At 39.3% G+C, this 288,358-nt stretch overlaps 1 protein-coding gene across 2 annotated transcripts; it reads right to left on the bottom strand.

Annotated features, from left to right (window-relative positions):
- Window positions 1-103,904: 103,904 nt before the first annotated feature.
- Window positions 103,905-241,957, bottom strand: PCDH19 (protocadherin 19). 2 transcript variants are annotated; one of them, XM_077890365.1, is made up of 5 exons: window positions 239,736-241,957; window positions 235,746-236,073; window positions 164,680-164,738; window positions 154,711-154,883; window positions 103,905-109,658 (listed from the first exon to the last, which is right to left on the bottom strand). In XM_077890365.1, exons 1-5 carry the CDS (start codon window positions 241,880-241,882, stop codon window positions 109,069-109,071), a joined length of 3,297 nt encoding a protein of 1,098 aa, XP_077746491.1. In that variant the 5' UTR covers window positions 241,883-241,957; the 3' UTR covers window positions 103,905-109,068. The 2 variants fall into 2 exon arrangements, with proteins under 2 accessions (XP_077746491.1, XP_077746492.1); XM_077890366.1 differs by having other exon boundaries at window positions 154,711-154,880.
- Window positions 241,958-288,358: the final 46,401 nt, after the last annotated feature.

The following is a 288,358-nucleotide window of genomic DNA, read 5'->3' as shown; positions in this document are numbered from 1 at the left end:
CATCTTACCATCAGCAACAGAGTTCAAAAAAAAAATGAAGCCCAATGTCACTGGACAGTAACAAATATACTCAGCCTATCCATAGAACATTCTATGTGGATGTCAACATACTCTGCTATCCCATAATGACCTCTAATGAGGCCTTTTCATGAGATTGTCAACCTGTCATAAGGGTTAAAAATTAGAGTATAACAAGTAAATTTCTGCACAGATGACCTTTTTTATGTATTATCACCATTATTAATATAGTAACTACATCTGGCTTATTCTTTAGACATTCAAAACAGGGTGTTTCAAAAAAAGATGAGTTTAAAATAAAGACTGTGAGGTGCCTGGGTGGCTCACTCAGTTAAGTGGCTGACTCGATTTCAACTCAGCTTATGATCTCAGGGTCATGGGATTGAGGCTGGGGTCAGGCTCTGCGCTCAGTGGGGAGTGTGTTTCAGGATTCTCCCTTGCCTATTCACTCATTCTCTCTCTAAAACAAATAAATAAATCTTTAAATAAAATAAAATGAGGAGTGCATGTACACTGTTGGTGGAAATGCAAACTTGTGCAACCATTCTGGAAAATAATATGGAAGTTCCTCAAAAAGTCAAAAATACAACTATCAAAAAAAAATACAACTATCCCACAATCCAGCAATTGAACTACTGGGTATTTACCCAAATAATACAAGAACATGAATTCAAAGTGATACACTCACCCCCATGTTTATAGCAGCATTATTTACAATGGCCAAATTATGGAAGCAACCCAAGTGTCCATCAATTGATGAATGAATTAAGATGTGATATAGATATATAGATAGATGTAATATATATATATGCAATTGAATATTATTCAGCCATGAAAAAATGAAATATTGCCATTTGCAATGATATGGATGGAGCTAGAGAATATAATGCTCAGCAAAATAAGCCAATCAGAGAAAGACAAATACCATATGATTACACTGATATGTGAAGTTTAAGAAACAAAACAAACAAGCAAAGGGAAAAAATAAGAGAGAGACAAATCAAGAAACAGACTTAATTATAAAGAACAAACTGATGGTTACCATAGGGGAGGTAGATGGCAAGATGGGTGAAATATGTGATGGGGATTAAGGAATGCACTTGTGATGAACAAGTGTACGGAAATGTTGAATCACTATATTGTACACCTGAAACTAACACTGTATGTTAACTAACTAGAATTAAAATAAAATATAAAAAATAAACAAAAAAGAGTAGTTTTATTAAAATTATTTTCGTAAAATATTTGAAGATAGTTTTAAATTAAGACATGTTTGCTCTACTGAAATGGAGAATAAAACTTAAATTAGATAGCACTTGAGATAATAAATTCACACACCTTTTTCAGAAACATTTTAGACATCACAACAGACCAGACGCCATATTTATATTCTCAGTCTTCTTCACTGAGGTCAATGATTGTTTGTTGAATAATAATTTAATCTAACAGAACATCAAGCAATCATCCTTTCATTGTATCATAATATTTCAAAACTAATACAGAACCTTTCAAAAATATTTTTTTCGCTGAGGTTTTTAAGAAAGTCATCCTGTAGCAGATATCACCTCTGTACCAAAAATTAGTAGAAACTATTAAAAAAAATCCAGGTATTTATTGCTTGATGGTTTGTTTTATTTTGTTTTACTTTAAACAATAGTCACCAGTTCAGAAAGTCTAGAAATATGCTCCCCCTGGCTTGATTTATTCTCAACTATTACATTGATTGTTAGTGGAAAATAAATTAAAGCTCACTGATCTTTTCCACAGCATGAATAAATAGGAAGAGTAAGAATTCTAGGTTAAATAACAGTTTCTCTTTTGCATCTGGCTAAAAATGTTTGGGTTTGTTTATTAAAACATTTCACAGAAGTAAAACAATTCAAATTTTAAACTGTCCATGCTTATTTTGAAAAATAATAATATAAATGTATTACTAAAGAAAAATATCCAGGACAATATGTCTTCTTGCATTGGCTAAATAAAAAAAAAATGTAAGTACCTGTGATATTCAATGATGGTGGCTGTCTTAAAAGTCTATGAAAACCAAAAAAAATATTATCCAAATATGCATGATTCACTGCCTGAATTGGAGATGTTTCACTTCCAGAGAGCTTCACAAATAAGTATAATTATTAGTTTGATAAATACAATATCATCTCTAGTTTTCTTACAAAGTTGCTAATTTAGTCTCAGAAAGTATCACATGAATCACTTTGAAAATATACAGCATATATCTTCTAAAAATGAAGTGTTACTAACTGTACATATTATATGTTTGTAAAATATGCACAGTTATCTCCAGTGCTGTCATCTTTTGGTCATGCCCATCTAAAATATAAGGGTTCTTTTTTAATAAAATAAGGAACTATGTCTTTGGTGACAATAAAACATGTTTGAAGTGCTTCGACACTCTTCTCATTAAAAGATGGAATTTAAGGTCCCTCTGCTTTAAACCTGGGTGGGCCTCTGTGACCACCTCAACAAACAATACAGAATAACTGACATCTGAGGCTAGGTTTCTGCTGCTTTCTCCTGGGATGTTCACTCTGAGATCCGTTAGCTACCATGTAAGAAATTCAGCTACATGGAGAAATTACACAGAAATAGTGATGTCTGGGGCACTCTAGGTATTCCAAACTCTAGCTGTATTGTCTTGCCAGCACAGCACAAGACACAGTAAGGAAGTAGTTGAAATAACTCCATCTTCAACCACCATCTGATTATAACCATATCTCTAGTACAACCAGAGACCTGGAAAGACCTGCCTAGCTGAGTCCAGTTAAACCTCATATTTATGAGCAAAATGAATAACTGTTATGGTTTTAAGTCATTGTTTTGGGGATGGTTTTTATATAATATCCTTCTTTTATGTCCTCAATGATGCTTAGTATAAGCTGAGTAGTTGTAGACATGTAATAGGTTGATCATTAATTTAATCAAGTAAGTTAAGTAAATCAAGATTTTAGCTAAATATTTAAAAGAATACCATCCAAATTAAAAATACTTAACTCTTTTAAACTACTATTTATCATCATCTACTAAATACATTTAAAATCCTCAGACATCATTGGATTCTGAGAGGATATGCTAGTCTATATTAATATATCTACTCAACAAGATCAATACTGGGTTAAGTACCCTGGGAGTCTCACCCAACTTGGCCCTTGCACTGAATACATAATATTCATGTGGCACAGTAAGGAGTGATATATCAAGTTGATCTTCTGTCCTCAAACTTTCTCTGTCTCAACTTTCCAAATAAGGGAAAATAATATAGTATCCACCTTTCTCACAAAGATGCCATAACTGCCTCTCCCAAATTTGACCTTTCTTCCCCATACTATTCTATTTTTTTAAAAGATTTTATTCATTTATTCATGAGAGACACAGAGAGAGACAAGCAGAAACATAGGCAGAGGGAGAAGCAGGCTCCATGCAGGGAGCCTGATGCAGGACTTGATTCCAGGACCCTGGGATCAAAACCTGAGCCAAAGGCAGACACTCAACAGCTGACCCACCCAGGCGTCCCTCCCAACATTATTCTAGTTCAAGTTTCAATCATTTCCCTCTTATTCTACTCAAGTATTTTCTTAAATGATCTGTTTTCTGCCTCCTACACATTCTCTACAGAACAGACTGAATTTATTAAAACATAAATCATGTTGCTCCTTACTTAAAGTACTTCGATGTCTTCTCTTTGAATTTAGGATAAAATTTACATTTTGACATTTACAAGAACCCACATAGCCCTATGTGATCTGGTCATTGCCTATCTTTCTAGCCTTTTTATAAAACCTCATTCACTTGATCCAGTCATAGTGGCTTCCTTTCAGGTCCTAGACCATAACAAGCTTTTCCCATCTCACATGCTTCACACATATTTCCTCTGCCTAGGATATCCCTAGCTCTGTCTTCCTTTTGTTTTAACAGACTACTTTGTAGCATATCTAAGCTGAAATATTACTTCCCCAAAATAGGCTTTCCTGCTCAAACTGTCTAAAGTGGTACCACAACCTTCATCATTACTCATTCAGAGCATACTCGTCCTTCAAAGTGCTGACCATAGTTTGTAATTATGCATTTATTTGTGAGTTAATTTTCTAAATATATATCCCTGTTATTAGATTTTAAGCTTCCACAGGGCAGAGATAATACCTATTCAATTCCCTTTATATTCAGTTCCTAGAGCATTGCCTGCTTTACATTAGACCATGGATAAATATGAGTTGAGAACAAATGAATAACCACAGATACATTTTGAAATTCTATAATAAAATTTATTAAATGGTTGACAATAAAAGAGAATCATGAATTATACAGGATTCTTAGCCCAGTACCTTTTTATCTAGCAATGATAGTGAAAAAAACTAGGACACAAAAGAAAATACCACCTAGGATACTCTCAGGTGATAGAGTGGAGGTACTGTCCATAGATTCACACTGGGCTATCCTACACATAGTACATCTCCCTAAAGACCTAAGTTCTTTTCTAAAGCTTGGTCTCAAGGGGCACACTTACCTACTGTGATGGTTAAACTTATGTGTCAATTTAACTGGGCAAAGGGATGGCCAGAAAGCTGGTTAAACATTATTTCTGAGTGTCTGTGAGAGTGTTTCTGGAAGAGATTAATGTTCAATTAGATAGACTGAGTAAAGAGATTGGCCCTCACCAATGTGGGTGGACATCATTCAATTATTTAAGGGCCTAAATGGAACAAAAATGCAAAGGAAAAGCAAATTCTTACTCTGTCTTCTGGAGCAGGGATGCCCATCTTTTCCTGACCTCAGACATCAGAACTCCTGGTTCTCAGGACTTCCGCTTCAAATTGAAAGTTACACCACTAGCTCCCCTGGTTCTCAGGCTTTGGGACTCAGATTGAATTGTATCACTAGCTTTCCTGGTTCTCCAGTTTACAGATGTAAGATTGGGGGACTTCTAGCCATCTATAACCATATAAGCCAATTCCTATAGTAAATCTCCCTCTTTTTTTATCTATATGCATCCTATTGGCTCAATTTCTCTGGAGGACCCTGAATAATACCTCTACTTCTTGTTTTCTTCATCTCTATCTTATGAGGTTGACTTGGTATTTTTTCAAAATCCAGAACATCCAAATCAAGTTGATCTAAGAAAGACAAGTATAATTATGTTGACCATGAAGAAGGAAAACCTTGTTCATATTTAAGACCAAAAATTAGGCATATAGGTATATAGATTTAAACTTACAACATAGAAGGACAATTTTCATTTGGCCCTTAGCATATGACTTTGTATTGTCATTGTTTTAGCCCTCTGGATCCAGGTTTTTCTTACATGCTAGGGCTTCTTCACCTTTGCCTTACTAACTGCACCTAACACAGTTCCTTATATATAACACTACACAAAAAATGTTTAAGTAAAAATGATATTCTTTTTTAAAAAAATTGTATTTATTTATTCATGAGAGACACAGAGAGAGGCAGAGACATAGGCAGAGGGAGAAGCAGGCTCCCTGCAGGGAGCTCGATGCAGGACTCGATCGATCCTGGATAACCACCTGAGCCAAAAGCAGACACTCAACCACTGAGCCACACAGGTCCCCATAAAAATGATCTCCTTCTTCTTCTTCTTCTTCTTCTTCTTCTTCTTCTTCTTCTTCTTCTTCTTCTTCTTCATTTCTTCTTCTTCTCCTCCTCCTCCTCCTCCTCTTCCTCCTCCTCCTCCTTCTCCTTCTCCTCCTTCTTCTCCTTCACAAAACTTTTATACACTTTCTAGGCTTTACCTTTTTTATTGTTTTCTCTTATACTTGGAACAACAGATACAATTGAATATTTTATCAGTGTCACAGGACAAACATCTCACTGATACTCAAAACATAGTGACCAATTGCTTTTGGGTATATAGAAACCCATTTCATGGGATGGAGAGGCTTACTCTTGGTTCTGTGAACTAACATTCTCTACCTTGTAGTATTATAATCAGCCTTAGTAAAACCTTAAAGTCTTAAACAGGATGAATCAGTGTAAAACAAATGCTAATAGACAAAAATTCCATCCCAAAGCTCTAATATACTATACCACCATCTTTCTTTTAGACTAGCTCTGTTGTAGGGTATAATGTAGAAGTTAAATATCCCTTCCCTTTTATTCCACTTGGAGTCCCAAAACAAACTCAAACACAACAGAAGCCAGTTTTTGTAAATAAAGATTTTATTATGTAAGTCTAGTTTCTTCATTTATTTTTAAGGAAATAGTTTTTTAGTAAAACATTGAGTACTCAATGTGCTAGCTTAGTTGAGGGTAAGAATTTTTGGAAGCATAAACAATTTAATTTGCCTCCAGTTCAGAAAGCAAGAAAAGGAAGGGTTTCTAAATGACCCTATTGTAGAGAAGCACATTAAAAGATATAAACATTGAGGTGAAGTTAACCAAATTTTGTCTTCCCATTAGGACTATAAGCTCCTTAAGGACAAATTCTGTGCTTTACACATCTCTCCATTAACCAGCCTATAAAAATGGTTGTAATACATTGCCTCAAATATACTAAAGCACTGAATATTCATTTGGTTATTTCTACATCCCTCCCTTGACAATATTTCATCCTGGATTTTCTAGGAGGTCATAAGATTACAAACACTCATGCAGCTAATATTTACCAGGAATTTCCTATATGCAAGCCACAATTTGGGTTTGGGGCAGGGGAATATAGGCTACAAAATATATAAAATGTAACAACTGTTCTCAGAAAATTTACAATCTAATTGAGAAGATAAAACATATATACAAATAACTAGAATACAATGTAAGAAGCAATAAGAGCCACAAAAATCTTTTAGATAAAATGTTAGCTAAGTTGAAGAATTGTAAAGATGTTTGAGATAAAGACTTCCTAAGGAAGATGGTAATTAAATTGGAACTGCAGTGATTAAGTAGGTATATCCTGAATATTTGGAGATAAGGAGAAGGAACATTTCTATTGCATACCATGTTTCACTGTGCTGGACACATAATGAGTACTATATTGGTTACCCATATCTGTTATAATAATCTGCCACAAACATACTGTTTTAAAACAATGCAAATGTAATATCTTACAGTTCTGGAGGTTCAGAAGTCTATAATAGGTCTCACTAGGCTAAATCAAGGTATCAACAGTCCTGCATTCCCTCTGGAGGATCTAGGAGAAAATGTTTCCTTGCCTTTTTCAGCTTCTAAAGGCCACCCACACTCCAGCTTTTTGTCCTCATATCACCTAGTACTCATTCTCATCTCCTGCCTCCCTCTTACAATCATCCTTGTGATTATCTCAGGCCTAATCCAGGATAATCTCCTCATTTCAAGATCTTAAACTTAATCACATTTGCAAAACTATTTTTCTTGTGTAAGGTAACATATTCACAGAATCCAGGAATTTGGATGGGGACATCTTTGGGAGGCCATTATTTAGCCTACCACAAGTACATAATTCAGTATTTGCTTATTGATTTTCATGCCTTTAAATACTTCATGTTACTGCCACAGAATTAGGGATTTGGGAGGGTTTTTTAGTTTTATTGATGCATATTTGAAAAAACTGATATTTATAAAGTACCAGAGTGCCCAATACGGTGATATAGGAAGATTCTGAACTCCTCTCCTCCATGAAAACACTAAATCTATACCTATTCATAGAGCAGTTCCTCCTGAAGAACTGAGGGCTGACTAAATAGCTTCTGCATAACAAAAGATAGACTAGAGAGATAGACACTCTCTAAAGGAACCTTCACACCCAATGCTGCAAAGTATAATGAGGAGGGATAGTGCTGACGGACCAGGAACAGATTTGTCTGCTCTGGGGCACAGGAAAAAAGCTACAGTTTAAAAGGACAACTAGAAAATAAAGGAACCAGCCCTAAAACCATACCAAATGGTAGAGGAACGCCTGGAACACTCTTCCAGGTTGGAGGGGCTCAGGAGCACCATGGTTTATTTTCCCTGTCTGCCTTGGTAGCACAGATGGGAGCAAGGTCCAGGTGCCATAGCTGGCCTGCTGCCTCTGTGAGCCCTGAGAATGCTATATCATACCAGTTCCAGATGCCTGGGGCACAGAACAAATTTCATGGTTTAAAAGGGAAACTAGAATATAAAGTATCCAGCCCTAAAACTCTGCCAAATGGTGGGACAGCTGCTGACACTCTTTGGGTCAAAGGACCTGGTGAACATCATGGTTTACACTTTGCTTCCACCTTGATAGTATGGCTGGGAGTAGGGTCCAGGATGCTAGCTGGCCTACTGCCTCAGGGATCCCTGTGCCCCTACCTCACCTTAGCTCCAGTCATTCCACCAAGGCAACCCCAGAGTGATGTACACCAGTGTAGACACCCCCAGTCAGCACTCACTACAGCTCCAGCTAGATACTGTGCTGGGTGCTAAAAAGACAATGGAGGACAAAACATACAGGATCCCTTGCCCTCATATGACTTAAATACTAGTGAGTGAGAAAGATGATGAACCAATAAATAGACATATAATACAGTATCAGATAATTTTAAGTGCTATAAGAAATATATCTCTTGGGGAATCCCTGGGTGGCTCAGCGGTTTAGCGCCTGCCTTTGGCCCAGGGCGTGATCCTGGAGTCCCGGGATGGAGTCCCACATTGGGCTCCCTTCATGGAGCCTGCTTCTCCCTCTGCCTATATCTCTGCCTCTCTCTCTCTCTCTCTCTCTCTCTCTCTCTCTCTGTGTGTGTGTCTCATAAATAAATAAATAAAATCTTTTTTTTAAAAAAAGATATCTCTCATAGGCAATAATAGGGAAACCTATATTAGATTGGATAATCACCATTTTGTCATTGACAAATCACAATCCACATATATTCCAGAATACTTTGTTATCATTGCAGAAAGCACCAGTATCATGGGTATACAGGATACTAAGAAAATAATTATTCTCCAGGATCAAACACATAGTCAGGCTAGTTATATAAAGTATTTGGTTTCTGGGACCAATGCTATTGTGAAACCAGGTGATTGATTCCAGCATTCCAAAAGAACCACACAGCCCTATCAATACACTTAGTGCTTCTAATTTCCAGTTACACCCATGGGTGGAGTATTATTCCCAACTTTTAACTCATGGGTACATAGCAATTTTATCTTCCTAAAACTAGTATTGGAGTGGGGCTTTTACTAACATAAATGTGGGCTTTTATTCTCATTGCCAGTGCTATTTAAAGCACTCACACAAATTATTTCACAAGCTTTCCAAATATTTTAGAAAAATAAGGCATGTTAGGCTTGGAAGACAATTCAATATCAACTTTTTATTGAAAAAACACAGCATGAATGTATTTTTTTAAACTCTTCATTGAGACTCTATGTTAAACAATGCAAAGACATTAAGGTAGTACGGCTCCCAGATATCATGTAGTAGCTAAAGAGGCTTTTGTATAAAGCAAAATATTGTTGCACGTAAGTTTTTTCCCCTATCCCTCACTCCCAGGTTGTTGCTGATAGCTATTCAGTGGCCAATCAATAATATGGAAAACCATTGTTTAATTCACTTTTTAGTGAGCTGTCATGAAGGAAAAAAAAAAGCATGTTTTCACAGAGCATGGAATTAGGCAGTTAAAAGGAGTTCAGTTAGTTATATGACAGATTGGGTTTTATTTTTCAAACATGCAAAAAGCCATCAAACAGTGAGAGGAACTGCAGCTTTCCTCTCATGCTGAAGTCACCAATGTCTCCATGGCTCCCTGCCAGCCTTGTGGGCTCAGCTCGGCTTGCTTCTCTTGTCTCCATGTCCACTTCTCAAAACCCTTCTCAATACCTAGATGTAATAAGGGAAATATAACCCGGCCTAGGGTCAAGGTAGGGGTTAAGAATGCAAGGAGGGACTTTTTTGAGGTACTTAAAAATGTAAACAATCACAAAAGAATACCAGGTCTTTCTGACCTGAAAGTCTCCATGTTAATAGTCACACCCTTTTCCACCCTCAGAGCAAATAAAACCTATTCACCAAAGCTCAAAGGAAAGTTCACAAAAAGGGCATTTTGCAACAATAGGCAACTCATCCAGGCCCAGCCTTCAAGGAATTTATCATCAAAATACATTACTACGGTTAACAATGACACAGACACATAAACAGCATCATATTAAAAAACAAAATAGAAACAGTTGGCAATTATTATTATTAAGCTTTCACTGTGTTCTATACACTGTTAACAGATTACTATGCATTATTTATTTTAATCCTTATAACAATACACTATGAGGTAAAAACTACCGATGTTCTCATTTTACAGATTGGGAAAATGAGGCCCAAAATAGAATTTGTCCAAGGTCACGCAGCTAGTCAATGACAAAAGTAGGGTTTGATCTAAGGAACTATACTTCTAGATCCCACGCTCTTCTCCCCTCTTCACACTCCACATCTGTACGATGGTATAGTGCCTTACTACGTATCCACAGAAGCATTAAGACAATATAGCACATATACTAATAAGGAAACTTATACCATCTCTTCCACTTAAATTGAGGAAAATTTAATGTTTTACTTCTACTCCTCTTTTCTCCTCCCAGAGGATACTTTTCTTTTATCAGTTTTGTTCTGTCATCTTGACTCCCTATCTTCTGACAAGAGCTTCTTTCTGCTTTCTGTCCCCAAACTCAAATTCTTATGTTGACCTTTCTTGAGGTCTTAATGCCCTGATGGTATCAGTGTGTTTTATAAAACTTGATCCATGTTTCATGTGTGTTTTTATAGGTTTCCTAAGATGAGTTTACCTCCTTGCCCTTCATATTTCTTCTTGCTACCTGGTACCACAGAATTTTTCTTACAAATGAACCCATGAACATATTATCCATGTTTTTCTTCCACTTTCAGCCATGCAAGTCCAATGACAATCTCTCACAGGGCTCTGAAATAGGCACTTGTGTACTCGAGCATTTGTTTTAGGCGTCTAAATATAAACGTTAGCACTTCATACTCTGCTACATCTCAGCTTGTATAGAGCACTTAATCAACAAGAGTCATAGTGCACCGGATTTTTCCCTTAGTGATTGGTGACTATGATTATAAAGCTATGGAGGGAATTCCTTAACTGAATTACTTTAGTTTCAAGCCAAAAGTTAAATCCACATGTTTGTACAGCTGAATAATTCCTATCTGGGCAGGAAGGTAGAAGTGATGATGAAAGGTTCTTCTGCTTAAAATTTATATTTGTAAGTTCCATTTATGAACCTGTTCCTGAGACCTACTTCTAGGCATTGGCTTCCCAGGACATATAAAATCCATGCTATCATAGTAGTGAGGGGCACAAGCTTTGGCAATGAATTTTGATTTTAATACCTATTCCACCATGCATTGACTATGACCTTAGACAAGTCACTTTACCTCCCTAAACCTCATGTTCTCATCTATATATGGATATAGTATCTATCCCATAGGTTCACTGTGAGCTTTAAATGAGATGTTATATAAAGTATTCATGCAATAGTAAGCAGCCAATAAATAGTATTTATTATCCACCTTCTAGTCTGCCAATTCTACATAAGTATTCTACTTTGAAGATTCAGGAAAAGGGGTATATAGATAGGGCAGAGGGCAAGTCTTAAGCCAGGAGTCGCTCCAACAACAATATTAGGAATCTCCTAAGGTAAAGGAAGAAACTGAGGCCACTATGTTTGTCATGTGGTCCAGTCCCTGTCAGGTTGATGTCAGAATAGGTAGGCTCACCTTTTTGGCATTTGGAATAAAGAGCAGGAGGAGGAAATTACAAGAGAGTGAGCATGCACAACAAATGTTCTTAGTTTTCTTTGTAATGAAACAGAATGAAAGTAGATCATTAAAATCTTTCATTGGGAAATCAAGTAACTCTCATATTAACACAGGCAAAACAATGACAATTTTGGCATGATTTTAGAATGAGAATGTGAGTGGCAAAATGCAAATGCCAAGGGGAAAATCAGTTGCCTTATTTTTTCATTATTAATGTCTTTCTTTTGTCTACTGCATTCTGGAGTTATTTTATTTAAATTCAATGTTTGTATGTAATCTTCCCTGTGCTTGGCGTTCTTCAATAAAAATGGTTCAGCAGAACAAAAACAAAATCTAGTAATTATGGCTGTAGCTACAATGTTTGTTAAGACTGGAAAGGAGACAATAGAAATGGTCGTTTAATCATCGAAATTCAAAGAACAAAAACATTTCCCCATTACCCTTTTATTGAACCTGGCCCAGTGAAAGAGAATTACAGCTGAATGAACTAATGCAGATGTGTGTCTCTTTTAAAACTATTTCTGAAGATGCAAAACAGATTGTCCAAAACAAGTTTGGTGCTGAGTTTCTTCATTGGTAAGTATTCTCTACCAGCCTTCAGTTGCCAACAGATGAGACAGGTGAAAATATGATTGTAAGAGGTGTGATGACAGTTCCCTCACTATACGTTATTAATTCTAAGATGCACTTGTACAGGTGTTAAGTACTTTTTTGTGCCTCTTGCTAAAACATTTCAGGATATTTTGAGCAGGTGCACCTAAAAGGTGATAAATATGGCTGTGTTTTACTGCAATGTAATACAATGGCAGTCTTGTGCCACCATGGGTAGTGGTCACTCAATCATTTATTCACATTTTCAGTAAATACTTATTGAGAGCCTACTATGTGCTGGGGAATCAGCAGTGGATCTCAGGGCTATGATCCATAAGTCATAGAGCTTTTAATCTAGTAAACATGGACAGTTAACAAGTAAACAACATAGTAATTCCAAGTTGTGGATAATACTATAGAAGAAAATAAAGCAGGGGCCCACTGTTACAAGTTCCTAAGGGAGATGAAATATTCCTAGAGAGGACGGAGTCCACTGGGGAAATTGTTTGGTTTGACCACTTCAAGGATGAATTGACCACCCTGAGGATAGAATAATGGCCCTGGTAAGTTTAGCCCAGCTACTGTACCTGCTCATGGCATTCAATTTACCTAAGAAAAGCCTACCAAAAGGAAAATAATATGTTGACATGCTATGTTAAATAAATGTAACATAAATGTAATGGATGTTCTCATTTATTTTACATGACACATGGAAAAAGATAGACTTTGAGCTTTTTTTTTCATAATGGTTACTGTTTAACCTCACAAAACATTCTCTTATTCCCATAACATAGGAATGTGTAAATAAAGGTGCCACTCTGCCATCCTTCTATTGTTACTCGTGTTTACACATGACTCGCCCGTATTCTCCTTTCTTTTCAAAATGGAAACAGTCTAGAGTGTTCCCTCTTCCAGATACTTCTCATTTTCATTATAATTTCTATTGTTGGACTTTTTAAAAATATATTCTCTTTCTTTTGAAAGGATGCTGAACATGAAATAAAGCATTTCATTTTGTTACCTCATTTTCTGCAGCAGAGGAGTCTTCCTTGCCCTGTTGACAATATTCCATGAAAATGTTAAAGTTTAACCATTTATGTCATTAGCCAGTCCCAGATCTTCTCAGAATAGCACAAAAGAACATAGGAAGATTGGGGTAGGTAATGTATCTGTTTGACTGCTAGAAGGAGTGGAGTTGCCAAAAAACCTTGCCCTCCTTGCACCTGTTTACATTGTCAAGAACATCTCTGCTTTCAAAAGGACTGTTCATTGTGATAGTGGTTTGCTTGATTCTTAGAGCAGCAAAATGATCAAATTTTTACAAATCCATAATGTTATATAAAACCATGGTAATTCATCAACTCGGGGCACATTTTCTGAAACTCACACAGGGTCACTACCCTGGTCTGATCTCCTTTGAACTCTGTCAAAAAACAGGGAACATATTGTTTATTACTATCACTCCAGGAAAGTGTAGCTTTCCCTCAGTCCCCCCTCCCAAACCTATCCCAAACTAGTTTGTTGCTTCTATCCTTTATATGATACCAAATCAATAGCTTCTTATTGGAGGAGGCTGCAGTGACCTGTGAAGAATGCCAGGAAAATTGTGGTATAAAAAAGAGCAAAATTATGGTTCCTCCACTAACTCTTGGGGTACAGAAAAGGGCATGCAACCAAGGGGAAACCAAGAAATGTGATTATCAATGCACTCTCTTCCCTGCCCCTTTTCAAAATTATTTGAAAAGTATAATCACAATAATGTCAGTTTTCACACAGATGAAGTTCTAAACTCTTAACTTTGGTGTTGTTTTTGTGGAAATATTTTTAGTTGGCTGTTGTACGTATTTGAAACATAAGGATACACTTACTAAAAATGTGTCCAGCTACAAATCTGTTTCTCTGAGTAATGGAACAGGTACAAAAGAAAAGGATTTATTCAGTGGGATTTCTCAACTGCAAAGCAAGTTCTTGCATTTCAACAAGGAGCTATTAAGATCCAACTGTGTACTCAACAAATTGGCCTTTTAATAATGTGATCTTTTTTTAATATTTTATTTATCTATTCATGAGAGACACACAGAGAGAGGTAGAGACAAAGGAAGAGGGAGGAGAAGCAGGCTCCATGCAGACAGCCAGAATCAGGACTCGATCCCGGGACTCCGGGATCACACCCTGAGCCAAAGGCAGATGCTCAACTGCCAAGCCACCCAGGCATCCCTAATAATGTGATCTTAAGAACTTTCTTCAATCTTGTTCCTTCACCCACATAAGAGAGGGGGGGATATCCCAAGTTCCATTACCCAGCAATGTACCAACTTCCTATACAAGTGATTGGTACTGAAGGCAAGTTGAAATCATGACTCTCACACAAACCATTCACTGGGACTTGTGTATAAATAAGGTTCTTCAAAAAAAAAAAAGATTCTGCGACTCTTCATTAACAGTATCATTGGTTACAGAGAGCACTGTTTTTAATATACTTGTAAATGGTTCTATTTTCTTAGATCTATTTTCTTCTTGTAACATTGGTATTACAAATAATTATAAGCATCTGTCCTAGCAAGCAAGGTAATTGGACAGCAGTTCTCTTTGTGTAATCAGGTCTTTTTGAATGTGTCTTAAGAATCCGTGAAAGAAAGACATATTTCTCATTTTAATTCACATAATTTTCATCAAATTCTGGAGTTGGTGATGTAAGGAAAACCTGCACATGGGCACGGAAGAGTTTCCTTTTTAGGCTTTCCAAAATGTGTGTGTGTGTGTGTGTGTGTGTGTGTGTGTGTTTAAAGATTTTATTTATTCATGAGAGACACACAGAGGCAGAGACATAGTTAGAGGGAGAAGCAGGCTCCCCATGGGGAGCCCAATGTGGGATTCAATCTCAGGACCCTGGGATCACGACCTGACCAAAAGGCAGATGCTCAACCACTGAGCCCACCCAGGGGCACCCAAAATGTGTGTACTTTTACGAAAGTTTAACAGGAGGCCAGCCTAAGAATCAAAGAAACAGGGAGGCTCTAAATGATCTTTTGAAAACGGGTCCTTTCCACCAAAAAGCCAAAATTGATGAGAAAGGGGAATAGAGAGACATACATGCATACTCAGTAGGGTGTTAACACAATCACTTTACAAAGAGTAGTAGTATCAGGTTTCACAGGAAGCAGAAGTCAAGGGATTAAAAACCTTGTCCATCCACACATGGAGCTATAATACAAAGCAAGTTCTAGCAAACTAATTAAGGTTTGAGGATGCCCATGATATCACCAAAGAAATGGGTTGGGCAAGTCATTCCCCAAGGCACTCCAAATAAAATTAGAAAAAAATAAGAAGAAAATCTCATATCATTTGAATGAAAATGCCTTTAGAAGACTTGGGAATTTTTAAAACTGATATACATACAATCTAAATAAAAAGAGTATACTGCTAAACACAGCTTTAAGGCAAGACTTCTAGACCCACAACCAATTGCTCCTTAGCAATTCCTATAGAGAAATTTTGGAGCCCCACAGAGGTTGAGAGCTAGAAGGTGGGGGTAGGCTTAGGGATAAGGTTTCACTAAAGTTACTAGGGTTTGATAAACCTGGTTTGCATAAAATTAGATGAATGGCAGCCACAAGAGAGATCTAAACCAAATTTTAAGCATGACCTTTAACTTTGTCCCTGATGCCTCATTGAATTTGCTATCCTGAGGCCTCAACTTACTAAGATAGAATGGGAGGATGCTAGGTACAGTTTCAAAGTGGCCATTTATTTCTTGTGAACCTCAACATTCAATGAATTTTGAATTGTCTAAAATATCAAGGTATTTTACATCAGATAATACTAGAGAATAAAAAGAAATACTAGAGAATACACTTTGAAAGTGAAAAATTATTAGACAAAGCTAAAGGTTTATTTTTACAACTTTACATATAGCTTTGCCATAAACAGTATTTTAAGGAGTCCACACAATTTTATTGCATATTAGCATTGATGGTCAAAAGATGCATTTGAGTGCTTCTTTAGACAACCCTTGGCAAAATAAAGTGGGCTATGCATCCAAAGCTTAATAATCTACCACTCCCAACCACTCTGCAGTATAATATATCAGTGATCTCCAAATGGCCAAAGTGGGAGACCGCCTCTGCAGAATGTTAATGTTTAATTATCAAACTCCCGTTAGACTAAAGAAGCTGTTCTAGGAAGATGCTATGCAGTTGCACTGTTAGTGACTTTAGTGACTATTTAATATTAAATTGGGCCTCAAATGGGCTTTTTAGTACAAAAGTCACCTTTGTGAGTGACAGTCCAGCTGGCCAAGGTTTACCCTTAAAGACTCATTTAGGATTTTATTTTTCCACTGTGTGCAATGTATTAAATTCATGAGTATCCTAGTTGACATGAAATTCACTGAGTTTAGATTCATAAAAATAATCATTCCCTTGCATTTAAACATTCTTTCCAAACAAATCTCCCCAAACTGATGTCATGAAGCTGATTGAAGGTTATATCAAGTACTGAAAATTAGTATTAGTGCATTTCTACAAAATTGGTAGGATTAGTGAACTCTAATTCAGAGATTCCTTATGTTCCTTAGTATGGAGAATTTCCTTCAGGCACTTGAAGGTCAAACCTACAAACGATCAGTTAACGTAATTTGACTGATCAAATCAAATACAGTAGTGTTTAAGGTATAAGATGTATCTCTCAAGTAGCCTGGGAAACAAAATTAAAAAAATATATATGTATTTTCAAAGTTACTCAAACTCTAAAAGTTCTAGGGTTTGAGTTCCCGCAGGAGCATATCTTGAGATAAAATTCAAATACAATAAGTTTTTTGGAGAGCTGACCACAAAAAACAGCCATAGAAGAATGGAGAAGTGAGGCAGGGAAGGGAACAAAGAGCATAAAGGATGGCAATAGGAGCTCAATCTTGGTGTGAAACTCTGAAGAAATTTATTCTGACTGAGAGACAAGGAAACTGGAATATTTATCCACAAAAATTCCCATCAGACTTTGGTTAAGGATTGCTTCCAGGACCATTAATTTTCTGGCATTTCAGTCTTTCCCTGCATACAAATAAGTGATCCCACACACAAAACAACAACAGCAACAACTGAAAACCCTCAGAGAGTCAAAGGTATTAGTAGTAAGCAATTTCCAATGCATAGAAGTGAGTGTCAAGAAACACGGATGGGTCACCAGCAAGCTCTTTTACATCCTTACTGACCAAAGTGTTGCCCATTGAGGACAACATCAGAATAAACTGGGTTCTTTTGAGAAATGCAGAATCTGAGACCCCACTTCAGATCTACGCATATTAAAGTTTGAGAACCATGATGGTACAACACATGTGGGCAGGGGGAGAGAAAAACAGAGAGAGAGAGAGAGAGAGAGAGAGAGAGATTGAGAAAAGATAGTTGCAAACCTCTCAAAATAAAATCAAGGGTATCAAAGTACAATTTTTAGCCAAAAGAAACAAAAGTCCTCTGGAATTCTTTTTTTTAAAAGATTTTATTTATTTATTCATGAGAGACACACACACACACACACAGAGAGAGAGAGAGAGAGGCAGAGACACAGGCAGAGGGAGAAGCAGGCTCCATGCAGAGAGCCCCATGTGGGACTCCATCCCAGGTCTCCAGGATCAGGCCCTGGGCTGAAAGTGGTGCTAAACCGCTGAGCCACCCGGGCTGCCCAGTCCTCTGGAATTCTAACTAAGAAATCCCTTCTCTGTTGTCCACTAACACCCTTTGTCAAATCAACAAATCTAAAATTTCATAGACAAACTTCAACAGGAAAAAAGTGCCCCTCCCAACAGAGGTACTCGTAAGATAAGACTCCTGTGGCTTTATTATTTTTTTTATTGGAGTTCAATTTGCTAAAATATAGCATATCACCCAGTGCTCATCCTGTCAAGTGCCTCCCTCAGTGTCCGTCACCCAGTCACCCGCACCCCCCGCCCACCTCCCTTTCCACTACCCCTTGTTCATTTCCCAGAGTTAGGAGTCTCTCATGTTCTGTCACCCTCACTGATATTTCCCACTCATTTTCTCTCCTTCCCCTTTATTCCCCTTCACTATTTTTTATATTCACCAAATGAATGAGACCATATAATGTTTATCTTTCTCCGATTGACTTATTTCACTCAGCATAATACCCTCCAGTTCCATCCACATCGAAACAAATGGTGGGTATTTGTCATTTCTAATGGCTGAGTAATATTCCATTGTATATATAGACCACAGCTTCTTTATCCATTCATCTTTCGATGGGCACTGAGGCTCCTTCCACAGTTTGGTTCCTGTGGCTTTAATATGTTAAGGGTATAGGGTCATTGCTTAAAAGCTGCCTAGAGCTTTAGCACTCAAGACTATCCAAACAGAGAGTTAGTGAAGACCATAATAAGTGTTTCTTCAATACACCATTTCCACGGTGATGGTTATTCTGATCCAAATCTGATTAAAGATGTTAGACAATGCATCATAATGAGAAAATGTCTATTGGACTACAAAATCAGAAGCAGTGATGAATATTAAGCTCTTTAGTCCCCCTAAAGCAACCCCTTGAAGGACCATGCTGCAGACCATCCAGAAATAATTGTCAATGTTAGGCCTTGCACATATATACAAGGAAGGTGGGGGTGGAGAGAAGGTTCTTCTCACCCTAAAATGTTAACAGAGTCTAAGAGAGATTAAGGGTTGGAAATTTGCATCTAGAAACCATATTGAGTTAACAAGCCCAAGATCATAAAGTAAGAAGTATCAGGTGGAAAAAATCTGTTACACAGGCAACCAGCCATCCGAGAATTTTATTATCACGTTCACAAGAAAGACACATTCTACTGAAATCTGAATTGTAATTTCAATTACAAATTTCAGCACATTTTAATTGCATTATAATGTATTATTACCTCCATGAGGAATCTATAAAATTATCAGAAACATGATATCTAAAATGTATCAAGTATATATGTGCCACACATAGGCATTTATATATTTTCACCCATATAACTCTCAACCCTGTAAAATTAAATACTATAATTAATTTCCATTTTACAGATTGGCAAGCTGACTAAGAGAAGATGGTTAACTCACTTACACAAGGCTGCATACCTAGAAAGTTGCTGAGTTCAGATTTGAATGTAGACCTATGGTAACTTAGAAATCCACACTCTTATCCCCAAGGCTCTTCTATTTTATTATGAGATACTCTATCCCTTATTGTCTAGCCAGACATATTAAGAAACCAACCCCTCTGAAGTAAAAACATGTTTAAAAATCACTAGACTATCAATTAGATTAGAACTAGAGGATTTTCTTTTCTGCTCATTACGTTTATTTTTTAATATTGAAAGCAGATGATATCTCTTCAGTGCACACTTACCTCTGGATACATAAAATATTATCCATAACAAAATTCATATTATAAAATGTAGAAGGTTGGTGGGTACTTCTGTTTAGAGGCTGATGATTCCCTTAAGGCTAAAGTCCTTTGAAATCTAGCCCTGCGTTTAGTTGAAAAAAGTCTAGATTTTCATGGCAATCCAGGGGAAAATATTGAAAAGATAAATAAAGCATAAAATTCTTGGAATTATTAGGTTTGGTGTACTATTAAAGGTCACCTGTTAAACTGCAGGAAAAGAAAGAAAGAAAGAAATGAAGAGAAGACACATGAGGGCTCTGAGGAGAGAGCAGTGGTGCAATCAACATTTCACCATGGAAAAAAAAAAAAACATTTCACCATGGAGAAGGTGTCAAAATAAGAAAAATACCAAGGAAACCACCAATGTAAAATAACAGACATTTAGAAAGAATAATAAAAAATTCTGGATAGAGAAACATTACTGGAACAATGCAGGTAAAAGACATGCATTTATCTTTAGCTTTACAACTTTGCTGACTCAGAACCTGGTCAAGCAAATTTAATCTTTTCACAACAAAGAGAATCAGAAAAAATGTGGAAAAGATCCAGCTGAAAACTTATAAGAAAGGGAGAGTAGGGGGTAGGAAGAGGGGAAAGTAAGAGAGCAAAGGGGGAAATGAGTCAAAACCAAAAAAAAGGTAGAGAGAAAAGAGTACATTCAATTTTATAACTTTTAATAAGGTTGTCCAACCTACAATTTAGCAATGTATTTGAGCACAACATCAATTTGTCAAAGCAAATATTTTTGTTTAAAATTATCATTACGTTTAAAGTGTATTTTTTTACATCAAGAAGAGTAAATTGAGGGAAAAAATGTTTAAAGGTGTTGCAGGAGAAAAGTGAAACTCCTTGGACACCTGATGAAATGGGGATATATGTGGTTATGGGCACAGGTCTTAGAACAGGATAAAGACCTAGCAAACAAAACAGTAAATAGCTATCTCTGAAAGGTCAAAAGGCACAGAAGGCAATATTATAGAAACTTGACCTAGAAGTGCAAGTTGATTCAAATTGATATTTAATGGTCAAATTCAGCATAGAGCACATGACATTGCCTGCATTTGTTCTGATGTTGGTAAAGGGTCCAAGCTACCAATCCAAATACAAGCCCATTAAGTCTCATGATCATGACAGGACTGAATGTAAGAAGCAAACACTGATCCAGCCCATCAGTCCCTAAGGCCCCTAGCACACCTAGACATTTCACTATGTCTCTTAGCCTCTCTGAAGGGAACTTTGTAACAAAAGCTCCATCCTATCCGTTTGTTTTTCTTATCTAAAGGACAATAGAAGGAAGAAAAAAAAGGGAAAGAAAAGAATTCTTGGAAACAGATAAAAACAAGTTTCCCTCTTAGAGAAGAAGAAAAAACTTTATCTATAGCTGGCTACATAGAAACCCCTAGAGTAGACACTCCATTCCAGCATTCCCTATACATATGTCAGTATCGCAACTATATTGCCTTACTAATTGTCCAGGATACTATTCTTCCAAAATAGCTTGATCCTGACAGTGCCCAAAACCATCACTGACTGTAAAGTCCAAATTGAACTCTGGAAATGAATTTTTTTCTTTTAAAGCATAAGCCAATGTTGATAATTCAACAAAGGGAGGAATATGATACTTTCGAAGGTGATAAATAGATAAACACAGAAGGGATAACACCATCTTATATATACCAAATATAAATGTTTATCATCCAGGCATCTCAATGCATAGTATCCTTAGATATGAATAAGCATAGAACCAAATACAAACAATATGTTAATTGAGCTTTAGTGATCAAAATGACTGATAATGCAAATATTTCAATGTCCTTAATTGGAAGTACTAGAAAAAGGCCCATGTAACAGTCCTATAGAGTTAGCCTAGTGGTTGCCCTTAGCCAATAAACAAGGTTATTCAAGTTATCACTTACCACTACTGTGCAGCCTGGATTCCTGCAAATTCTCTTGGGAGTTTTGAGTGGCCTGTACATCATCAGCCAATTAGAAAGTGATAGCCAATTAAAGGGAGCTCAATCAATAACTTTGTTTTAAGCCTCACCACAGAACCATTGTCTATTCCTTCCTTTGCAAATAGGAATAATTGAACTCCCTTATCCCACGGGACCAGCATGAAGAATCATTGCAAATTACTGTTACATTCTACATTAATAGTTGCAAGGATAATGATTGTATTGCTTTATAGTGTGAACATCAAACCTAGTGTTTTTCCAAGGATGCTCTCACAAGCCACCAAATCATTTCCCTATCTCACAATTACTTAATTTAAAAGGTGATGGGCACTGAGGGGGGCACTTGACGGGATGAGCACTGGGTGATATGCTATATGTTGCAAATTGAACTCCAATAAAAAAATAATTTAAAAAATCAGAAGTTTCTGTTCTGGCCCTTAAAGTAGCTAAAATATTTTAACAATTAATTACCCTAACCTCACGGGGCTGGCTTTCCACTCTTTTACAGAAGACCTTCCTTTCTGTGGGATAAGGATATATATTTTTCCATGTTTCTTCATCACTTTCTTCTCTTACCCCCTAGGCCACTCACCCACATTCTCCAAGGTCTTTGGCACAACACTCTCAGTTTGTCTATTTCCACTCCAGTCATTAACCCGTGTGTCTTAATCATGGTGCAAACCCGCATTGCTGCCCGAGGTTCTTTGACTTCTTTTACTACAAGGACTTTCTCCTCCATTCCATTTTAAAAACCTGCTCCCAGAGCCAAACATTAGACTTCATCTCCCACCAGAACTTCTCCATTTCATAACTCTTAAATGCCAATAGCTCTTTCTTTGAGCACTATCTCATGATTGTTAAATTCACTCTGTTACTCCCACTTCCTTTGTTCTTCATTTTCATTGAGTTCTCCATTTCTGTGCCTTCCATTCTCATCAGTCTATTGGTCCATTTCTGGCTTCACTTTCTTCCTTCCCCAGCTTCAAGTTTGTGATCTAATCTGAAACACTCTTTAACCAATACCTTCAAATCCATTATCTCCTTAGGCAATTCTACCAAAATTGTCTGGAAAATCTTTAGCCTTTAATTAACCCATCCATTTACCTTCTCTGTTCCTACATCCAGGCCATTGACCACAATTGGATTTTTTTTTCACTATGCAGATTTTACTTTATTTGCTTCAGTTTTTTTCAAATAAACAAAAAGCTCTGGATAAGTTTTAAGTACTACCTTTGTATCAGCCACAAGCATATACTCACTAACCTTTCATTTAATTTTTCCTTAACCTCTTCTTTCCGGCTTACCTCCTAACTCAGGCAAATGAAACCTGAAGCCAAACATCAGGTGATGGCTACCGCCCTGACATGACCTCTAGTTGACACAGAACACCCAGACTGGTTGAGCTAAACCCCTGAATCACGCCTATGCAGATGGATGATGGAGTGACCCCTGGAATGACTGGCAATTGCCTTTACCTCATTATGCTACTAAACTCTCCACCCAAGGAGGAGCATCAGCCTCATTTACAAAACATGCAATGTATGTATAGGCATTTTTCCTTAAGGTGCATGTATGACTTTATGCCTATCAGGACAAGGCTTCATTATTTAAATATTAATCCTAACCCTTTTTTTAAAAATAAATTTATTTTTTATTGGAGTTCAATTTACCAACATACAGAATAACTCCCAGTGCTCATCCTGTCAAGTGCCCCCCTCAGCGCCCGTCACCCATTCACCCCCACCCCCGGCCCACCTCCCCTTCCACAACCCTTAGTTCATTTCCCAGAATTAGGAGTCTATGTTCTGTCTCCCTTTCTGATATTTCCCACACATTTCTTCTCCCTTCCCTTATATTCCCTTTCACTATTATTTATATTCCCCAAATGAATGAGAACATACACTGTTTGTCCTTCTCCGATTGACTTACTTCACTCAGCATAATACCCTCCAGTTCCATCCACGTTGAAGCAAATGGTGGGTATTTGTCGTTTCTAATGGCTGAGAAATATTCCATTGTATACATAAACCACATCTTCTTTATCCATTCATCTTTCGATGGACACTGAGGCTCCTTCCACAGTTTAGCTATTGTGGACATTGCTGCTATAAACATCGGGGTGCAGGTGTCCCGGTGTTTCATTGCATCTGTATCTTTGGGGTAAATCCCCAAGAGTGCAATTGCTGGGTCATAGGGCAGGTCTATTTTTAACTCTTTGAGGAACCTCCACACAGTTTTCCAGAGTGGCTGCACCAGTTCACATTCCCACCAACAGTGTAAGAGGGTTCCCTTTTCTCCGCATCCTCTCCAACATTTGCGGTTACCTGCTGTGTTAATTTTCCCGATCCTCACTGGTGTGAGGTGGTATCTCATTGTGGTTTTGATTTGTATTTCCCTGATGGCAAGTGATGCAGAGCATTTTCTCATGTGCATGTTGGCCATGTCTATGTCTTCCTCTGTGAGATTTCTCTTCGTGTCTTTTGCCCATTTCATGATTGGATTGTTTGTTTCTTTGGTGTGGAGTTTAAGAAGTTCTTTATAGATCTTGGAAACTAGCCCTTTATCTGATAGGTCATTTGCAAATATCTTCTCCCATTCTGTAGGTTGTCTTTTAGTTTTGTTGACTGTATCCTTTGCTGTGCAAAAGCTGCTTATCTTGATGAAGTCCCAATAGTTCATTTTTGCTTTTGTTTCTTTTGCCTTCCTGGATGTATCTTGCAAGAAGTTACTGTGGCTGAATTCAAAAAGGGTGTTGCCTGTGTTCTCCTCTAGGATTTTGATGGAATCTTGTCTCACATTTAGATCTTTCATCCATTTTGAGTTTATCTTTGTGTATGGTGCAAGAGAGTGGTCTAGTTTCATTCTTCTGCATGTGGATGCCCAATTTTCTCAGCACCATTTATTGAAGAGACTGTCTTTTTTTCCAGTGGATAGTCTTTCCTGCTTTGTCGAATATTAGTTGCCCATAAAGTTGAGGGTCCACTTCTGGATTCTCCATTCTGTTCCATTGATCTATGTGTCTGTTTTTGTGCCAGTACCACACTGTCTTGATGACCACAGCTTTGTAGTACAACCTGAAATCTCGCATTGTGATGTCCCCAGATATGGTTTTCTTATTTAAAATTCCCCTAGCTATTCGGGGGTCTATTCTGATTCCACACAAATCTTAAAATAATTAGTTCGAACTCTCTGAAGAAAGCCCATGGTATTTTGATAGGGATTGCATTAAACGTGTAAATTCCCCTGGGTAACATTGACATGTTCACAATATTAATTCTCCAATCCATGAGCATGGAATAATTTTCCATCTCTTTGTGTCTTCCTCAATTTCATTCAGAAGTGTTCTATAGTTTTTAGGGTATAGATCCTTTACCTCTTTGGTTAGGTTTATTCCTAGGTATCTTATGCTTTTGGGTGCAATTGTAAATGGGATTGACTCTTTAATTTCAATTTCTTCAGTCTCATTGTTAGTGTATAGAAATGCCACTGATTTCTGGGCTTTGATTTTGTATCCTGCCACACTGCGAAATTGCTGTATGAGTTCTAGCAATCTTGGCGTGGAGGCTTTTGGGTTCTCTATGTAGAGTATCATGTCATCGGCGAAGACGGAGAGTTTGACTTCTTCTTTGCCAATTTGAATGCCTTTAACGTCTTTTTGTTGTCTGATTGCTGAGGCTAGGACTTCCAGTACTATGTTGAATAGCAGTGGTGAGAGTGGACATCCCTGTCTTGTTCCTGATCTTAGGGGAAAAGCTCCCAGTGCTTCCCCATTGAGAATGATATTTGCTGTGGGCTTTTCATAGATGGCTTTTAAGGTGTTGAGGAATGTTCCCTCTATCCCTACACTCTGAAGAGGTTTGATCAGGAATGGATGCTGTATTTTGTCGAATGCTTTCTCTGCATCTAATGAGAGGATCATATGGTTCTTGGTTTTTCTCTTGCTGATATGATGAATCACATTGATTGTTTTATGAGTGTTGAACCAGCCTTGTGTCCCGGGGATAAATCCTACTTGTCATGGTGAATAATATTCTTAATGTGCTGTTGGATCCTATTGCCTAGTATGTTGTTGAGAATTTTTGCAACCATGTTCATCAGGGATATTGGTCTGTAATTCTCCTTTTTGGTGGGATCTTTGTCTGGTTTTGGAATTAAGGTGATGCTGGCCTCATAGAACGAATTTGGAAGTACTCCATCGCTTTCCATCTTTCCAAACAGCTTTAGTAGAATAGGTATGGTTTCTTCTTTAAACGTTTGATAGAATTCCCCTGGGAAGCCATCTGGCCCTGGACTCTTGTGTCTTGGGAGGTTTTTGATGACTGCTTCAATTTCCTCCCTGGTGATTGGCCTGTTCAGGTTTTCTATTTCTTCCTGTTCCAGTTTTGGTAGTTTGTGGCTTTCCAGAAATATATCCATTTCTTCTAGATTGCCTAATTTATTGGCGTATAGCTGTTCATAATATGTTTTTAAAATCGTTTGTATTTCCTTGGTTTTGGTAGTGATCTCTCCTTTCTCATTCATGATTTTATTAATTTGAGAGTTCGCTCTCTTCTTTTTAATAAGGCTGCCTAATGCTTTATCTATCATATTAATTCTTTCAAAGAACCATCTCCTGGTTTTGTTGATCTGTTCCACAGTTCTTCTGGTCTCGATTTCGATGAGTTCTGCTCGAATCTTAATTAACTCTCTTCTTCTGCTGGGTGTAGGGTCCATCTGCTGTTTTCTCTCTAGCTCCTTTAGGTGTAAGGTTAGCTTTTGTATTTGAGTTCTTTCCAGTTTTTGAATCAATGCTTGTATTGCGATGTATTTCCCCCTTAGGACTGCTTTTGCTGCATCCCAAAGATTTTGAATGGTTGTATCTTCATTCTCATTAGTTTCCATGAATCTTTTTAATTCTTCCTTAATTTCCTGGTTGACCCTTTCATCTTTTAGCAGGATGGTCCTTAACCTCCACGTGTTTGAGGTCCTTCCAAACTTCTTGTTGTGATTTAGTTCTAATTTCAAGGCATTATGGTCTGAGAATATGCAGGGGACGATCCCAATCTTTTGGTATCAGTTCAGACCCAATTTGTGACCCAGTATGTGGTCTCTTCCGGAGAAAGTTCCATGTGCCCTTGAGAAGAATGTGTATTCAATTGAGTTTGGATGTAAAGTTCTGTAGATATCTGTGAAATTCATCTGGTCCTTATCATTTAAAGCTCTTGTTTCTTTGGAGATTTGTGCTTAGAAGACCAATCGAGGGTAGAAAGAGCTAGATTGAAGTCACCAAGTATAAGTGTATTATTATCTAAGTATTTCTTCACTTTGGTTATTAATTGGTTTAAATATTTGGCAGCTCCCACATTCGGGGCATATATATTGAGGATTGTTAAGTCCTCTTGTTGGATAGATCCTTTAAGTATGAGATAGTGTCCCTCTTCATCTCTCACTACAGTCTTCGGGGTAAATTTTAGTTTATCTGATATAAGGATGGCTACCCCTGCTTTCCTTTGAGGACCATTTGAATGGTAAATGGTTCTCCAACCTTTTATTTTCAGGTTGTAGGTGTCCTTCTGTCTAAAATGAGTCTCTTGTAGACAGCAAATAGATGGGTCCTGCTTTTTTATCCAGTCTGAAACCCTGTGCCTTTTGATGGGGTCATTAAGCCCGTTCACATTCAGAGTTACTATTGACAGATATGAGTTTAGTGTCATCATGATATCTATTCAGTCCTTGTTTTTGTGGATTGTTCCACTGAACTTCTTCTTAAAGGGGAATTTTAAGAGTCCCCCTTAAAATTTCTTGCAGAGCTGGTTTGGAGGTCACATATTCTTTCAGTTCCTGCCTGTCTTGGAAGCTCTTTATCTCTCCTTGCATTTTGCATGAGAGCCTTGCTGGATAAAGTATTCTTGGCTGCATGTTCTTCTCATTTAGGACCCTGAATATATCCTGCCAGCCCTTTCTGGCCTGCCAGGTCTCTGTGGAGAGGTCTGCTGTTACCCTAATACTCCTCCCCATAAAAGTCAGGGATTTCTTGTCTCTTGCTGCTTTAAGGATCTTCTCTTTATCTTTGGAATTTGCAACCTTCACTATTAAATGTCGAGGTGTTGAACGGTTTTTATTGATTTTCGGGGGGGGGGGGGGTCTCTGTATTTCCTGGATCTGAATGCCTGTTTCCTTCCCAGATTAGGAAAGTTTTCAGCTAGGATTTGTTCAAATACATATTCTGGCCCTCTGGCCCTTTCGGCGCCCTCGGGAACCCCAATTAAACGTAGGTTTTTCTTCCTCAGGCTGTCGTTTATTTACCTTAATCTGTCTTCATGGTCTTTTAATTGTTTGTCTTTTTTCCTCAGTTTCCCTCTTTGCCATCAACTTGTGTTCTATGTCACTCACTCGTTCTTCCACCTCGTTAACCCTCGTCGTTAGGACTTCTAGTTTGGATTGCATCTCATTCAATTGATTTTTAATTTCTGCCTGATTGGATCTAAATTCTGCTGTCATGAAGTTACTTGAGTCCTTTATGCTTTTTCCTAGAGCCACCAGTAGCTGTATAATAGTGCTTGTGAATTGGCTTTCTGACATTGAATTGTTATCCAGATTTTGTAACTCTGTGGGAGAGAGGACTGTTTCTGATTCTTTCTTTTGAGGTGAGGTTTTCCTTCTAGTCATTTTGCTCAGTGCAGAGTGGCCAAAACAAGTTGTATTGGGAAAAGGAGAAAAAGAGAGAGAGAGAAGGAAATAAAAGAGGAAAAGAAAAAAGGAAGAATAAAGGAAAAAAGAGAAGAGAAAGAGAAAGAAAGGGGAAAAAAGGGTGGGGGAAGCAATCAGAAATAAAAAAACAAAACAAAACAAAACAAAAACAAAAACACGGGGAGTATCTTCTGATTCTGTATACTTTAAGTCCCTTGACTTACCCTGGAACTTGTCCGTCTAGCTGGTCTTCAGTGGGAGGGGCCTGTTGTGCCGATTTTCAGGTGTTAGCACTTGGGGGAGTTGCTCTGCCCCCTGCCTGGTGAAGGGCTCAGTGGGGGTGTTTACCCCGTGAGGCCCCTGGAGGAACAACCCCAGTGGCGGCGGCAGCTCTGGAAACCTGGATTCAGCCCCCGCAGGAACTCCGGAGCTCTCCATCTGCAGGGCCTGGAGGCTCCGGGCTGGGCCGCTGATCTGCTCAGCTCGGGGCAGGAGCGTCCTTGCTGTCCTGGGCCCTCCCGGCCTCTGCCTGTCCCGGGGGGAGGCCGGATCCTGGGCTGTGTCCGGTCGCCCAGTGCTCCCGGGGCCTGCGCTGTTTGATTCGTGCTCCCGGCCGCGCAGCCCCCTCCGCGGAGCCGCCGCCCGAGCCCCACCGAGCTGCTCCGGGTCCCGCCGTGCGCGCTGCAGCCCTTAGGGAGCTCAGCGCACTCTCCCGGGGCGCAGGTGTCTGTTAGTGTCCCAGGGAGCCTGAGGGCATCCCCTCCCTCCTGGGGTCCTGTTCTAACTCCCTGCGGGCGCCTTTCCGTCCGGGAAGGTTGGTGCAGCTCCTGCTTCTCCGGGACGGGGCTCTCCTGTCCTGGGGACACTCGCCCAGGCCTTAGCCCTGCTCTTCGCGGGGCCCCTCCCCCTTGGATGCCTTTTTTTCTTTATTTCTTTTTCCCCGTCTTCCTACCTTGATAGAAGCACGAACTCTTCTCACTGTAGCATTCCAGCTGGTCTCTCTTTAAATCTCAGGCCGAATTCGTAGATTTTCAGGATGATTTGAAGGTTATCTAGGTAATTTGGTGGGGACAGGTGATTTGGGGACCCTACTCTTCGGCCATGTTGCCCCTCCTCTCCATAATTCGATTTTTTAAAAAATCAAATGCATGTGTCTTGTGTTCTGAAAAACCATAGTCTCCAAAAGAAAGCCGTAATAGATATGCCTGCAGGTACAAAACAATCCTCCCAAATGTCCCTTGTCTACAATTTCACCTCTTTAAAAAGTAGACAACAGTTACCATCTCTACTTTTTCACCTCCTGTACAACCCTTCATCTTGCCACAATCTCACTTTCGTCCCCAGAAACAGCTTCTGTTTTGCTCATGATACTTGAAAGCAAGAACCAAAATTTCTTTGTCCTTCAGAGTATAGCATAATAGTATCAGTGGACCTCACTGACATTTTATCAAATAGTGAATGGAGACCAAGAGAAGAGATGTGACTTTCTCAGAGTATGTGAACTTTTCATGAGCTTCAGCAAATATGTCAATGTTTTGGGACAACAGATGGAGAACAAAACAATGGAAAGGGCCTTATATTTCTTAGTTTGTGCTCCCAACACCTAGTGGGAGTGACCAGAGCCAGATTAAAAGAATACAATTATGGCATGAGTTCTGAGTCCTAATCAATCAGAGAAAATTAGTCTTATCTGCTTGGAAATGCATTTTGCTTCACTTAGCCATGTTACCAAGATCTCAGTAAAGCAACAAAATCTCCAGATTTCCCTTGATCGTTTTGTTACAATAGAATTATCTTACTTCATCCGCTCATTGACCAATAATAATGGGAAAGTATCCTGGAATAACTTACATGAAAGTTTACTTGCTTTCTGTCATGTCAGTCTAGAGCATTCTGAAGTTCTAACAGCATCTATTACATATGTAAATTATTAAAACTCCAATAATCAGGAAATCATGCCTGAGAAGGATATGGAATAAGTCTCTCCAGATCTACATCAAATCAGCTGTTAACTGCATCTCAGAGAATGTAGTTAAATGTAGTAAAATGTAGGAATACATTTTGTTTGCAAAGCCAGTTGGAACTCTCCCCCTTTGCTCTTAAAGAATTTTTTATTTGGAATCCCACTGTTCAGCACACCATCCAAAGGCACAGGTACACTTCCTTTAAGCAGGGTAAATCAAGTCCATTTATAAGCTCTTGAGCCAATGAACTTTCCCAGTAGGTTGCCACAGAGTCATTTAGCTCAAGCCTGTGTAATTGTGATACATTGAGACAATTTTCTACTGGAACACTGGGGTTCACTACAAAGTGCATGCCGGCACAGGTGCTGATGTAAGATTTGAAGGACTGGATGGCGTTTAAGTGAAATTTCTCCACAGGAAAATGTTTCTCTAAAGCTTGGAGTCATCCAAAGTTGGGAGAGTTTCAAAGGATGAGGAGTAAAGAATAACAGAGTTAATTAGGAGGGCTATTACCACTGGAAGCTTTAGGCAGGCAGAAACCTCAGTTAAACAGACTCCCAGACATAAATCATCAGCTCTTACCAGCTACATCGGCAATCTGCCAGGCTTTACAAAAGACACGGTTGGCTCCCCAAGTCACACCTCTTGAGACTCAGGAATAGAGGAAAATGAGGCACAGTAGCAGCTGAGATAGCCAAACTACTAGAGCAAAGGCTCCCAGGAGACTCAGTTATGCAGAGGAGGAAGCAAATAGCAGTTAAATCATTCTCCAATGGGGGTTTGTGCTGCACTATGTAGTGCACTTAAAATTGTACATATTTTTACAAATTTTCAATTAAGCAACTGGTTTCTTTGCTTCCCAATTTGGTACTCTTCAAGTGCTAGTTTCTCCTCTGGAAATTCTTCTGCCATATGTCTGTCAGTAGGGGCCATGACTATAGGAGCCACCTGGAGGTAGATAGGACTGCTGTAAGCAGGTTTAGGATTCTAGGCACACCCTTGTAGGAGATTACTTTGAGATTCGTTTACTACTTTCCTCAGATTTATTCCTCTTGGGAAGTTGTAGGCTGCCTCCTGCCCCCAGGGCCTTCTTGTGACTGGGCTGTAGGACAGGCTTCTTTGAGCAGGCCTGCACTTGCTTTCATGTCACTAATAGCAGGATTGAATTTCTTCATGCTCTGTAAGAGTAAGAGTCTTCTAGAAGGACAAATGCTTGGCCCTCCCTCCTAGGCCCCTAAACACACACTACCCTTCCTTCTTTATCCTAGCTTCCTACACATATTCTTTTTTTCATTATTCTTTTTCAACCTCAAGTATTACAACCATAATGAAGCCTTGAGCTCACATAGACATCTCCCCCTCTCTTGAGCAGCTATGGCACTTAGGGGAGCAATGTGGCATAGTGAGAAAAAAAGTTTAGAGTCAACAAGCTCATACATGAATGCCAGATTCAGAATTTACTACCCAGGTAACTTTGGAAAAGTCATTTAATCTCTTTGAAGCTCACGTCCCTCATCTGTAAAGTGAACATAACCACAGTCCCTACTTCATAAAGATTTAAAAGTATTAACAAAAATAGTAACAACTATCACTTATATTTGACTTACAATGTGCCAAACTCTTTTATAAATATGTTGCATGTATTAACTCACTTACTTCTGAGGCACAGAGAGGTTAAGATCACATAGCTGATGGGTGGAGAGAAGAGTTGAATCTAGGAAGTCCACAACCTTAACCTCTACATATAATGATATGCTATATGTACAAGACTTAACAAGGAGTCTAGCAAATAATGTGTGATAGAGAGGGATAAAGGGGCCCCACTGTGTTTGACCACAGGAAAAAGTATAATACATACCATAGAAGAATATAGAATTTGGAGCAGAAAGCAAAATCCCACATATGTCAGTTACTACCTATGTGACTAGGACAGAATTACTCTACTGCTCTGAACTTCAGTTTACTCGTCATTAAAGGGAAATAATGATAGCACTAACCTCTTATGATTGTTATGAGGAATCAGTGGCATGTAGTAAATGCTCAGAAAACACTGGTTTACTTCCTCATTGTTTGCATCCATCATTTGACATTACGTACACTGCCTCATATTGCTGCTTCTCTCTTCATCTCTGGGTCCTATCTCACCCAGTTTACAACAAGCGAAAGCTTATTGTAAGGACTAAGACTATACAGTAAACTTCTCTATAACCCTTTAGAACAATGCTATGCCAATACAAAGTTCTCATTTAATTAGATTTTTAACGTTCATTGAGTGTGTGCTTGGCCGGGCACTATGCTGGGTACTCAAATGCATTATCCCCTTGAAGTCTCATAACTATTTCTTGTTTGTTGATGGATTTTATGCTTCCTGGCATATAATTCTACTGAAAAATGGAACATGTCCTGTTTGTTGAGACTAATTTCAATAGCTGAGGATAATTTCAGAATTTCCCAAGTTCTTTTGTTGGCTGGTAGAAATGAACCTTTCCTCAGCCTCCTTTCTAAATATCCTTGATTGGTGACATTTTCCAAACAATTGTCAGTGTTTGTGCAGGTGGGAGCCAGGTTCTTCCTCTGAGGCTCAGCTGTATGAATCACCTTGAGGTTCTTTTTCCTGGAAACTTCTACCTTCAGTTTTTTCTCACCCTTTTGTTTTATTCATCATATTCAAACCTCAGAGGACATTGAAAGCAGGGCTGCGTGACAATACTGACTCTTAGCATACATGGGGCCAAAGAGGACAAATTGCAAACTACATGTAAAGATATTAACCCTAGAGCTTTATTTGAATCAGCAGAAAAGCTGTAATGCAGACATGTTGAACCATGTATCTGTGCTCATTATTTTCATAATTGTAGCCTCATAATTGCTTCAGATAAAAAGCAGGGAGATAAAAATTCAACCATTGAATCATAAATAACCAACAAACACTGACTGTGTGGGAAATGCACTATACTAAGGATTTACTTTCCCAGACAAAAGAGTGAAAAGTGGCTTTGCTGCTACTGAATTCAAAGAAATTGAATTCAGCTTTTTCTGTAGTTCAGATTCCCAGCAAATAATTTACAGTGTAAATGCAGCAGAGATTTTTGCTGAAAAAATGGTTGTGTATTATGAATGGGGTATAAATTAAAAATACTCTGCTTTTTCTGAACCTACAAATAACTTCTTATCATGTCTCCCTCTGCAGTACAGTTTCATTTCCATGTATGGAAAGTGTTGCTTTGAAACAAAGCCATGGAAACTGGCATCTATTTGAGTGGTGTGAAATCACAAATGGGTGAAGGAGTGCAGCAATGCAATATGGTGCTTTAATTGAGTTTAGGCTAATACCACAACTTAGGAATATCAAATTCTATTACTTACATTAAGACTAATCTATTGGATGTAGCAGTTAGAGGAAGGAGAGATTAGAAGCCACACATTGAACTGGACCTGCATAAAGAGCTACCTACAGTTGCTGTCTTTATCCCCTTGGCTCCAGATGAAGATGTTAAGTACCTATCACCAGAATATCTGACAACTCAATAATCTAATTGGACCACTTCTAATTACTGAAACAGCAACCAATATTGGGTACCTATGATCCAACAGACACTATGTTACACATTTTGCTTTTTTTATTGCATTTAATCCTCACAACAGCCTTGCAAAGTAGATATTATGACCTTTACTTTATAGATTTGGCAACTGACAGGGAAGTTAAGTCACTTATTTATGATCACATGGCTTTAAATTGTACAGCAAGGATTGGACCAGGTCTGTGTGAATATAAAACCTATGCCCTTTCCAATGTCCAGTGCTGCCTCTCAGCTGTGTGAGAGGTAGAGACAGGAAGTGACAACTTTCAGCAATACTGCTGACCTATAGACTAAAAGAAGGTTCCACACCATCTCAAGAATCCCTTCCTCTGGGATGAAAGGGTGGTGAAAGGACAACATAATGATTACCTACATGAGCTCAGCTTTGGAAACACCTGGAAAAGCCCCACTTCTATCACTGCTAGTTGTGGGATCTTGGATAACGTACTTATCTCTGGGTCTTTGGTTTTCTCACCTGTAAAATGAGGGCAATAAAGTTAGTAAATACCTCATAAAATTATAGTATGAACTAAAAGAGATCATACATGTAAATTATCTGACATAGTGTTTGGTATATACCAAGTGCTCAATAGATCTTTGCTGGGATCCCTGGGTGGTACAGCAGTTTAGCGCCTGCCTTTGGCCCAGGGTGTGATCCTGGAGACCCGGGATCGAATCCCACGTCGGGCTCCCGGTGCATGGAGCCTGCTTCTCCCTCTGCCTATGTCTCTGCCTCTCTCTCTCTGTGTGTGTGACTATCATAAATAAAAATAAAAATTAAAAAAACATCTCAATAGATCTTTGCTATCATTATTAGCATATTATTTAATATTTTCACATATAAAGTAAAGAAATTCTCTATCCTCCATTTAGAGGTAAGCATGACTTGCACTCTAGCAAAAATGCAGCTGTGGCCTTTACCCATAGCACACCACGAGCTATGTTCCAACTATAAGACACAAGCTGTAGTCACAAGCTATATGCCAGGTATAAGGCTTACCAGAGGTAATAAGCCTCAGATTCTAAAAGATCTTCAAATGTGCCATGCCAGGGGAGAAAAACAAGTCTCAGATTTTTTAACTGAACATAAGATTTTTCTCCCAAAATAACCAAATTCACCTCATCAGCCCTTCAATTCATCTGCTTTAGGCATGTACTTAAATTCCAGAATCCTTTACTTTAGCCATGGTCCCTGAGAACCTCTTCATTTGGTCATACCTAAAATGGGTTTTTAAAGTCCCCTTCACATTAGCCTTTTTTGTTTTTATGAAACTCTGTTCCATTTCAAACACTTTGCAAATAATCAAATGGTTAGATAACTTACCTCATATTGTATGAACACCCAAGTTTCTCGCCCCCACACTGAAATATTTAGTGTGCATGTACTGCACAGTCATACTTATCATTTATTTTTAATCACAATAGGCTTATTTTTGCCATAAAGCAATTGTAGCTTTTATTTCAATAAGGTAAGCAGAAGCAGTGCTTATAAAGAATTAATTCCATCCCCAGGGTCAAACAGCTTAGCAAGATAGAGTCAAATGGCCAATTTATGTTTAAAAAATATGTTTTAAAAATATCCCACATGTTAAAGGAAACATAAGAAGAAATGTAAAGTACTTGGAAAAGTGAAGGATTTCTCTAATTTTATTACAGCTGGAACCAGACATTAAGTCTTTAGGAAAGGGGAAGTCATTTTATGATACCACCCCTTCAAAGCTGTAGAACCATTTAAGTAGTGATCTGTTTTCCATAGCAGCTCCCTAGAAATAAAGAGGGGGCGTCATATGACACTTTGGTACCCTAAAAGTGGTAGGCAAACCAAATTTACTTAATGGGAATCCCCACAACCTCACTCTCTGGCCCAGCCCAAAGAACATCTTTCAGTTGTTCCAATGTTCTGTACTCTTTTATTCATCCAAGACTTCACATTAGCTATTCCCTCTGCCTACAATATTCTTATCCTGCTATTTCATTTGTTTTACTCTTTATCATCTTTCTCACCTAAAATGTCATTCTGTCAAAAAGCTTTCCCTGACTGCCCCCTCTCCATAAATCTTGGTTGTTTGATACTGCTATATGTGATTAGAAAACCATCCCTGAAAAAAAAAAAAAGAAAACCATCCCTGTCAAAGAACATATCATATTACACTGATAATAATTGTTTATTTGCTTGCTTAATCATTTGTATTAAACTATAAGCTCAATACAATAGAGACAATGTGTTTCTTTTTCACCATTGTATCTCAGTACCTAGCACAATGCCTAGTAAATAAGTATTTATTGAATCAAATTGAAAATAATTGTTTTTGAACTTCCATAGATACAAAAATAGTAAACTTATGATTTGGAAATTTAGCCTTCTCTGGCTATATAATGTTGCAGTTATGAGCTAGATTGTAGAGTTAGCCAACTACACTATAAGTTTTCTAAGAGCAGTTACCATGACTTTCATATACCCAGCAAATTAGTGTTGAAGACACAATGGGAGCTCAGTAAATATTTAATCAATGAACGAATGAAAGAATGAACAAATAGCTCTCATTTTAGACTTTCTCCCAATCAGGAAAATCTCATGTCCTTTGTGTGTAAGATAATCTCCACTAGGATCCTAACACAAAAAATTTACTTCCTCCATTAACCCTCCTTTAATCCCCACTATGCCCTTAAACAGAAAGCTTAATCCCAACCCAAATGAATACAGAAGGCAAACCTATAAAATGTGAGTACTACATGAAGTTTAGAAGGAATAGTCAATAGGATAGGCAACCAAATCAGGATTCAAAATGATCTCAACAAACCAGATAAAATGTCTAAACCAGAAAGACTCAATTGAACTGAAATATGTATTAAATCCAGATTTAGATTCAAAATAACAATTTCACAAGTATAGGATAGAGAGAGACTGGTCCCAACAAATATACCTGGGGATTTTAGTTGGCCTCAGGATCAATATGAGCCAGCAGTGGGATGTGACTGCTAAAGATGCAAGCGCAATCTAAAGGTACACTAAGTATTTTGTCCAGTTCACAAAAAACAATGGTCCCATCCTACCTTGTTCCAGTACAACCACATCTGTGGTATTATTTTTCAACATTTTAAGAGAAACATGTACAAACAAGAATAAGTTCAGAATAAATTAACTAGAGTGGTGAAAGAGTACAGAAAACACAGTATATGATAGGTAGGTGAAGGACCTGGGGACATTTGCACTGAGAACAGAAAATATGGGATCAAGGAATGTAGAAACTCTGGGCAGAAGGATAGGAACAAGAGGTAAGGAGTGGGGAGGGGATATATAATTTCAATAAGTCCCACAAATGAATCTAATACACACACAGTCTACCATGCCCATCCCCTATAAATAGTTGAATCCCCTGCTCAACCCCCTACTGCATCACTGGAAAAATTTAAACAGAAACTGGACACCCACTGTCAAGAATGTTAAAAACCAAAGTAATTTTTAGAATCAGATGTTGGAGATGTCCTGAATAATGCCTCCAGGTTGTGAAGATACTATGATTTTATGTTCTTCGCTGAGTTCCTAAATCATCTAGCTTATCCTATTCCTCTGGCAATTACTATTCATTTCCCTAGACAGTATTTATATAAGAACTTTGTGAGAGTGGATTCTATGCATACAATTTGAAGCAAAGTATGTTGTCAAATATTTACTGAGTAAATGAATCCTTCAATTGTAAAAAATATTAAGGCTTCAGAAAATCAAATGTTAAAAACATTTACTGGGAAAATACAGGATTTGGATTAAGAATGCCTGGATTCGGGGATCCCTGGGTGGCTCAGTGGTTTAGTGCCTGCCTTTGGCCCAGGGCGTGATCCTGGAGACCCGAGATGGAATCCCACGTCGGGCTCCCGGTGCATGGAGCCTGCTCCTCCCTCTGCCTCTCTCTCTCTCTCTCTCTCTCTCTCTCTCTCTCTCTCTGTGTGTGTGACTATCATAAACAAATAAAAAAAAAAAAAAAAAAAAAAAAGAATGCCTGGATTCTAGACCTAGTTCAATCATATATTAGCCTTTTGTCCTTGGGAAAGTCATTTAAGAAATTAAGTAATATCTGTTTTTTCATCTGTAGAATAATAATAATAATGACTACCTTAGCTATCACATGAAGTAATAATTAAATGAAGCAGAATATGATAAACTGTAAGGTGTAGAAGTATTTCAAAAACTAAGAACCAGGCACCATTTAACCCACTGGCCTATGAATAAATGGTTAACTACCTCTTTCAGATTTCATTGATATCAATACCAAAATTGATACCTTTTTAAAATATGTATATTTTTTATTGGAGTTCGATTTGCCAACATATAGTATAACACCCAGTGTTCAAACCATCAAGTTCCCCCCTCAGTGCCCGTCACCCAGGCACCCCATCTCTGTACCCGCCTCCTCTTCCACCACCCCTTGTTCATTTCCCAGAGTTAGGAGTCTCTCATGTTCTGTCACCCTTGCTGATTTTTCCCACTCATTTTCTCTCCTTTCCCCTATAATCCCTTTCACTATTTTTTATATTCCCTGTATGAGTGAAACCATATAATGCTGGTCTTTCTCCGACTGACTTACTTCACTCAGCATAATACCCTCCAGTTCCATCCATGTTAAAGCAAATGGTGGGTATTTGTCATTTCTAATGGCTGAGTAATATTCCATTGTATACATAAACCACATCTTCTTTATCCATTCATCTTTCGGTGGACACCGAGGCTCCTTCCACAGTCTGGCTATTGTGGACATTGTTACTATAAAAACTGGGGTGCAGTTATCTTGTTTTTTTCACTGCACCTGTATCTTTGGTGTAAATCCCCAGTAGTGCAATTGCTGGGTCATAGGGTAGCTCTATTTTTAACTCTTTGAGGAACCCCCACACAGTTTTCCAGAGTGGCTGTGCCAGTTTACATTCCTACCAGCAGTGCAAGAGGATTCCCCTTTTTCCACATCCTCTCCAACATTTGTTGTTTCGTGTCTTGTTAATTTTCCCCATTCTCACTGGCATGAGGTGGTATCTCATTGTGGTTTTGATTTGTACTTCCCTGATGGTAAGGGATGCGGGCATCTTCTTATGTGTGTGTTGGCCATATGTGTCTTCTTTGGAGAAATTTCTGTTTATGTCTTTTACCCATTTCACGATTGTATTGTTTATTTCTGCGGTGTTGAGTTTAATAACTTCTTTATAGATCTTGGATGCTAGATCTTTGTCTGATGTGTCATTTACAAAACTCTTCTCCCATTCTGGAGGTTGGCTTTGAGTTTTGTTGACTGTTTCTTTTACTGGGCAGAAGATTTTTATCTTGATTAAGTCCCAATAGTTCATTTTGGCTTTTGTTTCCCTATCCTTCATAGATGTATCTTGCAAGAAGTTGATATGGCCAAGTTGAAAAACGGTGTTGCCTGTGTTTTCCACTAGGATTTTAATGGATTCTTGTCTCACATTTAGATCTTTCATCCATTTTGAGTTTATCTTTGTGTATGCTGTAAGAGAATGGTCTAGTTTCATTCTTCAGCACGTGGCTGTCCAATTTTCCCAGCACCATTTTTTGAAGAGACTGTCCTTTTTCCAGTGGATAGTCTTTCCTGCTTTGTCGAATATCAGTTGACCATAGAGTTGAGGACCCATTTCTGGATTCTCTATTCTCTTCCATTGATCTTTGTGTCTGTTTTTGTACCAGTACCACACTGTCTTGATGATCATAGCATTATAGTACAACTTGAAATCTGGCATTGTGATGCCCCTGGCTCTGGTTTTCTTTTTCAATATTCCCCTGGCTATTCAGGGTATTTTTTGATTCGACACAAATCTTAACATTATTTTTTCCAACTGTGTGAAGAAAGTCCATGGTATTTTGATAGGGATTGCATTAAACGTGTAAATTGCCCTGGGTAACATTGACATTTTCACAATATTAATTCTGCCATTCCATGAGCATGGAATATTTTTCCATCTCTTTGTGTCTTCCTCAATTTCTTTCAGAAGTGTTCTGAAGTTTTTAGGGTATAGATCCTTTACCTATTTGCTTAGGTTTATTCCTAAGTATCTTATGCTTTTGGGTGCAATTGTAAATGGGATTGACTCCTTAATTTCAATTTCTTCAGTATCATTGTTAGTGTATAGAAATGCCACTGATTTCTAGGCATTGCTTTTGTATCCTGCCACATTGCCGAATTGTTGAATGAGTTCTAGCAATCTTGGGTTGGAGTCTTTTGGGTTTTCTATGCACAGTATCATGTCATCTGTGAAGAGGGAGAGTTTGACTTCTTTGCCTGTTTGAATGCCTTTTATTTCTTTTTGTTGTCTGATTGCTGAGGCTAGGACTTCTAGTACTATGTTGAATAGCAGTGGTGAGAGTGGATATCCCTGTCTTGTTCCTGATCTTAGGGGAAAGGCTCTCAGTGTTTCCCCATTGAGAATGATATTTGCTGTGGGCTTTTGGTAGATGGCTTTTAAGATGCTGAGGAATGTGCCTTCTGTCCCTACACTCTGAAGAGTTTTGATCAGGAATGGATGCTGTATTTTGTCAAATGCTTTCTCTGCATCTATTGAGAAGATCATATGGTTCTTGTTTTTTCTCTTGTTGACGTGATCTATCACATCAATTGTTTTAAGAGTGTTGAACCAGCCTTGCATCCCAGGGATAAATCCCACTTGGTCATGCTGAATAATCTTCTTAATGTATTGTTGGATCCTATTAGCTAGTATCTTGTTGAGAATTTTTGCACCTGTGTTCATCAAGATATTGGCCTATAAGTCCCTTTTTTGGGGGTCTTTGTCTGGATTTGGAATTAAGGTGATGCTGGCCTCATAAAACAAGTTTGAAAGTATTCCGACCCATTCTATCCTTTGGAACAGCTTTAGTAGAATAGGTGTTATTTTTCTTTAAGCATTTGATAGAATTCCCCTGGGAAGCCATCTGTCCCTAGACTTTTGTGCCTTGGGAGGTTTTTGATGACTGCTTCAATTTCCTCCCTGGTTATTGGCCTGTTCAGGTTTTCTATTTCGTCCTGTTCCAGTTTTAGTAATTTATGGTTTTCCAGAAATGCATCCATTTCATCTAGATGCCTAAGTTATTGGTGTATAGCTCTCATAATACATTTTTAAAATTGTTTGTATTTCCTTGGTACTCATTGTGATAGCTTCTCTTTCATCCATGTTTTTCTTTTCTTTTTTTTTTTTTCATCCATGTTTTTCTTAATTTGAGTCTTTTTTGTTTTTAATAAGGCTGGCTGGGGGTTTATCTATCTTATAAATTCTTTCTAAAAACCAACTTCTGGTTTTGTTGATCTATTCTACAACTCTTCTGGTCTCTATTTCATTGAGCTCTGCTCAAATATTTACTGTCTCTTCTTCTGTTTGGTGTAGGTTTTATTTGCTATTATTTCTCCAGTTCCTCTAGGTCTCAGGTTGGTTTGTGTATTTGAGTTTTTCCCAATTTTTTGAGGAAAGCTTGTATTGTGAAGTATTTCCCTCTTAGGACTGGTTTTGCTGTATCCCAAAAATTTTGAATGGTTGTATCTTCATTTTCCTTAGTTTCCATGAATCTTTTTAATTTTCTCTAATTTCCTGGTTGACCCATTCATCTTTTAGTAGGATGATCTTTAACCTCCACGTGTTTGAGTTTCTTTGAAATTTCTTCTTGTGATTGAATTCAAGTTTCAAAACATTGTGGTCTGAAAATATGCAGGGGACAATCACAATCTTTTGGTATCAGTTGAGGTCTGATTTGTGACCCAGTATGTGGTCTATTCTGGAGAAAGTTCCAATGTGTGTTCATTGCATTCAGATGGAAAGTTCTGTATATATCTGTGAAATCTATCTGGTCCAGTGTATCATTTAAAGCCCTTGTTTCTTTGGTGATGTTGTGCTTAGAAGATCTGTCATTTGCAGAAAGTGCTGTGTTGAAGACTCCCAGTATAAGTGTTTATTATTATCTAAGTATGTCTTTACTTTGGTTATTAATAGATTGATATAATTGGCAGATCCCACATTAGGGGAATAAATAGACATGATTGTTAGATCTTCTTGTTGGATAGACCCTTTAAGTGTGATATAGTGTCCCCTTCATCTCTTACTACAGTCTTTGGGATAAACTTCAATTTATCTGATATAAGGATGGCTACCCCTGCTTTCTTTTGAGGACCATTTGAATACTAAATGGTTCCCCAACCTTTCATTTTGAGGCTACAGGTGTCCTTAGGTTCTAAAATGAGTCTCTTGTAGACAGCAAAGAGATGCGTCTTGGTTTTTATCCAGTCTGAAACCCTGCATCTTTTGATGGGATCATTTAGCCCATTCATGTTCAGAGTTACTATTGAAAGATATGAATTTAATGTCATCATGATACCTATTCAGTCTCTGTTTTGTGGGATTATTTCTTTGGGATTCCTCTTTCTTTTATAGGGTCTCCCTTAATAATTCTTGCAGAGCTGGTTTGGTGGTCACATATTCTTTCCGTTTCTGCCTATCTTGGAAGCTGTTTATCTCTCCTTCTGTTTTGAATGAGAGCCTTGCTGGATAGAGTATTCTTGGATGCATGTTCTTCTCATTTAGTACCCTGAATATATCATGCCATCCCTTTCTGGCCTGCCAGGTCTCTGTGGAGCGGTTTTCCGTTAACCTGATATTTCTCCCCGTATAAGTTAAGAATCTCTTATCTCTCACTGGTTTAAGGATTTTCTCTTTATTTTTGGAATTTGCAAGTTTCATTATTAAATATTAAGATGTTGAATGGTTTTTATTGATTTTGGGGAGGAGACCTCTCTATCTCCTGGATCTGCATGCCTGTTTCCCTCCCCAAATTAGGGAAGTTCTCAGTTATGATTTGTTCAAATAATCCTTCTGGCCCTCTGGCCCTCTCGGCATTTTCTGGAACTCACATTATACGTATTATGATTTCTCTCTTTTTTTTTTTCCTCAGCTTCCTTCCTTGCCATCAACTTGTCTTCTATGTTGCTCACTCTTTCTTCTACCTCATTAACCCTCATTGTTAGGACCTCCAATTTGGATTGCATCTCATTTCATTGATTTTTAGTTTTGGCCTGATTAGATCTAAATTCTGCAGTCATGAAGTTTATTGAATCCTGTATGCTTTTTTCCAGAGCCACCAGTAGCTCTATAATTTGCTTCTGAATTGACTTCCTGACATTGAGTTGTAATCCATATTCTGTAACTCTGTGGCAGAGAGTACTGCTTCTGCTTTTTTTTGTGGTGAATTCCTCCTTCTAGTCATTTTTGTCAGTGCAGAGTGGCTGTATAAGTTGGCTGAGTCAAGAAAATCAACCATGACCTAAGTAAATTTCACCCTATGTGATTCTGATGAGGGCAGAGACCAAATAATGAAAACAAAGATCAGAACAAAATAAAACACAAGGACCACTAAAGTGAAAAACGTATTTTAAAACAAAGTAGTAAAAAATAAAAGTCCAAGAATCCCAAAGATGAAGAAAAAAAGTAGGAAAGAAGAGAAAAAAGCAAAAGGCAAAAGGCAAAAAGAAAAAAGACGAAAAAAGAAAAAGAGGGGACAGATTTGTGGGTGGTGGTGGTGTAGAAGTTGTAGTGGAGGGAGAATGTAGTCTACCTCAGGGGTCCTAGAGGGTGATCCTCTTGGTTCTGAGTGTATGACTTCTGTATGTTAGATGCTCAGTCCCAACTTTATATAAACCAGCAATACTTGTAGAAAGGCCCACCATTGACCACCAAAACATAAAAGAGATCAAAGAGGGGGGCAGAATGGGAATGAAGAGAGAATATAATCTCACAGAATGAACCAGCACGGTATACCACTTGTTTCTGGGTGCATGCTGGTCATGTTTTAGAAGGTATTAACTTCCGCCATTGTAGAACAAAATGAGGCAGAGAAAACAAAAACAAAACAAAACAAAACAGATTTCATATATCTCCCAAAATTAAATCAAGTATGTTGAAGGAAATCTAGAAGTGGAGAATATATGTAAGACATGTAAATATAGAAATATGAAAGTCAAAAAGGAAGAAACTTAAAAATGAAGATGTGGTAAAATATTGTAGTTAAGGTGGGAAAAGAGAAAAAATATTAGAAATTTTAAGTCTAATATAAAAATGAGTTGTAATGGAAAAAGGAAAAAGAAAGTGGGGGTACCCTTTAGTTCTACATACTATAAATCCCTCAAGTTCCCCTGGAGCTTTCCAGTGCTGTTTGGTCAAGAACTCGCTCTTCCCCTGTCCTTCCAGCTGGTCATCTGGGGGAGGGGCCTGCTGTGCTGATTCTCAGGTATATGTGCCTGGACAGAGCTGCCCCACCCCTGCCGGGTGCCAGGCTCAGTGAGTGCTGTTGACCCCGTGAGGCCCCTGTTCCCTGGAGGCCCTGCCTCTCCCAGGCACAGGGTGAAACAAGGAGAAAGAACAACAAAGATGGCGGCCAGGTCTCCAGCTCTGGAGTCGGCTCCCACAGCAACTACCGCAGTCTCCCAGTCCGCACTGGCCTAGATGCTTCCGGGCGGCGGGTGCGCTGATCTGCACAGCTCCGGGGTGCCCCGCGGCAGGGGAGTCTTCACTGTCCTGTGCCCTCCAGGCCTCCGCCTGTCAGCGGTGGGGAGCGCAGGATCAGGGGCTGCGTCCCCTCGGTGCCCTGGGATCCCGGGCCTGTGCTGCTGGAATCGCGCTCCCGGGCCACCGTTCCCGAAGGCAGCAGGGCGCAGCCCCCTCGGTCCAGAGCCGCCCACTGACCAACCGGCTTCTCCCGGTGCCCCGCCTGGGGCGCGCTCCAGCCCTTGACCGAGATCGGCCCAAGGAGTGCAGCGCGCTCTCCTCCGGGGCAGCACTTCCTCTATTAGTAACTCCGGGAGACTGGAGGCTCCTCTGCCCCTCCTGTGGTTCTGCCCGGTTTCCCTGCTGAGCGCCTTTTCATCCGGGAAGAATCCGGTGCGGATTTTTTAAAGTTCCCGCTTCTCCGGGGCTGGGCTTTCCTGTCCCAGAGGCTTTCACCACCCGCCCATAGCCCGGCTCCTCGCAGGGCCCCTCCCCCACTTAATTCTTTTTTATTTTTATTTTTTTCTGCCTCCTACCTTGCTAGAAGCGAAAACTATTCTCTCTGTAGTGTTCCAGCTGTTCTCTCTTCAAATCTCAGGTCAAATTCGTGGTTTTCAGGATGGTTTGAAAGTGATCTAGGTAAGCTGGTGGGGATAGGTGACTTGGGGACCCTACTCCTCCACCATCTTGCCGCACCCTCTCAACATAACTCCTTATACCGCCCACCTCCCACCCTCATTCCAAGAGTACATAACCCTTTCTGATGCCATTTGGACCTTCCTATGAGGCCCTATTCTCCCTGCTTGTAAATATGAGCACAAGGAAACTCTTAACAGTGTTTTGAGATAATAGAAACCATTTGGTAATGGAAGATGGCTGGTACCTATGTAACCTTTGTAGCCTTTTAAGAACTCCTTCCTACCTTCCTACCCTCTTAACTCCTAGCCAAGGTCCCAAATTTCTTCCTCCTACCTCTATGGTAATGAGGACAGCCATTACAACATCCCACAACTTTCCTCTCTCAAACAGCCCCCTTGAGCCTCACTCCCCTTCCTCTTTATTTCAGTAATTTACTTTTTTTCAGCTGGCTTCTGAACAACTATTGCCCTAAAATTCTGTGAACAAAATCTGGACTAAAGTGCTAAAAGTTGATTCTGTGTCTCTTCCCCTTCCTTCCCTGGGAGAGAAGATAAGAAACAAACACCTTATTATCTCAAAGGAATGAATTTCTGGGGTATAAAATTACCATTATTTGGGGATACTGAACCCTTTATGGAATCCTTCACATATTTTCACTTAGGCAACAGACTATTCTGAAAAGAAATGCCTCCTCCAGCCCATCTCTGCTCTGTGAGCCAGTCACCTTTTAATCTGTGATTAGGTGTACATAGTTGGCCACGTAATTCAGTCTTGCACTTGAAAAAGTAGGTAGCTGATAGCACTGAGTTCCCAGGGATCTGTAGGTTGTGGTGTGAACACTGATAATAAAGTGAGGATGTGTGCCCCTTCAATTCCTCCTCTTCATGATTTTCCTAGGTAAAGGTGGCACATATTGAGTCATTTGTTATGCAATGTAAATTTGTGCATTTGAGGCTCCACATAGTAACTGGATTCTCTGACTGACTCTAACTCAACAAAAATATTTAAAGTGATGTGAAGAGGCAACCTCTTCACAAAAATTTTGTGCTAAAAAAATTAAAAATTAAAAACTGTGCTAAAGCCCCTGGCAAGGTTTCATATTTAGACACTAATACAATTTAAACAATTTTCACAACCATTTGACTTAGGAAATCATTCTTTGTATTTAACTTCTCCCTCCACTTATTCTTTTTTTTTTTTAATTTTTATTTATTTTATGATAGTCACACAGAGAGAGAGAAAGAGAGAGAGGCAGAGACACAGGCAGAGGGAGAAGCAGGCTCCACCCACCAGGAGCCCGATGTGGGATTCGATCCCGGGTCTCCAGGATCACGCCCTGGGCCAAAGGCAGGCGCCAAACCGCTGCGCCACCCAGGGATCCCGCCACTTATTCTTTTAAAGTCAAATAGATAATGGAAGAATAAATTAAATCAATGCAACCAGTCATATACCTCAAATCACATTCATCTCTTTATATAGACAGGCACAGCCCTAAACTTACATAAGTTGTTCCAGACAAATTTATTAAGCTAGAGTTTGCAGTAGCATCTGCTATGAGAAAAAAAAATCATGTTTCATTTAAAATTTTGCCATAAATCATATTTTAAAGTCTTGTCATAATATATGGACTGTGATATAAAAAAGTCCTTCTCATTTCATGTTCTATGGTAGGACTGTAGGGAATCATGAACCAAACTTACAAGATCCCTATTCTAGCTTCACCTCTATCACAAACCAGTTGCAGGTCCCAAAGCAAATTATTTTCCCTCTCTGGGCCCCCATTTATTTATTCAACTGTAAAATGAATATAGTTGGATTAAATCAACTGTTCCCAAGTAGCAGTCCATAGACAGGTACCAGTCAGTGATGGAATATTTACCAGTCATTCCTGAGCAAAAATGAGATAAAGACAACGAAGTAAGTTTTTCATTAAGATAAATTTATTCAGTTTTTAAAATTCTGAACTTAAGCATTTATTGGTATAGGACCACATAAGGCCATTATTTTTTTTACCTGGTGATAATAGAAATGGTAATATTTTTCTTTAATAATGTCTCTAGTTGGAAAAATTCAAAGTTAGCAAAACTTCTTAGTTCTCATGTTTTGATTTTTTAATATTGTTGGTATATTACAATAAAAAATTGTATGGTATCTAAAATTCCTTCAAGCTCTAAAATTCCTAGGATTATGCTTCCTATAATCCTTTCTTGCCCAAACTTTGCCATCTCTTTAGAGCCACATTCAAGTTTTGTCTTAGGATCCACACTATTGAGTACCCATTTCAGAAGTATTTCTAAGAGATATTAGAGGAATTTGTTAAAACCTGGTGGATCTTGTTTACTACCTCAGGCCAAATCCCAATGAACTTCAATCTATAATATCCAAATGTTGGTCACTTTCAATATTTGAGGATCCAACTGTGGTTAATGTTATTTTGAGAGAGGGAGAAAGAAAGTGAAAGGAGAGGAAGAAAGCGGGAGAGAGAGATGGAGAGGGAGAGAAGACAAACAAATTCACATTCCATCTATCCAAGAGATTTTGGGATGCCAGGCATCCCTCCCTGCAACATGAAGCTTTGCCTTTCTTGGTACCAATCTAAAAAGTTTACCCAAGCTACCCTCACTGCTGTCATCACAGATCCCTTTTAATCCACAGTGATGCCACTACCGCATGTAGATGCAAAGGTTTGTGATTTTCAGAAACCTTTTCTAGACTTCATCTATTTAGAGCTATTCTATATAAGCTGAGATTACTACCTGAGGAAGACAGATCATTGGCATCAAATATATTGCATAAAATCAAAAAATAGTAACTACTAACACAGAAAGAGTCTATATTATCCTGATTTAAAGTAGTCTTTATAAAAATGCCCAAGATAATGAGTTTTTATTGTGGTTTTTTTTGTGTGTGTATTTGTTTGGTTCATGTGTGTTTGCATGTGTGTGTATGTATGTGTGACATGGCACATTTTTTAAAAACATAGTTCCTGGTCAAGATTTTCCTGGCTGTATTGGTGACAAATTAAGCCTGAATGTTTTTTGTTTTTGAGAATACTTCTCCCAAAGAGAATTTCTAGAAAGTTGGAGAACATTAGGCTCATGGATGGGCCAAGGAGTTTAAAAAAAAAAAAAGAAAGAAAAGAAACCTGAAATGAGGTAATACTGGGAGTGAAATTGGCAGAAAAAGGGGCTCTTTGATGTCATGTTTCAAAGACATTTGAAACGATCAGGAGTCTCCTTAATGCAGAGCCTTTGAAACCAAAATTGCACTTCAGGTTGGAAGCAATATTATAAAAGAAAGAGCTTCCATGAATTACCCTGTTCTGAGGCAGTGAAGATTATCTTAAAAGCTAGTGAATAGTAGAGTTTCTTGCCAGTGACTGCAACCTGTCAGCTTTTCATTCTTTGCTCCCTTCTGCCATACAGTGAAGGAAAGAATAACCAGAATCAACAGGGTATTTTGTTACAAGGTGGCCCTATAGAATATCAGCCAGCACAGTATTAACTGTCCCCACGCAAACTAGCATGTCTGATCACTGTAGCTAATTCAGAAAGTGAATTTAATTTCAGACATTGGTGACTAAATAAAGGCTATAACAGTCTATAGATAGAGTGCAGTCAGGTTGGGGGCTACTGCTTGACTCAGAAGTCAGGTTATTGTTCAGAGATAGCCAGTGTTCTCCAAAGAGAGCTCAAGTATGTCTGATTGTGTCTCCAATTTAAGGCTTATAATGTTTTTAATTATGCAAAACTACTGATTAAGAAAGACAACTGTCGCAGCAAAGAATAAAAAGCATGTTAACAGGGATCCCTGGGTGGCGCAGCGGTTTGGCGCCTGCCTTTGGCCCAGGGCGCGATCCTGGAGACCCGGGATCGAATCCCACGTCAGGCTCCCGGTGCATGGAGCCTGCTTCTCCCTCTGACTGTGTCTCTGCCTCTCTCTCTCTCTCTGTGACTATCATAAATAAATAAAAATTAAAAAAAAAAAAGCATGTTAACAACTTGACTGTATTATCATATTACCAGGAGTATATAACAGACAAAAAAACTTTCCATTGAAGATCCAGTGATCTCAAGAGAACAAGAGAATTGTTTCTCCCACAAGAACCCTGCCAAACAGATCAATCCACTGCCCATAAGCTAACTTATAACAAAATGTAAGTGGTTCTTATTGAATATCCATGAATCAAGTTTTCAGGCCCAACCTGATTGCTCAAGTTGAAGGATGGGTCCTTCCAGCCCTTCTTATAAGAAACTGAAAAGTGCAATGGACCCATAATACAGCTTTTATAACATCTGACCCTCTTTCAGGATATATCCTATAAAAATCTTTCTGAGTTAAGAGTCTACCATCCAGTCATGAAATAGAGATTTTTCTTAAGTAATCTTTTCAGCTTCCTCAGAAAAGAAACTTGTCAGTCAGGTTGATCAAAGTATCTACTATGCCAGCAAAGTCCACTTTACCATCAAGCAGCCACTTGGCAACATTTCAAGGCTTGTTCCAGAATAGCTGGAAGCAATACTACTCTTGGATTATAAAATCAGAGAATACTTACAGTTCCAATGAAACTGGAGTTGGCTATCCCAGATCCCTTAAGGAGAAGAAATTACCATTTATTAACGTCAATGAATCATGTTGTTCAAACAACTCTGAGGACATAGAAAAATGCACCTACATCTGTACACCCAGAAAACGTCTTCAACTCTATGCTGTAAAAAAAGATTATTGGTAAAGAAAATACTTAAATTACCCCTATAGCATCTCAGCAAAACACCAAATGGCTAAACTAATGGAAACTAAAACATTTCAATGACTAAACTAATGGAAAAAAAGATATATCAATATGTGGTCATGAGATATGTATTGAGCTAATTATTATAACCCCTCTCACCAACACTTTTATCATATATTGAGCAACTATCAAAGTACCAAAAAAAAAAAAGAAAACACCCAGAAGGTAAGCAGCAAAACAAGGTGTGGTCTGGCTAGTCAGAAGTCTGGGTGGTTATTCCCAAGTAATTAAAAGCTGGCTTAAACATTCATAGATTATAACTTTACATGTAAGGCCAGCTCCTGACTAACTTTAACTAGCTTTTTAATTCTCTTCTTCTAGCCAGACTCTCACCCAGTCACTTGATGCTATGATAAAGATGCTAAAGACTTTTTCATTTCTGATTAACTAAATGCTAATATACTACCTCTCTACTTCTGCATATTTTGAAATATTTTGAAAGAGGATTTTAGTGGACAACTTACCTTCAAAGATAAGCACACCAACAGTGGGATAGGAGATAGCCTAGTTTAAGTAAATGTCTCTAAAAATGAACCAAAAATTTAGCTTTATCTGCAACTCACTGATGTACCTTGAGAAAGTTACTTTTCTCTCATATTTTCTTCTCAATGGAAGCAATGGAAGTTTTGAACTAAATGACTTATAACTACACTTCCAGTATAGACAGTCTATATTAACTTTGGTCAGAAGAGACTAGGAGTTAAGATGGTAGTGAAGTAGGGAGACGCTAAACTTGCATAATCCCTCAAATACAGCTAGATAAATATTAAATCATTCTGAACACCCAAGAAATAAATCTGAGGACTAAGAGAACAAACTTCACATCTACAGGTAAAAAAACAAAACAAAACAAAAACAAAAAACAGCCACATGATGGAAGGTAGGAGCTGTGAAGAGTTGCTTTGAGGGTACAAAGGGAGAAAATATGAGAAAGAAAAAGTGAAAGCAGCATGCAAGGGATTGCACTAGAAAACGCTTCCCCAAAACCATTGGCTGGGAAAAGGAAAGAGGCTTTAAAAAAAACTTTTTTAAAAAAAAACTTGTGGTTTTTATAAGCAACAGAGCTCAAAGTCTGAAGTTTAGAAATCTGCGTCATCACTGGGTACATGCCTGGTGGGTTTAGCGGTGCTCCAGTGGGGAAGGAGTGCAGAGGCCTGGGAGTGGGCAGTATGGTCTGAGGATCCCCTGGGTCACATAGGGAGAAACAGTTCCCCTGCTTGGAATGCATCTGGGAGAGGTGGCACAGCCTCTCCAGGAACAAAAAAACTGGTGGTGCCAATGTGCTGCCCTGTTGACTAGCATAGGATCAAAGACACTGGCTGAGGGCAGCAAACATTGGTGCTAGCTTTCTGTTGTGGCTTACCATAAACTCTGAACCACTGTGGGACATGCAACCACTTTTCTGGGACAAATCAGACCCAGCCACAGCACAAGACCCTTCCACAAGAGGATCAGCACAGGTCCCTAAAATCTGAAGTTTTGAAACCCAGTCACGCACCTAAGAAAAAACAAAGGAGTACTATGCCACCTGGCAGGCAGATAGCTCAGACGCAGGGTGAAGGCAGGGACATGACAGAAGCTTGGGACAAGCAGGATGATTGCCTGCTCTTCTGTGAGGGCTTCATGAAGAGTAGCAGGCACAAACTCCCCACTCCCAGGACAAGAGAGCAGGGTGGCACCATTTCCTTCCTCCACCCATATGCACTGACCAAATTCAGTGAACAACACAGCACCTCCCAGTGGAGGCTGGAGAGGCTCACACCAAGTCTTGCCCCACTGTGCCCTGCAGGTGTATCTCTATTAAGGCAAGTCTGCCTGAGAATCCGTGTAGCAGTCCCCTCCCTCAGAAGATCAGCACAAACCCCTCACATGCACCAAGACTACTAATCATAGAGTGCTACAGAGCTTCAGCTCTAGGGGGAATAGGATCTAGATTCTTTGGGTTTTGTTTTGTTTTGTTTTTTGGAGAGATCTGGCTTCTTTAAACAAACAGACACAGCTAGTTAAAACTTGCCACATGGTGGACAAGGTCTGAACAACCCCCACTGCGGGTAAAGAGAATCTCTGCAAAGGTTTGACCTGACAGAAGGAGCAGCCAAAACACAAAAGCAGAGTGCACATTCTGAAAATCTGAAAAACCTCCTGAAGCACCAGGCCCAAGACTGGTATAGGTATTCTTCTTAATACAAGCATTAATCTCAGGAGCAGGAATATAGCAGACTGTCCTAACAAGCGCACGCACGCGCACGCACACACACACACACACAGATACCTAGACAAAATGACAAGATGGAGGAATTCACCCCAAAAGAAAGAACAGAAAGAAGTAAATGCCAGGGATTTAATCAATACAGATATAAGTAAGATGTCTAAACCAGAACTTAAAACAACAATCATAAGGATACTAGCTGGGCTTGAGAAAAGCATAGAAGACATTAGAGAATCCCTTACTGCAAAGATAGAAGAACTCAAAACTAGTCATGCAAAAATAAACAATTGATAAGTGAGTTTCAAAGCTGACTAGATGCAATAACAATGAGGATGGACAAATCAGAGGAATGAATCAGTGATATGGAAGGTAAAATTATAGAAAACAATGAAACTGAAAAGAATAGAGAAAGAAAGGTATTGGATTGTGAATGTAGACTCAGTAACTCCTTAAAGTGTAATAACATCTGAATCATAGAAGCCCCAGAAGAGGAAAAAAAAGGGGGCGGGGGGCAAAAGGTTTATTTGAGCAAATGATAGCTGAAAACTTACCTAAGGTGGGAAAGGAAACAGACATCAAAATCCAAGAAGCATAGAGAACTCCCGTCAAATTCAACAAAAATCAGCCAACACCAAGACATACTGGACTCAAATTCACAAAATACACACACAAGGAAAGAATCCTGAAAACAGCAAGGTGAGGGGGAGTCCTTAACCTACAAGAGAAGACAGATGAAATTTACAGCAGATCTGTCCACAGAAACTTGGCAGTGCCATGATATATTCAACATGCTGAATGGGGAAAATATGCAGCCAAGAATACTTTATCCAGCAAGGCTGTCATTCAGGATAGAAGGAGAGATAGAATTTCCCAGACAAATAAAAACTAAAGAATTTTGTAACCACTAAACCAGCCCTGCAAGAAATATTAAAGAGGACTCTTTTGGGGGGTGGGAAACACCAAAAGCAACAAAAACTAGACAGGAGCAGAGAACATCACCAGAAACACCAACTTTACAGGTAATATAATGGGACTAAATTCATATCTATCAACAATCACTCTGAATGTATATGGACTAAATACTCCAATCAAAAGACATAGGGTATCAGAACAGATAAAAAACAAAACCCACCAATATGTTGCTTACAAGAGACTCGTTTTATTTTTTATTTTTATTTTTTTTGCTTTTTTTTTTTCAAGAGACTCATTTTAAACCTAAAGACATCTGCAGATTGAAAGTGAGGGGATAGAGGGACACCTAGGTGTCACAGATGGTTAAGTGTCTGCCTTTGACTCAGCCCTGTGTCTGGCTCCCTGCTCAATGGAGAGTCTGAGTCTCTCTCCCTCTTCCCCCCCTCCCTACATGTTCACACACTCTCTCTCACATGTTCTCAAATAAATAAATATTTAAAACCTTTAAGAAAATGAGGGGATGGAAAACCATCTATCATGCATTACAATGTATATCAAAAAAGCTGGAGTAGCCATACTTATATCAGACAAACTAGATTTTATTTCATTTTTTAAATATATATTTATATATTTGAGAGAGAAGAGAGAGTGAGCGAGAGAGCACATGAGCTGAAGGGGCAGAGAGAGAGGGAGAAAGAATCTCAGCCAGACTCCACACTGAATGCAGAGCCCAACACAGGGTTTGATCTCAGGATCCTGAGATCACAGCCGGAGCAGAAACCAAGAGTCAGAGGGTTAACTTGCTAACCGCCCAGGCACCCAGGACAAACTATATTTTAAACTAGACTGTAACAAGATATGAAGAAGGGCATTATATCATAATTAAGGAGTCTATTCATCAAGAAGATCTAACAATTGTAAATATTTATGCCCCCAACATGGGAGCACCCAAATATATAATCCAATTAATAGGAAACATAAAAAAAACCTCATTAATAACAATACAATAACAATAGGGGACGTTAACACCACAGTTATAGCAATAGAAAGATAATCTAAGCAGAAAATCAGAAAGGAAACAATGGCTTTGAATGACATACTGGCCCAGATGGACTTCACAGATATATATTCAGGGCACTTCATTCCAAAGCAGCAGAATACACATTTATTTTGAATGTACTAGGACAATTTCCAGAACAGATCACATACTGGGTCACAAATTGGCCCTCAACAAGTACAAAAAGATAATGATTATACCATGCATATTTTCAGACCACAATGCTATGAAACTATAAGTCAATCACAAGAAAAAATTTGGAAAGACCACAAATACAAAGAGATGAAAGACCATCATATTAAGGAGTGAGTGGCATAACCAGGAATTTTAGAAGAAATTTTTAAAAATACATGGAAGCAAATGAAAATGAAAACACAACAGTCCAAAAATTTGGGGATACAGCAAAGGCAGTCCTAAGAGGGAAGTATATTGCAATACAGGCCTACTCAGGAAGCAAGAAAAGTCTTCAATACACAACCCAAACTTACACCTAAAGAAGCCAGAATATGAACATCAAATATAGCCTAAAGCCAGCAGAAGAAGGGAATTAATAAAGATTAGAGCAGAAATAAGCAATATAGAAACAAAAAAACAATAGAACAGATAAAAAACAAACAGCTGGTTCTTTCAAAGAATTAATAAAAATGATAACCACTAGCCAAACCTATAAAAAAGAAAAGAGAAAGGACCCAAATAAATAAAATCACAAATAAGAGAGGGGAGATCACAACCAGCATCACATAAGCACAAACAATTATAAGAGAATATTATGAAAAATTATATGCCAACAAACTGGGCAATCTGGAAGAAATGGATAAATTCCTAGAAGCATACAAACTACCAAAACTGAAACAAGAAGAAATAGAAAATTTGAATAGATCCATAACCAGCAAAGAAATTGAATCGGTAATCAAAAATCTCCAAATAAGGAAAAGTCCAGGGTCAGAAGGCTTCCCAGAGGGAATTCTACCAGACATTTAAAGAAAGGTTGATATCTATTCTTCTCAAACTGTTCCAAAAAAACAGAAATGGAAGGAAAACTTTAAAACTCATTCTACAAGTCCAGCATTATCTTGATTCCAAAACCAGACAAAGACCCCACTAAAAGGGAGAATTACAGGCCAATATCCCCAATGAACATAAATATAAACATTCTCAACAAGATACTAGCAAATTGACTCCAACAGTACATTAAAGAAATTATTCACCATGATCAAGTGAGATTTATTCCTGGGCTGCAGGGGTGATTCAATATTTACAAATTGATCAAATTGATACACCACATTAATAAAAGAAAGGATAAGAGCCATATGATCCTCTCAACAGATGCAAAAGAAACATTTGATAAAGTACAGCATCCATTCTTAATAAAACCCTCAACAAAGTAGGTATAGATGGAACATTTGTCAACATCATAAAGGCCATATATGAATGACCCACAGTTAATATCATCTTCAATGGGGAAAAACTGAGAGCTTTTCCTCTACATTCAGGAACAAGATACAGATGTTCACTCTCACCATTACTATTTAACACTGTACTGGAAGTCCTAGCCTCAACAATCAGACAACAAAAAGAAGTAAAAGGCTTCCAAATTGGCAAGGAAGAAGTCAAACTTTAACTATGTGCAGAAGATGTAATATACTAATGCAGAAAAAAAAAATATACTAATGCAGAAAACTGTAATGACTCCACTGACAAATTGCTAGAATGAATGGATGAATTCAGCAAAGTTATAGGATACAAAATCAAAGCACAGAAATCGGTTGCATTTCCATACCCCAATAATAAAGCAACAGAAAAAGAAATCAAGTAATTGATCCTATTTACAACTGCACCAAATACAGTAAGATACCTGGGAATACACCTAACTAAAGAGGAAAAAGGTCTATATTCTGAAAAGTATAGAATATGTATGAAAGAAGTTGAGGAGGACACAAAGAAATAGAAAAACATTCCATCCTCATGGATTTGAATAATAAATATTATTAAAATGTCATACTAACCAAAGTAATCTACACATTCAATGCAATCTTTATCAAAATGCCACCAGTATTTGTCACAGAGCTCAAACAAACAATCCTAAAATTTGTATGGAACAAAAACACCCCAAAGAGCCAAAGCAATCCTGAAAAAGAAAGTCAAAACTGGAATCATTACAATTCCAGACTACAAGCTATATTACAAAGCTGTAGTCATCAAGACAGTATGGTACTGGCTCAAAAACAGACACATAGATCAATGAAACAGAATCGAAAACCCAGAGATGGGCCCACAACTATATGGTTTACTAGTCTTTGATAAAGCAGGAAAGAATATCCAGTGGGAAAAAGACAGTCTCTTTGACAAATGGTGTTGGAAAAACTGGACAGCAACATGCAGAAGTATGAAACTGGACCACTTTTTTACACCATACATTGAAAGAAATTCAAAATGGTTGAAAGACCTAAATGTGAGACAGGAAACCATCAAAATCCTAGAGGAGAACACAGAGAGTAACCTCTTTGACCACAGCCATAGCAAATTCTTACTAGACCTATCACCAGATGCAGGGGAAACAAAAGCAAAAATGAACTATTCAGACTTCATCAAGATAAAAATCTTCTGTACAACAAAGGAGTCAATAAAACTAAAAGATGGCCTATAGAATAGAAGAAGATATTTGCAAATGACATTATCTGATAAAGGGTTAGTATCCAGAATATATAAACAACTTATACAACTCAATACCCAGTAAACAAATAATCCAGGTAAGAATTGGGCAGAAGACATGAATAGATATTTTCCAAAGAAGACATCCAGATGGCTAACAGACACATGAAAAGATATTCAACATCACTCATCATCAGGGAAATAAATCAAAACCACGATGAGATACCACCTTGCACCTGTCAGAAAGGCTAAAATTAACAACACAGGAAACAGCAAATGTTGGTAAGGATTTGGAGAAAGGGAAACCCTCTTACACTGTTGGTGGGAATGCTGAATGGTACAGCCACTCTGGGAACAGAATGGAGGTTCCTCAACAAGTTAAAAATACAACTACTGTATGATCCAGCAGTTATACTATCAGGTATTTACCCAAATGATACAAAAATACGGATTCAAAAGGACACCTCCACCCTGATGTTTATATCATAAAGGAGCTGTGGAGTGTGTGTCTATAATGGAATATTACTCAGCCTGAGAAAAGAATGAAATCTTGCCATTTTCAATGACATGGATTGAGCTAAGTGAAATAAGTCAAAGACAAATACCATATGATTTCACTCATATGTGTAATTTAAGAAACAAAACAGATGAACATAAGGGAAGGAGAAAGAGAGAGGTAAGAAAACCATGAAAGACTCTTCATGATAGAGAACAAACTGGGGGTTTATGGAGGGAGGTAGGTGGGGGATTGGCTAAATGGGTGTTGAGTATTAAGGAGGATACTTGTTTTTTGTTTGTTTGGGTTTTCTTTGTTTTGATTTGTTTTTTAGGAGGGGTATGATTGAGCACTGGGTATTATATGTCAGTGGTGAATCACTAAATACTACTTCTGAAACAATGTGTTAACTAACTAGAATTTAAATAAAAATTTGAAAAGAAATAAAAACTTTGATCAGAAGAAACTTCATCTACCAAGAAGGCTGACCTTATTTACAAATTTTATTTGTTTGGACATTAGGACCACCCTGGCCCACATACACTCAAATCCAGATACTTGGGTTATAACTTCAGTCATGTCACTGGATTATTTTGGGTAAATCATTTAACTTTTCTGCGTCTTTATTATTCTCTTTAAAAGTAAAGAAATGAAATATACCAGTAATTTTCCCTTTTTTAAGATTATATTTATTTATTAATGAGAGACACTGAGAGAGAAAAGTAGAGACATAGGCAGAGGAAGAAGCAGGCTCCCTGAGGGGGGCCTGTTGCAGGACTTGATCCCAGGACCCTGGGATCATGACCACAGCCAAAGGCAGACACTCAACCACTGAACCACCCAGGTGCACCTGTACCAGTAATTTTCAAATGACATTCCATGGAGGCCTTAGATTTCATATGCCTATAGAGCTATGAATTCCTTAAGAAATGCCAAGAGAGAAGGCAAAAGGAAAGACCAACAGGAAAGCCAGTCATGTAAGAATCTTGGACACCTGTCCCTATCATGACACCGATCAGAGAAGTTCTGCTTTTATCTATATTATAGTTGGGGTTAGGTAATATTTCACTCAAAAAGGGGGTTCAACAAATGAAAGAAAATTTGAAAATCATAGAACCAAGTTGTTCCCTGAGTATTGTCTGATAAAGAATAAGTACCTATTTGTTAGATGACTGATTCTGTAGTTCTAAAACAAGTACCAGCAAACTTTTTCTAGGAAAGGTCAGAGTGTAAATATTTTAGGATTTGTATGCCATTCAGTCTCTGTCACTAACACTCAACTCTGCCATTATGGCATTAAAGTAGCCTCATTGGATGACATATAAATGAATGGTCATGGATGGCCGTGTTTCAATAAAAATTTATCTATGGACCCTAAAATTTGAATTTTATGAAATTTTTATGTGTCACAGATAGTATTCTTTTGTTTTTATCCAATCATTTTTAAATGCAAAAACCATTTTTAGGTTGCAGGTCAAATAAAACAGGTGGTGGGCCAAATTTAGCCAATATACTGTAGTTTGCTCAGTCTTGTTCTAGATCATATGATACAAAAGAGAAAATCAGATGGAAACAATCACATTATTAAAGGTTATGATCAGTAAATGAACTTAAAATACTTACAACTAAACAATTTCTCTTTGCTGTTATTTATAATGTAGTCTGTAAAAATGAGAGCTCTAGAGTTAAACAGATAGTGTGCAAAACCACATCTACTATTTACTAGCTTTATGACCTTGAGCAGTTTACTTAACCTCTCTAAGCCTTAATTTCTCCATCTGTCATATAGAAGTAAAGGCCTTTTACACTCTGTTGGAGGAAATGTAATACAAAGTATTTGGAGACAATTTAGCAAAATCCATCAAAATTGTAACTGTTCCTACTCAGCAATTCCACTGCTAGAAATTTAACCTAAGGCAATATTCACAAAAGTACGCCAAGAGAAATGTATATGATTGTTCACTGAAGTATTATTTATACTAGCACAAAACTGGAACAGTTCAAATGTCCTTTAATAGGGAACTGATTAAATAAATGATATATCTACCTAATCATCTGCCATACAATCATTAAAAGAAAGAGGTAGATCTATATGAAATGCTAAGAATCCATCTCCAAGGAAGATTATTAAACAGAATAAAAGGTACAAAAATATGGTAATTTTATTTGTTAAAAATTGTTTAATGGTGATAATTGTTCTACTTCATAGAGTTGTTAAAAAGATTAAATGAGATAATGCATATAAAGAAGAATGATTTAACTTCTTAAAAGGAAGGGATTTTTTTCCTTGCATTCCCTGCAGCAATCTGCAGCTCTATGTCTGACACGTAGAAGTCCTAAATAAAGATGTGAGAGGAAGTGTCTCATAGTAGATTGAGGGCATAGCATTTTGTGTTAGACAGACTTGGGTTTGAATCCTAGTTTTACCATATAATTATGCTACCTTAGATATTAACCTTTCTGAGCATCACATCTCTCATCTGTAAAATAAGGAGGGGGTGGATAAAATGTAACTCAAAGGCTATTATAAAGCTTATGTCTGCTAACATTCATAAAATGTCTGATATATAGGATTTGGTGGATATTTTCTATTTATGCTTCCATATTCATTCTCCTCTCTGTGCTCCACTCTGGGTCTTAAGAGGAAAAATTCTATTGACTATGTTGGCTGGGTGCCTTTTCCCTTGGGCTTTCAATTGAGTCCACCTAATGAGCAGTACTGGCAAGAAATAAGATAGGAGAGAAAGCTCAGATTATTTATTCCACCCACTCCCCTCTCTGTCAGGTTGTGACTTGGCAGTTCCCTTCATGTGGCTCTCTCATTATGGATCCCCTTTCCAGTTTATAGTAGCATCATTTTCTCCCTTTTGTCCCTTAAAGTCTAGGATGGTGATCACCTTCTACTGTTACTAGTCTCAGGATACTTCATCATCCCTTGTTGGTTCCCATAATCCTGTTCACACCTTTGTAAATGTTCCCTTCATCAGTGTCTTTTCAGTGGTCCTTTGAGTGTGTAATCTGTTTCCTACTAGAACCCTGACTATCATGTAAGTGCTAAGTAAATATTCATTACATTACTCCATCCTTCTGGATACACATTTCTTAATATGCTGCTTTCATTTTTTTTAATGCAGGAATAACCATTCTAAAATATAATATAGGTCCAGATCAGTTTTTTAAGCAGAAAGCTTTCTTTGCCCAAACCTGAATGATCCTTCATTGAAGAACTGTCAAATATAACAAACCTCATAAAGTCCTACCTTTACATTTGCAAATATCTTGCCGTTTGTTGAAACAAAGAAAGAAGTGGGAAATCTGTCTAGTAGATTTAATAGGAAGTTCTTGGTGTAAATTGGTTGACTTCTCCAAAGTAAAAAAAAAAAAAAAACTATTTCCCTTCATCTTTGGGAGTTGTCTTTCTGCTCTAATGAATCTACGGACCAGCCCAATGACAACACATAGTTGCAAAACTCTTGAGCAAATTTCTAAAAATAGCTGTTGATAAAAGAAAGAATGGAGGTACGACATACAAAACTAATGAGGATTTTTGTTTGTTTTTGAATAGTATAATGTGTTGGTAAAGGGATGGGGAAATGGATATGCTCATTGAAATTGGTGAGAATACATATTGGTAAATACTTTCAAGAAAGTCTCTTAAAAATAAGTTATTAGCATTCAAGATGAGTGAGACATATGACAGATTTGTCCAAGTAATTTCAGAAGAAATAATGAGATACCCAAAGATATATGCAAAAAGATATTCTTGCAGAACTACTTCTTAAAATACTAGTGTTAAAATAAGGGAATTAATTGAACAAAATATTATAATCCATGTAATTAAGTACTATGTAGTCATTAAAAAGTATGTTTTCAAGTATATTTGAAATCATAAAAAAAGTTCATGACCTATCATTAAAAGTAAAGAAATGTTTATGTATATATAAATGTGTGGATAGATAGATATAGATACATAGAGAAGTATGGATGTATTGTGGCAGGCACAATAATGGCCTTCCAAAATGTCCACCTAAATGCTAGAACCTGTGAATATATTTATGTGACAAAAGGAATTTTGTACATGTGATTAAAACATGTGATCAAGCAACATAACATGGGGAGATTATCCTGGATTATTCGGATAAGTCCAATCAAATCACAAGTCCTCATGTAGGCATGACTATAGAAGAATTGTCGGAGGGATGTGACCTTGCAGTCTTGAAAGATGGAGGAAGGGGATCATGAGCAGCCTCTAAAAGCAAGGAAACGGATTCTTCCTGAGAGTCTCTAGATAGGAACACAGTCCTGCTGTTACCTTGACCTTAGTCCAATGAGACTCATTTCAGACTTCTGACCTACAGAACTTTTAACATAATAGGTTGGTATTAAGTCACAACTAAACATAATAGGTTTGTATTAAGTCACTAAGTCACCAAATGCATGGCAGTTTCTTACTGCTGCTACACACACGCATGTGCAAACACGTGTGCACACACACACACACACACACCAATTAGCCCTGCCACAGATTCTGAGAGCCTCTTTCTACTAGTCCAAATTACCATCTTTGTTCTAGTAGCCCCAGGTTTCTAGAGTATGCCAGGTCCTTGTCAACCCTCTGAGACAGGCAAGGCAGAAATTTATTTCTTGGAAAACTCCTGAAAAAGCTGGAACTTTGGACATGTGTTCCAACTTTTTCAATTCTCCAGGAGAATCTGGGATCTGGACATTTTTCACCCACTTATTCTGTGCTGATCAGGAGGAGGGGCAATGGCAAATGATTTCATGTACTCATTCAAACTACCGTCTTTGTTCTCACTGGCCTCCAAGGGTTTAGGAGTGTGCCAGGTCCTGTCCATGCTTTCAGGTGAAACAGAAGACAGTCCCATGGTCACCCTTGGAAAATTGGAATGTTAGACATGTGGTCTAATTCTTTCCCTCTCCAGAGAAATGCTGGGGGCTGTTAATTTCCCTCCAATCATATAGTGCTGTTTCAGTGATAGGGATTATAATGAAAGAATGCCTTGAATATACCTACTGGCTTCAATGTGGCTGGTTTTGCATTCACCTGGGGTACAGAAGCCCTTTAACTAGTTTCTGGATTTCTCACATAGGGAATTTGTTCAAGTATTAATGTTGATTTGGTGTGTTGAGGGAGAGGAGGGTGTAAGGCCTTTTATTCTGCCTTATTGCTGATATCATCCCTGCTGTCTCCTTCTCGATAGATAGATATAGATAGATATAGATGATAGATAGATGATAGATGATGATAGATAGATAATAGAGGGCTTTTTTCTGATATATTGTTGTTTGACATATAGTTCTAGAGTATTCGTTTTCTTTTTTAAGATTTATTTATTCATGAGAGACACACACAGAGAGAGAGAGAGGTAGAGAGAGGTAGAGGGAGGCAGAGACACAGGCAGAGGGAGAAGGAGGCTCCATGCAGGGAGCCTGACGTGGGTCTAAATCCTGGGACTCCAGGATCATGCCCTGGGCCCAAGGCAGGCACCAAACCGCTGAGCCACCCAGGGATCCCGAGTATTCAGTTTCAATGAAGTTTTAGTTTTTGGTTCTGACCACACTACACTATTGTGTCATTTTATCAGAATGTATTTAACTATTCTCTTGTTCATGTATATTTAGGATGTTTCTAATATTTGACTATTAAAACAATGCTTCAGTGAGCAAACTTACAAAGATCTCTCTGTGTTTATCTAAAGAGGTTTATGATATATACCTAAATGTGGACTTGCTGTGTTATAGAGCATGTGAATCTTTACTACTTACTGCCAAATTGCGTTCTACAGTATTTGTACCAATTTACATTTATATAAAATGAATTGCATTTGATATACTTTTTATATCTTGCATCTTTCACTCAATGTTGCTGTAAAATCCTCTATTCATTTTTTGTTTAGCTATAACACATTTATTTTTACAGCATTCTTAATTTTCCATTATGTGAATATACCACACTTCATTATCCCTTTATCAGTAGACGGATACTTGGATGGTTTCTAGTTTTGAGTATTGAGAACACTACTGGCCTGAACATTCTTTTATATATATCCTGATGTTCTTATGCACAAGTACCTTTATGGTATATATCTAGGATTGAAATTGACCTACACTCTGCTATCCATATAACCAACTTTGCTACATAGTGCAAACAATTTTATTAAAAGATTGTACCAAAAAAAAAAAAAGATGGTACCAATTTATGTTCTCACCAGCCCTGAGAATTCCTGTTGCACTGTTCCTTGTCAACAATAGTTAATGTAAAATTTTAATTTGGTCCATTTTTGTAGTATCTCATTAAGGCTTAATTTTTCTCCCTTATTTCCAATGTGGTTGGTCATTTAGATTTTCTCTTTAGTGGTATGTGCATGCAGATCTTTTGACCTTTTTCTTTCTTTTTTCAATTTTTATTTATTTTTTTATTTGAGTATAGTTGACACACAATGTTACATTAGTTTTAAGTGTACAACTTACTGATCTGACAAGTTTATACATTATTCTAAGTTTACAAGTGTAGCTACCATCTGTTCTGTTACATCAGTATTACAATATCATTGATTGGATTCTCTATGCTGTGACTTTTACTCCTGTAACTTACTCATTACATAACTGGAAGACTGCATCTCTCTCTCCCCTTCACCCATTTTGCCTAGTGCCTCCTCCTCTCCATGGCAACCATCAGTTTGTTCTGTGTAGTTACAGGATTGTTCTGATTTTTGTTTGTTCATTCACTCATTTCTCTTTTTCTTTTAGATTCCAGTAATGAATGGAATCATATGGTACTTATTTTTCTTAGTCTGACTCATTTCATTCATCTTAATACCATCTAGATTCATCCATGTTGTCGCAAATGGCATGGTCTCATCCTTTTTATGGCTAATATTTTATTCTGTATATATACCACATCTTCCTTATCCATTTGTCTACTGATGAACACTTAGGTTGCTTCCATATCTCGACCATTGTAAAAAATGCTGCAACAAACAGGAGCACGTATATCTTTTAGAATCAGTTTTTTTTTCTTGTTGTTTTCTATGTATCAATGTCCAGTAGTGGAATTATTGGATCATCTGATATTTCTATTTTTAATTTTCTGAGAAACCTTCATATTGTTTTCCACAGTGGCTGTACCAATTTACATTCCCACCAACAGTGCATGAGGGTTACCTTTTTCCCTTTTTCTTTTTTTTTTTAGAATTTAGATATTAGTCTTTTATTAGACACATTATTTGTAAATATTTCTCCCATTTGTTAGATTGTTTTTTTTTTATTTCATGGTTATTTCTATTGCTGTGCAGAGCTTTTTTTAATTTATTTTAGTTTGATGAAGTCCCATTTATTAATTTTCCTTTTGTTGCTTATGCTTTTGGCATTATATCCAAAAATCATTGCCAAGACTGACGTAAATGAGCTTTTCCCCTATATTTTCTCCCAAGAAGTTTTATGATTTCAGTTCTTAAGTCTTTAGTCCATTTTGAGTTAATTTTGTTAGTGATGTAAGATAAGGGTCCAATTTTGTACTTTTGCATGTGGTTATCTAGTTTTCCCAGCACCATTTCCTGAAGAGACTATCCTTTCCCCTTTGGGTATTCTTGATGTCCTTGTCAAATATCACTTGACCATATGTGAGGGTTTATTTCTGGACTCTTGGTTCTTTTCAATGGTCATCTATGTGTCTTTTATGCAAGAGGCATACTAGTTTGATTACTATAGCTTTGTAGATGGTTTGAAATCACAGTGTGCTGCCTCCAACTTTATTCTTCCTTCTTGAGGTAGTTTTGGCTATTCAGCATCTTTTGTGGGTCCACACAAATCTTTTTTCTATTTCTGTGAGAAATGCCGTTGGAATTTTGTTGGGGATTGCTTTGAATTTGGAGAATTTAGTACATTTACATTTAGAGTGATTATTGATATTTAAAGAGTTATTTATGCCATCTGATTAACTGTATGGGCCAAAACTTTAAAGAGGAGGAAACTTATTTTATGAGACCAGCATTATCGTGATATTAAAATAAGGAAAAGAATATAAAAAAGAAAACTAGAGAATATCCTCAATGAATATGCTAAAATTCTCAACAATAAAATGTAAGCAAATTTGAAGGGCTTATTTCCCAATAAAATGTTTTATGACTTTTTGAGTATAGATTTAGAACACACATACACCAATACCCACAAATGGATTCACCACATACAGCATTTTCTAGGATATTTTGAAGTTTATTACTGTCAATGTAGTACTGTATATAGAGATTGACTATTATTGATCATCTTTTTTTTGTTTCCACATTAAATACAATTATTAATTATGCACAAAAACATAGAAAAAGAAAAAACAGTGAAAGATGAGAATTTATATACTATTTTTTTTGGTTTCTAATTCTTTTTTTTTAATTTTTATTTATTTCTGATAGTCACAGAGAGAGAGAGAGAGAGAGGCAGAGACACAGGCAGAGGGAGAAGCAGGCTCCATGCACCGGGAGCCCGACGTGGGATTCGATCCCGGGTCTCCAGGATCGCGCCCTGGGCCAAAGGCAGGCGCCAAACCGCTGCACCACCCAGGGATCCCTAATTCTTTTTTGAAAAAAATAAATTTACTTTTTATTGGTGTTCAATTTACCAACATACAGAATAACACCCAGTGCTCATGCCGTCAAGTGCCCCCCCCCAGTGCCCGTCACGCATTCACCCCCACCCCCCACCCTCCTCCCCTTACACCAACCCTAGTTCGTTTCCCAGAGTTAGGAGTCTTCATGTTCTGTCTCCCTTTCTGATATTTCCCACACATTTCTTCTCCCTTCCCTTATATTCAATTATACAATTATTTATATTCCCCAAATGAAAGAGAACATATACTGTTTGTCCTTCTCCAATTGACTTACTTCACTCAGCATAATACCCTCCAGTTCCATCCACGTTGAAGCAAATGGTGGGTATTTGTCATTTCTAATGGCTGAGTAATATTCCATTGTATACATAAACCACATCTTCTTTATCCATTCATCTTTCAATGGACACTGAGGCTCCTTCCACAGTTTGGCTATTGTGGGCATTGCTGCTATAAACATCGGGGTGCAGGTGTCCTGGCATTTCATTGCATCTGTATCTTTGGGGTAAATCCCCACCAGAGCAATTGCTGGGTTGTAGGGCAGGTCTATTTTTAACACTTGGAGGAACCTCCATACAGTTTTCCAGAGTGGCTGCACCAGTTCACATTCCCACCAACAGTGCAAGAGGGTTCCACTTTCTCCCCATCCTCTCCAACATTTGTGGTTTCCTGCCTTGTTAATTTTCCCCATTCTCACTGGTGTGAGGTGGTATCTCATTGTGCTTTTGATTTGTATTTCCCTGATGACAAGTGATGCAGAGCATTTTCTCATGTGCGTGTTGGCCATGTCTATGTCTTCCTCTGTGAGATTTCTCTTCATGTCTTTTGCCCATTTCATGATTGGATTATTTGTTTCTTTGGTGTGGAGTTTAAGAAGTTCTTTATAGATCTTGGAAACTAGCCCTTTATCTGATAGGTCATTTGCAAATATCTTCTCCCATTCTGTAGGTTGTCTTTTAGTTTTGTTGACTGTATCCTTTGCTGTGCAAAAGCTGCTTATCTTGATGAAGTCCCAATAGTTCATTTTTGCTTTTGTTTCTTTTGCCTTCGTGGATGTATCTTGCAAGAAGTTACTGTGGCCGAGTTCAAAAAGGGTGTTGCCTGTGTTCTCCTCTAGGATTTTGATGGAATCTTGTCTCACATTTAGATCTTTCATCCATTTTGAGTTTATCTTTGTGTATGGTGCAAGAGAGTGGTCTAGTTTCATTCTTCTGCATGTGGATGTCCAATTTTCCCAGCACCATCTATTGAAGAGACTGTCTTTCTTCCAGTGGATAGTCTTTCCTCCTTTGATGAATATTATTAGACCATAAAGTTGAGGGTCCATTTCTGGGTTCTCTATTCTGTTCCATTGATCTATGTGTCTGTTTTGGTGCCAGTACCACACTGTCTTGATGACCACAGCTTTGTAGTACAACCTGAAATCTGGCATTGTGATGTCCCCAGATATGGTTTTCTTTTTTAAAATTCCCCTGGCTATTCGGGGTCTTTTCTGATTCCACACAAATCTTAAAATAATTTGTTCTAACTCTCTGAAGAAAGTCCATGGTATTTTGATAGGGATTGCATTAAACGTGTATATTGCCCTGGGTAACATTGACATTTTCACAATATTAATTCTGCCAATCCATGAGCATGGAATATTTTTCCATCTCTTTGTGTCTTCCTCAATTTCTTTCAGAAGTGTTCTGTAGTTTTTAGGTTAGAGATCCTTTAACTCTTTGGTTAGGTTTATTCCTAGGTATCTTCTGCTTTTGGGTGCAATTGTAAATGGGATTGACTCCTTAATTTCTCTTTCTTCAGTCTCATTGTTAGTGTATAGAAATGCCACTGATTTCTGGGCATTGATTTTGTATCCTGCCACGCTACCGAATTGCTGTATGAGTTCTAGCAATCTTGGGTTGGAGTCTTTTGGGTTTTCTACGTAGAGTATCATGTCATCGGCGAAGACGGAGAGTTTGACTTCTTCTTTGCCAATTTGAATACCTTTAATGTCTTTTTGTTGTCTGATTACTGAGGCTAGGACTTCCAGTACTATGTTGAATAGCAGTGGTGAGAGTGGACATCCCTGTCATGTTCCTGATCTTAGGGGAAAGGCTCCCAGTGCTTCACCATTGAGAATGATATTTGCTGTGGGCTTTTTGTAGATGGCTTTTAAGACGTTGAGGAATGTTCCCTCTATCCCTACACTCTGAAGAGTTTTGATCAGGAATGGATGCTGTATTTTGTCAAATGCTTTTTCTGCATCTAATGAGAGGATCATATGGTTCTTGGTTTATCTCTTGCTGATATGATGAATCACATTGATTGTTTAACGAGTGTTGAACCAGCCTTGTGTCCTGGGGATAAATCCTACTTGGTCATGGTGAATAATTTTCTTAATGTGCTGTTGGATCCTATTGGCTAGTATGTTGTTGAGAATTTTTGCACCCATGTTCATCGGGGATATTGGTCTGTAATTCTCCCTTTTTGGTGGGGTCTTTGTCTGGTTTTGGAATTAAGGTGATGCTGGCCTCACAGAACGAATTTGGAAGTACTCCATCTCTTTCTATCTTTCCAAACAGCTTTAGGAGAATAGGTATGGTTTCTTCTTTAAACGTTTGATAGAATTCCCCTCGGAAGCCATCTGACCCTTGACTCTTGTGTCTTGGGAGGTGTTTGATGACTGCTTCAATTTCCTCCCTGGTTACTGGCTTGTTCAGGTTTTCTATTTCTTCCTGTTCCAGTTTTGGTAATTTGTGGCTTTCCCGGAATGCGTTCATTTCTTCTAGATTGCTTAATTTATTGGCGTATAGCTGTTCATAATATGTTTTTAAAATCGTTTGTATTTCCTTGGTGTTGGTAGTGATCTCTCCTTTCTCATTTATGATTTTATTAATTTGAGTCTTCTCTCTCTTCTTTTTAATAAGGCTGCCTAATGGTTTATCTATCTTATTAATTCTTTCAAAGAACCAACTCCTGGTTTTGTTGATCTGTTCCACAGTTCTTCTGGTCTCGATTTCGATGAGTTCTGCTCGAATCTTAATTAACTCTCTTCTTCTGCTGGGCGTGGGGTCCATCTGCTGTTTTTTCTCTAGCTCCTTTAGGTGTAAGGTTAGCTTTTGTATTTGAGTTCTTTCCAGTTTTTGAATCGATGCTTGTATTGCAATGTATTTCCCCCTTAGGTCTGCTTTTGCTGCATCCCAAAGATTTTGAACAGTTGTATCTTCATTTTCATTAGTTTCCATGAATCTTTTTAAGTCTTCCTTAATTTCCTGGTTGACTCTTTCATCTTTTAGCAGGATGGTCCTTAACCTCCACGTGTTTGAGGTCCTTCCAAACTTCTTGTTGTGATTTAGTTCTAATTTCAAGGCATTATGGTCTGAGAATATGCAGGGGACGATCCCAATCTTTTGGTATCGGTTAAGACCTGATTTGTGACCCAGTATGTGGTCTATTCTGGAGAAAGTTCCATGCGCACTTGAGAAGAATGTGTATTCAGTTGAATTTGGATGTAAAGTTCTGTAGATATCTGTGAAATCCATCTGGTCCAGTGTATCATTTAAAGCTCTCGTTTCTTTGGGGATGTTGTGCTTAGAAGACCTATCAAGTATAGAAAGAGCTAGATTGAAGTCACCAAGTATAAGTGTATTATTATCTAAGTATTTCTTCACTTTTGTTATTAATTGATTGATATATTTGGCAGCTCCCACATTCGGGGCATATGTATTGAAATTGTTAAGTCCTCTTGTTGGATAGATCCTTTAATTATGATATAGTATCCCTCTTCATCTCTCACTACAGTCTTCGGGGTAAATTTTAGTTTATCTGATATAAGGATGGCTACCCCTGCTTTCTTTTGAGGACCATTCAAATGGTAAATGGTTCTCCAACCTTTTATTTTCAGGCTGTAGATGTCCTTCTGTCTAAAATGAGTCTCTTGTAGACAGCAAATAGTTGGGTTCTGCTCTTTTATCCAATCTGAAACCCTGTGCCTTTTGATGGGGTCATTAAGCCCGTTCACGTTCAGAGTTAATATTGAGAGATATGAGTTTAGTGTCACCATGATATCTATTCAGTCCTTGTTTTTGTGGATTGTTCCACTGAATTTCTTCTTAAAGTGAATTTTAAAGAGCCCCCTTAAAATTTCTTGCAGAGCTGGTTTGGAGGTCACATATTCTTTCAGTTCCTGCCTGTCTTGGAAGCTCTTTATCTCTCCTTCCATTTTGAATGAGAGCCTTGCTGGATAAAGTATTCTTGGTTGCATGTTCTTCTCATGTAGGACCCTGAATATATCCTGCCAGCCCTTTCTGGCCTGCCAGGTCTCCATGGAGAGGTCTGCTGTTACCCTAATACTCCTCCCCATAAAAGTCAGGGATTTCTTGTCTCTTGCTGCTCTAAGGATCTTCTCTTTATCTTTGGAATTTGCAACCTTCACTATTAAATGTCAAGGTGTTGAACGGTTTTTATTGATTTTAGGGGGGGATCTCTCTATTTCCTGGATCTGAATGCCTGTTTCCCTTCCCAGATTAGGAAACTTTTCAGCTAGGATTCGTTCAAATACATATTCTGGCCCTCTGGCCCTTTCGGCGCCCTCGGGAACCCCAATTAAACGTAGGTTTTTCTTCCTCAGGCTGTCGTTTATTTCCCTTAATCTGTCTTCATGATCTTTTAATTGTTTGTCTCTTTTTTCCTCAGTTTCCTTCTTTGCCATCAACCTGTCTTCTATGTCACTCACTCGTTCTTCCACCTCGTTAACCCTCGTCGTTAGGACTTCTAGTTTGGATTACATCTCATTCAATTGATTTTTAATTTCTGCCTGATTAGCTCTAAATTCTGCAGTCATGAAGTCTCTTGAGTCCTTTTTGCTTTTTTCTAGAGCCACCAGTAGCTGTATAATAGTGCTTCTGAATTGGCTTTCTGAGATTGAATTGTAATCCAGATTTTGTAACTCTGTGGGAGAGAGGACTGTTTCTGGTTCTTTCTTTTGAGGTGAGGTTTTCCTTCTAGTCATTTTGCTCAGTGCAGAGTGGCTAAAAGCAAGTACTATTGGGCAAAGGCAAAAAAGAGAGGAGAGAAAGAAGGAAAGAAAAGAGAAAAAGAAAAAAGAAAAAAGGAAGAAAAAAGGAAAAAAAGAAAAAGAGAAAGAAAAAGAAAGAAAGGGAAAAAAGGTGGGGGAAGGAAACAAAATAAAAAACAAAAACAAACAAACAAACAAACAAACAAACAAACAAAAAAAGCCAAAACAAACAAACAAACAAAAAAACCACGGGGGAGTATCTTCTCATTCTGTGTACTTTAAGTCCCTTGACTTCCCCTGGAACTTGTCTGTCTAGCTGGTCTTCTGGTGGAGGGGCCTGTTGTGCTGATTTTCAGCTGTTCCCACTTGGGGGAGCTGCTCTGCCCCTGCCTGGTGCAGGCTCAGTGGGGGTTGTTTACCCCATGAGGCCCCAGGTGGAACAACCGCAGTGGCTGCGGCCGGCTCTGGAGCCCTGGAGTCAGCTCCTGCAGTAACTGCGGACCTCTCAGCCTGCAGGGCCTGGAGGCTCCGGGTTGGGCCGCTGATCTGCTCAGCTCGGGGCAGGAGTGTCCTTGCTGTCCTGGGCTCTCCCGGCCTCTGCCTGTCCCGGGGGGAGGCCGGATCCTGGGCTGTGTCCCGGTGCCCAGTGCTCCCGGGCCTGTGCTGCTGGATTCTCGCTCCTGGCCACGCAGCCCCCTCTGCACGCAGCCTCTTCCTCTTCCAGAGCCACCTCTGAGCTGCTCCTGGGTCCCGCCGTGCGCGCTGTAGCCCTTCAGGGAGCTCGGCGCACTCTCCCCGGGGCGCAGGTGTGTGTTAGTGTCTCCGGGAACCTGAGGGCATCCCCGCCCCTCCTGGGGTCCTTCTCTAACTCCCTGGGAGCCTCTTTCCTCCCGGGAAGATTGGTGCAGCTCCTGTTTCTCCAGGGCAGAGCTCTCCTGTCCTGGGGACACTCGCCCCAGCCTTAGCCCGGCTCCTCGCGGGGCCCCTCCCCCTTGGAGGCCTTTTGTTTCTTTATTTCTTTTTCCCTGTCTTCCTACCTTGATAGAAGCACGAAGTCTTCTCACTGTAGCATTCCAGATGTTCTCTCTTTAAATCTCAGGCCAAATTCATAGATATTCAGGATGATTTGAAGGTTATCTAGGTAATTTGGTGGGGACAGGTGACTTGGGAACCCTACTCTTCCGCCATCCTCCCCCTCCTCCCGGGTTACCTTTTTCTCTACATCATCTCCAACACTTGTTATTTCCTCTCATTTTGATGTTATCAATTCAAAGGTATGAAGTGATATCCCATTGCGGTCTTGATCTGCATTTCCCTGATGATTAGTAATGTTGGGTATCTTTTGTGTGTATGTTGGCCATCTGTATGTCTTTTTTGAAAAAAAAAAATCTATTCAGGTTCTCTGCCCATTGTTCAATCATATTGTTTGGGTTTTTTTCTTTATGTATTTTGGATACTAACTCTTTATCATATATATCATTTGAAAATATCGTCTTCCATTTGTGGTTGCCTTTATGCTTTGTTGGTGGTTTCCTTTGCTGTGCAAAAGCTTTTTATTTTGATGTAGTCCCAATCATTTACTTTAGCTTTTGTTTCCCTTGCCTTAGGAGACATACCTAGAAAAATGTTGCTATAGCCAGTGTCAGAGGAATTACTTGGTGTACTCTTTTCTAGAATTTTTATGATGTCAGGTCTCACATTCAGGTCTTATTCCATTTTGAGTTTATTGTTGTGTATGATGTAAGAAAGTGGTCCAATATCATTCTTTTACATGCAGCTGTCCAATTTTCCCAGCTTTATATATTTATTAAGGAGACTGTCTTTTCCCCCATTGCATACTCTTGTCTCCTTTGTCATAGTTTAATGGACCATAGAAAAGTGGGTTTATTTCTGGGTTTTCTATTCTGTTCCATTGATCCATGCATCTATTTTTGTGCCAGTACCATATTGTTTTATTACAGCTTTGTAGTGTATCTTGAAATCTGGTATTGTGATGCCTTCAGATTTGTTCGGATTGCTTTGGCTACTTGGGGTCTTCTGTAGTTCCACACAAATTTTAGAATTATTTGTTCCAGTTTTGTGAAAAAATGCTATTGGTATTTTGACAAGGATCGCATTGAATTTGTAGATAGTTTTGGGTAATATGGACATTTTAACAATCTTAGTTCTTCAAATCTGTTACTGGGAACCAATTTTATGTTAGTACCTGGCTTGAGAGTTCCTAGCCCTGAAGGTAGTGTAAGTACAAATTCCAAATCTATGAGAAATATGACCTATTACTGCAAATTTTCAGGAAAGACTTTTTCCTCACTCAGATGCCAGACAATGATAGGCTTCCTTGTTATTTCTCTGTATTATTGCATGTAATTTTTTTCTAGTCCATCATTTCATTGATGTTGTAGCCCTTTGGCTTCCTGGTTTTATATAAAAGGCGCTTTGCAATGACCCACGGTTTTATTTTTTATCCTCATACAGATGTTAAAACATGAACCTTCAGATTACTAAGCCTGATACCTCTTGCACCTTCCTCTAGGGCATATTGTAAAATATATGTTCACTTCTCTGCTTCCACCTCTCTGTTTCTGAATCCTAACAATATGCTTTACTTTCCTGAGAGCTAAGTTACATATTTAATAGAACACATTATAATTTATCTAGTATTTCTAGGAATCCTCTAGGAGCGTTCTCATGGTATCTAATTCCAGTAAATCTCTCAATATTACTTTTAAAACAAAAATTTTAAATTTATTTTAAAAGAGGGATAAGTAAAGCATGAAAGGAATTTTAAAGTAATACTGGAATGGGAAATACTTTTCAAATGAAAATATAAAACCTGGAAAAAAAAAGATATAAAACTTGGGATCTGTGAAGAAAATATTCAATAAATTTGGCTACATAAAACTTAAAACAGTCTGTATGCAAAAAAAGTAACCATTAAAAAAGCAGAAGATAAATGACAAACTATGAACAAATATTTGCTATGTATGTGACAGAAGAAAGGCCAATTTCTTTCATATTCAAGGAGTTATTAAAACTTAATGAGAAAAAATAGAAAATGAGCAGCTCACAAAATAAAATTCCAAATCACCAACAAACATACAAATACATATTCAACTTCACTTGTAATTAGAGAAATGTAGAATAAAACAATATGATACCATTTTTTCTGCCTATCAGATTGACAAAGACTATGATAACATCAACACTTGTAAAAATTATATATGATTTTGTGCATGTGCATAAATACCTGTATGCATACAAAGTTTCTAGAAGGATGTATGAGGAACTTAAGTGACTACAGGCTACTACAGAGTAGAGGCAGAGAAAAAAGAGGATTTTACTTTTCTTTTGCTTTTTCTTTACAGTTTGAATTTTTACAAGAATAGAGATTATTTTTAAATGAAAATAAATAATAAGAATAATAGCAATAATAAGAAATACCAAGAGGAATAGGGCTCTACAATATAAGTACAGAGAAGTAAAGGGGAGAGGAAGAGAGAAGGCTGGGATCCAAGCAAGCACTGAGCTATGTTTTCTCTGGCTACTTTTAGAGATACTTCCCATATAGAGAGAGATAAGGGACAAAGTAGCTGTGTGGCTGTGGACTCATCAGTGGGGAGCAGTGATGCCTAATTAGTCCATGTTTATTTCTACGCTGAAAATGTTGCCACATTACATTCTGCACTGTAATACTCCGTGTTAATTTGACAATTTTCATTTTCATGCACATTAATTGTAATTGCATTCTAACTTTCGATCCATTTTTGAGGAATACAGGTGGCAGCCATTATCATTAGCTATTTACTAAGAGCACAGACATATAGAAAAGATTTATTAATGTAAAAAAGAGAAAACAGACATGTTAGCAAAAAAATTATGTTTTGAGAAAATCAAACATGATTGAATCCCTTTCTTTTCCAGCTTAACTTGTAAACCCTTAATCTCATATCCAAATATTCAAGCTCCTCGAATATATTGCCCTTTTATTTTTATAAAGCATAGAATACACAGGTTGAAAATAGAGGAGAAAGCTTTGCCATTAGACTGGATCTAAATTCTAGCTCTATCACTTCCTAGCTATGTACACTTGAGTAAGTTACTTAAGCTCTCTAAATTCCAGCTAGTTTCCTCATTTGTAAAATGAAGACCATAAAAGTACAGACAAGAAGTGTCAGGAGAATTGAACAAAGTGATTAGCATGTGAAACATTTATTATAGTGGCTGACACATGGTCAATAACCCATAAATGTTAGCTATTATTATTGTGACTAATCAATCAACTGCAGATTGAAGGCCCAGAACCATGCTAACACAATGTGAGAGAGACTCTAACCTCTTATACTGTTGTTGAATGGAAAAGCATGTGAATTCCAAGATTCAGGTATTGAAACCCTATATTGCCCATTGCCAGTACCCAATCAATCTTACTCTCAAAACAAAAGGTTCAGCACTTAAGCCCCAAAGCATAAAACTTCTCCTATCAACAGTGGGTCCACTAAAGGCAGTATTTTCAAAAGGTGCTGGGAGATAGCATCATGATCATGAAAAGTAAATTCAGTGAGTGGAAAAAACCAGACTTTCAGTAGGGCTGAATAGTCCAAATCCATAACACTGACTATCCTCAAGGTATATGATCTAAAAACAAGTCACTAATTGTACTTTAATAGCTTTATAAAGCCCACCCTCAAACTGTTTGGTTTTGTTGATTTTGTATGGGCTAGCCAGCCAGCCAGCCAGGAAGTCCCAGCAGAGGAGAAAAGGCTACCCCTAGCATAGGTATTCCCCAGGAAGAACAAAATATCCATAAGGTGGCTTACATATGGGTGACAACTTTATCTGATGGTGCTGAAGGTGGTCCTGGAGTTGATAATACAACTACACTGACTGCTAATGAATCTCACAACTGCTCTTACATATTATAAATAACAATATTGGAATTAGTCAAAATCTCATAGAAACAAAGTGTTAGTTGGGATGCCTGGGTGGCTCAGTCGTTATGTGTCTGCCTTTGGCTCAGGGTGTGATCCCTGAGTCCCGGGATCGAGTCCCACATGGGGCTCCCTGCATGGAGCCTGCTTCTCCCTCTGCCTATGTCTCTGCCTCTTTCTGTGTGTCTCTCATGAATAAATAAATAAAATCTTTAAAAAAGAAAAAAAAAACAAAGTGTTAAAGCTGTAAAGGACCTTAGGTCCTTAAAAGTATGCTCTATGGCCTATGAATATCAAAGCTATTTGCAGGCAGATACTTATTAAAGTGAAGATTACCAGGTTCATTTGAATTCTCATATCTTTGTTTTTATCAAGCTTCCGATGTGATTCTTATTCAGCCTAAAGTATGAGGGTCATGCCTTTAGAGACCATAATTTAATATTACAAAAGATGATCTTCTGCTATGTAGAAAGTTACCACCCACAGGATAGCCAAGAAACATTATGCTCCTTGGAAGCAGCCTAATGCACAAGCATGAGTCTGAAATCAGACAGACCCATGTTCAACTTATACTTACACTACTTATAATTTAGATAAAATACTTAATCTTGTGATCTTCCATTATTCTGACATAAGAATGTAGATGAGAAGATCTACTTTTGGGGGTTGTTTCAACCATGTGTAAGCACACAGTACACAGGTGATGTCCAATAAGCAGAGGAGATGTGAGAAGAAAGGAAGTTAGCATATATTGAATGCCTCCTATGTGCTGGTATTTGATATACATGTAAGCTCCATAAGGGCAGGAATATTTTTCTGTTTTCTTCACTAATGTATTTTATTCCCTGAGACTTACAAGGTAAGTGCAAAATACATAATGTATAAAATCAATATCCTCATCCCTTCTCTGGATCTCACCCCATCCTGGATTGCCAAACTGATGGGGTAGGGAGTAAGCTTAGGGTAAAATTTAGAAATAGGTTAAAAGTTAGAGAAGGCTGTTGTATATATCATCTGTAAGAAAGGCAGGGGGTTTTGTGTTCTCTATATCTGGGACAGCTGTTTTTGACACCTTGGACTAACAACATAAGGCCATAAATGATTGGTGTCAAGTACGGAAAATGGACAAGTGCTGTAGAAGACCTTCTGCAGAAAATGAGATTAGGGCTTGATCTTAAAACGTGTAGAATTTGATATACAGGCAGTAAGATTCACAGATGAACAGAGGTTAGAAAGAGATCTTTGAGGTTATCCTACCTCCCACCACCCAGTGCAGGAATTTTCTCTACCACATCATTTCAAAACTTTCAGGGATACAAAAGTCATTAACTGACTAGGCAGCTCATCCTTTCTGAGCAGCTGATTGTGACAAAACTCCTATGCTAAACCAACGTCTGCCTCTTTAGAACTTCTGTCAATTAGTCCTAGATCTGTTCTCTGAAGCTTCAAAGAATGTCTACTCACTTTCCTATATGAGGACTCTTCCCACTTTAGAAGGTAGTTCTTCAGTTCTTTTAAGTCAGACTGAAGTGAGGAAAACATTCCTTCCTTGCACTTATATACATGCCAATGCTCAGTAGTCTGAGGAACACACCCTGTCCCAGTGGAGCCCACCCCAAAGAGAAAGCATTTCTACAAAAATAGAGATGTAAATGAGTCTGGTGAAATAATCACTGCTAAAAACAGCAACTTGCTGGGTGGCCTCCAATTCACAAATGCAGGCAGCCAGCACAAATGTATTCAAGTGTGGAACTGGGGAAATGGATCCATTTTCTCTTCAACAATTGTTTTTCCTGAAATTGAACAATTTCTCACACTGTTCTACATTACACACTAATTATTCCCTGATGCTGAGGCCAATGGAGGCTCCTTAACTGAAAAATACTCCCTCCCAACACTGTATTTCTACTGTCTTAGGCCAGAGCTTGCCCTTAGAATCCAGGGGAGAATTGGAGTATCCACAGAATGGATGAACCTGAAACATTTGTTTTCAAGAGATGACAAGGAGAATAATTGTACTTGCAGAATTTCACAGCAAATCCAAGAGAATGTTCAGGATGTGAAGAATTTTGCAAGAAATATTAACATTGTCAAAAGTAGCATATTTCTGTGAAATTCCCCAAAACTCAACCAACATTTATCTCACAGGAAAATTGGTCATTACCTAATGGGACAGACTTTAATTTCATACTCTGTCTATGTAGCTTTCATTTAAAGTTTGACAGTTTTATTGAAGAGTTTATCTTGCAAAGTTTTACCAAGTAGATTTGTTTCCTAGATCTCTCCACAAACTACCTGTGGCTTACCTTTCTAATTGTAGCTTCCAATATACCTCTTCACAGATCAATTTATTGGTTATATTCCCAAAATCGTGTTTCTCTACCTTTCTCCACATTTTCCCCTTAGTGAATTCTTCACTAGTAATGTCTCATTCCGTGGCCTCCATCTTTCCACATATCAAAATCCTGCTTCTTTCAAGGCCTACTTCAAATTATTCTTCCTCCATGAACTTTCCATAATTCACCCATCCTAGTCCCCTCCTCTGAATTTTCAAAGTAATTTATCTGCACTGCACTAGGACAAAAGCACATTTTAGTCTTGATTAAAGAGGGGCAAGATGATGCTAGAATTCAAGGGCAGGGGAAGGTCCAAAGACAAAGAAACTGCCACAACAAGTTGAAAAGGCTATAATCAGGTGTAATTAATAAAAGAGACGTATTCAACAGATATCGATTGAGTGCCCACCCTGTGCCTGATACCCTGAGAACCACAGTAGTTATAATACACACAAAAAAGGAGAAATATGATACCCAAGAGGCAAGCATGATCAAACCACCACACCGATATAGACCACACAAAGATATTTTGTTTGAGCACCTGGATGGATGATGGTGCCATTTACTGAGATGACGAAAACTGGGAGAGACACAGGTTGGGGTATTCTACTCCAAGAATTCTACCCCAAGGGTTCAATTTTTGTCGTTTAAATTGGAGTAAAGCTATGTAACATCCAAATGGAGATGTCAAGTAGGCAACTGAATATACAAGTCAGATACTCAGGAGAGAGACCAGGACTAGAAATGAGAGGAAGAGTTGGAAATCAACAATCAGAAAGTCAAGAGACAGTTGGAAGCAAGTGAAAAGTGGCCAGTCAGCAACATTCTGTAAATGTTGAGAGTTTCAAAAGAGACCGTATATTGGTGACAGCCTCTGCAGAGTCAAGAGAAAAATATTAAAGGGTCCAAGCCACATTTATGCTGCATATCACATTCACCTATTCTTTTTTTTTAATCTTTTTAAAAAGATTTTGTTTATTTATTCATGACAGACTTACAGAGAGAGAGAGAGAGGCAGAGACACAAGCAGAGGGAGAAGCAGGCTGCATGCAGGGATCCCGACATGGGACTCAATCCCCGGTCTCCAGGATCACACCCCGGGCTGAAGGTGACACTAAACTGCTGGGCCACCAGGGCTGCCCACATTTACATTTTCTTATAATTACATATGGATTTGTTTCATACCTCCTATTATACTTTGGTGGGGGTAGAATAGGTACCCCAAATAAATAGTGTTCCTTTGACTTCTGAGTCAACTGACTTCTAGATAAACAATTCAGATGATAGAAAATAAAATATCACCTTCTTTTTTACTGCTGAGGTCTAGAGTTAAGGACATAGCTTAGTTGAGCTTCCTGAATCTGAAAAAAACAGAACTAGATAGACTTAACTCCCTGTCATAAGTGGCAGTGTAAGTCAGCAGGCCTCCCATGTGGGGTCCTCCACATATATGACTTAAGGCATTCAGGAGCAGACTAAAATGTATCTCAAAAGACATAAGCTACAAGACTCTCAAGCAAAGCATAGAGCACTACTGAGCTATACCTGCCGAGCATCCTCTCTCAAACTCACTAATCAGAACAGTTATACCTTCTCCTCAAAAGAGGATGGAATGAGGAGCAGAGAGAGACCAGAGTGTTATGTTAATGGGATATCATTTTATATAGAAGGAAACATCAGGAGTGAGGAAGAAGTAAACCTCATTAACAGATTGGAAACTCCTGAGGGAAGGCAGAGGTGGAGTTTTGAACCTCCATGTATCCCCCAAAGTATCCTCCCTCCATCGTGCCATGTTACAACAGATACCAAATACTTGCTGCATGAAATAATGGTGCCAGGAGCACTACATGTATGTGTCATGGACTTCCTTCATTCAATTCTGTTTAAAATTCTCCTCCTCTGGGAAGCCTTTCCTTATTAGCCCTTCTCCACTATGATCACCTCTTAATTCTGGGCTTATTCTAGTTGTGTCATATTAATTAGCACTCACTTGTTTACTGTTTTGCAGATGTTACTATAAGTCATTGGCTACCCCCAAAAAATATTTCTTTCCCCAAGTTCATGGCAAACTCCTTGTAATCATGCATCCTATTCTTCCTCAGCTGTGCCTAGAAGAAGTATGCATACAGTAGGAGCTCAGTGCCATGAGTGGCACTGCTAATTGTTGAGTTTGTTAGTCTTTCATGAGAACCAGAGTGCAGTAAGCACCAAGACATAAGAATCTCCTCTGCATCTGACTTCTGTACTAGATGAATTTCTCACAGGCCTTCTATTCTATGCTCTCAGAACAAGATTCCTTGCCTACTGCCTTTTTCTATCCATCACAAAGGAGTGCATAAAGAATGACAGACCAAACAGGCTGAGCTCTTTCCTGCCCTTTTGCACTAAAGGGCCACTCCATAGTGACAGGTTTTTGAAGGATATGACAAAGGAAGCTCGAAAATGAAAGCTGAAAACTGATGACTTGGAGATTTCTCTCCATGAGGTTGGTCTCATTCTAATTCCTCTGTGAGCTGAGTTATGGAGCCATCATGGGTCACACAAATTGATAATGTATTTGATAGGGCATTAAAAATAGCAGATAGAAAAAATTCTAGAAATAAGCTTTCACTCTAATGGCATTCATTGAACAAGAAACTAATCTAACATGTATTAACTTAAATGCCAGTTCTAAAACTAAGGGTTAAGGAGATGGGCAAAGTGATCGAAAGGGAGTAGGTGATATAGGTTTCCAGTTATGTAATAAATAAATCATGGGAATAAAAGGTACAGCATAGAGAATACAGTCAATGGTATTATAATAGTATTGTCTGGTGACAGAAATCTACACTTGTGGTGAGCATAGCATAATGTATAATTTGAATCACTACGTTGTACACCTGAAACTAGTGCAACATTTCATGTCAACTATACACAATAAACAAACAAATAAATAAATAAACATAAATCAAAACTAAGAGTCTTTCAGTTCCTAGTCCCATCCTGACCTAACCTACTACAGAATGATTTAAGGGAGCTAGAGTTTCAACATCAGTTTGACACAAAAATATTTAGTAGGATCAAAGTTTGCGTCTTAGTATGTGTATGCATCATACTGCCAGCATGTGATATCTATGTGTGCTAAGTAGGAGAAAGTGGGGGATATCAAGAACAAACTCTTTGTATATGACTGGGAGTAATTATCCTGATCTAGAAATATATAAAATATAAGACTGAAAACCCTAATTCATAGCCTTTTTTCTATAAATGAGAAAAATAAATCAAGAGGGAGTAAATTAGGTCTCAAAGCCAAACTTCTGGATCCTCATATATATCTTGATGCTGTCTACAGGATGTGAACTTCAAGAGGATAAGCTATTTAATGATAGTTCTCAACTGATTTGCCCTTAAATTGCATAAACTATAGTAATGACATCTTTTTGGCCATTTTGCCTCCATGTGACTTCAGAGCCACTATCCATATTGTTATTTACCATGACTCTGCAAAGTAAATACCAGTCTCATCTTATATGTGACACTACTGAGAGACAATGACTAAATGATTTTTCAAAATTCACAGAGTTCGTTATAAACCACAGTATTCCATCTTTACTCTGGGGAATACTTTAGAAAAATGGACTTTAGGGGCACCTGGATGGCTTAGTGGTTGAGCGTATGCCTTTGGCTTGGGTCATGATACCAGGGTCCTAGGGATCAAGTCCTGCATCAGGCTCCCCAGAGGGAGCCTCCTTCTCCCTCTGCCTAAGTCTCTGCCTCTCTCTGTGTGCCTCTCACAGATAAATAAATAAAATCTTTTTTTAAAAAAAAGAAAAGAAAAATGGACTTTAGGGTACAAATTAACTCATCTCTACTCCCTGAATAGGCCATGTGGTTTTTTTCACACTATACCTTGACTGATGCCATTCCTTTGCCTGGAACATCTTCTTACCAGTCTGGCCATTCTCATCATAGTCTATAAAGATTCTATCTTTAAATAATAAAGATCTTTAAATATAATTTAAAATATAAATTATTTCCTCATTTATGAAGCCTTCTCTAATTCCAAGCCCTCAAACAAACTTTTTTTTTTTCCTTTGAAGCTACACTCTTCAGTTTCATTGTCTTAAACTACAGGTCACATTATCCCTTTATGACAGTCATTTTTATGGTAAACATTGTTGGTTGCCTCCTCAACAACCATTTTCCCTACTTTCTTTCAAAAGAAACCTTGGCTGGAGGAGCAATGTTCCAAGCCTCAGGAATGAATTCTAATTTATCTAGGCCAGATATGATTATTCCATTTTCCTTGCTATACAATCTCTATCTTTGTTTTCCTCACAGCTGGAAGTGACCAAATGAAATATATTATAACCAATAAAACTTTCAGGAACTGTGAAGTGTCTGAGATTTTACCCTACTTACTAGATAACAGATTAACCTGCCATAGTGTTACGGATGCTGGTAGAAGATGCACAAATCTTGAGCCAGAGACAAAAAGACTTTTCCACCCACAGCAGCATTAGTAACCAGAGGATCAACATTTTCTTGAGCCTCTTTTCTCATCCCTAGTTCCCATCGGTTAATACAAAGAGAGCCACATGACAACTGTGCACTTAGTACAATAGATTATAGGAAAGGAATCCTGAGTTTAGCAAGCACAAATCTTTTATAATAGGCAGTAAACAGGCCTGCTTCTTTCCCTGGAAGAAAACATTATCTCTATCTTCTAAGGCTATTTACTACACAAACATCCTTGGAAAAATAGTCCAGAACAAAGACAGTCATGGCCTCTGCTCATAAGACATACTGAAATGTAATTAGCTATTGGAGAATTGCCTCCCAAAAGAGAATTGTCTCCCAAAGAAATTTGATGTAGAGGTTTTTGTGAAACATTTTTCTCCATAATAAAAAGAAAAATCTGCAAAAATAGATCCTCTCCCATTTTTTTCTTTCCTAGAACACTTTCATGTGAGGACATGATGCTCACATGATGCATTAATACTCCTGTGGCCATCTTAAAACTCTGAAGAGAGACCAAAAAATATCTCAGGGATGGCTATCCAGGCCCCAGGAATCACACAGTTTCTGGAACACCCCAGGAATAACCTACTTTTCTAGGCTTGGATGTAAATAAAAATATAGCAGCCTTGTAGCTTAAACTGTTAATAGAATTTCCTGATACTTTCAGGCTAAAGTGTCCAATCTGAAACATTTTTTAAAAATATTTTATTTATTTCTTTTCAGAGAGCAAGGGGTTGGAGGGGCAGAGGGAAGAGAGAGAGAAACTCAAGCGGACTCTGCACTGGACATGGAGTCCCACACTGGGCTCAATCCTACAACCCCAAGATCACAATCTGATCCAAAATCAAGAGTGATGCTTAACCAACTGAGCCACTCATGCACCTATGAAACATTTCTTTGAAGATTTGTTTATTTATTTATTTTATAAAGAGAGAGAGAGCACGCTAGGGAGAGGGGAACAGGGAGAGGGAGAGAGTCTCAAGCAGACTCCACATTGAGCATGGAGCCCAATATGGGGCTTGTTCTCATGACCCTGAGAGCATGACCTAAGCAAAACCAATAGTCAGATGCTTAACTGACTGTGCCACCAGGCACCCCAATCTGAAACATTTTTTGTAGTTATTATCTACCCACTTACTGAAAGCAAGTTTGTCAAATATAGTAATTGAGCCATGGGTTTGAATTTTTAGTCTATTATTGACTCTTTGTGTGTTTTACATTGCTATTTAATTTCTCTAAGCCTTAGTTTTCATGTCTATAAAATGGGTATTATAATAATAACATTAACTTACCTTTGTGAAGATTAAGTGAAATAATCAATGCTAAGAGCTTAGCCTAATGCCCATCACACAGTAAGCATTCAATGAAAGATAGCTAACAGTATTTTTCTTTTCTCCCATATAGGGCCTAGGACAAAGTCATTTAAAGAGTCAGAATAATGTGCAGAATAAAATGATCTGTGCAGGGCCACATAGCCTGAGACTTAAATATAACTACTTTTCAACTCTCTTGGGTAAACAAAAATAGAAAGAACATAGCTAAATAGAACTCTTGGATAACCTCCCAAATTTGTCTTTGTCAATATTTTCGATTCCCATCCAGACCTCCACTGAACATTTTTTGAATAAAATTCTTTCCCAATTATAATAATAGTGCATGTTCAGTGTAGAGAATTTGAGAAAATGAAAAAATAGAAATCAGGAGAAATCAATCATAACTCCACCACCCAAATTCAACCATTGTTAGCATTCAGTTGTATTTCCTTCCATCCTTTCTACTGTGCATTTATACACATATTTTTACATATGGCTGTTTACTCTCTATATAAAAATTTGTGCTTTTTATCCAGTTAATATTATAACATAAGTATTTTCCCATGCTATTAAAAGCTCCTTGTAAACACATTTTTTTGGAGAGAATGAGAGAGAGAGAGAGAGAAAGCGGGGGGGGGGGGCAGAGGGAGAGAGAAGCTTGAGCAGGCTCCATGCACAGCATGGAACCTGATGTGGGCCTCGATCTCATGACTCTGAGATCATGCATGACCTGAACCAAAATCAAGAATTGAGCACTTAACTGACTGAGCCACCCAGGTGTCCTATAAGCACATTTTTAAATGACTAAATGACTGTCTAGTGCATCGTGTGGATATGCCACAATGTACTTAATTATATTCCCACACTCTCATACACTTTGGTTATATCCTCCACTTGACTAAAATAAATAAATAACAATAAGCACATATGTGATTAAAACTTTATCTCTTAATATCACTCACTTAAATTGTATAGATTCCCAGAAGTTAAATTATTACATCAAAAGGTATAAACTGTCCAATTATCTTCAAAAGAGTTGTACCAAATTCTATAACCACCAGCACCATTTGAGTGTTTCTATTTCATCACACCTTTTGTCGGCTCTAATATTTCCCTTTCCCCTCCTTTACTATTTTTTAAAGATTTTATTTATTTATTTATTTATTTATTTATTTATTTATTTATTTATTTATTTATTTGAGACAGAGAGAGGCAGAGACACGGGCAGAGGGAGAAGTAGGCTCCATGCTGGAAGCCTGATGCCGGACTGAATCCCAGGACTCCAGAATCACACCCTGAGCCAAAGGCAGGCACACAACCGCTGAGCCACCTAGGCATCCCGCCTTCTTTACTATTTTAATGGGGGGAAATTCTTAAGATTCTAATTATAATTTCTTTGATTATCAGAAAGCTAAACATTTTTTGCATATTCCCAGTGAACCTTTTGACCAGTGATGCTGACATGTTACAGATTTTACTGATTCACACTTCCCTTATTCCTACCCTGGAAGCAATCCCCAGAAGTGAGAAGGAGGCAAAAACGATGACCTGGAAAAGCCTCAAAAGTTCAAGATGGCTTCTAAATAATTTGATTTGATTTTACAAATAGTTGGCCAGAAGTTTTCCTTCCCACAGTGTTTCCTGTCTCCAAGTCTGTCCCCCACAAAGATTCCAGTTACTGACTGAGCGACATCTGAGGCAGGCAAAAAGTGAAGTACTTTCCCACTGCCTCTTCAATTCATTAATATTACCTATAAGCAGCTCATTAAAGAACAAACAAGAAGAACCTGCTTTGGAAGCCTCAACTTAGAAGATCTTGCTTAATAGGCAGTTAAATCAGTCATCACGCCTGCTTTTAACTTTCCTTACCACTAAAAGGCCTCTCAATTTACAAGAAGTGAAGGGCATGCTATAAGTCTTTGTACATCAAGATCTGACATATTTCTCATGCCTGCCTCTCACCTCACCTCCCTCACATTCATGCAGTTGTCAGTGGCATGTCCCAAAGTGTGATAGGCTGACCTTACTGGCTCACCACTGTGTATCAGAAGAGTTGGGGGTAGGAGGAAGATGTGAAGCTTCCCCATGAGTGATTCTCTCAGGTGATTGTGCTTTGAGGGCCAAGAAAGAGACCTGGACACCCTACACACACTACACCAGTTCTGCCTGTATAGCATGAGAAACACCTTGCAGTTACCTAAGAAGTTTTAGACACCTTCTAGCCAGGATTGTCACAGTGGCTATTCATCCAGGCTCAGCTAGCTACATGACTTTCCTGCATGAAGAAGATGACTTTGCCTGAAAAGTCTCTACCTGGGGGTATTCACTTCTGAGAATCAGCCTGAGAAGCAACTTGAAGCTGTTTGGTGTATGATGTAGAAATTCACTTCTGTTTGATCTGGATTCCCTTCTCAGCTTCCAAAGTTTAATTGGATCCAAGAACTAGCTAAGCATCATTTTCTGAAGCAAGGCTACTGTTGTGTTAGCCAGGCAACACAATAGGTCAACATAACAGGAGGAGCAACTGAAAGTGTTTTAAGTTTCAAACCCATTTGCACTTACCCAGCTTGACATAAAGTCAGCACAAGCTTGTATCTCTTTTCAAACATAATGTGAATCCTGGTATGCAGCTCACTGAAATCAAGAGTGTGAGGCTTGTAATGGAGGCATCAACCCACAACCATTTTTAGGAATAAATCCCAATAATAGATGCTAGCTCTGTGGCTGAATGTATCAGTATCACACTATGTTGGTCTATTATGTCCCAGCCCACTCTTCCTCTCAGCAGCCCTCTGATCCACTGCTGACATGTCAGACCAGGTAAAGCCAGGAAGTTATGGACTCATACTCCAGGGAGCATGTCTCAGTTTGACTCAGAGATGTGAATTCCATTCAGAAATCCATTTTTCATCTTCAGTTCATAACCTAGCTGCCTTTTGTCTTTGTTTTTTAAAATGTCACTTTGTGTCCTGGTGAAAGTGAGTGACTAGTTTCGGTATCAATATCATGTCACAGAAATGATTCTGTATTGGCTTAACACACACATTCATCACCAGAGTTTGGTGCCTGGCATTTGCTTAACATGCAATAAATGTTGAATTGAACTGAACCACATATAATTAAATTGAATTAAAATAGAATTCAAATGATTTGGATGTTTTAAATGGGGTCTCTCCTTTCACATATATGGCAGTATTCTAAGTGTCTTAATTTCAAACTTCCTCAAACAATCTGAGAATAACCAAATGGTCAATAGAACATAGAGAATAGGGAGAACAAAGATAGATCTGGGTTTTGTTTTTGTTTTGTTTTTATAATGATAACCATCTAAGTAAAAGAGAAGGATGATTTGCACAGTTGGCTCAGAAATCTGAGAGTCTAAGGCAAAATTTGCTTCAGCAAATACAATGATCGGCACAAAATTTGTCCTCAGAGCCATCAACCCCTCTATTCTGGGCCCTTCTCTGGCTTTCTCAAGCTTCCAGTGCTAGCATTGTCATAGGCTTTACCCCATAAAAATCTGTCTCAAGAAAAGATAAAATACACAGGCTCATACTAAGATGCAAATTATCAAAAACTATTGAAAGCATCAGCCCTCCCATGAACACCTGCATGTTATAGGGATTTAAAAGCTTATGCTAAAAGGATGAAGTACTATATCAGTAGTCAGCAGATGGGGAGAAACACTGAAAATTAAGGACACTTTGGTGTACACCCCAAATTATACCACATCACCAGGATATAATTTTTCCTCAAATTTTCACTTGACTATATTAGAAAATTAAAGGTGTTTTGTTCTGCTCTGATTTATTTTTTCAGTTAGGCCAATGGGTTGACCCCTGTGTTTTACAGTTTCCCCATAATGGAAAATAAACACAGAGGCAATAATCAGACACCTCTTTTAGGTGATACACCTGGGCTAAGATGTTGGGAGTGCATTTCTTAAGAGTTAGTAGTAAAACAAACCAAACATATCTTCCAATTTCCTCATTCTCTTCCCCAAGGAAAATCTAAGCTGTGCAATCCTTGGAAATCCTCCCAAGGAAATTGGTTCCTCTGTCCATTCCCAGAATGCACTAGCTCCATTCAGACTAGATAGCGTGAACTCTTAGCCATAGCCAATTTAGGGGTAGGAAAAGTTGCTGATGAGTCACTCTTGAATGGAATTAGGGAAAGGAGGCAATAATAAAGGGAAGGTTTTTTTTTTTTTTCTTAAAAAAGTGAGGAAGAAGGCCACCTGGGTGGCTCAGTAGTTGAGCATCTGCCTTTGGCTCAGGGCATGATCCCAGGGTCCTGAGATCAAGTCTTGCATCAGTCTCCCCACAGGGAACCTGTTTCTCCCTCTACCTATGTCTCTGCCTCTCTCTCTCTCTCTGTCTCTCATGAATAAATAAATCTTTATTTTAAAAAGTGAGGAAGAAATTACTCTTCCTGCTGTTAAGGCATACTACATAGCTACAACAATCAAGACAGATAAACGTGATAAGATTACATAAAACTATATGTACGTACACAGCAGCACACACAAATAGGTGTGACTCTGACTTGTGTGAAATCTGAATAAGCTCTGTGGATCATACCAACACTGACATCATGGTTTTGATACTGTAGCTATAGTCATGCAAGATAATAACATTGGGGAAGGAGGGGTGAATAGTGTATGAACCTCCCTGCACATCTTTTGCAACTTCTTATGTGTCTAAATGTATTTCAAAAAATGTCTTCAATGGACGATGAAAGTTCATTTCCAACATGGGGTGCTACTGCCTCCCACTGTAGCGCTCTGCATACTAGGATCCAGCAAGAGAAAGGCTGGTTGTGGCGAGCATTAAGCAGGTAGGGCCATTTGAAGAGACCCAAGGACTGGACACAAGCTACAATATAATACAAGCAGCAGCAGCAGCAGCTGGTTCTGGCCTTGGACTTCTTTCTTGCTTCTTGCTTTTAGGCCAAGGCCAGGGTCAACTGAATATAAAGACTGGTTTCCTTGGAGTCCTTAAAACAAGGAGCTTGGCAGAGGGAGGAGGAAAAACAGCAGATCTCCCAGAGTACTGTAAGCGCTAAGACAATAGAATGGAAATGGGTCTTGAGGGCAGGTATCAGGGTACCTTGCTGAAGAAAATCATAGCATTTGGCCATTGCCCTTTCCAGAGACCAAGCAGAGAAAGAAAAGAGGCAGAAGTAGCCTATCCTACCAAGTTGCTTTTAAACTGCAACATTTTATGCCTGGCTGTTCTAGTTTCCTCTCCTGTGATGTGAAGAAGGAATCAGTTTTTGCTTCACTGAAGATTCTACTTCTAAGTTGTGTCCTTAAGGTATTACACGTTAACAAAATGTTGACAGATCAGACAGCATTTTTAAATGTCGCTTTTTTTACTATACTTTTTTTTCTTTAAGCAGAAAGTACAGCTAGCAGCACCTTCAGTGTTCATTTCATCCAAGGACTCTCTAAGCATATCGTATATTTATTGCATCTTTGGGAGTAATCATTTTCTTTCCAGCCTTCAAATTACTACATATTTGTTACTGCACCACTGAGGAAGGAGATCATTTGTTATTAATTCCTTGTCTGATGTGAAACACTTAATTCCAACTGAAACCACTGCACAAGAAAATAAACAGTACATTTCATATGCAGTGTCTGCTTCCCTCAATGGGAGGCAGTGGGAGTCATTTTGACCATATGGTGGGTATTTATCATCCTATGGCTCATGAGTATCTCTACTGTCTGCCTCCCTTTTCTTCTCAGACCTGGGCACTGGCTCTTTTTCAAAGTAAGGTCAGCATACTTTCAAACAGAACTTCTAAACCTTGGAAGCTCATCAGAATCCCCAGAGAATTTTTCTTTTAATGCCAATTACCAGGGGACACCACTCTCAGGTCTGTCCCAGGGTGGGACACTAGTGGTTCTTCTTCTTGCATTCCAAAGCCAGGTTGCTTGAGTATGACACCCAGCTTTGCTGATTAAGACTGGGAGTTGGTGGGCACGTTATTTAATCTCTGGGCCTCAGTTGCCTCAACTGCAAAAATATTACCTAAACCACAGAGTTATAGTGAGAGAATTCATGTAAAGTAATTAAAGCAAAGCCTGGCTCACAGGAAGTACCTGTTCATGTTAGCTACGACTTTTGCTGATGAGTACTGCCATTCTTAACCTCTAATAAGAACGCTAAGATTTATTCTCCTACTCTTGCCCACCGAGTTTTTCCCTGGACATTGTTGATTGACTTCCAGATGCTTCACCAAAAAAATTCTACAGAAGAAAGGGAAAATCCCAGGGCCAGTTTTAAAGTAGGTCCAGTACAAGGCAGGATGGATCTTTTGTTTTGCTTAGAATCAGAAATGCCGAAAAATGAGTGAAAAGAACCCTCTGAAGAAATCTGATACTTTCTATTTTGAAAAATGTTAATGCATGCACATGCAAAATGCCAAAGGCTTCAGTGCTCCAAACTTTACATCTAAATAGTTTTGAGCAGCCACACATCACTAAAAGGTCATACAGCAAATGGAAGAAAAAAAGAGCCCAACATCCAAATGGTCAGAGTATTCGGACACGTGACTATATATACCCAACAAATAACACTCTAGAAGTCTGTCTCATCCTCAAACCCAGATCTAATAACTGGTTATTAGGCATCTGCAAACTCACACACATGTGGCACTTCTGATGTCTTCTAGTCCTTAGTCCTATAGGATGGGCTAGATTCATGGAAGTGCTACTGCCTGAAACATGCCCTTTAAGCTTCACAAATTATGCACCAATACTTGTCTCTTTAGATTGCAATCCTCTCACTGATAAGCAGCCTCTTTAGTCAGCCTGGGTACTACAGACTGCCACATGTGGATGGATTGTTAAAAATACAAAATATAATAAAGGGGATGTGGAGAAGAAAGCATATTGGACAGGGCTCTGAAAGCTGTCATTTTATGTGTCAAAGAGTTAATGATATACCCTTCTGTTCTTCCTATAGCACCTAGCACAGGGCTTTCCATGGAGTAGGTAGTCAATTCGGATTTTGTTGAATGACATAGTGCCGTTGAATAGTATTAAGTGCTCTGTAGGTCTAGGAGGGTTTACACATATTTAAGGTGCAATGTGTATGCAGTATTATTGCCAATGCCTTTGTTTTCATTTTTATTGCTCAGAAATTAAAGAGTTAAAAAAACTCTTCTTCCCGGAGACACAAAAGGGTAAGTGATGAAAAGTCTTTTACTTACAGTGATTTTTTTAACTCTTCTACCTATCGCTTTTTTTTCACTACTCTTATTCATCTTCTTTTATCGATGCTCAACTACAAATCATAGCACTGTGTTTATTATGGTTTATTCATAACTCTGAATGAAATGTTATTTGATAAGTGACTGTAAATTACTAGCTTCTCTTATCTAAACCTATCCATCTACATATTTCTAGTGTCCATTAGCCCATCAACCATAGGTACTAAGCCAAATATATCAAATATATTGTCGTTTCCTGTTACAGATAGGAATGACAATTTGGCACAAAGTTTTAGAGTTTCCTGATCACATTTTGACTGTCATTTTCAAAATGTAAATATATTGTGTTAAATGTAACCCTCAGACTGCAGCTACCCTATGTTGTAGTGAGGCTCTTAAAAAGCCAGTTGTTCTGTTAAAGGTTCTGTGTTTTTCACTTCTCGGCACAATAGGAAGCTAACATAACAGAAATTTACTAACACACGATATTCTTTTAGCACTGTCCTGCCATATTATAATAAGGTTTTACTTTTAGATCGTTGAGTAATTTAACACGGTATAGATTTCGTTGTCTTAAGAGAACTATTGACTAAAAAAAGGTGGGGAGAGGGAAGAAAGCATTATACTCAGGAGGGTAAAGGTCTTATGTGAAAGAGAATGTTGCAAATGCTTTTTCTTTAAAGAGAAACTGGACAAAGGCCAGACTGATTGTTGAGGGAACAGTGCTGCCACGATTAGGGGGAAGTTAACTGACTTGATAGGTTCTTTCCATATGTGACAGCCATGACTTTATCATTCAATTCTCACAAATGCATCCACAAACAAATGGACAGTGATCTCCCCATGTATACAGTACAAGGAAACATGTAAATCTGAGCCATGAGGTTCTCAACAAAGAGTAACGCTGAAATTGACACACAGGAAGATCTTTTTACTCAGAAGACAATGTGTACTCATTTGGCATTTTCAGGTTCAAGGCTACTAGACAAGGAACTATCTAGGAAGAAATCTGGTGAGGTGACAAACTTCAGTCTCCCATGCTCTATGAGTTTCCAGTTCACGCACTTCCATCTGCTGAAAGTATATAGCTCCAGAGATGGCCCTGCACTCCACATTAAGAGCAGATGTTCTCCTTGGAAATAGGTTTCCCGTTTAAAAATGAACCATCAGACCCCATTATAATCTGCTCTTCTGTCATTTGCTTTGTTACACTTTCTGTGCCAACAGATTGTGAGGCACCAAACATTTGAAGCAAAGCTCTATAAAATTGCTAACATCTAGTAATAAATATTAATGTTCAACTGTTACATGATAACTAGAGGTAGATAGAAAGTTGGCTAACATTTGACAATAAGTGGAAAATCATTTAATATTCATTTTAACAAATGTGGTCAAGAGTGAACTCTTATTATTAGGATAGATATGAAATACAGTTTTATATGTGATTCTATTATATAGCACTTTCTAAAGAGAAAATCGTAGAGGATGGCTGAATGAATGGGAAGAATACTTCTTTGTATCGTAGTTAGTTGGGCTGGGAATACTGGGGACAGTGAAATTGCGTCTTTACTTTCATACTCATGGCGTGCACACACACACACAACACACACAACACTGAAAAAATAAATAATTCTAATACTTTTTTAAATATACACTTTGTCTTCCTCTTAAAGCTTCTAGAATTTGCCTTAAGTAATAGGAAACTAAGGTACAGAAAGGTTAGGTAACTTGCCAAGTTAGAAAGAGGTAGTAGACTGGATTTGAATTCTAGGCTATAAGAGTCTAAAGATAAGAAGTTCAGTCACTACACCATGCTGCTTCTTCATGGAGCTGCTTCTTCACCAAGGGACACAGTCCCATTTTTTAAAATTCCCTAAAAATGCTGTTACAACAGAAGTCTGCAGAACTAGTAAAATCTGGCCGAACTTCCAGAGACATCAGGCCAGCAACATCTCAGAAACTGAGAACCAAACTTAAGTGGCCTTTCAGAGAAGACTGTCACAGCAAAGCATGTATAGCTCCTACAGTATGGACAAGCTACCAAAGATCAAACTATGATATTAGTGGTTTGACAGTAAGTAAAAACAAAGGCTGTGGGTGGGGAGGTTACCATTTTGTTATTCTATTAGGTAGACTGTGCTCATGAACTTGGGTAATGTATTTTAAAAACTTATTTGGAGAGCCCTCCATTACAGTAGTTACAGGTATGGGAATATGGAGCCCAACAATTGTTTCATCTGTAAAATGGAGGCCATAATGTTACCTGTCCTTCAGGCTGTTAGGAGGATGAAATGGAAGAAAATACATCAAACTCTTAACACAAAGACAGGAACAGAGTAAGCACTCAGTAAGTGTTAGCTACTGCTGTTTTTGTTATACAGTTGTTCATTTTCTTGCCTACTCTCACCCAAATAGTTCCTCAGGCACTCGAGTGCAAAGGCTCTTATTCCTCTTGGAAAGGCAATAGAATGCAATAGTTAAAAGTAGTCTTGAGAACCATACTACCTTAGTGTAAACCTGGCTGTGCCACTTCCTGCCAGTGAGATCTTGAACAGGTTAGTTATCTGTCTCAGCTTCTTCATCTATAAAATGGGACTAAAAATAGAATCAACCTCATAAATGTGCCATGAAGATTACAGTTTAAGTTCCATGAGGACATGAATTTTTGTCTGTTTTGTTCAATTATGCATCCCAGAACATACCTGGCATACAATAAGTGTTCAATACAAATGTGCTGACTGCTTATACACAAAGCACTTAGAACAGACCCTATACAGATATATGAAAATTAGCTATCATTTACAGCTGTACTACCGGGCCTAGTGCAGTGCTTAGCACAGGTTAGGACCTCAAAAACTGTTGGTAGAATGAATAAATGAATGTTGTTCCTTGAGTCTGTACCAGCCCTCCATCATGCGAAACTGTAAAGCTACTGAAGTTTGACCTTTCATGCCCATTGCCTCCCTCATCGGCATCAAATATTGTGTACATACCTTTAGTAATTAAAAAAACTTTCTGGGGTGCCTGGGTAGCTCAGTCGTTTAAGCATCTGCCTTTGGCTCAGGCCATGATCTCAGGGTCCTGGGATCAAGCCCCACGTCAGGCTCCCTGCTCAGAGGAGAGTCTGCTTCTCTCTCTCTCTCTCTCTCTCTCTCTCTCGCTCTCCCCCCCACCCCCACTTGCATTCTATCTCAAATAAATAAGTAAAATATTTTTTTAAAAAAGAAAAATTTCTGAGGCTCAAATGAAATAGAATGTCAGACATGTAAGATCTCATGTATCCATGATTCACACCTTCCATTTTGCTAATTTATTCTATATCCATGATATATTATAGGCTTGATCCTGAAATTAGTAGTGGGACCCACATGGTAAGCAAAATAGTTATGATCTCTGCCTTCACGGATCTGTGGATCTTACAGCCTAGTCATTTCCCTCCCCTGTGGTTTATTTTCCTCATCTGTAAATTTAGGGAGTTGAATGGACCACAAAGGTCTCTTCCAGATCCTAAATTATATATAACGGGACACCTGGGTGGCTCAGTGGTTGTCTGCTTTCTGCTCAGGGCGTGATCCCGTCGGAGATAGAGTCCCGCACGGGGCTCCCTGTGAGGAGCCTACTTCTCCTTCTGTCTATGTTTCTGCCTCTTTCTCTATGTTTCTCATGAATAAATAAATGATCTTTTTTAAAAAAAGAAAATGACTTCAAGATATCTAAACAGAATAAATTTAAAAAATCAAAAATAACATGCTGGCTAAAACTATGGGTTTTCAGATAAGGCTACTTGTATAGGAACCCCATTTCTGGTAGTTTTTAGATGTTTGAACCTGAATCACATAAAGGCTTTCCAAGCCTCAGTTTTCTCACCTACAAAATGGGAATACCGGTAAGAGAATTATCTTGTCATTTTGGGTAGACTAAATAACAATATATATGTTTTATTTTGGTAGTGCCTGGCACCTACTAAATGCTGAACAGTGGTCAATATTATTTAAGCTCTATTTCTCTATGATGTGCCATTCATAGGGCCCTATGTGGGAAGTTGCTCCCCATTGGGCCAGCCGTATCTATAAATGTTAAATAGGGCCAATCTGGATAGCATTTCTATTTTTCTGAAATGTCTTTGAATCTCACCTCCTTTTGGTTGGGCCTGAGTTGTCAGATGGAAAAATGAAAGCCCTCGGTCTCAGCAAAGTTTTCTTACCTGTGTCACATTGCTAGGCAGTCAGTGTCTGTATATCATGTCAGATTGTGATAAATGCTAAGGAGAAACAGAGCACCCAGGCAGGGAAAGAGGATAGTAAATATCTAGAGGGTTACAAAAACTTCAGTTAGGATAGTCAGGGAATACTTGTTTCAGAAGTATTACCACCACTAAGTGACAACTTTCAGTTTCCCAATGTGCACTTCTCTTTCTTATGTGGTCCTGGGAAGGAAAGCCCTCTTGTGTTCACTGCCTTCTGACTGAGGTTGCTGTTTTGGCACATTACTCCATGGTTTATCAAAGCCAGGTGCAGCTCCCTGACAGTGTTGGGAGGGATTTAAAACATCTTCAGCTGCCTTTGGAGACTTCAGAAGGGATTGGTCTAGGCCAAATATTTGACCTGCCATCTGAAACTAAGCAAGTGAAAAACAAACCTACCATATGGTCAACTCAAGCTCCACCTGGGTGGAGGTTCTGGCATCCAGCCTAGTCCTCTATACCACTACCCCGGTCTATGGCAAATGAGAATGACTTTCCTTGATATAACCTCACCAGATAGTTCTTTGTGTCATAATAGCTATTTTCTAAGCAAAATTATACCCATGTTTAAGTTTGATCCTTTATTGGCAAGAATCGCTGACCAAAAGAGTGGAAACATTTGTGAATACTCCCTCTTCTCTCTCACCTGAACCCAGAACCTCCTAAGCACCCTTCCCCGTACACACACACACACAAGTACACACACACACACACACACACAACTTTTTTGGCCCCAACACAATAAAAATTCAGAGATGAGAGTAGTGAATATGGTGCAAAGTTAATCTTGAGATTTATTATATGAGAAAATATTACAGGAAAACTGTAAAGATGTTACGTCTTTCAAGAAACCTAGACCTAGAACTTTAAAAAGCCAATGTACTGCATAAAAAATAGTGACCAAAAATAGCTTTTGGAAACCATATTATTTTTTCCCTGGATTTCAATGCTAAAATGTAACAGTGAATTAGTGTTTCATCGAAAGGAAAAGAGGAAAAGCCCAAGTAGAATTAATCAACAAAGCTGACAACTTCGGGGATAAAGAAGTTAATCATACCAACTCCGTAACCTCTGGAGAGTTGTGTTCCATCAGAAGCTCAGAGTTTTGTACTTTTCCTTTGTAGAGTTTTTCCAATTTTAAAAGTTAGCATTCCCCCTCTCTCTGCCCTCAGTTGTTCTTCAGTCTGCAAAACCTGGAGATGCTTCCTATTTCTGGACCAGACTAATCATATGCTGAGTCTTCTGATCACAGGGAGATCAAAATGTCAAAACTCCAAAAGACAAGGTTTAACCCAGGATTCACATTTCCCTTCATTCTCTATGAAATACAAAGCCCAAGTATACTGATAATTACCAAAGCTGGATGATGGGGATATCACATTTATTATACTATTCTCTCGGCTACTATATATATATATATATTTGCATATTTTCATAATTTTATGAAAATAACAAGGCCATAACAATTGGCAGATACTCCTTACTCTGCTTCCAGCCTTCTACCATCTAAGTTGTTTAGATGGTCCCAAACCCCAGAAGTAGCATCCCACACTTAATCAGGGAGCAGAAAAGATAGAGGATTTGCCTAGAGCCCACTCTTGCAGGGAGTACTCCTCAAAAAAAAAAAATGGATAGGGCTGTTCTGACCCATTAATTACTTTTCCCAGGGCCAATTAGAATTTCCTTTTGCCTCATTTAGCTTGTAGAAGAACAAGTATCTCCCTAATTTATACAGATAAGAAAGAGCCAGTTTATTATTTCAAAATGCTGCAAATCATGTTACCTTATGGAGAGATAAACACTGTGAAAGGCATAGAACATGCCTATATCATCTGCTCTGTGGAGTCAGAAACACCTGATCCTAAAAATTGATTTCAAACATTCTAACTGCCTGCTTTTTCTCTCCCATGTGGCCCTATTCTGACTTACCCCCTAGGTCCTCATTTCTCCCTTAGCATTTTACAATTGTTCTCTCCACTCTCTAGTGTTGATTCTCTATTGATAATGATATTCCCACTTTTGGCTACAAGGAAGCAATAAGGAATGTATCCAGCTTGGATCACTTCTTAGCCTCTTCATGGCCATCACCCCGGCTCAAACTACCACTTTCTCTAGCCTGCATTACTGCAGGAGCTTCCCAATCGGTCTTCCTGCTTCTGCCTTTGAGCCTCTGTAATCCATTGGTCAGAGTGATACTGTTAAATTTTGTGTCAGATTACTGCTCTGCTCAAAACCCAGAAAGGCCTCCCTCTTCTCTCTGGACTAGATACCCATGTGGCTACTAAATCAGTTTCTTTAGGTTTTACTCAAAAATTACTTTCTTGGTGACACCTTCCATGACTGTCCTAACAAAAGCTTCAGTAGCCCCCTAGACATTTACTATCCCCCTTTTCTGCCTCACTGTTTTCCTTTCCTTAGCATGTATCACAATCTGACATAATATATATTGTACTCATTTATCTTGTCTATGTTCCCCATAGAATATAAACTCTATGATAGCAAGGGTTTTTGCCTATTTTGTTCACTATTCCATCCCCAACACCTAACAGACTGCCTATCATGTAGTAAGTGCTCAGTTAATGCTTGTTGGAAGAACAAATGAATTAGAAACCACATAGGTATATAAGTCTGTGTGTGTGTGTGTGTGTGTGTGTGTGTGTGTCGGTAGGACTGTTTAGATTGAGGGATCAGGTAGAAAATTGTACTATATGATCATCTTTCTCAAATCAGACTATTATAAATTCTCCCATTTGCCAACTCTTTTCTCTCATTCTTGCCCTTTCACCTCTAATCACATAATAAGACCTATCCAGTTTTCTTTCTAGTGCTACTATCACTATCCTAATTAAGGTCCTCATACCTCATGCATAGATTATAGTAAGAGTTTTCTACTTAGTCTCCCCAGTGTCCTATCCACTGTCAATCCATTCTTCAAAAAGTTTGGTATTCAGCAAGCATTCAGAAGTAAGGCTTTTCCCAGGCCCCTCAAAGCTCAGGCCATGTGCAATGGGCTCAAGGTTGTAGGGGTAGAATTATAATACATGAAGCTCAGTGTAGAAGGCAGTTGGACACAGCTAGATTTCCTGGGAAGTTCAGATGTGGATTAATGCTTGAAAATAGGAGAAAGAGGCAGGCTAAAGAGGAAAATAATTGGCCCAACTTCTCAAACACCATGGTAAACACTAGAATAAGAAGTCAGGAAAGAAACTGTATGAAGAAACAACTCTAGAGCTGACTATAAGATTTGAGCTTCAGCTTTCTCCCTCAAAATGCATACGGTCTGTAGACAACATGATCTAAAACCTCAAACTAATATGCTATGAAAAAAGGGTACCTCTTTTTCCCTCTAAATTGCATTCTTTGAAAAGATTCATTTTATGAAATTGGGATAGAGATTAAATTTATGTTAACTGTGCTTTACTTCTCATATCTATGTATGTAAATAAGTACATACATATAAGCATTTTATATGTTGAGAAAGAAGAAGAGAAAGGGGATAGACCTTGTTTTGTGACTCACTGAATTTTTTCCCCACTCTGGTGATCATGAAAATTATTTTTTCTCGTTGCCTGCTAATCAAAATCAGATAAATACTTCATTCATAAATACTTCAAGGAGAAGAAATAGTAAAAAAAAAGAAATATTACATATAAAGGGGACATTGGTGTGGAGGTGCTCAAGATCTGGCCCTGTGAATAAAGCACTGTGTGATACTGAAATGTCTCTAGTTAGAATGCTTTCTACCTGGGACAGAGAGTGGGGTGCTTTGCATCTGAAAACTGGGGAATCTTCAGGAGATCCCCAAAGTCCTGGGGATTGTAAATGAAAGTATTTGTGTACACCACTGCAATGGTAAAGATTAGCAGTTGCAACAGAGACTGTATGGCCCACAAAACCTAAAATATTTACCATCTGGCCCTTTGCACGAAAAGTTTGCTACCCTTGGCATACAGTTTTGAATAGAAAATCTCAGAGTGCACTCAGAGTAACAAGGATGAGTATTGTGAAATGTTTGTTTCAGTTATATGTGTGTGTTATCAAGTCATGATGCAAAATGCATTCCTTACTATGGGGAACAATTCAAAAAATGGAAAAGCACTTTAGTCCATGTTAATGAGTTTGACTTTATCTTGAGAGAAGCCATTGACAGGTTTTAAGCAGAATTGTGATTTAACCAGCACTGTATTTTAGTAAGATCCTTCCTGCTGCAGTGTGAAGGATGTGATAAAGAGAGGCAAGGGTAGATGAGAGGAGGCAAATTAGGAGATGACTTCAGTCATTCAGGTAAGTGGTGGCAGTGGGAATGAGGGAAGTTTATCAGAAACTTTCTGAGAAGCTCCTATATGTTAATTTTGGGACATAAAATACTTTTGTCTTGGTCTCTGATACTCCCCATACTTTTTGTCAAGATTTTATTTATTCATGAGAGGCACACAGAGAGAGGCAGAGACACAAGCAGAGGGAGAAGCAGATTCCCTGCAGGGTGCCCAATGCAGGACTCAATCCCAGGATCCCAGGATCATGCCCTGAGCCGAAGGCAGATGCCCAACCACTGAGACATGCAGGCATCCCCGAAACTCCATAATTTTCTGCTAAAGAAAAAAAAATGAATGCTAGAATAGTGTTGGCAAAGCATCTCAGTGCTTAGCTCTGCATGTTACTCAGGTCTGGCCTCCCAAAACCCTGAGAACTACATCCCAGACTGAGAAAGTGCTGGACCACCAAGGCAAACTGGACAAGAACCATTCAACAACAGGAATTTTTAAATAGATTAGTCTTTAAATTCTTTATATCAAGGCCTCCTTTGGGGAAGTTGATGAATTCATCACCAAAGACTTTAAGCATCGAAATCATTCCTCCCTTCCCATTTTTTCCTTGTCTGACCTCACTTCTAGGCTTAGCTCTGTGTCAGGGCCCTTCCTGACTGAGAAGGACCAGATAACGGTCCCTTGGGGGCCTATCAACATCTCTTCAATCACACCTGAGCTATGAGGCAGGCATGCCAACCGATTCCTAGGCCTCTGGTGGCCAAGTGCTCACAAATGATTCAGTCAGTTTTCCCAGCTATTTTTTTTTTAACTCCTTGATATTCTTCTCCAATAGTCTGGGGCTTCTATTTAGTTTTCAAATATGCCTCCCCTCCCCACCACCACTCTCAACCTGCTTTATAGCCCTCAACCTCCCTCATTTTCAACCAACTTTCTGGATCTAAAAAGTCACCAGGGCCTATTGTGAACATATATTGGGATTGACTCCAGCTGTGCTGACCTGTAACACACATGAATACAGCCTTGACAGATTGCTTGAAACCCAGAGGGACAGATGAATATGGGGTTACCAGACCTTCATTTCAAGGGCTGTTGACTAGCTAGAGTGCACAGACTCTAAAAGAAGCCATAGTCCTGTCATGCATGACTAATGCAACTTGAAAGGCAGGCACTGGGTATAGAGAGAGTAGTGAGATGCCTATGAGGCTGATCAAAAGCCCTCTGGCTAGAAAATCCCACTGCTATAATCACTTCTTTGGGGCACGACATTGGGTTCTCAAAGACCTCAGTTAAAATGTCAATATGTTTTCAAGGTGGATAAATGCCTTGGGACATTAGCATCCATTGGTTAATATTTAAGTAAGGAAGAACATATCAGGTTGATTACCTGTCTCTTAAGAGTAGTTGAAAAGAGTAATAATTTCTAAGTAGACAGACATGGTTTTGAATCCTATCTCTGCTGCTTGGTAGCTATGTGACCTTGGGTAAGTCCCCTAAGCTCTCTAAGCCTCAATTTATGTGTATATAAAATGGAGATATCATCATCCATCCATAAGGTTACTATGAGGAGGAAATGAGATGATATTTGTAAAATGGCACATAGTAGATGGTCAATTTAAAAAGTTTGGCTCCCTTAAACCCTAGCAGAGTAGAGAACTCTAGAAAGGATGGGATACAGCTAAATTTTAGAGATAATCTGGAATAGAAAAGGAAGTGGGGAAGACAATCATAAGAGAGAAGACTCCAGTTGGGGAGAGGGGAGCATACTGGAAACCTGGACATCTAAGGAAAATTAAGGCTTTGGGCACCTGGCGGGAAGTCGAGACACTGACACACAGGGAGAAGGAAAGCGGGGAAGTGTTGGGGCCACTGGCACAATTTCCCCCTCACCTTTGGGCAGCAACAGCAGAGGTTCCCACCAGGGCTCTGTGGACTCCCTCCAGAGCATTGATCATTGAAAGAATGAGGTAGGGTTATAGCCAGTGAGCCAGTAATTGCATATAACCAAGAAAATCTTGTGTCGCTTGTCACTCATTCTCCTCCACATCCAAAGCAGCACCTGATGGAAGTGTGAGACATACAAGTAGGTCATTTGCCAACAAAAGGAAAGTTAGGACCTAGAACTCTAAGAGAAAACCTCTCTGATCCCATCCTGGAGAATTTTGTTTTGCAGGTTAAGGGTCCCATCCCCTTACAAGTGGTGGCATATCTATACCCCAAAACCAAAATAATGAAAATGGGTAGTCTTATGTGTCCCTCAAGCAGCTGTCACTTCTTATCAGAATCTGCCTTCTTGGGCAGTTTCCCACCATGGTTTCTTGACCCCACACACAGCAAAAATCAATGACAGATGAGGTGAGTCACAAGTTACCAAAATGAAGAAGTGTGCAATTTAAATAATTTGCTCTGTTTTGTTTTACAACTTTTAATAGCTTTGACATGATGTCTCTGATTTAGTAACTCTCCCACTTTTGGCAGAGGTTCAGTAGTTGTCCATGACCTTGGATGTACTGGTGTTGCATGTATGAATGCCCTTCATCTTGTGACTACTTATTTTTCTCTTGCTCATTCTTTGAAGAATCTTATTTTAATTAAGATTTTATTTATTCATTCATGAGAGACACAAAGAGAGGCAGAGACACAGGCAGAGGGAGATGCAGGCTCCCCGCAGGGAGCCCGCTGTGGAACCCGGGATCACGCCCTGATCTGAAGGCAGACGCTCAACCACTGAGCCACCCAGGTATCCCTGAAGGATATTTTATTTTTTAAAGATTTTATTTATTTATTCATTAGAGAGAGAGAGAGAGAGGCAGAGACACAGGCAGAGGGAGAAGCAGGCTCCATGCAGGGAGCCCGACGTGGGACTCGATCCTGGGTCTCCAGGATCACACCCTGGGCTGAAGGCGGCGCTAAACCGCTGAGCCACGCGGGCTGCCCTGAAGGATCTTATTTTAAAGAGGAGTTGCCATTCCTTTTTGAGGACCCCCCCCCCAAAAAAGGTAAATGGAAGAGGGTCAGAGAAACTACTTTGCACTTTTGGTGTGGACTAATTACATAAGCACTCAAAATGGGTTCCTGTGACTTAATGGCCTCCAAGACAGTGACAGATCAGCCTCCTTCCAATACACCTTTAGGAACATCTGTGAGTCTGTGTAAACATCTGTATATACATCTGCATATGTGATTTCATTTGTCCCAGCATGTCTGCATTCGCATTCTGATGTAACATCTGTTAAACTGCAGCATCAAATATCTGGCTCTTGCTACAGCTTTAAGCTAATTCTGGGGGGATGAGATGCAATCTCAATTTAATACAGGTGGGCAGGGATAGCAGAAAGCTGGAGATCAAGGGAAACAGTGGATTTCCTTGAGATTTTTTTTTTTAATGGTCCAGAGATACCAGGTCATGCTGAAGCAATTTAGCCTTTAACCACTAAAGGCATTATTTGGGAATGTTCTGCCATGCCCCTTTTTTTACTCTACCAGGATTTTTTTTTCTGCCCATTTCTGCCAGAATGAATACCTACAGCCGAAGTGCTAAGCCCCAGAGAATAACAGTTTAGATAAAGCAAGATTATTGGGACTTATACCATAGCCCTGTTACGTACAAAGTCAGAGCCTCTCCTGTTGCTTCACTTTCAAATCGGAAGGCATCAAGGAGGCAGCCACGTCATCTTTGTTTCAAACTCTCTTCTGCTATCAGCGTCTACTATTTCTCACCTTTCTAAAAAATTGATTCCTCAGAGAAGTCCCACTGTGAAGTTGGCCTGAAATGGTGATTCTTAAAGAATGGTTTTAGTGTTCTTGTTTAAAGTACCACCCAGAAAGTGGGCGCCTGAGTGGCTCAGTGGCTGAGCGTCTGCCTTTGGCTCAGGTCGTGATCCCAGGGTCCCGGGATCGAGTCCCACATCGGGCTCCCCCCTGGGAGCCTGCTTCTCTCTCTGCGTGTCTCTCATGAGTAAATAAATCAATCTTTTTTTTTAAAGTACCACCCAGAAAAGTCTTTGCCACTCTAGATATGAATGGGTCTCTCTCCTCAGAAAATGGTATTAACTAGGATAGGAAGGGGGAGAGGCACACGGGAAATGACTAGAGCCTGGTCGAAGGAAGAAGCCCCCCCTTAGTTGGAGACTTGGCAACCCAGTGAAGTGGAAAAGGCAAGAGGAACCCTTTGGGCCTGAACACCAGTGTCCCCACCAAGGGCTGGTTACTTCCTTGGCCTAAAAATTACCAATCCTACAGCCAACCAATGCTAAGACGCATCTCACCAAACACTCAACAATTTTTCCATAATAGCCTTTAATACTAAAATGCATTGAATTTTTGAAGCAGAGAAAACACATTTAAGGGGGAAACAGAGAACCACCAGATAAAAGGAAACAATGTGGCAGATAACACCATTTAAAACATAACTGTAATAATTTAATAAAGCTGCTTTATCATCTTCATAAAACAGAGTGGTGATTCTGTGTTTTTACAATGATTCAATCACTGTGAAAATGTACATAACATACAAATCAGCATATACAACAATTCCATCTTCATATAATCAGCAACAGAGACTGCTTAATGAGACGTACTGTACTTGCATCCCTCTAAATTTCCACCCTGGTTTGACAGGTAAACAGTAATAGTGTCATCAGGCTCATTCCCCTCACTAGAGGAGCGAAGGCGTAAGCCTTTTGCAACTAATACCTTAGCATTCAAATAGCACAAGGAGGTATTTGTTGCTTAATTTCTAGCTTGAGCTAGTCTGGCTCTTGGTCATTAAAGTCTGTATCCTAGCCTTCCTCATTTGAACGCCAGCCAGTGCCAGTAAAAATCTAGTTAACCAGTGCTGTAACGGTGTTAGCCCGTTTGTTTGCTAAGGTCAACAGCAACTTACAGTTAGTAACAAGGTCAATTAATTGCCAACACAGCTGGAGCAACAATCAGCATCATCAGTTTTCCCTAATGACCTACAGTGCTTTCCAATCAAGATCAGGTTTTCGTGGGTTATTCTTTACCAAGAGCGCCTTACAATATACATTTCAGACAAGGTGGTTGATTTTCTTTGTTTTACAAAAGCAATATGAGTTCTATTAGAAATTAATTCACTTTTGCACAATAAGTGACCCACAGGCCAATTCCAGCCTCACAAGAAAACAAAGAGAGCTGCAACAACTTCTTTAGGACAATGTGTTTTGCTCTGGAATATTTCATTATCAATATAAAGCCACCCGGTCCCAGCCCCACCCCCACACATCCCCTTTGAATATTACTTTGTTACATACTTAAACTAAAGAACAACATCTCAATACACTTCAGTGTCAGCAGATACAATTTGACTCATGAAATGACATCCTTAAATGTAATTTTACTGAGAAGGCAAACACTAGGACTGTATACAATGGACTTCTTAAGGTCATGTATGCCAGGTTTTCAAAGTTAGTTAGGGTCTTATTACCCTGGGTAAAGAGCCAAGTGGACCAGACTTGTTAGGATGCTTTGGGGAACATTCAAACATCAAAATGACCCCACAGAGGGCATTGGAATTCTAGCCAGAATTGCTATTATGTACAATAATAATCCTTTTCCCACCCTGGATGCCTGATTGAGCTTCTCCTACACCCCTGCCTCTCCCCAAACTGTCTTCTGTCCTTGGTGCCTCAATTTGACCACTTTTCCTTTGCTTGTTAATGACATGATAGAGTAACATAAAAAGTTCAACTGAATTCCCATCCTACGATCAGTTGTATGCTGTTCTTGAAGGAACACTATCGAGACGATACCCTGGGTGTTGCTAATTTTCAGAGTTCTACACTATATTCCAACATCTCTTATTCATGATCAATAGGTCACCATGTCAACACATTAGTTTAGATGGGCACCTTAGGTGCAATTAGCTCTATTAAGCAGGTTTACTCTGGAGCAGTGATACTCAAAAGTGTGGTCCCCAGACCAGCAGCATCAGCATCACCTTGGAATTTTTAAATAGGCAAAGACTCAGGACCTATCCCAGACCTACCGAAACTCTAAGCGTGAGGCCCAATCAACCCATGCTTTAACAAGCCCTCAGCCTTTAGTGGGCATCTGATACATAGGAATTACCAGGCCTCTCTGCCAAGAGCTTTGCTTCAATTGGTTTGGATGAGAACAGAGAATTAACCATTTCTGAGAAGTTCCCACAGTGATGTAGTTGCCGCCGGTTCAAAGACTACAGTTTGAAAAAAACTGCCCTTCAGGAACTGCAGGATACTTTGGCTCATTACCTATCTGGGCAATAAGGTGGACCACAATTTACTCTCCTGGCTTTAAGAGGATCAAAGATATGGTAAGTTTCATTCTGGACAGGTTCAAAGATTAGTCAGTATAGAGAAAAGAGATTCCACATAGCATGGCTCTCTTCTTCTTCCAATTCCTTGTATATAGCATATTCCCTATTTGGGGAAAAGCAATCAATGTAAATTAAATCCTATATATTGCATGAAAAAGTTTACCTGCCCAGGGATGTGCCCAATGTAGCTGTTAGAAAAGCAAGTCATGCCTCAACACCAACTCCTTCCCAAAAGGGACATCAGAATAGATGGAATAGAACTCCCTAGGATTTAGGAACTGAAACTTCTCCCTCAGATTTAAATGTGTAACATGTTTGGAGAGGGAAAAGGAAGAATATTTGGCCTTCTGGCCTTATGTGGCTTTTCATCAGACATACTGAAAAGGAGGAGGGTGGAACATGAGCCAAAGGGAAATCTAGGATCCATGCACAAAATTCCTGCTTGCAGGCATAGCCTGTCTATAAAACTAGCCCTCCTAGGATGCCCTTGTGCTTCCAGGAGTATGTATACATCAGACAGTTATAGAGGGGGAAAAAAAGATACTTTCTTAATGAAAAAGCTTCTTTTTCATTAATGTTTCTCTAAACATGCTCAGTAAAGGGTTTGGGAGCCAAAAAAACTCTGACTTCCCACTGAGGAAAAAAAAAGTATTTTGATAAGGAAAAAGAATTGGTCTATAGTTTGAAACTGAATTCTGGAAAAAAAAAAAGGTGGGGGGGGGAGCAAAATCTATGCCACTGCTACTCTAACCATTTTAAACTTGGCTGGTAAGAGACATGGCAGCCAGTGCCCTCTCTGGCACAGTGGCCATATAACATTTAATATTCCCACTTGCCACAATCTTCTCAAGTTCTCCCTCATTCCCACTGAGCATAGCAGGAAATACACCTGAACAAAAATTGTCAAATCTGACTTGAAAGTGACCTTGATGTGGTAGCTAACAATATAACATCAGGATGGATCAGGTGAAGAACAGTCTAAATTCTACAGGCAGCCATCATAACTTAAAGGAAAAAAATAATTTTAATGCGTTCATCAAATAGTCACTTGAAAACACAAATACCTAATTCAAAACTACTAAGATGAAATGAATCAAAGAGGGAGAAAAAAAGTGTATGAGAGACAATGAAATGAGCTGAAATGAAGATGTTATTGTAATTGATCTCTAATGGTATTGGTTTCAGAGGGAAATCTGCAGCCACACCAATATTTTGCATGAGGTAGTAGTATTCAGCACTGAATAAGAAATAAGGATGAATTTATAGCTTCATTATAGGTTCTTTTTCAGAAATATTCTCTCCTACTTAACCCCATCCCTACTGCCTTACCCTCCCTCAAAACCCTCCCCCCCATAAAAGAAAATATTCCTATAAATACAGCCAAGAACTCAGACAAAAATAATTAAAACATTTAAAAGAGCTCACTTATCCAACTAAACTTAAGAAAATAAATCCTTGTTTGCATTTTAGTGCTCTAACCTCTAAGCCTTTTTCCTGGGTACTCTTGAATTCCAAAAAAAATAAAACAAATGAGAACAGAACTACAAAACTTGTTTCTCTAGAAACAACTTTCTAAAGACCAAGGCAGAGCCAAGGTGACCTATTTTGTTTAATTTTAAATAATGAACTCTTAGGCTGCAAGAATACTATGTTGACTACTAAATATTAATAGACAATAAATGGAGGACTTGGAGAAATGTTAAACAAAAAAAAGAATGTGCATAACAAACTTGTTACTAATAAAAGGTGTATTCCTAGCCTACAGCAAAGAGTTAGCTAAATCTAAAGGATTTTCATGTTAATAGTTTCCTGTTCACATTCTTAATTTTAAAAAAGTATTAGTCATAAAAAGACGAGTTCAAGTGTCCAAGTGTCTCCATTTAGAAGGCACAGTAATTGGATTAGTGATGCTGTTACTGGTTACCTGTCTTTTCCTAAATGTACACTTTGTACTGCTTACTCTATTCCTATTTATAATCCTACAATATAGAACAACACGGAGTTCTCAATTCCAGCCCCCGACATGCTTTGCAGTCTAATTCTAATTGTGATTGGGAAACACCGAATCAGGAAGAGTGCATCTGAAAAGATGCTAATTTAGATCTCAAGATAGATTCAGTCTTTTTGAGTTTTAGACGATTGGATACAGGGAATTTCTAAGCCTGGAAATGGATAACTTCCCATTTAGGGCCTGAAAATTTAAAAAACTGATGTCATAAAACTTTCAGCATAGTAGTTCTGACAACTGTAAAGTAGATAGCAGAATATCCAAAAACCACTTTTTGTGATGATCTATCACTGATCTCGGCAGAAGACTGAAAGGCAGGAGAAATACTCTGCAAGGTGGTGAGTAACCACTATGTGGGTAGCCTCCGTGAGTGAGTGTCCTCCAAGTGTTCAATCTATATGTGTGGTGTTGCTCATTCACTTGCCATCTCAGTTTGTTGCACTTTGTTTTTGTCTGTAGTTTTAATTTTTTCTAAGAAAAAAACACCAACTTCTAAAAGCCTTTTGCCATCACCACATACATAGCAATTTGCAATATCAAATACAACAATAGCACAGCTAGCAAAAGGGTTCTTAAAGCAGGGGTGTCCACAGCAAAGTAGCGGCATTGGAAAGTACTCAAGGTTCAGAAACAACCTTTTGGGGGCTCAATTTCACATCACTGAATCAATGAATAGTACACTATAAATGACCATTAACTTGTCTACACTACAAAACAGTGGCAAGCTTATTAAAGGTGTCCAGAGCTTTCTTTTTGTTATTGTTTTTTTTTAAATGTAATCCTCCACAATGGTAATTTATAATAATTTGACATAGAAAAATATATAAATTCAAACACTTAATACATAATACTTTTCCCAACTGAATTTGTCTCTGTTTCCCCAACATCAAGGCCCCGTGAACAACTCAAGCCAAAGCTAATTTGCTCCAACTGAACACCCCTGCTGCCTGTTGAAACGAGAGGGATTGTCACAGAATGATAGTCACTTATAAACAATACATTTAGGGAAAGCTCTGAAATAACAGCCACTCAAGAACCAACCATTGGTGAGCAATTAAAACAACCAGCCACTGCTTCTTCGATAACCAGCATGGTTTCTCTCTGTTCTTCCCCGAGACTGCTTTAGAGAATGATATCCTTCAGACGCTTCACACCAGGAGACTCTTTGTCACGACCCTCCTTCAGAGTGGGGTTGACCTCATGCATGACTTTCTCACTGTCAGCTCCACGAGGCTCAGCTTCAGAGGGACGAGATGGGCCATTGTTGATATATTGCTCCAGATCATGAGCCGGGGGCGCCAGAGCAATGGTGTAAGACACGGAGGGTTTGGTGGGCAGAGGGCTCTTGAGGTGCAGGGGGGAGGTGACAGGGCTAATAGCCTCACAGCCATTGCCAGCCTCTCGGATAGCGCCGTTGACCTTGGGGCTGCAGATGGTCACATCGACAGTTCTCCTGCCTTTCAAGGTGGGCCTCTCCTCAGCCAGGTGTTCACTGACATCTTTTCCAAAGGTTGCAAAAGTCCGCTTGGTGGGGCCGCAGTCATCATAAGCCTCAACATCAGCAGCAGTAGCTTCAATGGACAGCGCGATGACATTCCTCACATGCTCAGGGGACTTGGAGCGGGTGGGCATGGGGTTCCGGGGCATCCAGCACCTGTCAGAGTGGCCAAGAATCCGACATTCTTCCCGGCAATGAAAGCCTTCATTCTGATCTGTTGGGAGAAAATAAAATGTCAATTACATCAGCTTTTCCCAGGAATCTTTGTTACTCCCCAGTGTTCTGGTTTCTTAGGTACCCACAGGCCCTTTTGGGAAATGACACTTTTAGATAGTCCTTTATTGCCTTTTGGGACAAGTGTGAAGAATTGGATTTTTAAAGGCTGTAGATCTCCCCCTGTATACTCTTCTCTTTTATTATTATTTTTGTTGTCGTTCCTACTGCTGACAAAACTAACCTAAAGGGAAACCTAAAGGGAAACACGTTATGATGAAAAAAAAATGTATATTAAAGAAAGGTTATCCTGAAGTATCAAGATGCTGAGAGTCAGCATTTTTATCAACAACTCCTGCTAAAACTCAATTGCATTTGAAATTGGTTCCAACAGAATAGGGAATGGGGGCAGAGCAGAGAATCCAACAGTCAGTATATCTGAGAAGCCTTGGCCATATTTTTGAGCAACAGCACTGAAAACTATGCTTCCACCTACTTAATTTTAGATTGGTATCATGCAGGATGCCTGAGTGGCTCAGTGGTTGAGCATCTGCCTTTGGCTCAGGGCGTGATCCCAGGGTCCTGGGATTGAGTCCCTCATCGAGTCCTGCATCAGGCTCCCAACAGGGAGCCTTCTTCTCCCTCTGCCTATATCTCTGCCTCTCTCTCTCTCTCTCTGTGTGTGTGTGTCTCTCATGAATAAATAAATAAAATCTTAAAAAAAAGATTGGTATGTTCTTCAAAAACCCAATCACTTTACTTTTTTTTGACCATCAGTTCTACCAGCCAATATCTTCACGAAGTTATTTACATGACTTGATTTCCCATTAGAAGGAATATACTGAGATCTTTTCCTTTCAACCGACCCATAAGTTTCAAATGACCCTATGCACATATCACTCACAGGCTGAGCATCATTTAATTATACTCCACTAGCCATCCCTCCTTATTCTCATCTGCAGTTTTATTACGGTCATATTTCTTAAAGATAGCTTTCCTGGATTACTTTAACCCTAACATAGAAGAACTCAGCAGTTAGAATTCATAATTATTGGTGAGACATTTTTTTCTCTTCTCAAATCAGGTTCATTTAATGATAAGGCTTTAATTTGACTCTCAGAGAGGCTTTCTACATGGGTTTCATCAAAGCATGGACCCAGGGTTAATTTCTGCTTATCCATTGGAAAATTGTTCATCTCAATGTCTGGTTTGTAGCCCTAGTTTTCCACATCTATTTTTACGTATATTACACAGAGGAAGAGAGTTAATTAAGATTTGAGCAGAACTCAACGAAACCAAGACCAGAGGAACTGTGGAACAGATCAACAGAACCAGGAGTTGGTTCTTTGAAAGAATTAATAAGATAGATAAACCATTAGCCAGCCTTATTAAAAAGAAGAGAGAGAAGACTCAAATTAATAAAATCATGAATGAGAAAGGAGAGATCACTACCAACACCAAGGAAATACAAACGATTTTAAAAACATATTATGAACAGCTATAAGCCAATAAATTAGGCAATCTAGAAGAAATGGACGCATTTCTGGAAAGCCACAAACTACCAAAACTGGAACAGGAAGAAAAGGAAAACCTGAACAGGCCAATAACCAGGGTGGATATTGAAGCAGTCATCAAAAACCTCCCAAGACACAAGAGTCAAGGGCCAGATGGCTTCCCAGGGGAATTCTATCAAACGTTTAAAGAAGAAATCATACCTATTCTACTAAAGCTGTTTGGAAAGATAGAAAGAGATGGAGTACTTCCAAATTCATTCTATGAGGCCAGCATCACCTTCATTCCAAAACCAGACAAAGACCCCACCAAAAAGGAGAATTACAGACCAATATCCCTGATGAACATGGATGCAAAAATTCTCAACAAGATACTAGCCAATAGGATCCAACAGTACATTAAGAAAATGTATATTACATTCTTGTATGAGGATTACCTAATCAAAATTTTTATTACATTGTATAGTGCATCAAGATACGAGCAGTTTAACATTTACAGAAAACCTTGGGGCAGAATTGGAGGAGGTAGGGAGATAAGGAGAGACTGTAAAGATGAAAACAAAAAAGCATGACAAAATAAAGTTGATATTGCTGTGATTGCTTTTTTTGCTGGGGGAAGAAGTCTGAAATTCAGGGTCTTGCCTGATACAGTCTATATATAACACATCTTTCTTTATACACTTGTATTTCTTTGTTTGTTTCTTATTTTTAAATAGAAAATGGGATAGTAAAGAGGCACTGTTCTGTTTCATCTACCAAAGGTTATTTTGGTAAATGGGCACATACAATGGGAGGCTCAAGAAATAATGGTTGAATTGGATGTATACCTTATCATTTGGAAAAAAGGCATTGGAAGCAGCTAAATATCATGGCCTACTCCAGGCTGAGTCCAGATTTCAACACAACACAAAATGGCCTTTGACCTACTTTAAACTACTGAAAAGCCAATCAAAGTTCAGACCCTTTCAGTGTACTGGGACACAATTTGCCAATTTATCTTTAAGATGGCCATTTTATGCTCCTTTTCAGTGGTGGAGAATAAAACACTCAGAATTTTGCAGATACGAAGCCAAATAACAAATGAGCATTATCACCAATAAGATAAGTGCCTTCCACCATAGGTAGGGCAATGCTTCTGCAAACTCCAGCATAGTTCCACATGTGGGTTGCATGACCACCTCTACAAAATAGTTTTCAAAGCCTTTTCTCTGCCTCTTCCCTGCAAATTCTCAGTGTTGCCATCTGATAGCCTATCATCATTCAAAATGCGTATGTTTCTAGGAGACAGAAAGTACGAAAGTAAGGAAAACATGTTGGAACAAACTTAAGAAACGTTTACTTTGTATAGACTCAAACATTTGTGGAAGAGTGTACAGATGATCCACCCATAATCAGTTTCATCTAAATGCAGTGTTTTCCTAGGAAGCCCCAAGATCCCTCCAGTAGGACAGAATACCATGTTCAGAGTCCCCCAAAAAGATGTTTTATCCTCCCCATCTCCTCTGAAATCCATATAACTTCCAAGGTAAAAACTCTAAAGAATTAGTGTATTTGTTTTGAGGTGAAGATTAAGGGGGTGCAAGCGGGGGAACATTTTAATAATTAGCTTTTATTTCTATAAATCTGAGTAAGAGTTTCCTGGAAGTCAGCAAAAAGGAAAAAAAAAATGTCCAGAAGGCTATGAGATCCCTGTTCTTTTTTCCCCTAATTTACAGCACAAAAGCATGAAGAACTTGGTCTTTGAACCCTAGAACCATGGACATACGACAAGCCATTAAGAGAAAAACCTCAGGCGACCTTCAGGTTGATATTACAGGCCACTTTCACACACCTCAAGTAGAACAGTGGTGAATTATAATCTAGCAAGATCATCTCAATGAACTGAACATACAGCTCTCATTTCCTTTTAAGTTTTTAGTATCAAGTAGTTGCCTTCCAATTTGGAGATGCAGTTTTTTTTTTTTTTTCAACACAATTAAGTAGGAGAACGCCATCCATGTGTTACACTGAAGGCAAGCACAGTGCTCGTCCCCATATTAGACTGCTTCAAATAAATAGCATGGGAAGACCTGGATCCCCACCACACACAAAAGAAGAGCAGAGGTCCTAGAAACAGATACCTGTAAGATCTTATGAATTTAGGAAGACCAGAGCAGGGAACTCAGTCTTAGAAGCTTCTCTGCAAAGATAGTACTTGATTTCAACTTACCCACTGCCTACATGGATAAATAACCCTCCGGGAAGAGGAAAAGATAAACTCCGCTCCTCCGGGAATGTGATAATAAGCCTACCCACCAAACTCACTAAGCCTATATCAGCCCTATATGAGGTTTAAAAAATAGGAATTTTTTTGGATTAATTATGTGAACTTATATGTTCATTGCTCTTGCCTCAATGTGAGCAAAGACTTGAATCTTAGAGACTCATTTACTCACAATGTTTCACCCCTGGCTTAGATTTGATATCTTTATTTCCTGAAATTCTTACTAAGGGCAGTGACTTGCTGCTTCTCATTTTTAGTATTGAACAACACTTGATGACATTTGTGTCAATTCAATTAAAACAAAATCTAACCTAACTTTAGTATTTATAGCCATATAAAATAGGAAAGAAAGCATGCTGAATATAGACAGACAGGAAGAATGTGTTCCCAGCCAAAGGTAATCTACATTCATAAATGTATTGCAGATAAATTACTTTTTCAAAAGCCAAAACTTCAGTTTAGTAAGGAAACTGCATATTAAAGGTGAGAAAGTCACAATACAAAGCCCCCTAAGAACAGCAATGAAGACAGACCAGATGTAAAAATGTGAAGAAACTACTTCTGGAATTGCACAGAACCGGTAGAGGTTATTTGCCTGCCATCATGTAGTATAGTGGCTAGGGATGGAGGCATAAGAGTAGAGAGGAACCATTTTGTATCCATTTTGAACCATTTTGTAAAAATTAGCTGTCAAAAAAAATTGTCAAGATCCTGGCTCCAGCTGAAACAGAGGTCAGTTAACAATTCACTAGTTCCCTGCTAAGATTCCTCTTATATGCTTATTTATGCCTCTATACCTTGTTACATCTTGACCTGAGCCTACGCAAGGCAAAATGTAAACCTCTAAAATCCACACACAGTTGTGGAAATTCAAAGACATTACCAGGTACAGATAAATGGCGGCAGGTGTCTATAATTTAAATGTACGTATAATTAGGGGTCAGTGAGGAATTTGCAAATTGGTCTTCTCTAATTCTGAACTTGTCCCTAAGATTTGCAAAAATAAATGAATGAACGAACGAATGAATGAATGAATAAAATGTATACGTTTGGAAGTGGGACACACATCTCAAAGCCAGTCCTTAAATCAAATTTAGACAAAAAGTTGAAAATACAGAGAGAATAAAGAAGATGTGGTCTATGTATACAATGGAATATTACTCAGCCATTAGAAACAACAAACACCCACCATTTGCTTTGACGTGGATGGAACTGGAGGGTATTATGCTGAGTGAAATAAGTCAATCGGAGAAGGACAAACATTATATGGTCTCATTCATTTGGGGAATATAAAAAATAGTGAAAGGGAATAAAGGGGGAAGTAGAAAAAATGAGTGGGAAATATAAGAAAGGGAGACAGAACATGAGAGACTCCTAACTCTGGGAAACGAACTAGGGGTGGTGGAAGGGGAGGTGAGTGGGGGGTAGGGGTGACTGGGTGATGGGCACTGAGGGGGGCACTTGATGGGATGAGCACTGGGTGTTACTCTATATGTTGTCAAATTGAACACCAATAAAAAATAAATTCATAAAAAAAAGAAAACACAGAGAGAAAATAAAGCTTCCTCAATGTAGGTGGTCATATGTATTTGTCATCTGTCATTAGGGACCTTGGTGAGAGTAACCTTAAACGTCTGGCAAAAAAAAAATTACATCTTAAATAAAAGGCATAAGAGCAATGATTAAGATATGATGGATAAGGAAGTAGTTCAAATAGCAAAAGAAGAGAATATGTTGTTTTGTGCAAATATTAGGAAAACTTTTTGGGGCAATTGTTACCCTCCTCATAAAACCACTGTCTCTTCAGATGGAGGCAAACAATGTGCTTCCTCACTAGAAAAAGCCTACACATGGCCCCAAAGTAAAAAAAAGAAAATGATGAAAACATCATCTCAGACTCTGCTAAAACTTTCAAAGACCTGATGGAATAGAAGAGCTGAGGGGCTCTGTTGGGTTTGTATAGATGTCCAGACACAATGGATGTGTTCAATAATGCTGCAGCTCTTTCTTGTGATTCAGAGTTTGGATGTATTTAACTCAAAGATCCCAATGATCAGAGACAAAACTCTAACACTAAAATAGTTCAAGGTATCAGTTACAAGAGCAATGTGTCACCTCCTCAGAAGTGATCTGCAGTCAATGAGGCAGAAAAGGAAAGTAAAAGTGAGTTCCAGTTCCTAAGAGCCAAGTAGTTAGTTCCTTCTAAGTAGCAGTGGTAACATAACCTACAAGCCAAGTGATGTGTAAATCAGAAAAGCTTCCTAGGTTGTACTCATATGTATCCACTTAGCTCAATCTGCATCATTCTCTGAACAAAATAATCTACAACAAAAGCAGGGCCAAGTTTTGGAAGATATAGTTGAAGGAATGGGAGCGCCAATTATGAACAGGTTAAGTGTTGTCAAAATTTGTCATGTATGCCTATAATCAAGAAAACATAACTGCTAGGAAATATCCCCTCTTGACCTACCTAACTCTTACTCATCTGAAGCACACATAATGAACTGCCCACCAAATATCCATACCTCCATTTAACATCTAGGAATAGAACCACTCTTTTCTTAGGATTGGCAATATGCCAGCTAAAAAACTGGATTTCCTGGCCTCTCTTATAGATAGGTGTGGCCATGTGATTGATGTTATGAAGGCAGGATGTAAAAAAAAAACTCCTTAAAAGGAGGAGGGGGTGATGTAGCTGGGGGACCCTTTTGTCCTTATTCCATCCTGCTTTGTCCTGTCTGGAATGGAGACACAATGGCTAGATCTACAGTATCCATCTTACTACTGGGAACTCTGAGGATTGAAGCTATGGAAAGCAGAACAGACAGACAGAAGAGCTCTGAGATATCAAAGATATTGTAGATTCACCTCACTAGACCTGAAGTTCTTTCATATAAGCAGAAAAATAAGCCTCCCTCTTAGCCATTGATTCATTTTCTTTCGTGGGAGAGGAGGATCTTTATTACCAGCAGTTGAACACTATTTATAATTGATATATTATCCCTGAAACCTCAAATTAAATTTAACTTTCTCAGGGAATCCTTCCCTGATCTCTTAGATAGACTAGGGTATGTTGTATACCACCTCTTTTTATAGCACTCCTTATGGTTGTCTAGTATCTATATCCAGTGCTAGCATATAAATTCAAAACGAGCAAAGATTATATCTATTTTGATCCCTCCCATACCCACAGAAGCTGGCATAGTGTCCAGCATAGAGCAGGTACTCTGTAACAGTTTAATTTAATTGGATAAAAAAAAAAGGCATATGATGGGATCCCTGGGTAGCTCCATGGTGTGGCGCCTGCCTTCCGCCCGGGGCGTGATCCTGGAGTCCCGGGATCGGGTCCCACATCGGGCTCCCTGCATGGAGCCTACTTCTCCCTCTGCCTGTGTCTCTGCCTCTCTCTCTCTCTCTTTCTCTCTCTCTCATTCTCTCTGTCTCTCATGAATAAAACAATCTTTTTTACAAAAGATATATGAGTGATAGCAATAAAACAAAGAACCTTGGTCAACACACCAGATACTATGCTACTGATACAACTCCTAAAAGTGGAAATTACTATTCTATTTGGTAGAAACTACAAAAACTTAACAAAGAACACTAGGTAGCTGTGTCAGAAACAATAAAATAAATATAGCACTTGAGAAACGTTAAAGTCAAGTGTCATCTTAGCCTCTCAGTGGTTTCCTAAACACTATGTGCAGGTTTTAAAGAGATGTGTCATGATTTGATGTCCGCCTTGGAGTTTTCAATTCTAACAATAGTTAATAGGACCTGTACTCTGATAAGGTAACAATAAATGAGCAGAAGCATCTATTGAGGAAATGAATGTGCTGTTCAAAGATCAAGCATTATTTCTTGGCATCAAACAAAACTGTTGCTAATTCCTATAAAATATAAATCCAAACTGGGCCCTATAGTGAGCCTTTTAGTAGACCAATTGCAGATGCTGACTCTTTCTGGCAAAACTAATTAAAATATGTATGGCAAAATTAAGGCCAGGAAGGGAGAGAGGGAGGGAGGAAGGGGAGCTGGAAGCACTATCTGGGCTTTACACTCACTTTCTAACAGACCCAAAGTTTTGGCAAGAAAAGTTGGGAGTTCCATCTATAAAATATTCAAGGGCACATCAGTGAAGGCTGAGATATTCCCAGAGATTCATGAACCAATGACACCAAGCTACTCTGCAGCCACTCTAGTGTAATAAGTAAATCACAAATCATGCTATGAACAATTGCTTGTCTCTTTCTCATGCCCTTCTTCCTTTTCTTTCAGAATTTTCTGCCATTTTGGTTCCTCCCTAATGCTTTCTTTTTATTGTCCTGTTCCCTAGCATTCTACTCGTTGTTAGCAGCCCTTCCTACAGCACTATGGTCTGACAGGCAACAGGCAGGAGGGGTAAGACGCCAGAACTGTGATTGGTATTCAAAACACCTACATGGCATTATTTGATGGATGCCAAAGAAGAGCTATCCAAAGACCAGCCATTCTGACACAGAAAGAAATTCTCACATCTCTCATTCAGTTGGGTACAAGCATTAAGGTCCCTGTGAAAATAAAGGAATCCACTGCCAAACTGAGATCATTGGGTTTTCTTTGGTCATCTAGCAAAATCATGGGTGAAGGGAACCCAGGATAGGAGAGATTTTGTGGGGTTAAAAAAAAGGCTGCAAATGTCTAGAGGGAGAGATACCTAGGAAAGGCATGGTGGGGATAGGGTATAGGAACAAAGTTCCTGAGCCTGCCAAAAGGATGTTGCCAAAAGACAGCAGATAGGCAAAGAAAAAAGGCAGCCCTGATTAGCAGAGCTTGGTATTTTCAGGAGGGCTAACTAGTCATATAGCAGGAATCTGTAAAGTAATGTTTTAGCTTTGGATGGAATGGATGGCTGCAAAAAAAAAAAAAAAAACCAGCAAACCCAAAAACTGATGGACCCCAATCTTGTCCTAGACCATTTAACAGATCAGCATCAATCAGCAAGTGCCACCCATCACTTGGCCTCTGTGATGCCAAATGGCATATAAGCCTCTCTTCTCATTCACCATCTATGCATCTGAAATCACTTACTCCCAGTGCAACTGGAAAATACATTAAAAGATGCCCCTTCCAGAATTCAAAGCAATTGAATCATCTTCAATGCTGAGCTGGTCAAAGAGAGAAAGTTAAAGCATAATGAAGTAGAAGTGCTTGAGAATTGAATATTTATGGCAGATGAGAGTGTAGCATGTAAAGTCATACAATTCTAAGTTGCAATTGGTACAATCACAATAGTTTGTGGAGTTTTCATTTTTCTACTAGGACTCAATTCCATTCAACCCACAAAAAAGAGATTTCAAGATGCATGTAAGTATACATCATTTGTGCTGATGCATGGGGAACAAGGAAATGAAGCAGAAGGCTGCCTGGAAAATTGAGACTAAGAAATAAGAGGTATTCATGGTGACCAAGATAAGCAGAAATGGACTAAACTGGAATCTTTGTATTTTGGCTTCTGTGGTAAAGAAAATCATGTGACAAAGTGCTGGCCTTCACCTGGGTGCTTAGAAACTATTTGAAAATGTATCTTAAAAAAAACATTTTATTTATTTATTCATGGGAGAAACAGAAAGAAAGACAGAGACCTAGGCAGAGGGAGAAGCAGGCTCCCTGAGGGAGCCCAATGCAGGACTTGATTCCCCATGACAGGGGATCATGACCTGAGCCGAAGGCAGATGCTCAACCACTCAGCCACCCTGGTGCCTTGAAAAAGTATTTTTACAAGTCAAATATGAGGTGTTAAAGAAGGCCATTGAACAATTCCCCCAAAAGGAGGAACACTGAAATACTGAAACTCTGAGCAAAGTGGAACCTTTTTTTTAATGTTTCATTCTAAAACATCCACAGAATTAAGCCTCTTAGCCTATATCCGTTGGACACCTACAACACCTAGTCACTTCTGTGAAGAGTTCAAACCAGTTGTTTGATTTTGTGTAGATTAAAAACAGCCAGACTGTTTCACACATCCTACAGGTAGTTCTGCTGCTGCTGGCAAGACAGAGCCTTCATATGATGTGTACAAGTAGCCCTGAACTAAAGTCGCTGCCAACTTGGTTTTACTCTTTCCTGGAAAATAAGGAAATTGCTAACAGATCATTAGCTTGAGAAAAAAAACCCACTCTTATGTTGGTCATGAGCTTCAGGGGATTAGACAGAACACACAGTGAGGATGGCATGAATAAGACTGGTAAAAAAGCAGGAGGGAGGGCATCCCGGGTGGCTCAACCATTTAGCGCCGCCTGCAGCCGGGGATGTGATCCTGAAGACCCTGGATAGAGTCCCACGTCAGGCTCCCTGCATGGAGCCTGCTTCTCCCTCTGCCTGTGTCTCTGCCTCTCTCTCTCTCTCTCATGGATAAATAAATAAAATCTTTAAAAAAAAAAAAGCAGGAGTGACAGGGTAGGTTAGCCAGGAGGAAAAAAAAACTTCCCTTTTTTAATGAAAATTTAATGTTGAAAAAAAATAAATTAAAATAAATTTTTTAAAAAAAGAAAATTTAATTTTGGAGGGAGAAAAAGTCTGGTGTTCTTCACAGAAACTGACACTTCCTTCAGTCAAGTCCCAGGACATTCAGGCAATACTATACATGAGTCAAAAATGGTGCAACCGTGATTTCTAAATTCTTTGAAGATTCCTGACTGCCAAAATGTTCCTGTTACTGAGTGACAAAACTAAGAAACAACATTTGCAATTCTCCAATCACTTCTTTCACATTTGGAAAATAAAGTGTTCAGTAAACCAATAACTGTCCCTTACAATGATTCAAAAAGATAGTGTATGTCATGACATCAGCTAGGTAGGAGTCACTAGAAACAGACTCTGGAGGCACACGGGAATGTCAGAAAGACTAATATCTATTAACTATCTAGGTTGACTATTCATTACCAACAAAAGCCTCAGCGAAAAGTCTGGCATTATCTTCATGTTGCAGTGTAACTTCAGCAACCATCTGGAATACTGTAATTGCTATGACACCGCTTCTGGGTACAGCAAACAGCACAATCATTAAAAAAATTCATTTCAAATATCTTCCTGGAAGCTAATAAATTTTACAGCAGTTTCAATCCTTCCTCATTGCAACAAAGAAAAGCTTAGTTCCAGACAAATTAAAAGTAAATTGATTGCCTTAGGGGAATCTATTCAAATATCACTTTTACGTGTTAGAAATCATTTCTCCTAGAACATTAGGGGGAGGGAGGGAGGGAGGATGGGGGGTGTGGGGAATGAATGAATCTAGGATAAGGGAATGAAACAGATGATGGCGATAAAGAGTGTGAAAGGGATAGAAGTCAGTCGATGAAAAAGACGAGCTATAGCTACAGCAGGAGAGGGAGAGAGACAGGCAAAACCATTAAATCCTTGTTTGCAAAACCAGGTAGAAATCAACTTAAAATAAAATGCAAATGTGTCACTGGGGTGCAGGCTAACATTTGTGCTGGGATTTCTGAATAATAACTATGAATAATGAATACCAAAATTGAAGGGATCAAACACCACCTTCTATGTTTACTTGTCATTCTCTATCTTTCACGGACAATGCTCAGTTTGACTCTTTTGCTCTTTTCCTTAGAAATACTCATAATTATTCTTTTTTCAGGTGTCCACTTAATCATACTAGTAGGAGGGACACCTGGGTGGCTCAGCGGTTGGGCAACTGCCTTAGGCTCAGGGTGTGATCCTGGAGTTCCAGGATCCCCACATCGGGCTCCCTGCATGGAGCCTGCTCCTCCCTCTGCCTGTGTCTCTGCCTCTCTCCTTCTGTGTCTTTCCTGAATAAATAAATAAAATCTTTAAAAAAAATCATACTAGTAGGAAAGAGCAAGTTCCATTTTTCAGGGTGTTGCCTCAAAAGCAATTAGACAAATTCAGAAGTGAGACCAATTAATCTATTCTTTGGGGAAGCTTGATCATTTGAAGGCATCCTATGCTTGTCCTGCTGCTCTTATTAGGGAGAAAAAAAATCCTTTACACCTTTAACACATGGCAGTTCTTGTATGACCCCCTGGCCCATAGCTTGTCCAACTCTTCTTTGAAAGAAAGTATGGCAAAAAAAAAAAAGAAAAAAAAGAAAGAAAGAAAGAAAGAAAGTATGGCTGCTCTGGCTGAAGCATCAAAGAAGTTTTGGAATGTCTTTGGGCCACAGCTGTGAGGGCTTTTTCTGAGTTGGCCCATCTCTGAATATAAGAGTAGCAAAAGGCTTTTTGGTGGAGATGACCTGAGTTAAGACACTCTGACACAATTCTAGTAGAATCCATGTAAGTATTGATGCATAGTAAGCCTAGATTGTAGCCACAGAAATATATCACAGACATACACACACGTGCACACACCACCATCAGTCCTCATCATTCTGAATACTCATTTCCATTCACAAGTTAAAACAAGGGAGCATTATATGTCTATTATATCTCAATAAAGCTGCAAAATATATCAATGGAACAAATAAAAAGGTTATTAAAACGAGTTTGATGAAATTTAAATGCACTGTCCATTTAGTACAGATCATGTATCTTTACACCCTTGGAATAATATTCTGTTTTTCCAAGACATTACATCTCCTGAACTCCATTTTATTGTGTTTTGCCCCTTGTCGGTTAAAATGCCAATCTCTCATGACTAGGTCTGCAAAACATGTACCTAATGAAGAAACACCATGCTGTGTCTAGAGAAGCCCTGAGGAGTCTAGTTCTATGTTCAGAAAACAAGACAGCACCGAGAGTAGAGAATTTGAAGCTTCATTCAAGCCTGCATGATTTCTATTCTGAGATTCCAATCTGGCAGTTACAGAGAGGGAGGGTGCAGACTTGTTTAGTATAAATGTTGGATTCTAGCATAGAAATATTCTAAGAGTAAACTGAAATTATTAATTAAAGAAAAAGCCTTCTTTGGCCCTAGAGCTTTCTTATCTTGATTCTACTTTGCAATATTTTTTTTATTTGCTTCTATCAGTTAGTGAACAGAAAATAATCTGGCTTCTTATTAAAACTGCAGATAAAATAATCAGCTTTGGCAAAATGCAAACAGCGCCTAGCTGAAGAGCTAAGGATCATCATCTGCTCATATATTAAGACATGGCCCAACTCCTTTATCAATATCCTAATGGTCTTGGATTGGAGGCAGGGGGTAGAAAAAGACTGGAAAGGAGAGGAGTGGGGCAGATGCAGAATTATATTTCTAAACCTCCTGCTGGCATTCAAAGAGCTCTTTCCTGTTATTAATCACACACACACACACACACACACAGACCACAACACAACACAGAATTGCAATGCTGACATAGATTCCTGGATAAGATGCTTATATAGGACATTGACAAATGGTTTTATTCTCCTGGGGAATCTTTGCTTCCCCCACCTTTTCCAGAGTTCATGCAAATTGAAAGGTTTATACATTTAACACCCTGTTATCCATTCCAATATGGGAGGTCAGCGGTATTTCAACAAAGAAACCACTCATGAGTAATGATTTTACAGAGACAAGAGTGGGAAAATGAACTTTTTAAAATTAGTCTAATTTCTTGTGTGACGACTAATAAAAAGAAACATCTGAACACAGTGCTTGAGAAGCATTTTTGTATTGTTCAACAGACTGAAAATAATAGCCTTTTTTTCTGGTCTGCATTACCATTAATAACAGCCTTTGCTTTTGGTCATCTGTGTTTACAGAGGGAATAAAGATTGATACAAGAGTTCGCCTTTCTTGTGCACCACCCAAATAGGCACAGATTGTCCAGATGATTCTTTTTTTAGCACACACAAACCAACTTTCTTTTATTTTTAAAAGCAAAACTAATCAGAGTACCTAAAATGTTTCAGAAATTACTGAGGAACTGGGAAGAAGCCAGACAATTTCAAAGGTAGTTTTCAGAAAGGTTGCTGGAGGTGTAAAAGGGGAGGCTCACATCTTGCCTTTGTTTAAGGAAGCTCTTAAACTCTGAGAGGACATCTTCCATCTGTTCTATTTCCTTTCTCCTGACCACACCCTGCAGATTTTCCAGGGCATGGGAATAGTACATTGATTATGCACTAGATAGTGTAATCCACGAACTGCAGCTTATCAGCTCCCCCAGTGCATTTAAGATGGAATTGCCTTTACAGAACTTCAACATATTCACAGGCATTGCATAAAGGAAAGTTCCCCTGGAGTTCAGTGGACCTTTTATTCCCACCTAGAAATAAGTGCTCCCATGAATTAATTCTCTTCCCTCTTTTTTCATCTCATCTCCCTTTTCTCCATTTCATAGTATTTAACTTGTTTCTGCCATGCCCAAAATAGCCTTTTGTTTCACCATTCTGTTCAGACTTTTCTGTCAGCTTTGTAGCCCTTTCCTCATCACATCAAATCTTTCTGCCTAGAAACTCACATCTCCAGGGAAGCTACAGGGAGGCAATCAGAAGCAATAGCAATGGTCAAGTCTGACAGAAAATCCACCAATATGGAAAAAAAATGTTCTCTGGGACATTTCCTCCTTCCCACCAAGGAACCTTCACAATAAGCCTAATGCCTCTGTGGGGGCCCCACCAAATATTAGAAACAGCTGTGTCTGGAATGTCCTTATCAAGCTATGTTCCCAGCAACCCTTACAAGAAAAACTTGGAGATGAATATTAACTGCACAACTACAAACATACTCTGCACACCCTGTAAGAAAAGAGACCACATTTCCCTATTAGGAGAGTAAATGGTTAACATTTATAATAAGATAAAAATGTAAAACTTACAGTTCCTTTGAATTCTAAAAAAGCTGCCATGAATTTATGTCCGCCCCCAAAATCAACAGGGTATTCAGTAAACTACTCAACTATTTGCTCATTGGAAATTCATAGTCTAATGTGACACTGGTCCTCTCCTGTTCTTCACGTTAATATCATTGGGCCATCAGCCAAAGCCTAGAGAAATAAGCTTCATTTTGGTGAGCTGGAATCTCTAGTGTCAGATACAGTCATCCTGACTAATGGGAACTACAGCTTGCCAAAATCTATAGCCTCCCTGTCTGTTCCATCCATCAAATATGCTTAGAAGTCCCGTAGCACAAGCCCAGCAGTCTACAGATCCCAATCAAGTATCAATAGCTTAAGTGTAAGTGATTGTAGATGAAGTGCAAACCAAATGTGTTTCCTCTTCAGCTGCAGAATTCTAGTGCTATTATGGCACCCATAGTGCTCATACCTAATGATTCAAAAAAGCATCCAGGATCTAAGTGTTACAGGATGCTCTGCACATGCTACAATTACAGCATTGCATTCAGCATAACACTAATAGGCATCCTAGTCTTAAGTTCCAGGCATACCACATGGACGGTATTGACAGGCCCCCTCTCTGGTTAGATATGACAGAAGATGTAAGGATTCCCATATGCCCTGCTGGTAATATAGAGGCCTGTTTATGCCTCTTCAGATTCCCACAACTTGTGAACAAAAGAATGTATGTGTATACATCATAGCCTAGAACTTTCCAGGAAGTCTCTTGTTTCCCTGACATCCCAAAATTGCATTGAAAGGTAATTTATTGAATTTTCTTCCCCATCCTATTCTTGAACACTTCCCATATGATAAAAACTCAGCACTCTACCAAACTGGCTTTTCTTCTCAAACCAGAGGCTTTCCATTCTGCAAAAGAATATTGTGTCCCATAGGACGCCTGAGTGGCTTGGCGGTTGAGCGCCTCCCTTTGGCCCAGGGTGTGAACCTGAAGTTCCGGGATTGAGTCCCACATCAGGCTCCCGGCATGGAGCCTGCTTCTCTCTCTGCCTATGTATCTGCCTCTCTCTCTCTCTCTCTCTCTGCCTGTCTCTCATGAATAAATAAATAAAATCATTAAAAAAAAGAATATTGTGTCTCAGAGACACTGCTTTAAAATAAGTTGCTTATTAAACTCAATAGCAAAGAAACAAACAATCCAATCATGAAATGGGCAGAAGACATGAACAGAAACTTCACCAAAGAAGACATAGACATGGAAAACAAGCACATGAGAAAATGCTCTGAATCACTTGCCATCAGGGAACTACAAATCAAAACCACAAGGAGATACCACCTCACACCAGTGAGAATGATAAAAATTAGCAAGACAGGAAACAAACAACAAATGTTGGAGAGGATATGGAGAAAGGGGAACCTTCTTGCACCGTTGGTGGGAATGCAAACTGGCACAGCCACTCTGGAAAACTGTGGAGGTTCCTCAAAGAGTTAAAAATAGAGCTACCCTACAACCCAGCAATTGCACTGCTGGGGATTTACCCCAAAGATACAGATGCAGTGAAAAGCCGAGACACCTGCACCCCAATGTTTATAGCAGCAATGTCCACAATAGCCAAACTGTGGAAGGAACCTCGGTATCCATCGAAAAATGAATGGATAAAGAAGATGTGGTCTATGTATACGATGGAATATTACTCAGCCATTAGAAACGATGAACACCCATCATTTGCTTCGACGTGGAGAGAACTGGAGGGTATTATGCTGAGTGAAGTAAGTCAATCGGAGAAGGACAAACATATGGTTTCATTCATACAGGGAATATAAAAAATAGTGAAAGGGATTTTAGGGGAAAGGAGAGAAAATGAATGGGAAATATTAGAGAGGGAGACAGAACATGAGAGACTCCTAACTCTGAAATGAACAAGGGGGTAGTGGAAGGGGAGGTGGGTGGCAGGCTGGACTGGGTGACGGGCACTGAGGGGGGCACTTGACGGGATGAGCACTGGGTGTTATACTATATGTTGGCAAATCGAACTTCAGTAAAAATATACAAAAGCAAAAAATAATTTAAAAATAATAAAAAGGCTAAAAAATAAAATAAGTTGCTCAGAAGATAGTTTTTCAATAGTCAGTTGTATTGCGTGTGGATATAACCAATTAGGTTATCCCTAAATGCAATAGCATCCCACTACATTTAAAAGGTAATGTTCTATTTTATTTTCTTCCTGGCATCCACACCCAGTGGAAAGCCATCTGCCTTAGTTTTACTTAACACTGACCTTCCCCAATCGGAAAGTCCATACCTTGGAGCTCAGGAATATGCATGCCCATATGCCTCTTTAGAGGAACAGAATAATTACTAGACAGATCTCAGGCTCTATGAGATGGATGATCTCTAATATTTGTATTTGTTATGGAGAAATCACAACTCCTTCCACGATAATAGTGCTAATATATTAAAAGTCTTTAGCATTACTGAGCTAGTCATTATGTAAACAAATCTCAGTAACAAAGCTGAGTTCAGATATCAGAACAAATTGGTCCTCTCTGGACATGGTATTTTTCTGCTCTTGCTTCCAGTGATCATAGAAAGAATCAAATGAAATATAGATGCAGCTATAACTTTGATATTTTATTTTTATTGTCATATTTAATATTTGGGGCTTTCTTATTTTTTTTAAAAGATTTTATTTATTTATTCTTGAGAGAGAGAGAGAGAGGCAGAGACACATGCTGGGAGCCTGACCTGGGACTTGAACCCGGTCTCCAGGATCACGCCCTGGACCAAAGGTGGCGCTAAACTGCTGAGCCACTCGGGCTGCCTAGGGCTTTCTTATTTTTGTCCAATGCCTTCCCTTGGTTTGTTTCCTAGCACCACAACTGGAGCATCTTTGAGGATATGGCTTTAGTTTTTCCTAGCCCTTACCTAGTTCTCATCCCCTACTGATAAGAAGCAGTGAGACAGTATAATTAACGGCAGATGCCCCATTTTCACTTCTGACTCTAGAAGCTGAGCAAGCCAACCTCACAGGGTGTGGATTGGAGTGGGTGGAAGAATTTCTGGCTCCAGCCCAGCCATGATGGGCCTCTCCCAAACTGCAATCCCCTGTTAGGCAATTCCTAAGTTCTTCAATCATGTTTACACAGCTGGAATCGTGCAGACCTTGAAAACATGCGAAGCACAGATTGGGTAAGACTGCTCCCTGCTTCATTCTGGATTTAATCCTGTTGATAAATGAATAAGCGAATATATTACATTCTCAGTGTTGGGGTAACAGCTACTGGGAAAGAAAGAGAAAGCTCCCTTCCTGAGCAGAGTGTTCATTACCATGATTACAGCAGCCCACGGGGTGAAGCTTTCTGTCTGCTGGTAAGCAAGCAACAGCCAATAAAAGCTCAGCCCAGAAGGAAAAGCAGTAGTAACAGGGAGCCCAACCATCCACCTCAGAAAACAATTCATTATACAACTAGATGGAAAAGCTACTTATAATGAAAATATTGGCACTACCTCAGTGAGGCAGGGTTTTTGGCCATTCTGGCCCTTGATAGCATGGGTGAGTCTTCTCTCCCCTTCATAGAACCCCCACCCCATGAGTCTGCCATGTTCCTGTTCACCAACACCATGGAGAGACCTCCCAACAGCTCCATCAGCTCCAAAAGTAGGGGGAAATAGAGTGTAAGCTTGACCCTAGGCATCTGGCAACCATTCCCACTGAGTACCCAAAGTTATAGGGACTGGTGAAGAAAATTTTTAACACTGCTAATTTGGGGGGTACAGAAAAGCAAAAGCAAAACTTTCTGCTGCAGCAATGGATCCAAAGGCAAGCTTCTCTCAAGAAAAAATGACATATACATAAGTCACCTCTACTGGAGCAATTCAAGACCTAATCTGCTCCTTGTCAAAGGGAAACTTACTACCCTACAGCACATCTGAATCCAGCTCTTCTCAGTGAAGTGCACATTTGGAAAGGGCACCATCTCTCTTCCAGAGGCAGGGTAGCATAGGGTCTGAGACTATGGGATCTGGAGCAGCACTGCCTAGTTCAAGTCCCAGTTCTACCACTTAAGACCCCTATTGTATTGAAGTTACTTAGTTATTCTCTGCAGCTTGGGTTTTTTTTTCCATCTATAAGATAGGAATAATATCACTGGCCTTCTGGGTTTGATGGGATGGTTTAAAGTGGAAATGTATGTAGGCCAAGCTAAAGAATGCCCAGCACAAAGAAAGAACTCACCACATGTTAAGTATTGTTATTCATCAGGAAACTCTGACTCTTTGGGAGAGATGGCATCCAAGCTGGCCTTATCCTTAGACCATGTGGCCAATGATGGTGAGATATCAAGGATGAGATGCTGGGAGAGACTCCATGTTAAAGACATCACCCTCATCAGTGCTGCCTTGGTGACCCAAATGCCACCCTCATCAGGGCTGCTTTGTTGGCCCACTTGCCACCATTAATTTTTCTTTGTATTATCATCCATTAAATCAGTGAAGAGGATTAAGAGGCACAGACTTTCACTTATAAAATAAATGATGGAGATGAAAATACAGCATAGTAATATGGTCAAAATATTATAATAAAATCATGTGGTGACAGATGGTAACTACACTCACTATTGTGAGCATAGCATCATGTATAGAATTGTCAATTCACTATGTGGTACACCCGAAACTAATGTAATATTGTATGTCAACTAAACTTCAATTAAAAAAAAGATATTAAATGCTATTTGCAAAGGGAAAGTTCAACAGGTCCCTTCAAATAATTAGGACCTTGGGGAAATGGAACATGGAACAGATAAGTTTATATGTGGGAAGCAGAAAACAAGCAAAGAAAGTCTGAGAAAGCAGGGCCCTTAGCAGAAAGGTTAATGGTGACAGAAACTAAGAAAACCCAAGGGGAGCATTGGATGCCTATAATGGATCTCAAATGGAGAAGATGCTGGCAAATAGATATGGTCACACCATTGACACAATTTCACCAAGGGTCCACCCTTGAATACTCCTTCTGAGAATGTGAGCAGTGCTCTTTCTCTCTGTGCTTTTTTCTCTCCCAGGTACAGAGCTAATTCTGACTCTCTGCTGCAACAGATCTCATCACTTGAGAAAAATAACCACACACAGAGAATGTATTCAAATTTAAAATCTAGACCTAAGAAGGAAATATTGACAAGATACCTAATATGCTGAGTATGAAGAATTCAATTGAATGAGGCACTTGAGGTGAGGAAGCAAAACCAGCCTTCACCAAACACATCTGGAACCACATGGCTAAACCAACAATCCAGAAGGCTTTTGGTTGATTAACAGGAAGCATAATGCGAGAAGAGAGTTGGAGTAGAGTACGGAAACTAACTTGATATTTAGATGTAAGGGCAACATCCCAACAATTAACCATCAAAGTGAGTAATCACAAAATTAAAGGCCAGAGGGGCAAATAAAGCCAAAGCATCTAGAGAAAAACATCAATCACTTTTTGAAACACAGGTACATAAAAGCAAAATGAAAAGACCAATGGGCAACAGGGCTTCTTAGGAATTGTAGTGAAAAATCTGTGAAGTGGACAAATAGGGGCCATTTAATTCAGAGACAAAGTACATTTAGGATCTTCTTATCCTCTATTTCTCTATCAAAACCACATCATGGACATTAGGTTACATTCTCCTCATAGATGATGTAGCACCTCAAAAGGCTGAAGAATGGAATCACAGGAGATAATGAGGCAAATGAAACTTTGAAAGACTGCTAAATATCTTTTCTTTAGAATTAAACCCCCAAAAGATTGAAGGGCACCAAAGGCTATCAGAGCAACTCTAGCCATGATATTTGGGAGTTCTAGTACCAGGAGATGGGCTAGTAGTCCTGAACTAATGACCAACTAAGAAATCAAAGGAAAGAGCTAATGATTCCATCTTGGGAAAGGCAGGAGGCAGCTGCCAAAGCAACAGGGAAGAAACAGCTGTGTTCTTCACTTAGGGGAAAGACCTAATTAAGTTGAAAATTGCAAACTATTCAGAAATTAATGATTCAGTAAGGGAGAAGGAAGATGAGAACATGAAGCAGGCGTAAAAGGAAAGGAGGACCATTTCCATAAAAAATACACACATTTAAAAGCAGAGTTAAGCCAAACACATGCAAACAAAAGTCAAAGAGGAAAAAGAAAATCAGAATGTTTAACACAAGCTAGCTTCACCAGTGTTTCATACTGACTTCCCTCACTACAATGGAATGATTTTTACAACCCCATGACTAAGACTTCCCATCCTCCTTTGGTCTTTAGAAATACAGAGGAAAATCCAGCCAAAATCCCTTCCAGTTCCCCAATAATCTTTTCAGACTAAATGAAAAATAAAGAGTCCTAAACTATCAACAGTAATTAGCCCCTATATATAAAAATCATCCCAGTCCAAACTCTCTTCATTTGCAGATGAGAAATCTGGGGCCCAAAGAGAGAAAGTAAGTTGCTCGAGATCACAAATGGAGTTAGTAACAGATCCAGGACTTGAATCCAGATGCCGGAATCAGGGCTTTCCCCCCTATACCACAAGAATCCCAATAAAAAGGGGAAAATAAGAATTTTTCAATAGCCATTGGCAAGTAAAGAGTGATCACAGGGGGTTTTAACAATATGGAAGATATCTTTTAGATCATCTTTGAGAAATGGCCATCACCAAAATGCTCATATCACACCACAGTCTAGAATGACTGGTCCATCTGACAAAACATATAGCATTTATCTTAGTGAAAACATTCGATACAAAACAGCCCAGATTAGAGGAAATGATGAGTGGAACAGAAGCTAAAGACTTGAATTTCATCAAGTATTTTTTGAAATAAAAAGTTTTAAACCCTAACACAAACAAGAAACCAGCAAGGTTAGAGGAAATGAAACCAAGAACACTCAAGCTGTGATTCAATTGAAGTGTTGTGGTCAACAGAATTGCCAGTGACACAGATAACACAGCAGGCCCACTCAAAGAGTAAAATGTAAGAAACAAAGTGAAAGGCCAGTATCCATACAGATGCCACCACTGTGGATACACCTGGGTATTATCAAAAATGCTTCCTGGGATAGTTAGGCACACCAGTTATTTCCTTCTATCTCATAATATATGCTTCTGACTTTCCAATCTTTCTGGCTTCACTGTTATATTCTGCTGCAGTTTCCCCAAGTAACATCCTTTCTAAACTGGAGGAGGTAGTCCTTTCAGAACTTCCTGCTAGTCCAGTAGGCTTTGAGACTTCAAATGGAAAAATAGAACACACTTAGGGGGGCACTTGACGGGATGAGCACTGGGTGTTATGCTATATGTTGGCAAATTGAACTCCAATAAAAAATATACCAAAAAAAAAAGGAAAAAATAGAACAATGCCCTGGAGTAACATTAACAAAGCTGGTAAACACAAACTCTCTTTCATCTTGCCCTATCTTAAGAATAAGTCATTTCATCTCTGGTATTTGTAAAATGGGGTAGATGAGAACTGCCCCGAGGATCAAACATTGGTGGATGGCATTTGTTGTTCAGTAGTGTTCACAGCAATGAACTGATCAAGATTTGTTCACTGAAAGTCTTCTCTACTCATACTAGTGTGCTATGAGCTATGTGGGAAGAGGGAAAAAAGTGATAAAGAAAACTGTACCAAATGAAAAGAAGCCATAAAAACCTTCTATAAGGGAATGATGAACTACTACACCAAAAAAAAAATTCTCACTTAATGTCATTGAAAATATCTCCAAGATATATCAAGGGAAAAAGTGTGTGGAGAGAGGGGGAGGGAGAAGAAAAGATGGAAGAAAAGTCTGTAGTAAAGTTAGCAGTTTACAATTGACCCCATAGAAGAAAGAACTCAAGATTTGGCTTAGAGTGTTAGACTTTAAGAAGAACAGGCAAAACTGTAACATGCTAGCCAAGGAGGAGGAGAAGTCTTAAATTTTATTTATGGAAAATAGAGATAATTAACAACTAGAAATAGCCACTTTGCTTAGGATAAAAGGAATGAACAGATAATCTAAGTCCATTGTACCCTTTGACTTATTTGGCTCCTAATACTAGGGTGAAACGCCCCTCCCATGGAAGAACTTCACTGGTCCTTAGTTGTTTTTTTTTTAACTGTATTTTTTTTCTAAAATAGACTTCACTTTGATTTTTACCCCATGTTTCATGACATTGCCATTGAGCAGCTTTCAAGAAAGGAATGCCAATGGACAGACAGCCCAGGTGGCTCAGCGGTTTAGCACTGCCTTCAGCCCAGGACGTGATCCTGGAGACCCGGGATCGAGTCCCACCTTGGGCTCCCTGCATGAAGCCTGCTTCTCCCTCTGCCTGTGTCTCTGCCTCTCTCTCTATCTCTGTGTCTCTCATGAATAGATAAATAAAATCTTTTTTTTAAAAGAGAAAGGAATGCCAAAGGGATGAAATTAAGATGAAAGAGCAATTACCCCTCAAAGCAAGCACACCATACCATCTGTTAACTTGAGTATGGCACTCATTACAGATCCACTGGCAAATGGCTGTGTGCTCAGGAATCTAAAAAAATTGTGCCCAGAACCAAAAATGTAGAATAAAAGAGCTTAGAAGTTGAAGGCTCCTAACAATTATCAATCCCCTCCTTTTACATTAAAAATAGGTAAAAAGTAAATTAATGTGATATAAACTGTGTATATAGGTGTGGAAGATGTGCCAAGTAGAAGAGAAATCAGGGCAAAGTGTTAGTCAAGAAAGATTTCTTTCTTCTAGGACTTCAATTTTGCCCAAGATTTTAACATACAAAAAAGATATGGACAAGTGAAGAAGGAAAATAAGCCAAATGAAGAATGACTTCATCAGCCTCACCTTATCACTATCATTCTTTGACTGTCTACTATAGAATCAACACTTTTCTAAGTGCCTTGTATGTATGATCTCATTTAATCCTTACAGCCACTCTATAACGTAAGTACTACCAGACTCCTCCATTCTACAGATGAGAAACCCAAAACTAGACAGGACAAGTAACTTGTATACAGTCACACAGCTATTAATTTGCAGAATATGATGAGAAATGAAAGCCCCAGACTCTCAGGTCAGTGCTCTCTTTCTGCTAAACTAGATTGTGCTGAAAGTAAAGTGCTCAGGTCAACAGGCCAGGGAGGAGAATGACACAGAAGAAAAAAAAAAAAACTAGCTATCCGATTCACATATATACTGTACTAACAAAAGGTATTATACAAATAGAAATATCATTTTGGTTATTAGTCTTAGCAACATTATTGCGACACTGCTCATCAGCCCATCTATAAATATATGAATTGAGATTTTGAGAGGTTAGTGACTTATCTGGGGCTCTGTGATGAATAAATAATAGAGTGAAAACCATAATTCTCAGTTTCCCCTGGGAAACATGGCATTATTTTAAGGCTGTAATTATCTTTTTAGCATTTTTCATATAGCACATAGATTTGGATTTTTAGGAATACAAAAATTATGCAGTCTTAGTTACATTGATCATGGAATGTTATGTTCAAGCTATGAAAGTTTTTCAAAATTTTGTTCAAAAACACAGTGCTTGTCCCTATAAATTCTTTTTTAATATCCCTAATTCCCACACAGTTCTCTGTGTATTTGTGCCCCCTTTCTTCTTCTTCTCCCTCACTTTCTCCGTCCCTCTCTCTTTTTCTCTATCTGTCCCTACTTCCTTTCCCTCACCCTCTTTCTTCTACCCCTCTCCACCTCCATTTGTTGCCAAACAAACATGTCATAAGGTCTTTTACAAGCCAAAACATTTTATGCTACAAAACCACACCCTGCCAGCTAAATTCAACACACTATAACCAGAGAAGATGAGCCATGTAACTTACCTTAAGACAATCAGCTCTAAACAAGTCAGTAGTGAAAAAAATCATTTATCAACTGTATATTTGAGTGCCTCTCTCCTGAGATTTATATAGAAAGGATCTTATAAGAGACTTTGGTTGAGACTTTTCTATCATTAACAAATTCATTCTTTCCACTACAAAAAAAAGGGCAGAAATCCAAAGACACATAAGTTCCCATCATTACTTAGATGACACTGTCACTATGGACCTGCTGTGAGCTCATTCATATGACAAGGAGATATGACCTTTCAGGTAAAAGCTGTGCATTTTTCAGTCCACCTGCAGAAAAGAAAAAAAAAAGAATAGAAAGGATCCTTTGCAAGGTAACTTTTATAAAGGAACACTAGAAATGAAAAATATATCTCCTTATTTATTTCTTAATGAAAGTCTTGGCATGAGGTAGGAACCAAAAAAATGAATCAAAATGTTATCTGCCATCCATTAGCCATTTAAGAGCAGTGAAGCAAGAAAGGGAGAGGAGGAAAGAAGGACTGAAACTCTGGGGGTTGGAGCATGCACATTTTTACACAGAGAGAGCAAAGCAGAGTCAATGCCACCAGAAAAGAATTATAGCTTTGCTTGCCTCACCACAGGTGCTCAAGAGTATGTGCATTGTATAATGTACATTAACACAAACCTCTCTTCCAAGTTTCATAAAAACCTTTGGTGGACATCCTATAATTCCTCAAACCAGAATCTGGGCTAATTCAGAAAAGTGAAGGCAGCTTTTCAGCATCCAGACATTTGACAGTGACTAAATCAAGTAACAGTTACCCAATGTTCCTTTAGACATTGATGGCTCTGGGAAAACTCAGAAGGTTGTCACCTTTAGCACCTCTTTTCTGTGCTTCCCCCCTCTGAGACTCTTAATGTTCAATATTCTAGAAACCATCTCCCCATATAGGCTAAATTCTAAATTTAGAAACAATCTAATAGTCATTTAACAACTTAGTGTAAATTTGAATAAATGCATTCCCTCTTCCCAAGGGTTGCTTGAGGTTTGAACCGTTAATGTAAAATGAAATGCCTGGCCCTCTGTTAAACAGATCATAGACAGCAGCAAATAGGTAAGAGGTTTTGGATGGTGGTGTCCCTGAAATCACGCAAAGAGGGTATTTTACTAACTGAATCTCTATAGTACAGCACTTTCTATGTTTTGAGCACTTACTATGCACCAGGAAGTATACTAAGTACCCTACCTGGATCATCTCACAACCACCCTGATAAGTAACTTATTTTATCCCCATTTTGCAGATGAGAATATTGAGGATTCAAGAAAAAAATAAGTAATTTGACTAAGGTCAATAGCTATTAAGTGCCAAAGATATGAGTGGACCTTAGATTTGTCTTATTCCAAAATCTCTACTCCTAGTCACCATGATTCTATGCTTGCCTTTGGATTTACAGGCAGACAAGTGATGTCAATCTTGAGAATAGAATAAAGTAGAAGCAGTTGCACTGACTCAATATGACTTGCTCATATTATTTAGAGCCTGAATTCATGGTAGATCATCTATCCAGAAGATTCTAATGACAATTAGAATTCTCAGTACATATAAAGATTAGCTAGTACCTATTAAGGGAAGTCTGGATTATGCCCCTCCTGTCCCTGTCAACCTGAGTTTCAACTGTAGATATTTGGATCTTTCTTCTCTCATAACTCCTCATTTTAATTTCCTCTTCTTAGTTAATCAATTAAGATTCTGACTTTGAGTCTAAGCTTAAATAGCTGTCATTCCTCTGTTAACTTTTTGGAATTCTATGTTTGTCTCCCTCTCAGGGTTGCTGTAAGGGATAAATAATATATTACAACATGAACTCCCTAACACAATTATTTTGGAGATGTTTCAACACTTTAAACATTCTATGTTGATGACAGTGAAAACTTAAGATATCAAAGGGGCTCTAAGTAATGCTGCAAGTAGAGTATTAGTTCTGTGCCTACATTTCTGGTATTGATATTTTAATCTCTAAAAGATCCAAGATGATTAATATTAAGCTTCTGGAAGAAATACCCTTTTCTAAATCAAATAAAATAATGTCTAACATCACAAATCTCACTTATTTAATAAACAGCCAATTCCTCATCCAGAGACTCTGTCCTCAAGGGTCATATAAGTCATTTATTTTATTTTTTTTATTTTTATTTTTTTAATTTTTTTTTTATTTATTTATGATAGTCACAGAGAGATTGAGAGAGAGGCAGAGACACAGGCAGAGGGAGAAGCAGGCTCCATGCACCGGGAGCCCGACGTGGGATTCGATCCCGGGTCTTCGGGATCGCGCCCTGGGCCGAAGGCAGGCGCCAAACCGCTGCGCCACCCAGGGATCCCAAGTCATTTATTTTAGATAATTTTTATTTAAGAGAAATGAGGCACTTAAAGGTGCTGGAGATGGATAAACAAAAGCACAGGATGAAGACATGGGTCCAACATACTTTGAACACTTATGTCACAACGCCCTTTGCTCAGTGATGCACTTTACATCTGGGTGTGAAATCTACCAACGATGGAATGAGATAGGACACTACAGCAGCAAGAAATGTTTGCCCCTTCATCTTTGCCATGCAAATGTAATAGCTTCAATGTTAAGTAGGCCCATTTGATAAGCTATCATTTTGAACTACACAGCTCTTATACAGCACAGAAGACTTCCCTTCATCCAACAGTACAATGCTCATTCCTTGGATCATCATCTTGCAAAAAGGAAGCAAAAAACATTCCTAAGCCCTAAAGGCATTATGTCCAAAGCAAAAGGCAGACAGGCAGTCTGACAAGCAAGGCTACAAGCTGGGAATGGGTACCTTCAGACTGTCAACACACAATGCTGATAGAAACATCTGCCACCCACTTCAGTACCACTGGAACCTGGAGAGCATCATAAATTATACCAACTACAGAAGCAACTTTTTCTGGCATTTAAATTATTGGACATTATAAATTAAACACAAACTTTTCTTGAATGACAAGTCAGTCATTTTCCTTCATGAGGAGAGACACCATACTAATGGAAGCCTTTTATTATTTTTTATTTTTTTTTAATTTATGATAGTCACACAGAGAGAGAGAGAGAGAGAGAGAGAGAGAGGCAGAGGGAGAAGCAGGCTCCATGCACCGGGAGCCCGACGTGGGATTCGATCCCGAGTCCCCAGGATCGCGCCCTGGGCCAAAGGCAGGCGCTAAACCACTGCGCCACCCAGGGATCCCCTAATGGAAGCCTTAAAGTGGACTGTGTCTCTTAGAAAACTGTATTTTAAATCAAAGATCCAAAGCAGATACTTTTAGGGGTCTCTAATTAGAGTCACAAAGGAAACACCAAAAGGTTAATAAGAGATGGTTAGTTTGGAATGGTGATTTCCTGGTGCCAGCTCCAGCACCTCAATGTGTTTTCAGACTCATTAGTTGCATAGATTATCAGCTGAATTCAGGAAGTGCTCACTTGCTATGTCAGCAGAAGGCTAGTATGACTCAATATACCTACCCTACAGCTAACTAGGGCCCTCTTATAGTCAAAGGAGGAAGGTTATCTTTGCCTTCAACTTCAGTTGATATCAATTATAAATCTTAAAGTGTTCGGTGAGCTCTGAGAGCCTAATAACACCTTCTAAGTTGACAGTTGGTACAAAGGTCTTGCGCCAGGTCTTAACAATCCACGTTGTGCATAGACAATGGTATTTCTGAATGCTCATTTTGCCATTCAGCAAAACCATCCAGTGTAGGGAAACTCAGACTTAATAGGTTACTCACAGATAATCATTCAACTTCTAAAACGTGCAGTTTGATGGTCAGTGAGTCAAGCAAAAGAATTCTCACTTAGGTCTTTACTCTGGACTTTGCCATTGATTTGCATTTTGACATTAATGAAGTCTTTAAACCCTCAGTGCATCCATTTTTCTTCCAGAAAGAAATGGAACAGATATTTATATGAAGCATGTATCTAGAATAAAATGGCTCCTTGAATTAAAAGGACAAAATTCTCAGATTTTGGGAAGATGGTGGGGTAAGAAGACCCTGAGCTCGCTCCATTTTCAAAGAGATATCATCCACATCCAAGTTGATAAACTGGACAGCAATCTGAAGACTGGAAGAAGAACAAAGTCTATGACTAAATATTGAGAAGAAGCTACATCTAGAAGGTTAGTAAGGACAGAAAGGCAGAGGGAGACCACCCACTGGAGGTAAAAGCTGTGTGCTCAGAGAGAGCCTAAAAACCAGCCCTTCCACCACAGAGTTCACAAAGAGAAGACTAATCCCCATAGAGTTTGGCTCTAAAACCAGAAGAGCTGAAAATATGAACTTGTAAAACCAGTGGGGCTTCTAACCTGGAGCTTTAGAGGTCAGCAAACTCAACATTGGGGTGGAGCCCAGAGAACCAGTGATAGCCAGTCACTGCCCTTAAAGATACAGCAGCCTGTGCAGAGGGGCAACACAAAAACCAGTTTATAAGACACCAGGGCAAATGAGAGACAGATCTGTTCGTGCTGATTTCTGAATACCTTGGGGGACTTTGAAAACAAAGGAGCTAGAAGGAGTCTTTTTCCTCCCCATCCCATAACATAAGCACAGGGACACATGCCGGAGGTAGGGCTGCACAGACACTTGCTACCTAACCACCTAGCAGTGCACCACATGCACAAGTTCTCCTGAAGACTTGTACACCCCAAGCCTGCTGGCCTCAGCCCTGGGCTCAGGGCAAATTTGGTTAAAGCTGAACATGCCCCCTACCAGCTGCCTGGTGCACAGCTGCCACCAAGTGCCATGCACATCCGCAGTGCCACACTTGGCTGTGCACCCAAGACACCTTTGTGTGTATCACCCAGCCACATATCCCCAGAAGCTGCCTCATGCCATTCCCAGCCGGGTATCTATAGATACTGTCTTGCACTATGCCAAGCCACACATCCTAGGCCATTTTTGCACATTGGGCATAGCCACCACACCCACCCCAGCCATCACACCAAGCCAAACCACACTGTGCTCAGCAGCATGCCCCCAGCCAGCATTGCACACTGCACCTAGCCTCATGTCCCTGGCTTTCCTGACACCTAGCTCTCAGGCACTAGAGCACTTCAGAGGACCTGGAATTGGACTACAAGCCCAGCACACATTTTGCTGAAACCACTACCCCGCTCCCAACTTCTCCAGCTGGCAGGTCCCACCAGAGCTGGACTGCTTGGGTCCTACTAAAACCACAGAGAGCAAGCTCGCACCACAAAAGGCAGAGAGTCAGTGAAGATGACTACATGGAAATGAAAAGTGACTCAGGCACAATAGCATAGCATAATCAACACACATAAGATACTCTCCTGAAGTATAAGGCTCTGGGGAACAAGGGACACTGCACTACAGGCACTCCAGGACCTCTTCTTCATAAAGTCGCTACTTTCAAGAGCAGAAGACCCAGCTGACTTTCTTAATACAGAGAAATAGAGAGAGGCAGAGAAAATGAGAAGACAGAGAAATTTATCCCAAATGAAAGAAGAGGACAAGCCCAGAGCCAGAGATCTAATGAAACAAATGTAAGTAACATGCATGATAGAGAATTTAAAGCAATGACAATAAGGATACTCACTGGACTTCAGAAAAGAGTGGAAGACATGAATAAGACCCTTAACACAACGATAAGGAATAACATAGTAGAGATAAAGGGTACAATAAATGAAAGGAGAAACACACTTGATGGAATGACCAGCAGGATGGAAAAAGCAGAGGAATGAATTAGTGATCTAGAAGACAGAGCCATGGAAAGTAATCAAGCTGAACAAAAGAGAGAAAAAAGAATTATGCAAAACAAGAATACTATTAGGGAACTCAATGACTCCATCAAACATAATAATGTTCATATTATAGAAGTCCCAGAAGAAGGAGAGAGAGAAAGGGGGACAGAAAATTTATATGAAAAAATAATAGCTGAAAACATCCTTAATCTAGGGAAGGAAACAGATATCCAGATCCAGGAGGCACACAGTACCACCATCAAATTCAATAAAAGAAGACTGACACCAAGTCATAATGTAATTAAATTTGCAAAATACAGTGATAAAGAAAAAATTCTAACAGCATCAAAATAAAAAAAAAAGTCATTAACTTACAAGGGAAACCCATAAAGCCAGTAGGAGATTTTTCAATAGAAACTTTGTAAGACAGAAGAAAGTGGCATAATATATTCCAAGTGCTGAATGGGAAAAAATCTGCAGCCAAGAATACTTCATCCAACAAGGCTATCATTCAGAATAGAAGGAGATAAACAGTTTAGAGATAGATAGAGATAAACAGTTTCCCAGACAAACAAAAACTAAAGGAATTCATGACCACTAAACCAGATCTGCAGGAAACATTAAAAAGGAACATGTGAAGTGGAAAGGAAAGACCAAAAGTGACAGTATACAGATAGGAAGCACTAGTGAAAATGAATAATCCTGTAAAAAATTTGTCAATAAGTCACAAATAAAGGATATAAAATATAGTAACATGCACCTAAAATTTAAGGAGGAAAGGGGAAAAGAATGGGTTCAAACTTAAATGACCATCAGCTTAATAAAGACTGCTATATGAGAAGAGGTTATGAACAAACCTTATGGTAACCATGTATCAAAAGCCAATAATAAGTATTCAAAAAATAAAGAGAAAGAAATCCAAATATATAACTAAAAAAGTCAGCAAAACATGAAAGAAGAGAGGAAAGAATCAGAGAAAATCTTTAGAAACAACCACAAAACAAGTAATAAAACAGCAATAAAATAGCAATAAATACATATCTATCAATGATTATTTTGAATGTAAATGGACTAACTGCTTCAATCAAAAGACAATGGAATCTTATTCACCCATAAAAAAAGAATGAAATCTCGCCATTTGCAGCAACATAGATGGAGCTAGAGAGTATTATGCTAAGCAAAAGAAGTCAGAGAAAGATACCATGCCACTTCATTCATATGTGGAATTTAAGATACAAAAAAACAAATGAACATGAGGGGGAAAAGAAAGGCAAACCAAGAAACAGACTCTTAACTATGGAGAATGAACTAATGGTTACTGGAGGGGAGGTGAGCAAGGGGATGGGTTAAATTGGTGATGAGTATTAAACAGGGCATTTGTTGTGATGTGTACTGGGTATTGTATGTAAGTGATGAACCAGTAAATTCTACATGCGAAATTAATATTACACTCTATGTTAACTAACTGGAATTTAAATAAAAATTTGGAGAAAGAAAAAAGACACAGAGTGTCAGAATGAATAAAAAAAATCAAGACCCTCTATATGTTGCTTATAAGGAACCCATTTTAGATCTAAAGACACTTGCAGATTAAAAGTAATGGGATGGAGGAATATTTAACATGCAAATGCATGTGAAAAGAAAGCTGGAATAGCAATACGTATAACTGACAAAATAGACTTGAAACAAAGACTGTAATAAGAGAAAAGAAGAACACTACATAATAACAAAGGGAACGATCCAACAAGTAGATCTAACAATTGTAAATAGTTATGCACCCAACATAGGAGCACCCAAATAATAAAACAGTTAATAACAAACATAAAAGAACTAATTAATAATAACACAATAATACTAGGGCACTTTAACACCCCACTAAATTCAGTGGACAAATTATCTAAACAGAACATCAACAAGAAAACAACGGCTTTGAATGACACACTGGAACACATGGATTTAACATATATATTCAAAACATGCCATCCTAAAACAGCAGAATACACATTCTTTTCAGTGCACATGGAACATTATCTTGAATAGATCACATATTAGCCCACAAAAAAACCCTCAATAAATTCAAAAAGTCAAAATCATACCATGCATACTTCCTGACCACAATGCTATGACACATGTCAACACAAGAAAAAAAATCTGTAAATACCACAAATACATGGAGGTTAAACAACATGCTATTAAACAATTACTGGGTCAAGCAGGAAATAAAAAAAGAAATTTAAAAACTCATGGAACAAATGAAAATACAACAGTCCAAAACCTCTGGGATGCAGCAAAAGCAGCTCTAAGGGGGGAAATTTATGTCAATACAGGCCTACCTCAAGAAGCAAGAAAAATTTCAAATAAACAACCTAACCTTGCACCCAAAGAAGCTAGAAAAAGAACAATAAATAAAACCTAAAACAAGCAGAAGGAAAGAAACAATAAGGATTAGAGCAGAAATAAGTGATATAGAATCTAAAAAAACATGGGGCACTTGGGTGGCTCAGTTGGGTAAGCATCCAACTCTTGTTTACAGCTCAGATCAGAATCTTATGGTCATGATATCGAGCCCTGCATTGGGCTCTGTGCTCAGTGGGGAGTCTGCTTGAGATTGTCTCTGTCTCCCTTTCTCTCTGTTCCTCCCTCCCCAACCCTCTCAAAAATAAATGAATATTTTTTAAAAATTAAAAAAAAACCAATAAAACAGATCAGCAAAACCAGGAGATGGATCTTTGAAAACATAAATAAAATTTATAAACCTCTATGCAGAAAAAAACAAAGACTCAAATAAATAAAATCACAAATGAGAAGGATGAAATAACAATGAACACCACAGAACTACAATCGTAAGAGAATATTATGAGAAACCAAATGCCAAGAAGTTGGACAACCTAGAAGAAATGGATAAATTCCTAGAAACATAAAAACTACCAAAACTGAAATAGGAGGAAATAAAAAAATCATAAAAGACTAATAACCAGCAAAGACACTGAGTCAGTAATCAAAAATCTCCCCAAAAACAAAAACCTGATGCCTTCACAGGTGAAATCTACCCAACATTTAAAGAAGAGTTAACACCTATTCTTCTCAAACTATTCCCAAAAAAAGAAAAGGAAGGAAAACTTCCAAATTCATTCTAAAAGGCCAGCATTACCCTGATAACAAAACCAGGTAAAGACACCACTAAAAAAAGAAAACTGCAGGCCAATATCTCTGAAGAACATAGATGCAAAAATCCTCAACAAAATATGAGCAAAATATGAGCAAAATATGAGCAAATTGTTGAATATATTCAACAATATATTAACAAAATCCTACACCGTGATCAAATGGTATTTATTCCTGGGTTGCAAGGTGGTTCAATATTTGCAAATCAATCCATGTGATACATCACACCAATAAGAGAAAGGATAAGAACCATAAGATCATTTCAATAGAAGCAGAAGAAACATCTGACAAAGCACATCGATTCATGATAAAAAACCCTCAACAAAATAGATTTAGAGGGAACACGCCTCAACATATTAAAGGCCTTATATTAAAAACCCACAGCTAACATCATCCTTAATGGGAAAAAACCGAGAGCTTTTCCCCTAAGATCAGGAACAAGATAAGGATGTCCATTCATCACTTTTATTCAACATAGTACTGGAAGTCCTAGCCACAGCACTCAGACAACAAACACAACAACAAAAAATAAAAGGCATCCAAATCAGCAACGAAGAAATAAAATTTTCACTATTTACAGATGACACAGATGTGTCTCTCATGAATAAATAAATAAAATCTAAAAAAAAAAGAAAACCCAAAAAACCACCAAAAACTGCTAGAACTGATAGACAAAGTCATAGGATACAAAATCAATGTACAGAAATCTATAGCATTTCTACATACAAATAATGAAGCAGCAGAAAGAGAAATTAAGAAAACAATTGCACCAAAATAATAAGACACCTAAGAATAAACCTAACCAAAGAGGTTAGTTTTTATACTGACTATAAAAAACTAATGAAACTAATGAAAAAAAAAAAAACCCTAATGAAAGAAGTTGAAGACAACACAAAGAAATGAAAAGATATTCCATGCTAATGGATTGGAAAAACAAATATTTTTAAAATATCTATACCGCCCAAAGCAATCTACACATTTAATGCAATCCTACCAAAAATATCAACAGCATTTTTCACAGAACTAGAACAATCCAAAAATTTGTTTGGAACCACAAAAGATCCTGCATAGCCAAAACAATCTTGAGAATGAAGAACAAGGCTGGAGGTGTCACAATCCCATACCTAAAGTTTTATTACTAAGCTGAGAGAATCAAAACAGTATGGTACTTGTGCAAAAACAGACACATAGATCAATAAACCAGGATAGAAAATCTAGAAGATGCTAAACAATAGGAAACAAACTAGGGGTAGCTAGAGGGGAATGGGGAGGGGGGATGGGATAACTGGGTGATGGGCATTAAGGAGAGCACATGATGTGATGAGCACTGGATGTTATATGCAACTGAATTACTGAACTCTACATCTGAAACTAATGATATGTTGGCTAATTGAATTTAAATTAAAAAAAAAAGAATAGAAAATCCAGAAATAATTCCACAATTATATGGTCAATAAATCTTCAACAAAGCAGGAAAGAATGAATACCCAATGGGAAAAAGCCAGTCTCTTCAACAAATGGTGTTGAGAAAACTGGACCACCTTCTTACACCATACACAAAAATAAATTCAAAATGGATTAAAGACATAAATGTGAGGGGAACCTGCATGGTGCAGTTGGTTCAGCCTCAGACTCTTGGTTTCCACTCAGGTCTTAAGGTCATGAGATTGAGCCCAAAGTTGGGCTCCATGCTCAGGCAAAGTCTGCTTAAGATCCTCTCTCCCGGGATCCCTGGGTGGCGCAGCGGTTTGGCGCCTGCCCTTGGCCCAGGGCGCAATCCTGGAGACCCGGGATCGAATCCTACGTCGGCTCCCGGTGCATGGAGCCTGCTTCTCCCTCTGCCTGTGTCTCTGCCTCTCTCTCTCCCTGTGTGACTATCATAAATTAAAAAAAAAAAAAGATCCTCTCTCCCTCTTTGACTGCCCCTCCCCCACTCTCTCTCTAAAATAAACAAATAAATCTCTTTTTTTTAAAAGACTTAAATGTGAGACCTGAAACCAGATAAATATTCTTTTCTCAAAAATTTTATTTATTTATTCATGAGAGACACACACAGAGAGAGAGGCAGAGACACAGGCAGAAGGAGAAGCAGGCTCCCTGCAGGGAGTCCCATGTGGTACTCGATCCCAGGACCCCAGGATCATGCCCTGAGCCAAAGGAAGATGCTCAACCACTGAGCCACCCAGGCACCCCAGAAACCATAAAAATCTGAAAAGAGAACACAGGCAGTATTTTTTTTTTGACATCAACAATAGGGCAACTTTTTTCTAAATACGTCTCCTGATGCAAAGGAAACAAAAGCAAAAATAAACTATTGGGACTCATCAAAATAAAAAGATTCTGTATGGCAAAGGAAATAATCAACAAAATTAGAAGGCAACCTACATAATGGGAGAAGATATTTGCAAATGATATAACTAATAAAGGGTTAGTATCTCAAAATATATAAAGAACTTATAAATCTCAACACCCGAAAAACAACTCAGTTAAAAATGGGCAGAAGATATGAACAGACATTTCTCCAAAGAAGACATCCAGATGGACAACAGATACATGAAGAGATGTATCACTTATCATCAGAGAAATGCAAATCAAAACTAAAATGTAATATCATCTCATACCTGTCAGGATGGCTAAAATAAAAAACACAAGAAACAACAGGTGTTGGCAAGGATGTGGAGCAAAAGGAACCTTCTTGCACTGTTGGTGGGAATGCAAACTGGTGCAGCCACTCTGGAAAAGAATATGGAGGTTCCTCAAAAAGTTAAAAACAAAACTATCATATGATCCAGGAATTGTATTACTAACTGATGCCTTGGTACAGTTTGACCAGTCTAAATATCTTGGAATCTGTAGTATTCCTCTTATCCAGGAGAAACTATATGAGTTTAAAGGTGAAGAAAGTGGCCTCATACAAATTGGAAAACATATCTTTCCCAGTGGCTTCAAATTTGCAAACTCATAACTGGAAAGCTGCCTTGCTGCAATCAACTAAGGCTACCAAATTTCTCCAGGTGATTACAGCAGTGTTTACAGAGGTATGTATATAAAATGTCAATGTAATGAGTTATGCTTTTATTTAAGGCAGATAACAGTTACCCTCCTGCATCACTTGGAGTCTAGATACTAGACCATGAATTAGCAAGAACTTAGGGCTTAGCTAACTGGGATAGAAGAGGATGAATGTGTTCTTAAGTTTCTAACTTATACCAAACTGAAAATCTTTCTGTTAAACTAAATTGTGAACCTAAAGTGCCCCATTTGCCACTAACATGGATATTACTAAGGTTTCAAAGAACTAACTGATGGGGCACCTTGTTGGCTTAGTAAGTTAAATGACCAATTCTTGATTTTGGCTCTGGTCATAATCTCAAGATCATGGGATCAAGCCTTGCATCAAACCCCACACTGAGTTCTGCATCTGGCTCCACACTCAGTAGGAAGCCTGCTTGAGATTCTCTCCTCTCTCACCCTGTGTCCCTCCCCCCACTCACATGTGTGCTCTCTCTTTCTCAAATAAACAAAAATAATAAAAAACTAAGTTATGATAAAATGATATCATCTATTATTTCAGATTTAACAGTTTGCAAGTTTGTTGTCTGTACTATTACAAAGAATAATGGAGTAGAACTATTATTTCTGATTACCAGGATCCCTCAAAATACAAAATGCCTCTCATGAACGAATTCAGCCACAAAGAGCTTGTTTTCTGATAAACTACTTTTGCCATTTCTGTATTCAGTGCCTTTCATATTACCTCTGTCACACACCATCTCGCAAAATTCTCCAATGATGGAGTAGAATTTAGACTGAGTGAATTTCAAGGTTCACCATAAAACCTAAAATCCCACAACACCTTTCTGACTTTGTCACCTGCACACAAATGTCCACCCCCAATGATTTGCTCCAAAACAACTCTAGAGACTGGTATCTCACTGATAATCTCTTTAGACCAAGCTATGGATAACTGCTTTGTATTCTCTCTATGTGGCAGAATAATTGGTTTATAGGACTCCATTCTGCCCAGTTGCAAAAGAATCAGCTTTGTCTGCCCACCTTGAGCTGTAAGTCTCAAAAAAGCAATTTTAATGATGGCTCTAAGCGCCACTCAAATATTTTCCAGTCTGGAGCTTATTGATTTTTCCACGTTTGGGGATTTATTGGGGATAAGTCATGGAGGAAAAGAAATGGAAAAGACTTTCTTTCAAAAAGCCACAATTCCAAAGTAGATGTGTGAGATTACCTTTCCTTGGCCCAAAGTAAACAGGCAATCATCCATTTGGTAAAGACGGAGATCAAAAATACCTAGGGCTAAGACATAATTCTGGATGACAAAAAGTATCTATAAAAGAGGAAAACCATCTCATGCGTATATTGCCATACAATAAAGAAATAACACATGGTTTTGGTATTCTTAAAATTGCCTTTTAAATTATGGTTGGACTTGGTTCCCCATATTTATTTCATAATCAACTGGTTAAGGGAAAACAAACAGAATAACAAGTTCATAAATATTTAAATGACAAGTTTAGATTTATGTTTTCCCATCCTGATGGAGTTTTTGGTTCTTAACCATCTTATGAGAGGACAAAAATGTCGTTAAATAGAAAGACCCAAAGTAGATGATGATCTTGACATTTCAATGGACTTTTTTGAGTATGCAAAGCAACCCATATGATCCAGCCCTATAAAACAACTTACTTTGCTTCTCATCTGTTATCCCATTGGCAGTGTCCCTATTTATCATGGCCTACAGAACTTGCTTTATCATAAAGCAATTGGAAAACATTCACCTAGCAAATTACCCAAATAGAGCATAATTTTATCTAGCCTACTATATTGGGCCTCACTTCCACTATTCCTCCAAAGGGATCCCATTACACCAATGTGTCCTTTGAAATGTATATTGCTTTCCAGCTCAAATAATTAATTTCTTCACTGATCCTATGCAGTCTATTCCATTCTGGCCTATTTGTGCTACTGGGCCAAAAATTCCTAGAGAATATAAGTCTTAATTGTCCAGTATGCTTCCTTTGTATAATTTCCATCCTCCAATGCTTTATAAGTACTTAAAAATATAGAAAATTTTAGTGTCAACCAGTCAAGAAAGACCCTGACGTTTATGCTCTTGATGAATTATGAATCCCTTTCCACAGGTAATTATTAATAATAAATTTTAAAATAGAAATTGAATATGAGACAACTAAAAGTTCCAAGTGGATCAGGAAAACATTTTTATTAAAAAAAAAAAACAGGGGAGCACATTGTTTCTACTTCAAAGCAGATGAAGAGAACTGCCCTAGAAAAATTCTCTGACCAAAAGGTCCATGCCAAAATAATGCTAGCAAACAACTGCTAACAGCATGCATGTTTCCATTAGTTAAAGACAACTTTTTATTCCAGCAACTGTCCTGCCAATAAAATGTAAATAATGCTTTGAAAGGAGCCAATTATCTGGTGCAGCAATGTAGTTGAAATAAACAAAAGTATCCATCTGTCCCTCTATTCCCACCTGCCCAGCCACTGCTGAGACTGAGAATGAATAAAAGTTCCTGAACATCAGAAAAAAAGGCAGACTGGGCATTGAGTACCACTGAGTGCCTCTAAACCAGCAAGGTAACTGGGCATGTTAGAGATTAAACCTATCGTTTTATAATGAAGTTAACTAAAAGTAAGCAAGTAGTTCAGCCTCATAGCAGATGGATTTAAAAAGAAAATGTTTATCATTGTGACATTGTTCAAATTAGGACATCAAGGAAGAGTCTTTCATGATATTCTTATTAAAAATATGGTCTTGATTGTAAGTCTCCTTTCATTATTTCTCTTGCTTTGTTGACACAATATTAATAAAGTTTTTAATAGTACCAGGATCTATTCTTATAACAATTTCTAAAATCATTGATGAAATTAGTTTCATCATTGAGCTGACCTTGGTCAATTCAGCAAATGCCAGATATAAGCAAAGTTAAAATGATGAGAACTTTCACAGTCCATAATAGCAGCAATTGACACATTCAATTTCCAGAGCCAGACACACAGTGGACACTCAAAAATATTGCTAAATGAATGGGTGAAATATATGTAACTATTCGTGGATTGTTCCCACCTGGCATTAGAATACTGTATATCCAAGATAGATGAAAACAGCTGAAAGTCACATATATGGATTCATTATATACACATACATTCCATTGTTCAAGTAATTTAACATTTCACCTGGCATATATATTCATGAGGCTGAAGACATTTTTAAAAGATTCTATATGAACAAAACCAGGGGAGAACTAACCACATGAATTGCAGCACAGTATATCTAGCCTCAAAGATGCTAATTCAGGTCCAGGGGGATCTAATCAACCTCTTTGTTGAAGTAAAGATAAAACTTTTTGACAGCAAATGCTATTCTGATAAGATGGAATTTTCATTTACTCTTATAAACATCTGGCCCATGCTACCATTTCTGGAGCCCAGTAGCACACTGCTTTGCAATGTCACAAAATATTCTCCACTGAGAACTCTCTTTTGCCAAGAGACTAATTGAAATGAATGCTTAGAAATTTAGTAAGGTGAGAGGTGAGTCAGGGGGATAGGTAAAAGGATAAGCAAAGGATGTTCAGTCACTAAATCATAATTTCAATAAAAGGCTAGAGGAAATAAAATTACACAATGCTAGTAGAGTGTTGGAAGTGTAAACGCCTTAATACACCTCTGATTGAAACTAGACTATGCATAGTATGAAACCTACAGAATATTTTCATGGCTAATTTGTAATAGCAGTTGCATCAGGCACAGATCAAGTTCTTCCAAACCATATTTTACACAAAAAAAATTTGTTAAATGATATTCAGGTGATGAACTACCAAATAAACAAGTTTAAAATGCAGAAGGATTTACAATTCCAGAAATAAAGCAATCATTATATTGTATTTGGATACGAAAGCAGATAGATGTTATTGTGAGTTTCTGTATGTTGCTTCCATTTGGTATCAATTAGCAGGGGAGGAAAACCAACTCAGTGTTGTAGTTAACTCTAAACTAGGTCCACATTAGATCAATTAGAGTCATCTTTTCAGCTGATGAATTTATAATCAATAATTAAAATCATAAAGAGAGACTGAGTATGATTTGAAACAAATAAGTGAGCTTGGGATGAGTATGTATAGTTCTGGGACATGATTCCCAAAAGGACTACATAGTTTAAGTAAGCATAATTGTATATCCAAGTCATCACAAATGGTCATGCAAAGAAGCATAGAAGAGACAGAAGCCTATTAACCCCAGCACTACTCAGCCCAGAAATAACTCTGAAAGGAGGAGATTCAAGCCCAGTGATACCCCTAATTTTGCAACAAAACCATGAACCTCTGGCACCTCTGACCTCTCTAATAACGGTCAGTTACTCTTCTTGGAGACTGCTGCATGCATAAGGCAAATTTCTTGGCCCTGCCTGAATTTGGTAATTTGGTAATTTTACCAAATTCGTCAAATTGAGGAAGGGAAGGAATTGGTTAAAGGATTTGAATGTGACTCCCAAGCTCAGCACCAAATCACCTCAAGAACCAAATCAGGTGGTAAAATATTCTGAGTGACAACACTTACTTATTCTCAAGGCACTCTGAGAGCTCCAAAGAGATAGCATTCCCAAAAATGCTATATGTGAGTAGGAAGTACAGGATAAACAATTCTCCATCACCTTCTTTTCTGGGAAGCCATAACAATAAGAGCTGAATTACTGGGACACGCTGAGACATATTAATTTAAGGGCACCAAAATGATAAATGAATTTGTAATTCAATCACCTGGAAACAAGGAAATTCAGCTCAGCCAGTTCATCAACCAAGTGACCTGGTCTTAGGCATGTTGAGAGGGATACCAGGATTGATAATAATCCAGAAAGCAGAGATTCCTGTCCTTCCTTCTTATCTCCAGCCTGACCCAGCTCACAAATGTATTAGGGTGGGTAGTCAAAACACAAGTCAAACTCAAGTGGCTAAACCCCTCCCTGGCTTTGCCCTTTGGGTGCAAAAGCCTTCCAGGGCTTTGCCCTTTGGGTGCAAAAGCCTTCCAGATATTCTCCTTCTTTGGTTGAATATACTGGTTCTGGGTTCCATCCCTAGGAATGTTCTCAAGATGGTTTGCTGAAAATTAAGGGATTTAGGCCTTTACTCTGAAAGTCATGAAGCACCTTTGACATTCAGACCAAGCGTCCTTCTACTATAACAGTTAATAAAACCCAAAGAAACGTTCGCAGTGTGAAGAAGCATGGGGCCCAGGTGTCTGGGAAAGTGGGGAGCAAATATAATTTGTACATTTTCCTCAAATGTTGGCAAAAGAATAATAGCTCACTGAACAACCCATTCCTGCTCAAGGAAAAAATTACCAGATGCATAAAATTATCTTTATTTTGAAAATCCTGACACTCCCTATCAATCATGTGTCCATATATGTGCAAAGAAAAATGCTGTGCTAATATTCAATTCAGAAAACACAGAAGACTACAGACATGAAATCCAAGGTAAGCCAAAACAAAGGTGTAAGATACACTCTATTGGATATATTTGGCCCAACTTTGAATGGTTCTGACAGGACCAGAAGAAATATTGTCAGGATCAGAGTTAGTCTGACAAGGTCTTTATAACCTTTATCTCGAGAGTCATTTACTAAAACCTCAAGAACTGTCCATCTCTGGAACCACCAGGATTTTAGGGCAGTTGGGTTTGAAATGTCTATTACAGTATCAATGAATCAAAGGGTCTGTATTTTTGTTTTGTTTTATTTTGTTGGTATTTTTTTTTCCTCAAGGAATCCTTGAGACTTTCAGTGCAGGTCTGAGTCCAGAGGAAATTCCATTTTCCCTCATGATCTTTCTAAATTGGTAGTCCCCAGAAGCAACAATACCATATTGCCCTGGAATGAATATATCTAGAACTGTTCTAGTTAGAATGGTTACAAGATCAGGCATACGTGGTAAATTTGCTCCATGATTGTCTTTCAACTATTCTGCTTCAGGATAAAATGAGAAATATTATGTGTATCCATTTTACTATTAGAGATAGTAAAATGCTATAAACTGTTAATTGCTGGGGTGCCTGGGTGGCTCAGTCAGTTAAGCATCTGCCTTTGGCTCAGGCCATGATCCTTGAGTCCTGGGATCCATCCCTGCATTGGGCTCCCTGCTCAGTGGGGAGTCTACTTCTCCCTCTCCTGCTCCCCCTGCTTATGCGCTCTCTCTTGTGCTCTATCTTTAAAAAAATGTTAATTGTTGAGATTGTTGCTGTTGTTTGAGGTAGCAATAACTGAAGTGACACAATTTATGTGTTTAGCTTAGAGTTGATTTGGGATATAACAATTAAGTACTATTATGGAAAGCTCAGAAGTATGGGGATATCATAAGGTAGAGCCTGAGAGGTAAGCAAGACCAGAATTCTGTCTGTACCTAAAGCTTAATGACTCAACCAAATTGAAAAAAGCAAATTCAAGGGTTGGCTTAAGATTTAGCCACTGCATTAGAAATGACAAATACCCACCATTTGCTTCAACGTGGATGGAACTGGAGGGTATTATGCTGAGTGAAGTAAGTCAGTCGGAGAAGGACAAACATTATATGTTCTCATTCATTTGGGGAATATAAATAATAGTGAAAGGGAAAATAAGGGAAGGGAGAAGAAATGTGTGGGAAATATCAGAAAGGGAGACAGAACATAAAGACTGCTAACTCTGGGAAACGAACTAGGGGTGGTAGAAGGGGAGGAGGGCGGGGGGTGGGAGTGAATGGGTGACGGGCACTGGGTGTTATTCTGTATGTTAGTAAATTGAACACCAATAAAAAATAAATAAATAAATAAAAAAAAAAAAAAAAAAAGATTTAGCCACTGCTTGAATGATGGGGAAAAAATTAAGATATATACAAGCAACCTGAATACTGAGAAAAAATATGAAAGTGTTGCCAAAATTAAACAGCAAAAGGTGTCTGGGAACACGTGTGTGTGTATGTGTGTGTGTGTATGTAATCATCTTTTATGTAGGAGAGTCTTGGAATAATGCCACACATTTGCTTTAGAATACTCTCATTAGTATATAACATATATAATACATTGTATATATAATACATTGTGTGTATATATATATATAATGTATAATGTATTATATATATACACATATAATACATCCCATTTGGAAGAAAGAGTCCCTCAGAAAAATTAAGCATACTCCACCAATACTGTTTTCCTAGAAAAATGTGACAAAAATTTAAACAGAGTTATTCTATCCAGGTATAAAGTGAGAATCAATTATGACCTTTTCCTTTTCTGGATTCACTTCATTTTTAAAAGCGTCTAACTAAAACCCTTTCTGATATAGTGAAAAATCACTTTTTTGAGATACAAGACTAGTAAATGATAATACTCGTCTGTATCCTATGACACACTACTAATCTTCTGAGAATTAAACAGTCTCTGTTTCAGTTATATAAATGTCTAGTTTTTCATCTTTAGTCTTAGAAAGGTTGCCCAGAAAGTATATTATCTCTGTGGATGTCACCACTTGCCAATTAGGGAAAACAGCAGTGCACAATCAGTAGTGACCTCTATATATTACAGACATTGGCACTTGGGTCTGCTGGGGAGGGGATGGATTAGACAATTTAACAGAATCTACAGTGACAAACCTTTTTCTATGAAAAACATTTCCTTTTTTGAATTGTGTAATATTCTCCTTTGGATTCATTTATAAGACCAAAACAAAAAGCATTTAATGATGTTTACAGTGAAATGAAACAGCTGAAGACCAGCACATAATCACCATATTTTGTTTTCTCATCTTTAAGTCTTTTAGCAGTAGGGCTTCCAGCTGAGCTTGCGTCTAGCTTCTCTCAAGACATAGCCAAGCATTCTGAAGCTTCACTGAGCCTAAACACCAAGCTGAATTCATAGTTCTTAATTGAAAAAGACAGGCTGTTTTCCTAGCATGTTTGCATCCGTAAAACATTGAAAATGACATTTGTGCCCAAGTCCATTTGAATATTCTGCCTTTGCTGAACTCTGCTAATGTTTTTATACCCTGGTTTATGCCTACCACAGCTTTAAATAGCTCCTCTTGCTAAAGCATGTGTGGCTGCATTCACAAAAATAGACTCTTTTTCATACATGAGAATGCTACTCCTGAGATTTGCTTTGAGATGTTTTTCATATGCACAGAATATTACTTTGATAAGCCATGTTTTCTTACACTAGTCTCTCCTACGATGAATGGCATGCATGTGTGTGGTAGCTAGAGGGAGTTGGCATACCCACCCCATAAACAAAATGGGAAGTTTGGTACTTTCTCTCTTCAGTAAAGGGTATACAATCTGTGGTCAGAGAACAGAGCCTCTCTCTGGGTAATGTTAACCAGCCTGATATAGAAATAAAATCCACCCCTTTGGTGTCATTAGTGCTATGTTCTGTGCAACTCAACTGATCAGTTAAATTTCATGTAAAATGAGGCATTTATTCCTGGTGAGAAAGTATCTGCTCATTTTCTATGTGCTCAGTGCAGTTATTATTAAAAAGAATGTACACAATATGAATAAGTAGTTAGCTTTTAAACTGCCTGCAACCTTATACAAACCTAGGAGATCCACTCAGGGAGGATGAAGAAGAACCTGGTCAAGTGTCAGAACATCTCAAAACTCTGTAGATGCTATTCAGGCATAAGCACAGTACACACCTTGATGACACTTACTACAGTAAAGTAGTACAATGTACCTACAAATATTTGGATTCTTTGGGATCATAGCTGCAACTTACATCCAATCAGCCCTTACCATGGTCAGGCATCTGAGATCCCATGGAGGTCACACTGGTGTTCAGCACATCATTGACAGCAGTATCACAATACAGGCTCCGCTGGACATCATGCTCACTGTCAGTCTGGTCACTCTCTTCATGACCACTATCCTTCAGGCTGTTGCCCTCTAAGTCCTTGAAGGTAGAGCTGCTGGGTTGAAGAAAGAATGATAATTTACAACTGTGATAATCTGATCTTTAAAATCTTTCAGAGCCAGGATGATATCATCTCTGTGGTGAGGCCAACAGTGACTGGACTGTCAAAAAGAGTAGATAAAAGAGAAATTTCTGTTTAAAGATAATGGAAGTTGGGGCACCAGGGTGGCTCAGTTGGTTGAGTATCCAAATTGTGATTTTGGCTCAGGTCCTGATCTCATGGGTTGTGATATCGAGCACTGTGTTGGGCTCTGTGCTCAGAGGGGAGTCTGCTTGGGATTCTCTCCCTCCCTCTCCTTCTGCCCCTCTCACAGGATTCTGTGCTCTCTCTCTCTCTCTCTCTTAAATAAACAAACAAACAAACAAACAAATAAATAATTTTGTTAAAAAACAAAGATAATGGAACTTAACACTGCAGAGAGGTTCCGAGTATTGAATGCTGATGTAGCTAATACTTTCATTCACTTATCTTCAATGCATTACTACAGGCAAGGTGGAAGAAGATAGAAATTTGAAACAACCACCTGCAAAGAATATTACCATTTCAGAAGGTTTTCTCTCTTCTTATGTAATCAAAGTAAAATAATAGCTAATGTTTCCTGAGCAATTACTACACATAAGGCACTGTTCTAAGTGCTTGACATGAATTAACTTTTTTAATCATCACAACTATATAAGAGAAAGGTACCATTAATATTGCCATTTATAGATGAAAGAACAGAAGCACAAGGAAGTTAAATAACCTGCCCAAGGTCATATAGCTGAGGAAATGTAACAGATCTAAGGCCAAATCCAGTCAGTCTAGCTCCAGAGCCTGGGCCCTTAAATACTATGTAAATTGCTTCTCCAAAGAGGTCTACTAATCAACTGCAAAAATTGAAGTGGCAGAAATTAAAGTAATGCAATTAAAATAGAAAGGATTATCAGGACCAGAGAACTCAGGTCAGTTTTAGCTGAGAAATTCAGAGAGATAGATTCAAAGGAAAAGAAGAGAGGCAGGAGCTGAGAAGAGGAGAGCCTTGGTGCATGCACAGTAAGATATAAGAGAAGCAGAGAGTTGAGCTCTAATAAAACTGTGAGTGTAGTTAAGCTAAAAATATGAAAACTTTCAGCTGAGGAGTTTATGGGCCAATTTTTCTTGCATTTGTTAAATCAGTCCACCATACAGTGCACTAAACATGCCATCCAAGAACCTCACACAAAAATAGAGAATAATACATAAGGTACATCCATAGAGGCCCCACCTGTTTTTTCTAACACTTTGTATGTCCTGACAGAATCTGTGGATATTCAACACTAAGGACCATAAATTATGCATCTGAAATACCTAGTGGAATGGTGAATCCATTCCCCAATCAGTGAGGAAGTATCAAGATAATGTGTTGTCGTCTTAATAACAGAGTGTCATGCTTGTGAATTAGGGTAAGTCTCAACAGACCTACTGTACCTCTGAAAAGAGAGCCTGTAGAGATGATAGTGTAAACTCATTTGATGTGCTCAACCTTGAATATCCACAGGCCTGGATCTCTGAGGCTTTGATAAGAACATTCGGTATATATGATGAAGAGCTATGCCATGGACACAATAGATACATTGTCATTCTCTACATTGGTCAAAAGGAATCACAGCAGATTTTTAACATATAACCAATCTAGATGTAGAATGCTTGCTGCCATGAATATGAAAAGGAAAAGATCAAAAGGGCAGTAACTGGAAAGCCATAATTATAAGAAAATGAAGAGCAGGAGAGAGTAAAACATTGACCTGTTTGCTAATTACTTTCAGGAAGGATCACTGAGCATCACCTGTATTAAAACTAAAATCATTCAATAAGCCAATTCACTCAGCTCCTCCAAAATTATGTCATGTAGCTACTCAGCCCTGTGGACCCACCAGTATGCAGTTCTATTAAAAAACCAATCATCCGGGATCCCTGGGTGGCACAGCGGTTTGGCGCCTGCCTTTGGCCCAGGGCGCGATCCTGGAGACCCGGGATCGAATCCCACGTCGGGCTCCTGATGCATGGAGCCTGCTTCTCCCTCTGCCTCTCTCTCTCTCTCTCTGTGTGTGACTATCATTAAAAAAAAACAATCATCCTAAAATTATTTTATGGTCAAGAAGACCAATTGGAAGTACAGGCTTTAGAGCGTAACAATTTCTAGCTTTACCGCACAGATGTTGGGGCGTCCTGTAAATACTAATCCCATAGCTTGAACAGATTCAAAGTTTGTCTTTTAGAAAAAAAAATTGGTCCTGTCCATATGGACTCCTGTATTTCAGAAGAAGGGAAATGACCTGCCTTGTTCATATATTTTTATACCAAATATTAATTTTTGACCTGCATTTCTGGTATCTGCAGCACATGAAAATTTCTTTAATCTAGAACACAAAATTGTTGCTTTAAGCCAGAGACTTCAACCCTGAATTGGGTGCATTTCAGCAGTTGACAAAATATGCTGGAGACATACATTAAGGAGTATAAGGACAATGTAATTAACCATCCCTTAGACCACGGTTTCTCAACCTTGGCATTACTGACATTTTAAGCTGCATAATTTTTTATGCACATTGTAGAATGTTTAGCATAATATTTTATGCACATTGTAGAATGTTCATCAGCATCCCTGACCTCTACCCATTAGATGCTAGTAGGGCCTCTTCCAGAAGTTACACCAAAAAGGTCTCCATACATTGCCAAATCACACTCAGCTGAAAATCACTGCTTTAGGTTCTTTCAAACTCTTTTCTACCAGATTTTCAGACTATAGAGGAAAGAGCACTGTCATTAGAATAAGTGACAATCGTACTATCCCACTTCATCTATGGGAGACTGGGCCTGTTATCTAATGTCTTTGAGCCTCAATTTCCTTGTCTATAAAATGCATTTTCTAAAACCTTCTTCACAAGGTCATTTGGATGACTCAATGAAATACTGTACATGAAGTACTGGGTACACACAAATGCTCAATAAATGGTAATTGTTTAATATGATAATTATTCCATATGGTAATGTCTTCATTGATTTATAGTTAAATATTACACCTGTGGTCTTTCTTTCTAACTGATATAGGAAATGGGTATTTAAATAATGTCTCTATATCTTCCATAAACTATAGTCAAACACTGTATGCTATATTAATTTCTCCTAGAATTCAGGAACAGGAAAAGAAAGTCTCCTGTCAAATGTGTGTCCTTTGTTTATTGAAAAATGAGAACTATATGCCCTGGTGTACTTACCATTTTGTATTGGCTTCTCAAAAGCTTCATGATAAATATAATGTTTAATTGCAGTGATTTGGATGCCAAGGATCACTATTTAGCTTCACCCAATTGGAAGTATGCCTTTTTAATGTTTGATCATCTTTTTTATATGTATCTGAATATTACAAACCACCTCACAGATTTTGTTTTTTGTTTTTGATAGAAATGAGAGAAATAATAAAATAGTTAAGGATTGGCTATCTTTTTAAAGCTTGATCACCTTTTTAAAGTTTGATCACCTTTTTTTATATGTATCTAAATATTACAAACCATCTCAGAGATTTTGTTTTTTTTTTATAGAAATGAGAGAAATAATAAAATAGTTAAGGATTGGCTATTTGGGACTGGTAGTGTGAGTATAAAAAGTCAGGTATTCTTTGCTAAAATAAAAAACATGAGAAACAGCAAGTATTGGTGAGGATGTGGAGAAAAAGGAACCTTCATGCACTGTTGGTAGGAATGCAAACTAGTGCAACCACTGTGGAAAATAGTATGGAGGTTTCTCAAAAAAATAAAAATATAACTATCCTACAATACAGTAATCCCATCCCTGAGCATTTATCCCCATAATACAAAAACACTATTTCAAAAGGCTATATACACCCCTATGTTTATTGCAGCATTATTTACGTACAGTAGCCAAATTATGGAAGCAGCCCAAGTGTCTGCTGCTACATAAATGGATAAAGAAGAGGTTTTATATATATATATATATATATATATATATATATATATATATATATGACATTTATACATACATTTGGTGATAACATAATATGTATAATATAATATATAATATATATATGATATATAAGATAATATATGTAAATATACATATTTATATATAAAATGGAATATTATTCAACCACAAAAAAAATGAAATCCTGCCATCTTCAACAACATGGATGGAGCTAGAGAGTATAATGCTAAGTGAAATAGGTCAGAGAAAGATGAATACCATATGATTTCACTCACATGTGGAATTTAAGAAACAAAACAAAATGAGAGAGAGGGAGAGAGAGGGGCAAACCAAGGAAAAATCTTCTAACTATAGAGAACAACCTGATAGTTACCAGAGGGGAGGTAGGTGGGGGAATGGGTGAAAGAGGTGATGGGGATTTGGAGTACACGTATCCTGATGAACACTGAGTAAGGTATAAAATTGTTGAATCACTGGGATCCTGGGTGGCTCAGCAGTTTGGCACCTGCCTTCGGCCCAGGGCATAATCCTGCAGACCCAGGGTCGAGTCCCACATTGGGCTCCCTGCATGGAGCCTGCTTCTCCCTCTGCCTGTGTTTCTGCCTCTCTCTCTATACCTCTCATAAATAAATAAATAAAAATCTTTAAAAAAAAAAAAGAATTGTTGAATCACTATATCGTACATCTGAAACTAGTATAACATTGTATGGTAATTCTACTGGAATTAAGATTTTAAACTCAATAAAAATTGTTTAAAAGACTCCAAAAAAGGTAGTCATGTATTCTCTGAAAAAAAAAATGCAAGGGATGGGATGCCTGGGTGGCCAGCAGTTGAGCATCAGCCTTGGGCTCAGGGCGTGATCCCAGATCCTCGATGGAGTCCTGCATCGGGCTCCCCGCAGGGAGCCTGCTTCTTTCTCTGCCTATGTCTCTGCCTCTCTCTGTGTGTCTCTCATGAATTAATAAATAAATCTTTAAAAAAATAAATAATAGGATGTTTTAAAAAAAATGCAAGGGGTGTAACTCCCCTCCCCCAAACCCTGGAACCCACTAAAAGATCAGTTTTCCCATCTGCCGAACTAAGTACCACTTATTCTAATCTTGTCAGGACATTTAGTGGCTTAATGAATGGATCTGGGTAAGGCAGTTTAAGGCCCTGGGAGCAAGATGCTGCAAATTGTAAAACAGCCTGGTAAATGGCTACTCACCCAAAACAAATAGCAATTTATGCCAGGCATAAAAAATGCTGATTTCACTTGTTTTATTACCTGTGTACCTCTTGGGAAATGAAAGACTTGTAAACCAACTTTTGTAGGACAATAAATTAGGGGTACCCATTTGCAATGGTATTGTAAATGCAAATGTTTCTATTACTGCGCTGGTGGCCAACAAAGGAACAGATTTGTGTGAAAACACCTACAGCAAGACTCTGAACATGAGAGTTACATAGAAAATGCTTAATGAATAAACATTATTCCAATTCTGACCCATATTTACCCTTTAAAATATTGGAAATCAAAAAAAATAAAATAAAATAAAATAAAATATTGGAAATCTTTCCCAGAGACAGAATAATCTGAACGGAAACAGGTCATATTTTCCTAGCAGGTGAGACCACATGCCCAAGGAATGCCACGTAAGAGTAAGAATGAGAAGAAAGTAAAAGTCAAGAGTATTGTAACTATATTTAGAGGATATAAGGATGATTCTACAGTGGTTTCTGGACCTCCTACCTGCATCATAATCACGTCTGGAACCTATGAAAACTGGAGATTCTCTAGGGATGGAGCTAAAAGACTCTGCATTTAACAAACCTCCCAGGCAATTCTTTAAAAAAAAAGATTTTATTTATTTATTCATGAGAGACACAGCAAGAGAGGCAGAGACATAGACAGAGGGAGAAGCAGGCTCCTCACAGGGAACCCAATGCGGGACTCGAACCCCCAACCGGGGATCATGCCCTGAGCCAAAGGCAGATGCTCAATCCCTGAGCCACCCAGGCATCCCCTCCGAGGTGATTCTAATGCATATTAAAGGTCAGAAATTACTGGTTTAGAGGGATATTTCGTGCCAATTTCCATTGATAAAATGCTGAGATTTTCAACTTCTTTCATCCATTCATTCAATAAACATGTACCAGCACTTGTTATAGACAAGATATTATACCAGGTGCAGCAAAACTCCAGAACACATCGGGTGGAAAAGGAAAGCACTATGTATGCTTTAGAAGCCAATGGTCATTTTCCCTTCCACCCTGCTTCACTATCTTGTTCATTTCCTGCTTCATTTTCTTTGAGCTACAGCCTCATGCCCCGCTTGATATTGCTCCAAAAGCACTGTGGGAGTAGACATTAGATAGCAGCAGAGAAACCAAGCATGAAGAAAGAGAGTGTTGCAGCAGGGGCAAAGTGCAACTGCTGGCTTGCCTTGTTCTGAGAAGATACCAGGGAAACAAACACAGCAGGAAGGAAGCACATCCAAAAAAGTTTCTAAACCATCTTGGCTCATTAATCTGGAATTCTGACATAAGCCGTGGGTACACCTGCAGGTTGCAGGTGATGCTCTGAAAACAACAACAAAACTACATAAATATGACACCAGATTCTGGGGTGCAAAGATGATGTGACATTTATCTTCCCTTTCTGTTCCAGATCCACTCTCTACCCTTTTCAACCTTGATTTGTGCTTAAGGGAACCCCCTTGCTCCCTGTCTTTCCATTGGTTTACCCAAGGTAAACAGATGTGAGAGTGGAAAAGCAGCCTGTGTGTAAACTGTCTGGACGAGACAGTTAACAACTGCTAGAGAATGCCGAAGAGAAGGGTCTAAGAAGCATCCTTGGGTAAGTAGAAAATAAATAGAGGGAAAGAAAATGGATAGGAAAAGAAGTTCTCAAAATTCTCCTGAAATTGGATTCAAAGAAACAGGACTTGGTGGTAAAATTAAAACTGATAACAAGATTCAGAATTTCCTGGCTGGGAGATTTTTCCATGCATATAAATGGATCCTCAAGAAACCACATACAGTGAAACCCCTTTCAAACGTCACTGTGAGCTATTTGAACATAGTTTGCATGGTTTTTATCACCTGGTGTTATAACTCTCTCTTAACATTTTCCACACATTTTACATTTAAAATGGTTATTAGTCCCCAGAAAAGCATAGCACACGAGATTTCCTGTATCTTTCCAGGTATTGTGCTTTGTCTAAACTCAATGGATCCGGTAAATTCCAAGGCCTTTGTGGTTTTCCAAAGCCGTCAATGTTCCAAAAACAGAATCTGGCAAAAATGCATGTGTCCCTGAGTTTTCAGATGTTTCCTCTTAATCAAAGTGGTCCCTGGTAAAAAGTCACTATTTTAGGTTTCAGGCAACATCAGGAGACTTTTCCACTGAAAGCCTGTGTTAAGTCCAGGTTGTGCATTTTGTGTGTAAACCAAAACATATAAAGTAATTAACCAAAATCAGAGGTTTCTAGGGAGTCCCAAAGCTGCTGTGGAAATACATGTATCCCAAAAACTAAATGTTTAAATGTTAAGTTTTCATCTCATCATTCAGCCTGGGCACTGTATATTCGGGGCTGACCTAAGACAGCGAGGGTCCCTAGGAGAAGGCTTTCTGCCTTGCTCTGAAAATCAGACTTACGGCAAAAGTTTAACCTGGTCATAGAATTCCCAGGGACCCAGAGCTAGCCCAAGGGACAGGTGAAGATAAAAAAAAAAAATCTGCTTTTACCAGAATTTTTATCAGAAGCTTTGAAATAACAGTCCTAAAGCAGAAAATAAAGTATAAATAAAAATAAAGTAGATTTCTGCTGCAAAGTTACTCTAAACAGCACACATAAAGAGGGGCCTTTTTTCTCCTAAAACAAATGAGTCAGGTAATTTTGAATTCCTTACATTTTGAGTTTATTCTGTGAGCTAAGAAAATATTCAAAGTAGATTTCTCCCAACCTCTCAAGAAAATTACAAACTGCTATGACCAGTAATGCTGGGCTATTCATTTTAATTAACAATAATTAATGGTCATCACTTAAGTTCACAAGCAATTCCAGACCAATACAGATAAACCTAGCATGATTTCAGGGGTTACTGCAGCATCATGAATTAAATTAAATATGAATTAAAGTGACTTGTTCAACAAGCCAGTTTATTCTTCAAATCATATTCATCTGGTGAGATAAATTTATGGGATTGGAGCCAGCAAAATAATAGAATTTTCACATCTTCTCTACTGTAGCTCCAATAGACCCTGCTTCTCTCTTTATTTTATTTATATTATTTTAACAAACACACTCTGATTCCATTTTAGCTGCAGAATAACCACTGGACCATTCAAGAGGATATTTGCATGAAGAGTAATAAAGGCATCATGTGAATAGTCAGTACTGGTTTTTCAGCCCAGTAAGTTCTCCACTTTGTTTAGTGCTCCCTCCTTAGAGGGCTCCCTGAACCTTGGTACCCACTGCATCAGATGGAATCTTCCTTGGCAGTATTCAGCTCTGTATTCTGTGGCTATATGGATAACAGTTATGACTAACCAATCACACAAATCCTCTTTGGTTTTTTTGTATTTTTGTTTTTTGAAAATATTATTTATTTGACAGAGAGACAAAGAGAACCAGAGAGCACAAGTGGGGGGAATGGCAGAGGGAGAGGAAAAAGCAGGCATCCTGCCAAGCAGAAAGTCCACTGTGGGACTCGACATCGGGTTCCATACCAGGCTTGATCCCAGGACCCTCAGATCATGACCTGAACTGAAGGCAGATGCTTAACTGAGCCACCCAGGTACCCCACAAATCCTAACTTTGAATGCTACATTTGAAACACTTCCAAATATCTTAAGAAGTGTTGAATCATGCAAAGATTTTTTTTTTTTCTGAGACACCAGGGTAGCTCAGCGGTTGAGCATCTGCCTTAGGCTCAGGGCATGATTCCGGGTAGGGGGATCGAATTCCACATCAGGCTCCCTGTGAGGAGCCTGCTTCTCCATCTTTCTATGTCTCTGCCTCTCTGTGTCTCTCATAAATCAATCAATCAATCAATCTTTAAAAAAAGATTTTTTTCTTTTCCAGTCTTACCTATAACGTTTTTAAAAGATTAGAAATTAGTTTACTGCCATTAACATATCTTTAAAATGATTCCAAAGTAAACAAAAGCACAGCAATCTTGAAATTCACTGAAAGTTCCACATGAGAAATTGTTTAAGGCCTCTCTCCATTGAAAGCGAAGAGCAACAAGAATTTTGATATCAACATGATTTTGAAAATATCTGTTTTCTAATATCAGATATCAAAATCATCATATAAAACTATTTTAATATGATCCCAGTTTTTTTAAAATTTGTGTCTATGCATACATTTTGATGTAAAGGAGAATGGTAAAATGCCAACAGTGATTATTTTCGGGTAGTGGAATTACTGCGATTTTTATTTTTCTATGTTTTTCTGAATTTTTCAAATCTCTTACAATAAGCAGACAGGCGTTCATTTTAAAATCCAAAAACAGGCATTCATTTTAAAATCCAAAAACAAAGGCATCATGGGGCACCTGGGTGGTTCAGTTGGTTAAGCACTCACCTCTTGATTTTGGATCCAGTCATGATCTCAGGGTCATGAGATCCAGCCCCAAGTCAGACACCCCACTCAGCAGGAAATCTGCTTGAGAGTCTCTCTCTCTGCTCCTCACCCTACCCCCCCAACTCGTGCACATTCTCTAAAATAAATAAATAAATCTTGACATAAAAACAAAGGCATCATTTAAAAAGCTTAATCTGTTTTGCTTTTTCTATTAAGTGAAGCTTTGTCATAGAAATAGACAAGCAAATCAACATACCTTTTGATTAAATGGGCTCGGCTGTTCACATAGTTGGAATCAAAGGAATAGTTTTCAGTCTGCAAAGGGGAAAAAAAAGATTAAAAAGGTTACATAGATGATTCATGAAGAGAGCCAAACTGTTCTACTTAGGGGGGAGTTTTTCCGCTGTGTGAGAAGCAATGAATGAATCAGAAACCAAGGCCATAGTGGGAAAACAGCCTCAAGAATTTCTGCCGCTTTCTTAGGGCCCTGGGGGTTCTGTGGAGGCAGCCCTCAACTGCAGGCCAAGATGAAATTGATACAAACATCCCCTAGAATACCATGACTACTGACCATACAACCACTTGGAGGAAGATACAGCATGACGCACAATCTTTACAGAAACTAATTGCTTCCCGTTCCCAGCAGATATAATTCTGTGCCCATCAAATTGACTGGAAGTTCAAAGGTATTTTTTATTAGTAGTAGATAATTAACAAGTTAAAATATTTATTCCATGGATAGGGAAATGCAGGCAAGGTAATCCCCTACTGTGGATTTAAACTCTGCACTTCTCTTTAAGGCATTTTGCTCAGCATTGGTTATGCAGGAAGCCCCCCCCTTTTTTTTTAACAGATATAAAGGCAAACAAGTATTATGCCTGAAACTGGGTGAAGGGCAGTCCACAGGGGGTGCCAAAACCTTTTGTGTGAAACATGAAGTTTGCAAGCAAACCCTGTTTCAGCTCCTATCATTAAAACGCTACTGCCTAATCTGGTTACAGTAGACTGCCTGAGCAACAGCTTTACAAAAGCAAATGCAGAACACCTGCCATATGGGATGGGAAACCGTTAATGAGCACCCAAAGGGGGCAGCCTTAGAAGGTGGGAATGAAGAGAAAAATTGACACGGAAGTAACTGAAAGTCCTAGGAAGGTGAACCTTACCCCAACACTAAAGTACTACTTTCACTGAACCATTGTATCTACTGGAAAATGCCTAATAACATCTCCACCCTCCTGCTATTCCACCAGAAATCCTCACCATTCTCACCATGCCTTAGGGCCTTCTGAAATCACTGACTAAAAGTACCTGAAAAAGGAAACAAAACAGCTATCTAGCTAACAAAATAGCAGATAGCTTTCAGATGACTAGCCGTCAGACATTAACAGTGCTAGGCTCTTAGATGCTTTTGGTTTCAAGGAACTCAGAGATTGGTAGAAGAAAAAATAGGATAGGTGCTAGCAAATCCAACTACCACGTGAGTACCAAACAGCTAACAGTTGGGGAAGAGGGGACCCTAAGTATCTAGAGTAGCTGGGGATGACAGCAGTGAGCAAGTAGGAGAGAGTGCTGAGAAGGTAACTACATACCACCATTGTCTTGTACTCAGGCATGCTCATGCCCTCTACATGTTCCTCATTTGATGATGGCCTCTGTAATATCCCCTCACACTGCTTTTATCTAGGGGATAAAATCCCCTTTAATGTAAACCACAAATGATTTTTGGTTCTGTTATAAGGAATGGATTGGGAGAGTAAAAAATCAAAAAGGTCAGTTCATTTCGAATCTGTTCATAAGAAAATGGATGCTGAAAAAAATAAAAATAATGAAAATAAAAGAAAATGGATGCTGAAATTGCTGCAAATATAATTACAGGAAGATGAGGTAGACTTGAAGCGGCATTGGGAATACAATGCTGGAAGTATTGCTGGAAGAAGTCATCCATCTGTAAGTCGATCAACAAGCATTTCTTGAATAAATTATTATCCCAACATAATAGGCAAAAATTGTCCTGGGTAAATGTGCTCTTTTATAATATTCAATACAATATATAATATAACAAGTGGAAGTCTCCACCTGTTAGAAAGCATGCTATCTAATTAAAACAGGAAATGGATTAAGTACTCAATGACTAGTTTCAAAGTGCAACCCTGGGTAAATTACCTAATTTCTGCATGCCTCACTTTCCTCATATATAGAATAGGGACATGAATCCAAAGGGAAAGTTCCACTGAATTTTTCATGGTTCACGGTGGAAATGCTGGAAATCGTTAACTTAACCCCGCTTTCCACGGAACCTGAAACCCCAAATAGGATCAAGAATTTGACCTCATTCAAGGAATAAAAGAATAGCATGAACACATTTCATCTCAGCCTCCAAACGTACTAAAACATTTTTTTCAAGAGGGGCACCTGGGTGGCTGAGTGGTTGAGTCTCTGCCTTCGTTGTATCCTGGGGTCCTGGGATCAAGTCCTGTATTGGGCTCCCTGTGGAGAGCTTGCTTCTCCCTCTGCTGATGTCTGCACCTCTCTCTGTGTGTCTCTCATGAATAATTAAATAAAATCTTTTAAAAAATCATTTTTTCAAGAAAGTTAATAGACACAAAAAGCAAAAAAGGAAATTGTGAGCACAGTGGCTTTGCAGGAAAAGCATTGAGGAACATCTCAAGATACCGTCATGTTGAAGAAGCCAGTTTTCTTTTCTTTTTTTTATAATAAATTTATTTTTTATTGGTGTTCAATTTACCAACATACAGAATAACACCCAGTGCTCATCCCGTCAAGTGCCCCCCTCAGTGCCCGTCACCCATTCACACGCACCCCCACCCTCCTCCCCTTCCACCACCCCTAGTTCGTTTCCCAGAGTTAGGAGTCTTCATGTTCTGTCTCCCTTTCTGATACTTCCCACACATTTCTTCTCCCTTCCCTTATATTCCCTTTCACTATTATTTATATTCCCCAAATGAATGAGAACATACAATGTTTGTCCTTCTCTGATTGACTTATTTCACTCAGCATAATACCCTCCAATTCCATCCACGTTGAAGCAAATGGTGGGTATTTGTCGTTTCTAATGGTTGAGTAATATTCCATTGTATACATAAACCACATCTTCTTTACCCATTCATCTTTCGATGGACACCAAGGCTCCTTCCACAGTTTGGCTATTGTGGACATTGCTGCTATAAACATCGGGGTGCAGGTGTCCCGGCGTTTCATTGCATCTGAATCTTTGGGGTAAATCCCCAAGAGTGCAATTGCTGGGTCGTAGGGCAGGTCTATTTTTAACTCTTTGAGGAACTCCAAACAGGAGTAAATCCCATTTACAATTGCACCCAAAAGCATAAGATACCTAGTAATAAACCTAACCAAAGAGGTAAAGGATCTATACCCTAAAAACTATAGAACACTTCTGAAAGAAATTGAGGAAGACACAAAGAGATGGAAAATATTCCATGCTCATGGATTGGCAGAATTAATATTGTGAAAATGTCAATGTTACCCAGGGCAATTTACACATTTAATGCAATCCCTATTAAAATACCATGGACTTTCTTCAGAGAGTTAGAACTAATTATTTTAAGATTTGTGTGGAATCAGAAAAGACCCCGAATAGCCAGGGGAATTTTAAAAAAGAAAACCATATCTGGGGGCATCACAATGCGAGATTTCAGGTTGTACTACAAAGCTGTGGTCATCAAGACAGTGTGGTACTGGCACCAAAACAGACACATAGATCAATGGAACAGAACAGAGAACCCAGAAGTGGACCCTGAACTTTATGGTCAACTAATATTCGATAAAGGAGGAAAGACTATCCATTGGAAGAAAGACAGTCTCTTCAATAAATGGTGCTGGGAAAATTGGACATCCACATGCAGAAGAATGAAACTAGACTACCCTCTTGCACCATACACAAAGATAAACTCAAAATGGATGAAAGATCTAAATGTGAGACAAGATTCCATCAAAATCCTAGAGGAGAACACAGGCAACACCCTTTTTGAACTCGGCCACAGTAACTTCTTGCAAGATACATCCACGAAGGCAAAAGAAACAAAAGCAAAAATGAACTATTGGGACTTCATCAAGATAAGAAGCTTTTGCACAGCAAAGGATACAGTCAACAAAACTCAAAGACAACCTACAGAATGGGAGAAGATATTTGCAAATGACCTATCAGATAAAGGGCTAGTTTCCAAGATCTATAAAGAACTTATGAAACTCAAAAGGAAAGAAACAAACAATCCAATCATGAAATGGACAAAAGACATGAACAGAAATCTCACAGAGGAAGACATACACATGGCCAACACGCACATGAAAAAATGCTCTGCATCACTTGCCATCAGGGAAATACAGATCAAAACCACAATGAGATACCACCTCACACCAGTGAGAATGGGGAAAATTAACAAGGCAGGAAACAACAAATGTTGGAGAGGATGCGGAGAAAAGGGAACCCTCCTGCACTGTTGGTGGGAATGTGAAATGGTGCAGCCACTCTGGATAGAAGCCAGTTTTCAAATAGAGTATTTTGCATAGCTTTGCATAAAAGGCATCCAACCTGTGTGTACTATCCATACTGTGTGCAGTATGGACCTCTGCAAAGACCTCACCTCCAGTCATAGCGCCAGAACTCTGGGTATGGGCAAATAAACAAAGCCATTCAAATTCTATCCCCAGTGACTATACTATGTCTTGATCCTAATGAAATAATATATCTACCATGTGGATTCCCTCTTGCAGGCACTGAGTAAAAGAAGAAACAAGTCTATAAGGCTTGCTTGTGAAGATCTTAATAATTCCCTTTCCCGGGCAGCCCTGGTAGCTCAGCGGTTTAGCGCCGCCTTCAGCCTGGGGGTGTGATCCTGGAGACCCGGGATTGAGTCCTGCATCTACCTCTGCCTGTGTCTCTGCCTCTCTCTCTCTCTCTCTCTCTCTCTCTGTGTGTCTGTCATGAATAAATAAATAAAATCTTTTTTAAAAAATTCCCTTTCCCTTACTCTGAGATCCAGATTGGGTAACCTGGGCAAACACGCCAGGTATGATCTGCCACTATAGGTAGAAAAGAGTATCACTGAAGTTTGTCAGCTTCCTATCTTTCTTCCCTCTTTTTTTTGCTCTAAAAGAGTAAACCACCCCTTCTTGTGGGTCCATATGTAAATAAATATTCCATTCCTAAAACCAGCACAGACCATAATAGGCAGATACCCTATGCTGCATCCTCATGAAATTAGAAGCACTAGGCATGCAGCAGATTTCTAGAACCAATTTTCCCATAGTGGATGTTGCTATGTTGAGTCATCCCACTGTCTTTTTGTCTTTGTAATCTGTCTCAGGTCTCTTTGTGAGGCCACTTGATTGGAGTTACGGGAGCAAACTATGAAACAGAATTATTCTAATTGATAGCATACAGTATTCTGGCCCCATTAATACTACATTCCAAACAACTGAGCTAATTGGCCACAAATAGCCTATTATGGGTCTGTGTATATTCACATCAAGTGTTCTTGTTCATATTGATTCAAGGTATGTGCTCAAACCCAACTTCTGTGCATTGAAAGACATTCTACACTTTTCCTGCACTTCAGATGGAGCAAAGAATGAGACTCAGACCAGCCTGAGGAAAAATAATAATCTTTTCTTTTTTAAAAAAATATTTTATTTATCCATTCATCTCTCCATTCAGAGAGAGAGGCAGAGACACAGGCAGAGGGAGAAGCAGGCTCCTCACAGGGAGCCGGATGTGGGACTCAATCCCAGATCCCAGGATCACACCCTGAGCCAAAGGCAGGTGTCACCCATGTGTCCCCGAAATAACCTGTTCTTAATGAATAGTTTGCACATCTTAATCCAGTGGTTCTCAGCCCTAATGCACATTGGAATCTTCGGGGGTTTTAAAAATACTGTTGCCAAGGTCCCACTCCAAGAGATTCTGAAGTAATTGGTCTATAATAGGGCCCAGCCTTTGGTATTTTTTAAAGCTTCCCAGATACTTCAAATGTACATTCAGAGGAGAGAACTGTCCTGAGCAAAGGACTGACTACAGGCTTTGACATGATGTGCTGTGTTTTCTAATGCAATCCCAGTTGTTTAGAAGATGGCATCTCTCCTGCCAGATTATCTGTCAAGGTTATCTCAACATAGGTTAAAGAACTAGAGCAAAAATACACTTTTTAAAGAAATAATAAAAGAGCTTTTCTTTTTTGCATGAATTTATTGGCTCCTGGTTAGCCCTATTTTATCAAAATTTGCTTGACATTATTCCAATCCCCTCTCTAAGTATTCTAAATGGCAAATAACATGAAACATTTGAGAGGGGAAATTTTCTCTAAATGTCACATTAATTTCACTAGGAAATGTCCCCATCTCTAATGAGACAGCCAAGTTAACACAGGAACACAGTAAAGAAAACAAGAACAACATTTGTTTCTGAAAAACCTAATTTTGACATTAAAAAATGAGTCTAGAGCAAACTTCTATTTCCAATCTCAGTTGGAATGGAAAAATAAGACTCATATATGTCTCCCATATATGTCTCCCAAATCCTTTCTTTATCTAGAAGTGTTTATCCTAGGAACTCATTGAGAACAGACTTCTCATTTGGCTTAGGTTTAATAAAACCTTGATTTTCTGAAAACCTGATGAATAAGTACCTCTGGATAGCTGAGTTTTTTAGATACCTTAGGGCTTTCCTCTGCGAGAACCAAAACTTTGATTTAAAATCCTAATCATTCTGCGTTGTTTCTGAAGGGTATTGTACAGTTGTTTATTGGTTACTTAGAAGCACCCTTCTAAACATAAATCACTGTACCATGCAAGTTTTGATGGTACATTCACTGACCTCAAAGTGTTCTGTTTTTTGAGTTCTTGCCTTTAATTTTTAACATACGTCCTTCATCACCTTGCTATCAAACACACAGTATTATTACCTCTCAGTGCTATCAAAAATCAAAAACAACTCCTCTTCCATTACAGTAGAGTTTGATACTTCTACTCTACCATGTTCTTAAGAAACTCCATTTGTCTAGAAAATAAGAGTTCAGATCTGGGCAGACAGCTGAAATACTGTTGTTCTAAGAGGGAAATTACATGATCTTTAATATAGAGACTTTTAGGGACGCCTGGCTGGCTCAGCAGTTAAGCGTCTGCCTCTGGCTCAAGGCTTGATCCCGGGATCCAGGATCAAGTCCCACATTGGGTTCCCTGCATGAAGCCTGCTTCTCCCTCTGCCTATGTCTCTGCTTCTCTCTCTGTGTCTCATGAATAAATAAATAAAATCTTAAAAATAAATATAGAGACTTCTGTGTAATATTTTGGTTCTTGTTTATTTTTTACCTGCTTCAGATGCTTCTTTTTGATTACTGCTTTCTATTCTGAGCTCCCTTCTGGATATGTGAGGTTTCCAAGCAAGACTTTTGGGTAGGTGGTATGCTATTATGTCTCTATGTTAATAAGTCTGGCACATCAGAAGTCAAATTCTTCCATTTTGTCAGGCCCCCAAGGTACCAGAATGCCCTACTTTAATTGTCATTTTGCATTACTCTTACAGCTCACTGAATTTTACCCTAGTCTCTCAAAGAGTGACTGTGACTGCCTCAGCACCACATTTATCACCAGGAGAGACTTCAACCCGACTGAGAAAGAAACTAATAAATGCAAATATCCAGAACTAGAATCTTTTGCCCAGTGGCACAACTCCCCAGGTCACTACACAAAGCTTAAAAAAGGTTTCTGAGATTAAAACAGATATTCCTCAAACCTTAAAGTTTTCAACTTAAAATAAATAGCCATTTTTAAAAATGCTTTAAAAGTCCCATCAAACTGAAAAGCATCCTAATTGCAATCTGCTATCTAATTATTTTAATTTTTAACTCTTAATCATTTTAGCAATACAAACAGGAAAACTGGAATCCCAAATCAGATGCACAGCAAACTGATTTTAAAATGCTAGTCCTTTTTAAACTGCTGATGTCTAATAATGGTAATTGTATTTATTGATCAACGATGAAAAGACCCATAACCTTTTCTAAAACCAATTGCTGTTTTAGATGTTCAAATGACAGCTCTTCACAAAAGCATTTTTAGGAAATGAATTGACAAATGACTTTTTCCTACTTCCTATCCCCAACACATAAAAATAAAAATGTAAATTCTATATAAAAACAAAGCCAACATGCCTCCAGCTAGAATGTATATTCAAAGGCTCATTCATCCAGACAGCAGCAGCTGAAGCAGGAATTAGTGAAGATGGAATAAAAGGCACCATCCCTAAAGCTGCCATCACTAGAAAGCTCATATTTACCTTGAACTGGAAAACAAGCCAAGTAAGTAAGCTCCCAGTATCTATGCCTACATATATCTCAAGCCTAATTCTCATATTCTCATGCCTAATTCTCGTTTTTTCTTTCTTTCTTTCTTTCTTTCTTTCTTTCTTTCTTTCTTTCTTTCTTTCTTCTTTTCTTTCTTTCTTTCTCTTTCTTCTTTCTTTCTCTCTCTCTCTCTCTCTCTCTCTCTCTCTCTCTCCCTCCCTCTCTCTCTCTCTCCCAAATGCAGAATTTTTTTTTAATTTTTATTTATTTATGATAGAGAGAGAGAGAGGCAGAGACACAGGCAGAGGGAGAAGCAGGCTCCATGCACCGGGAGCCCGACGTGGGATTCGATCCCGGGTCTCCAGGATCGCGCCCTGGGCCAAAGGCAGGCGCCAAACCGCTGCGCCACCCAGGGATCCCCTCTCTCCCAAATGCATAGTCACAAACATCCACTTATACTAGAGTGAGCAATATAGTATAGTGAGACAACCTGGATCTCCTTCCCATGTTTGTCACTGCCACTGATGGCCTTGAATAAATCTCCTTAATCCTCTTCAGGCCTTAATTCACCTATCTATAAAATGAAGAGAATAACCTGAATGATGTCACTGTTCTCTTTAAGCTCCAAAAATTCTAGGATTCTAAAACAAAAGGCTTGTATTCATTCATTCATTCATCCATCCATTCAATAAACATGCACCAAAACCTGCTGATGAAAAAAAATGACATAGGTTGCAGCTCCAAGGAGGCCACAAACTAATGGACTTCTTATCAGGGATGGTTAAAATGTCAACCATTCAGAAAAACATGAAAAATACACACACACACACACACACACACACACACATAACTCTCACACACAAAGAGTGGCACATATTCTCCTGTAGATTTATGTATATATTTATACATAGGCTGCTAGAGCACAACTTTGAGAATTATACTGCTACTTCATAGAGCCAAATAGCACCATAATGGCTTGATGAGGGTAGGTGACTCACATAGGAGGATCTGGCCTTTATATTTCTTCTATGTACAAACTCACATCATAAATAAAGGCAAACTCTCTCTCCTATCAAATGGGTTATAAGATTCTTAAAGTTTTTAGAAATAGTGTGTCTATACGTTCCTTTAGCTCCATTTCCACAGCCTTCTTCACCTTGTGCCTCCATTTCCTCATCTGTATTTGCCTTTTACTCTAGCCCAATGTACAAAAAACGCTGTGTGGATAATCTTCCTCCCCTACTATTTTCATCATAGCACTTCTCTTTCTAGGGGTGTAAGGGACACTTTACATACAGGGGTTTCTCGATGGGTTTGGCATTAAATCTAAATCAAATCTTTAGTTGAGTGGTCATCCAGGATCAGTCCTCTACTTCTCCCATATTTCATTTCCCTCATTTTTAATATATCCACATCACTGGTCATGCCACACTACTTGGCATTTTCTCAGCACTATGTACAGACTATGCAGCATAGTTATGCATCTCCTTAGGTTCTATGATTATTTCATGTGTACTATGTCAGTTCATCTTCCAACTGGACTGGAAGCTCCCTTTTGAGCTCTCAATGTCACAAGGCTGGACACCTAGCAAGTACTCATAAAATGTATCAATGAATGAACAGAGAAGACATGGAAGAAATTAATAATGAGGCTACTTATCACATTAAAGCAGATGACCAATTCTATCAGGCCAAGTGGTCCTATTTCCTCAGAAAGCATCCATTCTACACACTGCCTTCTGTAGTTACAATTTGTTCTCTGTCCTCACTCCCAACTACTACATTATAAATATACAGTAGTCTGGATATAACTGCCAAGGATAAGCTGACACAATTTGGTGCTTTCTACCCATCTAAATCCATCAGTCCTACCCCATCACTGGAAATGGCAGCAGTGACACAAGATAGTGTTTCCAAACCAAAGTAGATAAAATTTCTGGAGGAAGATAAGGCTTTGCCAGATTGCAATTCTCTGAGTCACAGATTGACAGCATGGCAGCTACTTTTCTACATGTGAAACAGAACTCTGGGATTCCAGTGGCTTTCAAGAAAGGGCTATCTATGGAAAATACAGGCCATGTGGTTAACTAACATCCAACAACTCAAGTTGAAAGAGTTCCCCTTTTGGAAGCCTTTCATCATCATTCCTAAAATTTCAGTAGCACCATCAATGTGGTCAGACTACCTCTATCAGCCCAGGGAAAGTGCTTTTCTCTGCCTTCATCATTGACTGGGTCAAAGTTTTGCCTTTAGAAGAGCAACCAAGTTGCAAATTTTACTACAAAGACCTTGAGAAACACATCAGCTTTCTGCAGGAATCCATGTAATTCAGAAGCAAAAGCCTGCTGAAAGACTAGGCTAAGCACCATACCACTAAATAGATGAGCAAAGGCTTCTGAATAAGGGTCTGGGATATTTTTCTAAGTGTTCTGTGGGGGTATTGTGAGCTATTAAGTAGTATCTGCTTATAAAAAACTTTCAAGAGCCAGTTAAGGGGATCCCTGGGTGGATCAGCGGTTTGGCGCCTGCCTTTGGCCCAGGGTGCGATCCTGGAGACCTGGGATCGAATCCCACATAGGGCTCCCGGTGCATGGAGCCTGCTTCTCCCTCTGCCTATGTCTCTGCCTCTCTCTCTCTTTCTCTCTCTCTCTCTCTCTCTCTGTGGCTATCATAAAAAAATAAAAAATAAATAAATAAAAGAGCCAGTTAATGCCTATTCTATGTACAAATGCAAAATCAACAAGACCTCATTGTGAGTAAAAGTAGCTGAAGATTGGATAAACTCAACACCAAAGAAACAAACAATCCAATCATGAAATGGGCAAAAGACATGAAGAGAAATCTCACAGAGGAAGACATAGACATGGCCAACAAGCACATGAGAAAATGCTCTGCATCACTTGCCATCAGGGAAATACAAATCAAAACCACAATGAGATACCACCTCACACCAGTGAGAATGGGGAAAATTAACAAGGCAGGAAACCACAAATGTTGGAGAGGATGCGAAGAAAAGGGAACCAACCCTCTTGCACTGTTGGTGGGAATGTGAACTGGTGCAGCCACTCTGGAAAACTGTGTGGAGGTTCCTCAAAGAGTTAAAAATAGACCTGTCCTACGACCCAGAAATTGCACTGCTGGGGATTTACCCCAAAGATACAGATGCAATGAAACGCTGGGACACCTGCACCCCGATGTTTATAGTAGCAATGTCCACAATAGCCAAACTGTGGAAGGAGCCTCGGTGTCCAACAAAAGATGAATGGATAAAGAAGATGTGGTTTATGTATACAATGGAATATTACTCAGCCATTAGAAAAGACAAATACCCACCATTTGCTTCAACCTGGATGGAACTGGAGGGTATTATGCTGAGTGAAATAAGTCAATCGGATAAGGACAAACATTATATGGTCTCATTCATTTGGGGAATATAAATAATAGTGAAAGGGAATAGAAGGGAAGGGAGAAGAAATGGATAGGAAATATCAGAAAGGGAGACAGAACATGAAGATTCCTAACTCTGGGAAATGAACTAGGGGTGGTGGAAGGGGAGGAGGGCGGGGGGTGGGGGTGAATGGGTGGGGGTGAATGGGTGATGGGCACTTGACAGGATGAGCACTGGGTGTTATTCTGTATGTTGGCAAATTGAACACCAATAAAAAATAAATTTATTATTTAAAAAAAGTAGCTAAAGAGTAAATAAAATGAATCCAATCACGTGAGCCATGCTAGCTCATCCCACATAAACAAAATTCACCCTGAGAAGTAAAAAGCTATCAATCACATTTGCCAGTGGAACAAACACTGAAGTCCAATCACCATCCCCAAATATGTAACTACAACATATTAAAGTTATTTTTCAGGCACAGAGTGCCTTTCATCCCCAAATATCAAAGTTCTTTACAAGCAGGTGCCAACTATTATTCCCTCCTTAAACAGCCAAGAAAACAAACACACAGGTTAAGTACTACAGCCATGTTAAATACTGACTCAGCTAGAACAGGTCACAAAAACAGGAGAAACCAGAAAAATTCTCAGGAGCTCTGTTCTTGGCATTACCAACTACTGAGATAGAAAGCAAACACAAGATGATGACATCGAGGAAGTGATTAGTCTGCTTCATACCGATTTTCCTCAGAATGACTTTCTTTTTTTAAGATTTTATTTATTTATTCATGAGAGACCCAAAGAGAGGCAGAGACATAGGCAGAAGGAGAAGCAGGTTCCTCACAGGGAGCCCGATGCAGGACTCAATCCCTGGACCCGGGATCATGCCCTGAGCCAAAGGAAGATGCTCAACCACTGACCAGGCATCCCAAGACTTAAAATATTTGGAGGGAAAACTGTGCAGCCCTGTGCCTGTGCCTGTGGGCCAAAACACCACCCCCAAATCCAATTCCAACCCTAATCTCACTGTTTATACTATATATCACTTAAAACACAGTTGCCTCCACAGGCTCATTTAAGATTGAAGGAATAACAGCTTTAGCACATCATTCTAAATTCATTTCCCTGGTACCAGCTTGTTGCTTGAATTTGTAATATGTGATCATGCTGACCAAAACCAGTCAAGTAATATACAATCTTAGAAATTGTGACTGTGTTCCCTTCTAATATTGATGTTTTCTAATTAGATACAATACATTAGCTTGTTTTCTTGTTTGTGGTCAATGAAATTCTCCATAGTCCTCTTTTTGGTGCAGCTATTCTGATTACTGCCATGGCAAACAGAGGCATGTCTCAGTTCGGCAGAATGTGTAGAGTCAAAGATATGCGTACACAGCATCCACTTATATTTGCTGTCACAAAAAAAATAAAAACAGATCTTTCTGATCTTTTAAGCGCTTGTTTCAAATTTAATGAGGCACAATAAATATTTCTCAAAATCAGATTCCATGGTTGCTTAACAGTGGCAACGCTCTAATTATGTCTGCAGTTTAAATGAAGGGCATTGGACACTAGCCTCAAGTTTCTAGCAACTTAAACAAGCACCGCAGCAAATCACTGTTGGAGGCAAGAAAGCACTCAAAACTTAGCTTCACTTCATGAACAATAACTGAGAAGCAATAGGAAGAGAATTCAAGAAAGTAATGGAAATGTTTACTCATTCTCCTAAAGCCCCTACCTTTCCTCCCAAATCCTAATACACTTTCTCATTTTATCCAAGGTGTGAGGTAAGGGCAGGTTAGAATTTGACCTAATTTGAAAACAGAGACTAATCAAAGGGCTACCATCTGACATAAGAGTGCTGACGACTATGCACAGTAAAGCCGTAATTACACCTCACAAAGTGGCTAATACCATTAGCAGCTTGAAATTGTCAGAGTATTAGAAATCTGTAATGTGGTTATGCAAAGCACCAACAGAACAACAATCACTAAAGCATCTCGCATGTATATGGAACTTTATATTACAAAGTGTTCCAGAATGTTTAGCAAGCCTTTATAAAAAGGATCATTTTCTCCCACTGCTGAAACAAAATAGTCATTTTGCACTGGTAACAGTAAATAAAAAGGCTTTCAGGAGAAAGAAAAATTACTAAACCTTAGAGAAGCCATAAGGGAAATGAATATTTTTAGGTGGGCAGAAAATAGACACCCAAGTTGGAAACTGGGGCTGAAGGCAGGTGCATTTTGTACAGAGCTCAAGGCACAGAACTGAAGAATTTTGCTTCTCATCCAGCCAGCAAGACTTCCATGAAGTCCTTAATGACTGCAGCAGAGCAGATGCCACCTGTTAATATCATCCTGAAAAAAAGAATTAGCATTTGGAAATGGACACAATACACAAAAACTTGCCACTTCTTTCTTCCCTTTTTTTCCTTTTTTTGCCTTTTAACCAACATTAACTAGTTAATTCTCCTGCTACTATTAGGAGCTAAATAAATATTATTAACCCCACTAATGGCCAGATAGAAGAGGTTAAGAGATTTGCCCTCTACTAGCGAGAAGCAGTGACACATTGGCAACTAGAATTCAAGACATTTCACTCCGTATCCTTCATTCATACCACTAGGCCACATCTCATTAAGATTCTAGAAAATGCAATGAAATAGAAGTATAAAAAGGCCTGGCTAACTGGGTATACTATTTGAGAGGGGAAAAAAAATAACCTAGCCTGCTTAAACACGACAAGTTCAAAGGTGGTGAACACAGCTAGAGCAATTTCCTCCTGCAGGAAGATTAAAAAATAGTGCGGGGAGATTCAATGCAATCCCTGCCAAGATTCCAATGGCATTTTTTTTTACAGAAGCAGGGGGAAGAAGACTCCTAAAATTTACGTGGAATCACAAAAGGCCCAAATAGCTAAAGAAGTCCTAAAAAAGGAGAACAAAGCAGGAGGCATCACACTTCCTGATTTCAAGGTATACTATGAAACTATAGTCATCAAAATATTATGGACTGGCATAAAAATAGAAATAGACCAATGAAACTAACCTGAGAGCTCAGAAACAAAGACTAGTATATAAAGTCAACTAATATTTTACAAGGGAGCAAAGAATACTCAATGGGAAAAAGAAACCATTGTTTTCAATAAATGGTGCTGGGATAATTAAATATTCACATGTAAGAAAATGAAACTGGACCCCTATCGTACACCACTAACAAAAATTAACTCAAAATGAATAAATAAAATGAGTCTTAAATATGAGACTTGAAACTATGAAACTCCTAGAAGAAAACAAAGAAACAAAGCTCCTTGATATGGGTCTCGGTAATGATTTTTTGGATATGACATCTAAAACATAAGCAACAAAATAAAAAACAAGTGAGACTCAGGACACTTGGATGGGTCAGTCAACTGGGCCTCCAAATATTCATTTCGGCTCAGGATATGATCTCGGGGTCATGAGATCAAGCCCTGTGTCAGGCTCCATGCTCAGCAGGGAGTCTGTTTGAGATTCTTTCTCTCCCTCTACCCCCTCCCTCAAATAAATAAGTAATTTTTTTAAAAAGTGGGACTAGAGCAAGCTAAAAAGCTTCTGCACAGCAAAGGGGAAAAGAAAAACCATCGACAAAATGAGAAAAAAGTACCCATGGAGTGGGAAAAATATTTGCAAGCCATATATCTGATAAAAGGTTAATATCCAAAATATATACAGTACTCACACAACTCAATAGCAAAAATACAAATGACACAATTAAAAAATGGGCAAAGGATTTGAATAGACATTTCTCCAAAGCAAATATATGGAAGACCAACAGGTGCATGAAAAGATACTCAACATCACTAGTCACTAGGAAAATGCAAGTTAAGACACGAATAAGATATAATAACCTCATGCCTGTTAGAATGTCCATCATCAAACAGGCGAGAGACGGCAAAGGCCGGCATGGATGAGGAGAAAAGGAAACCCTTGTGCACTATGGGTGGAACTGTACATTAATACATAGCCACTATGGAAAGCAGTATTGAGGATCTTCAAAAAATTAAAAATAGAACTACAATATGATCCAACAATTCCACTTTTGGGAACATATCCAAAGGTAATGAAAACTAAGTTGAAAATATTCCCACACCCTCATGTTCAAAGCAGCATTATTTACAATAGCCGAGACATGGAAACAATCTAAGTATCCATCGGTAAATAAACACTTGTTGTTTTATTTTTTAAAAAAATTTTATTTATTTATTCATGACAGACACACAGAGAGAAGCAGAGACATAGGCAGAGAGAAAAGCAGCCTCCTCACAGGGAGCCTGATGTGGATGGGAATCGATCCCCAGGCCCCAGATACAACCCGAGCCAAAGGAGACACTCAGCCACTGAGCCACCCAGGTGCCCAAGAAGTTGTTTTATACACACACACACACACACACACACACACATAGACACACACAGAAATGGATTTTTTTTACTTTTTTTAATAAAATAATTGTTTATTGGTGTTCAATTTACCAACATACAGAATAAAACCCAGTGCTCATCCCGTCAAGTGTTCCCCTCAGTGCCCGTCACCCAGTCACCCCCACACCCCGCCCTCCTCCCCTTCCACCACCCCTAGTTCGTTTCCCAGAGTTAGGAGTCTTTATATTCTGACTCCCTTTCTGATATTTCCAACATTTCTTCTCCCTTCCCTTATCCCTTTAACTATTATTTATATTCCCCAAATGAATGAGAACATACACTGTTTGTCCTTCTCCGATTGACTTACTTCACTCAGCATAATACCCTCCAGTTCCATCCACGTTGAAGCAAATGGTGGGTATTTGTCATTTCTAATAGCTGAGTAATATTCCATTGTATACATAAACCACATCTTCTTTATCCATTCATCTTTCGTTGGACACCGAGGCTCCTTCCACAGTTTGGCTATTGTGGCCATTGCTGCTATAAACATCGGGGTGCAGGTGTTCCGGCGTTTCATTGCATCTGAATCTTTGGGGTAAATCCCCAACAGTGCAATTGCTGGGTCGTAGGGCAGGTCTATTTTTAACTCTTTGAGGAACCTCCACACAGTTTTCCAGAGTGGCTGCACCAGTTCACATTCCCACAAAAAGTGGAAGAGGGTTCCCTTTTCTCCGCATCCTCTCCAACATTTGTGGTTTCCTGCCTTGTTAATTTTCTCCATTCTCACTGGTGTGAGGTGGTATCTCACTGTGGTTTGGATTTGTATTTCCCTGAAGGCAAGTGATGCGGAACATTTTCTCATGTGCTTGTTCCCCACATCTATGTCTTCCTCTGTGAGATTTCTCTTCATGTTTTTTGCCCATTTCATGATTGGATTGTTTGTTTCTTTGGTGTTGAGTTTAATAAGTTCTTTATAGATCTTGGAAACTAACCCTTTATCTGATACCTCATTTGCAAATATCTTCTCCCATTCTGTAGGTTGTCTTTTAGTTTTGTTGACTGTATCCTTTGCTGTGCAAAAGCTTCTTATCTTGATGAAGTCCCAATAGTTCATTTTTGCTTTTGTTTCTTTTGCCTTCCTGGATGTATCTTGCAAGAAGTTACTGTGGCCGAGTTCAAAAAGGGTGTTGCCTGTGTTCTCCTCTAGGATTTTGATGGAATCTTGTCTCACATTTAGATCTTTCATCCATTTTGAGTTTATTTTTGTGTATGGTGAAAGAGAGTGGTCTAGTTTCATTCTTCTGCATGTGGATGTCCAATTTTCCCAGCACCATTTATTGAAGAGACTGTCTTTCTTCCAATGGATAGACTTTCCTCCTTTATCGAATATATTATTTGAACATAAAGTTCACGGTCCACTTCTGGTTTCTCTATTCTGTTCCATTGATCTATGTGTCTGTTTTTGTGCCAGTACCACACTGTCTTGATGACCACAGCTTTGTAGTACAACCTGAAATCTCGCATTGTGATGCCCCCAGATATGGTTTTCTTTTTTAAAATTCCCCTGGCTATTCGGGCTCTTTTCTGATTCCACACAAATCTTAAAATAATTTGTTCTAACTCTCTGAAGAAAGTCCATGGTATTTTGATAGGGATTGCATTAAACGTGTATATTGCCCTGGGTAACATTGACATTTTCACAATATTAATTCTGCCAATCCATGAGCATGGAATATTTTTCCATCTCTTTGTGTCTTCCTCAATTTCTTTCAGAAGTGTTCTATAGTTTTTAGGGTATAGATCCTTTACCTCTTTGGTCAGGTTTATTCCTAGGTACCTTCTGCTTTTGGGTGCAATTTATTTTTTTTTTTTTTTTATTATTTTTTTTTTTTATTGGTGTTTTGGGTGCAATTTAAATGGGATTGACTCCTTAATTTCTCTTTCTTCAGTCTCATTGTTAGTGTATAGAAATGCCATTGATTTCTGGGCTTTGATTTTGTATCCTGCCACGCTACCAAATTGCTGTATGAGTTCTAGCAATCTTGGGGTGGAGGCTTTTGGGTTTCCTATGTAGAGTATCATGTCATTGGCGAAGAGGGAGAGTTTGACTTCTTCTTTGCCAATTTGAATGCCTTTAATGTCTTTTTGTTGTCTGATTGCTGAGGCTAGGACTTCTAGTACTATGTTGAATAGCAGTGGTGAGAGTGGACATCCCTGTCTTGTTCCTGATCTTAGGGGAAAGGCTCCCAGTGTTTCCCCATTGAGAATGATATTTGCTGTGGGCTTTTCGTAGATGGCTTTTAAGATGTCGAGGAAAGTTCCCTCTATCCCTACACTCTGAAGAGTTTTGATCAGGAATGGATGCTGTATTTTGTCAAATGCTTTTTCTGCATCTAATGAGAGGATCATATGGTTCTTGGTTTTTCTCTTGCTGATATGATGAATCACATTGATTGTTTTACGAGTGTTGAACCAGCCTTGTGTCCCGGGGATAAATCCTACTTGGTCATGGTGAATAATTTTCTTAATGTGCTGTTGGATCCTATTGGCTAGTATCTTGTTGAGAATTTTTGCATCCATGTTCATCAGGGATATTGGTCTGGAATTCTCCTTTTTGGTGGGGTCTTTGTCTGGTTTTGGAATTAAGGTGATGCTGGCCTCATAGAACGAATTTGGAAGTACTCCATCTCTTTCTATCTTTCCAAACAGCTTGAGTAGAATAGGTATGATTTCTTCTTTAAACGTTTAATAGAATTCCCCTGGGAAGCCATCTGGCCCTGGACTTGTCTTGGGAGGTTTTTGATGACTGCTTCAATTTCCTCCCTGGTTATTGGCCTGTTCAGGTTTTCTATTTCTTCCTGTTCCAGTTTTGGTAGTTTGTGGCTTTCCAGAAATGCGTCCATTTCTTCTAGATTGCCTAATTTATTGGCGTATAGCTGTTCATAATATGTTTTTAAAATCGTTTGTATTTCCTTGGTGTTGGTAGTGATCTCTCCTTTCTCATTCATGATTTTATTAATTTGAGTCTTCTCTCTCTTCTTTTTAATAAGGCTGCCTAATGCTTTATCTATCATTAATTCTTTCAAAGAACCAACTCCTGGTTCTCTTGATCTGTTCCACAGTTCTTCTGGTCTCGATTTTGTTGAGTTCTGCTCGAATTTTAATTAACTCTCTTCTGCTGGGCGTGGGGTCCATCTGCTGTTTTTTCTCTAGCTCCTTTAGGTGTAAGGTTAGCTTTTGTATTTGAGTTCTTTCCAGTTTTTGAATGGATGCTTGTATTGCGATGTATTTCCCCCTTAGGACTGCTTTTGCTGCATCCCAAAGATTTTGAACAGTTGTATCTTCATTCTCATTAGTTTCCATGAATCTTTTTAATTCTTCCTTAATTTCCTGGTTGACCCTTTCATCTTTTAGCAGCATGGTCCTTAACCTCCACGTGTTTGAGGTCCTTCCAAACTTCTTGTTGTGATTTAGTTCTAATTTCAAGGCATTATGGTCTGAGAATATGCAGGGGACGATCCCAATCTTTTGGTATCGGTTAAGACCTGATTTGTGACCCAGTATGTGGTCTATTCTGGAGAAAGTTCCATGTGCACTTGAGAAGAATGTGTATTCAGTTGAGTTTGGATGTAAAGTTCTGTAGATATCTGTGAAATCCATCTGGTCCAGTGTATCATTTAAAGCTCTCGTTTCTTTGGAGATGTTGTGCTTAGAAGACCTATCGAGTGTAGAAAGAGCTAGATTGAAGTCACCAAGTATAAGTGTATTATTATCTAAGTATTTCTTCACTTTGGTTATTAATTGGTTTAAATATTTGGCACCTCCCACATTCGGGGCAGATATATTGAGGATTGTTAAGTCCTCTCGTTAGATAGATCCTTTAAGTATGAGATAATGTCCCTCTTCATCTCTCACTACAGTCTTCGGGGTAAATTTTAGTTTATCTGATATAAGGATGGCTACCCCTGCTTTCTTTTGAGGACCATTCGAATGGTAAATGGTTCTCCAACCTTTTATTTTCAGGTTGTAGGTGTCCTTCTGTCTAAAATGAGTCTCTTGTAGACAGCAAATAGATGGGTCCTGCTTTTTTATCCAGTCTGAAACCCTGCGCCTTTTGATGGGGTCATTAAGCCTGTTCACATTCAGAGTTACTATTGACAGATATGAGTTTAGTGTCATCATGATATCTATTCAGTCCTTGTTTTTGTGGATTGTTCCACTGAACTTCTTCTTAAAGGGGAATTTTAAGAGTCCCTCTTAAAATTTCTTGCAGAGCTGGTTTGTAGGTCAGATATTGTTTCAGTTCCTGCCTGTCTTGGAAGCTCTTATCTCTCCTTCCATTTTGAATGAGAGCTTTGCTGGATAAAGTATTCTTGGTGGCATGTTCTTCTCATTTAGGACCCTGAATATATCCTGCCAGCCCTTTCTGGCCTGCCAGGTCTCTGTGGAGAGGTCTGCTGTTACCCTAATACTCCTCCCCATAAAAGTCAGGGATTTCTTGTCTCTTGCTGCTTTCAGGATCTTCTCTTTATCTTTGGAATTTGCAACCTTCACTATTAAATGTCGAGGTTTTGAACGGTTTTTATTGATTTTAGGGGGGGATCTCTCTATTTCCTGGATCTGAATGCCTGTTTCCCTTCCCAGATTAGGAAAGTTTTCAGCTAGGATTCGTTCAAATACATATTCTGGCCCTCTGTCCCTTTCGGCGCCCTCGGGAACCCCATTTAAACGGAGGTTTTTCTTCCTCAGGCTGTCGTTTATTTCCCTTATTCTATCTTCATGGTCTTTTAATTGTTTGTCTATTTTTTCCTCAGTTTCCCTCTTTGCTATCAACTTGTCTTCTTTGTCACTCACTCGTTCTTCCACCTCGTTCACACTCGTCGTTAGGACTTCTAGTTTGGATTGCATCTCATTCAATTGATTTTTAATTTCTGCCTGATTGGATCTAAATTTTGCAGTCATGAAATCTCTTGAGTCCTTTATGCTGTTTTCTAGAGCCACCAGTAGCTGTATAATAGTGCTTCTGAATTGGCTTTCTGACATTGAATTGTAATCCAGATTTTGTAACTCTGTGGGAGAGAGGACTGTTTCTGATTCTTTCTTTTGAGGTGAGGTTTTCCTTCTAGTCATTTTGTTCAGTGCAGAGTGGCCAAAAAGAAGTTGTATTGGGAAAAGGAGAAAAAGAGAGAGAGAGAAGGAAAGAAAAGAGAAAAAGAAAAAAGGAAGAAAAAAAGGAAAAAAGAGAAGAAAAAGAGAAAGAAAAAGAAAGAAAGGTGAAAAAAAGGGTGGGGGAAGCAATGAGAAATCAAAAAGAAAAAAAAAACCACGGGAGTATCTTCTGATTCTGTATACTTTAAGTCCCTTGACTCCCCTGGGACTTGTCCGTCTAGCTGGTCTTCTCGGCTAGGGGCCTGTTGTGCTGATTTTCAGGTGTTAGCACTTGGGGGAGCTGCTCTGTCCCCTGCCTGTTGCAGGGCTCAGTGGGGGTTGTTTACCCCGTGAGGCCCCCGGAGGAACAACCCCAGTGGCTGGGGCAGCTCTGGAAACCTGGATTCAGCTCCGGCAGGAACTACTCCGTCTGCAGGGCCTAGATGCCCCGGGGCGGGGCCGCTGATCTGCTCATCTCGGGGCAGGAGCGTCCTCGCTGTCTTGGGCCCTCCCGGCCTCTGCCTGTCCCAGGGGAGGCTGGATCCTGGGCTGTGTCCCGGCGCCCTGTGCTCCCGGTCTGCCCTGTTGGGATCGCGCTCCCGGCCGCGCAGCCGCCTCCACATGGAGCCTCTTCCTCTGCCGGAGCCGTCGCCGCCGAGCTGCTCCCAAGGTCGTGCAGCCCCCTCCGCGGAGCCGCCGCCCGAGCCCCTCCGAGCTGCTCCGGGTCCCGCCGTGCGCGCTGCAGCCCTTTAGGGAGCTCGGCCGCGGGGTGTGGCGCTTTCCCCGGGGAGCAGGTGTCTGTTAGTGTCCCAGGGAGTCTGAGGGCCTCCCCGCCCTACTGGGGTCCTGCTCTAACTCCCTACGAGCCCCTTTTCGCCCGGGAAGGTTGGTGCAGCTCCTTCTTCTCCAAAACGGGGCTCTCAAAAAAAAAAAAAAAACGGGGCTCTCCTGTCCTGGGGACACTCGCCGCGTCCTTAGCCCGGCTCCTCGCGGGGCCCCTCCTCCTTGGATGCCTTTTGTTTCTTTATTTCTTTTTCCCCGTCTTCCTACCTTGATAGAAGCGCCAACTCTTCTCACTGTAGCATTCCAGCTGGTCTCTCTTTAAGTCTCAGGCCGAATTCGTAGATTTTCAGGATGATTTGAAGGTTATCTAGGAAATTTGGTGGGGACAGGTGATTTGGGGACCCTACTCTTCTGCCATCTTGCCCCTCCTCTCAGAAATGGAATATTTTTCAGCCATTAAGAAACCAAGGAAATCCTACCATTTTGACAACCTTCTTGGATCTTTTTTTTTAAGATTTTATTTATTTATTCATAGAGGCACACAGAGAGAGAAAGGCAGAGACACTGGCAGAGGAAGAAGCAGGCTACATGCAGGGAGCCTGATGCAGGACTTGATCCCAGGACTCCAGGACGCTTAACTGCTGAGTCACCCAGGTGTCCCAACATGGTTGGATCTTGAAAGCATTATGCTTAGTCAAATAAGTCAGAAAAGAACAAATACTGTATGATCTCACTGATATATGGAATTAAAAAAAAAAACAATACCAAATTCATAGAAATAAAGGTCAGATGTGAGGTTACCAGAGGCAATGAGTGGGGGAGGGGAAATTGGTGGAAGATGTTCAAAAGGTATAAACTTCCAGGTATAAGATAAATAAGTACTAGGGATGTGATGTACAATATGATAACTATAGGTAACACTGCCATAGGATATTTAGGAAAGTTGTTAAGTAAATCCTATGAGTTCTCATCATGAGGAGAAAATATTTTTTCTTATTTTCTTTCTTTTCTTTTTATAGTATCTATGAGAAGATGGATGTTACCTGAACCTACTGTGGTAATCATTTCAAAATATATGTAAATCAAACCATCACACTCTGTGCCTTAAACTTATACAGTGACCTATGTCAATTATTTCTCATTAAAACTGGGAAATTTAAAAAAGAAAAAAATGAAAAGGAATACTTCCCTCTCCCTCTACCACCAGACTCCAAGCAGCAAAGATCAGGAATAATCCCAAACTTAACCTAAAAAAAATTAACCCTGCCAGAAACATAACACCATTCAATAAATGGTGCTGGGAAAATTGGACATCCACATGCAGAAGAATGAAACTAGACCACTCTCTTTCACCATACACAAAGATAAACTCAAAATGGATGAAAGATCCTAATGTGAGACAAGATTCCATCAAAATCCTAGAGGAGAACACAGGCAACACTCTTTTTGAACTTGGCCACAGTAACTTCTTGCAAGATACATCCACGAAGGCAAGAGAAACAAAAGCAAAAATGAACTTTTGGGACTTCATCAAGATAAGAAACTTTTGCACAGCAAAAGAAACAGTCAACAAAATTAAAAGACAACCTACAGAATGGGAGAAGATATTTGCAAATGACCTATCATTTAAAGGGCTAGTATCCAAGATCTATAAAGAACTTTTTCAACTCAACAGCAAAGAAACAAACAATCCAATCATGAAATGGGCAAAAGACACGAAGAGAAATCTCACAGAGGAAGACATAGACATGGCCAACAAGCACATGAGAAAATGCCCCACATCACTGGCCATCAGGGAAACACAAATCAAAACCACAATGAGATACCACCTCACACCAGTGAGAATGGGGAAAATTAACAAGGCAGGAAACCACAAATGTTGGAGAGGATGCGGAGAAAAGGGAGCCCTCTTGCACTGTTGGTGGGAATGTGAACTGGTGCAGCCACTCTGGAAAACTGTGTGGAGGTTCCTCAAAGAGTTAAAAATAGACCTGCCCTACGACCCAGCAATTGCCCTGCTGGGAATTTACCCCAAAGATACAGATACAATCTGTATCTGTACGCCGGGACACCTGCACCCCAATGTTTATAGCATCCATGTCCACAATAGCCAAACTGTGGAAGGAGCCTCGGTGTCCATTGAAAGAGGAATGGATAAAGAAGTTGTGGTTTATGTATACAATGGAATATTACTCAGCCTTTAGAAATGACAAATACCCACCATTTGCTTCGACGTGGATGGAACTGGAGGGTATTATGCTGAGTGAAGTAAGTCAATCGGAGAAGGAGAAACATTATATGGTCTCATTCATTTGGGGAATATAAAAAATAGTGAAAGTGAATAAAGGGGAAAGGGGAAAAAATGAGTGGGAAATATCAGAAAGGAAGACAGAACATGAAAGACTCCTAACTCTGGGAAACGAACTAGCGGTGGTAGAAAGGGAGGTGGGCGAGGGGTGGGGGTGACTGGGTGACAGACACTGAGGAGGGCACTTGACAGGATGAGCACTGGGTGTTATTCTATATGTTGGCAAATTGAACATCAATAAAAAATAAATTTATAAAAAAATAAAAATAAAAATAAAATATGTACTGTCTTCTGGAAAAAAAAAAGAAACATAACATCGTACTCTCTGTCAGGCAGTCAATACCACTTTAGCCTGTGCAATTGATTTCTACCTTCTTTTCCCTGCCCTGTTCTCAGTCCCTTCCTCTCCAGCTTCCTGCGGGGCTTTCAAATACCCTTAGACACCTTTCTTCATTAACTCCTATATATACATATGCCCTTTTGTCAAAGGAAACTGGCACACTCACTCTTCATCCAGGTGTGCTCAATAATGTGTCTACTTGATAACAAACATTTTGTTTGAGGTGTGGGCAGCCATGTATTAATTCACACACATATATGTGGGCACGCACACACATTATATACAATTTTGGTGAGGGAAGAACATTATACCTATGTGTTTTGATATATAAAATGCTTGTTCCTGGTGGACACTATTTCCCTTAGGGCCATAAGTCACCCTGGCAGCCACTCTGGAAAACTGTGTGGAGGTTCCTCAAAATGTTAAAAATAGACCTGCCCTACGACCCAGCAATTGCACCCTGGCAACTGTTTTTGCAGATGGTTATAAGCTTAGAAAAGAACACAGAATATTCAAAGAAATCTCTAGAAAGCCTCCAAATTCAGAGCTCTCAAACTAAAAATAGAGAAAGTTCTTACCAGCTGTGTGACCTTTAAGAAATCACTGAACCTCATCTCAATTTCCTAATCTATAAAATAGAAATAACATCTGTTCTAACTATCTTACAGAATTGGTTTTAGGATCGAATAAAATATGTACAGGTACTTTCTAGGACTGTATTACTAGACATATGACAGGTATTCTGATCATCAAATCATAAACTTGATATACCTTGCATATTTATTTCTATTTCCAACTAAATTCCCATTGAACATTATGAAGAGTTTTCTTTCTGGAGTTCCCTACTAGGGCATTTTAGCTCATTTTCCCCCTATCTGTTCTACTAGAAAAAGAAATAATGCAGTAATCATTCTTGGCTTTGGCATGAGAGATAAAAAGTATATATGGGGGGGGGGGCCTGGGTGGCTCAGTGGTTAAGTGTCTGCCTTTGGCGTGATCCCAGGGTCCTGGAATCGAGTCCCACATCAGGCTCCCCATGGGGAGCCTGCTTCTCCCTCTGCCTAGGTCTCTGCCTCTCTCACTGTGTCTTTCATGAATAAATAAATAAAATCTTTTTTGTAATTGCTGATTCAGTAGGAAAAGAAAGAGCCCAATCTTGTAACAAGACACCTTAGCTGGAATGTGTGTGTGTGTGTGTGTGTGTGTGTGTGTGTGTGTCTGCATCTGTGTGACTGTGTGTGAGAGAGACAGAGAAAACTCAGCTTAAAGAGAGCTGAAATGACCTCATACCATCTGAAATTATGTGAAAATCAAGATGTGAGACATTTTAAAAGCCTTTATAAACTAGTTTTCCTTCACCCCATTTTCTTCCTTTGTTATGACTTAACTGTCACAGAATCTCTTTTCTTGAAAGAGAAAGAAAGAAAGAAAGAAAGAAAGAAAGAAAGAAAGAAAGAAAGAAAGAAAGAAAAGAAAGAAGAGGAAGGAAGAAAAAAAAAACCTCATCCCAGGGTTAAGTAAAGCACATTAGCATGCATAATTCAGAGCTGTCAGCTGGAAATGAGACCTACAAAGACTAGTGTAGTATGTGGATAGAAAAACAGCATTAAAGGATGGGGACAGCTTGACCAGGGCTTTCTAAGATCCAGAACAACAAGATAGATTTCAACTCAGGACTGCCTTGGAGCCTGACCGTGGGCCCACTATACCATTCCTTACAGCCGTGCTGTCCAATAGGATAGAGACATATAGCTATTTAAATTGCAGTTAACAAAAGTAAGAGTAAAAATTTAGTTCCTCGATCACAGTAGCCACATTTCAAGAGCTCAATAGGTAAATGTGGCTAGTGGCTACCCTATCAGACAGCACAGATATATCAATTTCCATCATCATATAAAGTTCTATTGAGCAATGCTGCCTTAGAGCAAGACTGGTGGCCTGTGACTTAGGACTCTCCAGTTCTGAAATGGGAGGCACTTGGTGAACTAGGAAAATAGAATGAGTACACTATCTCTATCACATCATGTAACACATTGTATTGCCAATTTCTCACCACCACGAGGCTGGAAACTCCTTCAGGGTAAGGACCACATCTTTACTGTCTATATCTTTAGTTCCTGTCACTGTTCCTGGCACACAGCAGGTGCTCACCCACTGTTTGTTAATTGAATAATAGCAGATGTTAGACATGTCTATGAAATAGGAAGAGCTCACTTGTCTTTTTCATAGACTGAATCAGAAATGTAAGATTTGCAAAGCTCTTTTAAAAAAAGGCTCCTGTGCTTCCTAGACTTGTATTTGTTTAAATATTTTTCAAAAATTTGGACAGGAGGGAGAACTGGCTCAAGTAAAAAACTGTCTTCCTATCTTTCTATTCTGATCTCTTTTATTTATCCAAAGCATGACTTATAATATACCTAAAGATTTAGAATCCATGTTTATTAATATTAAGAAACCGGTATGTAATATACATGATATCAAACATGATGCAATCCACACCTTTAAAGGAGATGTTTACAATCTAACAGAATTAGAAACACCTGTAGAGCTTCCTATCTCAATGGTCCAATTTAAAATGTTATTTTCTTAAACAGTACTTTGTATTGAGGTGGCAATTGTTTTTCACCTATGCCCTTTTCCAATAACCACAGCAGACTTCAGAAATATATAGACAGGGTATCATTTCCCCTTTTTAACAGACGGAAAAACTGAGGCCCAGAGTTTTTGAATTAAAGATCAAATAGCCTAGTATTGGTAGAGTCAGGGCAAGAAATGAAGACTCCTGCTTCTTGGACCAGGAGACCTGCCACTCAGTCTAACTTTATAGGCAGCAGGAAATAGAAGCCCAACTGGCTGACTTACTGCTTTTTCTTTCAATCTATAGTCCCTTCTGAGATTTAGCCTTCATGAATTAAAAAAAATCATTTTATGCAATATTAATTTCTTCTTCAGATCATGATAGAGCTGTCAGTTGCTTTACTGCAAAATGGTCGTTTGCAAAGGTTTTTCACATCATTAGTGCAATCTAACAATGCTATGCTGTTCACTGCAGGCTTTGAAAAATTTCTTTTTGAACTCATGACCATCACAAAACCATATACCCAGAGAACATTAAAAAAAAAAAAAAAGACCTTTGGGAGTCTCTCTCCCCCATCTCTCTCTATCTATCTATCAATCTCTCTCTCTCTCTCTCTCTCTCTCTCTCTCACACACACACACACACACACACACTTTTTTTTGAAGACCAGGAAGTGAGCCCAGGGAACCTCAAAACTACCCCCAAGCAACACTGGTTAATAGAAAGCTGGTTAATAGAAACACAGGCATGGGTTTAGAAATCATCTTCTGATACCCAAGCCAGGTCTCATCTTTTTCCACTTGCCCAGCTATTTCTCCTTTAAGAAGTCCCCAAAGAGTGGGGCTAAATGTTTTATGTTCTGTCAGCTAGATTTATCATGGGAAGAAAAAGTGAAACTTAGTGCAAATGATGTGTAAATCATTTCTTACAAATATCCTATCATTAAGAAGAGCAACTTCTCCTCAGGATATTGTAGAAAGAGAATGCATGATACACCCAAGGAAACAGACTGTCTCTAGCTGAGTGATCCAGAGAAAGTAGAATGATAAAGCTTTGTGAAATACAGCCTCATTCTAGCAAATTACTTGCTTTGTTGCCACTTAAATTGCTCATCTATAATTGCTAGAAATAAACTGCAATCAAAATACAGTATCTTCTATAATTTTGCCCACTGAGGATTGTTTGATCATAAAGAAATTATCTAAAAGGTAAATTTGCTCATTTCACTGCCTCAGTGGAAATTGGCATTAGACCACTGAGAGGGGCTAGAATGATAGCAAGTATTGCTTCTTTCTGAGGGAGGGAGCTTTCTCTTCTCTAAATAAGAATGAAGAACTAAATCCAAGCTCTTATCTCTATCACCAACAACATCTAAATAAGGGAGGAATCTGCTCTGCCCACTTTCTCAAAGCATCATTCTTAAGTTTACTTGCTTTTTCATGCTTGTAGTTCAGAGATCACTGATTCCTATCTGGTGATCATTCACATAGAGCTAGGCTGCATAACTATTTTTTTAAAAGTTTGTTGGGCAAATTATGGTGTAAACAAGATTACAAGGGAAGTGTTTACTTAAGAGAATACATCGTTTTAAGCACTTTAGAAGCAATTTACAATCAATAAATATGTTAATTGCACACCATTCTTATTTATTCATTAAAGCAGGTCCAAGGACTTCTATTTGGTAAAACTTCCTGGCAAGGGCTTTGTTAGTCTACTTCTTATTACTCTATGAACTTCCAAGTGATAAAACTGCATTTCTTTTCTACCTATAACTCCAAATGGCCTGCGCCCAAGTTAGTCTCAATTAATTAGATTTGACCATACTATATAAAGGCTGAGTGCAATGACAAAGCCATCAGTTCCTGGTGAAAAGGCATAAAAGTCACAGAAAACCCTACGCTGTGTTTAAGACCTTTCTTTGCACAACCTGTAGACGTCTAAAGAGTAGTGAAAATTGCTGGATGGGAGCAATGAGAAAGGACAGGAATAAAAAGTGAAAAGAGATCATTCAGAGCCCTCCTTACAACTGAAGATTTGCCTCATGCTCCCTGGTTGTCCATGACCACCTGTTGCAGAACAAATGGCAGCTAGCACAGCTAAGGGCAGAAATACTTTAATTCATTGTCAACAAATACTGTTAAGACTATGTGCCAGGCCCCATGGTAGATACTAGGGATATGGGGATGAATTAGATTTCTAGTACTGCCCTCAAGGAGATCACATTTCTAAATTTATTTTTTTAAGATTTATTTATTTATTTATTCATGAGAGACACACAGAGAGAGGCAGAGACATAGGTAGAGGGAGCAATAGGCTCCCTGCGGGGAGCCCAATGCAGGACTTGATCCCAGGACCCCCAGGATCACACCCTGAGCCAAAGGTAGATGCTCAATCACTGAGATACCAGGAGTTCTGGAGCCCACATTTTAGCACTGGGGACAAGTAAAGACACAAATATAATGTAGCACTGTAATGCTATAATGGTATATACATGTGGAGCATGGAGGAGAGAGCAACCAAGAAGGCACCTCTAGGTAACACCATCAGAATTGTCTTTAATCAGGATACCCGGATGGCTCAGCGGTTGAGCGTCTGCCTTTGGCCCACGGTGTGATCCTGGAGTCTGGGGATTGAGTACCACATTGGGCTCCCTGCAGGGAGCCTGCTTCTCTCTTTGCCTGTTTCTGCCGCTTTCTCTGTGTCTCTCATGAATAAATAAATAAAATCTTTTAAAAAGAAGAATTGTCTTCAGACACATGATATCTAAGGGGGGAAGAATTTGCTTCTCTCTAGTTCTAATTCTTGATTTTACAAGTTATATATGAGTGTCAGGGGAAAGAGTATAAGCCATGCTTAAGAAAATCAAGCAACTTCCCTGCAGCCACAAATCCAGCTGGATTTGGGTTGGCTCTTCTGTAAAGTTTGGAAGACAAGTTACATTAGTACAAGTGCTAGAAAAATCAATGTCCAAGTGAGTAGCTAATTAAACCACAGAGACTGAGTTTTGAGCCAGTAAAGGTTTTCTCCAGTGGTCAGATGTTCATGACTTCCAAATTCTTTTTGCAGCCTTTGCATAAAGATGAACCCTGAGCAACTTGACCCTAGCTTGGCTAGCCTCTTAAAACTTCCCCTAGTCTACTTGTTAGAGTGGAAAAAAAAGAAAGTAAGAAAGAAAGAAGAAAAAGAAGAAAGAAAGAGAAGAAGAAAGAAAGAAAGAAGAAAAGAAGAAAGAAAGAAAAAGAAAGAAAGAAAGAAAGAAAGAAAGAAAGAAAGAAAGAAAGAAAGAAAGAAAGAAAGAACTCTTTTGGATAGCAGCCTGTAGGTGGAGACCTTCATCTTCCTAAGCTCGTCAGACTCACTCACTCTCAAGCAGTACAAAAAGATTACCATAAAATTTACACACTTGGTAGGGAGCAAAGGAAGTACTTTTTCACCTTTCATGGGGTCTGAAGACATGTATTTGATGCTTGTTCCATTCTTCTTCTGATCACCTGACACTGTGCCTTTTTTCCAGAAGCTGGAAGTTCTGGGGCAACCCTCTTGCCTTTCAGGTGCTGCCTGGGCTCTAGTCCCTCCACATCACTTATCAGCTAAATGTGTGCCATCCCTGGAAGCCTGACCCTATACAGAGCCCAAGGTGAGGGAAGGTCGCAAGAAGAAACAAGGATATCTTGACTCTTTCAGAAACATCGTCTCTACTCTGAAAGCAATGTTTCTGATGTCTTCTTTTCCTGCATAACAGGGTATGGATCACTCTGAAGCCAGACTCTTAACTGTCTACTACAGGCCTTGAGCCAACAATGTACATACCGTGTTTCTTTGTAAACAAAGACAATTTTTATCTCTTGCCTCACAAAGTTTTCTCTGCTCTGCTTTAAAAAATAAATAAGGCATGAGAAGACAGAGAATAAAGGTATGAATGACCTCTCTCTGTGTTCTAATAATAATGAGGATACAATGGCAGTCGACCATTTCATAAAATTTGCTTATTGAAATTTTATTTTTATAAGTTAATATTTATTCTATCATTTGGACTTATTATTACTAGAAGTGCGTTTTGGGAAAAGAGTCTGTAATGCCAGAAAAATCTCAAAATCTCCTACCACATGTTCATCTTTTCAATATTCCTAGTAGGAAAACAAGGCACACCGAAGGATTCTGGAAGATATTAACTCCTTCCTAACTCCACTGAAAGTGCACCACCACAAAGCCGCAAGGCGGGTCAAGAAGAATGGAAGACAGCCAGCCTACTAGCCAGCAGGTCCTTCCTTTCTACAACCCTGCCTCTGGCAGTAGTGATTATCTGTTCATTACTAATGAGAAGATTAAATACAGAGCATTCTACAAGGGGAAGTGAAATGTCCACAATCACCCAATGATCCATCAGGTTTCAGTCTTAGAACTGCGAACTGATTTTCCACACTGTGTATGTGAAAGCTCTTGTGCTAGTCAAATAATTAGCTGGCCCTGGGTTCAAAATGTACACAGGCATTACCCCTTTTAATTGTGCTTCATTGGGGCACCTGGATGGCTCAGTGGTTGAGCAGCTGCCTTTGGCTCAGGTCATGATCCTGGGGTCCTGGGATTGAGTCCCGCATCGGGCTTCCCTCAGGGAGCCTGCTTCTCCTTCTGCCTGTGTCTCTGCCTCTTTCTCTGTGTCTCTCATGAAAAAATAAAATAAAATCTTTAAAAAAAAGAATTGTGCTTCACTGTATTGCCCTTCAGAGACATTGCAGTTTTTGCAAATTGAAGGCTCCTGGCAAACCTGTATCAAGCTAGTTCTCAGTGCCACCTTCCCCACAGCATTTGGTCATTGAATGTCTGTGTCACATTTTGATAAGTTCTCACAGTATTTCAAACCTTTTCATTATTGTTGTCTTTGTTCTGGCTGTACACTAATCTCTGATACTACTATTGTAATGGTTTTGGGACACCACGGACTGCACCTATATAAGATAGCAAACTTAATTGATAAATGTGTGTGTTCTGACTGCTCCACCAACTTGCCATTCCCCCATCTCTCTCCCTCTTCTCAGGCCTCCTGAGACACAGCAATCCTGAAATTAGACCAATTAATAACTCTACGATGGCCTTTAAGTGTTCAAGCAAAAGGAAGAGTCACACATCTCTCACTTAAAATCAAAACCCTAGAAATGATTAAGCTTAGTGAGGAAGACATATAGAAATGTGAGATAGGCTGAAAGCTAGGCCTCTTGTGCCAGTTAGCCAAGGAAATTGAAAGTGCTACTCCAGTGAACACACTCCACTGAACAAACACATAATAAGAAAGTAAAAGAGCCTTATTGCTGATACGGAGAAAGTTTTAGTGGTCTAGAGAGCTCAACCCAGCCACAGCATTTCCTTAAGCCAAAGCCTAATCCAATGCAAGACCCTAAGTCTCTTCAATTCTATGAAAACTGAGAGGTGAAGAAGCTGCAGAAGAAAGTTTGAAGCTAGCAGAGGTTGCCTCATGAGGTTTAAGGAAAGAAGCTGTCTCCTTGACATAAAAGTGCATGGTGAAGCAGCAAGTTGTGATGCAGAAGCTGCAGCAAGTTATCCAGAAGATCTAGGTAAGATCGTTAATGACAATGGCTACACTAAACAAAAGATTTTCAATGTAGATGAAACAGCCTTCTATTGGAAGAAGATGCCATCTAGGACCTTCATAGCTAAAGAGGAGAAGCCAAGGCCTGGCTTCAAAACTTCAAGCTTAGGCTGACTCTCTTGTAAGCAATCAATATAGCTGGTGACTTTAAATTTAAGCCAATGCTCATTTACCATTCTGAAAATCCTAAGGCCCTTATGAAATATGCTAAATCTGCTCTGTTTGTGCTCTTATCAATGCAACAACAAAGCCTGGACAACAGCATACTTGTTTACAGTATGGTTTACTGAATATGTGAAGCCTATTTTTAGACCTACCTCTCAGAAAAAGAGATTCCTTCCAAAATATTACTGCTCATTGACAATGCACCTCGTCACCCAAGAGCTCTGATAGAGATGTATAATAAGGTTCATGATGTATTCATACCTGCTAACATAACATATGCTCTGCAGCCCATGGATCAAAGATCCATTTCAGTGAAGGAAGTAACTGCAGATGTGGTAGCAATAGCAAAAGAACTAGAATTAGAGTCTGAAGATGGGACTGAATTGCTGCAATATCATGATAAAACTTGGTTTTAATGGATTAGAGTTGCCTCTGATGGATAAGCAAAGAAATTGTTTTCTTGAGATGGACTCTTCTCCTGGTAAAGGCACTACGAAGATTGTTGAAAGGACAACAAAAGATTTAGAATATGACATAAATTTAGTTGATAAAGCAGCAGCAGAGTCCGAGAGATGTGATCTGATTTTGAAAGGGGTTCTACACTGGGTAAAATGCTATCAAACAGCATTGCATGCTACAGAGAAACCATTTGTGAAAGGATAAGTCAATTGATGTGGCAAACTTCATTGTTGTCTTATTTTAAGAAATTGCCATAGCCACCCTCACCTTTAGCAGTCACCACCCTGATCAGTCAACAACCATCATTATGGAGACAAGACCCAACACCAGCAGAAAAAAAAAAGGTCAGACGATGGTTAGCATTTTTTAGGAATAAAGTATTTCTAATTGGGATGCCTGGGTGGCTCAGCAGTTAAGCGTCTGCCTTCGGCTCAGGGTGTGATCCTGGAGGCCCGGGATTGAGTCCCACATCAGGCTTCCTGAATGGAGCCTGCTTTTCCCTCTGCCTGTGTCTCTGACTCTCTCTCTCTCTCTCTCACTCTTTCTCTCTCTGTCTCTCATGAATAAACAAATAAAATCTTTAAAAAATAATAAAATAATAAACTATTTCTAATTGACATATGTATGTTTTTATACATAACACTCTTATATACTTAATAGATTACAGTATAATGGAAAACATAACTTTCATATGCACTAGGAAAACAAAAAAAAATTTTTGAAACAAAAAATTGATTTGACTCCCTTTCTTGCGATATTTGCTTTATTTGGATGGTCTGCAACCTAACCTGCAATATCTCTGAGGCATGTCTGCATATTTTTACTCAAACTAATCACAGTCCAAACATGAAAAAAGAAGGTTTTATGCTTTGATGATGTTTTAGTTTTAGCCTCTTCAGTTCAACACATTTGCCCAGTGCAGCCCAATGATAGATAATGCTGGCTTCATGCTACTGACTTTTTGCCTCCCTCATAATTAACCAACACAAATGTTGTCCCACAAGTGATATGTTCTCCAGGCCCTTTACCAGTTTCTTAACCTTCTTTGAAGCTTACTGTCAGTGTGCTACTTGAAATAAGGCATTCAGAATTGAATATAATACTCCAATGTATCCAAGCAGCATAAAGTTCAGAGGGATTAATTCATCTCATAATCAGGAAACTCTACTTCATTAATGAGGCCTAAGATTATATTTGTTTTAGCAGTTCATTTAACTTTAACTTCTTCCCTCACTACATTTCTATACTTCCCAAAGATTCCTTCCATTTGGCATTATCAGCTCCACTTCAGATTGACATTGGTTTGCAACTTCCAAAAAGACCACCAGATAGGCAAGGAGAGCCACTGCAGGAAGAGTAGATAAAAAAAAACAACAGGTCTCCAAAACAAAAGGAAGTCCACTTCAAAGGAAAGGGAACAGGGGCATCTGGGTGGCTCAATGGTTGAGCATCTGCCTTCAGCTCAGGTCGTGATCCCAGAGTCTTGGGATCGAGTCTGGCATTGGGCTCCCCACAGGGAGCCTGCTTCTCCCTCTGCCTATGTCTCTGCCTCTGTGTGTGTGTCTCATGAATAAACAAATAAAATCTTAAAAAAAAAAAAAAGGAAAGGGAACAAGCCAGCTAACAGTGTTACCAATGCACCCAGATAGAGAGGACAGTTGGGGACTGCTAGAGATGGTGCTATGGAGAAGAATATCACAGCTGTGCCTATTGCACTCTTTGTAAACAACTAATTATTCCTGCTCACCAAAGTAACACCATATTATACATAAAGGCAGAAATCAGCATAAATAACCAAACTATTGTATACTTGAAGAATAAACTGAAAGGAAAAAAAAAAGGCGAAGCTAAACCGTATTCCACAGATGTCAATTTGAAAGTCATGCCTTCTTGGATCACTTTTCCCCTACCTAATCTTTTGCTCTTCTATCCCTCCCTGCTCGAACCTCTCTGCATTATTAAGAGTTTGGTAAATATAGTCAATTATTCTAAAGATGCCAAAACTCTCATTTGAACTTGTTTCCCAGTTAATGTACCATAGCAAAGAATGAATAGCTATTATGAGAAACTAAAAATAAAAATGTTCCAGAGTCTGTAATTGGCTTGTCTTGTTGGACTTTTTAGGGAGCCAAAGTACCAGTTCCAGGCTATTAGCCCTTGGTTTATAGGAGAATAATATAATATATTTCCTCATTAAAATACTTTGCTCTCCATGGTTTAAAAATTAAATGGATGCATTTTATCCTACAATCTTTCATTTTAGGGGGTTTTGAAGCTTTGGAGGCACAATGAAAGGAGAAGAACAAATAGACACTCTGCTCTAAAAATCAGCTATTATCTTCATTAATGCTTTCCCTCCTTTTAAGTCAGTTTTCTAGCAGGCCCACAATTCACCACTTCAGTCATTTATTTGTTTTCCAGAAAAATATATCCATGTATGTCTGTGCATTTAAAATCAACTGCCAGTAATCTGCTGGGTTGGAAGCTAAAGGTACCTATATGCAATTATGGCAGACAGCTGAAATCACAAATTCATGGATCCCTAAGACACAACCTCAGCCAAGTAAGATTTATTTTGTAATCATGTTGCCATGGCCCTTCCCCTTATAATCCAATGAGACTAAATGCTGTCTGTGGTCTCTCTGTGGCTTTTATCCTAACAGAATGAGTATGTGTACCCTGTCCTCCATGCACGGTACATGTTAGTACCTTGTACTGCTTTTCATCACATTGATCATGATTGCAAGTCATTATCTGTGTAATATTTTTTTACTGCCTGTCCCCTGCACTATATTCTGAGCTCCATAAACATAGAAGTAATGTCTGTTTTGTTCTTAAATGTGTGTATCCTGTGCCTGGTAGGATACAAAGGTAGGGAGGGTAGGCACTAATGAATGAATGAACTATCAGCCTGGCTGAAGAAGAGTCTGTGTGTGATGTGATAAGGAACATAATTAGATCCCACTGAAGCCTTACCTAACCATCCTACTTAAATTTGCACAATGTCTCCAATAATCACAATCCCCCTTTTCTGCTTTATTTTTCTCTATAGCACTTATCTTCCAAAATACCATGTTTCACTAATTCTTTTCTTAAAAAAAATACTTTATTTATTCATTAGAGACATAGAGAGAGAGACAGGGACACAGGCAGAGGGCGAAGCAGGTTCCCTGCTGGGAGCCCACTGCGGGACTCAATCCTGGGACCCCAGGATCACGCTGGAGCCAAAGGCAGACGCTCAACCACTAAACCACCCAGATGTCCCTCACTAATTCTTTTCATTATTTCTCTCCCCCTACTAGGGTGTTAACTCCATGATGGTAAAAATTTCCATCTGTCTTGTTCACTGCTCTTCCTGGAACCATGGAAACAATACCTGACATGAGGTAGTTATTCAATCACTATTTGTTGAATGAATGTTTTTTTATGGACCAGACAAAGCTACATAAAATATTAAATACTACAAATACAGTACTAATTCTAAATTGTATAAGGGCACACCAGAAAAAAAATGGGCCTGGCATAGCCCTAAGGTATTCGGACTTGGTCCTGTTTCACTAGGGCAGGGTTACTCAGTGGACCCCAACCACCTTCATCTCCCATGTGTCCTGTGTAGCCTCCAATTGTCACCAAGCCACTTCACACAACACAAAGCCTTTCTTCCCTAACAGGGCAACTTCATGTAAAACAGAGAAGGAATCTACTTTTTCCTTTTTTTAAGATTTTATTTATTCATTCATGAAAGACACAGAGAGAGAGAGAGGCAGAGACATACGCAGAGGGAGAAGCAGGTTCCATGCAGTGAGCCCAACTCGGGACTTGATCCCGGGACCCAGCATCACACACTGAGCCAAAGGCAGACGTTCAACCACTGAGCCACCCAGGTGTTCCAGGAAGCTGCCTTTTCCTGATCATGACACCTCCCTGTGACATGGGAGGAAAGTTCTATGTACACTTCTAAGGTATTAGCCTACTCTCCTCTACTAAATGCTTTTTACCAGAATTGTCCCCAAACTGAAATTTTATGGGTAAGTCATATTACTAGTCCCTGACAGTTTTCAGTTGCCAAAGAGGCAGAGAAGCAAGAAAGAATGGGCATTCCTAGTCAATGGACCTTTTGAGTGTAGACAAGGTATCTGAAATTAGTAAAGTACTAGAAGCCTAGTAGCCTATCACTGTCCTGGGGAACTCTGTGCTAGGAGGTATGGAAGAAAGACTCTGGGTCAGAGAGACTTAGGTACATATCCTGATTATGTGTGACCTCAGAAAAATTACTTAGCCTTTACATACTTTAGTTTCTTCATCTGTAGAACTAGGATAATACCGTTTCCATTATCACTGGGCTGTTGTGAGGATTAAGTTAGCTAATATATGAAAAGCACTGACTGAGCCCAGGAACTGGCATACAGTTGGCGTCCGACTAATGTCCTCAGTCCCCTTCCCTCCTTGTATTCACTTCCCCTATTTTATGGAAGACACAGGGAAAAATCAATTTGCTATTCAAAATCATTATGAAAAGGCTTGAATTCTTTTTGCAAACGACAGTATCCTCTGAAAGGATAATCTCATTGAAAAAAGAAACAGTTTCATTTTTAACCTCTCCCTTTCTTTGCACTATAGTAAAGAAAACATATTAATACACATAAATGCACAGAAAAGAAACTTGGTGGGGCACCTGGGTGGCTCAATTGGTTAAGCATCTGCCTTCAGCTCAGGTCATGATCCCAGGGTCCTAGGATGGAGCCACATATCAGGCTCTCTGCTCAGAGGGCAGTCTGCTTCCTACCCCCACCCCACTTGTGCTTCTGCTCTCTCTCTCTCTCTGAAATAAATAAAAAATCTAAAAAAGAAAAAAAGAAGAAACTTGGACTTTTAACCTTTGCCTTCTTTTTTTTTAAAGGGAAGATAAAGACAAAAAGCTCTTCAAAGCCAGCCCCTTTTTTCTTTCTTTGAAAAAAGAGCAAAAACGCCACCAAGCAATGTTACTTGGTCCCCAAGGCATTTTTTAAAAAGGTCCTCCAACAGAATTAAAACTTGGAAAACCTCAGAAGAGCAGAAACCTGGGTGAGGAAAACTCACAACTTCCTTGTGAGGGAAAAATAAGAAAAGAAAATTGATACAATGAGCAGGCTAGAGAGCAGGGCAAGAAAGTTGTAGCTGAGCAAAAACAAAGCAGGGCTCTGCGGAAAGTAGAAGCTGGGGGGATGGTCCCTTGGGAGCTCTCATAGGTGACTAAAAAGAAAGCAGCAGCCTTCAGAAACTATTTAGCTCCTCTTTTTAACTACATTTTTGTCAGTATGGCTTGTGCTTGCTGACTGTGAAACCCTCAAAAGTAGGAGTTTCTCTAGGGGAGAAGAACCCTGCAAAAGTCAGGGTTTCTCTAGGGGAGCCACCTTTGGAGGCTAGGTAGCTCACTGACTTCAAAAGTAGCTTTCTTAGAAGAGGGAGGCAAACTTTGTTTTAAACTTTACCTCTCCCCTTTTGAGAATGCTGAGGCAATACCCTGGGGAAAGGGGGCCAAAATAACAGTTATTAATTACTCTAATTAACCCAATTCATAAGACATATTTGTATGGCTGTCATGACAACTGCTTTGACTAACTTGCCAAGAATAGCTTAGCTGTCCATTCAAATAAATCCCTGATAATTACCAGTCTGGTTTACTGGGCTTCCGTGATAATAATAATTAGTGCTACTGTACAAAAGGTCACACTAAACAATTTATGAATGATGCATTTTGCATGGTGATTATGTGAGTCACAGGCATTGTACAGAATGTTCACCATTATGCTATTCATGTGAAAAAGAGTAGCTAGATTTGAGGCAGTGACTGACTCTATAGTCTTTATAGACTATAGTCAGCAACAGGGGAAAGTGGAAACCGTAGACGTGTAAGGAATAATAGAGTACATTGTAACTGACTATGTCTCTGAAACTGTAAGTTAGGATCACAAGTCTTGGATTCAAAAGAAGATGAAATATGGACTAGTTGAATTATGAAGGTAATATACTCTGGTAAGAGTGTTTGTGAGGGTAGGAGGATGCTGCATTACATATAGCAGGGGACAATGTTAGAGATTAATAACGTCTATATCCAGATGTGCATGTTAAGCCCTATGCAATAAGGACAAGCCTCAGAAAAGAAAAGAAAGAGCCCCCTGACAACTGGTGATGACCTTGGTCAAGTAAATAGGCAGGGCATTTCAATTGAAAGATCAACGTTTCATTATTCTAATGCAACAGTGTTACAGTCCATATGTTGGAATAGTAACACACTTTTGAAAAATGAATTCTGAATATTGCTGCCACAGTTGCAGGCCAGTAAAATCTCTCTACATTACACAATTAGAATAGGAAATACAGGGACCCCTGGGTGGCTCAGTGGTTGAGCATCTGCCTTCAGCTCAGGGCGTGATCCCGAGGTCCCGGGATCGAGTCCCATATCAGGTTCCCCGCAGGGAGCCTGCTTCTCCCTCTGCCTATGTCTGCCTCTCTCTGTGTGTCTCACATGAATAAATAAATAAAATCTTTTAAAAAAAGAATAGGAAATGCAGTTATCATTACTCTGGGTTTTAGAAACACTATGTATTTGACTAGTTTGAAAAGGCTGAGTACATTCCAAAAGTACTGGTCCTCTCACCTCTTTCTATTTTGCCTTAACTTTGGTTCTCTTCCATGGTACCTGGTGTGGCTCAGTGGTTGTGCATCTGCCTTCAGCTCAGGGCATGATCCCTGGGTCCTGGGAGGAGTCCCACATCAGGCTTCCTGCATGGAGCTTGCTTCTCCCTCTGCCTGTGTGTCTCTGCCTCTCTCTGTGTCTCTCATGAATGAAAAAATAAAATCTTTAAAAAAATGTTTGATTCTCTCCCTTCCAGATAGATATATATATCTAGATATAGGTAGGTAGGTAGGTAGATAGATAGATAGATAGATAGATAGATAGATAGATAGATATAGGCAGGCACAATGTTTTGGTATTGAAGAAAAAAAGAACCAAATTCTTGGTTTTTATTCCATTCCTATATCAAATAATTTTATTTATTATCAAGGTCTTTTTTTCTAAACTACATGTCTTTTCAGATGACTATTTGTCATTCTAAGCTTCAGACTATGCTATAAGTACTGTTCACAGCCAATTAGAAATTTGGCATTAGTGAAGCGTTCTGGTTGAGCTGGCAGAAAGAGATACAAAACACATCCCTTTGTTGCCAGTAAACTTGGATCGTTTTTTTTTATGACAGCAAATATATAGAAGGTTCATTTATGGTGAGCAATCACTGAGATGCTACAATAAAGCCCTTGGAATGCTGCCTGGCACATGGTAAGTGTTCAAGGGATGAGAAGCTATGTGAAGAAGAAATTAGGCAATATTTACATTAATGTGAGACACAAGATTTGCCACCAAGTTGAGATTCTGGAGCATTAAGATCACAATTAGTAATGCCCCTTCTGTTGCTTATGGGAAGCCATGACTCACACTCCTTTGCATGACTTTTGGTTCCCTCCTTTCCAGGGATGAATAAAATTGCAAAATATTTTGATGTCAAAAGAAAAAAAAATTGAGGTAGATCCTTGTCTGCATGTAATGTCCATTCATGTAATAGAATAATCTACATATGAATTTTAATGACTTTATCCATGTCTAATGGGTATCTCTTAGAATCGCATATTAGAAATCATATGAAAGCAGGACTGTGTTAAAAGACACCAGAGATGGGGATCCCTGGGTGGCTCAGCGGTTTAGCGCCTGCCTTCGGCCCAGGGCATGATCCTGGAGTCCTGGGATCAAGTCCCACATCGGGCTCCCTGCATGGAGCCTGCTTCTCCCTCTGCCTGGGTCTCTGCCTCTCTCTCTCTCTCTCTCTCTCTCTCATTGATAAATAAATAAAATCTTTAAAAAAAAGACACCAGAGTTTTATCATAATTCTTCCAATAACCTGCAATGGAACCTGGTAAAATGTCCATTTTCCACACAATTGTCTTTCCTTATTTTTTTTTTCATTTTGGAACAGAGAGATGATAATAATGGCATTATAAGTAACAAGTTGCCTTCTAAGGTGTTTTAAGTATGCCAAACAATAAACTGTTACTAGGAAAGTAGTATAACCAACACTTAGCCTTCATGCACATAGTTCATCTTATACACTGCCCTTCCCTACCCCGACCCCAGCAGACTGTAAACTCCTTGAAGACGAGGAGTATCCCACACTCACATCTATAAACCCTGCAGGATCTAGCACCGACTCTGGCGTACAGGGAGGTGGAGGTGCCCCATATCACACAGCTGAATGGAACTGAACCTGTGAGCAGACATGGCTGGCTGGGGGACTGAAGTGTTCAGTCAGAGCTTGTGGAGAGCTACACATGTTAAGAAGAAGCAAATCTGCAAGTATGTAATTAACAACCCAATGACTGCAGATGAGAAAGAGAATTCAATACTACACAGCACGGAACACAACTTAACAAGCATCAACCCATGTAAGGGAACCTAATACGCTACACATGGTGAAGAAAATCCTGCTAGGCAGTGAGGTATAAGGGAATCTAATCTTCTATGAATGGAAAGCAGCCTAATAGGGTTTGATGTGATTAGAAATCCAATATACTGGAGTAAAAGGAAACCTGATACAAAATAGTAGGGAAGAGGGAATAAGCACTGGTGATTAACCAGACTGGTCACTGGAAGTTTCGTTTGTTCCAAAGACACAAAACTAACCCAGATAAGTATTCAGTCCAGGATTGCAAGTCTGTTGAGAAAGGGCAGAAATGACCTTGGCTATACAAACACTTATTTTTTAAGTTGTTCGTTTGTGCCACACAAAACCAAGGAGGAGCCTGGGCCTGACTCCCAATCTTGTTCCCATTGTACAGAAGCCATCCATGAGACAGCAAGCTGACAGTGCCACTTGCTCCATCAGAAACAATTACTGTGTTAAATGTCCTTTGTGTTTATAGTATTAGCACTTTGCTGGCATGGGAAGTACGAACACTGCTATTAGGTTCACCAATTAACATGCAATCTACTCATGTGGATCTCTGAAATGGAGGGGGGGGGCTTCCTTGAGCCCCAAAGGGAAAAGCTGGAAAGCATTTTATTGGGAAATCACTCTGCTTTCTAAATAACCTGTTCTTTGGTACAGCTTTTTTCCATACTTGCTAGCAGTAAGGAAATTTTCATGAAAAATGGCCTTCTGGAGCCATCACTATTATTTATGAGGAATGTTAACTGTGGCTGATGCTTTACAACAGGCAGAATATGCTAAACCTTGCCTGTTCCTCATGTGTAGTTATCATTATGACTAGTTGGTTATAAAGTGCCCTGTATTTATATTAACGTGCTAGCAGTATAACTACCACCAGCTGAGCAATTCTCTGTGGCACCAGAATTGTTTGAGCAAACCAGAACAAAAGTCAGGTTAAGATATCAGGAGATTGGCACTAAGGGCAGACAAATGTGAAGTTGGTGGGGTTTGTCAGAAGACCATACTAAACTGCACACCTCCTCACTCCCTGCAGCTGGGTCCTGGTCATCTTTTCTGATTATGTCATTAACACAAACAAGTCTCCACTTGCATCAGCACTGCCATGCCAAGAGCTTACACTAGCTTTCCTCTGCCTCTCACACATCAGGCACAGAACTGTCACAGACATATGCAGATTGCTCTGTAAGACCAGTGATGTTGTAGGCAGACAGGCCACAGCTGGATTCTCTGACCTTGGGCAGAGTGAACAGAGCACACAGTTAAGAGGAGACAATCCTCTTTGGACTTCAGCAAGGAGCAAGTTCAATAAAGAAGTCAAATTGGGGAAGATAAATCTCCCCCTGGCCACATCATCCTCATTATCAGGACATGTCAAGAAGCAGGGCAGCTGCTATGAGGACAACGGCCCAGAGAAAGCAAAAAAGAAGAGCCCAGACAGTCTATCTTGCTATTGGCAAAATGAGTCCTTCCCAAACGAGTTACGCACGGTACTAGCAACTCTGTGATCTATCACAGCCTCTCTCTCTCTCTCTCTCTCTCTCACACACACACACACACACACACACACACACACACACTTTCCTCCCAGATCTCAAGAACACAATCCATTTCTATTTTTCATCTAGACGGTAGCTTTTGCCCACCTTTTAAAAATAGGTGGGGAATGGTTTCCCTTGATACAAATATTACAGAGAGTAAAGGCCAAGATGCACCTCTGTCTCTGGGAAATATAAAGATGAAGAGAGAAAGACAATGAAATTTCTGTGGCCAGAGGAATAAAGGCTGGATTTTGGTGCATTCGTGCGCCCTCTGCTGACTATCAACCAGAACTTCACAGGGAAAAAAATGGAGCAGAAAGGGAAGAGGGAAAAAGAAGCTGAGACTGCAAACAGGAAATAGGGAAGGAATGAGTCCTTTCTTCTCTGAGGCCTGCTGTCTGTTTATCTAGAGGAACTAGGAAGAGGAAAAAAATCTTGTCTTCTTCTCTATCAAAAGCAGCCAAGAAAGAAGATAAAAATCATAAATATTGCCTTGAAACTACTGATTTGCCCACATCGTGAATGTGACTAGTTATGCCTTGCATGTGCCATAAACACCATCTTACAGAGCTCATCTGCATACCACCCACTATCATGTGTGGGTGCTGCGTGGCCACAAAAGGCCCTCGAGCAGACACTGTAAGAATGCACTTAAGTCATAAACCATCCATCTGAAGCCGGCTGCAGGCTGCTTCTTTCTTTACTTTGAAATCAGTTCTTTTCATGGCTGCTTTTCTTTTTAAAAAATTTTTTTTATTTATTCATGAGAGACACAGAGAGAGCGTCAGAGACACAGGCAGAGGGAGAAGCAGTCTCCATGCAGGAAGCCCGATGTTTGGACTCAATCCTGGGACTCCAGGATCATGCCCTGAACTGAAGGCAGACGGGCTTAACCGCTGAACCACCCAGGTGTCCCTCATGGCTGCTTTTCTGAAATGAATTTGCTCTCTGCTGAATTCACAGTAGACTCTTAACTACCACCACTACCCTCTTACCTCAGCCCCTTCCACTTTTCTAACCAATGCCTGGGTTCAGAACTTCAGTGCTCAGATTCTAACCACCTGGGGGGAGGGAGGAAGGTCTCCCTGAGATTAGGCCAATAGTTTAACTTCAGATCCATACCTTACCAGCCACACAGCATGTGAGGTTTTTCCACTTGCCCACCTGCTCTGATGCCACTGGTACTCTCACTATGGCTCCACCAAGTTCCTTCCTACTTAGGGTCTTCACACATGCTACTCCTCAGCTCTCAACCATGACCCCATCCCACAGCTTTTTGCATCACTGACTCTGGCTCACCCTTCAAGTGTCAACCCAAGTAAGACTTCCACAATTCCCTAGACTAGATCACGTTGCCCCTTTTGTGTCTTGTATAACGGTCTTATTTCACAAGACTGTAATTTTATATTAGGGTTTTGTCTCCCCACTCCATGGAGGTAGGGACTATGTCCCTTTTGTTCACCATTATTTAACCAGCATCTAGAATACCAAGACACCGCGAAGAAAAAGTATATAATGAAATAAGTTAATATCCATACCAAAACAAGTTAAAATATTCAACAAAAGAGTTTGCTAATATTGGCAGAAGCCTGAAGAAAGCATTATGGAACACATCCCCAAAGTCTCTGTTCTTTAGATTTTATTCCTCTCAAACACCCAGATATACTTAGTTATTTCAAGAAACGCTGGCAAAAATCTTATGCCACAGCCTTTCTGCTTCAATCACCTTTAATTCCGTTTTCAAATTCCAAATCAAAACCCTATTCCCTGCCACAACTTACACAGCAAGTGCTTATGCTATGTTTATTATGTTAATTTTGTAAACCCAGGAGTCGATAAAACATTATATTGATAACATAATTTCATTGTATTCTGCAAACAGGCCATCACCTGATACTGAACCAATTAGTATTGCACTCTATGCATTCTCATTTGATCTAATAGTGACATACAGTATTTACAAAGTCCATTATTCAGCAATAAAAAGGCCCAGAATTATTTGATCCATGTCTGACTTTTCAGATTCTAAGCAATCTTTTTTTCTCACTTTGAAATATTATCTATAAGGCCTTTTACCAAACTGCATTCTGTGTGCAATATATAAGGTCCATGGCCAAAGATAGATGTTATTTTAAAATTCCTCTTCCTACTAATAGGTGAGTAGACATGACCTACTACCTAGTCTGCAAATTTTTAACATTGGTAGGAAAATGCCAAAAGGTCTTAGCTTAGCGAAATTTCACATATGTGAATTAAAGATGAGTTAATGCAATCCACCAACAGAGACATTTTAAAATCTTCGGTATGGCATACATCTGCCATGACAAAGGACAGCAAAACCTGACAAAATGAAACCAGCTAAGATCAGTGAGTGATATGTATCCAAGCTTCTTGTGGTCATTGAAAATAGATTTTTTTAATCCTGCTGCTCAGTGATAGAGAAATTAAATTTCACTAGGGGTTAGTGCTCATTTGATTTCACATGAAGGGAAATTTTCTCCCCTTGGTTCTTTACTTGCACCAAGGGAAACTACATCCCATGGAAGGTTTTAGGTAGACTGTCAAGGTTACGAGGCTCAATGTATTATGATACACTTCTCTCTGCTACATTGTTATCAATCACTGAATTACCTTCCACCTGAACAAGAAAGCGAGAACAAAGGGGAGAATCTGTTTCATGCACGGAACCCTTATAAAATTGCTTTCAGAGGAACTGTCCACCTGAAACGAATCATTAAATAAGCTTTGTATTTTGCACATTTCACCATGGTTAAGATGATGTAATATGGGCAATTACACACAAGCAACTCGAAACTTGTCGTCCAAAATAGCTACAGCACAGCTGAGGTTTACTCTGGGTCTGGGGTTTATAGCAAAGCAACAACCTTCCCTGCTCACAAAAGCACAAAAGCTGCTACAAATTCAAAGAAAACCCTGAGCTGCAGTTGGGTATCATTTTAATTGTACGTGCATGGATTATAAGTGTATAAGCTAAAAGCAGGGGTCGGGGGGATCAGCTTGTACTTAAATGAACACAGAGTGATTGGTACTCAACTGCTAACTCTATAGGGAACAATATCTAGTCATTAAAAAAAAACCTGATTAGGAAATAGTGGCACCCAGATACCTATTATTTTGTTGGCAGCAATGACTCACAGTGAGGCCACACTTGCCACGATTCATGCATTTCATTCAGGTTAAATATCATAATAGAGAATCAAGTTTTTGTTCTCCCTTCCTACCTCTCACCAGCCTCGTGGCACTTCCCTAAAACCCCCCAAAGTATAAATTGGTCCCCAAGTGGCAAAAGTGGAATTGGAGCCTTTGCCCTAGGCCATTACATTCCATCCCAAAATTGGAAAAAAAAAAAAAAAGAAAACAGAAAAGAGTGTAGGGGCACCTGGGTGGCTCAGTGGTTGAGCCTCTGCCTTTGGCTCAGGTCGGGATCCTGGGGTCCTGGGATCAAATCCTGCATCAAGCCTGCTTCTCCCTCTGCCTCTCTATCTGTGTCTCTCATGAATAAATAAATAAAATCCAGAAAAGAAAGAAAAAAAGAAAGAAAGAAAGAAAGAAAGAAAGAAAGAAAGAAAGAAAGAAAGAAAGAAAGAAAGAAAAGAAAGAAAGAAAGAAAGAAAGAAAGGAATCCCTAAATAAAAGACACCAACAACAGGTTTCCTGGGTAGAAGGAAGGCATGTATGGGACAGAGCACTGTCCTAGGAAACTGAGCTCAAAAGTTCCTCACCATGAACTGGCTATTTAAAATTCATTTGTAAGTCACTTGCATGAAAGAAAGGAGAAAAAGCAGTGGCCCTGAAACAGAGCCCAGGTCTGCGGAAGCAGCAGGTCATAGGAGAAGAAAGGCTTGGGGCAGTATTTATTAAAGGGTAGGTCACAACCCTAAGCCAGTGGTCCATGAAATTGCCATCTCCAGAGCTTCCTAGCTAATGGAGATGCCCAGCACAGAGTCATGAAGGAGAAAGGTTGAAAATGTCAGTTAAGGCCTAAATTGATATCCACTGACTCTAGAAAGAAAACACAAAGGATAACATCAGAGAAGGACTTTCTGCTCTCTTGCTGGCACATCTAGCCAACTCTGATTTATGTAGGACCTCATCCCATTTCACAGCTGAACTATGGATGAGTATCATAATAAAGGACAATGAGCAACCTAGGAGGAACCACTAATAAAAAGAATAAATGTTGTCCTGTAAAAAGGCCTTCATGCAATGTGGCAGTATACAAAATCAATGCCCAGGAATCAGTGGCATTTCTATATACTAACAATGAGACTGAAGAAAGAGAAATTAAGGAGTCAATCTCATTTACAATTGCACCCAAAAGCAGAAGATACCTAGGAATAAACCTAACCAAAGAGGTAAAGGATCTATACCCTAAAAACTACAGAACACTTCTGAAAGAAATGGAGGAAGACACAAAGAGATGGAAAAATATTCCATGTTCATAGATTGGAAAAATTAATATTGTGACAATGTCTATGCTACCCAGGGCAATTTACACGTTCAGTGCAATCCCTATCAAAATACCATAGACTTTCTTCAGAGAGTTGGAACAAATTATCTTAAGATTTGTGTGGAATCAGAAAAGACCTTGATTAGCCAGGGGAATATTGAAAAAGAAAACCAGAGCCGGGGGCATCACAAGGCCAGATTTCAAGTTGTACTACAAAGCTGTGATCAAGACAGTGCGGTACTGGCACAAAAACAGACACATAGATAAATGGAACAGAATAGAGAACCCAGAAATGGCCCCTCAACTCTGTGGTCAACTGATATTCAACAAAGCAGGAAAGACTATCCACTGGAAAAAGGACAGTCTCTTCAATAAATGGTGCTGGGAAAATTGGGCAGTGACGTGTAGAAGAATGCAACTAGACCATTCTCTTACACCATACACAAAGATAAACTCAAAATGGATAAAAGATCTAAATGTGAGACAAGAATCAATCAAAATCCTAGAGGAGAACACAGGCAACACCCCTTTTGGAACCTGGCCACAGCAACTTCTTGCAAGATACATCTATGAAGGCAAGAGAAACAAAAACAAAAATGAAGTATTGGGATTTAATCAAGATAAAAAGCTTCTGCACAGCGAAGGAAACAGTCAACAAAACTAAAAGACAACCTACAGAATGGGAGAAGATATGTGCAAATGACATATCAGATAAAGGGCTAGTATCCAAGATCTATAATGAACTTATTAAACTCAACAGCAAAGAAACAAACAATCCAATCATGAAATGGGCAAAAGACATGAACAGACAGAAATGTCACCAAAGAAGACATACACATGACCCACAAGCACATGAGAAAATGCTCCACATCACTGGCCATCAGGGAAATACAAATCAAAACCACAATGAGACCCACCTCACACCAGTGAGAATGAGGAAAATTAACAAGACCGGAAACAACAAATGTTGGAGAGGATGTGGAGAAGGGGCAACGCTCTTGCACTGTTGGTGGGAATGTGAACTGGCACAGCCACTCTGGAAAACTGTGTGGAGGTTCCTCAAAGAGTTAAAAATAGATCGTAGGGCTGGGCCCTACGACCCAGCAATTGCACTGCTGGGGATTTACCCCAAAGATACAGATGCAGTGAAAAGCCAAGACACCGGCACCCCAATGTTTATAGCAGCAATGTCCATAATAGCCAAACTGTGGAAGGAGCCTCGGTGTCCACCAGAAGATGAATAGATAAAGATGATGTGGTCTATATATACAATGGAATATTACTCAGCCATTAGAAATGATGAATACCCACCATTTGCTTTGACGTGGATGGAACTGGAGGGTATTATGCTGAGTGAAATAAGTCAATCGGAGAAAGACAATCATTATATGCTTTCACTCATATATGGAATATGAAAAATAGTGAAAGGGATTTTAAGGGAAAGGAGAGAAAATGAGTGGGAAAAATTAGAGAGGGTGACAAAACAAGAGACACTCCTAACTCTGGAAAATGGACAAGAGGTAGTGGAAGGGGTGGTGGGTGGGGAGGTGGGGTGACTGGGTGATGGGCACTGAGGGGGGCATTTGACAGGATGAACACTGGGTGTTATATGTTGGGAAATCGAACTCCAATAAAAAAAAGATATGTTAAAAAAATGAGACCCAATGAATCCTTTGATAGATTCCTATGTGTTTGAATGAAAAAGGCTATGTATTCTGGAGCCATTCTGGAGCACGATGGGATAGCCTGCCTGTATATGAAGCCTGTGAATGGAGGAAAATCAGATACTGATGATCTCATTTGAGGCCCTGCTTCAAGCCTTACAGCTTGACTTCTCAGATATGTGAGCCAGTAAATTACCTGTTTATTTAAACTTGTTTGGGTTGTGGGATGCCTGGGTGGCTCAGCAGTTGAGCATCTGCTGGGCATGATCCTGGGGTCCTAGAATCGAGTCCCACATCGAGCTCCTTTCTGGGAGCCTGCTTCTCCCTCTGTCTGTATTTCTGCCTCTCTCTCTCTCTCTCTGTCTATCATAAATAAATATACAAAATCTTTAAAAAATAATAAATTACATAAATAAAAAGGAATTCGTGAACTAAAAGCAAAAAAATTATGCTGGGGTAGAATTTACTTGTAACAATTAAATAGAGGCAAATGGAAGTTTTCCTTCATTTCAAAATTGCTTGTGATGCCTGGATGGCTCAGCCATTGAGCCTCTGCCTTTGGCTCAGAGCAGGATCTGGGGGTCCCCGGATTGAGTCCCGCATTGGGATCCCTATGGGGAGCCTGCTTCTCCCTCTGCTTATGTCTCTCTCTCTCTATGTCTCTCATGAATAAATGAAATATTTTTTAAAAACTTGGATTGTGTTGCCCCCCACCCCGTACTCTGTTAAGGGAGAAGAGAATCTGTTTTCTTCCAAATTAGGAGTACAGTTTCTATGTCTTCCTTGGCATAAAGAGATGATAATAATTAACAGCTACTTAATATTTGGTTTTTTAAAAGATTTTATTTACTTATTTACTCATGAGAGACACTGAGAGAGAGGCAGAGACATAGGCAGAGGGAGAAGCAGGATCTCTGCGGGGAGCTCAATTCAGCACTTGAGCCCAGGACCTGGGGATCACGCCCTGAGCTGAAGGGAGAGTTCAACCACTAAGCCACCCAGGTATCCCTACTTAATATTTGTTGAAGGCTTATTTTGTGTCAGGTGCTTTAATACTCACATTGAATCTTCACAAAACTCTATGAGGTGGGTACTATTACTTTCATTTTTAAATGACGAAGCTGAAGCACAGAGAAAAACTTCCCTAAATCACTCTGCTAAAGACTAGGGTACTCAGAATTCTAAGACAGTCTGCATCCAGAATCCAAGGTCTTACCAGTGTGTCCTTTCTATTCCCAGCTGGATAACTCCAAGTCCTTCCTTTTCCCAGAGCACCCAAGTGAAAAGCATTGTCTAAGGAAACAAGAAGGGATGGCATTCAAAATATAGCTGCAGATGTTAAGAGCTCTCCTACATACTCGATCAGCATCATCCATTTAGAAAATGTAATGGAAAAAGAGCCCAGTTAAAATAACGGCAACTTCTTGAAAGATACATCTATGAAGGCAAAAAACAAAAAAAAAAAAAACAAAAGCAAAAATGAACTATTGGGACTTAATCAAGATAAAAAGCTTCTGCACAGCAAAAGAAACAGTCAACATAACTAAAAGACAACCTACAGAATGGGAGAAGATATGTGCAAATGGCATATCAGATAAAGCGTTAGTATCCAAGATCTATAAAGAGTTTTTTAAACTCAACACCCAAGAAACAAAAAAATCCAATCATGAAATGGGCAAAGGACATGAACAGAAATTTTACCAAAGAAGACCTACACATGGCCAACAAGCACATGAGAAAATGCTCCGCATCACTTGCCATCGGGGAAATATAAATCAAAACCACAATGAGATACCACCTCACACCAGTGAGAATGGTGAAAATTAACAAGACAGGAAACCACAAATGCCGGAGAGGATGTGGAGAAGGGGGAACCCCCTTGCTCTGTTGGTGGAAATGCAAACTGGCACAGCCACTCTGAAAAACTGTGTGGAGGTTCCTCAAAAAGTTAAAAATAAAACTATGACCCAGCAATTGCACTGATGGGTATTTACCCCAAAGATACAGATGCAGTGAAACACCGGGACACCTGTACCTGAATGTTCATAGGAGCAATGTCCACAACAACCAAACTGTGGAAGGGACAACGATGTCCTTCAACAGATGAATGGACAAAGAAGATGTGGCCTATATATACAATGGAATATTACTCAGTCATCAGAAGAGACGAATAACCACTATTTGCTTCGACGTAGATGGAACTGGAGGGCATTATGCTAAGTGAAGTAAGTCAATCAGAGAAGGACAATCATCATATGGTTTCACTCATATGGGGAATATAAGAAATAGTGAAAAGGATTATAAGGGAAAGGAGGGGAATTGAGTGGGAAAAATTAGAGAAGGAGACAAACCATGAGAGACTCCTAACTCTGGGAAATGAACAAAGGAAGGGGAGGTGGGAGGGGGTTGGGGTAACCGGGTGATGGGCACTGAGGAGGGCACTTGATGGAATGAGCACTGGGTGTTATACTATATGTTGGCAAATCAAACTTCAATGAAAAAAATAAAAATAAATAAAATAATAGCAAAACTATGAAATAGCTGGGAATAAGGTTAACAAAAAATGTAAGGAGAACTATATGAATTTACTAATGATATTAGAATGAAAGTGACTAAAATGGAAAGATGCCACATTCCTAGATAAAAAGGCGAAATATTATATACATGTTAATCCTTCCTAAATTTGTTTATCGGTTTGGCAGATTTCCAGTTAAAATCCCAACATTTCGGGGGTGGGGGGTGCTTGGGTGGCATTTGACTGTTGATCTCAGCTCAGGTCTTGATCTCAGGGTCGTGAGTTCAAGCTCTGCATTAGGCTCCATGCTGGGTGTGGAGCCTACTTTTAAAAAATAAATAAATAAATCCCAACATTTTTAAACCTTAACATGATCCCAAAGCTTATCTAAAAGAATACAGAAAAACTTTTTGTGAAAAGACAAAGGATAAAGAGAAACTAACCCTACCATCTATTAAAATCTATTATAAACCAGTAATGATTAAATCAGTGTGGTATTGGTAAAGAAGTAGACAAACAGATCAGTGGGAAAAAATAGTTTGGTCATGAAAAAAGAATGAAATCTTGCCATTTGCAACGATGTGGGTGGAGCTAGAGGGTATTCTGCTATTTGAAATGTCAGTCAGAGAAAGACAAATACCATGTGATATCACTCATATGTGGAATTTAAGAAACAAAACAGATCAGCACAGGGGAAGGGAAGGAAAAATAAAATAAGATAAAACAGAGAAGGCAAACCATTGAGACTCTTAACTCTAAGGAACAAACTGAGGGTTGCTGGAGGGGAGGTGGGTGGGGGTATGTGGTAACTGGATGATGGGCATTAAGGATGGCATTTGATGTAATGAACACTGTGTGTTATATGCAACTGATGAATCACTGAACTCTACATCTGAAATTAATGATGTTAACTAAATTGAATTTAAATAAAAAATGAAAATTAAAAAGAATAGCTTGGGAAAGAGTATATCCTAGTGTATATAAAAACTTCATGTATATAAAAACTTCATGATGTTTTTAAGAAGCACCAGAAGGGTGCCTGGGTGGCTTGGTCAGTTAAGCATCTGACTCTTGAGCTCACCTCAAGGTCTTGATCCTCAGGGCCATGAGTTCAAGCCCCACATTGGGCTCCACGCTGGGCACGGAGCCTACTTTAAAAAAAGGAAGGAGCACCTGGGTGGCTCAGTTGTTTGAGCAACTGACTCTTCATTTTGGCCCAGGTCAGGCTCCAGGCTCAGCATGGTGTCTCTCTATGCCCCTCCCCCAACTCATGTGCACATGCATGTGCTGTCTCTCTAAATAAATAAAGATCTTTAAAAAAAGGCACTAGAAAGCAGTGAGGAAAGAAGAGAAATAAACAATAAATGATACTAAATCAGCCAACTAACCATCTAGAAAAATATTTTTTACATTGTCACTTCTAATAATATGCCAAAATAAATTCCTAAGGAATTAAAAACACAATAAAAAATTCATAGGGAGAAAGCATTCACGGATTATAAAGTACTAAACTCACAAAAGCAATTTTTTCAGTACTTTGAATAATAAAGATATTTTTACAACCCTAAAAAAAGATTCATAAGGATACTGGAAAAATGTGAAATACATAAATATGTATATATACATATAAATAATTTTTAAATTTTTGTATATGATTCCTTCCACAACACTCTGTAAAAAATAAGCATAAACTGAATTAAAAGTTATACAACACACTGAAAAAATTCTTTTCAACAAAAGGAGATTTTTTTTTCAAAACAGGTTTAAACTAAAGTTAGATAACCCATTTTCATCTATGGAACTAATAATTCTCCCTCCCACTCTTGTTCCCTATCCTCTCATTGGCCACTTTCCCAACAGGTATACATTCCAATTATTTTGTGTATTCTTTCATACAATTTCATGCATATATAAACCAATAAAATATGTATTCTCTCTTCTCCCCTTTTTCATCTGAATGATACTATGCCTACATATTTTTCTGAATCTTCTCCTTGTTTAGTTACCAATATATTTAGAGATTATTCCATATCAAGATATGAAACATTCATTTTTTAAATATTATATTCATTTTTAAAAATGACATACACGTTGTTTTCACTTTTGTCATATCAAATAATACATCAGTGAATAACCTTGTATTTACATCATTCTGTACATGGTCAAACATATCTATAGGATGAATACCCTAAAAATGGAATTGCTGTGTCAAATCGCATATGCATCCACAGTTTTGAAGGACATTATTCAATTTCCCTCCATGGGGCCGGTACCAATTTATATACCCACAAACAATATATGAGACTGCTCGTTTCCCTATGGCTTCACCAGACTATACTTAAAATTATAATAATGCTTTGTGAATACAGCGAAATGGGCTGTTATACACTGTTGGTAGAACTGCACATCAGTACTTTTTTAAGGAAAATATATATCAGAAGTCTTAAAACATGTAAACCTTCAGATAAAACAATTAAACTTCTAGAGAATTTTTTCTAACATAACAATCAGAGATCACAATGAGATTTATGTATAAGGATATCACAGGATATTATAATAGGACAAAATTTAAAGAACTTAAAAGGTGAACATTAGATATTGAGTAAAATAAATTTTATCCATAGAACAAAATACAATTCAATCACCAAAAAACAGATGGCTTAGGGAGATTTTCTAATGATACAAAAAAACTCTTATGATGCAAAATAAAGATGGGAAAAGAAACAATTATCCCAAATAAAGTGATCCTTAAAACAGCAAAAATATGAATGCTTTTTCATTAATTCAATAACTTTTATTGGCATTTTTGTTGTGTCAGGCACATAAAAAAAGTTAATGATGGTTGTCCTTGAGTGGGAGAATTATGGATGACTTTCCAACTTCTTGAAATATTTCTGCCCTTTTCCATTTTTTCACAGTGGAAACAAACTGATTTTATAATAAGTAATCAATGAAAACAATAATAAAAGATAATAGGACCCAGCCTACTTTTCCTCCGTAGAGCAACAGGTTTCTTAATAATTCTAAAGTAAAAGTCAGATAGTATACTGCATTCAAACAATCAGGACATTTACAGACATGTCTTCAAAGATGATCATCACTTGTTGCAAGGGGCTTTTGGGTATCTGTATCTCCCTAGGTGGCTCAGTCTCCCTCATAATGGCACTAGTAAACAAGAACATCTCAGCCACAACATCAATTCTGTTCTTGGATCCTAAGCAACAGCAGTCATGGAAAGTGGAGGTAGGGAGAACACCAAGGTCTTTAGGCCGATTCAGGGCCCATAAACAAGTTCAGAATCAGACCTTTGCATACATCCTACACAGCACGATGTGTTTAATAGGGCCTTCCTCGGAACCTTGACTGTCAACTGCCAATAGGATCAGAATTCAATAAACAAAATTCCTTGTTTTTAATCTTCTTATCACCTTCTGCAGTTTTATCCTCATTTAAGTGGTGATACGAATTTGCATAGCATTACAATTTATTTTCTTCAGCCTAAACACTCTGTCACACTAACTTCTTTCAAATTCTGGCTTAAAATCAATTAAATATTTTATTTTCCTGAAAATTCTTTTTCTATTCCAAACAATGCCCTCTTTAAGCTACATACAAAGGGACAATGTGAATCTTAAGTTGCTTCATAACCAAGTTGTAAGCATTCTCAGTATATCTTTAAATGAGGAATTTTACATTAAAGAACTAAGAAAATAGAGAATTTGGGAAGAAGGTAGTGGTGTTTTCCTTAATTTCCCTTAATTGTGAGTCCCTTCTTCTTGTGCTCCCACACACAAAAGCAGCAGGTATTTATTTTTATCAAATACTCCACATTATAACATGAAAAACATATCCTTTGAACTGAAACTCAATTTAGTTAAATGATTACACATATAAGAAATACAATCCAACCAAAGGCCATGATCTCCATTTATTTATCCAAGGGATGGACTACAGAATCAGGCCACAGATGTTTTCCTATAGCAGACAAACACTTCTACAATCAAGATGACATTGTACAGATGACATTCTCTTCGATTAGCTATGGAGTGGGGGTGAAGCATCTGTTTGTTTTTTAATACATATCTTCTTTGCAATATCTAAATAGTTCTGGTATCTACACAGGGCCACTGAATAAACAATTTTGTATTTAAGTGCAATATTTACTATATGAGAAGTTTATACAGCCATCAATTAAAGAGGTGTTCCAAAGGATGCTGGTTTTTTTATTTATGCTGTACAAAGTTAAGCTACTAAATGGGGGCTCCAACAAATAAATGTGCCTTTCTTAAAAAGGTTGACTTCAATAAAATATTAAAAAGCAAAAAAAAAAAAAGGAACAAATGAACAAAAGAAAGAAAGAAAGAAAAAAGAAAGAAAGAAAGAAAGAAAGAAAGAAAGAAAGAAAGAAAGAAAGAAAAGAAAGACTGAATTCATTTCATTTTATTGGAAAAAATTGTGCATTTAGCCAAGGCTTGATTTGAAATTTTGAGCATCTCAGTAACAATCAACTCATTAACTCTCTCCTTCCTTTGTTCCAAATTCTTGGGGACTATTGTATGCCTCAGATTCGAGAAGCCCAAATATGAAATCAAATACTGAAGAATATTTAAAAGGTCCTCCCTCAAACTGGTTATTTGGTCCTGAAAAGGACACTGAAAATTATATTTTGCCAAAAGTGACCCTTAGACCAAAGCTTATTTCATTTTCATAGTATTAAAAGTCTGTACAGTTAATTGTTACTATTTTAAAATCTCTCATTCTAAAACTAAAATTTGTGAACCAGATGTCTAACACTGGTGAGATATATCTACTTTTACAAGAGTATACATATGGGCAAGAAAAGTGAAGAAGGAAAAACTATTTTTCATAATTTTATTTCTCATATTTAAAAGGTAAACTGTAAAGAAAAGGGATATTTTTAAATGTGAACCTATATCTGACAGAGACCTCCATTGAAAAGGAAAATAAACACATACATGATATGTCCTGCCTCAGAATAATTTATAATTTTATGCCACCTCTTTGGTCCTTAATATATACTGTATAGTAGTTACCTCTTTTAAGTAATTGCTTTTCTTTTTTTTAAAGATTTTATTTATTTATTCATGAGAGACACCGAGAAATAAAGGCAGAGGGAGAAGCAGGCTCCCTGTTGGGAGCCCGATGGGGCACTCGATGCAGGACTCGATCCCAGGACTCCATCCCGGGACTCCAGGATCATGCCCTGGGCCAAAGGCAGATGCTCAGCAGCTGAGCCACTCAGGTGCCCAGTAATTGCTTTTCTGATCTCAAAAATAATGCATGTTCAATATAGAAAATTTGGGAAATTAGAAAAGTATATTTCAAAAGTAAAAATTGCCTGATTTCCTGAAACTTGTAGTAACTATTAATGCTTTGCTAATTTTCCTTCCAGTATTTTTTTTCAGTATTTTTTCTATGCATATATATTTTTAAACAATTAGAATCAATCTATACATGTTGTTTCATTTTTTTATTTTTTTCAATTAATGTATGTAACAGAGTGTTTTCTTGCATCATTAAATATTCCTCAAAATATTATTTTAATATCTTCACAGTACTCTAGCAATGTACATATCATAATATATACTCATTCATATACTGATGATATTGAGAATATTTTCAATATTTTATTCTATAAATTGTAAAAAATTTAACAGCCCTTAACATGAATTTCTAGGCAAATTTAAAATCATTTCCTTACGGTAACTTCCAGAAGAAGCAGCTAGATATTTTAGGGCTTTCAATGTGTATTGATAAATTGCCCCCAGGAAAGATTATATCAATTTAAATTCTATCAATTATTTTCCATGTAGCAGTATATGATAACCATACCCTTGCCAATGCTGAATATAATTTTTTTAATTTTTCCTAATTCTATAAGTAAAAATAAGACACCTCACACATCAAATTGTTATCTGTGGTTCCCCTGAGGTAATGGATGAATAAGGAAAGAGCTGTGGAGACTTTAGCTCCTATTTTATATGCTCCTATATTTGTTAGACTTTTTCATAAGTACGTATAGTGTTTGTAGTTAAAAATTAATGATGGCATTCCATTGCTATTATTAAGTTATTAAGCTTGAAATATTTTTGTATCTACTGGCCATTTGTACAGCCTCTTTATGAATTATCTATTTATGCCTTTTGCATAAGTTTTATATGGTGGTATTTGTCTTATTTATTGATTTGAAAGAGCTCTTTATATATAAAGGCATTGCTTAAATGTCTCCTTATCCAAGATGTATGTCTTCCCTGATCTTTCTAGAGAACGCTCATTCCTTACACAAGTTACCTTTACCTTTCCTTATTTTTCTCCATATCATCACCTAACATATTATATATTTATCTGTTTATTGTTTGTCTGTATGCATAAAATTATAAACTCATTGAAGACAGGAACTTTGTTTTATTCACCCTTATATCTCCAGCACCGGGAATACTGACTAGCATATAGTAAGCACTATATAAATGTTTATAGAATTAATAAATACAGATTCTTTGCTATACAAATTTAAAACATTTCCCCAACTTATAGTTTATTTTTAATTTAGCTTATTTTCTTTTAGACATATAGACCTTTCGAAATTTCAATAGAGCTGCTGGTCTATTTCTTTGTGTTCATTTCCATTGCTTTTATCCTCTGAAGTCCTTTTCAATTGATTTTAATTATTTGCATTTTCATCTTAAAATTTTAACTCTTTAATCTATGTAGAGTTTACTTTGTTATATAGTAGGGAATAAAAACATTTTTTCCAATAATATAATCACATAGCACCATTTAGTAAATCATCCTTACTTTCCCCATTGTTTTTTTTTTAATGTATTTAACCTCTCCTCTTGTCTCCTCAGTAATACATAAACTATGAGGGTAAGTACCTTATACTTTCTCTATCCCTCAGAGCTGAGTACAGAGCTGGTCAGTAAAGGATGATCTACAAATATTTGGTAGATGGGTGAATGAGTGAATGTTTTCAAGCCAAAATATTTTTTTTGAACAGAAAGTCCATTCACTAAAGTCTGGAGGCAAATCATCACGGAGGGGCAGGATTCACCTAGAGTAAGATCAGGGCATAACAACCACTGTAGAAACTTTTAAGTAACAAAACTTAATAACACCTAACACCATACAAACGGAATATTAGGATTGGCCCTGCCTTCAAGGAGCCCCTGAAAAATATTCTTTAGGGGGCTTAAAAGTAAAAGAGAGCTTCCCAAGGGCTCCCCAACTGACCTTCCCTTCCCCTGAAATAGTAGTTCACTCTTTGCAAGAAATAGATTGCCTTGTTACAGACAGTGGCCCAAATTCTGGAACACCAGTCTCCAACATGCAGTGAGTTTAATGGTTTAATAATCCTAGAATCAAATCTACTCTAAAAGAAAATCTACCTCATTTTTGGCTCTCAAGCAAAACCCCCAAGTGCTCCATATATATTGATGCTGTAGGGCTCAGTGAGCCTCCTATGGCCTGAAATTAAAAATAACAACAAAACTACATGTTTTACTGAATTTTGGCTCTTTGCTGATTATCTATAACAAACAACAAAATGAGCAAAGCCACAGTGAACTAACTGCCCCTCATGCCAACAAATGTCACAAAGAGAATGATAATCAGTGAAAAATATTGTTAAGCATGAATAGTAGCTAAAATATTTATCTCTTGTGAGTTATTAAAATGAGAAAACTTTCAAAGTGGAAGCTTCAAGCAATTGCATTAGAAGTTGCATAATTTGGTTAGACTGACCTCAGAATGGAATAAAAAGCTGCTTATTTCCATAATGTTGGCCTTCCACCATATGAAAGGTTAGATAATTTATCATGATATAAAAAATAGTTCTCAAGAATACCTATCTTAAAAAGGAGACCTTGGTGACTTCCAGATCTGTGAAATTTTAGGTAGCATGATAATCAACATAATTTATATTTAAGTGAATTTGTGTTCTTATTACCAGGCAAGAGGAGTGTCTCTGCTACACATCCCTAGAACAAGTACAGACCAACTGAAGCAAGGTTAGTATGCTCACTGCTACCTTTATGCCAGAACTTACATTGGACAGGAAAACCTATTTGAATGGAGAAGCTACTTATTTGACACACAACCCACATTAGACACAGAATATGCTGCCCTCATTTAAAAGCTAAAGGCTTATACCTATTGTGTCACCTGTCATAGCTAGGTCCTTTACCCTCAATATCACCTACAGAGCAGCTGTTGTGATCACATGGACTCAAATCTTAATGCAGTCAGCTATATGAAGCCCTTCAAACCAATGCTATAAAATTCATGGAATTACAGTCAGAGCTGCAAAAGAATTTGGAGATATCCTGATCGAATCTCCTCACATAATTGTTCCAGGGTTGATGCAGTTTGGCATCTGTCCAGATTTTTCAGAATTCTCCATGTCCTGTAGTGGTTTCCTTAGTAATAATGGATTTCCATGAACTAAAGCTCTTCTTTTACAGATTTTTAACTCCGTTTCATTGGTTTTGCTAGTGACCTCCTCATCTATCCCAGAATTACAGTTATAGATTGTTACCTTTGGGAATACAGTGACTTGGGGTGACTCACACATTAGAGATAACTGTCCTGATGGAGTGTGCTAGGCTCAGAGGGTGAGGAGAGCAAGGTAATGCAAATGTCACACATTCTTTGATGCCCATACCTCCAAATATCGCACCGTGAATAGCCACAAACCTTTGCAGTTGCTGAGTTTTTTCTACCTTCCATGATCTCTTCTTGAGGACGCCAGGTGATCAGATGGGCAAAGACTGAGTCCCCTGAGGCCATTCCAACAGTGCCCAGTGCCGTGGTATTATGGCTTACTAGTTTTATAAAGTTTTGCTCTATCAGGTCACTCTACAAAGTATAGTTTGTGTAAAGACAGTTTCACTTTCTTTACATTTCAAACATTTTCTTATTCTATTTCTTACTGCAACAAGGCATATGCCTTTTTCCACCTCTAAAAAATTACCCAGTAGAGGCAAAATTATAAGAATGACCTAGAGGTGTAAGGATATACACCCCATTAGCAAGCTCACAGGCCACATAAAAAATTGGTGTTTCTTATGCAGCAGTTGAGATGTGTTTCTAAAGAGCCATAGCTATCACAAATTGTCTTATAATTTAAAAAATCAAGCAAAGTTCCATAAAAAGCCTTTATTTAATGCTAATGCCATATATTCTTTCCCCTATGCTCTTAGGAACAAATGTTATCATTAGCATGCTCCACTGCTCAAGAGTCTATACTTGAGAAAATGGAAATGCACCAGTTAAAGAAATGACCAATATGGCAAGATCATAGTCAATGCCAGTCTTCTGAATGCAGTGTACCTGTGTCCTTACCATGGGCCTCTGCACCTGGCAGCACAGAGGAGGAAATCAGTCTTCCAGCAAGCCATTCACCATTACCTATAGCCAGATGTCTCTGCTCAGACCTATATTTTCAATGTCCTGCATGCCTCGAACATGTCAAGTTTCAAATATGTATGCTAGATTACAGATATCTTTAGTTGAAAAAAAAATTGTTCAAAGGTCAAGCCAATCCTTCTGAATGCAGACTGATCCCTGCTCATACATTTTGCTTAGAAAAGATGTGGCTGGGGCACCTGGGTGGCTCAGTGGTTGAGCGTCTGCCTTTGGCTCAGGTCGTGATCCCAGGGTCCCGGGATCGAGTCCACATCAGGTTCCCTGAGGGGAGCCTGCTTCTCCCTCTGCCTATGTCTCTGCCTCTCTCTGTGTCTCTAGTGAATAAATAAATAAAATCTATAAATAAATAAATAAAATATTTAAAAGAAGAAAAGGTATGGTTTTATGGCTAAGTACCTATACACATAGGCAGCCCAAATAAGGTTTCCTCAAGCCAAGTGAATGAAAAGGTTAGAGGAGGGTTTGAAATGGCATTATGTCCAAAAGGCACAAAAAGAGAAACAGAGCCTTAGAAAATAATTTCCACGGAATTGAAATTCCCTATGAAGCTTTCCTAAGCTGGATTGTACACATAGCAATGATTATTTGGCTGCTCCCTAAGTAGAGCTCTCAATTAAAAATAGTCCCCAGGAGATCTATTCCTGGGCTATATCAAATTGGGGTGCCCTGCCTTCACATGTGGGGGAAAAACACCCTGCTGTTACTGAGCTACTGAGCTTTTCCTCAGGAAGGCAATCAGCAGACTGTCATAGGGTGGGGAGGGGGACTCTGAGGGCCTAAACTCATAGACATGTATATAATCAGGCCAGCCCAGCCCACAAAGGCTCAATTACCACAGAGGCAGAATAAGTGGGTGAGAGTAGATCATTCTCTCTCTCTCTCTCTCTCTCACACACACACACACACACACACACACACGCACATGCACACACACTCACACACACTCCCCTAAAAGGAGAGTCTGGTCTTTGGATTGAATTTATCTTCCCGCCAGTTTACACAGAGAATTCATTTTGTTGAGAAGACTAAACTACACAATCTGAGAAGAGGTGCCCTTCATGCTCTGGAAATCAGATTTAGAAACAAAAATAATCCAGAAAGCAGAGACCACCAAGGCCAGAGCTGGTAGCAGTGAGGGAGAGCAGCTTGCCACAGAACAGCAGCCAGATGGGGCCCAGTGGGAGAAGCTGAAAACTGGCCACCCTGGCACTCAGAGATTTAATGGAGCATCCAAAGACTATGCACATCAAGGCAGTGCTTAAGCATCTGACATGAAGAAGTCCTGGTGCTAATCCATGAACACTGAGCTCAAGGAGAATGAAGACTTCACATCAAGCTTCTTGCCTGCTTCAATCACAAATGGTCTACACAAAACTCAAGATAGCTAACCCTAACACCTGTCTGTCAATCTAACTCTCTCATTTTTTTTTCTTTCCGAAAAGTAGAATATTACTTCCCCAAAAGCTGAAATTTAAAAGCACTATAAGAGAGCCTTTTCATTTTCCAAAGTAATTCCCAGGCTCTACTCAACCCGAGAAACACTTATTGACTTGGGAGAGCTTTCAGAACCTGGAGCAACAAAGTGAGAGCCGTATCTTTCAGGAGTGAGCTCAGGAGACTAAAACAAGAAGCACCAAGAACATTCCTGAGGGGCTTCAGTTCTTCCAGCCACAGACTTACAAAGAATGGAGGGAGATGAATAGAACAGGAAGGGGGTAGCTGTGACCTTTAATTTTTTTAAAAATCTGAAACAAGGGATGCCTGGGTGGCTCAGCAGTTGAGCATCTGCCTTCAGCTCAGGGTGTGATCCCAGAGTCCCGGGATTGAGTCTCACATCTGGCTTCCTGCATGGAGCCTGCTTCTCTCTCTGCCTGTGTCTCTGCCTCTCTCTCTGTATGTCTCTTATGAATAAATAAATAAAATCTTTAAAAAAATAAAATCTGGAACAAATATGAAACATAATATTTGGTAAATCTAGGTGATATATACCTGTCTTCTCTGGACTCTATGTATTTTAAATATCATGTACTTACATATTTTAATTAAGTTGAAATTCAACCAGGAAAGCCAAACCGTGAGAATTTAAGAGACGAAGGAATTGGCCCATTTTTCAAAGGTTTTGTAAATCTCGCCAATGTGAGGAATCTCACTTTCAGCAAACAAGATATGCAAAAAATCCAGACTTGACAAAGGAAACCAGGCAGGAGTTGTTTATTCACATTACATGGGGCTCTTTCTTTTATGAAAGAATCCACCACCGGGTTTTATTAATATGGAATGCAATCACTGTGATTAACACAGGGTCTAATTTACAAAATGCTTACCTGCTGCACAGCTTTTCAGGAACACAACTACCCTTCAAAGGTATATCCACAGGCTCTCTTGTGACATCCAGTCAGGTTTTCTATTCTGTGACAGACAGCACTTCGAAGTTGTACCAGAGGAACAACGGTCAAGCAGAATGGAGTCCAGTTTGGCCCCAAATGCTGTGTACGGGGTTGAGCCATGTGTCCTCTCTGCAAATCCATTTTCATGATTATAGAGTAGAAACCCTGGATCCTTCTCACATCTCTTCCAGGGATGCTGTGGAGCCATGTGGTCCTAGCCAATATTTCTAAGCAAAATGCTGAATGATATAGCAAATGAGATTTCAGGCATGGGAGCCCAAGTTCCTCAAGCTGGCAGAGAGCGGTTCTCCAGGCAGCTGTGGTCCTTTCCACACCATTCCCTGGGGTGACACAGGGAGGCGCTCGCAGCATGGGCACACCAACTGGAAGCAGAGCGACCCTCACCATACAGCCCACACAAAAACCACTAGTCACTCCACAACAGCCAAAAAGGAAATGTAACTTGAAGAGCATTTCCCTCTACAAACAACTGATCCTCTGGGACTTTCACTTCAAGCATCTCAATTGTTAGAAGTAAATGAGGCTCACATTAAAGGCCAGCCAGTCACACATCAAGAAATTAAGCCTCCTCTCAGGAGGAGAAAATGGCCGCTCCAGAGCCAGCCTCCTGCCTCTCACACGCAGCCTCTTGTACAAATGGCTTCATTTACCCACATCTGAGACACTCGATCCAGCCAAGCTTGGTCTCCCCAAAGCCCTGAAAACTGAGATACACAAGCAGAGGGATTAATATCTCAAACTCCAAGCAGCCGCCTCAGATCCACTGCAGCGCCACAATTCAAAGACTCCAGCTTTGTCAGGAGGTGACTACATCCTTTTGGGGCCCTCTAATTCCTAACAAGCAATCCCCCACGCCCCTACCTTCAGCCTCTGGGCACAGCATACCAAAACCACAGCAAAGACTGGGGCCAGAATAAGCAAGGAGAGGCAGCAACTCCCACCTTATAAGTCTGATTGACAACCAGGTAGGGCCACCAGGACCCAAAACAAGGGGTCCTCTGATAAGAGGAATTCCAAAGCCTCAGAGCCCTCTATGGAAAATGTCCTGCCTCCTGTCCCCCAAGGAGAGAAATCTCAGGATCATTAGCAAGCACTCTGTCTGAGCTCAACTTTAGTGAAGGTGTATGGGGAGAGAAGTGATCTCTAAGGTAACCAGCTAATTGCCAATAAGGAATGATAATAATAAATTAGCAAATACTAATGTAAACTAACTCAGTTCTGCGGCAGTTGCATGGAGACGACAGAGGAACGGTTTATTCTGGAACACATCTTGCAAGCAGATCACCACTGGGAAACACAGCCTCTGGTAGAGGTGAATGGCCCAATAAGATACAATGTAGGCAATGGGTGGCCCTAGAATGTCTCCTAGTAGTAGTGGAGCCTTTGATTTTTAAAGAAAACTGGAGTGACTACACTTGAAAAGATGTGGGCTGCACTGTTTTCCATTGCTTCCTTCTGCAGCCTGAGGGTTATTTTGACCCTTAGGGATAAGACTTAGATGGTTCCAAGATGCTGCTGAAACAAGAAAAGTAAAATTAAAAAAAAAAAAAACAACCCTCACTGTTTGTTGGTTTAATTGGAGGCAGTGTCATTTCCTCGCTCTCTAAACCAGCCTCATCAAACCTATTAATTTCCCAGTGATTTCTGACTCTGAATGTCAGATTTCTGAATCTGACATCTAATAGGTTTGTGGCTGCTTTTCTAGTTCCTTAACCCAGTTTCACTCAAATCCTTGCATATCCCTAACTTTAAAACTGTTTTAGTGACCAAAGTATGCTGAGCTATTTCTTTCTGTTTATTTTTCTTCAAAGCCTAACTGATGTTTTAGTTTCATTATCTACACTGAGATAACACACATTGAGACTTCCTATTAGATAATTTGAAGTGTTCAATTTGGTCTGCCACATACCTCCTTAGTCTGCAAACTCTTCCACGGCTACTTATGAAATTGCTCAGTGTCAATAGCAGAACACACATACACCCTCAGAATGTCTCATATTGAAGATGCTACCATTTGCTAGTAAAAGATAGAGCAACAGAGAGAACTCAAGATAGAGTTTGAAACCAAAATCTAAATCCCCATACAAATGTGAACTGGTGCAGCCACTCTGGAAAACTGGTGGAGGTTCCTCAAAGAGTTAAAAATAGATCTGCCCTACGACCCAGAAATTGCACTGCTGGGGATTTACCCCAAAGATACAGATGCAATGAAATGCCGGGACACCTGCACCCCGATGTTTCTAGCAGCAATGTCCACAATAGCCAAACTGTGGAAAGAGCCTCGGTGACCATCGAAAGATGAATGGATAAAGAAGATGTGGTTTATGTATACAATGGAATATTCCTCAGCCATTAGAAACGACAAATACCCATCATTTGCTTCGACATGGATGGAACTGGAGGGTATTATGCTGAGTGAAATAAGTCAATCGGAGGACAAACATTATATGGTCTCATTCACTTGGGGAATATAAAAAATAGTGAAAGGGAATAAAGGGGAAAGGAGAAAAAATGAGTGGGAAATATCAGAAAGGGAGACAGAACATGAAAGACTCCTAACTCTGGGAGATGAACTAGGGGTGGTGGAAGGGGAGGTGAGCGGGGAGTTGGGGTGACTGGGTGACGGGCACTGAGGGGGGCACTTGACAGGATGAGCACTGGGTGTTATTCTATATGTTGGCAAATTGAACACCAATAAAAAATGAATTTATAAATCCCCATACACATATGGCTAGAATTCAGCATGGTTCTGCCCACTATGACACTCTCAGAGTGTCAGCTCAGAAGCATTCAACATTAGAGAACTAAAATTTTAAAATGCCTCACCAAAGAGACTGTCTGGGCCATTTGACCCCTCCTAACAGCAGGAAGAGGTTTCACCCAAGTCTCCATTAGCAGTAGAAGAAATGAATTGCATTTTCTTCTTCCAGCTATGATCTCAGCTTGGGTGACAAAAAGGGTAATGTAGGGATGCTGATGAACAAAGGAGTAACACTTTCCAGCAACCAGGGGTGCCCAGTAGGCATGTCTCCATTTCATAACATTGGAAGAAAAAGTATTTGCCATAATAAGGAGACTCTAAAAACGGTGGAATATTTTCAGAAAAATCATAGCAAACTGGCAAACCTATTATTGTTCCCTCTTATCCATTCTTTCTTTTTCAATCTCTTTTCCCCTCTTCTCACTCTCCTCCCACCACACATACACTCACTTATGCATATACTAAATCCATGGACTAAGTATACCAGTATGCCAAGAAATGCAAATCTCACCCTTTGATTTAAAATATTTAAGGGATACCTGACATCACTAATTCTACAAAATTCTTCTGTAAACAGCAAAGAGATCCTCCACTTTCCCACTTCAAATCTGTATACAAAACCACAAAATCCACATAGCTGATTTCCTCGCCAACATCAGAAGACCGGTGAATAATGATACTTTATTCAAGGCAAGACAGTCTCTGTGATACTAAAAGGCTGAGTTCCTAGCCTAGTGCTCCATTCCCTTTACCTTATCCACTTAACTGCATTTAACATTACATTCCCTCTGGTTTCTAGAGCCAACAATGTTCAGATGTGGCTAAATTTGCACACTGATGCAAAAGTTACCCACAAGGCAGCACCGAATCTGAATGGTAAGTCTACATATAAATGATAGCAGGGTTGCCAAGGAAGAAAGAGAAGGGGAGTACTAAGAAGTCTACAAAGTAACATATAGTTAGAGACTTTCTTATATTGCTTGCAGGGAAATCACTGGATGATCTTAGCTCCCCAACCAGACTGAACTCTCCGTGGGCAGATGCTGCATCTCATATTTATTTGGGATCCCCATGGTACCTGCCACACAGCTGAGCACACTGGATCCTCTAATAATGCTTACTGATATCTAATGCCATGGTGACAAAGTGTGATGGAGTGCTACAGGGAAGAAAATCTGACTCCTTTACAATGTCATTGTAAGCCTTGTAACTGACTGCAGCAAACAAAAAGGGTGGGTTTGTCACAAGGTAGCCCAGCAGAAAAACCTAATGTGTAAGTATTTTGGTCCCAATCTGGAGAGCAATAATGTAACATATGCTCAGAAAAGAAATGTTATCCTGAATTGAATTGACCTGTTTACTTGTCTGTCTCCTTGTAAACTCCCTAGGGTCAAGGATCAAGTGTTTTATTTTTGGATACTGGGCACGCAGTACAGTGTCTAGTACATTCTAAGTGTGCGACAAAGGCTATTGGGTTTAATTCATGAACAAATAAAAGAATGGTATAATGAAATGATATAAAGAAAAATGTAAGCAGCATAAGATTGAATACAGAAATGACCAAAGAATCTCATATTTACCACATCATAGCTCTTACCACTCTAACTTCTTAATTAATGGCGGTTTCTTGGATAGATTAATTAATTAACAGGAAAATATAAAGAGAAGGTAGAAAATATATCAGGATATCACTATCCTATGAATGGAGAACATCTTATTGAACGCAAAGTAGCATAAATCATTCCATACTGAAAACCACTTGTTTGCTTGTCTCCCCTGTTAAAATGTGCATTCCTTGAGACTAGAGAACATCTTTTTCATTTCTAGAACACCAGAGCCTAGAGCAGAAAAAAGTAGACCTTTAACAAATTTTAAATGTTGAATGTATAGATGTATGAATCAACCATTCTTGCTCTTCTGTAGATTTCACTGTACCTAAGTATTCTATCTAGTCCACGTTCAAGCACTTCTGGTATGGAAAGAAAAGGAGAAGTGTCATTCTCCCCATGCATAACTTTGTGACAGATTCAGGTTAAATGGCCTGATTTATGCTCAGTTGTGAGAGGGTCTCTCCTCTTTCTGAGTGGGTTTGTCCATTGAACTCTACAGGACTGCACACTGGAAATACACACTTAACCTCACTATGTCTAGTACACACTGCCTTGGCCTTTGACTAGCCCTAGACACTATATCTCCATGATTTTGTTACATAAGGAGAGCATGTGGCTTTGTAAGTTGGGGATAGGATCAGAATTCAGACTTTCAATGGCTTTTCTAAATGATTCAAGCAATATTTCATTTCATTCTGCCTATAGGAAAATCAAAAAGAACACCAAGATCTTAGGTAAACCATGCAGACAGTCATATGTCTCCCGTCTCCTCCAAATATCTCATAAGCACCAGGGTTCACATTTCTCTAGTGCCTTGAATTGATTACATAAATAATCACCAAGCACTCAGATGATTATTCTGGTCTATCTCCACAAGCAATAGAGGACAGCACCTGAACCAATAACCTTGCTATCTTTCACCTCCATTGTTTAATGTCCAAAATGAATATACCAACCACACCACTTCGTAGGTGTTATCTATATAAAACCAACTTAAAATCCTCTTAAGTTACAGTGTCTACAGGGACACACTCTGATGTGCAGGCCATTATAAAGGATTCTCCAATTATTGTCTAATGAAGAGATCTACGATTCAGAGAACACATACGTGTCATACCTTTTACATTACACAAAGTCATATTATTCCTTGGACCAACCTTGCACAACAATAGGGGTACCAACTTTGTAGATAAGGAAAGAGAGACTCGGAGGGATTCCATACCAAAAGGTTTTCCCAGATTCAAAATCATGGTCTACCTGATTCCACTACATAGAATTATCTCTTCCTCTCCATTGCAGAACTCTTAGTAGTCCATAAGTAGTCCTCCAAAAAGTCTATGATCTAGTTCCTAGTAGTATATATTGATATCCATGATTATAACTGTGTCTATATAGCATGATATTGGATTTTCAATAAATCCTTATTTATAGAGCTATAGACTGAAAATATTGGTGCTTTTGTTGCTAGCAGAATATCATCAGTTTCTCGTTAGAAGCACTGCTGTTTGGTCCAATTATTTCTGATGAGAATTATTTTCCAGGAAACTAAGAAAAGCGATTGGTTCGGGTAGTCCTAAAACCCTTTGCCCTGTGAAATTGATACAAATACTATGAGACCATTTTATATGCATCATAGCCTAGGTATGTCAGGCTGAATTATTTCTGAGACAGGAAGGTGTCACCAAAGCAACACTTGCCAGAGAGTTACAGAGCCCTGAGATCTAGTCTGTCTGTCATCTCTCTCTCTCTTTGCCTCTCCCTTTGCTTCTCCCTCCCTACTCCCCTCCTCTCTCTCTGTCTCTCTATGCCTTAATTTGTGAGTCTGAACAACTCCTTTACCATCTCTGGACCTCTGTTTCATCATCTACTGAAGGGCAATCTATCAAGATAAGTATTGCAAATATCAAAAGAGACAAGGGTTGTGCAGGTGCTTCAAAAAATGTGGAAGTGCCTTTCAAATATACAGTATTCCTTTCATTAGTGGCCTGGAAGAGGGCATCTGCCTTCTAGTGCATCAAATTTCCAACCAAAGAGGGGCTGAAGCAATTCATGGAAAAACGAAATCAACTTAAGAACTGAGTGAATGGGTGACGGGCACTGGGTGTTATTCTGTATGTTAGTAAATTGAACACCAATAAAAAATAAATTAAAAAAAAAAAAAGAACTGTTACTTTTCGCCTTCCACTCACCCACCCATCCACCATCATTTGTGTTATCACCCTACTACCCTGAAGTATTTTAAGAGCCAGCAAACATCGGACCACACAATGTTAAAAAAAATGCTTCATTTTAAACAAAGCTAACTCAAATCATAGTTAATTTCTGAAATGTTCATTAATAAGTGACACTTTCCACCTCCTCGTTTGTCAGATGTCACCATAAGAACTACCAAGAAATGGCCAAGTGGCTTTTTAATTTTTTCATTTGCCTCCCTTTAACCAACCCATCCATATTCTTGGCAAAGCATATACATGGCCAGAGAAAAAGCAAAAAGGGGCTTCCTGGAGCGGAATCACTCTCACACTGGGAAACTGGTCCCTGAGCATTCTAGGGTTCACCCATCTTTAACACTACATGTTGATCTCTCTGCCACTTATACTGGAGTATAGGTACCAATGGCTGGCGAACGCATCACATTTGCAACAGGTGGAGCAAATTCACATTATGCCAGAAGACTATACAGAGATTTCAAAGGCACAGACCCCTTGAGCTCCCACTCCCAACATCCACTCCTGCAAAGGCCCAATATGTTGGGTTACCCTCTGCCCCCAAGAGACTCCAGTAGCAAACCCAGACTACAGAAATGGGCTTAGGCAGAGAAGTTCTCCCTATCCCTGCCAGAGAATTCTCCAGCAAAGAGACCAAAGTGGTCCAGGGAGTAGCAGAAGAAGGGGTCTGGGAGGACCTCATGGAGTCCCACACTGGCACTCACCTCAGGCAGAGGCACACCGTTGATAATCAAGTCTGGCTGCTGGGGGCCCTGGCTGTTGAAAGAGTGATGATAGATGTGGTTGGCGCTAGTATTGCGGGTATTCTGGTTCTCCACATTCAGGAAAGTGCTCTCAGAGCGGCGGCAGCCCAGGGGCAGTGTCTGCTGGTGGTAGTCAAAATAGTTGAGGGAGGAGGTCAGGGAGGAACAACTGACAACGTTCATCTTGTCTGTCTCCTCCACATCCCGGGGTACCAGACGGATGTCATTCTTACTGATTTTTTTCTTCTTGCTTGATTTCTTTTGATGCCCATAGGAGTACTCAGCGATTCTATGTGACAAAAAAGGCAACATGTATTGCTAAGGCCCTCCCAAACCATGCATTGATTAATAAATCTTAAGCTCCCTAGAGGGTTGCACCCCACCTCTGCTCCAGCTTCTTTCTTATTCTGGTGCATTACATCATTGGATTTCTCCCTGCGCTGTTTACATGTGAAAACAAGCTAAGGGCCATACAGTTTTCACATTAAACATACAAACCTCCTATTCCTCCATCCCCCAAAAATGTCTCTATACTTTGGATGTGGAATTTCTCATCGTGAGTGTCTATTTCGAAAGGGTGGGGAGGACATGGAAAGTTGAGCCTATGGGAGAGAGAGCATGAGAATGCTCAAATGTGGAGCTCCCCTGGAACCCAAAAGAACCCTTGAGTGAAATCCAAAGCAAGTATTAATTTACCAGAAGAGGAAATGATGGAAGGAAATAAACAAAACAAAACAAAAACCTCCTCTCCAGTTCCTCCAGGTATTTGCCATGTGGCGAATGAACACTTTCAGTCAGATTCCCCTTTGATTAACCTGATCAGTTTTGGACTAGGGCAGGAGATCAGACGCCATCATCTGAGGGATCCTCAGCTTCTCTCCTCCACTCCCTCCTTCCCTTTGCCGTAGCCCTGCTCCCTTCTATTCTCCACCCTGCCCCCTCCTCTCCTGGAGATATCTGATAGCCAGACCCATTCGAATGAGGGGAAATGCTTTTTACCTCTTTCCCCTTAGGCTAACTTTCTCCTCTGCCTTTTGTCTTGCTTCTTGCTAATGGGAGAAACCCAGATGCAATGCAGACACTTGCTGTTCTGTCCTTTTATAAAACAGCAGAGGAGACAAGTGATGGTTAAACAATTACTGCAAAGGAATTTAAAGGTTAGTGCATTCAGCATCCTTCCTCCATTCAGGTGTACCTACAAGCAGCTGTGCTGCAACTGGAACATAAAGAGCTCAATTTAATTAACACTGACACAGACCCAGCAATGTGCACCAAAGACATCAAGCCTTAAGAGACGTGTCAAAAGAAATACATTAAAATGTAGACAGAGTCTCAAAGTCATTTATTACTTTGCACATAATGATTCACCTTATTGTTTGAAAATTCAATTTCTGGGCAATAATCAGCAAAACAATCGGGTTAATAAATTATATGGGTTGATCTTTACAAGGGAAAGACTGTGACTGTGTTCTCGCTCAACAAAGCTAATTGTCTGAATACAAAAACGGAGCCCAATTCAGCAGCAATTGCAGATCACCTCGCAAGTCTCATAAATGAATGCATTTGAGGAAGAGGTTCCGGAGAGGCTGAGAAAAGGAAACCTCTTGCCTAATACAGGGAAAGACAGGCTCTTGAATTTTACGTTTCTAAAACATCTGAGCATACAGGGAGATTGCCTATTTCTAGAGGCAAATTCTTACTCTGTCCCTGGGATGTTCCTAGAGCTGAGCAGTTATGTTCCCCTCGTCCTTTCACTCTATGTTCCAGCAGACTTGCAGTGATGGCAAGCTGATGCTACTGGAGTTTGGGAGCAGAAAAAATCCCAAAGACCTCAGGACTAGGGTTTATTTGCTTTTCTAATCTATTTACAGAAGCAATGGGAAGTTTTAATGATTTTGTTTACCCATGATGGTTAAGTTTGGCAACGCCCCGTCCAATTACTTAGCTGAGGCATTCACTGAGCAGCCCTTTCTGTATTGACCAATTATTTAATTAAACTGTACTCCATTAATCCCAAACCATCATAGGGAACAGAGCTCTTTACAGAATACACATGTAAGTGAAGTTGGAGAGTACTGAGATTTTCTTTTTCTTTCTCTCTCTCTCTCTTTCCTTCTCTAATTTCAAATGCTTTCTTCCCTGTTTAATGATCTCCCTGACAAGCTCTCTGAAAGAGCTCTCACTTCTAGTCATACATCACCAAGAAGTGGCAAAGCCTTCACTATCTTTATTTCAGGATGATTTGTTTTTCATCAAGAAAAGGGTCTTATACAGTTACTTTACAGTAATAAAATGGCTTAAAAAGAGTCTACTCTATCATTATTATCTCCATATAAATAAAATTTTACAGACCCTGCATCTTTTCTCCTGTAAAAATTGCCACTGGCAGTCACAGGTTTCAAAGGTAAGAGAAATATTAATTTCCATTTCTCCCATCTGAAATGACTCAGATCTGAAGGAAAGAAAAGTCACGGCCATTTCACTAGTAACAGGATTAAAGCATTTATGAGGCATTGCAGCTGCTCTTTTATGGCACCTGATTGATATTCATGTGTGGTTAGCATTTGTCTACTAACTTGTGTAATGCAGAGAATAGTAAAAGGGAAACAATAATTGCATGGCTGTTACATATTCAGGGGGCTCTAATTCACAGCAGTGTGCATTTCAGATGGTGTCAAATACAAATTGGACCTACAGGAACATATTTTGACTGATTAACGTGCAAGCACAGATGGCACAAAAGACACATTGGATGTGTAGGTGTGTTGGAAGCACATGCACACCTTGGTTGGAAACAGCACCATCATTCGATTTCAGCAAACTAAAGAAACAACTTCTTTTTTTCAACCATTTCGATGAGATATTGCTGGAAAAAATTACATGTATTATCCTAAATTGGACTCCAGAAATACTTAGGTTAATTTGTTCTATCCAACTGTAAGGAAGGGCTTCAACAAGACCTTCTAATGTGTTTATCAGGAAATCTTGTTTTTAAAATACTACTTGTCATTCTAATTTCTGCATTTCTATTCTCATTCTCTCTCTCTCTCTCTCTCTCTCTCTCTCTCTCACACACACACACACACACACACACACACACACCCTGCATACACTTCAAGAAAAAGTGTAACACAATAACGCATAGTGACATCCACTGGTAGGGACCAGATCTTAATGCCACAGCATAAACCCACAATACAGAAAAGCACCATCAGCTCCAGAAGATTGCTATTTTTACTGCAACATCTGGAAGCAAAGTCCTATCCCTCATTGAGATGTTTGGTCTCTACCCCCACCAACCAACCAGATATTTGAAAAGATATGCGACTGGTAGAATTTCACCTTACATAGCCAGATGTCTGGGGAATGGATACAAAACAAGCCAAGAACACACTTTGTAAAAACACTAGTCACCTGCTTCACCACACATTCCTGTTTTCTCTTCCCTCAACTCTCTGTTTCCTACCTTAGAGACCCAATTACAGGTCTCTTCAGCTTATCCCTACAACAGGACCAGGCAACCAGCAGCACTCCCTCTCCTTTCAGTATCTGTCCTCAAAACACTGTGCCCCTCAAATCAAGTTGTGGGACTTGGTGGTTTTGCTGAAAATAGTCTCTCTCTCTCTCTCTCTCCTTCTCTCCCTCTCTCATTTTTTTTCCTGACATAACTTCATGGAGACAGCTGCGCAAATTTTAAAATGATCATTGCTTTACTGCTCATCATCATTATGTGACAGAATCCACCACTGGAACAGTAAATGATTGTCTTCCAGCACATTGTCAGATCAAAAGAATTGATCAACTTGGACTGCCACAAACTTTCCCCCTCCAAGAAGCACAGTATGTACAGAGCATGCACTTAAGTAGTAAACAAAAGCACTGGGATTTTCACACAGACACAGATACACCTTTTTCATCTAAGACAAAGGAAAGAAAAAAAGTTGGCTCTACCTGCAGTTGTAGGTCCGGATCTCTTTGTTATCTCGCTTGCACTTGATTGCCACGAAGATCATAGTGACAAAGAGGATGCCGGCAATGGAGCCCAGCGCGATAATGAAAATCAGGGATAAGTTCACCGAGCCCATGGACTCTTGGGCATCGAGAGCAGGGGACAGGTAGATTAGGACTAGTGCAGAAGCGGAGAGAGACGTCTTGCCATGGTCATGGGCCACCACAATAAGCTCGTAAGAAGCCTTTGAACTCTCGTCAAAGGTGCGAGTGGTTCTGACTTCCCCATTGACCGGATCTATTTCAAAGAAGCCGCGGTCGCCCTCGGTCATGTCGTAGGTGACCCGGCCATTCTCACCCTCATCATAGTCGTCTGCTTTGACAACGGTCACGAGGTAGCCTATGCCGGAGTTGCGGGGAATGTAGACCTCGGCTGTGCCATTGATCAAGGGTGGGGCCGTGATGACCGGGGTATTATCGTTGACATCGAGGATGATGACCCGAACTGTGGCGTTGCTCTGCAGCGAAGGCAGGCCTCCATCCTTGGCCAGAACCTTAAATTCGAACGCCTTGGTCTGTTCGTGGTTGAAGGATCGAAGCGCATATATGTCGCCGGAATTGGGGTTGATGGAGACATAGGTGAAGACAGGCATGTCCCGCACCTGGGACGGCACAATCTGGTAGGAGACACTGCCATTGAGACCCAGGTCGGGGTCTCGCGCTGACACCGAAAGCAGGTAGGCGCCAGGCGTGTTGTTCTCCTGCACAATAACCTGGTAGTAAGGTTTGGAAAAATGCGGGTGATTGTCATTCTCATCGGTTATGCGAACCGTAAAGGATTTGGCGCTCTGCAGCATGGGCACACCGCCGTCGCGTGCCTGGATTGTGAGGTTATACTGGTCATGCTGCTCGCGGTCCAGCCGACCGTCCACCAGGATAGTGGAGAAGCTCTCATACTCCTGCAGCCGAAAGGGCACGTTACCCAGCAAACGGCACTGCACGCGCGCATTGAGGCCGGAGTCTCGATCAGACACCCGCACCAGCGCAATCACATAGCCCGGGGGGGCGCTCTCGCTTACCTCCACCATCTCACTGTTAACTGACAGCAGGTTGATGACTGGTGGGTTGTCATTGGTGTCCAGAACGCTGACGGTCACCTTGCAGTGTGCCGGGATGGAGTTGGGCCCCAGGTCCTTGGCCTGCACGTCCAGTTCGTACACGTGGCCCTCTTCGTAGTCTAAGGCACCGGTGACTGTGACCAGGCCGCTGTGTGGGTCGATCTGGAAGAGCTCGCGCGTGCGGTCATTGACATAGCCATAGAAGGAGTAGACCACCTGGCCATTGGTGCCCTCGTCTGGGTCACTGGCATTGAGGCGGATGACTGGTGTGTTGGGAGGTGAGTTCTCTGGCACGCTCACTGCATAGGTGGACTCGCCAAACACCGGGTTGTTGTCATTAGAATCTGTCACCTTGATGCTGAGGCCAACAGTGCCCAGGTGCGGTGGGTCGCCGCCGTCGAGTGCAGTGATGTGAAAGCTGTAGTGCGACTGTGTCTCGCGATCCAGACTCTTCTCCACCACAAGTTCTGCAAAGCGTGAGCCATCGCCACGCGTCTTGATTTCCAGGCCAAACAGCTCATTAGGCGTGAGTTCGTATGTCTGCACGCCGAAGCTGCCCGAGTCCGGGTCATAGGCGCTGTCCAGCGGGATGCGCGTGCCAGGACTAGCCGCCTCTGAGATCTCCAGCTCAATCTGTGCTGCTGGGAAGCTGGGCGCATTGTCGTTCAGGTCCTTGATCTCCACCTTAATCACGCATATCTCCATTGAGCTGGACATGACCTCAAGCGAGATGATGCACTTGGGGCTCTGGCGGCACAGCAGGTCGCGGTCAATCTTCTGCTTGGTGACAAGCAGGCCTGAACTGGGGTTAATGTCCACCAGGTGCGGAGCTGAGTTGGACACCACACGGAAGGCAGAGGCCTGCCGTGGATCCAGAGCGAAGCCTGCCTCGCGCGCGTCCTTGGCCACATTGGCGATCACCGTCCCGGCGCGCTGCTCCTCTTCTACTGAGTACTTGAGGTTAATGAGGGCGGCTGCCTGCGTCCACAGTACAGCCAACAGCAGCAGCACCGGCAGCAGGAGCGACTCCATGGCTGCGCGGGGCTCTGCCTGGCCTCGCCTCTCCACTCCCCTCCGAGGCCGACGCCGCCGGCGCTCCAGCTTCCCGCCGACTCGGGCCGCCTGTTGCGCGCGCCCCGGGGCCCCGGAGGCCGCGGGAGGAGTCCCGCCCAGGGCGGCCCGGCGGCGCGGGGGAGACACCCGCGCCGGCTCCAACGCTGAAGTTGCAGCAGACTCGGAGGGGACTGTCGGGGGCCCTGGGGGCTCCGGGGGACCAAGGAAGCGCCGCGCGGCCCCGAGCCCCCTCCCTCCAGCCCGGCTCCTCAGTTTTCCCCCTTCAAAGTTAGCCAGGCTCGACTGGCCACAGCGGCTCAGGGCTGCGGGTCCGACGCCGTCTGAGCTGCCTGGTAGACGGGAGGATGAGTCTGGATCGCACTTGGGGCGAAGACTTGAAGGACCGTGGGGGTGCAGCCTCTCAGGCACTGCCTGGCCCGCCGCGGCGCACCCGCACAGGCGCTGGCGAACGCGCTCTCTGTTCACCTGGCATGCGCAAAGACCTCCCTCCAGCTCTCCTGGCTCGCTGCAGAGGGAGACCCCGCCTGGAACGCGCCCTCCGAGGTCGGAGGGGGGGGGGGGCACGCTGACCTTTTCAAGGTCTGTTAGGGAGAAAGGATTATCAAAGGTGGGACTTTGAGTTGCTGTCAAGCGCCGCAGGCGCCTGGGTATCCAGCTGAGCCGGAGGGCGGTCCTGGGGCCCGCAAAAGAAGGGGGAAGGGAGAGGGGGAGGCTGCAGAGACAAGAGAGCGCTCCCTCGCGCTGAGGTTGGCTTCAGATGGCTGCGGGGTGGGGGGGGGGGCGCCTGTCCAAGATTGGAGGTGGGCTCGGAGTCCCCTCCACAGAGCAGTTAGACTGCAGGCATCTGCGTCTCGGAAATCAAAGTTACCAACGCAGCCCGAGCCTCCACGTCAAGTTTGTGAAAACGAGGCGATGGTGATTTATCCAAGAAAATCAAAGTCCAGTTCTTTCTAAAGGTCCGGGGGTCGGGGGTGGGGGGTGGGGGGTGGGGGGCGGGGAATGGGGAAGAGAGGAAGGAAAGCGACGACAGTACCGGCCAGGAGAGGCGGGGCTGCTGCCGCGAATACCCGGGGCTTCACCTTCTTCCTTGGTCTAGGCTGGGGTGTCGTTCTGAGGGCCGCCGCCGCCGCCGCCGCCGCCGCCGCGGCTATGGGAGGAAATCCTCCTAGCTCAGTCGAATGTCGCTAAGGTCCGCCTCAGCAGCTGCCACGGTCGACGGTTATGTCGCCGCCAAAGTTTACTTGCGGGAGCGTCTTGATTCCATCCTCCCAGAGAGGAGCTGGCCGCGCTGCGTTTGGGCTCCCTCCCTCCTGGACGCTGTCGCACTCGGGAGGTTTATCTTGCTGTCTGGCTGTGTGTGAATGTGTGAGAGAGGAAGAGTGAGTGTGTGGTGCAGGGACTGTGAGTGTTGAGTGTGAGCAAGCAGAGGTGGGAGGTTTTGGATCTCCGATGAATGCGCTCGGCCGCAACGTCGCTGAGCTCAACGCACCAAGGGCCTGCGCCAGGCTAGAGACGCGAGTGCCACTGCCCTCTGGGCAAGTCCGGCATGGTGTGCTGGAGCTGTGCTGTCGTCCGCGCCCGCTGGTCGGTCTCCCCCTGCGCCCGTCACCGCCGCTACTGCTGCTACTGCTGCCACTGCTGCTGCTGCTCCCGATGCCGCAAACTACTGGCGGTGGAGTCTGGAGAGAGCCAGAGAGAGCCCGAGCTGCCGAGCCGGGCTACGCCAGGCGCTGGCCAATCAGCTCGGCGCCCAGCGGGCTCTGGGCTTGGGGCGGGGCCAAGGCGCGGGGGGCGGGGCGGGACGGGGCGGGGTCAGCCGGAAACTTACACACGGGCGGGACCCAGTGGTACCCCGGCCCGCCGAGCCGGGGCGGGAGTCTGAGGAGGCCAGGCGGGCAGGGCAGGCGGGGGCTAGAGGACTGAGTACAGTGGAGAGGCGGACGTGCTGGCGTTGCGGCCGAGCATCCCTGGGAGCTGTGCACCTCTCATGTTTGCAGATTGCAGGAAAGATGAGGATTTGTGTCTCTCGGCGTGTTCATCTCCTTCATATATGCTCATAGCTTGACTATAATATTCATATTCTTTCTCTCTTCACTCCCCTCCCCCTCCCTCTTTGTCTCTTCACCCTGGGTTTTGTCTGCTTCTCTGTTTTCCTCTCCTCTCCTCGGATGTTGGAAAGAAAAAGGAAAGGAGAAGGCGCCCCCGAGGTGGTCATTCTTCCGGCTCTTGGCCGGTGAGTCTTCACCTCAGCTGAGAACCGCGGCGGCCATCCTCCCGGACCGTCACCTCCATCCCTCCTTCCCCGGCAAACGCAGCACATATTCTCCCAGAGCAGGGCCCTTGGCCCGGTTCGGTTCGCTCTTGTCTGATGCTTGTTTATCAAATGGGGTCTGTGTCGCAGGGAATGAACCGGGGAGAGGGCTGGACGAATTTGGTCACCCCTCACTCCGTGCTGTTGGAGAATTTAGCTCCCTGTAAATAAACTATGCTGGAGAAGAGAGGGTGGAACGGCCGCCGTGGAGCAGCGCCATGCCAGGAGAGCCCCAGCCCTGCGGGAGCTGTGAGCGGGGCGCGCAGCCCCCGTAGGGGTGGCCGGCAGCTGGAGCCTGCGCCGGTGTGCGGGGCACCCTGGCCTTCCCGCGGGGTCTCAGGCCCGGGGACTGCCCGCTACTCTCGGGCAGTGCTGGCGACGGCCTGTGCCAGTGCCGGGAAGCGGGAGGCCGGCCTGGCGGGGGCTGACATTAAATTGAGCTTCCAGACTAAGATGCCGGGAGGACAGAGGGGGACTCCTCCGCGCTCCGTTCTGTGGCTCTTACTTAAGGTCACCAGCAGGAAGAAGCAAAATCACCCCGCTGAACAAGTTGGGTTTTTTGTTTGTTTTTGTTTTGTTTTGTTTTGTTTTATCACAGATTGGGAGTGGCGGGGACTGGCTCCCGAATTTACAATATTTGGAAGAGTACACCTGCCTTCTGAGTGAGTCGTCTCGGATATTTGGGAGTCTTGGGTGAGCAAACCCATAATTAGCCCCAGCGACATTGGCCCAAGCTTGTGGGCCTAAAATGAGATTCACTGTTGCCCTTTAAAAACATTAAACAAGAAAAGGGGAAATGGCATTTGGAAACATAATAGGTTTTCTCAAAAATGCCATCTTCTTGCAGAAAGCAACCCAGCTTCTTTTAAAATAATATTTCTCCTTCCAAGAAGAACTAGTTTAGCACCCTTTACGGTGGGGGGCGGGGCGGGGCGGGGGCGGTGCGGAGAAGACAGCTTCCTCCTACAAAAAGGAATTATTTCAGGAGTGAGGTTACAACCCCCTGAACATGCATCAGAAACCAAAAGGAGGGTGCGGGGTGGGGGGGGGACCTGATTTGCTTTCTGTGTGGGGATCCTTTCACTCTTTCACATTAGGATGCAATTGAGCCCAAAACAAAAGGACGAAAAGTCGAAGCATCTCCAATGAGTATCATTTAATTTTGGTCTTTTAGATGCATGGACAGCAGAGGTGTGGCTCAAGGGAACCCAGTGGTCCTCCCAGTTTTCTGCAGACCCGGTTGTAGAAATGGGAGAGTAGTAGGGGAGAGTACAACATGGCAGACAACGTGGGCGCACCTCAAAGCTCCGCAAAGAAAGGGCTTCATATGATTTATCACAGTTATTTACCTTTGAGGTCAGCGAGTGGAGTGGGAATGAAGTGCATCTTAGTCTAATTAAAAAGGCCTAAAAAGGCATTTGAAATGGGTTTGCTATCTGATCACGAGATGTGAGTTCGGAGTTTGGCAGCTTTCTGAAATATTGCTTGGACTATTTAAACAGAACAATTAGCAGCATGCTAAAATTTTTGCATGCTATGCTTAGAAGCTTTTAGCTGTAAACTTTAAGGCGATCTGTTCCCCTTTAAGTTAAAAAAGGATGATGCTGCTTCCTTGGGGGGAAGGCTGTCAGGAACCCACTGATCAATAAAAGTAAACTGGCGCCTCCACGGCTTGATTGAGCGGGAGCAAAGAGTCTGAGAAGTAGTCTCAGCCATTAACAATCCCCCAGGTAATGAGAAATGGAAGAATTACTCAGGTAAAATGATTAACGTTGCCGTGGCATCCGTGAAGATGCACACAAGATAAGAGGGCTGTGGACCTCTTACTTTGGGGAGTGCTAATAGAATGTCTATATTCTGCAGTCTTTTAAAGATAAATAGGAGAATTCAATTCACGTACAATGTCATTACCTTTGTAATTGCAAATCACATTGTAAAGACATGTTCTGCATTTGCAGAGACAAACGTGCTCTTCACTAAGGAGATGGCATCGAGTTCCCTGCTTCCAGCTCACTGTTCACACTCCAGGTGCCCCTCCTTTCCAAGCAGAGCACCCCAAGTACTTCCAGCTATACCAAACCACTTTTATGGAAGCCAGGCTCTGAGGGAAGCAGAAGACTGTGCCTTTACTTTCTTTCTTTCACATCACTCTCAAGCTCGAAGTAATAGTTACACCTCCCCTCCAAAATAAAGCTCTTCCATCCTCCCAATCTATTGCTACAGATAATCCTAACACCACTTGCTCCCAGTATATGTGTGTTTTTTTTTTTAATAGGCACACTTGATCATTATGCTCCAATAATGCTATTGGCTAAATAAGTGGCAAAAAGTATCTACCTGATCAGGAATTTATTAATTAACTTAATAAAAACATTCTGGATGAGGACAATACAAAAGAAAGTTCTCTCAGTTTTAGCTTCCTTTCAATCCTGAAGGGAGCCCCGCCTCCTCAGCCTCTTTAGAGACACAAGAGGGACATCTAGTGACAGTCCTCAGTATTTTTGAACCAACTTTTGCTGAGAAACACTAGGCCCTGGATACCAATTATAGGGCTGGGCACCCTGGGCCAGCTCTCTGGGCCAAGGCAGCCCTTTGAGTCACTAAAGCCAGAGTCAAAATCCGTAAGATTCTTTTGATGTTTAAAATTTCAGCCTCACCACCGAAACAATGCTGAAGGGCAGTGGAAGAAGACCAAAATGGGGATATCCTTACATTTAAATTGACCCAATGTGTGAGGATAATTCTTGTTGTCCTGAAATTGATAAGGATAGGGTAAAAGGTTTTGTTCAAAAAGGTAAAAATTTATGGTAATTACTAAGATATAAAGATATGAAGACTATAGCAGTGACAAGTTTAAGGGAGCTTTCTGAGATGCACTTTTAAAATGTTTGCTTCAAGCTCCAAAGAGATTAGCTTTCAAATAACTCCATTTTCTCTGTTTCCTCCAACCCCCTCACACATCCTTCTGCCTTTGCTGCAAAAATGTGGATTATCTTCTAGTTCACCATTTGTTGCATCTCATGGGCATCCCATTCTACCCAACCAATTTGACCAGCTGTCTGATGAAGCTTCTTCTCTTTGGAAGAAAAGCTTTATTTAAAAAAATAGCCAAGGGCAGCCTGGGTGGCTTAGCGGTTTAGCGCTACCTTCAGTCCAGGGCATGATCCTAGAGACCTGGGATCGAGTCCAACTTCAGGCTCCCTGCATGGAGCCTGCTTCTCCCTCTGTCTCTCTCTCTGTGTGTCTTTCATGAATAAAGAATAAAATCTTGGGATGCCTGAGTGGTTCAGCGGCTGAGCATCTGCCTTTGGCTCAGGGCATGATCCTGAAGGCCCCTGGATCGAGTCCCACATCGGGCTCCCTGCATGGAGCCTGCTTCTCCCTCTGCCTATGCCTCTGCCTCTCTCTGTGTGTGTTTCTCATGAATAAATAAATAAAACGTCTTTTAAAAAGAAAATATTTTAAAAATAATAGAATACAATAAAAAATTTTTCAGATTTTAAAAATAGCCAAAGTCCAACTTTTGCCAGCCTGCATATCTGGTCTCCTTACTTAGGTTACAATGCCTAAAGTAGCAAAAATGAAAAATGAAAATAGAGGACACAGCACAATACTGGAATGTGTCATTATTAAAGTCATCATCTTATTTAATCTTTACAATATCTCTAGGAGGTAAAGAGACTTTTCATATGTGGGAGCAAAGTTGCAGAGCAGTTCAATGATTTGCCAAGATGACCTCACTACACAAAACTTAACCACTTCCCTTGTGAAATCAACAAATTCTGGCAGTGTGCCCAGCATTGTGTTAGGGACTGAAAAAATTTCTTTTTAAAAAATGGTCCTTGCCCTTATAAAGTTTTAAATTCAGTTGATTAATAGCAGCACACAATTCTATGTACTATGGATTTTTCTAGAAGAGGAACTAGAATGAGGTGCATCTTGTTGATGGCTTCCTAAAATTCTGTCCCCTTCTGCCCAAAGTGATTGCCCAATTTCTAGTTAGTCCCCTCACCCTGCTACACACACACACAAACACACATACACACACACACACACACACACACACACACACACACTGTCCCAGGCATCACAAGGAAAGCCATTAAAAGCAGCATCCAGTGATGTAGACTTGCTGGGCAGGAATGGGAAGCATCTTCCACCATCCTGGATGCTGTTTCTGACCATTCTGAAATACCAGGAAAACTAGGGAAGGGAGCTAAGAAAAGTCTTTGAGGTCTCCTGCACTTTTTCCTCCCTCTTCCTCCTAAGCCCCACCCCCTTTCCCACCCTGTGACAAAGGATAACAGTGACACCCAGGGAGCTGTAGCAGAGAAACAAAGATAAAAGTACTCCTTAAGTGCTACAATGGTCCACCATGGCCCTGTCACTTGCCCTTTCCAATAAATACAAGAGACATGGGGAACAGTGGTGGAAAAGGGACAGAAACCTACGAATCACTCCCAGTCTTCCCGGTTTGACAAGGCCAGCATCCCTGAACAAATTATGCCCAAGTCCCCACCATGCTTATCTCCTCTCTTTAGAAATGGCACTTCCCACAGGGCCAAACCCCTGCTGATGCAAAACTCATAACTGTCCCTAAATAAACACACATCATGGGGACCATTTAATTAGCAAAGGCTAAATCAGCAGATACATTTCAATAAATGACACCAGTCTCTAACACCTTCTGCACTACCCTGCAGTGACTACCTGTGATGTTTTGACAGCACCATTTGGGCTCACAGCATTATTGCCTCAACCTTTTCATGTGAATTCTCTCCCAGTGGATCTCAAATGCTAACTTTCTAGGTGCAAACTTATACCAACTGTTATTGTTCCCCACCACTAACTTTGAAAACAGAAAGCTCTCCCTTCAAAGGCACTCTGATCATATCATGCCCAGCCTTCCCACACTGCTGCTTCTCTCATCCCAAGGAGGAAGGTAAGAGTGATATTCCACACATACTCCTAGAGTAAATGCCTTCTTGACAACTTTCGGAAAAAAAAAAAACTATCACGGAATAAAGGACCTTAAAAACCAGTTGAAATACAAATTGAATTCTAAAAATAAAGGTAGAGAGAGATGATTGGAAATATACAGACTAGGGGTGCCCTCATTTACAGCAAGCCAATTTTTTTTGCACTGCTTCCCCCAAACTCTAGCTGCCACCTAGTAGGTAGATCCTAGAAACCTCTGTACCATGTGTAACTCCCTCAGATTAGACCTCCAGACAAGGGCTTGGCTTTTGACTCTCATCCCAGACTTCTCTCACAGTCTCTTCTGCTATTTCTGGAGAGGTTGAAGCAAAAAAGGTAGAAAAAGAGGCAGAAATATCACTAGAAGGAATGGTTGAGGGTGCTGAAAGACCTCTGACCAGAATATCAGCCCTACAGGATAGGTCTTGAAGATCAGCTTTCCAAATTAAAAAAAAAATCTATCTAGTTGTCTGGTCTTACTGGAGGCTGAGTTCTTTTTGGAGATGTCCACAGGACTGGAAAAAACAAGCCAGATCTTGTAAAACTTAGAGATATATGGTGATGGAGCTGGAGTGAGTGTATGAACTTAGTGCCTTAACACTCTTTTGCATTGGGTTCAAATAGACAATAATAGCCAAAGGAACTGGTAAGCAGAGGAACACAAAAGTCAGTCTGATGACCCAACTTCCTGGGCTTCTGTAGGTATCTTGGGCCCAAGACAATCTCAGTGAGGACACCAGACCTGTTGTATACTCTTTAGTTCTAGGTACCCAGGGTAGGCCTAAGTTTATTCTTGGCTCCTTTAAAGCTTCTTCTGTAACTCAGGTGAGGCCTTATGTAGCTCCCTGGGAGTTCCAGCTGCTCCACTGACTTGATTTTGCACAGAACTAGGAAACTTATGAGTTGGGTAATGCCAATTTAAAAAAAGAAACAAAAGTAAGAAAACAAAAAAACAAAGGAAACTAATAAACATGACGAGCTGCCAATTTAACAGATGTAGTTATGTTACCTGGGCTGGCAATGTTAGTACCAAAGGCATGTCATGTGTGCCACTAACAGCATAATGCATAATATTTGTTCAGGTTGACAGGCCCTGGGGCAGTGGAGAGTAAAGTGAAAGAGGGAGATCCCAGAAGGAGGCAAAGAGAGCACCACAAAGAGGACAGACAGAGCAGAAGTGACAGAAAAATCATTTTAGCAGCCAAGAAGTTATGTACCTTTTCTGAATGAGAAGAAAACAATGACTTGCCATCTGAGAACGCATCCTGATTTGGAGTCCAATGATTTGCATATTGGTACACTGGACTTGGGGAGGGGAAGCATATTAATTTGTGTCTGTTGCCTGCAGCTGGGGCCAAAACAGCCGTAGAGAACCAATGACCTTTCTCCCCAAAGCTGGCAATTAGGAAGAGTAGGAAGTGAGAGCGCCCTGTGTCACAGGAGACACCAGCTGGCTAAGCTTGGCTGGTCTCCGTTAGCAAAGATCACAAAATGCAGCGACATCAGTACCAGGCGGCATCTACTTAGGGCTAACAGCCGAGGCAGCAGTGATCAAATTAAGTCTCATTCCTAATGACGGGTTGGTAGGACAACTAGCAGTCTTAGAGAGGAGCGGGCCCAGCTTGAGGCCCACGGAGCTCTGTGTGTTCTCTACCCTGGGAAAAGGTGGAACTTGAGAAAACCTTGCTGTCTAGCTGTGCAGTTGCATTTGGGGGAACAGGCAATAAGTTCTGGAAGGCTGGCTGAAAAGAGTAGACAGGATGATAGCTCAAAATGAGATCCATCAATGACTTCGTTGTAGCCCCAGCCAAACAATCAAAAGCAAATAGTCAGCTTCTGAAATCAATGCTTCAGGAGATGATGAGCCAGCCCACGGGGTTCACAGGCGGGTGGGTGGGAGGTTGGGGAGGAAGGGTAGAAAAATTCTCTATTTCGAGCCACCAACCAAAACAAGCAGCTGCATTTCCTTGAAACACGAGATTTGGTTCCTAGCAAAATCAGAACTGCAGTCTCCTAGCAAAGTAAAACAAAGGAGCAGGGGACGAGACACTTTTGAAAACAGGAAGGCGTTTTGGCAACAATCACAGGAGGGCTGGTAAACCATTGTGCTCTTGGGATCCATCTGCTGAGCTCCAGAACATCCTCCCCACACTCCACCCCCAACCAGCTCTCAGATTGCATGCTCAGGGTCAAGAGCAGGGTCATTCAGAAATAAAAGGTAAAGTGAAAAAGACAGACTCATCCCAAAGATGAGAAGTGAGAAAAGCTGGGCCTTATTTCTTCCAACCATGGAGGACATGATGAGAGAGACAGGAAAGCTCTTCTGATGTTCGATGCCATTTCAGGAGAGCAAGAGTGGGCTTAATTTAATTAAGTGAAATATACTTAAAATTAAAATTGGTGGCCAATTTCTAATAAGCCTAGAATTTGCTGCTGTGAGAAACCATTGAGAGAAGCACAGTGACTGCATCTTTAAGGAACTGAATAATTTGATAGCTATTAATAATCTTGTTAGTCATGCGATACAAGTAAACCCTAGCAAGGTAGTCAAATTGCATGCTCCATAGCAGAGATCAGGGCTATCTGGGGGGAAAATTATATAGTCTCTCTTCAATGTCAATGTATATGAAAACATCTTCCACAGACCCCTCTTCCCAATGTAAAGGGAATAGAAAGTTACATCATCATAGCACACATATCAACATACATACATGACAATACAATATCATATATATATATACATATGTTTTTTAAATAGAGCGTCATACTTGATCTCATGGTCTGTGAAACCACCAGATTAAAACCCCAGCAAAGGTAATCACCTACAAGAGTCAGAAGAGAATTCACAACTCTGAATTTTACATCTTCACTTGTACATTACAGGAGATTCACGTATAGGACTCCTTTCCTTTATAACTTAGGGCTCTTAATATTACTTAGTGGACCATTAACCTGTTTCAATATAGCTTTAGATTTTTCTAGCCAAGGAGAGTAAAATAAAGATGCTTAATTTAGTTCCTTTTCCCACAAGAAATAAATAGCTGTCACAGATCCAGAACAGCAGGGTTCATGAACCGCTTTGGAACATGGAGATCAATGAAATCTGATCCTCTCTTGAGAAAAAGAGATCTACATAGAATTTAACCAAAGATTTCCTACCAGAGGCAGTCCTGGTCATCAGGAAGCCTTTGAAGACCCTCCCAGGTTTCCTGTTCAGTCTTGTTTGATCTCCAGTGAACATTATAATTACCATAAAGCAGTTTTTTAAATGTAAATTACTCCATAGTTGCAAAATAACTATGTCCAGTCTAGGCAACTAATTTCTGATTTCTGGAATTTCCCAAAAGATCGGTCTAAAATAGATGGCATACATAACAAGATAATTCAACCTCTGAAGCAAATTTACTTGTAAAGATGATGGTTATGGTGAGGACTATTTCTTCCTTGCTCCTTCAATTTCTCATCCCAGTAACTAATATTTACACATGAAAGGATGTTATGTTTTAATACATCCTCATGTAATATAGGTTTCTTACCAATTTTAATTAAAAATGGACCTAGCTTCAGTTTATTTTTTGTCCTCACTTAAGCCATCACCCTTAGGAAATGTAACTTAATGGTTCTAAGTGGCTATACTTGATGCTTAAGACTGAGACTAAATAGCAGTGTTAGATGTGGATTTTGCCCTCCAAGGTCTTACAGTCTAGTTGTGGGTATCATAAAAGGAAAACTACAAATACAAGGAAGCATTTATCAGGTGTCAGAGAAGCAGTGTTCATCATTGATATAGCCTAAGTCCAAAGAACGACTGAGCACCTAGAAGCCGTGGGAAAGTCTTTCAGGGGAGGAAAAGGGTCTTTGTAAAGGCACATAAGCTGCGGTAATTTCATTGCTTTAGGGAAATAATGAAGAGTAGTTTGGCTCATGTATTTATTCCACAAACACTATTAAAGTGATGTGGTATAGTTTTTAATGGCACAAGCTCTAAGGATAAATAGATCTGAGTTCAAGTTCTGATTTTACCATTACCCTTGTTGAGTGAACTTAGACAAATTAATATAATAGCCCTTTCATAAAGCTGGGGAATTACATGAGATGACACCTGTAGAGTGAGATGCTATCTTAAAGTACTTTATGTTTTACATGAACATAGCACAAAGAACTTAGGGATATTTACCTCTTATATGTACTGAGCACCACAATGTGCCAGATACAATTGAAAGTGCCAAGCTGCTACTAACAAAGAGAAAGCCTCTACCCCTGGATCTCACAGAAACTTCATATAGTGGAGTAATGGGAGTTGATGTTGAAAAGGTAGGTAGAGACTATTTATTGTGCAGAGCCTTGATTGCTAGAACACATATTTAGAACCTTATAGTGGAGGTCAGTGGTGTCATCAAAGGCTTTGGAACTGGTTAATAATTAATAACATTTTTATGATTTGTGGTTTACTTGGAAATAACAAATTAGGATGGCTTCTTCTACCTTCTGCTAATTTTTACACAAATGTGATTCCAGTACAACATATACCAAAACCATATGAATAGAGTGAGTTCAGGAGTTAGGGCTGCTAAGAATGGGGAGTAACACTAACACCTGAGGTAATGGAAATCGGAGAAGGCTGGTATCAGTAATGGCAGCTGAATGTCTTCCTTGGCTTGTATCCAAGGAATTCATGAAGTTCCAAAATGTTTTAAGGAAGCAGAGGGCAGGATGTATCAGCAGAAGATTCCAGGTAATAAGCACAGATAGAGTTCTGTTAGAGATCTGTCTGTGACAGAGGGTAGAGTGAATAGAACCTGTGGCTTGGACACAGTTACCCTGAATACATCTCTAACACATTTCATTTTCATGTCAGGGTAAGGGACTTCACTATTTATACAACACATTTAAGTAATTTAATGTGTTTGTACCTTTATAATTTTCATACCCTATACTAAATCCTCAATCGCTTTACCTTACTTATGTCTGGAATGATATCCCTAGGCTCTGGGCCTGGACCTAGAGGTGAGTCCCATTAGTAGATCTAGTCATAAGTAACTGGAGAAAACAAAGGCAATAGTGAAAAGAAAAAGACTGACACTAAAGACTGCTTGGAATATCATGCCCTGGCATTTTGTTTGTCATAAATGTTCCTTGAAATAAAATACTCTATTGATTGAGATCTAGGTATCTTTTTGTTATAAAGAGATTTTGTTGTAATAGGAACTTGGAGGAAATAGATATTTGAGTTTAGGAAACTTTTCTTAAATTATCATTCGCATACTTGACAAGTATTTATTGAGTTTCTACTGTGTGCTAAGCACTAGGGAAAGGTGAATGAACAAGAAAAATACAAACATGGTTTCTGCCTTCATGAAACTTTTAAAACAGGGAGGGAGAAACTGGAAAAAAAAAAGACAAACTGACACCTACAACAATTTCAAGTTAAAGTAAATGATGTTTAAGACTCAAACATGGGCTGAAATAATGATGATGATAGCCAGGCACTGTTCTAAATGCTTTATGCATCATAACTAATCCTTACAGCAACCTTCTGAAGTATGTACTATTATTATGCCTGTTTTACTATGAAACTGAGATGCAGAGAGGCTAAGTAACTTGGGTAACATAGGTAGTGGTAGGCAGAGCCAGGAATGGATTTGTCTGACTCTAGAGCATGTTTTCCTAGCTATTGTACCAAAGAAGAAGTTGGATAAACTGACTTTAGAACAGTTGATACAAAAAAAAAAAAGAACAGATGATCAGAAAAGGCCTAGGGAAGTAACATTTAATTTGAGATCTAAAGACCACCTAAGGCAGTCTACATTGATGACACTTCACTGACTGCCAAGAGATGGTCTGTTGAGCAAACTTGATTTTCTTCAAGATATTTGCTAGCCACTGGGTGATATGATATATGTTGGCAAATTGAACTCCAATTAAAAAAAATTTTTAAAGATATTTGCTAGCAATTAGACCAGGAAAGTTTTAGTAAAAAACAGTAAGAGCTTTGTCAAAAGATCACACAATGTAAGGAAAAGATCAGGAGGTAGAGGCTAGTATAAAACCTAGTGGTAGAAATGGAAATTATTAATTCTGGCAACACTGGCAGTATATCTGTAAAACCATGTATTGCTATGGTTTGCATACTCTCGCGGACAGAAAGTCCTGGAACTCTCCTGTGTACTTCCACAATTTCCACCTCTGTCAGAACTCATGACCTCACCAGAACTGTGGTGTGTTCCAAGCCTATGACATTTCTCTTTAGGACTTGCCTTGGCATAATGAAAATTAAATGTGTCTAAGAGCAGTCAGATGACCAATACAAATAACCAACTTCTTCTAAGTGAACATAAAGCAAGTCTCACTGAGAGTGAACCCAGCAAATCATAGCTCTATTGATGCTATCCATATGATTGCTTTAGCCCTAATATGTGGACCATCTCCAAAGTTCAGAGGACCATTCCTTTCTATAAGACCTATCCATCTTACATTAGGTTTCACTTATCTGTAAAAAGATAACCCCTACTCTTTCCTTGACCCCAAAGAATGCAGCAGATCAAGCACTTAAGCTCATTTTTATCTTCTGCCAAGACTCATAACTGAAGTCAGCTGAAGATAGACTATGATGGCACACAAACAGCAATGTAGATGGAACCAAGGACATAAGAGGCAAGACTCTCTGCATAGGTTGATAATAGGAGGATGGAACAGACAACTGGTTTTCCTATACTTCCCAGGTCTTATAAAGCACTAACTGTGGGCTCCAAGTATAATTGACAAGAAGGCCCAAGGCTCTCTTGAGACCTGTGTGTTTTCAGGCAAGAGGTTAACAAAAAGAGTTGCAGAACAGTTGGGCCACAAGATTAATCGTGCCTCAGCACTGGTCAGACCTAGGTTACTAATGCACTATTTTATTAATCATAATTGATAGCTGTGGCTGGTAAAGCATATAAGAAGTTTGTTTAAGAATTCATTAATTCCAACCTTGTAAATTTCATTCGACAGTTCAGAAACCAAACTCCCTTCCATACTCAAGTCCCAAAGAATTCGAAACCTTCCAGAGAAAAGGACTTTTCTCAGAATTAATTCAAAGTTCTGTCTGTGGATGACTGGCTGTTAGGAGGAAGGTTAAGACAATTGCTGTTGAACTCCCCCACAATTCCAGGTGGTGGCAGCACAGCTCCAGCTCCAGAAGCTTGGGCTAAACTTTTCATGCAAAACCTTGGAGCAGCTCAGCAGTTATAAATGACTAAGATCAAAGAGGAAATGAAAAGTCACAGCAGTGTCCAAATCAGACTAAGATATATGCAGGGCTATAAATGAGGTTCCTTCAAGCTCTGCTATCACCAGACCCAACCCCAAGGGTCTAACAGTGTTTTCATGTTACTCAAAAGGCTAGAGATAGATCTAATTTGTTCTTTTGTATTTCTGCTTCAATAAACAATGCCACTGGAAGAGATTAGAAAGCTGGGAAAGGAGAGACATGAGAGAAACAGAGAGAGACAGAAACAGTTCTTCCTCTCTTTGGCTGGACTCCATTCCTAGTTGAATAGAATAGAGAACTAGTTCTAGTTCTCAGCCCAGAAAAAGTGATATAGGGTCTCCCAGAATGGCTGTGACCTACTCATAGTGACCCACAGAAGAGCTGGCATGCCGTATTTTCCTCTTCACCACCCCAAATCCTCATCTCACAAAAGATGTACTATTCTAAGCATGACTAGAATGTGAAGAGAGCTCATACTAGGAATGAATATTATTTTCTGGGAAATAGACCTGTTCCCTAGGTTATCTTCATGTTAGTGACAAAGATTTAAAAACAAAGTATACAGAACAACTGTGGGTAAAATTGACATAAGGCAGTATTCAGGACCAAACCTGATTCCTTGAGTATCACAGAGGAATAATAATGCTCACCTTATGTTCCTATATTCCTACAGAGCTCTATTTTTAATATAAAATACTTTAATGTAAAGTGTTGCATCTGACATTGCCAAAAACATTCCCCGATGTTTCTAGCAGCAATGTCCACAATAGCCAAACTGTGGAAGGAGCCTCAGTGTCCATCGAAAGATGAATGGATAAAGAAGATGTGGTTTATGTATACAATGGAATATTACTCAGCCATTAGAAACGACAAATACCCACCATTTGCTTCGACATGGAGGGACCTGGAGGGTATTATGCTGAGTGAAATAAGTCAAGCGGAAAAAGACAAACATTATTTGGTCTCATTCTTTTGGGGAATATAAAAATTAGTGAAAGGGAATACAGGGAAAGAAGAGAAAATGAGTGAAAATATCAGTGAGGGTGACAAAACACCTAACTCTGGGAAATGAACATGGGATAGTGGAAGGGGAGGTGGAAGGGGGGTTGGGGTGACTGGGTGATGGGCACAGAGGGGGGCACTTGGTGGGATGAGCACTGGGTGTTATGCTCTGTGTTGGCAAATTGAACTCCAATAAAAAATCAATCAACACTATAATATTAAAAAAAGAGATGATTTATAGAATATCATCTTACAAATGAGGAAAATGAAGCCAAGATAATAAAGGGACTTGCCCAAGGTCACTCAGCTAGGAAGTAAACAGAAACCAAGACTCAAACCCAGATCTGTCTGATTCCAAATTGAGCTCTCTTTCCATTCTCCCTGTGGTTCATAATACCCTTCATGAATACAAGGGCTCCTTTCCAGATCAAGTGTTTTAGACTCCCCAAAAAGAGGTTGTTCTTTTAGTAGTCATTGATTTAATCAAATGAATCGTGGCAAGAAGCCAGTCTTAATTCAATAATGCTTTTAAATGAATTCACAGCTAACCCAAACAAAACCAGCATTTATTTTAAAATATTAGTTGGTCACATTGTTTTTTAGTCTACAGATAATGTTTGAAACATATATATAGATTCATAGATCCTGTACAATGGTTGGGAATCACTTCACTAAATCTCTAGAGCAAGATAACTTGATTCTTACTCTAACCATTAAACAGTATAATGTGGTGATTCAATGCTCAAGTTCTGGAATCAGACTTTCTTGGGTCACAATGCTATCTACGCTACATAAATGCCGACACATGATTTTGATACTAGCACTACTGCCTTGGGAAAACTACTTAATCATTCTGTGCCTAAGTTTTCTCTCCCTTAAAATAGGATAACAATATCTACCTCATAAGGTTGTTATAGAAATTAAATAAGATTATGCAAATAAAATTCTTAGCACAATGTCTGACCAATAGGAATTACTCAAAAATGTTGGATTTTATCTATTACTAATCAAATGTATTATCTTTATCAAGTCATTGAAATTCTTTGATTATTTCATCTGTAAAATGGAAAGTCACCCTAAAGCAGGTGGCTCACCATGATATCTTGAGTTCCCTTCCAGCTTTAAGATATGTGGTTCTGAGACCATCACCAGCTCTTCCCTATAACAGAACTACTGCTAGCTTAAAGGAGCCATAGCAAGGATATCTAGAAGCAGAGAAACCTATGAAAATTCCATTTATTCAGAACAAAAACCAAAGCAACATAACTAATAATCTCAACTTGATTACATCTGCAAAGATCTTATGTCCAAATAAGGTCACATTCACAGGTTCCAAGTAGACATGAATTTGAGGGAAGAGACACTACTCAATCCACTACTCCTGGGAATGTCACTCCATCTGTCTACACTTGTTTCCTAATTGGTGAGAAAAGTAGACTCAAAAGTATTTTGATGATTATGGAAATTCCAGATTTTCCAGTCTATAATTTTTATGGTCTCCAACCACAGTATACTTGAAAGAACATGAGTCAGCAGAAGAACTCACAAAAGACATTCAGAAGTATAAACGATTGTGGTGTTTTCTAAGCAGATCAGCTCAAAGCATTAATCAACACCTACACGGTGCCAATACTATGGTAAACACTATGATAGTGGGGACCAGGTCATTTATGCATTTTGAACAAGTAACACCTTGCACTATGGGTACTTAATAAATGTTCATCATTATCATAATTTTATCATAGGTTAGCAACAGAGATAGATTGTGCTCATTACAGCTCTGTTTTGAGACAGTCTTAGTGGGAGAAACCAGAAAGGAGAAATACGTTCTCCACATGCCATGAATTACCTACTATAGCAAGTTTTGCCTTTGGACAGCATCTATGGGATTTTTACACTACTGTCTTCTTAAAACTCAAATCTGTCACCTACCTTCTTATAATTAGAACACCCTAAAATACAAAATGCCATAAATCCCAAAGATAATGATTTCCCTAACTTATTTTTACTGAGGACAGTGAGAGTAGATGGAGAAGAGGCACTGACAGGGAGGCACTGAGGTGTCTTGGAAAAAACAAATACTTCACTAGAGTTCAGAAAAAACAAACTCCATCCATGGACCTACTACTTACTACCTATGCAACCCTGATGTATTAGTTTCCTAGGGCTATTGCAACAAATTACCACAGACTGGGGCCTGAGTACAAAGGAAATTTATTCTTTCATAGTTCAGGAGGCTAGATGTCTGAAATCAAGGTGTTGGCAGAACCATTCACTCTCTCTTTGAAGGCTGTATGTATGGAAGAATCTCTTCCATGCTTTGCTTCTGTCTTCTGGTGGTTGTTTGCAACCCCATGAGTTCTCTGAATTGTAGCTTCATGACTCCAAGCTCTGCCTGCCATCACATGGTCTTTTTCCCTATGGTCTCTATGTCTCTGACACCAAACCTCCCTCTCCTTATAAAGACACCAGGCATTGGTTTTGGGCACACCCTAATCTAGTATGACTTCATCTTAACTTGATTACTTTTGAAAAGGACCTATTTCTAAATAAGGTCATATTCACAGGTTTTAGGTGGAAATTAATTGGGGAGCACTATTCAACCCACTACACCTAGGAATGTCACTTAACGAGGCCATAGCTCTGTTTTCTTATCAGTAAATTAGTGATCTTTTCTCTGACCATATCTATCACACAATTTTAAGATATTCCTTTGTTTGGGGGAAATAGTGTGTACTTATGGAGTTACAGATCCACTTTTGTGATTCCAGAACCAGTTTGGAAGATGTATAAGTAGGTTTTTTTTTCCCATTCCAAATGCAAGTCAAGTTCACTAATATTTCTGGTTGGTTGCTTGCTGCAAGAAGAACAGTTATAAGGAAGCAAAATGCTGCATGTTTCTATAAACCAATCCAACATAGACATTGCATTATTTAATATAAAAGATTCTTCAGATGTAATTACCTTTGAAAAATAAAATCTGCTATCCTTTAAATAGAAATAAGCTTATTGAGCCACAATGAGTAAAACAGAGACTTTGAAGTGTTTTTCAGAATAAGAATTCATCCAAACACCAGCCCTAGGTCTCCCTGGCATAGACATAAACCCAAGGCTAGAGTAAGGACATAAGTCTGGCTACTTCAAGTAGCTCTCTATGTATTCAAGACTTGCTTAGCAACTGAACACATAGTACAGTGATCCCTGTTCAATTTCTCTGAATCCTACATAGGTGGAAGTATACCAGTAGGTTTATAATTATTTAAATCTAATCAACAATAAGCTTTAAGGTTCAGTTGAATAAACAATGTTCTTGGTTATAACTTCCTTGTGCTAGAGGCTTTTATACCTCTCTACTTGGGTCAGCGAAGTTGACTGTCAGTGTTGCATGTGCTCATGTGAAAAAAGGTGTACCTCCCATCAGCAATAATTTTGTCTTCGCTAAAATGAAAGAAAAGAAAAACAGCACAGAGAACAAATCAAGGAATAACCCTTTGGGCTAATCTTTGAATTGTTTCCCTTGAGCTATCTGTGTACTTAATGATGGATTGTTCTGCCACACTACAGAACTGAGAAAATCCATCCTCTCTTTCAGCCCAAACCACCTACACCTCAGTAATAGCTTTGCTCAAAGGAAAGGAAGAATTCTTTCATATGAAAATTGGGCAGCCAAGCAAAAATTCTGGTAGAAGTTCCCACAAACAACAGCTGATGTCAAGCCATGCATTCAAGGAAAGATGTGAATTTGAAGATTTGGGGGGTTGCCAGAATGATCCTCTTTAATTAACCAGATTGATTTTTCTAATCAAGCATTAAGAGAGAATCAGGTGGCTCAGACAAGTTGGACCAGTCTGTGCAATTGGGATCTCTTTGGTACTTTCCCAAAGAGAAGCACAGTCCATTTGAATGATGACATAGGCTCACTAGGATCAGTCCAGAGTACCTTACAAGGACATATTTGTGTGGAACAGTCTGTAAAATGAGTTGGGGAAGGAGGTTGTGAGCTTTGGGATATGGAATCTCTGTGAGGTGAGGAATAAAGGCAATAGGAAATGTAGATAAAATTAAATTTTCTTATAACCTGCAACCCACTGACAAATACCTGAGGCAGGCAGAGTAAAACATTCCTCCAGGAACTCCCAATTGCTTTAGTGTTAATGCTTTTCTAGAGGGAAAAACAACCTTAGCTTGACAATAGCTAGGCCTCCAGGATCCTGTGAGTCTTCTTTAGCATATGAAAGTCCTTTTGGAAACTTCCCTTTGTCTTTACCTCCCCCAATTCCAAAGTATATAATCAGCCATTCCTCACAACTCCAGTGAAGTCCTTTCTGCCCAAAGGTCCTGTCCCCATGCTTTAATAAAACCATCTTTTTTACACCAAAGATAACTCAAGAAATCCTTCTTGGCCATCAGCTCTGAACCTCAACATTTCCACATCATTTTGGCATACTTTCATGAGGCTTTGAGTCTTTTCATCTGGACTCTGAGCCTCAGTGCAAACTTGGTGAGTAATTCCTCTTCTCTTCCTTTACTTTCATTTCAGGGGCTTTTCAAGGAGTATGGACTTATTGGAACACTTTTATGTTGACTGCTCAGGCTGCAATCCTCTAACCTTTGCTGAATTCCTGTATCAGTTCTAGCAATTTTTTGCTGGCGTCTTTTGGGTTTTCCTCATAGAGTATCATGTTGTCTGCGAAGAGTGAAAGTTTGACTTCTTTGCTGTCTTTTATGTCTTCTTTTACTTCTTTTATTTCTTTTTGTTGCCTGATTGCTGAGGCTAGGACTTCTAGTACTATGTTGTACAACAGTGGTGATAGTGGACATCCCAGTTGCATTCCTGACCTTAGGGGAAAAGTTCTCAGTTTTTCCCCATTGAGGATGATATCCGCTGTGGGTTTTTCATATATGGCTTTCATGTTATTGAGGTATGTTCCTTCTAAACCTATGCAGCAGAGAATTTTTATCAAGAACTGATGCTGTATTTTATCAAATGCTTTTTCTGCATCTATAGAGAGGATCATATGGTTCTTGTTCTTTCTTTTATCAATCTGGTATATTACATTGATTGATTTGCAGATGCTGAACCACCCTTGCAGCTCAGGAATAATTACCACTTCATTGTGGTGAATAATCTTCTGGTTAGATGATTTGTCCATTGCTGTAAGGTGGGGTGTTAAAGTCCCCTACTATTATTGTATTATCATCAATGTGTTTCTTTAATCTTGTTATTAATTGGTTTCATTGTATTGCCCATAAAGTCTCCGTTCACATAGATTGTCTCTGATCCTTTCTGGTCTTTGTTAGTTTGGGGGGTCTCTCTTCATTCAAAGGAATCCCTTTAATTTTTCTTTCAGGATTCGTTTAGTGTTCACAAATTCCTTTAGCTTTTGTTTGTCCTGGAAGCTCTTTATCTCTCCTTCTGTTCCAAATGACAACTTTGCTGTGTAAAGTATTCTTGGCTGCATATTTTTTCCATTTAGCATATTGAATATATCCTGCCAGTCCTTTCTGGTCTGCCAGGTTTCTGTGGACAACAGGTCTGCTGCCAGCCTTATGTTTCTACCTTTGTAGGCTAAGGACCTCTTGTTCTGAGCTGCTTTCAGGATTTTGTCTTCATCTTTGACACTTGCAAGTTTCACTACTATCTGTCAAGGTGATCTATTTTTATTGATTTTGTGGGGGTTCTCTGTGCCTCCTGGGATTGAACACATATTGCCTTCCCCAGATTAGGGAAGTTCTCAGCTTTAATTTGTTCTAATAAACCTTCTGTCCCCCTATTCCACTCTTCATCTTCTAAGACCCCTATATTCCAGATATTATTTTGCTTTATGGAATCGCTGAGTTCTTGAAGTCTCCCTTTGTGATCCAGTAGTTGTCTTCCTCTCTTCTTTTCAACTTCCTTATTCTCCATTGTTTGTCTTCTAGATCACTGATTTGCTCTTCTGCTTCATTTATTCTTGCTATTATAGCCTCCATTTGTGACTGCATATCAGTAAAAGCATTTTTAATTTTGGCCTGATTAGATTTTAATTCTTTTATTTCTACAATAAGGGATTGTCTAGTGTCTTCTATGCTTTTTTCAAGCCCCGCTAGTATCTCTATAATCATTGCTTTAAAATTCTAGTCCAGGTATTTTACTTCTAACTGTATTGATTAAATCCCTGGCAGTCTTACCTACAGTTCTTTCTTTTGGGGTGAATTTCTCTGTCTGGTCATTTGTCCAAAGAGAATGGAGGAAAGAAAAAGAAAAATCAAAACAGCAATAACAACAACAACAAAACTTGAGGAAGTGTTTCTGATGTGTGTTGTGCACACTCTGCTATTGTCTTTGGGCTGCTCTTTCCCACTGGTCCTTCCTCTACAGAGTTCCTCCTTGCTTATAGTGGGGAGTGTTGGGGCCTTTAAGTAGGTGTGCTTTGATTTATTTGTCAAGATAAGCCTTGCAACTGCCATGTTCTCTCCCTCCATCTGTGCAGATTGCTTCCTAACTCATTAGATCATCTTCTGTTGTTCAAAATAGCTGAATGTCAATCTAGCTCTATTCAAAGGTTGAGGCAAGTTCAGGATCCTCCTACTACCCTACCATCTTAATTCCTCCCCCTATGATGGATTTCTATTTTTACTGTTTTCCATCAATGCCCTCTACTGACTATTTCAATTACAAAATTGAGTAACTCCTCCTTGTAAAACTTTTCTTATGTTTTCCATGGATTAAAAATGTCAGGTTTTTCTAGCCTTCACAGTACAACCTTCACAACAAAGGCAGAGCACAGTATTTTGAAATATTCATCAGCACCCATTTGTAGCCTGGTATGCAATGGGAAAGTGGGGGGATACTAGTATCCCTCCTAATAGAGCTTTTATGGCAGGATGGTGATCAATAACAATTTATTTCAAGGAATGCCTCCAGTAACTTCTAATACCCAGAACCTCTGATATATCCTGCATGGGATACCACATGGGAGTTGGAGGGGCTTTTTCATAATGGACCTTCCCTCTTCTACAGTTCCCAAGGACTCTCTCTTGGGATGCATTTTAACCCACTAGAAACAATTCAGATTGGAAAATTTAAGAAAGGACTGGTGATTGATCAATTAGATCTCTTCTGTAGAAAACAGGGAAAATGGATGGAAGTACCTTAGGTCCAGGCCTTCATGGCCCTAAATCAGGACCCCCAACCTAAGGGCCTCTTGCAGAATGTGTCCAGCCACTAACCAGGCCAGTAAGCTCCCTCCTGATATATTGGATAATAATTATCTAAATATGCCTCCTCCTGACAAAATCCAGGTCGCTGGAGGAAACACAGGCCATCCTTAATGAAGGTGATGCTGACTCTGTCTCACTGTTCCTCCTAATAGACTCAGGTTACTCTAGCTGTATGTGGGGGCTCCTCCCTCATTCATTTCCCTGGTTAAAGGCTATAATTAGAGCCAACTGTCTCTGGTTAATCTACCTCAGGACAGAGACTTTAAGGAACATTCCCAAGCAGCTATTGAGACTCCTTTTGTTTCAGAGAAGTTCCCTGATGCTCCCACCTGACATGGAGTGCCTATCTTTTCATCTTCCAAGGTGAAGAGCTCTAGGACTGAGAGATCTCTTCCTCTGCCAGCTTTTATCTGCCTCTAGCCTTCCTGGCAGCACCTCATTTCTTCTGCTTTCCCCTCTCTGTCTTCCTGTTTATGCATAAGCTTGGGTGCAGCCTGTATAAGTGGCTACTGTACCATCCTTGGTGCCTCTAGCAGCATTGGTTCCTCCTTCTACCCTTGCTCTCAAGGAGCAAAGAGCATTCCCCTTGGACTACACTGCCCACTTCAGATTTCCCCCATGGGTGCTCCAGGTAAAAATTGATAATGGGGAACAAATTCATTGTCTTTTAAGTGGACCCAAAGGGAACATAATTTGGTATTTAAACTAATTTAAGTCTGTTGGTTTAATTAAGATAGACATGTCTTTAGAGTTATCAACATTAAATATGAAGCTTTTATTCTATCAAAATTTGCTGAAGGTCAAATAAGCTCATGTTATCTCTGTTGCAATTTGTCAGCAAAAAAAGACTTAAGATTGTGGTTAATTTTGTTTGTCTAAGAATTTCCATGGGTGATTGTTAAGATAGCTTTCAAAATCTATGGTAACCTGAGACTTTAAAGTTTTGCTTGGATAATAGAGATTGAATACATTGGACATCTAGGCCTTTTCCAAATGAGATATAGCATTGATTACTGAATTTAGGTTTTTGCTTTTGGTTTTTTATTGAAGAAAACTAAGGATACTTGGGTCTGTTGGTAAATACAATTTGTGCTTAATTATAAGATTGTACTATGGAAAATTATGTTTTTAAAATTATGAAATGTATTAATAAATTAACCATCTAAAGAATTCTGGTATAACAGTTCACAACTGGTTACTAGTCTTCACTGGAGACTAAATTTTCTAAGAGTTAAAATCCTACTAAATGTAATTAAGACTGATGAAAATAAGGAAAGCAACTCTGCATGAAGAAAAGGAGATATGTAAGAAAAGTATAAGGAAGGGGAATATATTTTTGTTGAAGGTAATTTTGTCCTAAATGAGACTGGTTGTTTAGAAAGAAAAGGCTTGGGATAAAATCTGAATGCAAAGAAAGTTGTAGAATGTTTATGAAGGGAAATCTTTGGAAAGGAATTTTATATGTGGTCAGGACTAAGTTGAAGTGAATGGATTTTAAAAGTACATTGGTAAGATTGAAATTCTGCTTTTCTTTCTGTTCAGAAGACAAAGTTTACTTGGATTACTGATCTGTTGATAAGAAAATATAAACAAATGAGTTTTTTTCTTCTCTTTTGTCTTCCCAGAAAACCAAAACTTAGGTTTTTCCTTTATCAGGTCTTTGAATATGTGAATCTCAATGTTAAAGGACCTAAGTTTTCTAACAACTATATGACTCTGCATATTTGCCTTTGGAATCTCTTATTGCCACTCTAGTTAAATAATTAAGTTTTGTAATGATCTGTAAACCTATTTAGGTATGTGCTTTGTAACTTTTTGAGGTTTTTAAACAAACTTCCCAAGATTTAAATTGTAAATGAAGTCCCTTTGGCTAATTACATCTTTTTATTTGGTATGTTAAGTTACTTGGAAAGCACTGTCAAACAAACTCTGTTAAAGTGCTGTGTCCAGATTTCCTTGCTAGCTATATTGTAACCTTTCATCAGATCTTTGACCATGTCCATTTTTGAGTCTTTCATCATTTATAGTTCTTGTTTTTATTGTCTTGTGAAACATGTTTCATCTTCAAGGAGATTTATAAAAAGGACTTTTGGCAGGGATCCCTGGGTGGCGCAGCGGTTTGGTGCCTGCCTTTGGCCCAGGGCGCGATCCTGGAGACCCGGGATTGAATCCCATGTCGGGCTCCCGGTGCATGGAGCCTGCTTCTCCCTCTGCCTGTGTCTCTGCCTCTCTCTCTCTCTCTCTCTCTCTCTGTGTGTGTGACTATCATAAATAAATTAAAAAAAGAAAAAAAAGGACTTTTGGCAAATACAGGCCTTTGGTATATTTAAAATTGGTAAGAATTTCCAGAACTAACCAAACTGAGAAAGGTTTTATTTTTGTGACTCTTGTGTGAACCATCGCTGGTTCTCTAATGTTTGCTCTTCCAGATTAAGAAAATTTTCTATTAGGATATCCAAGATATACAGAAATAGGATAAAATATTCCTCTGTGAACAAATTGAAGTGTTTAACTTTTCTCTCTACCTAAACCCTCTGAAATTAAAAAACTCTCAGTGAACACTCTTTCTTTCGAGGCAATCGTAGTTATTTGCATAAATTCAATAAGAATCTGTTCTTATAACAGGGCACCATTTAGAAACATCTGTTGTTTTACCAAAGCTTTGACTGGAATGTCATATTCGAGAGGCATGCATAGACTCAGATATGACCAAAGAGCTTTAAAGGATTGAGGCTAAGTTTATAAAACACGGAGCCTTAAAGCCCCTTGGAAATGTTGACCTGATACCTTGCTTACAGAGTTCCTAGCAGCCTTACCAGGTAAATAATGTCACTTCCTGACAGGTGCAGGAACCTCAGGGTATTTTGGGGGCCTCAAGAAGAAGAATTCACCTAAATCTACAGGTATTGCAGGCATGTCTGATGGCAAGCACTTGGCTTGGTTTCTGGCCTAAAGAGAGTACTAAAAGGTCAATTGAAATTCTTTATAAAAAGTTCCAGCAAAGCAGATTTTAAAAGATCTGTATGGGGATCCCTGGGTGGCGCAGCGGTTTGGCGCCTGCCTTTGGCCCAGGGCGCGATCCTGGAGACTCGGGATCGAATCCTACGTCGGGCTCCCGGTGCATGGAGCCTGCTTCTCCCTCTGCCTGTGTCTCTGCCTCTCTCTCTCACTGTGTGCCTATCATAAATAAAAAAATAAAAATAAAAAAATAGAAGATCTGTATGATCAATCACTATTCTTGCTGAGTTTACATAAATAATTAGGCCAAGTTTGTTAAAACTGGACTTGTTTTCCAAATGAATTAGTCTTGATTTGGCTATCTCTGATTTAAAATGAGGGCTATTATAGAGAGAAAATGTTTCAATAACACATCCTTGTAGAAATTAAATTTTAGTACTATTTATTATAAACCAGACTAGATCCTGAATTTTTCTGGTTTCCTCAAATACTTGGCTATGGCTCTCCAACTAAGGTTTCTAATCTTATTCCACTCTCTTGACTTAAAGTCACTAAAAAATAAAACTACTTTTCTCCTAAAAGCCCTAAGAACTGATCCTGGACAACTTGAGGTAAACTTCAGCGAAATAGTGCATATATAGACTATCTTTTTGCTTGTTATTCTTTGGAGATAATAACAGGATCCCATGGGAATATGATTATTTGAACAACTGGAAAATGGGATGGATTCCCCCAACAATTGTATATGAAAAGCTTTTTCTCACTGTAGACCTATCAATAGATAGACTATAGTGCTCTATAAATTATTCACTTGAAGCTTGTTTAATTCATAATTTATTTAATGAGTATAATGATCATATACTCCCAAAAACTGATTTAACAATAACTGAAAGTCCATCCCATGTAAGTCTTGGTGACATGGTTTATTTAAAAGATTGGAATTATAGGACACCTGGGTGGCTCAGTGGTTGAGCGCTCCCTTCGGCTGGGTTGTGATCTCAGAGACTGGGGATCAAGTCCCAGATCAGGCTCCCTGCATGGAGCCTGCTTCTCCCTCTGCCTGTATCTGTGCCTCTCTCCGTCTGTGTCTCTCATGAATAAATAAATAAAATCTTAAAAAATAAATAAATAAAAGATTGGAATCAAATACAGCAGGGGACTTAAATCCAAAATGGAAAGGTCCATATCAGATCATATTACATACTCCCACTGCAATAAAATTAGAACCCGTGAACCTGTAGAAGATCTCAAACTCAAGAGGCACCTGGGTGGCTCAGTGGTTGAGCCTCTGCCTTTGGCTCAGGTCATGATCCTGGGGTCTGGGAATCGAGTCCTGCATCAGGTTCCCCACATGGAGCCTGCTTCTCCCTCTGCTGCCTATGTCTCTGCCTCTCCTTTTCTGTGTCTTCCATGAATAAATAAATAAAATCTTTAAGAAAAAGGATCTCAGAGTCTTCTTCAAACAATGATGAAGCTTGTATATTTTTCTTTGTTTTCTGTTCACCTATCTTAGCTGACAATTCCTTCTTATAATGGGCCGTTCAAAAGGATCACCAGAGACATTTGAATTACAAACCAGAAAGACCCATCTGATTCCTGAAACCTCTTACCACTCCATTGGAGGATGCTTCAAGCCTGACATCCAAAAATCTCACTGACAGCACTTGAGACTCAGACACTGGGTTTGTAATTTGCTCTAACCATTAACCTACATTTTGCTTTTGTTTCCATGAAGATGACTTATTATACCTGATTGCTTACTACTCAAAACAGAGATTTGTGATGGCTAACACCACTTGCTATATCATTAACACCTTAAATGACTCTCAAAATGACATTAGATATTTTAACTGCACAAGGTGGAACATGTGCTAGCATAAACACAAGATGCTGTGTATATATTCTAGATATCACAAAAATGTAACAGAATTGTGAAAAGATATACTCAAATTGGCATTTTAAATGAACTCTCTCTCCTTTAGTGATTGGTTAAACTCCTGGACTGGAGAAAGATTTTAGTCAACTATCAAAGGCTGTTTTTATTGGGCTTCTCTTTCTTATTATATTAACCTTATTTTGTTGTCTTTTCTGGTGTCTCCCTGCCTAATGCCAAGACTCCTTCACTGCCACACTTCCAACTGACAGACGATACTTTCTACTCAAGGAGGTTTATATATGTTGGATTGGCTGCCTCCTCCTTTGGTAACTCCTATATATTAAGTTCCCCAACTGACAATTGTTAACCCATAGGTAGGTGAAATAGGAGAGTGAAGTTCTTGTCTTATGGAGTCTAAGAATGAATCTTACAGACAAAGGAGAGTGAGTAAAGCGAGAGAGTTTTATTAAGTAAGGATGCAGAAAAAGCTCTCAGGAGTGAAAGGGATCCCGATAGGGTTACTAACATGGGCCTCCACTGACAAGTCTTTTATTTAGAACTAATCAGGGAGCTTGTGGCCTTAACATTCTTATGACATCTTGGTTTGAGTAAGGACATCTTTAATGGCTTACTTCTTTTTGGGGGTCTGGTTATTCTTTGTTGGTCACAATGTGACTGCCATAAAAAGACCCCCATCTCTGACGCCCAGGGCAGGGTGGTCTGGTTTTTTCCCTTTTCTCTGGTTTTGTTATACCTCAGCATTTCTGAGATTTATGTGTGTCTGCTCATGTAATCCGCTACTATCTAGCCCTGCCTGTCCCTTACTCACTCAGACCCTTTGGATATATATTGATGGCTCATATTTTGGGGGATGATTGCCAATATATATCTTGGTGGGGGTGGTAGAGATAAAGAAGTTTTGAAAGGAATTTTTATATGTTAAACTAGACATATAGGATCCTGGGGGTCAGGATAAGATTGCTTTTTGCCCTTAGCAAAGTGTCAATATCCAGGCAGTTGAGTCTCTAGGAGAATGTCACTCTGCCTGTTTCAAGGACTTGTCAATGGGCTGTAATTAGTAAGGAAATTTAGTAATTTTTCTTCTGCCTTTGTTTCCCACATCATAGGGACATCTCTGTGCCCCTATTCAGCAAAAAGAAGTTACAGAAGAGAAACCTTCCACCCTCAGCAACCTCAAAGATTTAAGGGTCAAAATTGTTCAGGGGAGAAAGATGTGAGGAACAAAGGCAATAGGAAATGTAGATAAAATTAAATTCTCTTATAACCTGCAACCCACTGACAAATACCTGAGGCAGGCAGAGTAAAACATTCCTCCAGGAACTCCCAATTGCCTTAGTGTTAATGCTTTTCTAGAGGGAAAAACAACCTTAGCTTGACAATAGCTAGGCCTCCAGGATCCTGTGAGTTTCTTTAGTATATGAAAGTCCTTTTGGAAATTTCCTTTTGTCTTTATCTCCCCCAACTCCAAGGTATAGAATCAGCCATTCCTCACAACCCCAGTGTAGTCCCTTCTGCCCACAGGTCCTGTCCCCATGCTTTAATACAACCATGTTTTTTGCACCAAAGATGTTTTAAGAATTATTTCTTGGCCATTGACTCTGTACCCCAATGTTTCCACATCGTCTACATATAGACTTCAAGTGGTCTCTCTGCAGAAGTAGACTCTCTCCCCTGATTCTGTTAGAGTCAGTCTGGAGCCACTGCCAGATTATTTAAATTTACCCAAAATTTTAAAATTATTATTATGTTTGTTATTTAGAAAGCAAGATAGTCATTATGTCAAAATCAGAATATTTTTGGACTTTCTACATTTATTTTATAGTTAGTATTTTCACATTTGAATTACATATGGGGGAAAATCAAGAGCTTTTCAGCATTTAGAGCTCCTAGGTATTAATCTGGCCAGGATTGAAGTACTTGGTAAAGAAAGTGTTTACCATGTTAACAATGGGAGTATTGGTAAAGAGATTTAAGGAAGAGGGTATGAGCTTCAGAATCTAGGGGTCTGAAGCTGAATGATTCTTTCTACAAACAAAGGCCCTTACCCATAGATCCTACCAGAAGGATCTGTCTGCAGCAGGTCAGTTGGGGTACTGAGGGGGAGACTCTTAAATTAGTTTCCAGAGAGTAGATGCTAGCTGGTGAGCCTTGTTTACCAGGCCATATCAGGTCTGCCAAGCAAAAAGACCCTGTGGAGAGGCTGTGGGTTGGGGACTCATGACTGAAGCTGTTGTGAGATGGTCCAGGGCTCCAGAGCTGCCAAACAGGCACCTGCTCCCAGCATTGAGATTAGGAGAGAAACCAAGCAAACAAACAATCCCATCAACCAGTACTTAACCTCCTGTTGCTGTTCTTGATTCACCGGGGATGATGAAAAAAGTACTGGAGCAGTAAGGCATGATTTCTCTATAGGCTAATGCCAAAGAAGTTAAAGTTTCCCCTCTGAAACTAGTCAGTACAAAACATACTCAACCTCACAGTGTGATTAGGGGGTCACATTTCAGCCACTGATTCATGGATATGAAGCTTCTTGAAATTCTGCATGCCTCTTTAAACAAACAGAGGCTTCAACCTTCATCCTGGGCTCTTCCCTGAGTCCATATTAAACAAATATGGAAATCCAGTTCAGGACTTTACTTTCACTGTCATGGGCTGAAGCATTAATTCAAACACTTGGCCCAGCCAGATGACTAGATCCCTGCTTAAGCTGGTGCATTCACTTGAAATAATTTAGTAGCAAGGGCTTTCACCTCCAGCAAGCATAGGTAAATCCTAGATTAGTGGTCCTTGTCATTCCTAAATGGACTGCCCATCTCCTGCTGGTGGGCCTCCATTAACAAACTCTGAATAGGGCAGCCCCGGTTTAGCGGTTTAGCGCTGCCTTCAGCCCAGGGCGTGATCCTGGAGACCCAGGATAAGTCCCACATCAGGCTTCCTGCATGGAGCCTGCTTCTCCCTCTGCCTGTGTCTCTGCCTCTCCTTATCTCTGTGTCTCTCATGAATAAATAAATAAAATCTTAAAAATAAACAAACTGAATAAACTGAAGGGGAAATAAACAAGCTTCTTGCCATACATACATGTATTCATAACCTCCACCACTTTCATCTCTTGACTCCTGGGATTCTTACTTCATGCTGAGTGCTTTAAACAGTATTTTCCTTCTTTTTCTACATGTCTACTTCTCTTAACTCTACTTTGTTCAGTTCCTCTTTCTTTGTTTCCCAACTGCATAGTGTCATCATCTCCCGCAGACTTCTTTTTGCTTCTTCTGTCTACAGTGGCAATTTGTGTTCAAAATAGAGCTTCCCATTCCTTACCTTTTGCCCTCATCCCAACACAAACAATCTTATAACATGTCATTATAGAGAAGGAGCTCAAGGCATGAGTAATTCACAATGCCATACCTAGACTTAGAGGAGTGGACAGATTCATTACAAAGGCCTGAAAAGAAAGAATTGACATGGGCAGATGGGCAAGAAGGAGTCCTGAGTCTGGTGCTAGCTTGATGACCTTGACAATTTCATGATAGCTCCCTACACTTCTGTGTTCCCATCTGCTAAAACAACAACAACAACAACAACAACAACAACAACAACAACACAGATATAATTTAAATGCCAGCTACCTATTCCTTTTGTGGAAGACTCCTAAATCAATTACACAAAAGAAAAATTCTCAGAAGGCATAAAAACCCCATAAATCCCTTTCTGGAAAAGTGGGAAGAGTATAAAACATAGGAGGAAGAGGCTGCCAAATTGTTCCCCATGAATCTGTCCCTGATTCTCTTCCCTTCTCACTCCATACTCTTTTCATGAAATATCTCATAGCTAAAACTTCAATCTCTGCAGACAACTTCCAAATATGGATTTCTGGGCCTGACCTCTCCACTAAGCTCTGCACTTATGTATTTAATTGCATATTTACTGGCATCTCATACACACCCGGATGTACCACAGATACTTCATATTTGATTTATCCCAAGTCCCCTTTTCTTTTATTCTCTATTCCATAAAGAGAAACATTATCGACCCAATTATCATTGCTAGAAACTTGGAGATTAGCATCTTCCTTACTCTTATCTTCATCCATTCTACCTCTATACCTTAAGCATTTGTCCCTTCATCTCCATCCCCATTGCCACCGTTCTAGACTTGGATATCATTATTTCTCACTTGTATTACTGCAACAATCTCTCTCTCTCTCTTTTAAAGATTTTACTCATTTCAGGAAGAGAGAGACAGTAGGATAGGGAGGAGCAGAGAGAGAGGGATAAGCAGATTCCTTGATGAGCATAGAGCTTGACTCGGTGCTCAATCCCAGGACTCTGGGATCATGACCCAAGCCAAAATCAAGAGTCAGACGCTTAACTGACTGAGCCACCCAGGTGCCCCACTGCAATAGTTTCTTTACTGGCTATGAACCTTCATCTTTGTCCATGAATCTTCATATGCTTTTCACTGTGTTTTCCTCCACCACCATTTTCCATTCCTCCTTCACACTGCAATTAAGTAAACTAGTAGTGTCAGACCCTGGGCCAGAACTCTACATGCATATTCCCATTTAATTCTGGCAACAAATTCTTTGAGGTATACACTATTATTTGCACCTTATTTTTTTACAGTGAAGAAAACTAAGGCTCAAAGAAAAGAAGTAATTTGCTCAACAACAAACAGCTCCTTTAAATTCAATGGTAGAGCTATTAGACTCAAAGCCCATGTCCTTCCCACCACACTGCCTCCCTTTTTCTATCATTGTATCTAGGATTCTTCGTTAGACTTATTTGGTCCTTCTCTCCATCCTAAATTGTGTTTTGTCATTCTGGTTCACTGATGTATCTCTAGTACTAAGCACCATGCCTGGCATCTAGCAGGTGCTCAATATGTAATCACTAAATAAGAATAATGACTGATTGAAATCGACCAAGGAATGTTCTCCACAAATTCACACATCTCTATTTTTCCCATCTCATATTCCCACTGGGGTACTACTTTATATATTGTGCCTGTGTGAGGCCTGGTTTGGCATTATAACCTTCAGAAAATGTGTCAAAAGTAATTCCACTGATTCTTTCCCCACTTCCTTTGTGATGGCCCAAGATACTTAAAACCTGCTGGATTTTCATGCCTACTAAAACCTTTTCTCAGTCCTGGCACAACCAGGAATGTGGCTGAGATGGCATGAATCCCAGCTACAAATAAGATTGGAAGTAGGGAGGTGTGAAGGATGATTTGCTTCTACCCTCTCCAACTTAAGAGGGTACAACCCTGTGCCCTTCTAGACTAGTCAGAGAAAACCAGGCTAACCAAATATTATGTATTTTTGACCAACAGAACTTGGCCAAGAGCCACCATTTTGTTTAATGATTCAGCACATGCTCTTGGCACTTGAGCTCTAATAAGGACTGTGCAGGCACTTGGCAGCACACATTCCATCAAAAGATTTTGACAACTAGAAAGAAAACAAAAGGACAATTTAAACATAACATCACATCCACTCAAGCTGTCACTCAAGTGCCTACCAGTGATCGGACACCAAATCAATAGTATTATGGTTCAGTGAAGTCAGATCAATGGTTTCACAAAGTTTCAGAGCAGCACAGCAGCAGCAGCACAATTGCAAATTTCATGTCTCCTGTCTGTTATTACAAAGGAGGTAGTTACCGTCTGGCTTCTTTCAGTGCCAAAGCCGCAGCAAACTACCGCCTGAAGACTCTGGGACTCTAATTGAGACAACTGGATGTGCCATACCATTTTCTTATCTACTTTCTCCCTCTATACTACCTCCTCCTGCTCCATTCTCCAGGGAAAAAAAACCCAGGAACTAGCTTGATATAGATTTCCCCTCTCCCACACAAGAACCAGAGAGTCTATCTTACAGACACCCTGTGAGGACTCACACCACAGGAAGGTAAGTTCCAAAGGAAAAGGCTACTTTTGAAGGTAGCTCAAGCTTGGAGGTTTCAAATGCCTCTTGGACTCTTCACTCCCTATGTATTTAAGTTCATTGGACCTTGTGACCCCCGTGAGAGGCTTATCTTTTCAACTAGTACGAGACCCTGAATTGCTACCTCCCACTCTTTCTTATTTTCCCAGGCTCCCAAAAGCTAACACTTGAGAGTGTTAATTCACCAGGAGTTTCTACAGAGACATTTAATCGTTAGCTTGATAACGATTATACAAATATAAATTCTAAAAAAAAAATTAAATGAGGAAAAAACACAATTTTCAAATGTTCCCAGTACCTTGGAAAGGGGAACAGCAGGAACATCATAAAATTGAAAAGCCTCTAGTTCCAGGGACAAAGCAGCATTAGATGGGTGGGTCAGACAGGGGGTACGTTGATTTCAGGGCTCAAATGAAATTATCCTGATTCCAGAGCACCTACTGCACTCACTAACCTAGCCAAAGTCCTGCACATCAATGAGATGAGGATGAATTATTGAAAAGCTTCTGTATAAAATGCTGCACTCTGCCATTTCCTACAAATCAAATTATTGAGAGAGATATTTGATTGTAAACATATTTAGAAAATGATTTCATTGTCGTTAGGTTGGTTTTGCTTGCTCCCCCACCCTCAAAATTTCATTTGCATTATAATGGTACGAAGTTAAAAAGGTCACACACACACACACACACACACACACACACACTCCCAACCAGAAACTAATACACCAGCTTCAAAAGTAAATAAATCTAATCAGAAAAAAATGAAAACCTATTATAAGCAATAGAAAACCCTTTAAATCATGCTTAACATCTTTAAACAGAATTGCCTCCTCACTCAGGCCACTAACACATAGTTATTCTGACAACAAATGGTTGGTTTCTTTAGATGGAGGGTCTCAAATTCTATTTTATAGTTCTCAAGCTGCAGTCCTAATGGGGTTAACCAGGTTCCACTGCTGCTTCAAGAAAGAACTCAATTTCAATCTCAGCACACTTTCAGAGCCTGCTGTCTCTGGAGGTGGAAGTGTAGCCCCACTCCGCTGGATCTCTAGTAAGCTGCATCACAGTCACAAAAGCCTACTCAGCCACGGCTGAGCAGATAGTTTCTTACTGCCTGCCGGCAGAACAGTCGTTGGAAAATAAGGCATCAGATTGACCCAAAGGCCAAATTGCTTCTGCTGAGAGACTTGCCTAATGGCATTCAACTGGGATGCCATTGCCTAAGGGAGCCCCTAAGCAATGCCTTTGACAATAAGCACTGGAAAAACAAAGAAAAGAAGAAAAGCTTGGACTTCCCTGCTATGACATAATGGTGACAAAAGAAGCATCTAGTGGCAAGAGTAAAAGATGAATTAATTCAATATTCACTCATGTTTTCCCACAACTTTGTATTGAGTACCTGCTTTATGCAAGATATTGCATTTAAACCAGAATCATGAAGTCCCATCAACAAATTTCCACAACCCTTGGACTCACTTTCCCTTCAATGACAGTAATGCAGGTGTGAGTCATTGAGATGTTGTAGAATTTGATCAGTTAGTTATGAGCTTCTCCACACTCAGCACATTCTGCTTATCCCTCTCTATCTGTTCCTCCCTCCACTTGTGCTCTCTCTCTCTAAAATAAATAAATAGAAGGAACGAAAGAAAGAAAGAAAGAAAGAAAGAAAGAAAGAAAGAAAGGAAGGAAGTTTAAGAAACAGAAATTAGCTTCTAGACAATGTGAACTGGTGCATTCAACATGTAGTTATAGATTGCTCACTTTGTGCAAAAAAACTTTAAGCACAGTGACTAATGGGAATGAGAGTGGGAGTGGGATAGAAAGGAAAGGGAGGCATGTTTTGTCCTCTCAGTTTAGTCAAAACAACAGTGGGAATACAAGGAAACAATAGACAAAGTCCAGTTTTAAATCATTTTCTGTTTTGGCTGCAACTAAACAAAGCCATTTTGTACTTTAAAGTCATTTATTAATTCACTCACTTGATTATTACTTGAACACCTGTGCACTCAGCACAGTGCTAGGCAATATAGGAATATAAAAATAATGGTCTATATAATAATGGCAACCACTAGTGAAAGAACTATATACCAAGCTCTGTGGTAAATGTTTTTACAGGTTCACATATAATAATGTATAGAGGTTGTGTTAGGTTCAGGGAAAAATATCAGTCAATAGTTAATGGTACCATACATGTAACATAAGTGGAACAAAGAGCTCCCTGAGAACTATGATCTTAGGAAACACTATTATTTTACCATTGTTTATTATATTCATTGTAATGATAATATTAGGTGGGACCATTTATTAACATGCCAAATGTGTGCCAGTGGCTTTTCCTGCATTACCTTTTTCATTCTGCACAGCACCCCCATAAGATTTCTTTTTTTTCCCCATTAGATTTCTTATCCCCATTTTACAAAGAAGGAAACTGAGCCACAAACTGTAAAATAACTTGCTCAGGCCTCCATGGCTAGTAAAAGAGTCAGGACTGGAACTCTCATCTGGCTGCCTTCCTTCAGAGCTCTTTTCACTACCTTCACTTCAAGGTCTCTGACTTCAGGTGTTTCCATTGTGGTGGCGAAAATGAAACACATCCAACAAACATGTTAAATATACAATTGAAGGCAAGTCATCTAACTCCTCAGTTTTTTCACAAAAAAATGGGGGTAATAATACCTAGCTTAGCAAACTTGAAGGATGATTGTAATAAGCAAGTGACGTGTTTTGGAAACCTGTTGCATAGTATTTTGCAGTTTATAAAGCAAATAAAAGAAGGAAGGTGTGCAGTAATCACTGCAAATAAAGTTTAGCCATTCCAACAGCCAGATACCTAGGTGGCCTTCTCTGTATATTTTTCTTTTTAACCGCTTTACTAGTAAGACCCCATATTCTAATCAAAAACAGGAGGCTTGGGGCCTTAACACTGGCTATTTCCTCTGCCTGAAATGTTCTTTCCAAGTCCCCCCATGCTTACAATAATAACCATGGAGATCCCTTATTTCACTGTTTTCTTTTTTATGGTACTAATAACTACCTAAAATTATCTCATTTATTCTTTTATAATTATCTGTCAATCTCCACTTACTGGAATATATTCCCCTCGAGAGCAGCAATTTGTCTCTCTTTGTTCATTTATGTATCCTCTGTTCCTTGAACAGGGTCAGGAACATAGAATATGCTCAAAACATATCTGCATAATAAATATAATAACAGTGCATGGCAATGAAACAAGAAACATTACAAGGGTTTATAATATGAATAGATATGAGTATAAGAACCAGAAATTCAAAAGTTAGAACAATTACTCTGTGCTAAGATAGACCAGTAAAATATCAGCTGGGCATGCACTTGAACTTCTCCTTGAGGAATAGGGAGCATTTGAATGAGGAAAAGGAAGCCAGGAGGGCAGGATGGATGGCATCAGGAAAGGGTGAATGTAGGAGTGAATATGCTTTGTCCCAGGAACAGAGGTGAGCTCAGTCTGCAGGAGGTTAGTGGCATACAGAGGTTGGAAATGTACAAAGGTAAGTTGTGGGCAGATTATAGAGATTATTGAGTGGCAAGATAAGAAGCTTGGCATTTAAAGAGGCTTTTCCTGAAAATGATATTTAGAAAAAGAAAGTGAAATAAGGATTAAAAGAGAAAGACTATAGTTTTATTTTCTTCATGGTTATGACAGGTAGGGGAGGATTGCATTTCAGGCAAAGGGAACAGTGAATATTAAGGCTTCAAACCTCCTTTACTTGCTTAGAATATGATTTCTCACTACAAAGTGTTTGTAAGGAAAAATACATAGAGAAGGTTGAACAGCTATCAGTGAAAGTGAAATTGATGCAAAACTGACTGGGTCTGAGGACCCAGAAGGGGTTCCACAGGACCTGCCAGGGGGATCCTTGGCTTTGTGCAGTACAGAAACCTAACACAAGCCAAGAGAAATTGAGAGAAGAGCTTATTGAACATATAGAATAAGTGCAGATATAGACAGAGCATTTGAAAGACTCAAAAAAGAAGAGTGAGCCTTGTCTTTACTTGGGGCCTGCGGTCTTATTGAGGACAGTGTCCCGGTGTACACGTCTTCTCAGACATCAAGGAACTGGTTAAAACAAAGACAAGTGTTTAGGTGTCCTCCACAAGTCACTTAAGCCAGGGATCTTGAAATCACGGCATCTGGAGTCAGTGATCTGGGAAAACATTCATGATGATCCCACCTGGTCACTCTTTAAATGTTGTCTATTGTGCTGGAAGACTCCAAAGAAACCATTAACTCTTTGACCTTTACAAGGAGGACCTACCTTATCTGTTCTATAAGGTATGTATGCATAAGGTGGGAAGTGTAGGTACTAGCAAGAATAGGGGCAGCAAAAAAACAGTCTTTCATGAGGTCCTTTCAGTTTCCCTGTCTCATCTGGAATATAGGGATTATTATCTTCACTCTATGGAAACTGGGGCTTAGAGATGTTTGGGTAACTTACCCAAGTTTATATACCTGGGAAGGGTCACGCCTAGAGAAAGTGATTCGTTTTTTTATTTTTAAAGATTTTATTTATTTATTTATGAGAGAGAGAGAGAGAGAGAGGCAGAGACACAGGCAGAGGGAGAAGCAGGCTCCATGCAGGGAGCCTGATGTGGGACTCGATCCCGGGTCTCCAGGATCAGGCTCTGGGCTGAAGGTGGCACTAAACTGCTGAGCCACTGGGGCTGCCTATAAGCAATTCTTAGCAGGAAAATTGTTTTTCCATTCACCATTCCCATCACAGTCAACTTTCATGCAGATTTGATTGCCAGAAATCATGTTGCTATTGGCCAAGACTCTTAACGCAAAATTACTTCTGTAAGATACACAAGATCCAGAGAATTGCTGCCATTGTTACTTTTTCAAAGTTATAAGTCAAATGTGCTCACCTAGAGTAATTCTTCCATTTTGACTTAAGCTGGCTGTCTCCCAGCAAACCAAGTTCCCGGTATAATGGCCAAATCCATCTTTAAATCTCTTTAACTATGCCATTTAAAAATCACGGCCTGGAGGTACTACAGTTGCAGCCCCTCATAAGGTAGCTAGTTAACAGTGTTAGCTACAGAATGAGTAACCCCCTCCCAGCAGAAGCTGCAACTGATAAGGAAGGGATATTGGAAATAAGGAAGGGATAACAACAAATAATAACAACAAATAAGGAAGGGATATTGGAGTCTCTCCCTGTGGATGCTATTAGTTTCTCTCAATCAAGAATACTGTAATTTAATTAACTGTATAGGTGTCACCAGAAAATATCTGTAAAGAGGCATGTAAATTCAACTGATGTGAAAAGTACCAGAAATAATAATAGAATCATCTTGGATATATATTTAGAAATGCTGAGGATGTTGAAGGCTGGTGAAAAACAGCATGTGTACTAAAGTTTTAAGGATTGATACTCCTACAGCAGGAATAGTGTATGAAGCAAAGGAGGGTAGAAGAGCACTAAAGCCCTTCTTGGCTGTAAATTACCTTTATCAGTGGGTTTGTCATTGTTGCTATTGCTGTTGTTGTTTATAAAATAAAATCGATTTTAGGTACAGCTAGTGGAAGCATTAACATGGTGTGGGAGGAGTAGTAATCCTTGACATAAGTTTAAAAAATTATAATATTAGAGATGAAGTTATTTTTTTCAGTCAAAATGCACATCTTTTCTTTCTTTCTTTCTTTCTTTCTTTCTTTCTTTCTTTCTTTCTTTCTTTCTTTCTTTTCTTTCTTTCTTTTTACTACAAGAGGTCAATGGAGTATAGGATTCTCATAATAAAACTTAACATTTAGAAGACTTTGTTGAAACACAGCTCTTCTAAAGTATTAGGGTTTCCAGGTCTTATGATAGGAAAGCCAGAGATAGAGGAACATAGCCTTAAATTTTCTTGCCTACAACATAATAAAACATTCTTCAGCTCCATATTGAACCATTCCCCAGGTGAATTCAACAGTTTACCTGAGATGCATTAGACCACATATTTAGTGTTCCATTTGCATCTTAGGGCTTTATTTTTTTATTTTTTATTTTTTATTTTTTTATTGGAGTTCAATTTGCCAACATATAGCATATCACCCAGTGCTCATCCCGTCAAGTGCCCCCCTCAGTGCCCGTCACCCAGTCACCCCAACCCCCTGCCCACCTCCCTTTCTACCACCCCTTGTTCATTTCCCAGAGTTAGGACTCTCTCATGTTTTGTCATCCTCACTGATATTTTCACTTATTTTCTCTCCTTTCCCCTTTATTTCCTTTCACTATTTTTTATATTCCCCAAATGAATGATACCATATTATGTTTGTCCTTCTCCGTTGACTTACTTCACTCAGCATAAACCCTACAGTTCTATCCATGTTGAAGCAAATGGTGGGTATTTGTCATTTCTAATGGCTGAGTAATATTCCATTGTATACATATACCACATCTTCTTTATCCATCTTAGGCCTTCAGAAGCTCAACAAACCTATAACCAATTATGTGAATATAAGATATGCATTAAAATTAAAAGGGCATAAATTAGCTGTAACTACCGTCAAAATGAGTTCCTTTGGAATGGGAACCTAGTCTCTTTCATAATTGTATCCACCACAGATATTAACATAATACCTGACACAGCCATAGGTACTCGATTGAGTTTCTTATAATTACATTGAAAAGGGTGTGTAAACCAATTGAAAGGAATTAGTGAAGGCAATCATTGTAAAGATATTTGACAGAGCAAGTTTCTATACCTGTCCCAAGTAGAGTGAGGATGAGCTCATGTGGCTCTCTAAATTTGAGAGCCAAGACCACCCACTTTTTCTGATTAAAAGAAAAGGCAACTACTCTGATCACTAGTGCCTACCATCTCCCATCACAGGGGTTCATATCAAGGGGATTTTAATGCAGCATCTTTTAGAAAGCAGAAATCTGTGTTTTCTGTCAACAGCTGGCTCATTTTAAATGATCAAATTCTGTGTGTAGTCACATGGTCTAACATTGTTCAAGTAATTCTTTTTCTAACCTAGAAATGACTTTAGAAACTTCTAAGTCTTTGTCATATAACAAATTGTTCTGCCTAACTCTTTTTTAGAAAATGCCATTTACCAAAAATTGGTCACCAACAAATATATCCCAATGTTGTCTCCTGAATCATTCCTACTTTAATCTTGAGAGCTCTGCTTTTACTGAAATGTTTATAAGACATAAATTTTGCCTATAAATGTGTTTTATGATAACATAAATTTATACATCTGGATGTAATTGAAAAAAACAAAAGGAGTTCCTAAATATTGGCCTAGTATGCTATAAGAAATTAAATAACTCTGGGCTACTGATGTAGAGGAGGTTCTGCACTATAATCAAGTGCTATCAAGACTACTAAACATGTGCTTCCTCCCTAGTGAACGTGCATGAACTATCTACTCCAATGAAAACACTAAATTTTACTAATGCAGACTTTCTTATGATTATAAAATACTACACAGTACTTGAAATTTTAATGTACAGAATGCCTTAAGTTTAAAAACAAGTTTCTTTCACATACCACACTTTAGATCATCACCAACATACCCCAGTTCCACTCTCCAGCAATAACTACTGTTAAGAAATTTCTGGGTATACTTCCAGAAATTTCCTATACATATATAAGTATGTGTCATAATTGAATTTTACACAATTAAATAATACTATATATACTGAATTACAACTTTTTTTCAACTTAATATATCTTGGGTATCTTTTCTAGTAAGAATATATATAGTACCTTATCCTTTTTAGTGGCTACATAGTATTCCATAATCTAAATGTACCATAATTGACTTAACTGGTCCCTCATTTATGGATATTTTATTGTTTCTAGTTCATGCTATCACTCATGATCATCTTTGTACATATTCTTTAGGGCATATGTAAGAATTGTTGGATGGAAGGTAACGTGGGAATATAACGTGGCACAGCTGCTTTGGAAAACAGTTTGGTAGTTCCTCAGAAGGTTAATCATAGATAAGATTATACCATAATATTATACTACAGTATAGTATGGTATACTACATCATACCGTAAGGTGTAGTAGCAATTTCACCCCTCGTTGTATATCCAAGAGAAATAGAATATATTTTTATGCAAAATCTTGTACTCTAGAGTTCACAGAAGCATACTCATAAGAGCCAAAAACTGAAAACAAATGTTTATTAACTGATGAATGGATAAACAAAAGCTACAGATATATCCATAAAATTACGTAGTATTCAGCCATAAAAGGAATGAAGTACTAATGCATGCTAAAACATGAATGAACCTTGAAATTCTTAGACAAAATGAGAACTCACAAAAGCCCACATATTATGTGATTCCATTTATACAAAATATCCACATTAGGCAAATTTGTAGAGACGGAAAGTAGATTAGTGATTGCCCATTGGTGGGGAGAGGAGGGAATGGAGAGTGACTGTTAATAGGTGTGAGTTTTCTTTTTAGGGTGAAAAAAATGGTTTGGAATTAGATGGTGATGGCTATACAATCCTGTCAATATCTCAGGAAAACATTGAGTTGTACACTTTAAGTGGGTAAATTTTATGGTATATGAATTATATCTCAATAAAGCAGTTTTAAAAAGTAACATAAAACCTTTCAAAGAAGGGTCAGTCTGGAATATATACGCTCGGCTGGAATCCTTTTATCTTGGGATATTCCCCACAGACCCCAGAAAAAAAAATTTGCCTTTATATAATTATCCCATCAGACAGTTAAAATGTTTTTCCTTATTTCCTAAAGGAAATGATTGTTTAAATTCGAAGAGAAAAAAATTAAAGATTAGCTTTCAGAGATAAGTTTAAAAGTCTTTTTTAAAATACTGTTTCTGTGTTGTTCTTGTTTTTTTTCTAATTATAAAAGTTGCACAGGGATGCCTGGGAGGCTCAGTGATTGAGCGTCAGCCTTTGGCTCAGGGCATGATTCCGGAGTCCCAGGATGGAGTCCCACATCGGGCTTCCTGCTTCTCCCTCTGCCTATCTCTCTGCCTTTCTCTGTATCTTTCATGAATAAATAAATAAAATCTTAGAAAAAATAAAAGTAGCACATACTCACTGTATGAAATGTGGAAAAGACATAAAAGCCTGAAAAGAAGAAAGTAAAGATTATCTGTCATTCCACCACCCAGAGATAATCATATAAGTGTATTTTTTTCTTGTCTTTTAATATATGTTTATGAAATTGGGATCACACTTTGTATATATAGCTTTGTATCTTACTCTATTCTATGCCTGTACCATAATTTATTTAACCAGTTTCCAATTTTTAGATATTTAGTTGCTTTCAGTTTTTGCTTCTGTGTTTCTGTAGCTAAATCTTTTTTTCATATTCTTAATTATTTCCATAAGATAAATACCTAACAGTGAAAATGCTAGGTCAAAAGATATGCATATATTAAAACTTTTGGTATTGTATGCTCAAACAGCCCTTTAGAAAGGTCAGACTAATTTATAACTCCTCTAGAACTGTTTCTCCCTTAAACTGTCCCACACTGGCCATGATAATTTGTTTTTAATTGTTTAATTGCTGTCAATGTGCTAGGTATTATTAGAGTATGGGAGTTCATTGTTCTTCAAATAATGACTATTGGCCATTTTTCTTTCATTGTTTTATGTCTTTGTGTGTGTGTGTGTGTGTGTGTGTGTATAAATTGTTCATTTCCTTTGTCTTTTTGTCTATTGTAATGTTCATATTTTTCTTATGAATTTCTAAGAGCTCCTTATATATTAATAATATCAAGTTATTTGTCTTTAAAGGTCATTTCCATACTTATAGTGCTATTGTACTTTGGAGGCTTTATGTCATCAAGACAAAGTTTTCCAAACTCCAAGGAGGAGAAAGGACAAAAATATTCCTTTTCCTTTCTTTCTACCACAAAGTAGAAGATATAAGGAACCCACAAATGATCTTAAAAACAAATGGACCACATTATTAGAAAAATAATTAAGTCTCCCCTATGGATTCATTAATGGCCCCTATAAGCACCTTTTCTCCCAAGTCTCTCTGGGCACCTAATGCCTGTTCTAAATCAAAAGCCCTAGAGGGTGAGGGCCTGCCTAAACCTGCCCTTTCCACCAACAACTCAAACTGCAGCTTTCTTCACAATCCTAGACACTTTTACACTTGCTAGTACTTAAAGGGCAAACTCTAGAGATTCTAATCATTAGGTCTAATTACAATGAAGGGAAAAATTTCACTAAAAATTAATAAAGAAAACAATTACAAAGCCAAATGTAATCTCATTCTCTTGACGTCTCATAATATGGATTAGACTGTGTTTCCAAATCCTGACTTCTGTGAACCACATCTACGAGCAAAGGGAAAAATCTCTTTTTACTATTCAAGAGGAAAGAGACTTTGGGGGCCTCATACAATATGTATACTCTGAACCGTGTATAGGCCTGACGTAAAGAAGGAATCAGCTTACTTAACCATTTGCTGTGGTTTGAGAGATACCTGGAGGCCTTGAGGTTTAAATAATCCTTTTGTGCCCAGGGACCAATGCCTGAAATACCACCATGAGTTTAGACTAAATATCTAGGGCTCAGTTCAAATGTTAGCAACTGCACAGAGGAAGTTTTCTAGTTAGGCTCCTCAGTGAAAGAGAGGGGTATTTGGTTCCCTCCACAGGCACAGGTGTGGATGAGGCATGGGGAGAAAAAGAAAGTATGATGTACAGAGTGCCTGAGGACAAGCATAATTGGTCCATAAATCTGCCCCAGGCCATAACTGACAAGGCGTAGCTGCAAATACACCCCATATTGGTTCAACTGGCACAAGTGAGTAAAAGTTGTTTTTCCTGTAGACAAACAGTTTTGCCATTTCCACTGCTCCCTTTGATTTAGATAAGACTCATCTTCACCCAAGGAAGCAACAAAGTATCTAGATTTCTCTTAGATTTTCATAACAAAGCTTTGTCACATAGCACATAGCTCTGCCTATGGGCCAGGGACAGTTCTAAATGCCTTACACGTATTAACTCATTTCTATTTCACAACTACACTATCAAGGTAGCTATTATTATTATCTTCATTTTACAGTTAAGGGAACCAAGAGAGAGAGAAAAGGCAGAACTGAGATTTGGACACAAATGTGGGAGAATCCAAAGTTAATATTTTAATCCATAATTGGAAGCCATTTATACATTGTCAAAAAAAATAGCATTCATGCCAAAGAGTCATTGTTACTATTCCATTTTAGCTTTTGTGTTATAGTTTGGGTGTCCTTTTAGGAGTTATTTAAATGGGGGGAAGCATTTTAAGAAGCTTGTAGTGGTAGTTAGGAATAAAAGCCTTAAAATTAGATAGACTTGGAATTTTGTCCCAATTCTGCCACACAATAGCTCTGTGATTTTCAACATTATTTCACATCTCTGAGCATCAGTTTCTTCATCTGTAAAATGGATTTAATAATAATAATCCTTACCTCATCATGAAGATTACATGAGTTCATATGTGTAAAAATTTTACTATAATACCTAGAATGTAGTAAGTACTCAGTAAATATTACTTATACATATTATAGAGATGGAAAAGAAAATTCTAGGGACACTCTAGCATTTAGCCTCAGTTTGACATTATTCTGAGTGGCAAGAAAAATACACAGGTAGTAGTTCCACCACGTGTGCCACCATTCAAGAGGAAGGCCTTCTTCTGAGCAGGAGAGGCAGGCAGCAGTCACCTACAAAGCCAGCCTCAACAAATGACAGCTGCAGCATTGCCCAACAGCACCGTTTGTATGCTGACGGTAATGGTAAATGGCAGAATGTACTCCTAGACAGTAGCTCAGTCTTCTCAGTCACACCTGAGGAATCTTCCTTTCAAAATCCAGGTACCAAGCTACCAGACACTCTTCATCTTCCATTTGTTTCTCTTACTCACCAGAAATTGCAACTCAAGATGCAAGCCCCAGGTTCCTCATCTTTAGAGGATCAAAAAAAAAAAAAAAAGATAACCAAAATCACATTTATATTTCCAGGCCAAAAAAATCTAATTATAAACTCAGAGGACAACATATGATAATATTATTGCCAAGGAAAATAGATCTAGGTAGACCTGAGTTTAAACATGGCTCTGTAACTTACATGCTATGTGACCTTAGGCAAGTGACCTACCTCTCCTAAGCCTCATTTTCTATAAGATGAAGGACAGTAGTGGTTGCTGCAAATAGTAAATGAAATGTTAGATGTGAAAGTGCTTTGCAAACACTAAGGGATATATGAATAGTATATGCTAATGTAGTCAGGCATATGCAAATAAAAATACTAAAAATAAAAAATTGCTCTAAGACTGGTTAAAAATTCTAACATAAAAAGAACCACAAATGAATTATACATTATGTATTATTTATTTATTATTTCTATCATTTTGACTGCCAAACTTCTAGAAAATACAGGTATAATTTGAAGCAAAAGAAGGAATAAATAGAGATCTATGGCGAAATTTTGAAGAAACCTTGTGGGTATGTTTTAGGGCTAGATGACACTAGCTCTTCAAAATGTCTCAATTCTCTGTAAAATACATGGTTTCCCTTTTTTTTTTGATTTGGGGGTGGTGATGATAAAGGATAACCCGTGGTGAAGCGTTCTTCAAGACTCCCAAAGAAAAGAAAAGCATATGTAGGCACATTCTAAGCTGGAAAGGATAAATACTGCAGACACCCTGACTCTCCCCTGACAAATCCCATTGTTAGGTTTCCCAAGCAGAGCCCAGGCAGTCAGGACTGCATTACTATCATACGATCACTAGGGGCACCCTCGGTGCCTCCAATTTCCTGGAAATTATTAGTAACCAGAGCAATTTTTCTTCCTACCTTTGCTGAAATAGTGTAAAATTCTGAAAAGTGACTTCACAGAGAAACTAAGGAAAAACAATACAGAAACAGG

The sequence above is a fragment of the Canis aureus genome, chromosome X (genome assembly GCF_053574225.1).
Source record: "Canis aureus isolate CA01 chromosome X, VMU_Caureus_v.1.0, whole genome shotgun sequence".
Classification (NCBI taxonomy): Eukaryota; Metazoa; Chordata; class Mammalia; order Carnivora; family Canidae; genus Canis; species Canis aureus.
This window is presented reverse-complemented; position numbering and strand designations above follow the sequence as displayed.

What these genes read in the sequence shown, in the direction of transcription:
- PCDH19 (XM_077890365.1), bottom strand. Translation starts at nt 241,882, where the DNA reads ATGGAGTCGCTCCTGCTGCCGGTGCTGCTGCTGTTGGCTGTACTGTGG. An exon ending in ACGGTGTGCCTCTGCCTGAG is followed by an intron (nt 164,739 to 235,745) that starts GTGAGTGCCAGT and finishes TCCCCTTTGCAG; the next exon opens with ACTGAAAACTATTCCTTTGA. An exon ending in CGAGCCCATTTAATCAAAAG is followed by an intron (nt 154,884 to 164,679) that starts GTATGTTGATTT and finishes TCTTCAACCCAG; the next exon opens with CAGCTCTACCTTCAAGGACT.